Raw genomic sequence first — 279,390 nt, forward strand, 5'->3', positions numbered from 1 at the left:
CAAGGTCAGATTCACTTCCACAGGTGCACACAGGTGTGCGTGGGTGTGCAGCTCTGAGCACAGCTGTTCGCTGGGGCGTGCCCTCACTGTGTGCTCAGGTGTGCAGGGGGCTACAGGTGTGCCCTGCCGTGCCATGCTGTGCTGGGTCACGTCACACCGTGCTGTGCCATCACACTGTGCCATGTCATGCTGTGCCAGGTCACACTCATGCCAAGTCACATCATCCTGTTCCATGCCATGGCATTCCATACCACACTGTGCCACGCTCTACCATGCCATGTCACACTGTGCCAAGCTGTGCCAGCCCCATGGATCATAGCTCCGCACGCAAGAGCCAGGACCACATGGGCCCTCCTCAACCCTTAGAGGTCGTTTTCTTGGTGCCAACACAGGTAAATGGGCTTCCACTGCCAGGAAGAGTGCCTGGGAGAACGGGATCTGGAGGAAGGACCACTGGGCTGTGCCAGACACATTCAATTCCCAGCATCAGAACCCCATGCTGGCTCCTGATCCAGTCAGGAGGGTGCAGAGGGTGCCGCCAGTGGGGGCTCAGGACACCCTGGAGCACCCCATCTTTGTCCCCAGGAACAGTGTGGCAGTGGACAGAGGCCTCCGGCACCATTGGGAGCAGCTGTGGGGCTGGGGGACCCACCAGGACCCCCTGACACATAACCTGGGGGACTCCATGGGGCGATGAAGGCTGGAGAGTGTGGGAGATACAGGGATGATGAGGTGGGTGCTGTCATTCCAACCAAGCTGGGGCTAGAGCTGGGGGAATCTGGAGTGTGACCAGAGGGGATACTGCAGAGGGTACATCAGAGAGGGTGCCATCAGCATGGGATCCATTGGAGGGGTTCCATCAGAGGGGGTCCACCCATCAGAGGGGTCCCACTCAAGGAGTCCCATTGGAAGGAGTCCCCATCAGACAGGGGTCCCATCAGAACGGTCCCTTTGGAGCAGTCCTATCAGAGGGCATCCCATTGGAGAGGGTCCTATCATCTCCCCCCACCAGCTCTGGAGGGACCCCAAGCCACCCAGGCACATGGACATAGCTCCAAGCCCACAGGCAGCCCCCAGCACACAGAGGGATGGAGTGACGGGGGTCCCTGTCCCCATCTCTCCCATTGTGCCCAGCCCTCCCCGCTGTCCCATTTTGGGGGCAGGGGGCGTCAGCCTTCACCCCCCTCCCCATTCGGCAGCACCGGGGACAACTGGGCACTCTGCTGCCAGCACTCATCTCCCTTCATCCGCCACAATCCGCAGGGATCACCCACATCCACATCCCACGGGAGCCGCGGGGATGCAGGACAGCTCCCCGGCCCTACCCCTCGTCCCACTCCCCTCCGCGTTCCCCTCCCTCTGCTCTCCCCCCTGCATCTCTCTCCTCCTCCTCGCCCTCCCGGCTCCCCCCGGCTCTGGGTAGCACCAGCAGCTCCTTGCGTGGCAGATTGCTGCCTAATTAGTTTAGAGGGAAAACTTAATTGAATTAACTTTTCACAGCTCCAGCAGCCCGACAGTGGGGCCTCGCTCCGCGCCAGCCCCACGCCCTGATCGAATTAACTTGTTTAGCAACCTGCCCGCTCGGCCGCGCAGCTGGGGTGGGCGCGGGGGGGGAGGCACCACCAGCACCCACCGGGGGCTCGGGCGGGGGAGCGGAGACAGAGATGACCAGCCAGGGGTGGGGGGGGCTGTTCCCAGGGAACGGAGTCCAGGAGGGAGCAGGACCCTTTGTGGCTTGAGACGTGAAGCAGAATGCGGGATGGGCATGGGGCAGGCCATAGGGCAGGACAGATGGCAGGGCACGGGCCAAGAGACACGGCAGGACGGGGCAAGATGTGGGGCAGGACACAAGACAGGATATGGGATAAAACACAGGGCAAGACACGGGGCAGGATGCACAGCAGAAAATGGGGAAGGACACAGGTTAGGACAGGAGATGGGACAGAATATAGGGTAGAAGGTGGGACAGGGTGCGGAGTTGGATAAAGAGCAGGACATGGGGCAGGACAGGTTCGAACCGATCCCACAGGACGCAGCCAGAGTTCGTTCTTCCCCCGCCCCCCCGGCCTCCTGGGGGGCCCAAAGCCCTTCATTGGACACAATTAGACTTTTAAATCCTCTTTAGTGAAAGTGTTTGTCTTGAAAATGTCCCAAATCCCGCCAAATCCTCCCCAAATCCTCCCGCATCCCCCCTCCCCGCATCCCCCTCTGGTGCCGCTGAAAGGGGCGAAAGCCTTTTCCTTGGTCCCTGCAGGGGGCTGGGGGGATGGGGTGCTTTGAAATTCATCCGGGCTGAAAATTGGGGAGTGGGATTGCAAAGGCCAGAGCCCCCCTAGGAGAGAGGGGTGGGACTGAGTACCCCTCCAAAGCCTCCTGCTCTTCCCATGCACGCGGAGACAGTGGAGGACACCCAGGGATGGGGTGTGGTGGCGTTGCTACCCTCCTGCCCCTGGGATGCTCAGTCCCAGAGGCATGGCATGGCGACAGGGATGGAGATAGGGATCAGGATGGAGATGCATGTGGGATGGAATGACATGGGATGGGGACAGAGACGGGACTGGGACGGGGATGGGGATGGGATGGGGATGGGGATGGGGATAGGATGGTGATGGCGTTGGGGACAGGGATGAAACAGAAGGATGGGGACACGGGGGGAAGGTCCGAGCGCTGGTCCCAGAGCGGGCCTGCCGAGTGCTGCTCCGGGGGGTGCCCAGGGGCCGCTCCCCCTCCCCGCCCCGAAGTGGCTGCTGCCGGAGTCGGCCCGAGGTGGGGGTGCGTGCGCCCACGAAGGGTTAAGGGGGGCGGGGGGCTGCGGGGAGGGGGGGTGTCGGCTCCGCCCGCTCCCGCCGTCCCCGGGAGATATTGTCATGCAAAAGCCCCCGGCGAGCGCAGCCTTTGTCCGCGCTCCCCCCGCCGGTATATTAACGGGCCGGGGCGGCGGCGGCGGCGGGGGCGGGCGGGGGCCCGGCGGGCAGGAGGCGGCGGGGACGGGCGGGCGGCAGCCGGGGCCGCACCGGACTCGCCATGGACTACTCCTACCTCAACTCCTACGAGTCCTGCGTGGCCGCCATGGAGGCGAGCTACGAGTTCAGCCCCTGCAGCCAGGCGGGCTCCTTCCAGTACAGCCCCATGCGGGGGGGCTTCGGGCCCGCGCCCGCCTGCGCCCCCCTCGCCTCCGCCAGCTGCGCCCTGGGCGCCCTCCGCGACCACCAGCCCTCGCCCTACTCGGCAGGTAAGGGAGAGGGACCCGCCGGGAGCCACCAGGGACATCCTCCCGTTCCGTGGACGGGCGTGAGGGAGCGGCCGCGCCGTCGGGGCTGGCAGGGATCGGAACTGGCGGGGACCCGAGCTGCCGGGGCTCGGGACCGGCGGCTGCCGTCGATGTCAGGGCTCGGTGCCATCGGTTGCCGGAGCCGTCGGTCTCCCGTACCGTCCGTCAGTGCTCGGTGCTGTCGGTGCCCGATACTGTCGGTTCCCGGAGCCGCCGCTGCCCTGTACTGCAGGACTCGATGCTGACGGTGCCCATTACTGCCGGTTCCCGGTAGCGCCGGTGCCCGATCCCACCAATTCCCGGTACCGTTGTTGCCCGGTACCGTCAATGCTTGGCGCTGTCGGTGCCCGATACCATCGGCTCCCGGTGCCGCTGGTACCCGGCACTGTCAGGATTCGTAGCCATCGATTCCAGGTACCGTTGGCGACAGATATCATCGGTTCCCGGTGCCCCCAGTGCCAAACACCGTTAGTGCTCGATGCCGCCTATTCCCGGAACCGTCTGTTCTCGGTGCCGCCAGTGCCCGTTCCTGCAAGGTCCCGGTACTGTCGGCTCTCGGTACCATGAGTGCACGCTGCCACTAGTGCGCCGTGCTGCCCGTTCCCGTTGCCGCCGGTGCTCGGCACTCTCAGGCTCGATGCCGTCGGTAACGGCTGCTGTCGGTCCTCGGTGCCGTCAGTTCCCCATGACATCGATTCCCGGTGCTACCTATTCCTGGCATTGTTGGTACTCGGTCCCGCCGGTTCCCGGTGCTGCCGGTGCCCGCAGCCCAGGCTGGCCCTGCCTGGCTCGGTCCCCACCGCCCCCCGTCCCGGGTCTCCCTGCTCGCCTCCGTCGGTGGGGATGAACCCTCCCAAGCACGGCCGCGGATCGCCGGGGATCCCTGGAGCGGTGGTGGCCCCAGAACGGGGCTGGGGGAAGGTCCTCGCCGCTGGGACCCCGCTCCCCGCTCCGCATTCGTTGCCACCGCGGAGGCGCTGCCTGTGGTTGCGCCGACAACGAAGGAGCCGCCGATTGGTACCGGCGGCCCCATCCGTGCCGGCACCGCATTGCCCCCCCAGCCCCGCTCCTGCCCCGAGGCCCCGCGTCCCGCCGGCAACGAACGAACGGGGCCGGAGGCGCAGCGGGGGCAGCGATCCAGCCCTGCCTTCGTTCTACCCGCCCTGCCCGGTTCATCCTGCCCGGTTCATCGTGCCTGGTCCATCCCCTGATTCATCCTGCCCGGTTCACCCCTTTTCGGTTCACCCCTTTTCAGTTCACCCCAGCCCAGTTCATCCTTCCTGATTCATCTGTCCTTGGCCGGTTCCTCTGCCCAGTGCATCCCCTACCCGTTTATTCCCGGTATGTTTCTTCCCAGGCGATCCTTGCCCAATCCTTCCCTGCCCCGTCCTTCTCTTCTCGGTGCACCCCTTCGCAGTTCCCCCCTACCCAGTTAATCCTCCCCGGTTCATCTATCCCTGGCCAGTGTCACCTGCCCGGTCCATCCTTTCCCGTTCATCCCTTCCCAGTCCATTCCTTCCCAATTCATCCCTTCTCAGTTCATCCCTGCTCAACTCATCCCTGCCCGATCCATCCCTGCCCCGTCCTTCCCTTCCCGGTGCATCCCTTCTCAGTTCACCCCTACCCAGTTCATCCTCCCCGATTTGTCTATCCCTGGCCAGTGTCGCCTGCCCAGTCCATCCGTTCCCAGTCCATCCCTTCCCGGTTCATCCCTGCTCAATTCATCCCTGCCCGACCCATCTCTGCCTAGTGTCTCATGCCTGGTGCATCCTTTCCTGGTCCCTTTCTTCCAAGTCCATCCCTTCCTGGTCCATCCCTGCCTGATGCCCCCTGCCCAGTGTGCCCCAGTGTCCACCACAGCCCTCCCGCTGTACCGGCCGCACTGACTTCCCGTTTCTCTCCCAGTTCCCTACAAATTCTTCTCGGACCCATCAGGGATCAACGAGAAGCGGAAGCAGCGGCGGATCCGGACAACATTCACCAGCTCCCAGCTGAAGGAGCTGGAGAGGGTGTTTGCCGAGACCCACTACCCCGACATCTACACCCGCGAGGAGCTGGCCCTCAAGATCGACCTCACCGAGGCCCGGGTGCAGGTCAGCTCCGGGGAGGGAGGAGGGGGTGGGGGGTTGGGGATGGAGGTGCGGGGCTCTGATCCCACCAGAGCGGGGATCCTGACCATGGGACGCTGCTGCTCTGCTCCCTGCATTGGGAGGGGGCACAGGAAGGGACTCGGCCTTGACACCACTGCAGTCAGGGGGACATACTGTCGGCACAGCCCTGCTCTGCTGGGAGCTCAGGGGACAGCCTGCCTCCCAGTAGTGTGCGGGCATTGGTTCATGCCACAGCACTGTCACCAATTATTTAGTCCAGTCCCAAACACCTTGAGGTTGGTGAGAGTCCATGGAGGACAGAGAGTGGCCCTTTGTGGGTGCAGATGTCCCCTGCATCAGTGCAGACTTCTCTTGTGGGATGCAGACACCCCGTGTAGATGCAGATTCTCCTTTGTGAGTGCAGACACCCTGTGTCAAAGGAGAACCCTCTCTGTGGGGTCCTTCTGTGTGGGATCCCCCCCTGTGTCAGTGCAGACCCCCCTTTGTGGCTGCAGACCCCCCTCGGTGGGTGCAGACACCCCCTTTGTCAGAACACCTGTCCCCATAGGAATGTAGGGACCCACAGGAGTGGGGGTCTTGGCCCCCTCCCTCCCAGGGGGAATGGTGAGTGAAGCAGACCCCACTGTTGGCACCATGGGGATCTGGGGGGTGCAGGCTGTGGGGGTGGGCTCTGACCCCACGGGGTGCAGGTGTGGGTGCAGTGTGAGGATGTCCTCTTCCCATTTCCCTCCTCTGCCAAACACCAGAGCACACGCCTGTGCCCGGCCTCGACCTCACAAATCCACATTATTGTGGATACATGGATCCCTCTGGTGATGTGGAAGACATTTCCCCCGAGGGAATGGAGGGTTGTGGGGGGGACCCCGGAGCCTGGGAGGGCTCCCAGGGACCATGGCAAGGGGTGCTCCCATCCCCTCCATCCCCTCCAGGTGTGGTTCCAGAACCGTCGGGCCAAATTCCGCAAGCAGGAGCGTGCGGCCAATGCCAAGGGTGCCAGTGGCACCGGCAGCGCCGGGAAGAAGTCGGAGCCGCGCTCCTCCTCAGAAGACGACGAATCCAAGGAATCCAACTGCAGCCCGACTCCAGACAGCACGGCGTCCCTGCCCGCTGCCGCCATCGGCAGCCCCGGCGGCAGCCTGAGCCCCAGCCCTGGCGCGGGGGCACCCCTGGGACCCGGCCATGCCCCCCAGCCCCTCAAGGCACCCCTCTGGGCAGGGGTGGGGGGCGGCAGCGGTGCCCCCAACACGGCCGAGCTGCTGAAGGCCTGGCAGCCCACCGAGGCTGTGCCGGGACCCTTCTCCGGCGTCCTCTCCTCCTTCCATCGGAAACCAAACGGCATCAAGACAAACCTCTTCTGATCGCTGAATCGCCGGATCCAGCTGCCCCCCAACCCCCCCTCGGCCCCCACCCTGCACCCTCCACCCACCGCCCCCACCACGGACCCAGCCACGATGCTTCAGCAAACGGGGAGAGGGAGCAGGGACCGCCCCCGCCACCTCCCGGACCCTGCGCTGATGGGACGGACCCGGAGTGGGGGCAGCTCCCACCGTCACCGATGGGTGCTGCGGGACCATGGGGTGCCAGGCGGGGGGCACCACCCCCACGCTCAGCCAGCGTGCCCCTGGCAGAGCCTTCGGGTTTGGGGGCTCCCGGCGCACTCCAGGTTTGGGGGTAGATGCGGGGCTCCCCAGAGCACTGCGGGTGCTCCAGCATCGCCCCAGGAGACCCCCCCCCCCCCCCAATGGGCTGTGCCGCTGGGCTGGGGGCGAGAAAGCACTTTATGGGGGGCTCTGGGGGCCACGGGGTACGCAGTGCCGGGGAGTCCGGCACGGACACGCCCCTTGGGGTGGGGAGGAGTTGATTTCCCCCAGATCCTGCCTGCTGACATGGATTCCCCCCCAGCAGCACCCTGGCGGGAAGAAGACACACCCCTCCACCCCCTTCCCCCCCCCGAAGACTTTGGGGAGTAAACGCAGGGCTGGGAGGTTCAGCACTCACCTGCATTGCTGCAGGCATTGCCAATGGGGACGGGGCACCAAAACTGCTGGGGGTGAGGTGGCCTCCCTGAGGGGGCTGTTGCGAGATGGACCACCCGGAGCAGCCAGTGGGATGTCTCAGAGTAGCCACGATCCCTTGCCAGCAGCAGGCTGGTGGGAGCTGGCTCGGGTGCAGCTGGGACCCCCCCCTGCCCATCCCCGCCCAAAGGGTCCCCGAGGGGCGGTGGTGCTGGTGGGCCCCTCGTGCCCAGCCACCCACTACACTGGTGCTGCCATGCTGGTGGGCTTCATGGTGAGAAGGCAGCCCACCCACGTGTCCCTGTTCCCCCTGTATCCCTCCCAGTCCCCCCCGAGGTGGGTTCCCCACTTTTCTTTTTTTGTTTTTTAACCATTCTGTAATTTATTACCCACATTTGCAAATGCCACTAATCCAAATTAAACTTAATTTATTGACACTGCTGCTGGCCCTCAGCCCTTGCTGCACCCCACCCCCACCAAGGGCTGCAGGGGTGGGGGTGCTGCATAGTCCCCACCCCTAAACCCTCTGAAACCCACCAGAACCCCCCAGGTGATGCCACAGACCCCCAGCACCTTAAGGATTATTTTGGCTGCTCCCCAGTTGAAGACCCCAAGCAGCTGCAGGAAGGTGGGGGGGCACCCCATGGGAAGCCCCCTCAAGTGGGATGAGGAGAGGGATGCCCCACACAGGCCCCTGGCCTCTAAGGACCTTTTGGGGGGTGGTGATGAACAAGGTCTTGGGGGCATTGGGATGGGGACAAGAAGCATGTGAGGCTATTGGGGAGCAGTCTGAGGTACACAAGGTGGGCAAGGAGACAAAGGACCTGGTCCCCACCTTGCTGGGACCAGTACAGCCAGCTTGGGAGGGTCACAGATCATGCTGGGACGCAGTTCTTCAGCCTGGTTCCCCATCTTGCCCCCCTCCCCAGACCCTTCCCCGCCTCCCCACACTGAGAGCTCCATCACACCCATTGCATGAAACATGACAAAAATCACTCCAGATTTACCAAACACTGGGCACAACAAGATGGGGGTTTAGTGGGGGAAGTTCACACCGAACACCCCAGTTACAAACAGAGGGGGGACGTTGGGGGATGCCAGGGGGGCCTGGCCCATCCTTCATCTCAGCCGGAGTGGGGGGATGTGGGGTGTGGGGTAGCATCCCCCCCATCCCCCCTGGGGACAGGGAGTGCCTGGGGGGGGGGCATCCCAGTGGGGAAGGCACGGTGGGAGGACCCCTGTCCTGGGGACCCCCACCCTGGGGGCCCTCCCAGAAGGACACTTGGCAAGGCTGGGGGCTGAGCACCCACAAGGGGACCCGGCTGCCAGCCCTGCTGCCCCCAAGGGCAAAACAAACCCCGGGGGGATGGACCCAGCAAGTACCTAATGGGCAAACTGGGTGGGAGTGGGGGTATGCCCCGGAGGCACTGGTGGTGTGGGGTGGGCTCTGGGGGAAGGCACTGATCTGGCTCTGCTCTGGCAGGATTCCTGGGCTGGGGATGGGACTCCCAGCACAGGGACAGGCACTCCCAGAGTGGGGATGGGGACCCCACCACACAGGAATGGGACCCCTGTGGTGGGGACAGGGACCCCGGGGGTGGGGACAACACCCACCCAGGTGGGGACGGAATCCCCAGTATGGGGAAGATAGGAGCCCTGGGGACAGAACCTCTGGGTGGGATGGACCCTCAGGGTGGTGGTGGGACCCCTGGGGATAGGAGCAGCACCCCCAAGGTGGGGACAGGACCCCCAGGGTGGGAACAGGACCCTCAGGGATGTGGGACAAGCACCCCTAGGGCAGGTCCCATCCCCATGGTGGGGATGGGACTCCCAGGACTGGTGACAGGGACCCCTGTGGTGGGGACAGGGACACCTGGGGTGGAAATGGAACCCCCGGAGGTAGGGGCAGGGACCTATGGGGTGAGGACAGGAACTCCCAGGGATGGGGACAGCACATCCAGGGTAGGGATGGGGATCATCAGGGTGAGGGTAGAACTCCTGGTGTGCAAAGAGAATGTGCAGGGTGGGGACAGGATCCTATGGAATTGGGACAGGGACCTACAGCAGGGGGATGGGACCCCCAGGGATGGTGACAGGCACCCCCTGGTGCCACCTTCCAGGGTGGGAGTGAGACATCCACGTTGGGAACAGGGACCCTCCGGGGGATAGATGCCCTGGGGTGGGGACAGGGATGCCCAGGGTGGAGACAGGAACCCTAACAGTGGGGATGGGACGTTCAGGGTGAGAACAAGATCCTTAGAGGTGGGGATGGGGACCCTAAGCTCTGACTAGTGTTGTCCATGGGGGCAGGCTGAGCTATCCTATCCCATCCCATCCCATCCCATCCCATCCCATCCCATCCCATCCCATCCCAGGCATCATGAAGGCACTTGGGTTGAGACACGACTTTGCTCAGAGCCTCCTCCTTCTAGCTGTGAGGGGCCATGGGGGGAGCCAGGATCCCAGGGTTACCCTCAAACACCCCCTCCCCTATCCCTTCTCCCAATAAATAAAAAATAACTTAAATGTGAGGGCACCCTGTAGGAACCCTCATGTGAAATTATCTGACCAGGACCCACCACCCTGCTGTCCCCCCACGCCCCCTTCCCACGCCATTACCCCACATCCAGGGTGGGGGGTGGGCTGTGGAGGTCCGGGGGCTTCCACTGGCTGCTGGTGATGGTGGGATGAATGTATGCAGGATGTCGGACTGTGGGATGAAGGATCCTCAGCTGCAGGATGCACGGCTGCAGGATCTGGGATCCATATCCATGGGGCCCAGGATATGTGGCCGCAGGATACTGGGCTGTGGACACATGGCCACAGGATCTGAGGGATCTGGGATGCACAGCCGCAGGATCCAGGATGCACGGCTGCAGGATGCTGGGCCACAGGGTCCGGGATATGTGGCAGCAGGATGCAGAATGCACAGCCACGGGATCCAGGATGTGCATCTGTGGGATGCAGGATGCTGGGCCGCAGGACACATGACTGCAAGGTCTGGGATGCATGGCTGCAGGGTTTGGGATGCTGGGCCATGGGATGCACGGGATGCTGGACGTGCGGTGGCAGCTACTTGCGGAGCTGGAGGCTCTCCAGAAGGACGCGCTTGTGGCCAGGCTCCAGCACTCCAGCCTCCTCCAGGTCCTCCTCTGTGATGTCACTGGGAATGAGACACAAATGTGGGGCTCTCTGCCCCTGAGGGGCACCCCAGCCTCGGGTGGGGTCCCCACCTGGGGGTGTTAAGACCCCCCACTTGGGTTGCTGGGTGCCCCCTCAGGCTCCATCCTGTCCCTGCTGTGGCGTTTTGTGACCCTCAGGGGGCAGTGGGGATCCCCAGAGGGAAAGGGCACCTTGGGGCAGCTGGGACCCCTGAAGAGCAATGGGGCCCCCCTCAGGGCAGCACAGAACCTTTGGGGGCAGTTGGGACCTCCAGGGGAAGCAGGGACCCTCAGCGGGTAGTGGGGAACCCCCAGGGACAGTGGGGACCATCAAGGGCAGCACCCCCACAGACCTCCCCAGAACCCAGGCATCACTGACACCCTGGGGAAGACACAGACCCGCTAGGTTGGCCAGGCTGGTGGTGGGAGTGGGTGGGGGTCCCTCCCCACCGTTTTGGGGGGCTGCTCACCTGAGGAACTCCAGGTCATCCCAGCCATTGCGCACCAGCCCCTCCTCGTACCGCTCCAGCCCCAGCGCCCGCAGCCACTCGCCCACACCGGGCACGGCGCCCACACCGCGGCCCAGCGCCTGCACCCCAACAGCCTCAGCACCATGGGGCCCCCAAAAGGGAGCCCCAGCTGAGGTGTGAAGGACCCCTGCCCACCCTGTTATCACCCACCTCCTCAGCAAGGTCCTCCTGGATGCTCTCCTGGATGGAGTGGGGAGGGAAGGCAAGGGGGCGGCCATAGTCGGGATGCAGGCAACGGGGAGGCAGCCCCCCCTTGGCCAGCAGTGGTGGTGGGGGGACCACTCTCCCCTTCCCACCCCCGTAGTCCACCTCACTCAGCGTCTTGGCCATCTGCAGCACGGAGCAGGAACGGTCATCCAGCAGCCCTCCTGGCAGCCCCCCGGGAGTGGGCAGGCCCCCAACTGCAGGCAGCCCCCCGGTAACAGGCGTCCCACCAGCCCCCTCCATCCCAAATCCAGCCCTGGCGGCTGGGGGTGGCCGGGGGTGCAGCTTGGGTAGGGGAGCCTCTCCAAAGGCAGGAGGGTGGGATTTGGGGTCCTCACACCCAGTGGACACCGGCAGCTCCTTGGGGATGCCAAAGAAGGTGTTTGGGGGGAGCTCCAGCTCCCGTGGCAGTGGCGGCGGGGGAAAATCCGGCGGCGGCAGGTTGAGGGTGCCAAGGTCCTCTTCCTCATCACTCTCGCCACCCCGGCTTGCCGAGGGGCACCGGCAGCGCTCTGGCACTGCCAGCTGCACCTTGGCCTTGGGGGGCTTGCCAGGGTCCCCCGGCACCAGCAGCTGGTGGGGGACGCCCTCCAGCACGTAGTATGCTGGGTTGTTGAAGCTGTTCTTCAGGGGACCCCCTGACAGCTCTGGCACTGCCTCCGCCTTGGACCTGCGGGCACAGGGGTGAGCATGGCACCCCCAGACTGCTCCCCCTCCCTAGCCCTGCCCATACTCCCTCACCGGCTTGGGGTAGCCTCATCCCTGGGGGGGCCGCGGTGTGCGGCAGGGGGCCGTGGTGCTGCTGCAGTGCTGCTCTTCTCAGGCTCCTCTGGGAGCTTTGCCAGAGTGGTGGTGGGGGGCTCAGCACTGGTGGGCTTCCGCCCTGCAGACCTGGCAACAGGAGGTGTTGGGTGGCCCATGGGGCTTGAACCTCCGCAATGGGTTCAGACCCCGAGGACACCCAGGACAAGGTTCAGACCCCGTGGAATGAGTCTCAGCAGCCCAAGTCAGGGCTCAGATGCCCAGGATGGGGCTCAGCCCTTCAGCACAGGGTTCAGTCACCAAAACACAGCCAGCGCCAACATTCGGAGGCTGAGAGCCCCATCCCCGCCCTGTATGGCACAGAAGTGACACGTGGACTGTCCCCAGTCACATCCCACACACCAACCCAGAGGAATGCTCTGAGCAGTACCTGTGCTCAGGTGAATCCCTGAGACCTCCTGGCCCACAGGAACTGGTGCCCCCCACCCTGCCGAGCCCTGTCCCCCATACTTGGCATAGTCCTGGGTGGCCCTGGCACCTGGCGGCACCTTCCCTTTGCTGGCTGTCGTCTCATCCTTATCGACGCTGATCCACTCTGCCAGGGGACAGGGGCTCAGCAGTGGAGTCCTGTCCCCACCATCCCCCCTAGGGTGAAGGGTCCTCACCATAGAGCCTCTCGCGGGTGCCCAGGCGCTCTGTGGGCACCCGGACCTTCATGGAGCCACGGATGTTGCCTGTCTCCTCACCGCGGTGGGACAGGTAGGTGAGGAACTGCTGCGCTGTGCTGCCAATCATCGACTTCAGGGCAATGACACACTCCCCTGGGGGTGACAGTGGGGGAAGTTGGGGGTCTGCACCCCACAGACCCCCCGGTGATGGGGCAATGCTAGGGGGTGCTGGAGTGGACACTCACCATAGGACTCGTAACCGTCAAGGGATTTGACAGTGAGCAGGAGGTGCTGGTCCTGCAGGTACTCAATCTCGGAGAGGATGGGCTTCAGCTGTGGTCGAGGGGATGGAGTGCTGGCACTGAGTGGGGGTCTCCCTGCCTGCAGCTTTCCCCAGCACCCACCCTGTCAGCCCCCAGCCCCTCCTCACCGTGGGCAGCTGCCGGGAAGACCACTGCACCTTGAGGAAGTTGATGTTGTCACTGCTCTGGCTGTCGTTCTCGAAGCTCTTCTTGAACTCTGTGGTGGTAGAGGGAGATGGCATCACCACATCAGCCTCCCAGGACCCCATGAGCTTCCTGGGACCCCTCTCAAGCCCTGTGGGACCTCCCACTGCTATCCCAGCCCTCACCTTCCAGGCAAGTAGAATAGAACTCGATGAAAAACTTGGTACGACTGGATGTCTTCACAATGGCCTCTATGCTCTCAAACTCGATGTATGCCTGCTCTGAGGACTTGGAAAGCCCTCCATGGAGAAGCAAGGCATTGGAATCCCCCTGGGACCTCCCCACTTAGAGGGAGAGGTTGGACCATGGAGGGGTGGGGGGATAGCAAAGTATCCCCATGGGCATAGGCACCTTTCTTGGAAACGAACTGGGATGTCACTCCCACTTCAAAGGAGCCGAAGACGGGCGAGTGGTCACTGGTGACAATGTCATCTGTGCACCCTGCAGCCAGTGCGGATGGGGAAGCAGTCAGGATGGAAGGGGGACTGTCTCCAGAACAGGGAGGTGGGTGCTGGGGGTGGTAACACTGCTCACCGTAAGCGTTGCAGTTGACATGAGTCTCAGGGTAAGATTTCCAGAGGATGCGGTCACACCAGGATGGCACGTTGGTACGCACCTGGCGGGCGGGGGGGAGCGGGTGGGGGTTCAGATTGGGGTGTCCTCCACTCCCCTGACTCCCCCTGCCCCAGCACCTACCCCCGTGGGCTTCTGCTTGTGCCAGACATAGGTGTCCCGGGAGCCTCGCTCATAGCGGTATGTTGGGGGGAAGGTGATCTCCTCCTCACCTGCAGGGACAGCAGTGGGTCAGGACAGTCCCAACAGCAGGGGCTGCACCCCCAGACCGTCTTGGAGCCCCCCCAGTCCTCACCGAAGCGCAGGAACACCTTGTGCTTCTCCTTCTCCAGGTTGAGCTGGTCCACCTTCAGCAGCGGCTCCAGCTCCTTGCGGCTGATGTAGTTGAGGATCTCCTGCAGGAACAGAGGGGCTGGCACTGGGCTGGGAAGGAGACCCTGACACCCCCACCCCCACCCCCTTTCCCAGACCTGGATGTCCATGTCTAGGCGGTAATTGAGGTCCCCGAACCAGAAGAGGTGGGTGAAGCGAAGGGAGATGTCAAAGGAGCTCAGCTGCTTATCCCCCAGTGAGAGCAGGCGCAGGATGTCCAGGTAGTTCTGGTTCCTCCTGAAGCACAGGACACAGGGATAGCGTATCACAGACATGGGGACAGGGGCAACAGCCCTCTCCTGGCCCAGCCCAGGGTGGGGGTGCTCACCGTGCAGTCTTCTCATTGCCGGAGGTCAGGTGGCAGTTGACAAAGCCAAAGGAGGTGCCATTGAACATGAAGGAGACACCCACAGCGCCTTTGTTCCCTGTGAGGAAATGGGGACATGGGATGGGATCAGGCAACCCCTGATCCTCCCTCAGGGATGGGCACCCAGCCGGCCCCAGGTCACGGTGATGGGGCACAGTCCCCACCCAGCCAGCCAGCACGAGCACGTGCAGCCTGGCACACACCCAGAGCCTTCCTCACGAAACACAGCCCCCCAGAGTCCCCCTCGTGTCAAGCACACTCATGCACAGCCTCCTCATGCAACGCAAACGTTCCCAGAGCCTTCCCTGTGCGCTGCACATAAAGCCCTCCTCGTGAGACACACACACAAACCCCTCCTCATGCAACACACGTGCTCTGGGACCCCTCCCTGTGCATCAACAAGACCCCTCCTTGTGCAACACACACACTGGGACCCCTCCCCATGCAATGCCCACATACCAGGACTCCTCATCATGCAAGGTACACATGCTGAGACTCCGCCTCATGCAACACATGCAACAACAGAACCCCCCACGAGGCAGATACCCCAGGACCCCCCCAGTGCAGTGCACACTCCCTGTGTCCCTCTAGGCCCTGCTGTGCCCCTACCCAAGGTGTTGGCGATCCCTGTCTTGACGCTGGAGGTGCTGACGTGGCTGATGCGGTTCTCGTGCTCTGGCTTCACCAGCACCACCACCTTGATGTTCCACAGGGACTGCATGGCCACCTGTGGGTGCCAGCACCCTCAGCCCCCTGCCAGCATGTGCTGGGGCCTCTGGTGCATCCACAGTGGATGCTCATTACTGTTTCATCCCAGCCTCTCCCACCAAAGGCTGTTCCCCAGGGAATCCCACCACCATCAAATCAGTATCCACAGCTACCCAGCACCAGGAGAGCACCCCAAAATACCTGGTGTCAGCAGACCTGGAGCACCCACAGCCACCCAGCACCATGAGAGCACCCCCAAACAGCCAGTGTCACAGAGCCAGAGCACAGCGACCGCCGGGACACTGAGCATCACACACCTCCACCACCCACCGGTGCCTGCACCCACAGCCCCCAGGGTCCCCTGGACCCCCTGGTTCTTACCGGGCGGTATTCAACCTCTGTGAAGTCCTTGAGGACAGTGCGCAGAAAGTCCACCCACTCCTTGTCTCCCAGGGAATTCTCCTGGGTGCCGAAGACGTAGATGTCATGAGGTATGGCCATCGTCACCTCATCCAGGGTCTTACCCAACCCCTTGGAGGTGATCCACGAAGTGATGTTCTTCGGGGGGGGAACGCTGCCTGCAGGGGGTACACCACAGTTAGGGGGGACCCCAGGGCCTTGACACCCCACTGTGGGCCGCCCCCGACCCCGCTCACCCATGTTCCAGGTGCCAATGAAGACAGAGATCATGTCAGGCTCATCCTGGTGAGAATGCTTGTTCTTCATCAGCTGCAGGAGCTGGCAAAAGGCCTCGCGCTTCTGCAGGAGGGGGCAGTGAGGGGGGGCAGAGGGGCTACCCACAACCCTCTCCAGCCCCCCTGCTTTGGCTCAGCCAAACTTGGCATCTTCAGGGCATGGAGGATTGCCTCAGGGACATCACCCAGCCATCAGGCACCAGTACCCAGCGCCTGTCCCCAAGCCTTACCAGGGCCCAGGGGTTAAATCCTGCCCCACCCCATCCCCACAAGGGACCCCTTGTGCCCTGCCGCCCCCAGCTGAGCATTACCCACCCGGGCACTGACAAAAACGAAGTCTTTCCGTTGCGTTTTATCCTTTTCCTTCTCAAAAACGATGCCCAGTTTGTTCTGCACCCGCTGCGACTTGATCAGCTGCCGGACTGGCAAGGAGTGGCAAGAACTGGGAGGGTGCTGGGTGCCAGCTGGGTGCTGCAACCCCCCCAGTCCATGCTTTGGGGGACCCCCAGGATGGGAACACCCCCGGCATGAGGAAATCCCCCAGCTTCCAGCCCACCGAGCCCCACAGGGATGCTCTCCAGCACAAAGGCAGTTCCACGCGTGCTGGGGCCCCCCAGATGCCTCCCCACTCACTCTTGTCATGGGTGAAGGTGTTCCAGTCCTCCTGGGAGTCCTTCTGCTTCTTCAGCACCACTAGCTTCCCCCCCTCCACATCCACACTCAGTGTGTACTTCTGTGACTTCCCAATCTTGGTCAGGTCCCCCAGGGTGATATCCAGCTTCACCTGCCAGGGGACACTGGGATGAGGGAGGACACAGGGGACACCCCAGCACCCAATCTGGCATCTGATCTCCCCCAGAGACACCTAGGAGTCTGTGCCCTCAGTGTCACACCAGAGGCACTCACCTGATGCCGAAATCCCCTCAAAACTCCAAAACTGGGAAGGGCAGAGGGTAGGGTAGGGCTCACCTCAAATGTCTGCACTGGGATGCTCTTGGCCTTGCGGGACAGGGGCTGGGGGGTGGTGGCGGGGGTGGCCGAGCTCATCTCCTGCAGGGCTTTCAGTGCCTGCCAGAGCCCCCAGCAGGGTCAGCCAAGAGTTCACCAGTCCCCCCAGCTCCACCAACCCCTCCAGTCCCACCAATGTTCCAAGCCCCGCCAGCCCTCGCAGTCCACAGGGCCCCAATGGCCCCCTCAGCTCTACCAGCACCAGCTCCACTGGCCCTCCCCAGTCCCTCTGGTGCCTCAATCCCACAAGCCCATCTCCAGACCCCCAGCTCCACCAGCCTAGCAATCCCTGCCAGCTGCCCCAGTCCCACCAGTGCCCTCAGCCCCACAGCCCCTCCAGTTCATCCAGACCCCTCAGGACACCCTCATCAGGCCATCCGCTCCTGCATCCCCAGCCTCACCTTCTTCTCAATGGAGGACAGGAAATCTTTCAGCACAGAGAGTTTCAGCACCAGGCTCTCCAGCTCCTGCTCTCCGCTCTGCCCTGCTGTCTGGAACCCCCAGCAGGTCACCCCAGCACTGGGATGTGAACCCCACACCACCATAGATCCTCCCTCCCCACCCCAAGCGGCAGGGTCCCTGGGATGGGGTAGGATGCTGGGTGTTTCTCCACAGGCTTTCCCACCACCCATGGATGGTGCCATGGTGGGGTCTGTGGGTGCAGACCATGGTGGGGGGCTGCCACTGCTGTGTCTCCATATTCCCCTCACCTGCTGCAGGATCTTGGAGACCATGGGGGAGCTCTGCTGGTCAAACACCTTGGAGAGGATCTCCAGCCCTGCCAACACCTTGTCCACCTCACTGGAGGGGCAAGAGGAGCCAGCTCAGTGGGTGGCACAGATGTCCCTCCATCTGCCCCAGTGTCCAGCACCCACCTGTGCAGCCGTTTGCAGGAGGTGACGAGGGTTTTGTTGAGGTGGGGGAGGCTGTTAGCCCCTCCCTTCACCGCCTCCAGGTCCAGGGTGTAGCTGCCCTTCAGGTACTCATGGGAGATGCTGCTGAGCCCATTGGTGCTACAGACAGAGCACCCAGGGGGTGAGAGCCAGCAGGGAGGAGCAAGGGACAGACAGGGCACAGGCAGGAGACAGACAGACCCTCACCTCTCCACTGGCCCCTCTGGCACAGATGGTCCCAGGCCAGTGGGGCTGAGCCCCACCGAGCTGCCAGAGAAACTGGTGGAGCCAGAGCGTGGTGGCAACGGCGGCTTCTCATCCTCTCCATCTGCAACGGGGCAATAAGGGGCCAGTCACCACCACCCCAGGGGCCTCAGGACCCTATTCACCCGCCCATATCACCCTGCCATACCCGAGTAGTCCCTGTCCTCCACGGTCTCCTTCTCTTTCTCCCTCTCGACAGGGAAGAGCAGGGTGCAGACCAGCCCCTGGTTGGGCTGCAGGTACAGGGCAATCAGCTCGCTGAGCGTCTTGAAGCGCCGGACCTGCACCCCCTGTGATGTCTGCGGGGACATGGAGACACCGGGGCCATCAGTGCCTGCAGCCAGCATCACTGGACCCCCCAAGTGGAGACACCACCAAGCAGGGAACCCACCACCCAGGGATGCCACCATGCAGGGACCCCCAGGCAGGGATAACACCTTGCAAGGATCCCCTCATGCAGAGCTGCCACCATGCAGGGATGTTCCCATGAAGAGACCCCCACACAGGGACCCCCTCATGCAGAGACTCCCATGAAGATATCCTCCCACACAGAGGTGCCACCGTGCAGGAACCCCTCCATGCAGGGGCCCCCATGCAGGATGGGGGGCTGACCCCACAGCCTCCTGGTGGAGAGCAGGCCCTGGTGCAATGGAGCCTGCAGGGCTGGTAGGTGGGCTGGCAGGGTGCAGGCAGCAGCCATCCCTTGGCCTCCTCCCTCCCAGGAGCAGCTTTTCCTGCCCGCCTGGCCAGCACAAAGAGGGTTCTGTTGCTCTAAAAATACCCAGTGCCACAGCCAGCCAAGACGAGCACAGCCAAGCCATCCGGCACAGTCGGGCACGCATGTGGCACTGGGCCAGGGCTGAGCCCAGCACAGCCAGAGAGACAGGCAAACTCACGGCATGAGGTCAACACTGAGCACTGCTGAGCTGGAGACCCCCACTGCCCGTGAGCCACAGGGTGTCCCATGCCTGCGCTGCCCACCTGCACAGCCAGGAAATCCTCCTCGTCCGGCAGGATGCGGTAGGTGTGGACGTGTTTCTGGAACCTGTGGCAGCAGGGAGGGCATCAGGGTGCTGGGGGTTGGGTGGCATCCCCCCACCTGCCTGCATGGCCCCCACCAGCCCCAAAGGGATGCCCAGTACTCGTCCAGCCAGACCCCTACTTCACCAGCACTCACAATGAGGAGCTCCAATACCGCTATCCCCCATGGCATGCAAGGAGCTGACAGGGAAACCCATGGAAAACCCATGGGAAAATGCTTGCAGGATGGGTACTGGGAGTCCTGGATAGGTGCTGAGAGTCCCAGAGGGACTCCCCCACTTGCTCCGACCCCACCATTGCTGCCCTGGCCACACTGCTTGTCTGTGCCAGAGGCACTGTCCCCAGCTCACAGCACAGGCAGAAGCTGGCAGGCGCAGTGTGAGGAGCCAATTCAGTTTTAGTTATGTCTCAACAATGGCTGTCGGAGGCATGTGGAGGAGAGGTGCACATGTGCCACGTGCAGGAGGCAGCTAGAAGCAGCCTTGGTCTCTGGGAAGACTTCGCCTGGCAACACCTCCCATGAGGCAGGCAGTAGGAGATACTGTGGAGGGGCTTCTCCAATCAGGTCACGAAAAGGTCTCTGCCAACAGACGGCAAAGAAAGGTTGGACCGGACCAATGGTTCCCTGTCCTCGGGTGGACTTTGGAAGGGCCAGAGGGGTATAAAGACCGACTGTGTCACAGCTCGCTGGGTCTTGCTCCTGCTCGCTGCTCCTGCTCACTCCCTCCTTTGCCATGGCCTCCGCCTGCCTTCTGGCTCTCCTGCCCCCGCTGGCTCGCTCCCACACCCGTCCTGCCTTCCTGTGTGCCTGACCGCGGCCTTGCCACTTCGCCCCGCGTCCTTGCCTGGGCTGCCTGCTTCCAACCCTGCCGCGCCGATCACTGCCCGCCCTGCCGCCCCGATCCAGCCGGTCGCCATGACCCTGCCCGGGGTCCTGCTCCTCCCGTCCCCAGTGCCCACTCACCGCGTGTCCGGCGCCGTCGCCGCGGGAGCCGCGCCCCGCCGGGAGCCGCGCAGGCCCGCTAAGACCCAGCCCGGCCACCGGCAGGCAGCGTGCACACCCCCGCCGCCTGGACACCGACAGCACTGCCCTGCCTCGCTGGGGGTAACACCCTCTTTTCCTCTCCGTCCTCTCTCTCTCTCCTCTCCCCTATTCCTTTTCCATTTTCCTTTCTTCTTTTCTGTCTGTTCTAGCCCTCTTTTGTTTGGGCAACTCCTTTTCCTTCTCCTTTTTGTTACCAATAAACGGTTTTTCAGATACAACGTTTGCTTCATTTGGCGTAATTTCATCCCGACCATCCATTTTTAAAAGAACTCTCCGCAGTTCCCCACAGTGGAACGTGACACATAGGCAGGAGCTGGCAGGAGCAGGCAGGACCTGGCAGCCAGGACGCCAGGAAACAATTTATTTTCCAGTGGAAGCTGACAGGAACCAGGGACGTGATCCCGGGGCAGGGGTGACGGGCAGCGCTAAGAGATGGGGTGACAACATCAGGGGCTGCAAGAAGCAGGATTGGGACCCGTCCCCATCTCAGGGACTCCAGGAGACAGGGTGCCTCGGCACTGCCAGACCTCCCCACTCCAGTGCTGTCAGCAGGGACGGTGGCTCCTCAGCTGGCCTGTGGCCACAGAGGTCACCATGAGCATCGAGGTGGCTGTCACCACACCAGAGCCACTGGTCCACTCGGCTGCTGTGCCCCCTGGCCCGGTGGCACCTTGACACAGGGCTGGAGGACTGGGACAAGGCAGCATCCGTCCCCCCACGCTGTGCCTGGACAGGGTGCCATGCCCCTACATCCTACCCCACAGTGTCAGGTCCCCTGGTGTCACCCCACAGTTCTGGTTACCCTGCCACCACCCAACAGCACCAGGTCCCCTGGTGCTACCACACCCCCTGCAGTGCCAGGTACCCCATTTTTCCTCCCTCCTCTGCAGGTATGACCCACCCCAGCACCGTTGGGGTCTTCCCAGGTGCCCCATGCCCAGTCAGAGGTCACTGGGGGGTGGGACCACAGGGAACCCTCCAAGCGGTAGGGTAGCTGAATGGGAATCCACTATGGGGGGCCTGTATGGAAAACCCTGCTGGGCTGGGTGAGGGCATCAGGAGTTCCCAGCTCAAAGGAGTCTGTGGGAGAATCCCAGCTGGTAGGATGGGGGGGCACAAAGAGACAGCCCCAAATGAAGGTAGCATAAGGGGTCTCTGTGGGAAGTCCTAATGTTCCATAGCAGGAACACCAGTGGAGGTGCGATGGGGGGTGCAAGAGGAACCCCAGCACAGCACCAGTATGTAGAACTCCAAATTGGAGGGGCAAGTTGAGGACCCCTAGAAGGAACCTCAGCTGTGGGGAAGGACAAGGGGTTCCCTATGGATAACCAACAGGGGGCTGGAGGGACACCCAGCACAGGGTGTGGTATGGCAGAGGGGGACTGCAGGGCCCCCCTGGCTGCCTAGTCCCGCACCGTTGGTGGCTGCTATTTTGGTGAGCCATGACGGGGGGGCCAGAGAGCACCGGGCTTGGACACAAAGAGCCTTTATGCAGGAGCAACGGGACTCCCCTGTCAGCTCTGACGCACAGCCAGCACCCTGCCACAGCACAGCAGGCACCCCCATGTCCCCAGTGCCCTGTGGCGCACAGAGGGGCACCTACCACCCTACTCCACCAAGAGGGAGGTGTGGGCACTGTGCCGAGGGGGACACCATATGCCCACTGGCAGCACCCTGGCACTGGTGTCCCCATGAACTGGCAGTGAGCCAGGATGAAGGCTCCAGCCTCCGTGCTCCTGTGGGACACCACACCAGGACTGTCCCCGCTGGCACTGCTCACCAACCGGCAATGTCAGCATGCCCTGTGGTGCCACTGCCACAGCACTGTGGGTTCCAGTGATTCCCCAATACGCCACAGTGAGGCCACAAGTGAGACACCTCAGTGTGCCATGGTGAGGGCACAGTGAGATGGCCTGGTTTGCCACATCCAGCCCGGTGAGGCCATGATGCACCGGCGGGAGGGTTAAAGGAAGCCGACGCTGCCGGGATCCCGCTGCAGTTCCCTTTCCTCCTCCTGACCCTGCAGCTATTTTTAGGGCTCCAGCAATAGCCGGGGCCAATGGCCCCACAGCCCTGTCCACCCACTCACTGGCAATGGGGGTGCCTGGTGAGATCACACTACCAGGGACTCCCAATAGTCCTTATTGGAGTGCAGCCTCTCAACTTGACATCCCCATGACGGGCTTTGCCATGCTGCGTGGTCCCATCCCACAGCCCAGCCATGTGGCATCCATGGCCTCCTCGCCAGGCAGTGATCCCGCGGGGGATCAATAAGAGACACCCCTTACCCAGGCACCTGCACCACCATGCTCTCTGCAGCCCCCTGTCACCCACACTGGTGCCACAATGACCTCCTGCCCCATGGCACCATCAGGTGCCAGAATCACGTGCTCTCCCCCAGTGCTGTGCGCGGTGCTGCTGGCCAGCCCAGCTTTGTGGTGGGGAGCCAGTGCCCAGAGCCATGCTGTGCCCACGTGGCTGGGAAACTGCATTTGCCACTGTCCACGGACAAGAACAACCATGCCACCATGCAGACTGAATGCCTGACACCTGCATGTGGCACCAGCACACAGCAACCCCAGGCCAGGGCAGGCCAGCTCACAGTGCACTCCCAGTTCTCCCACAGGCTCTCAGGGCACAGAAAAGCTTTGAGTTGAGGTGCCCTTACCACCACTCCACAACCACATCAAGGTCCAGGTGCTGGCACAGGTAGCCAGCCTCAAGCAAAGCCAGTGGCATGCCCCGGGAGCTCCCCAGGAGCACCCCAGCACATGGAATGTCACCAGCACACCGAGCTGCCAGAGGCCCCAGGTATGGTGGGGTGCTGGGATGCACCACCAGGCAAAGGCACTTCAGGACCCCCAGGGCTGTCAACACTCACACAAGACCTGGCACAAGCTGAGAGCCATGGAGTCCCATGGCACAACTCAAGGGCACAAAGCTGTCCCCCCTCCCTAAGTTGCAGACCCCCACACATGAGGGCAGGAGCTGGGGTCCCCCAGTGCCGTGGGCAGGCTCGGGAACCCCAAGAGTGTGGGGGAGGGGCCAGGCCCCCCATCTCATAGACCCCCATGGTAGCAATGTGGGTGTCACAGCCCCTCTGGAACCAGCCCAGTATCCCCCCAGTGCCCAGAGATCCCCAGCCCCTCCAGTACCCCCCCATCTGTTGGTGTCTGGTCTCCTAGGACACCCAGGCCAGAGTGGGTGCCATTCCCCTGATGCCCTGTGTCCCAGAAGTGCCCGGGTCCCTCTGAACCCCCAGGTCTCCTCATGTCTGTGCCCCGCCAGCACCCACTGACCAGAGCTGCTCCAGTCTCCCTGTACCCAAATCCCTATCAACCGAGTTCTCCAAATTCCTAGCAACTCCCACAGTACTGGTGACCCCCATGGACGCTGCATCACCCCAGGTGGGTCCCTGTCTCTGCCTGCTGCCCTCTTGGTGTTGCTACCCCCCCCCCCCCCCAAAGCTCCCTGCGTGCTCCCCTGGATCCGTTCCAGTGATCCCTACTGCTTCCCCTGCCAGTGCTCCCTTGGAGCCCTTCCTCCCGCCCTCGGTTCCTCTCCCACTGTTCTTCCCGGGCGCCTGCCAGTGCTTCCCTGGACACCCGCCCTGTGTACCCCAGTGCTCCCCTGACTCCCTGAAGTGACACCCCCATGACGCCCCAGTGCTCCCCTGGTACCTCGCTGGTGCTCCTCCAGATCCTCCCCGTTGCTCCCCCAGGACCCACCCCCGGCTCCCTTCCCGACCCCCTGCTCTCCTCGGACCATCCCCGAGGCCTCTTCGGTGCCCCCCCGAATACTCCACTCCTACGCCCGGATCTTCCCCGGTACCCCCGCCCCGTTTCTCCCGGGACCCCCCCAAAGCTCCGGCGGTACCTCGCCGGTGCTCCCCCAAACTCCCCCCTGCTGCTCCCCCAGGGTCGCCCCCGGTCCTCCCCGCGACACCCTGCCCGTGCCTCCACAGCTCCCCCGGCGCCGAGCCGGTCCCCTCCCGGTGCCCCCCCGCTCCAGCCACCCCCGATGGCCGCTCCCGGATCTCCCCCTATGCCCCCCCCGGTACCTCGTGGGTGTCCCCCCGGCACCCCCCCGCCCGCACCCCACTCACAGCAGGCAGAGCGCGTAGGCCCCCGCCACGCTCTCGCTGTCCCGCACCAGGAAGCTGCCGTCCCGCCCGGCCCGCGCCAGCTGCTCCTCGGCCGCCGCCCGGCTCAGGTCCCGGTGGTACCAGGGGGGCACCGGCACCGGGGCTGCCCCTCCCGCGCCCCCCGCGCCCCCCGCGCCCGCCATGCTCCGCCGCCGGGGCCGCGCCGCGGGGCCGCGCTCTGAGGGGGAGGGGGGACCCGGGGGGCGGGCTCCGGGGCGGGGAAAGGTGGGGGGACGGGGACATCCAGGGGACACGCGGGGGCTTCGGGCGTTGGGGGCACCGGGGGCCCCCAGGGGGCCACCGACCAAGTACCCAGGGGCGCACGGGAAGATCCGGGATGGCCACCGGGGGGGCGGTCGCGGGAGGAGACCCGCGGGGGTCGAAGGGGCACCGGAGGGGACCCGCGGGGGATCCTGGGGGAGCAGCAGGACGGAGCTTGGGGGAGCAGCAGTGAGGTGACGGGGGAGCATTGGTGGGGTCCTGGGGGTCGCACCGCGAGAGGCACCGGGGCAGATCCGGGGCCATGAATAGGATGATCAGGGGGGCATCTGGAGGTCCGATCGAGGGGCAGCGGCACCGAGGGGCGGAGAGCACCGGGTAGCGGGCAGCAGTAATGGGGAGGATGGGGAGCACCGGGGGGGACGCACCAGGGAGGGGGGAAGCATTTGGAGAGACAGGGACACCAGGGGGGCAGCGGGGGATTGGGGGCACCCAGGGGTGTACCGAAGGGAGAGGCGGGGGCACCGGCAGTGTGAGGGTAGCAGGGAGCCGGGCACTGGGGAAAGGGGGGCTGCGGTGGGGCAGGCCTGGGGCCGGGCTGGGACCAGGGGCTGAAAAAGTGGGGGGCACGACCAGGTTTCGCCATCAAAACCGGGGACTTCTCCATGGCCCAGGGATCGGGACAGTGCCACCCCACAGCTGGGATCACGGAGCATGTGGGGAAAGAGACCCCTGGGGTGGGCTCCAGACCCGCAGAACTCCCTTGACAGCTATGCTCTCCCCGGGATGTCCTCCCCTTTTTCCCCATAATTTTCCCAGTCCCATCCTGTGCACCAGTGAGGTAATGCCCGGTGTCAGTGATCCCCGGAGCTGTGTCAGGTGCTGGGACACATTCAGTGATCCCATCCCCCTGTGCCCCAGTGGCAAGCAGCCCTGTGCCTTCTGCTTTGCCCGGCACAGTGGTTTGGGGGAGGCAGTGCCAGGCAGCCAGGTTGGTCGGTACAAATGAATGGGTCTGCTTCATCTCCTCACCAGAAGTAGGATCAGACAATCAGACACTCCCAGGTCCCTCAACCATCCTATTGCCCTCCCAATCTCCAGCCCCACAGCACCCCAACACTAAGCAGGGCAGGAGTGTTTATTCATGAGCCCCATGCCTGTGGGGGACATAGCTTGGGGACATCCCATGGGGAGGCACAGGGCAGCTTGGTGACCCCCCTGACCATCTACTCCCTGCTCCTGCCTGCAGCCCCTCCTGCTCAGAGTGGGGCCAGGAGGGTGAGGGGCAGCAGGGCCAGCAGGATGGAAAGCGGGGAGTTTGGGGGAGCATTGCCACGGGCGTAATATTGGGCAACGGCAACATTGGGGTTCCCCTGCGCAGGATCGAACCACATCTGGATGCAGCGACCGCTGCCACGGTGGTGGGATGTGTAGCGGTAGGAGCCAGACCAGATCTGCTCGCAGAGTGCAGCCGCCGTGGGGAACACAAACTTGAACTTCTGGCACATGGCACCCTTGGGACACTGGTTGGTGCCTGGGGTGGGGCAGAGGGTGAAGTGGGGGCTTTAGGAAATGGAGGGTGATGCTCCCCTGCACATGAGGTGCAGATGGGTCCCCACTGGCATTGCTGGGGAAGACAGAGTTGATCTCAAGGTGGCAGAGGGTCAATCACCACATCCCACACCCCATGAGGACCCTCACACCCCCTGACCCACTCACATGCACAGGGGATTCCCACCTGGCTGCCACCCCCACCCCATGGGGACCCTCCACCCACAGACCCACTCACAGCCACCAGGGAAGGTGGACACAACCTCCCCTGCAGCAAGATGGAGGGTGACTGGACACCCACCAGAGGGTCAAGGCATGATAGGGGAGTGCCCTGAAACCCCCACTCACCTGTAGTCCAGTTCCAGCCCTTGTGCCAGTTGACCTTGCAAGTGACAGCATCCTGGCAATCCTCCCACCACTGCTCGCAGTCCTCCTGGCACAGTGGCACATCCCGGATCCGCTCCTTCCGCCAGCTGTTGTCTGCCTGCAGGGCCCCCAGTTTTCCCCAGTTCACCCCAGGGATCCTGGTAGGTGGGTGAGGGGGGGGTCTGCACCTACCTGGTCGATCCATGGCCCCAGGTTGGGGGAACACTCATAGAGACACGTATCCTGGATGAAGTGACGCTTGCACTTCTCTGGCATGGCCCCACAGTGGTCCCAGTTGAAGTTGTACAGGTAGGACTGGTCCTGGTGGGCTTCCACACTGGTGTTGGCAGTGCAGCAGGCATTGTCCTTCCAGAGGACACACTGCACCAGGGCAGCCAGGGCTCAGCTGGGACCCATCAGGACCCACCAGGGTTCATCTGGGACCTGCTGTGGGTCCGTGGAAAGCACCAGTGCCCACAGGTGGGTGACACTGGGTTATGGAATTCATGTTAGGGCACAGAGCCCCCCAGCCTCCATTCTGGTGACCCCACCAGCGAGTGACACCAGTGGGTGCTGGCACAGTGGGTGAGGACCGTACCTGCCCATAGAGCTGCCCCTCAGGGCCAGGCTCTGTTTTATGGTGCTTGGCATCCATGCAGACGTTGAGCAGTGAGTCCTGCGCCACCGCCACTGCTGCGCTGGCAGCTGGCCAGGCCACCAGCACCAGCAGAGCTAACACCGCTGCCATTGCTCTGCCAGGGCGACAGCCAGTCAGGACGGCAGCACTGAGAGACACGGTGACAGCAGGGACAAAGTCCCCCACTGTGCATGTGCGAGTGTGGCAGCACTGGTCACTGCCCAGGACCACCAACAGTGGGGTCAGGGATCTTGCCTGGGGGGTGCCAGGGGTCAGGGCTCTTACCTGGTGGGAAGCTGGGCTCCAGGTGCTATGGGACGAGCGCAGCTCATCTCAAAGGTCGTGGCGCAGCACAACCCTTGGCCACTGATCACGGGATGTGGGAACGCGATGGATTGGGCAGCACTGAGGGCACGGAGGAGACAGTGCACCCCGCCCTGGCACCCCGTTGTGTCATGGATTGACACTCGTGCCCATCCTGGCCCCCTCAGCCCTGCGTGCAGCTGGGATTCAGCCTCCTGGCGCCAGGCTGGGGCCAGCACCAGCCAAAATCCACCTGTGGTTGTTTTTCCTCCCCTCCCGTGGGAGGTGGCCTGATTCCCTGACACCAGCACAAGGGGCAGGACCTGGCCCCCCAACACCACAGGGTGCCTGTGAGTGAGCCAGGGGGTAAGAGATGTTGCTGGTGGGGTCACAGATGGCCAAAGGGTAAAGCCAAGTACCCCTCATTGAATTGCAGATACTCCACGGGATCACAGATGCCCCATGGAGGGGGGAGCAGATACCCTGGGAGAGAGCAGTCACCTGTGGCTCTTAGGGGACAGAAACCCTCCAGTGTCAGACATGCCTTGGGGCGGGGGGTGGGGGGGGGGGGGGGAAGATATCCTGGAACACATGATGGGTGGGCGAGACATGCCCCGGAGGTCACAGATGCCCTGAAGAGGGGGAAGATACCTCCTCACAGGTGACAGATACCCCCACCCATGGACGGCAGTTGCCCCCAAAGGAGCAGATACCCCATGAGGATCACAGATACCTCCCCACTGGGGTCACTGGTACCCGTGGGGGTCACATACCCACCATTAGTCACAGATACCCCAAGGGAGGCACAGGTATTCCGTGGGGATCACAAATACCTCCTCACGGGGGTCCCCGATCCCCCGGGGTTCCCAGATAACTCCGGGGGCGGTCACGTTCGGACGCACGGGGGGGGGGGGAGCCCATCACCTGTCAATCAGAGGTCGCCCCGCCCCCGGACGGCGCCCCAGACCACGCCCCGCCCATTCTTCCCCCTGCGGGCCTGGCCCCGCCAGACACAACCCCCTCCCTCCGCGCATGCTCCGTGCCCTGGAACTGGTTCCGGGTTGGACTCCACTTCCGGCTCGGCGGCCGGCGCCGGCCTGGCGCTGCTCACGCCATGTCCACGCTGTTCCCCTCACTCCTGCCCCGCCTCACCGAGTCCCTCTGGTTCAACCTCGACCGACCGTGCGTTGACGAGACCGAGCTGCAGCAGCAAGAGCAGCAGCACCAGGCCTGGGTGGGCACCGGGGCGGGGGGAGATGTGGGGCCGTGGGTTCGAGTGTCAGGAGGCCGGGAACGGGTTCGGGGCTGGGGAGGCGGCCCTTCCTCCTTCAGCGGGCACGGCCGCGGTGCTCGTTGCAGCCCCGAGGCAGTGCCTGGGGTGGGGGGTCGCGGGGCTCCTCCGGTGCGTCGCTCCCCCCGCGTGTCCATCGACTGTGCCCGTTCTTCAGCGTCCTGTGCCGGTGTTGCCGGCTCGGGCACCGCTGGTCCCGTGTCCGTGATCCGTGTGCCACGCTGGCTCGGTGTGGGCTGTTCCCGGAGCTCCCCGTTTACTGTGTGGGGGTTAATTAACAAGCTGCTGCTGAACTGAGGCTCCTGCACCAGCTCCCAATTAACTAATTAACTAACCTCCCGAGGGAGTCGAGGAGCGATTTCTGATCCTGGTAACTGACAAGTGTTTGCGCTATGAGCGTGGTTTGGTGCTGCAGTGCCCCGAGTATGGGGGGGAATATCTATTTGATTAAAGTTTTTTTAAAACCCTCAGTAATTAAGTTTTTATAATTAAATAAAAAAGTTTAAATCAATTAAAACCCCAGCACTTAGAAGAGGTTCCAGGTCCCTCTGGGTGGGAGGTGCTGACGTATTTTAATTGAGCTTTAATTGTCTGCTGTGATTGTGTTTGTCTGGCTGATGAGGTGCCTCAAATTTGATTCTTTTTTGATAAAGAACTACATAAGCTTTGTGTTTGAGCTCCTCACACCACATATGGGGACACCTTGAACCCTCTCAGCCCCAGAGCATCATTGGGACCACCCTGCCTGGTGCCAGGGTGTTCAGGCAGATGTCTGTAGCTGCTCTTCCCTGCCTGGCTGGGGGATGCCAGGGAGACAGCAGGACTCCGTGGGCAGCTGCCAGCTGGAAATAGGCATGGTCAGGAAGCAACACAAGCCAGCAGCTGAGATGGAAGGGCCTGTTTGCCAGGATATTGTGGAGCTGTCAGGGTGCTCACCCACCTCTCTCCCTTCCCCAGCTCCAGAGCATCGCTGAGAAGGACAACAACTTGGTGCCCATAGGAAAGCCAGCATCCGAGGTGGGTGTGTGGGCTGGGAAGGGGGGGGTTGCCACAGGGCTTGAGGGGCAGATGGGATGCTGGAGCTGTTGTGTCCACAGCACTATGATGAGGAGGAGGAGGAGGATGATGAAGATGATGAAGACAGCGAAGAGGACTCAGAAGATGATGAGGACATGCAGGATATGGATGAGATGAATGATTATAATGAGTCTCCTGATGATGGGGAGATCAATGAGGTAAACAGACCCCAAAGTAGGGAATGTGCAGTGTGTGGGACCCTGAGCGTGAGCTCTGGGGGCTGTCTTCGATCCTTCACTCCCTCTGTTGGGTTCTCTCTCTGGTGGGGGATCTCAAACCTCTTTCTTTCCCAGGTGGACATGGAGGGGACAGAGCAGGATCAGGACCAGTGGATGATCTGATTCTGCCACGACCACACCAAACTGGAGGCTGGGGTAGAGCCTTTGCCCACCATGGCTCTGGGGGACAGTTCAGTGAAGCTCCTCCTGCCATAGATGCTGTGTAGGATGGGGGGCTGAGAGGGAAGCCCCCCAGGGGAGCCAGAGGGGAGACTGCCACCTGGCACATTGGAGCTGACACATCTTTTCTAATAAACTCAGTTTTCAAGAAAACAACTCCAAATCTGTGTGAGGCCACCAGGGCAGGCAGGGGGTGCCACCCAGGCAAGTGCAGGGCTGCTCCCCACCATCCACTGGGGTGACTGGCAGACCTCCCTGTGCAGTGCAGGCAGGAGCACTACAGGGAATGAGCCACGTCATTACCACCCACTGCACCCCACCACAGACCACAGCAGCCACCGTGTTTCCTCCAGAGCCCATGTTGAGGCTGAGGCGGGGGGTTGGGGACCTGGTACTCCCGCAGTAACCGTGGCCACTACGAGGCAGGAGCTTGCCGCCTGCTCAGCAGGTACCGGTGTAGCGGAGCTCGGCAATGCCATCAGGAATGGCGCGGAAGTACTCCAGGCTGGCGCGGTGCACCTTGCAGTGGTATTTGCCGCAGGTCTTGGCGTACTGCAGGAAGTGGGGTGCCCCAGGGAAGAGGACATTATCGGCAAGGATGGTGGCCCCCTCAGCCAGCAGCTGGTGGCTCTCCAGCAGCCGTAGATCCCTCAGGTAGCAGCGTTTCCAGTGATCCATGAAGACCAAGTCGGCTTTCATCAGGCCATGCTTCTCCCGCAGGTGGGGTATCACCTCCTCCGAGGGGCCCACGATCAGCTCCACCTGTGCTGCAGCACCCTCAGTCGCTGGGGCAGCGTGTCAGGGTGCCCACCCACCACCCTGCTTCACAGGGTGGTGACGGGTCCACATGGGACAGGACCTTTCTCTTCCCACATGTGCTACCCAGCAGGTGCTGCAGTCCCTGCCACAGCAGCAAAGGACCCCCACCCATCTCCTCCCTGGTTTCAGGTGCAGACCTGGGCTTTCTCCCAGTGCCCGGGTGCTCACCGTCTGCTCGCTGAAGCCGGCCAGGCGGATGACCTTCTCAGCCACGGCAGCATGTCGGGGGTCCCCCTCGATGGTGTAGAGGCGGGCACCTGGGGGCAGCCCTTGTGCCAGCAGCACGGTGCCATAGCCACAGTACGTGCCCAGCTCCAGCACCCGCAGTGGTGCCCGCTCCACCAGCACCCGCTCCACGATCCGCCCTGACATGGCATGTGCCTCTCAGCACCCACAAACCTGCGCCACCCAAGCCCTGGGCAGGACAAAGGTGCCAAGCAGTTTCCCAGTGCCCAGAGGAATGGAGGAGAGCCATGCCAAAAATGCCACAGCCAGGTCGCTGATGCCATAGCCATACCAACAAAGCCACGGCTGTGCTAGCAGTGCAATGGCCATGTCAAAGGTGCCAGAATCATGCTAATGATACTGTGGCTATATGAACAATGCCACCGCCATGCCAATGGTGCCATGACCACACCAACCCTGTAATGGCTATGTCAGTGCTGCCATGCCTGTGCCAGTGGTGTTGTGGCCATGCTGGCAGTGCCACAGCCATGTCATTGGTGCCATGGCTATACTAATGGTTCCATGGCTGTGCCCCGTGTCATGCCCAGTGTGGTGTGGGCAAGCAAGGGTGGCACTCACCTTTGTCAGGCCCCACACAGCTGAGGTGCTCACAGTGGTAGCACCACTGATCGAAGGTCTGGAGGATGTGGTGGGGGTCCCCAGGGATGGCATGGGCCAGCAGGTACTGGAAGGCACGCTGCTCCCGCGAGGTGCCGGTGAGCCGGTCCCGCAGCCAGGCCACCAGCACTGCCCGGTACAGCAGCATCAGGTAGTGCCGGTATCGGATCAGCAGAGTGACAATGAAGGGGAGGAAGGCCAGGGCAATCACCGGAGACACCATCACAAGCGAGTGAGGCTGGTGATTTCAGCACAGTTGCTGAGTTGATTTTGTTAGTTTCCTACTTGGGAATTCTGCCAAATGGGAAGTTCAAAGCACCCTTTGTGTCCACTATCAGTAGCATAACCTTGAGCCCAGGCTTTGAAAATCTCCCCTGTGCAGAGATTGTTGAAGCATGTGAGCCCTAAAGGATAATGAGGCAAATCTATCCCATCACAGGGGATGCTGTGGTGGGGCATCCTCCCAGAGTGCCAGCCTCACAGCTCCCACTCATGCCACGAGTTGGCTGTGCTGTGCACACCCTGGAAGTACCTCTTCCTGGGCTCCAGTGCTGCTGGGCCTGCAGGGCTGGGGCACCCCAGGATGCTGTGGGGGTCCCTGTGCCAGGGCTGGGGAGTGCTGGGGACCCATCCGCTGGAGTCCTGATATTTGGGTTGGCAGGGCTGGCATCTCAGGGGGCTGGGCTGCTCTGAGCGGCACCGTACAGCACAACCCCTTACACCCGCCTTGGTCCAGCTTTTCTGCTCCCACCCCCCCATATCCTGCACCTCAGACCCTGCTTCCCACACCCTGCTCCCCACACCCTGAGCTGTTGGGGGTCCCCAGCCATGGCAACAGGATAGGGCAACGGGGGTGGCACCTACCTGTCCTCACACTCCAGGCAGGCAGCGGCAGGCAGTCCTGCGTGGAGCCCTGCTGCCACTCAATTATTGATGGTGTCACCTCAGCTGCAGCTGAGAGCTCCAGTTACCAGCTCAGTGGGGCTGCCAACTGAGACGGGGCCAGGCTGGGGCAGGGAGGTAGTCCTGGGCTGCAGAAAGGGGCCTGGGGCTGGGGTGCTGATACTGGAGCCTGGGGTACCAGTACTGGAGCTGGGGCCCCAATACTGGTGTGTAGTACTAGGAGCTGTGGTCCTGATACTGGAGCTGGAGTCCTGTCACTGTGCACTGAGAACACTGGGTACTGGAAACACTGGGTAACAGGAGCACAGGGAGCCAGGAGCACTGGGCACCGGGAGGACTGTGAGCCAGAATCAGTGGTCTTTGGGGACACTGTGGGGCCTGGGACCATGGGGGTATTGGGAGCACTGGGGATGTGGAGGGTTGGGGCACTGGGATCTGTTGTGGTTTAGGAATGGTACTCCCCTGTTCAGTGCCCCCACCGAGACCCTGAAAACCATACCCATTCTCTCTCTCCCCCACTTTCCTCTCCCTCTTCCTACAGCAGCAGGATGGAGAGGAGAATTGGAGGCGCAAAAGGTAAAGACCTCAGGTTAAGATAAGAACAATTTACTGGATATAAGAAAACTAACAGTAACAGCAACAATACTAATGACAGGGGGTACAAGAAAAGAAACTATTCACATAGAAGACCCCCTTCCTGACAACAGACAATACCAGATGGCTCCCTCTGCCAATTTCCTTGACAATGAGTTGGTGTATGACAATGGTGTGCTCTGTACAAACTTGTGCCACAAGGATTGTGTCCACTGGACACCTGGTCCTACAGGGGACTGCTCATTATTTGAATCCCTACAGTAGATTCAACCTCCAGCACAGCTCATTCTCTCCAAGATACTGGGTACCTTGCTCCATGGTGTTCCACTTGCCTCGGTGCACTACTCGATCACCCTTGAGAGAATGCCTTTCCCTCGTGCTTGACCTGAGAGTTTCTGTCCTCTTCCCAATCCCCTTGTCAATGTTCACATCCCAGCACAGGGATCCCAGCTGCTTGGCTTCACTACCATCCAGTTCCATATCAAGGGCTGGGATATCCCAGCACTGGAGCAGCCAGGTCACCAGGGGCTCATCTAACTGGCAGCTGAAACCTTTTCACACATCTTACAGCTCACCTGGGGACATGGATCAGGTGATTTTCTCTGGCCCTGCCTCCTCCTCCTGTTCTGAGGGTGCTGATTTTTCATCGCTCACTAACTGAACTGATCTTGTCTTGGATTCCCTCTTCTGTGCAGGGGTGAGTGCTTCCAGCATGGGTTGTTCACCGGATTCAGCTGCAGGTGGTGTGGCCACGGTGCCTGTTGCTCTGTTTCTTCCTCCTCCCCGAGGGTGCTCTCTACTGACCACCAATGTCCAATAAAGAGTAGCCAGGGCCCAACACACTGCAGTAAGCTACTCACCTCTGGAGTTGCCATAGCATACTCCTGTCACTTTATCAGGGTCCTGGAGTTGTTCAGGGGTGAACTCCCAAACCACTGGAGCAGAGAATTTCTCAAAAAATTGGCCAATTTTCTTGTACATTCCATGCCGCTCATGACTATTCCCCCTCACGACACGTCTCCGAATGGCTGCCTTGGAAATCTCTGCTCTGCCTCCAAACATGACTCTAAACAGTGTGGAGCGCACTGAGACATAGCAGACATCGCAACAAGAACGTGCTTTCCCTAACATCCAAAGGCAATTCAAAATTCTGAAAAGCTGTTGTAACAGGCCCAAAGGAGGAAAAGGGGGGAAAAGGGGGAAAATCATCCTTCCCCCCCCAGACTGGGTACAAGTATTAATGGACTGCCAAAGGTAGTGCTGAAGTAAGGGCAGCAGGAGAGCAGCACAGAATACACATCCCAAAGTACCCTCATTGCCCTTGATGTTATCATGTCATAAACTCATATCCCACAGTACAGCAACAGAGCAATGCTGATCCCTGTCCCTGCTCTGTAAAAGGTCACCCTGAGGAGCACATACAGGAATACATCCAGGGTTAGGCACCATACCCACGTGAACGGACCAAGCAACGTTGTGACCAGTGGCTCTGGACCTAATACAGCAAATGCTGAGATCAAGTTTGTTTCCAACCTACTCTGGACAGATCTATTGTTATCTCAACCCTCAGTGCCCCACACTGGGTGACAAATAAGGACAGTCATGGTTTAACCGCAGCCAACAACCAAGCCCAATACATTCGCTTGCTCCCTCCCCATCAGCAAGATCAGGGAGAGAATTGGAAGAATAAAGCTGGAAAACTCGTGGGTTGTGATTGACATAGACAGATTAATAGGGAAAGCAAAGACCATGCACACAAGCAAAGCAAAACAAGGAATTAAGTCACCTCTTCGCATGGGCAGGCAGGTGTTCAGCTATTCCAGGAGAGCAGGGCCCCATCACATGCAACAGTTATTTGGAAGACAAACACCATCACTCCAGATGCCCCCCTCTTCCTCATTCTTCCCCCCACTTAATATTCTGAGCACTGGAAGCACTGGGAACAGGGGGGACACTGGGAACACTGGAGGTACTGGGAACAAAGGCGACATGGGGACCACTTGGAACTCTGGGAGCATGGGGAATGTGGGAACACTGGGAGCACTGGGAACACTGGGGACAGTGGGAGCACAAAGGGTGTAGTCCCAAAACAGGTTCTTCCCCCAGTGTGCAAGAAATGAGGTATTTGGTTATTTACAGTTGTGCACAGAGAGGGGGGTTGGGGAGCCAATCTACAAAGCCAGCACCACACCTATTGAAACTTTTCACTATTTATACATTTAGCAAACAAAACTATTTTTCATTGGCTGTGAGTTACCTAGTTCTGTCATTAATTAGTGTTCTACTTTCTATTGGTTATATGATTCCCATGCTTTGTATGTTAATTAGTCTGCATGCACAGTCTTTCTCCCCTTTTGTGTTGGTGGATCTCTTGGGTCAGTGCTTGTGAGTCGGTGGTCCCAGTGCTAGAACTACCTGTCAACTGTCTGAGTTGATTTCAGCACAGTTACTGAGTTGATTTTGTTAGTTTCCTACTTATCTTGGGAATTCTGCCAAATGGGAAGTTCTGCACCCTTTGTGTCCACTATCAGTAGCATAACCTTGGGCCCAGGCTTTGAAAATCTCCCCTGTGCAGAGATTGTTGAAGCATGTGAGCCCTAAACTGTAACAAGGCAAATCTATTGACAACGAATTTATCCTTCAAACATCTGGACATCAGGAACATTGTCCCATTGGGACACTGGGAGCACTGGAGGACTGGGAACACTGGAGACATTGGGAACACTGGGACCACTGTGGCACAGGGAACTTGAGGGCACCAGGTACATGGGGACACTATGAGCACTGGGGACACTGGAAGCACTGGGAGCACTGGTAACATGGGGAGTGTTGGGGGACTGTGAACTTGGGGGCATTGGAAACACTGGGAACACTGGAAGCACAGACAACATGGAGCCCAAGGAACACGGCGTCTGAGCACGGGAGCGCGCCCGGAACATACGGGGAGCACTGGGGGGAGGGGGCGGAGCACTGGGAGCAGACACGTGACCGCGCGCTAGGCCGCGTGACGTAGCCCACGTGCGGGCACCGCCCCATCCCACGTGACACCACGCGCGCCCCTGGCGGCGGGCGCGGCCGTGTGCGCGCGCGCGCGCGTGTGTGTGTGTGTGTGTGTGTGTGTGTGTGTGTGTTCCCCGCCGCTCACGTGACCGGGGTGACTCGGCGCTCACGTGACCGCGCGGCGGGGCCGTGCCGGAGCCGGGGCCGCGCTCGCCATGGGCTGCTGCTACAGCAGCGAGGCCGAAGCCTCCGACCAGGTGGGCCTGGCGCCGGGGGGACGCGAGGCCCGCGGCGGGGGCGGCGCCGGCGCCGGGAGGGACGCTCGGCCCCACTCCCGTCTCCCCCGGGGCTGCCCGGTCGCGGGGGGGGTGGGGGCAGGCGGCGCGCGTCCCCGGTGAGGCCTGGCCCTTCCCCGCTCCCGGGGCCCTCTGAGCGCCGCTCCCGCCTGTCGCCGCCTTCGTGTCACTCGTTCCTCGCGTGTCTTGCGCCGCCTCGTGTGTCCCCCGGCTGCCGCGTGGGGGCTGGAGGCGGGGGCTCGGGGATCGGCCCAGACCCTTCCCCCGTCCCGCTGCAGGTGTAAGTCCAAGGCCTCAAACGGCGCCGGCGGGAGCAGCGCCAGCTTTTCCTTCTTGGGACAGCCTGACTGCCGCGAAGCTCAGGGGCCGGGGCAGAACTGGGACTGTCACCTGTCCCGCGAAACTTAATCCGCGGGTGCGGTGAGAGCTCGGCTGTGACAGCCCGTCCCCGGGGAGCCCAGCCGGCTCCCACTGTGTCGTGAGAAAGGAAGGAGAAGGGCCTGGCCTAGAGTATCGCAGCAGCATTTCCCAGCAGGAGAAAGGGGAGCGGAAGCTTCTGGCTGGGGAGGAGCTGGAGATGCCACCGACGGCATGTGTGGAGGAGTGGCTGCACTCCCAGCCCACCATGGGTCACAGGCTGAGCGTCCTCTCGGGACAAGACAGACATGGAAGGGCTTGAGCATGTCCAGAAGTGAACGGAGCTGGAGAAGGGGCTGGAGCACAGGGAGTAGCTGAGGGAACTGAGGGCCTCAGCCTGCAGAAAAAGAGGCTCAGGGATGACCTTCTTACTCTCCACAACTCCTTGACAGGAGGGTGCAGCCAGGTGGGGGGGTCTGTCTCTGCTCCCAGGGAACAAGCAACAGGACATGAGGAAAGGGCTTCAGGTTGTGCCATGGGCGGTTTAGGTCAGATATTCGGGAAAATTTCCCTAAAAGTGTTGTACAGCCCTGGCACAGGCTGCCCGGAGCAGTGTTGGAATCCCCATCTGTGGAGGGATTTAAAAGCCATGTAGACTTGGCACCTGGGGACACAGTTTGGTGGTGGGTTTGGCAGTGCTGGGAGAATGGTTGGGCTCAGAGGGCTTTTCCAATTTTACTGATTCTATGATCCTGTTCTCTTGCGTGTTTGTGCCCATGATCTCCCTATTGGGCTCTTCTCACAGCCCCTGCAGCACCATTCAGAAAAGCCAGAGGATTAAGGGCTGAGCTGCAGCTCTGCACCTCCTGGAGTGAGTGGGGAAACATGCCCTGTGACTCTGGGAACCCCCCACACCACGGTGTCCCTGGGCTGTGGCAGATGGGGCTCAGGTGAGCCCCCCACTGTTGCAGGGTGGGGTGTCTGTGGTGCCCAGTCAGGAGTGGAGCCACGGTAGATCGTCATTAGCTGCAGGGTTTTCATGCAGGTCGATGCTGGCTGCAGACTCCTGCCTGCAGGATTGGCCACTCCAAATGTGCTGCCCGATTTCAGCCACACTTGCTGTCCTTGTGGCTGGGGGGACTTCAGCTGGGAAAAAGCAAAAGAATTGGGTAAAGAGGTGGCTGGCCATTGCCCCAGCAGCGCTGAGGCTGTCCTGGGTTACACTGGGATGCACAGGGAGCCCTCCTGGCAGGTCGAGGGTGAGACTTGCCTCATTCCTTGGGGTTAGTGGTGCTGATGTGGGGAAGCTAGGGCTGATTTTCCTCTTGCCTTTCACTTAGGAGGAAGAGACAAAGCGGCTGCTGGAGCCGGCAGCCAGCCCACCCAACAAAGTGCTGAATGGAGCGGAGCAGAGCTACCACAACCTCCCGTCGGCACGCACTGATGAGCAGGCCATGCTGTCCTCCATCCTCGCCAAAACAGCCATGTAAGCCTCAGGCCATGTCCATGGGGCAGGCAGCATGCCTCGGGGACCAGTGGTGACCCTGGATGTGGCATGCAGCTGGAGGGCTGCCTGGCTGTGGGCCCCGGTGATCAGCCATATGTGCTGAGGGCAAGGGAGGAGCTGTGGCAGAGCCCCCTGTGTCCCTCTGCCCTCAGACAGCCCCTTCCCTCAGCTTTGAGCCCAATGGGAATACAGATGTGAGGTGACCCCTCAGCTGCTGGGTTGGAAATAGGGGCAGGGTTTGGATAAGAAAGTGAGTCCATGGGGATGTGGAGAGGGTGGCTGGGGGGGCAGCAGCACTGTATCCCCTTCCAAGGAGGCTTTTCCTCAAATGCATAGGGGCAATGTGGGGACAGGCCTGTGTCCAGCCTGGCTGGGAGGGCTTTGGGATGCTCGAAGGCCCCTCTGCTCCCTGCCTGGCATTGGGGAGCTACTGGCCACTGGTGTGTGTCCAACATGCAGGGCCACAGCAGCTCTGAGTGCTACTTTGCTGTGGGGTGCACACAGTGGGGCTGTGGCAGGGCCCTGGGTAAGAGCCCAGTTCTTCTGTGAGCCCAGGGCTCGGTACCGGGGCTCTCAGGACATCTGCCGAGTGCATTGTCCTCCCAGCAGTCCCTGCTTTTTTCCTCAGGTGGCTGCATGCCAAGGTCCCCAGAGCCCAGACCAGCCCCCAGCTTCCTGCAGATTCTGCCTGCCTCTGCCCCAGGGCAGCTGTGGGCTAACAGTCCCTGGCATTTCCCTCCTGGAGAACAGCCACTCCAGCCTGGCACACTTGTGTCCAGCTGGCAGCATTCACTGGGCGAGTTTGGCCTTGAGATGTTTGTTTTGAGGTGCTGGTGGGTGCTGGATTTTGTCTGCCCTGGTCAGAGGATGCTCTGAGATGGGGAGGGAACTCAGGGGGAGCAATGAGCCTCCAGTGGGAGCCACTGTCTTGTGTCTCTGCAGCAACATCATTGACGTGTCGGCAGCAGATTCCCAGGGCATGGAGCAGCACGAGTACATGGACAGAGCCAGGCAGTACAGGTGGGACCTGCGCTTCTCCCCTGGGGTGCCTGCAGTCCCTTCACAGCCATGTGTGTCCCTGGGCAGGTCCCAGGGGCTTTGGCCTGGCCTCAGCATGTAGTAGGGCTGTGGCGTCTTGGAGAGCAGGGTGCAGCCTGCTCAGGGAAGGCCCATGGCAGTGCAGGCAGCAGAGCCCAGGACAAAGGGTTCCTGTGTTCACCCAGCCCTTGGTGCAGATGGTGGGGGGCTGGATGTGACTGCTTCTGCTTGACAGGTTCCTGTGTTGGAGAGCTGGATGCTGGGAGTGCAGCACCACTGCTCTCCCTTTCTCCCCCTGGGGGTGCAGCACCCATCCTCTGGGTGTCCCCATGTCTTGGCATGGCACTGATGTTCTCTGCTCTCCCCTCACAGCACACGGCTGGCCATGCTCAGCAGCAACCTGACGCACTGGAAGAAGCTCCCACTGCTGCCGTCTCTGACTAACCAACCGCACCAAGTGCTTGCCAGTGACCCTGTCCCCTTCGCAGACCTGCAGCAGGTGAGCAGGCTGGGGTGAGCCCTGGGCCCCTGCGATGCTCCCCAGAGACACATCCTTATCCTAGAGGAGCAGTGGTGCCCTGCTGGCTTGCCCAGAGCTCTGGCAGGACTTGTTAGAACTGAGGGCAAAGCCTAGGTCAGGTTTAAGGCCTTGTTAGAGCTGGGGGGCAAAGCCCAGAACAGGCTTAAGGATTTGTTAGGGCTGGAGGTTAATCTCCTGTGATAGTTTATTTGGGATAACCAGGAGCTGCAGGAGCCATCGGTGATGCAGCCGTGTCCTTGTGCCCGCAGGTGTCCCGGATAGCTGCCTACGCCTTCAGTGCGCTCTCACAGATCCGTGTTGACGCCAAAGAAGAACTGGTTGTACAGTTTGGCATCCCCTGAGCCTGCCCCCACCACGTCTGCTCCACCGCTTTGGGTTGTTTTTGATTTTTTCCCTATTTTTTTCTCTTTATATCCCTTCCCTCCCCACGGTGCTGCCACAGAACTTGGACAGATACCCTGTTTCCTACTAAATGCCAAGGCGCCCATCATTGGCACATCGAGCCCACCTGCATTGCTTGAGGCTTTCTCCTCCTCATGGGTGGGTGGGTGGGTGGGTGTGCGTGGGGAGGAGGCTGTGTCAGCTGGACGCTGCCTTGCACAGGGATGAGCACAAAGGGAACAGCCGGTGCAAGAAGGCCCTGGTGTGGGTCAGCACTGTGTGCCAGGTCACCAGGATGGGTGGGCTGGAACCAGGCAGATGTGATGCTCTGTGTGGGGCCTGGTGGCTCCAACACCATCCCTTCTCATTTTTACATGTTTAGACCTTTATTTTGGTTTTTGTGTTGTTTTTTTTTTTTTAATTACTATTATTTTTTGCCACAGTAGATAAAGCCACGTTCATCCAGTGCCTGTCTCCACTGTTCTCCGTCGCACACAGCATGGACGTGATGGGGGAGCTGTGCCATGGTGGGGAGGGGTACACACATCTGTCTGTCCCTTGTCACCTCTTCCATCATGTCCCACAGGGCCAAGAGGACAGGGGGACAGGGAATGTGTGATGACCCACCCTTAAGGGGAAGGAAGCACCTAAGATTTTGTAGCAGGTTTGGTTCTGTAACCAGGCGGAAACACCAATTTAGTGTAGTGGTTTGGTCCAAAATACTCATTACTGTTTATCTTCTGTGAGATGAGAATTAGGAGAAATGCAAAGCAGGCACCAACCTTGAAAGAATATAAAGAAGTTTATTAACAGACCTAAAAGGAAAAAAAAAACTATACCACACCTTCAGAACTCTTCTCCTCCCCCCACCTTCCTCCCTTCTCCCACTGACAATGTAAAGACAACCCTTCAGATGTTCAGTCTGTTTACCACTTCCATAATAACCTTGTTCAGTCCATTTAGAAAGAGAAGTCTCTTCTTGCTTGTGCTATGAAAACATTATCACAACGAGACAGCCGCCCACTTCCAAATATTGTTCAGTCCATTTAGGAAGCGGAGTCTCTCTGCTCGCATGTGAGTCCCTTTCCCCGACTTGCAGCTTTTCCTACAACTGCTTTCGAGGGTCCACTCTTGAAGTTTTTGGGGTACAATTTTAAGGTTGAGCCGTTCAGAAACAAAAGTTCTCTTCACCCATCTCTGGGAGCATTTCATCTCTAAGAATAGAGGCCCTTCTCCTTCCCTGGGAGCAAAGGGTCTTCCTCATCTTCATCTTTAGGACTATCTCTGGGAGCATGTCTAGGAACTGAGGTTTTCTCCTTTCCCGTTTGGAGCAAAAGTCCTCATCTGGTCCATCTCTCCCTGTTCAAACTTCTCATGAAGTTACAGCTGCATCAGCATCTGCCTATCTCAGCACAGGTGCTTTTGCTTACAAGTTTAACACTCCACCCCCCATATCTTCATGGAATTACAATGGGATACTCTGATATATCATAGCTTCACAACAGAATTTCAGCTTTAAGCATCTCCTCTTTCTCTTCCCTCAGGTTTTCAGCTCTTCACAGCAATAAAAGGGTTAATCTCATCTCAGCCTTGCAGCTGGAATGTGGCTTATCCCAGTGGAGAGTGGGGGGAGCTGGGCTGCTCCGGCTGCCCACGGCAAGGCAGTGGGGGGGGTTCTGCGGGCGGAACCGGGCCCGTCGGTTCCAGGATGGCCGTGGCCCGGCCCGGCCCAGCCCGAGCAGGGCCTGGGCCGCGCCCACTGGCCCCCACACGGGCCCCGCAGCCACCTGTGCCAGCGCCAGAAACGAGAGAGAGCTTGGGGGGGAGTTTGTCTATTCTTAAGTGTGGATCACAGAGGCGGTCACAATTTTAAGTGGCTTAAAGAATTGTCCATGTTCAAACTGGCCAGCTGATAGGTTCTGTCAGGTCATAGAGAAAGCTGTAAGAAGAACATCACTTCCAAGACTTAGCTTGCTAACCTATGACAGATTTATAAATGCTTGTGGTTGGAAGGAATGTCAAAAGTCAGAAGGTTTGCAAATAATCAAGAGTTTTAGTAGTAAATTACACACTTGGCATGGAAATTGCAGGGTACCTTTTTATGGATAGGTTTCCCCATCCTAAAGATGGATTTCTTGTTTTCTATGCAAATTAGTCATCATGCAGTCTGCTCTTTCAGGTCTTCCTGGAAATGGGTCGGAGGGGTTTGGGGGTCTTTGGTGGTCTTAATCCCACCCTATAGTCCATGCCCGCTTCCTGCCACTCATTCCTGTGCTTATGCTGTAATGTCTTGTGCTTATCAGCAGGAACTACAACAAGAATTTTTTTTCTGGTGCTGGCCTATCTCACCTTGCCCCCCTTCTCCAGCCATATCTTGTTCTTTCTCATGGTGTGTTAATATCAACAATCCTTGTTTATTACCAACAGTCCTTGATTGGTTCAACAGCCATCCGGTATCTATATTTGAGACATACAAGTTAGCTCTCTTATATTCTGGGAATAGAATGCTCTGTGAGACTTTGGACTGCAGTTTATAGGATCATTAGAGAGTGGGCTTCAGTATGCATTAGCCCCTTATAAATGAGAGCTCAAATGGTCTCACGTTGGATTGCTGTCTAAAAGGTTGCAAGCGAGTGGGCTTTAGTCATAGTAATTTTCCATCCTGGCCATAATTTGAGTTGGTTGAAGGTTCAATAACAAAAATACTGTTTCACCTGGGTTGTTACTCAGGCAAGAAAAATGAGTTTCCAAGTTTGTTCATTAAACAGATGCTCGTTAAACATCTGTTAGTTCCTTGGAACAGATTATATCTGATAAGCTCAAAAGGGGCTTAGCCCAGATGCTGTTGGTGAAGGCGAAGGCCTAACAAGCATTTCTCAGGTCTTGATGGGGCCTGGGCAGTGGCGGGGGGATGCACCACCACAATCCAGTCCATGACTAAACTCAACTTCTCTGGGCCTCTACAGGATGAAATAGGGCTGTGGGTGTGGGGACAAGCCCAGGACCCCCCAAGTGAAATGAGGCCCTACTAGTAGGTCAGGGCAGGTTTGGGGGCTGGTGAGGACCCCTGCCCAGCTGGCACTGCAGGGCAGAGTGGGGTGTCTGCATGTGACACACCTCCAGAGTCCCCCCCCCTCCCCCATGTCCCCTGACTGACTGGGGGCTTCCATGTACTCCTTGCCCTGCATGTGACCCCACACAACCCCTTCTACGAGCACCCAGGACCCCTCGTGTGTCTTCACCTCTGAGTGGGGGCCTGAGACTCACACTCCCACGCATCCCCGTGGTCCCATGTGTGTCACTATGCCTTCACGGGAGGCCCCTGTCTGTGTTCCCCTTTGCGCCAGGCAGCGCTATAACCCCCTTACACTAGGGCTTCCCTCGCTTGGATTCTTGCATGAGTCCCCAGGAGCCCATGGCCCCGCGTGTGTCCCGGTGACCCGCAGAGCGCTCCCCCTAGAGTCCCACGTGTGTCCCGGACCCCCGCGCGTGTCCCGGCGACCCGCGGAGCGCTCCCCGCTGCAGTCCCGCTTGTGTCCCGGACCCCGCGATTCGCGGTCCGCCCGCCTGCGTGACGCCCCCCGGCCCGGCGGCGCCCAATGGGCAGCAGCGGGGGCGGGCGCTGCCGTTCGAATAAGAGCGGCCGCGGCCCAGACCTTGTCGGCTCCGGTCTGGTACTCGACCATCAGTACGACTGCAGCCCCGGCGACCCCGAGGACGCCGAAGACGGACACGATCCTCAGCCACGGTACGAGGAAAGCTGAGGTCACCTGCGGGGAGGGGGCGGGCCCTGGCGGTTCCCTCGGCGGGGGCTCGGGGCCGCAGCGCTCAGCGAGGCTTTGCCACAGGCAGGCAAGGCGCGAATCCCTCGGGCCGGCGGGGCACGCCTGTGGCACAGCCTCCGTCTCCGGCCAAGCTCAGCGACGTCCTCCTCCCTAAGGACGGGGGTGGGTCCCGGCCGGAGCGTTGGGGCTCGGGCGTGTGATCCTTCGTTTCCCGGGTCTTGGCAAAGTCCGAGCCTTCGCCAGCGGCATTCGGCGGCCGCGTTCCTCGCGGGTTCCTCTGCTGCCCCCAGCGCCGGTTTGAAAGAACCCTCTCCTTGTGCCCTTCCTGTGCCGTGCTCGGGGCAGCCCCATCCTGCGGCCCCGAGCCTCCTCAGGCAGCCCAGACACTGCGGGGATGACTTCCGAGGGTTTCCGGAACAGCAGCGAGGGGTGAGCGTTCCTTCCTCGCCCGACCCCTGCCAGGTCCAGCTTGCGGCCCGTAGGGTCCGGTTCTCGTTGAATTCATGGCCGCGGGGTGTGTGCGTATCGGGGGGAATTTTTCAGGGGTCAGCTGGGATGTAACTCCAGTGAGGTTAGAGGGAGACGTAGCATCGGGGGCCATTCTCTGCCGAGCCCCCGGCTTTTCCTGAGCTGCGCTGGGGCCGGGAGCGGGTCTGTGCCGGCCCCAGCAGTTCTCCGTCACCAGGGGCCGGGGCAGGGTGATGGCAGTGAGCGCGCCCATGGCCAGGGTCGGACGATTCCCCTTCCCCATGGCGCGGCGCCGGAGGTTTCTGTGCCGTGCGCCTTTAACGAGCGCGGCCCCGGCGCGGTGACGTGGGGTGGCCCAGGGCCAGGAAGGGGAACCGCCGCCTGCCAGCCCCGCCGAAGAGAAGCTCAACAACTTTTCTTTTGTGCGTGGCCGCTGGCTCCCTGATCCTCCCCGGCTTGCCAGCGCTCATGGCGGATTAACCCCAGCTCGCCGACGACGGCCGCGCGGCCCCGGTAAGGCCCCAACAAAGACTTTCTGCCTCTTCCTTGTTTTGTTTTCTACGGGGCTGGCGCGGAGGAGGGGAGGCGGGGGAGGCGAAGCTCAGCTTGCCCAGCTCCGCCGCCCCGCCGCAGCGTAGGGCTCCCGGCCCGGCGCTTCGCGAGCGCCCGAGGTGCGAGTCCCCGGGGCCGCGGGTGGCCGCGTCGGGCTCGCCAACATCCGGGCGCTCGGGTCGGCGGCTGCTCTCTCCCTCCGCCCCGCGCTAGCTGCGGGCCCGTCCGTGCGCGGGGGCTGCCGTGGGTCGCTTACCCCGCCTGGGTGTTTCCCGCAGCCGGACCCCTGGCCTGGGACAGCCCGGGGCCCGCGGGTGCGTCCCCCCGCAACGTTGGCACTTCGGGAGCTCCGGAGCGCGGGCTTGCGTAACGCCGTGCTGTGACCGGAGCGGCGGAGGGGAAAGCGGGGAAGGACAATGCCGCCGCGGCCGCCGCCACCTCCGGGGCTAGTTCCCCGGTCCCCAACGCCCTCCCGCAGCTGCTCTCTTCGGGGATGCGGCTGGAAGGCGCTCACGGCTGCTGGCGGGCTCCCCAACCACTTCCCGCCTGCCATCACGAATGGCACGTCCTCACGGAGGGTCATGGCGTTGTCTCAGATGTTCAGGGTGGCCAGTGTCACCAGTGACGAGCCAGGCTGTGACCGCGGCAGGAGCAGGTAGCCCTGTCCGTCCGGATCTCATGTCAGGCACCAGTGTGTCTGCAGACTGGTTCCAGTAAAACCCAGCTCGACGGTGGTGGAGCACGGTTTTCTTCGAGGGTCTGCATCCAGTGCTGCACGAGTGCTTTGCCCGCTGCTTTTGGGTGGGTTTTTAGGGAGAGGTCCTGGCTGTGTCACCGGGTGGAGGGACAGTAGGTGCTGAGTGACCCAGCCATGGGACAAGGAGCTGGGTTTTAGCCAAATTGGAGGGAGGACCTGTCCTGCTGAGGATCCTGTGCTTCCCAGCTGGACTGACAGCAGTGGGAGCTCCGTAGTCCCCAAAGCCACCATGACTGGTTGGCTGTGCTGTGCTGAGCAGCTGCAGATCCCGACCAGGCCCCTGGCCCATCATGGCGGGGGTGTCCAGATGCAATACAGGGTGAGGAGCCCCCTCCTCATCTGGGTGACTTTTTGGCACCCAGCAGTCCCCTCCCCTGGAAGACTACCAGGGTGGCACTGGAGCGTGGAGGCAAAGGTCACTGTGAAGGGGACCTGGCAGTGATCCCAGATCCCGTCAGGGCAGCTCATCCCTGCTCCCACCCAGTGCAGCGATGCCCAGCAAGCTCCCTGTGCCCCCAGCAGGTGGTTCTTTCACCAGCAGCAGTGGGAAGGGGAGCTGGCAGCGCTTCAATGGCTTGGCCACTGCCTTGCCAGGCAAGAAGTGTTAGTGACATTTGGAGGTGAGAAGGGAGGGAAGGAGGCACGGCAGGAGGATGAGGAGCCCGAGCAGCAGTTTTCTGTTGACCCCTTGTCAGGATCCTAATCTGTGGGAGTAGACCTGGCTGCCGCTCAGCGTTGCTCCCCACTCTGTGCCTGTGGGGAAGCAGGAGGATGCTGGCTGCTCCTGCACAGCTGGCAAGATGCAGGGGCATGTCCTCCCTTGGTGGGCACAAATGCCTGGTGCTGGGTGCATAATTAATTTACCTTTTTTATCACCCCCCCACCTTTGTTGGTGTCTTTAGGTCTAGGCAGTGACCTGGCAGGCTGGCCACAATGTCTCTTCACGGTGCAAGAGTTGCTGCTCTCCTTGCTTGGGTAAGTCCCCCGTCCTTTACTGGAGCTCGCTGCATAGGTGGGATGTGCTGCTGGCAGCATCAGGGCACGATGCTTGGGCTGGTCACGGGAGGGATTGTGGCTGGGGCAGGTCCTAGGGTAGCCCAGTTCCCACTGGTCCCGGGCAGGTGGGTGTTTGCAGGAGAAACCTTGCTCACCCTTCCTGTTGAGTAACCAGAAATGCTGGAATGGCTTGGTCTGGTCATGGAAACTGCCTGGGAGATGGAGCTGAACCTGAAGCAGGCAGCAGCTGTACTATAAAGGGGTTGTTGGATCTGTCTCACAAAGCACTGCTAAGTCCAAGCAAAGAATCATAGAATGGTTTAGGTTGGAAGGGACTTTTAAGCTCATTCAGCTGAAATCCCCTGCCATGGGCAGAGACACCTCCCACTAGACCAGGTTGCTCCAAACCCCATCCAGACCTGGCCTTGACCACATCCAGGGATGGGGCAAGCACGGCTTTTCTGGACAACTTGTGCCAGGGCCTCACCACCCTCACAGGGAAAAATTTCTTCCCAATATCCCTTCTAACCCTGCCCTCTGTCAGTGGGAAGCCATTCCCTCTTGGTCTGTCACTCCAGGCCTTTGTCCAAAGTCCCTCTCCAGCTCTCTTGGAGTCCCTTTAGGTGCTGGCAGGTGCTCTAAAGTCTCCTTGGAGCCTTCTCTCCAGGCTGAACACCCCCACCTCTTCTAGCCTGGCTCTAGAGCAGAGGGGCTCCAACAGCCTGATAAATGGGACCTGTGCCAAACTCACAGATGTGAAGCTGTGGGGCTCATGTTCCTCTGTTCCCTGGGCAGGGGTGGTTGGAAGGGGTGTTTTTACTCTCACACCCAGACGAATCTTACTGTCCCCTGCCAGGACTGGAGGTGGTGGGTGGCACAGCACAGTGTTGTCTTGGCTTCTGCCTTCTGACTGTCCCACCCCATTTCTAGGTGAACAGCACAAAGGTTTGTCCCGATCCCCTCAAGGATCTGTCCCAGCTCCAGGACTGTAGTGTCTTCATCAGAATTATCCACAAAATGTGAGTATGGGTAGCTGTGTGCACATTTCAAATGACCCAGCTAGGTCTGAGCTGCCTCCTGGAGCCATGGCCTTGGCCCCCAGGAGCTAAGGGGCTCTTTTCTTGAGCAGGGTGGGAGTGGGGGTCTTGGGATATTCATTCATTCCTCCTCTGGCATATGAGATGCTGTGATCTCCATCTCCTGTGTGCCCCTCCACAGCTGGGGTCTGCCTGCAGAGCCCTGGGCAGAGCTATTTGGTCCCACAGAGCTGCCCAGGGAGTGTTTTGGTCAGAGTTCCTGTCATTTCAGACTTGTTATCACATCTGGCACTAACATCTAGGTTTGCTCCTGGCATTGAAGAAAAGACCTGAGTGCTGCTGCCAGTGGCACAGGGGTTCCTGCAGCTGCAAAGGAGATTATTCATTTCCGTTGATGCTGCTCTGATGAGGGAACAGCCCAGCAAGTTTTCCTGAGTGGCAGCCTTGGGATCCTGAGGAAGCCTTGTATCTGGAAAGCAGTGTAAAGAATGACAGTTTCTGCCTCATGAAGTGCTTCTGTTGCCTGTGGATGTCAGGCTCCTGCTGAGAATAGTGTGGTTAGGATGGAGCCTGTTTGTTCCATCCTGGGACCTGAGGTGGATGGGCAGGGGTGGGAGGAATGCCTCCTTCAGAAATTGCATTTGTTGCCTGGGAGCAAGGGGCAACTAAAACCTACAGACCATAATGGCCATCAGAGGTAGGATGAAGCCTGGTGGTTAAGGAGCTGGCAAAACAAATTGAGAGGGTGTGAGGCTGCCATGCATTGCTTTCGAACCCTTCCGGTGGGAGGCTCACTGGGAGCCCGTCTGCTATAATTACCTCCTGCGCGGGGTAAGAAGAGCCTGCTTGGAGCAGGGATCTGCTTGCAGTGGGTGGGGAGGAAGGAGCTGCCTGCACCGCAGATATATTTAGTCAGACCTGGTTAATCTCCCGGGTCTGTGCTCCAGCTCGGATTAGTAGGGATCCCGGTGGCGTGTGCTCTCTAAAGAGGCCTAGCCATTGCTTGATAAAGTGGGGTGGCAACAGGGCAGCCACCACAGCAGCTGGCTGAGCTGCGGAGCTCCTGGTGGCACCAGGGGAAGTCCGTGAGGAGGGGCAAATCCTTGTGGTAGCCCCTGTCCCGGGCCAGGTTCCTGGTGTTGGCACCTTGGGAGTAAGTGACAGTACTGAAGCAGTGCTGGTCAAGCATGATTGGTGTGGGGTTTCAGCATGCTGTTTCTGGGCTGCAGTTGGATTCAATGATCATTGTGGGTCCCTTCCAACTCAGGATATTCCGTGAACTGGCACCTGCTCAGGAAGAGTGTAGTTGCAAATAAGTGCAAGAGGAAGCTTCAGCCTCCCCAAAGTCCAGGAAGAAAAGCCTGAGGCTCCATGTATGGACTGGCCCCTGTGGTGCCTCCTGGCTGGTGGGGCCACCACAAGCTCCCTGTGCTGTGCTGGATGCCAGGGCTGGCAGGCAGAGGAGGAAGCAGTGCCGGGGGGGCGTTGGCTGCCCAGCTCCAGCTGCTTTCCCAGCAGGGAGATTCCAGGGCATTCCGCTCCCATGCATGGCACAGCTGGCCCTGGCTCTTCTGCCCCTGGTGCGGGGGTGGAAGGCAGAGCAGTGCCCCAGAGCCAGCCCCAGGCTCAGTGAACCCTGTTGCACAAAACTTGGCATTGGTCTAATCCCTCCAGTAAGAGTTAACGCAAACCCTGCACTCTTCCAGCCACGGGAGCAAGGAGGGGGAGTCTGTGCTGGACCAGCCGCTGCCAGAGAGGATCTCCTTCATCCATGGTTTCCTGCAGAGTAAGACTCTCCGCTGGTGCTGGGGAAAGCAACTGCCCCTTCAGTGCTCCTGACCCCTGAGGGGGTCTGCTCTGCTGTCTGCAGCTTCCCCCTCCACAAAGTGATCCCCCCATGCTGCATCGGCAGCTTTGTGAGATGCCAGCAGCTTTCCTGCAGCAGCCTGTGGGAGGGAAAGCTTCCTGATGGGAAACTTCCAGATGGAAATCCTTGCCAGAGCCTAGGTTCAGAGCAAAGGAGGTCCTGGGTGTGAAGGGCAGGGTGCCAGTGGCTGCTCTGGTGGTGCTGCCTTGGAGCAGTTTTCTTAGTTGGTACCTGGACTCAAGCTGCTCAAATCCCAGTGGAAAACCTTTACCCAAGCAGAAATCCTGGGAGGGGAAATGGGAAGTACCTCACACTCTTGCTCAGCCTTTCCTGGGGGCAAGAAACCATATCCCACCCCATATCCCACCCTCCAGAGATGGAACTCTCTGTTTATGCTGATGTTGGAGGGGAGATGCCAAGTTGGGGAGGCTGGGATTTAGGGTGGAGTTCAAGGGAGTTCTGTAGAAGTCGGGCAGAGTTAATTGCTAAGGCTGACCACTGGGATCTCAGCCTATCCTACCCCATGTCCTTTCTCCTTGGGGATGCATTACAGTGTCCTCCTGGCCATGAGTGTCACATCAGGGGAGGCAGTGTGCCCAGTGGCACCTGTATGACTAGGAATTCTTCATGTTGCAGAGCTCTGCAGACACAAATTGGCTGCAGAGAACCTGGTCTCTGCACAGAAACTCCTGGATGGAGAGGAGCTGGCACTGGCCAAGGTAACTACGTGGCATGTTTTAGTCCCAGCTGGCACCAATGTGCTTATGACTGGCCTGGGGTCAGTGGTGCTTTTCCTGCCTTGCTCAGGTGGCTGTGCTGCTCCTGTATCACACCTCTATGAGCTGCAAGAACCCTGGGGACTGGAATGAATTTGACTACAAGACCCAGGTAATCCCTTTGGGGTTCCTCGTCTGGATCTGGGGTGCAGGGGGAAGCAGCAGTGCCTTTGAGGGGAGGTGGTCCGAGACTTGCCCTCCTGGGTCCCATTGAAAAAGTGTGGAGTGGGCAGTGTGGTGCTCTCTGGTTTTGGGCTATCAAAAGCTTGTGGCAGCAAGTGTGGGCACCGGCACAGGCAGGCAGGGAGCTGCCCACTGCCTCACGCCTGCTGTGGTTGCTGGCTTGTGACCTGCAGAAGAGCCGCTAACTCTGCAGCTCCTCCCAACACAGGCTGAACTGGCATCGATCCTCAAATTTGTGCTGGATAACGAGGAGTGCCTGAATGAGAATCTGGAGCCATTTCTGCAGAAGAAAGGTGAGTGGCTTTTCCTCCTGTTTGTGCTGCTGTACCTGCCCGGCCATAAAGGCAGCTGCACCACCTGGATGCCCTCAGCTACAAGACAGCACCCTGTAAACTCCAAGAGCAGGGCTGCCTTAGAACTGCTGGCTATTCCTATTCAGCAGTACCTCAGCCTTTCCCTGGAGGAGTGGAGCAGGTAGGATGCTGACGGTCTCGCGTTAGCAGAGTGCTTGGGGAAGGGCTGTGGAGCTGGAGGGATGGGGATGTAGGGCAGGTTTATGGCTTCCTCAGTTGGGCTGTTCCACCCCTACTGGGATTTGTGGTTCCCATGCCCCTGAGATTTCAGCTGCTCAGCCCCTCAGATGTTAAAGATCCCAGCCTTTTTCTCCCTTTTTATTTCCAGCAGAGCCATCCTCATCCAGTATGTCCAGCAGCAGCTTTGAGGAGCATTCCCCACTGTCCCCTCTCCCACACAAGCGAGAGGTGCATTTCCTGGAGCTGCAGAGGATCTCCTCCTTCCGCAGCACCAAGTACGTCCCCTGCCTCCTGGCTGCCAGGGGGAATGAGGAAAGGGGGGAGTGGATAGGGTGGCTTTTGGGACCAGCAGATGTAGCCAGGCTGCATGCTGACTCCCGGAATACCCTGTTCTGCCTTGGTGCTGTCCTGCTGCACATTGCTCTGGTGTGATGTGGGGATGGATGGTGGGGGTGAGCTTTGACTCTAGCTCCTTTTAGAATCATGGAATCATTCAGGTGGGAAAAATCCTCTGAGACCATTGAGTCCAGCTGTCCCCCTGGCACTGCCAAGGCCACCACTAAACCATGTCTCCAAAAACCATCTACATGGTTTTTAAATCCCTCCAAGCATGGGAACTCCACCACTGCCCTGGGTAGCCTATGCCATAGCTGGACAACCCTTTCAGGGAAGGAATTTTCACAATATCCAACCTAAACCTCCCCTGGAAAAGCCTGAGACCATTTCTTCTTGTCCTGTCCCTTGTTACCTGGGAAAAGAGACCAACACTCACCTGGCCCTATCCTCCTTTCAAGGAGTTGTAGAGAGTGAGAAGGTCCCCCCTGAGCCTTTTCTCCAGTCTGAGGTCCCTCAGCTCCCTCAGCTGCTCCTCATCAGACTCATGTTCCAGACCCTTCCCCACCTCTGTTGCCCTTCTCTGGAAACACTCCAGTACCTCAGTGTCTTTCTTGTGAGGGGTCCAAGACTGAACCCAGGTTTGGAGGTGCCTCAGTGCCCAGCACAGGGGGGAAGTCACTGCTTTAACCCTGCTGGGTCACTGTGAGGATGCCCTTGGCCACCTGGGCATGCTGGTGGTGGTTTTTGCACAGCACTTAGAGGTTGGCATTAGTACAGTCAAGAGGAGGAGCATGGCTCAAGTGTTGGCATCAAAGTTTTTCCTGTGAACCTGATGCCAAAATGATTTTTCCTTTTATATTTTCTTCATATATATTCGTAGCTCTGTAGACTATTATTGTATAGTTATATAGTTCCTAACTGTCTCCAGTATTTTTCCTGCCCCCATAGACAGAAAGGCAAAACACATTCCAAAGACCCTCTCCTAATCTTAATTCTTCTGGGAACCAAGGACAAGCCACCCTCCCAAGACACATTCCCATAAACAACTGGCAAAAGGGGGGCTCCAGAAGAGGGTTGAACCAGAAGGGGGAGGAACTGATGCCTTAAAAATCTAGGAATAAAACAACACACATACAAGACAATTTTAATATAGGAGGCAATATAAAAGCTGGTCTTTAATTGGAGGCCTCCAGGGGCAAATATGGAAAAAATGGTTTTTAAGGCATCAGTTCCTTGGGGAGCCAGGCAGGAGAACCTGCCCCAGAGATAGGGGTAGCAGAGTGGTCTGGCTGCATGGGGCCTGCACTGGCTCAGGATAATCCAGCTCTGTGCCTCCCTCCAGCCTGCCCAGCACTCCATCTTCGCCCATGGGGGACATCATGCAGACCCCCCAGTTTCAGCTGCGGCGGCTGAAGGAGCAGCTGGTTTTTGAGAGAGAGAACCGGGAAGAGCTGGAGGTGGAGATGGCGGAGAATCACAAGCTCATCATGGAGAAGGGTGAGTTGCAAGCAGGATGTCCTGGGGTGCAGGTGTCTGTGGGGCACGCATCTCAATAGCCAGAGATCTGCCGGGATGAACCACACTTCTCATAGAGATATGATGGAACTCCGTTTATTCTATTGTCAGACCTGTGGTTATACCCTAATTCCCCAAGCACGCATAAGCAAGCTCCATACTATTGGGTTACAGCTACTGTTCACGTGGCCTTTAATAGCAAGCGATTGGTTACAGATTAACATGCACGCGACCTAACTAACATAAGTCTTTCTCTTTCTATGGTCAGCATCCCCCTCCGCAACATCCTGTTGCTTGCCACATCAGCATTGCTCCTCTCTTTTTTCCCTAGTCAAGGACAGTTCACTAATATAGCTTGGATTGTGCACGTACACGTCCCTGTTCACTCAGCCATTTCTCTACAATTCCCCCTTTTTCTTCTTGCACAAGCCAAGCCCGATGAACAACTTTCTCTAAAGCTTTCCGTATGCACCCAAAACCACAACAAATTATTATTACTACAATTACTAGTGTAGCTAGCAGACATAATCCTTCTTGAACCAGGTTTCCTAACCACCCTGTCAGACCAAGCGAGAACAGCCACTCAGAGAAGCTGTCTGTATGGATCTGTATCTTTTGAAAAGCATCCTGCAGTTCTGAGAGCTGTCGATGGATACTCTGGGAATGGTCTGACAGGTTCATACAACACATACCTTCAAACTCTTTGCAACCATGGCCGTGAGCTAGCAATGAAAAATCAATCGCAGCTCGATTTTGTAGTACAGCATGCCTAATGCTATCTACATCAATTAAAAGCTCATTTAATATATGGGAAGTCCTATTAAATTCCTTTTCTGACCAACAGGCCAACTTTTTCAGATTGTTATAGCCATGAGCTGCAGCACCCCCTGGGTTAAAAATAGCCAGTGGTATAAATGCACTCAAACTGATAATATTTACCTTATCATTACAATCTTTATCAAATGTGGAAACACTATGCTGGTATCTATTTCGCATCCTATTTTTCCAGCTTTCTGATGCCGTAATGTTTTTCCATGCTCGTATAGAAGGGGCAAACATAGTTAGCTTTCCCAGGTAGCAAGGACCCCCAATTGGACTATGCGGAATCCCATTCCATGCTCTATCTCCGCATATCAAAAACACTCCAGGAGGTAAAACCTTTCCTCTGGTTGTGTCAATAGACTCAGCTCCTCCCAACGTGGCCGGCACGTTCCAGCCTCCAATGGAGCGTCCTGATACATTCTGTTTCCGTGGAAAGGAGGCATATTGCATTGGAGGCACCACATTGGAACAGTTGGTCCATGGTGTTAGGTTAACAAGCATACTGGGAAAGAGGGACCCATAAAGCTGTAGCTCTTGAAAGAGGCAAGGTTGCATTTTTTGTTAAATTGGCGATAATACGGGTTTGCTGCAAGGAGTGCTGGTAACTAGACCAACAGCCTAAGCACTCGCCCCGGTTTCTTTTGCTTTGCATTTGTTGCTCCACTTCCTCATTGATTTTCCCTATATCTGTCACCCATTTTTGAAATGTGCCCTCGAGTGAGATCCATGGCACGCCAATTAGACATGTGCGAAATGGATCTGCTGCTGACGCCATGGCCAGACAGAAGTCCGTCTGGTTCGCCTGATGAGCCCATGTTACCCACATGTTTTCTCTTTCTGACACTGAAGTTATCACAGCTTTACTCAGGGTGAAAGTACTGGAGAGGAGGAGCCCCATGTAGGGCACCATGCCTGGGTTACAGTGGTCTTTTTACTCACTTGCAGACAACTGATGGCTTCCTTCCCTGCCCACACTTCCAAGCTTAGTAAAAACGTGTGGATCCCTGAATGAGCTAACTCTAATCCATTGTGGTGGAATTCTGAGCACGATAGACGCACACTGCCTAAAACTTCTTGTCTCAGGCACTTGATAACATTCTCGGCATAAACCACCTTGCTCATCTACATTCCAAGTTCCCCTAATAAGCTCTTCCCCCCAGCCCCCACAGCACAAGCGCAAGCACAAGCTATTATAACAGCGTAAACAATTTCTGCGGCGATTAGCATGCACACTCAGTGACTGTTCCCAGACTCTGAGTGGTCGTCCAAACGTGAGGTTGTCAGCCACCAAGCGAAGGTTCACTTCCCAAAGGTTGGGAACATCTGCTGTACGTGCCACGTCCTGGCTCAAAGTCAGGAGGTGGAGCGGAGGGCTTGACTCGAGCCCATTCCTGTAGTTGCAGGGCCGTCTGGGCCACACCCTTTCAGGACTCAGTGGGACCCTGTTGTGGTTCGTGTTTCTGATGGAGCTTCTCTTCCATAGAAGACAGAGCACAATCAAAGTGTTGTTTCATTTGATTCATTGCCTCTTCTACTTGACGAGCCCATCTTTCTAATGCTTGTGGGTTCACACAAGATCCTGGGGGATGAACACGTAGCTCATTTGTCACCTCTGTCATTGGTATGTCATCATCTGGCAGAGGAACAGTCTGTGGCTCCGGCTGAAAAGCAGTCTGTGGCTCCGGCAGGGAAACAGTCTGTGGCAGAGAAACAGTCTGAGGTCCGGGATGGATCTCTGCGGAGGGGGCGGGCAAGCAGGGTAGAGGCGCGGCTGACGAGAAGGAGCGCCCGCTGCCCCGCCCATTGACTGGCCGACTGTAACTTCCGCGTTCGCCTTCAGTTTGCTCTGAGGCACGGTGGTGGTAACTTCCTCTTTTGGCTCTGATTGCAAGAGCTCTTTCTCCTGCTCCCACAGGAGCTCACTGACAGTCTCAAAGTGCTTCTCTGCTTTCTGCCCTTTTATCGCGCTCGGGCTTTTAAACAGTCCACTCAGCCCCCCGCGCTGCGTAGTTTGGGCAGGAGCGACAACCCCAGCAGTGTTGCAATTGCCTCCACTGCAGCCGCAGCTACTTTTGATTCGGCTTGCATATTTTTCAAGGCATTTATAACAGTTCTCCAGGTGGGCCCTAAGTTTGTCATTTCTTTCCCTTTTCACTGGATAGTACAGTCCCAGAGGTGATCCCCTACTTCACTCGGCTGCATCAAAGAGGAGGGGGAGCACTCGCAAATGTCCATGCTCCCGCGCCCATAAAATGAGCTTATTTGTATCCTTTTCCTTGACCTCCTCCCCTTGCTTAGCAAGGATACTGAGGAGTAATTTCTGTCCTGCCGCAAACTCTAAATCCATGCTAGCAGGGTGTGACGGAGGGAAGGTAGCGACCCTTCTTACCGGCCTGACCGACATCCTTTGACTCGTGGTCAACACTCTCCACCTGCAGTATCTCTGTCGCTCGTCGTTGTCACCCTCCTTTTGATTGGCGAGCGTATCTTCCTCGAAGGAACTGTCCCTGGTTGGGTGCCAGAAATAGCCAAAGATCTGCCGGGATGAACCACACTTCTCATAGAGATATGATGGAACTCCGTTTATTCTATTGTCAGACCTGTGGTTATACCCTAATTCCCCAAGCACGCATAAGCAAGCTCCATACTATTGGGTTACAGCTACTGTTCACGTGGCCTTTAATAGCAAGCGATTGGTTACAGATTAATATGCACACGACCTAACTAACATAAGTTTTTATCTTTCTATGGTCAGCATCCCCCTCCGCAACATCCTGTTGCTTGCCACATCAGCATTGCTCCTCTCTTTTTTCCCTAGTCAAGGACAGTTCACTAATATAGCTTGGATTGTGCACGTACACATGTCCCTGTTCACTCAGCCATTTCTCTACACATCTCTCCTTGTTCCTCTGTCTTTTCTGTTTTGACCCCACCACAACTCGGCTCAGGCATGGTCCATCCTGCCAGGCCTCAAGTGAGACTCCAGGTTCCTCCTTCCCTCTCGTATTCCCTTATATATCCTGGGCAACAAAGGCCATGACTGAAGCAACACCTATGCTGAGCAGCACCACTGGTAGCCTGGCTCTTGGATCTCCTGCTGCAGGTTTCTGTGCAGAAATGCTGTTGTGGGGGCTTCAGGTGGCATACAAAGTTGGTAACAAGCCCTTTCTTGCCCACTTCCCCAGATGCTCAGATCACCATGATGCAGCAGCGGATCGATCGCCTGGTTAAGCTCAACGAGAAGCAAGCTGAAGACCAGCTGGAGCCCAAAGAAATGGAGGAGCTGAGGGAGAAGAATGAGAGGTAATCCTCCAGGAACATCCTCTCCTTCCTGCTAGGCGGGACCTTGTCACTCCCACATCCCCAGACCCCATGTTGTCTGTCTCTTCCCTAGCAGTACATGAAACGGGAGAAAGCAAACCTTCTTTTTGTTCCTCTGCTGCTGTGCCCTGGGGAGAAGACAGCAGGCACAGAATCAAAAAAGGGTCTGGGTCAGAAGGGACCTTAAAGCTCATTCAGCTGGAACGCCCTGCCATGGGCAGGGACACCTTCCACTAGACCAGGTTGCTCCAAGCCCCATCCAGCCTGGCGTTGAACCCTCCCGCGGCAGCCACAGCTTCTCTGGGCAACCTGTGCCAGGGCCTCACCACCCTCAGAGGGAAGAATTTCTTCCCAATATCCCATCTAACCCTGCCCTCTGTCAGTGGGAAGCCATTCCCTCTTGGTCTGTCACTCCAGACTATTGTCCAAAATCTCCAGCTCTCTTAGAGCCCCTTTAGGTGCTGGCAGGGGCTCTGAGGTGTCCCTCAAGCCTTCTCTACTTCAGGCTGAACACCCCCAAGTCTCTCCCAGCCTGTGTCCAGAGCAGAGGGGCTCCAGCAGCCCTTGGAGCGTCTCCTCTGGACTTACTCCAGCAGCTCCACTTCCTTCTGATACTGGGGACAGTATCAGAAGTAGCTGCTGGAGGCAGCTCTGCAGGTGGGGTCCCATTAGAGATAAGCAGAGGGGCAGAATCCCCTCCTCCCTTGCTGCCCATGCTGTGGGATCAGCCCAGGACATGGCTGTGCCACCATCGTGCTGCCCATGCCCTCAGGGCAGTTATGGCCTGCAGCTCATTTTTATTGCAGTGGGCAGGGATCCAGTCCCAAACCACGCAGCCTGTTCTAACAGCCCACTCTTAACCCAAATCCTGCATGGGAGCAGCTATTCCTATTACGTGAAAAGGGTATGCTGTCCATGTGGCTCTCACCTGCCCTGGAAAAGGGGAAGCTTTCAGGGTGATCCTGGAACTCCTGACTCCAGCCCCGTTCCCAGGCCTTCACTTTGATCCTATGTACTGGGCTTTGTCACACACTTGAAATCACCTGTCACACTGTGTCCTGGTGTTTGCCTTGGCCCTGTGCCATTGTTTACTCAGGAAAGGCATCCCAATCGCCACTGGAAGTGTCGTGTCTTTTTTGTCCTTTCCTCACATATGTCCCTTTGCAGGGGTGTGGCTGGAGTTCCACAGCTGCCTCTGCCCTCAGTTTGGAGTGGTTTGGCTTCTGCAAAGCACAAACATTGCTTATCTCTTCTCTGCTTTGCCACCTGCTGGGACCCAGTTTTAGAGCTGGGCTGATGGTAGAGTCACAGCAAGGCATGGAGATCCCTTGGAACCTTTAGTTTCCCTGGCAATATCTAGCATCACTGATTCCAGGTGATATCCTTGCCTGCCTCCAGGATGCACCCTCTCCTTAACCACCTCCTTTCCCACAGCCTGGTGGGGCGCCTGCACGAGGCCTTCAGGCAATGCCAGGACCTGAAGACTGAAAAAGCACAGATGGACCGAAAAATCAACAAGCTCTCAGAGGAAAATGGGGATCTTTCCTTCAAGGTACGGGGTCCAGTGTCCTCTCCGTGTCCCCACAGCCCAGATGGTTGTGATGGAACCCAGGGGGGAGGATTTGATGGCAGTGCCGAATGCTGGGATGTTTATGGTTCTGCTAATGCGATCTTTGACCCAGTGACCAAGCCTGCCTTTGGCGCTGGATCCTGATCCAAAGAGGAACTGTAGTGGGGGACTGGGGACTGGGTGGAGCTGTCTGCCTGTGGTGTGCACCCAGAACCCAGGACACCCATGTGTGCTGCAGCTCTTGGGAATGGGGATTAGGCAGAGCCCTGGACAGCAAAGGCACACTCTGACCATCTTCTGGACTGGGGGGGATTTTCATTTGGCAGCTGCGGGAGATCGCCAGCAATATGGTCCAGCTGCAACGAGCCCTGAATGAGCTCTCGGAGGAGCACAACACTGCCATGGCACAGTCGCAGGAAAAGCAGCGACAACTGGAGAAGGAGCTGCATGCTGCCCTGCAGGATAAGGTCAGGAGGCCCTGGGAGTGGTGGGTGCCCCCGTGTAGCTCCCCCATAGCCCCCCCAGCTGGGGGCCATGCCAACTGCAAGCAGGATGCAGCAGCCAGGAGCTTCCTGCCCATTTGTGCCAACACACGGGGAGAAGCTGTGTAACTGCCAACTCCTGTGGGAAGCCTCTCCCTGTTCCTAGGAAGGGTTCCCCATGGTGGAACAGTTTGCTGACCTTGCAGTGGAGAGAGACAAAGCTGCTGGAAAAGTGTGGTGTCATTACTGACTGGGTGACCATGCCTCTCCTTGCTTGGCTCTTCTGCCTCGCACCATGCTCAGTCCTGTCTCTGTCCCCAGAAATGCTCAGAAGAGAAAATCGAGATTCTACAGGGAAAGATTTCTCTGCTGGAGGACCAGCTGGCCAAACTGGAGGAGTGCAGCACCCAGGAGAAGGGAGAAGTCATGGGGGACGTTTTGAAGGTACATTGGGGCTCCTGCAGCAAGAGTTTGAATGGTAAACTACTCCAGCTGGAGAGAGCAGCAGGTGCCAGGAGATGCATGGCAAAGCCATGTAGGGCAGAGCCTGCTGCTGGATAGGGGATGTGGGGCTGAGCACTCTGCAGGGAGCCCCTTTTGGGCTGAATTTGCAAATACTGCTCCCAGGGAGCTGCTGGCTCCCCCAGCCTCCCACATGACTTGGTTGTGAAGGGAGTATCTCCTGCATGGTGAGAAAAAGGTGTTTGGTCCAAGGGAGCAGAGTGGCACAAGGCTGAAGGAAAAGCAAGGTGCACTGGGGGGGTGATGGGAGAGAAGGCAGGCACTGGGCAGCTCCCGGTGGGATGCAGCACGTGGGGCTCTGGTGAGCATGTGGGCTGCAGCTTGAGTGACACCTGGGGCTGCATGTTTTGTCCCTATAGTAGTTGGACCTTGGCTGGGCAGCAGGCACCCACCAAGTTCCTCTATCACTTCCCAGTGGGACAGGGGAAAGAAAAATAAGATGGAAAAGAACTAGAAGGTTGAGATAAGGCAGTTTACTAAAGCAGAAAAGGAAAAGTGAAAGTTTGTGTGTGCATAAGCAAAGAGAAAAGTTAATCTCTACTTCCTATCAGTGAGTGATGTTCAGACACTTCCTGGGAAGCAGGGCTTCAGCACGTGGAGTGGTTGCTCCAGAAGGCAAACACTAAAATAACGAATGGCCCCTGTTCCTCCTACGTCTCTTAGCTTTTATAGCTGAGCTGACATCATATGGTGTGGAATATCCCTTTGGTTAATTTGGGTCAGTTGGCCGCATTGTGTCCCGTCACAGGATCTTGCCCACTCCCAGACCCCTGATGGGGGGAATGAATAGCCAGAGATCTGCCAGGATGAACCACACTTCTCATAGAGATATGATGGAACTCCGTTTATTCTATTGTCAGACCTGTGGTTATACCCTAATTCCCCAAGCACACATAAGCAAGCTCCATACTATTGGGTTACAGCTACTGTTCACGTGGCCTTTAATAGCAAGCGATTGGTTACAGATTAACATGCACGCGACCTCACTAACATAAGTTTTTATCTTTCTATGGTCAGCATCCCCCTCCGCAACATCCTGTTGCTTGCCACATCAGCATTGCTCCTCTCTTTTTTCCCTAGTCAAGGACAGTTCACTGTATATATAGCTTGGATTGTGCATGTATACATGTCCCTCAGCCATTTCTCTACAGGAATGTTAGAGTTCATTTTCTCTTAGAAGCTCTCACAGTGCTGTGCTTTGCATAGGTAGCAGGAAAGGTGTAGCTACCACACCAGTGTTTTGGCTACTGCTGAGCAGCACTATCTCTCTGTCTCAGTCAGACCTAATACAGTCTCCCTGCTCTTCTCTTTGCCAGCTGGAGGAGCTGAAGCAGGAGCTGTCCAGCCTCACCGCCAAAGGAATGCGGCTGGAGGAGGAGAAGCAGCAGCTGGACAGCCTTGTCACCAGTCTCCAGAGCTCCCTCTCTGAGAGCCACCGGGCCCGAGAGAGGTTGAAGCGAGACCTACAGGCACAAGCTGCTGAGGGGCAGGCTGAGCGGCTGGCTGCCCTCAGTGTCCAGCACGAGGAGACCCTGCGGGAAAGGGACGCTGCCCTGCAGCAGCTCCAGCAGGCCAATGCATCCCTGAGCAGCCAGCTGCAGGCTGTGGATGAGGAGAAGGCTGCACTGAGCCGCAAGGTCAGCGAACTGGAAGCCCAGATCCTGGAGCTGGGTGCCCAACGGCAGCAGGGAGTGGCAGCAGAGGAACTGAAAGCCCAGCTGCAGGAGCTGGAGGGCAGGCTAAAGGAGAGCCAGCAGAGGCTGTCTGAGAGGGAGAAGCTGGCCCGGGAGAACAGCCGCCTACAGGAGCAGCTGCTCTTCCTGGAGGAATCCCTGCATAACACTGAGGGTATCTTGGAGGATGAGAAGAGACGGGCAGCTGAGTGCCTGGAGGGCAACCTGGCCAGGATCGCTGAGCTGGAGGCAGAAAGACAACAGCTGGTTCAGGAGCGGGAGTCAGCTCTGCTGGAGCGGGGTGAGGAGCTGGCCACACGCCAGGTGCTGGAGGAGAGCCGGGAGCAGCCGCTGGGAGCCTCTCCTGCTGCCCGAGGGGAGGACGAAGAGTGCAGGCGGCTGAAGGAGGAAATGCAGGCGCTGAGCCGGGAGCATGGCCGGGCCTGCCAGCAGCTGCAGGCTGAGCAGGAGAAGGTGGCTGCGCTGGAGGCCCAGGCGGAGCGGCTGGCTGGCCTCCAGGCTGACCTGTCCAGCGCTCAGTCATGGGCAAAGGAGAAGGAGACTGAGGAGCAGAAGCTGAGGGCTGAGATTTCTTCCCTGCAGGAGAAGATGGCTGTGGCAGAGCAAACGGCAGCCCAGCGCGTGGCCAAGCTGGAGGCGGATGCCCGGAGAGCTGCTGAGGCACTGGAGGGAGTCTCCCAGCAGCTCTCCCAGGAAAAGCTCAAATCCAAGGAGCTGGAAGGCACCATGGAGCAGCTGCAGATTGCAGAGAAGGAGCTGGTGTCCCTCCGCTCTGCTGTGCAGGAGAAGGAGAGCTGGAAGGAGCAAGTGTCCCAGTGCATCCAGGAGATGGAGAGGAAGAACAGTCTGATCAGCAGCCTGGAGCATGAGGTCTCCATCCTCCATCGCCAGGTGACAGAAAAGGAAGGGGAGAGCAAGGAGCTGAAACGCCTGATCCTGGCTGAGTCGGAGAAGAGCAAGAAGCTGGAGGAGAGGCTGCGGGTGCTGCAGACAGAGATGGCCACCGCAGCCTCCCGTGCAGCTGAGAGGTGCTCACTGATGAAGGTGGAGGTGCAGCGGTGCCAGGAAGAGATGGAGAAGCAGAGAATGACCATTGAGGCCCTGAAGCGGGATCGCCATTGCCAGAGCGAGCGGGAGGATGAGCTGCGGCAGGAGGCGAAGGTCTGCCAAGACAAGTGCCTACAGAAGGAGCAGCTCCTGGCTGCCCTGCAGCAGGAGCTTGACAGCGCTCGGGCTGAGCGTGCCTCCCTGGAAAGCCAGCACCAGCAGGACCTGGAGCAGAGAGCAAAAGCCGTGTCCACACTGCAAGTTGAGCTAGCGCAGGCCAAGCTGGAGGTGGCTGAGGTGCCGTCACTGCGGGAGCAGTTGGCAGAACAGGACCGGGCCATTCAGCGGCTGCAGGCTGAGGCAGCAGAGGCAGGGGCACAGCTGGCAGGGCTGCAACAGGCCAATGCTCGGCTGGCTGAGGAGAACCAGGGGCTCAGCAAGACTCGCAGCCAGGGGCAGCAGCAGCTTGAGGCGGAGTTGGGCCAGGCCAGGGAGCGGCATATGCAGGAGCTGGAGCAGCTGCGGGCAGCATCTGAGGAGCTAGTGAGCAGCAGCAGGCAGGAGGCTAAGGAGGCAGTGCAGAAGCTGGAAACCATGAGTAAGGAATACGAGAGCAGCAAAGCAGCAGCTGCAGAAGAGAGGAAGAAACTCCTTCAAGAGAGGCAAAGACTGACAACTCAGGTAGGGTCCCACTCCCAGAAGAGAGGCTGTGGGTGGGGGAGCCCTCCTGGAAAAGGGGTGTGTTTGGCTTTCTGCACACCCCTGAATCCATGTCCTGCTCAGCACAGGGACTGGGGGTGTGGGACACTCCTAGGTGTGAAAGAGACTGAGGTGCTGGAGTGTTTCCAGAGAAGGGCAGCAAAGCTGGGGAATGATCACCAGTCTGATGAGCAGCAGCTGAGGGCATGGGGGGGGGGGGGGAGGGGGGAGAGGCACTAAGCCTGGAGAAAAGGAGGCTCAGGGGGGACCTCTCCCCTGATAGGGTGAAACAGCTCCCTGAAAACAGGGTGCAGCCAGATGGGGGTCTCCCAGGTAACTTGTTCTCCCAGTTAACAAATAACATGACAAGAGGAAATGGTTTCAAGTTATGCCTGGGGAGGCTTAGGTTGGATATTAGGAAAAAATTCCTTCCCTGGAAGGGTTGTCCAGCCAAGGCACAGTCTGCCCAGGGCAGTGGTAGAATCCTTATCCCTGGAGGGATTTAACAGACATGTGGATGTGGCACATGGGGACATGGATTAGTGGTGGTCTTGGCAGTGCTGGGGAAACAGTTGGACTCAACCTCAGAGGGCTTTTCCAACCTAAGTGAGCCTGTGATTCTATGAAAAACAGCCTATGTGCCAGCTGTGTACTCACCTCTACCTTTTATGCTTGCAGGTGGAGCAGCTGGAGATAATCCAGAAGGACCAAACAAAGCAGGTAACGCACACCAAGTGCTGGCTGCTCAGTGACAGTGCACAGCCCTCCTTGTTGCCACTTCCCACTGGAACCACCCTCTCCACTTGTGAACTGGTCACCATATGGACCCAGCCATGGGGCACTTGGCTCCGGGTCTCAGGGCACCTTCAGCCCCAGGGGAGAGGGTAGGAATTGGGGTCCCAACCTGTCACCTGCCCCCTCACATTGGTGTCTGCCACTTGGCATGGCTTCTCACATGCCCCATGGCAGCACACGCAGCAAGTGGCTGCCAGGAGCATCCAGGACTCCTCAGTGTAGGACTGTCACTCCTGTGATGGCTTCCCCTTCCCCTCCCCCATCCCCTTTAACCGCGGCCCAGCTCTTGGCACAGCTGGTAGGAGCAGCTGTGCTCAGACAGCATGGTCCAGATGTAGCTAGAGCAGCATTGATCTCAGATATGGTAGGAGTTAGCACTTGGTAAACAATGCTGGAAAAGCCCCATTTCCCTGTCCAGTCGCAGCCAGAGTTACCCAGGACTCTGCAGAGGCCTTGTGGCTGTGACCAGGGGCCGGGGCCTCCTCAAGCATCCCCTGGAGCAGGGAGAGCATGGCCAGGCCAGAACTTGCAGCAGCTATCTACCTGTGTCAAGAGTGCTGGGTAACTTGTGGGACTCCAGGCCGCAAGCATTGGGGCACTGGGAACTTACACTGGCTTTGCTTCCAGCATGTGGCTGTTCCTTACACTTGGGTAGTTCCAACCAACCTTGCTGTAAGGACTAACATGGGGTGACTGTCACCTGGCCCTGTCCCAGGATCTTCCTTGGCAGTGGGTGGTGCTGAACAGTCACTGCATGGCAGGAAATTTCCTCGTCGTGCCCTAGAGCCGGCTAGAGAGGAGGGGATGTGCTCCTCCACAGAAAGATTGTAGTTTTGTGCCTGGAGATGGTCTCACCAAGCCATGTTCTTTCAGGTGGAGGAGCTGAGTAAAAAGCTGACTCAGCATGAGAAGGCCACCTGGACCCAGCAGCAGAGAGTTAAGGTAAAAAGGGACCAAAAACCTGGGGGCTGAGCCCTGGAGCTGTTGGTGCTACCACGGGCCTCACCTGGGTTGCCTCTAAGCTGGTCTCTCCCCTGCCCACAGGCACTCGAAGGGGAGCTCCAGGCAGCAGTCACCAGCCATAAGGAGAAGGTGGCAGAGCTGCAGGTGCAGCTAACCCAGAAGGAGCAGGCAGCTGAGTACTACAAAGGGCAGGTATGCTGGGGGCTGGTGTGGCCCCAGCTGTCCCTGACACTGCTGGGAAGCTTGACAGGATTCCTCTGCTTGACATCCTAGATGGAGAAGGCAAAAAGTCATTATGATGCCAAGAAGCAGCAGAACCAGGAGCTAGCAGAGAAGCTGAAGGCCATGGAGCACCTGCAGAAAGAGAACACAGAGCTTCAGAGCAAATCTGAGAGGCTGGCCAAGGAGCTACAGCAGAGCATCCTGCAGGCCAAGGAGTCTGAGATGAGCTGCAAGAATCTTACCAGCCAGATCCACAGCCTGGAAGCTCAGGTGGGCATGGCATAGTGGGGCTTTACCCTCCTTGTCCTCGTCTCCATCACCACGTCACTTGGACAATAGATCCATCCATTCCTCCCTGCTTCCCATCCAGGTGGAGGTTGCCAAACAACAGGTGCGGGAACTCGGCAAGTTCCAGGTGATGACTGCCACAGTAAAGGGACAGGAGACTTTCTGTCAGAACATGGCTGACCAGAGCACTGATAGCCTCGATGAGGCACAGCTGCTTGACTCCACCAGGTACCAGATTGATCTGCTTCCAGCACCCCAAAAATCCATTGTTCCTGATGGCCTGGTAAGCCTTCTGGTGCTACCCTCATCTCCTGTCTCTGCAGGAAGGCTACCAGCTCTCAGTTGGAAGTCTCAGTGGTGCAGTCTGACAGTGAAGAGTCACTGCTGTCTCAGCGGCTGCCCCAGAAGAAGTCGTCCCTGGAGAGTCTCCATTTCACCCCCATCCTCCGTGAGACACCGTCGCAGCTGGAGAGCAGCACCAACTCCCCGGGTGACTTCTCGCTCAGTTCCGGGTGCAAGACCCGCTCAGCCCGGCGCCGCACTACCATCAACATCACCATGACAGATGTGAGCAGGGGGCCCCTGCTGGGGAATGCAGGGATCAGGAGCAGCACTGCACAGGGACCCAGCATGCTGGGAACAGAAAAGCTGAACATGACCTGTCAATGTGCACTGGCAGCCTAAAGTCAAACTGTGTCCTTGGCTGATCCCCAGCACAGTGGCAAACGGGACAAGGTGGGAATTCTGCCCCTCTGCCCCACTCTGGTGGGGCCCCACCTGCAGTGCTGCCTCCAGCTCTGGGACCAACATCAGAAGGACATGGAGCTGCAGGAGCAAGTCCAGAGGAGACCACAGAGATGCTCTAAGGGCTGGAGCCCCTGTGCTCTGGAGACAGGCTGGGAGAGCTGGGGGTGTTCATCCTGGAGAAGAGAAGGCTCCCGGGAGACCTTAGACCCCCCTGCCAGGGCCTAAAGGGGCTCTAAGAGAGCAGGAGAGGGACTTTGGGCAAAGGCCTAGAGTGACAGGACAAGGGGGAATGGCTTCCCACTGCCAGAGGGCAGGGTTAGATGGGATATCAGGAAGAAATTCTTGGCTGTGAGGGTGCTGAGGCCCTGGCAGAGGTTGCCCAGAGAAGCTGTGGCTGCCCCATGCCTGGAAGTGTTCAAGGCCAGGTTGGATGGGGCTTGGAGCAACCTGGAGCAACTAGGTCTAGTGGAAGGTGTCCCAGCCAAGGGAAGGGGGGGTGGAAGGAGATAAGCTTTAAGGTCCATTCAGCATAAGCCCATCTGTGATCCCCTCATCTCTGAATTTTTCTCTCCCAGAAACAGGCAGAGTCTGAGGAACTGGTCTGCATCAAGAACATCCCATTGGCTCAGTCCACAAAAACTTCTTCCCCTGCTAAGGGCCATCTACACTCAGATGCCTCCACCCGTTCCCTCACCAGCTTCCCCTCCCAGGAAACTCCTATGAAGCTGGAAACCTCCTCCCCAGGGAAGATGCCTGGCACTTCAGCACTGTTGGGCCTCCCTGGGTACCGGCCAGTCACCCGTAGCTCCCTGCGCTTGCAGGGGAGCAGCAGCTCCAGCCTCGGTGTGTGTGGGCAGGGTAGGCACTTGGGCTGTGGGGTTCTGCCCTGGCTTGAGGAGTCAACTCTTACCTGGGATCCCCCTCATCCTTCCCTGCTTTGGATTTAGGCCGGAGCACCATGAACCTGGGCACATGCCAGGAAGAGCCGGAGCAGCTGGATGACTGGAACCGCATTGCGGAGCTGCAGCGGCGGAATCAGGCCCGCCCCCCGCACCTGAAGACCAGCTACTCCCTAGAGAGAATGGTAAGGTGGGGGACAGGGAGGTCAGGCAGCTCTTTCTCCAGAACTGGAGTTTGGGAGTGGGTCTAGGAATGGACAGTGCCCCTCAGCAACATCCCCACATACCCTCCCCAGCCCTCCACCTCCGTGGGAACCATCACAGATGAGGACGTGAAGATGGGGGACCCAGAAGAGACACTGCGACGTGCCAGCATGCAGCCCTCCCAGATCATCGCCACCAGCAGCACAGCGGGCGGCCAGTGCAGCACCCAGGCCCCCACCCAGCCGAGCAGCATCACTACCCGGCAGCAGAGGAAGCGCCTCTCGGAGGAGACCCACCAGGGCCCTGACACCCCCCCGGTGAGCTCAGCCCAGCCCCCCATCACAGCACCCTACTGGGGACAACTGCAGGTGTTCCAGGTTTTGAGGGAGCTGCTGTGGCCCTGTGGGTAACACCCCCATGTGCCACATGTTCCCATTGATCCTGGATCCCAGTGCCCAGCATTCCCAGCATCCAGTGGTGTGTCTAGTACTCTTGATGCTCCCAGCACTGGCAAAGAGGCCATTCCAGAGGAAAAGGCCTGAGCCTTCTGTCTTCCCTGGGCACTGCCACCCTCACTCCCATCCCCACCCTGCAGCCCCTCAGTTCCCATTGCTGCCAGCCCGACAGCAGGGTGGCACCCAGATGACAGTACCAGCTGGTCTCCTGTTTTCCAGTCCAAGAAGCCAACCAGCTGCTTCCCACGGTCCCAGACCGCCCAGGACCGCAGTGAGCAGAGCGGCTCTCAGGTTACTCAAGAGAGCGGGCAGCCAGCCATGCAAGTAAGCTTCAGAGGGAAAAAGAGGGATCAGGAGGGACCCGTCTTGTCCTACCCTGAGCTGATGGTCCTGCCCCTCTTCCGCAGGCTCAGAGGCGCCAGTCGATGGCATTCAGCATCCTCAACACCCCCAGGGAGCTGGGGAGGCGCCTGCTGCGCCGGGCAGCCACCCAGAGGAGCACTCCCACACCCTCCACCAGCAGCGGCACCCGCCGCTCGTCCCGCATCGCCACTGCCAAGTCTCCCAAGGGCAAGGTAGGTACTGCCTGAGCCCCTGGGCACACTTCTGAGCTCATGCTCACCTCAGTGCCCCCAACCCCTGCCCTGAGTTCATGCAGGCCATGGGGGAAAGGGGGACAGTCCCTGCTGTCCCTGGGGTGCCATGGCAACAGCAGGTCGCAGCATGGGGCCTGGTCATATTCATGGTCCCTAACATCCCCTCTTCACTCCATCCTTTCCAGGCCAGTCGCCAGTCACGCAAGGACAAGCAATCCTGAGGTTTCCCCAGTCCCTGCGTTGCTGGCTGGGTCCTGGCCCCCACCTGCATCCCCTCACCTCTCCCAGACCCTCCAGGGCCCAGGAGCACTGAGGGGGTACAGGTGGGGCCATCCATATGACTGCCTTGCATATCCCACTGACAACTGTGGGGGTGCCTGGGCATGGCACGGCCCCCTTGCCCTTCCTGCACCCATTGTCACCCTAAACCCTCCTGGGACCCAAGGCAAGGGGATGCACAGGGGTTGAGGGCTAGAAACACATGTGGGTGCACCAGGCTGGGGCTGGAGGGACTGAGCTCTCCCCAGGGATCTCCTGCAGCCCCAGTTACAGGGACAGAGGTGAAACTTGGTATCCCTAGGGCCACTCCCCCTCCTCCCTGTGTGTGGGACCCCCCCCCCCACCTGCCCCATCCTCCTGCTCCTCCTGGGGAAGCTGAGGGAACATTTTTAAATGTTTCTACTTGTAAATAAAGTGTATTTTTCACCGGCTCTGGAGGTCCTGGCTTCCTCCTCCTACAGTCGACATGCACTGGAACCCTTATCAGGGCTTGAGGGGAGGAAAATCATGACCTCCTCCTTGTCCTATCAATGTACAGGGTGTCCCAAGGCAGGATGCTCACCCAGGGAACCTGCTGTAGCACCACACATAGTGCAGATTTCTGTCTTTTTTCTTTCTTTCCTTTAACTTATTCTTCTCCAGTAGCAACTCCTGCCATTACAGCATTTTAAACACCACCAAACTTGGCCATGGGTTTGGAAGCACCTTCTCCATCCTCATACCAGCCTTGCCACAAAAGTCCTGGGGCTGCAATGTCTCTGCCCCTTGGAGCACTGCAGGTTCAGCCCCCAGGGATGGTGACACAGGGTTTGTCCCAAGCTCTACTGTCCTACTGCAGGCACTGGGGTGAGGACAGGGCCCTTGGTATCTCCCCACAGCTGCTGGCATGCTGCTCCACCTCTGCCATGCCAAAGGGCAGCTGACAAATGGGACAGGACACCCAGGCACCAGAGGACAAGAAAGGCCAGGCTGTGGTGGGGTCTTCTCCACACTGGGAGGCGTGCGTGGGGAGCAGATCCAGCAGGAAGTAGCCTGTGGAAAGGGAAGGCGATGTGGTTGTCACAGGCTTGCTGGTTTTGAGATAATACAGAGTTTGGACTGACACCCTCCCTGATGGTTCTCATGGCAGCCTAGGATACACTGTGATGTCCCTCTTGTGCCAGGGCACCAGCAGGAGCAATGTGTCCCAACTATGGAACAGCCACCACTATCCCCATTTGCTGCTCAGTGTCACCTTGCCACCAGAGGACACCCCTGCCAAGCACCCACCTGAGCAGATGGGGCAGACACCTGTCTCCCCATCACTGCTGGCCTGTCCCCTGTCATTCCTCCCGATGTGTCTCTCTTGGGGGCTGCGGGCTCTTCCTCTCACCCTGGGTGGCCTTGAGGCGGCAGCTGGAGCCCTGCAGAGGGGTCACATGCTGAAGGCACCCTATGCCATATTCTGCCTGCCCAAGAGAGTGAAGGGCTGGGCTCAGAGCTATCTGGGAAAGACTGAGTAGTAAGTGGCCAGGGTGAGGGCAGGAAGAAGACAGTGATCCGAGCGATTACCTGCCAACAGGGCTGGGAGCACAGTGCCTGTCCGGCTGCCTGCAGGTGCTTGGGGGGGCTGCAGAGACATCCAGTGCAGAGCCTGGGGAAGAGCAGGCAGGCAGGAATTATGGAGACACAGGACAATTTGGGTTGGAAGAGATTTTAAAGCTCATTTTGTTCCAAGTTCCACCCCCCACCATAGGCAGGGACACTTTCCACTAGACCAGGTTGCTCTAAGCGCCTCAAACCTGGCGTTGAACACATCCAGGGATGGGACAGCCACAGGTGTTCTGGGCAACCTGAGCTGGTATTTTACCACCCTCACAGGGAAGAATTTCTTCCTAATATCCCATCTAACCCTGTCCTCTGACAGTTTGAAGGCACTGCCCCTTGTCTTGTCCTCTCAGGCCATTGTCCCTCTCCTGTTCTTTTGGAGCCCCTTTAGGCAGTGGAAGGGGCTCTCAGTTCTCCTCAGAACCCTCTCTTCTCCAGGCTGATGTCCCAGCCTGCCTCCATAGCAGAGGGGCTCCAGCCCTCAAGAGCATCTCCATGGCCTCCTCTGGACTCATTCCAGTAGCTCCATACCCTTCCGATGTTGGGGGTCCCAGAACTGGAGGCAGCTTGCAGGTGGGGTCTCGCCTGAGCGGAGCAGAGGGACAGAATTCCCACCTTGCCCTGCTGCCCACAGTGTCTGGGGACAAGCTCAGGACACAGCTGTGCAGATTCACCCACCTGGCACTGCAGGACCTCCCATGTCCTTGGCCATGGACTCCAGGTGACCCCCCAGGGTGCTCGTGCCAGCTCTGGGCCTCAGCCCCTGATTCTGTGCTGCCAACAGCACCATCCGGGCAGAGCGGCTGAGGTGGGCTGGGCTCCAGGCAGCTGCTTCCAGTTTCCACAGGCGGCTCCTCAGCTGCTCCTCCTCCCTGGATCTCCTGAGAACAGGGAGTGTCAGCCTCACAGGAGGAGAAAGCTGGTGGGAGCTGGGGCTCTGGGTGCCAAGGAAGCACTTCAAGGGGCTCCAGGCCACACTGGGACAGTGTGGGGGACAGGATGGGGTGGACCAGACCAGGCCACTTACAAGCATGGTTCAGGAAAGGAAGTCCGGTGAAAGGCAGGGCTGGAGCACCAGGGTCTGTCTGAGAGCTCAGCATCCTCCTGCAGGACAAGGGGAGGCCACAGGCAATCAAGACAGGTACCTTGTGCCCACCCACCACTCTGGGCATGGCCCCTGGTCCTGGTTCAGCCCAGCAAGTGCCTCCCATGCTTTCCATGGGGCACAAGTGGTGTCCATGGAAGAGCTGCCCCTTCCTGCTGCCTCCCCATGGAGAGGGGTACATGGAGATGGGAGAGACACCTACTGCGTCCAGGGATGGCCGGGGGGGCTCAGGTTCCTGCTCCTGTGGTGTGCGCAGGCGGATGAAGGAGAGCCCGAAGCGGCTGCACGGACTGAAGGGCTGGCTGCAGGTGAGCCGCACACGGTCCCACTTCTGCCCCACTGTCAGCTCCAGGAAATCTGCTGTGGGGAAGAGCAGCTAGGGTGGATGGGGCACAGCAGTGATCACTGTCTCAACACCACTCCTGCCTCTGCTTGGTGCTCTGTTGCTGTGCCACCCAGGACATCTAAGGGATTATGGGTACACAAGAGGCCGGGGCAGTGGAGCAGAGCTGGTCCAGCTCTCCTGAGGCCATGAACAACCCTGACCCCTGGTCTACCTGTCCCCTTGTACCTTCCCATCAGCCACATCCTACTGCCAGCCCCCCATCTCACCCCACAGCCAGCCCAATTCTATCACCATTCCCCCCATGTCAGCTCCATCCCACCACCAGGCCTACAGCTCTTCCCCATACCTTTTTCCTTTGGATCAATCCTTACCTTCCTTAAACATCCTAACCCCACAGCGATTCTGGTCCTGCTTTGAGTCAGCTGGTGTCATCAGTGTGACAGTGGGCACCAAGGTGAGATAGGGCTGGTCACAAGGCCACGAGGAACGTCCAACCTCAATCTGCAGAAAGGCGCTGCCACAGTTCCCTGGGGAGCAGGGAGAAGGACAAGGCAAGGCAGTTCAGAGCTGCTGACCCAGTTGTGGGGCACAGCCCTGGCTCCTGCATGGGGGTGGGGGACAGGGAAGTACCAACGTCAACGTAGCCAATGGGACTGGCTCTCTCTAGCTGCAGCTCCACACTCAGCTGCCTGCTGTGCTCCTTGGGGCAGCCAAGCCAGGGCCGTATGCCATCCTCACTCAGCAGGTTCTCTGCTGGGTACTTGGGGTCCTGCACACACAGCAGGGACACAGCATCATGCACCAAGCCCTCCCTGAACACCTTCCCCTCCAACTCCAGCTTGCTCTGGGCACAGGGGCAAAGCACAGAATTCTCTGGTAACCCACAGGAACAACACCCTATTTTGAGAGAGCAAGAATCACAAGAAATTCTTGCCCTTCAGCCTAACAAGGGCAGCTAGTGCTGCACCCTGTCACATCCTGACCCACCTCTTCAGAGACCCCAGCAGCTCAGAGGGATCGCCCCCCACACCAAGCCCCCCCAGAGGAAACTCCCAGGCACCTGGGAGGAGAAGGACACCACATAGCTGATTTTAACTGGAGCCATTCAGGATCCTCTGGAGACAACACTGCCAGAATGTAACTTCTATTCGGATCCCTCCAGTGCCTGGTGGGGAGAGGACAGTCTGATAGGCTTGAGCATCTCCTCGCTCTGGAGCCATTCAGCAGTTCCCACCGCCTCAGTGCCCCCCAGACCTGCCCCACCACCACCCACCACCCCTCAGGCTACTGCCCCAGCAGTAATCCCCACATCTGACTCACAATCCCCCAGCCCCGAGCAGCCACCCCTGTGCCCCCAGCTCACTCCATAACCCCCCATTCCCGCCCCATTCTCCTACCCGGGTGCCACCCATACCCATCCCACAAGCCCCAGCCCTATTCTATCCCTCCAGTGCCCTCAAGTCTCTCCCCACAACTCCCTTCAGCTCCACGCCCCGTGTTCCCAGACCCACAACAATGCCCCAGAGCTATTCTGCTATCGCAGTAGCCCGCCAGTCCTTCCCCACCCCTATTAAACCCCTAGCTCTGCCCCACAGCCTCTCCACGCCATTCCCCAACCCAGTGCCACCCAGTCCTTCACCCCGCAGCTCCCCATTCGCACCGATCCCGAATTTCCCGCCACCCAAATCACGTGACCCCGAGGCCCGTGGCCCGCTTCCCGCTCCTCACCGCCCGCCCCGCCGCTCCCACCTCGCTTCAGCCACGACCCCGACCCCGGTCCGGTTCAGGCCCCCGGCCCGGGGCAGCCGCGGCGCCTGACAGAACACGTAGTCCCCAAGCAACGCCGCGCCACAGTCCCGTGCGGGCGGGGCCCAGGAGCCATCTGCTGTGCGTGCCCTTTCCGGAACAGCGCGAGGCGGTAGCGGAAAGGGGCGGCGGCCCGGCAGCACGGACTCTGCTGGCACCGCGGTGGGAGGCGGCCAGTGCTGCGGAGGGGCGCCACGCGTGCCGCTGTGCGCCTGTAAATCGCAGCCGCTCCCAGCCGTGACAGCTCACCGCTTTTATGCGCCCGAAGTGGCGCTCTGGCAGCTGCTCCACTCCTCCCCTCTCCTGATTGGCTGTTGGGGCAGCGCCGCGCCCAGCGATTGGCCCAAGGTGCGGCAGCTTGCCCGGTGATTGGCGGACCGCGGCGGAAAGAGCTGGCTGCTGGGGGGGGCGGGGCAAGATGGCGGCCGTGCTGGAGGTGGAGGTTGGCGGCCCCGTTGAGCGTGAGGTGGAGGAGGTGCGGGGGTCAAGGCCGGTGGGGGCCGGGCTAGGGGGAGCCGGGTAGGGCAGGGGAGGCGGCGGCGGCGGGGAGCTTCGGTGCTGTGGGGCCCTCTGTGGAGGGGAGCCGCAGCGGACGCGGGGCCTAAGGGACGCGGGGTCTGGGGGAGCAGGGTGGGGGTGAGCACTGAGGAGCTCTGAGGGTCCTTGGAATGGGACGGCGGCGGCTCTGGGTCACTCTGAGCTTGTAGGGCTTTGGGGCAAGTAGGTGTGGGGAGTGTTAGGGCTGGGGGAGATCCTTGGTGTAGGAGGACATTGGGGGTCCTGGGGAAGCGTGGCACTGGGAGCTTCGGAGAGCAGGGATGGAAGTTCAGCTCTTTTTCCTGTGCTTTAAAGGTTCCTGGGGATGAAAAACTACAAAACTGTTAAAAAAAAAAAAATCTGTTTGGAAAGATGGAATTGGAATCAGGGTGGGTGCGTCTGCCACAGTGTGCGTGCCACTTTCCGGCACTGGTGCCCCGAGCTCTTCACCGTCCCCTGTGCTTCATGCTTGGGAGTTTTTCTTCCACTTGTAGAGAACCAGGAGAACCTGGTTCCATCCTGTCTGCGCTATGGGAGCAGCAGCACAGGGGGCATAAGTCACTTAGCTGGTACAGTCAGATATTTTTTTGTGCTTTTCCTCAAAAATTGATGGTGTGGCTTAAAAATTCTCAGATGCTGATGGTTGTTTTGGAGAAGATTCCTGTCAGGGCCAAGCTGTGGAGATTCCCTGGTGTATGGCTGAGCTGTGGAAGCTTGTACCTCCCTGTGCCCTGTGTTGCTGCCAGAGAGTGGGTGCAGTGGGGTTATGGGAGGCTTAAACCACAGATCAGTCAGTCTTGAGTTGCTATTGGTTATATTTTAAGATACTCATTGGTGACTTTGTATGTAAAAATGTGGAAGATCCAAATGTCTGATCCTCAGAAGTGAAATTCCCTTTTTTTTATTCCATCAGGGGCTGACAGAGAGGGTGTCATGAGGAGGTGTATATAGGACTGTGCTTATCCCTGTGATTCCACAAATTGTTGGTACAAAACCCATCTGCTTGTGTTGTCCTGAGGTCTTGGCAGCTCTTTGGGCAGAGCAGATTGCTGATGAGCCATTCATGGTGGGAACCTGAAAGCAGTTTAACATTCCAGTGGAATAAAGCTGAGTGTCCCGTGGCTCTGGCTCTGCCTGTGGGGAGGAAAGGTTTCATTTCCAATTATCCAAATGTTTGATCAGTTGGGACATTTCTGCTCCCTGCTCCATATTCCTGCACTGTTTTATGAGTAGAAAAAATGCAAAATTGAGATTCCAAAATCTCTTCAGACTTTCACTAAAGAATGTGCCTCTTCCCAACCTGCTCTGGTTGGACTTAAAATGCTGTGGAGAATTATCTTTCCCTTATTTTAGGTTATTCCTGGTAGGTGCTGGGAGACAAAGTTTGAGGTTGGGGCTATGGGAAAGATGAGATCAGGGCTGTCAGTTGCTCTGGAGCTTTGAACTGAAATCAGCAGCTGGTTATTCTCCATCCTCAAGGCATTCTTCTTTCCTCCTTTGGAGATTTAGAGCATAAGTAGATTACAGCCAGCTCACAGTGGCATCTATGTTTGCCCAGAGATCCTCTCAGCTCCCTGGGCTGTGAGGAATGTGTGGCTCCAGCTTTGGTGGTATCCATATCAACAGCCTTTGTGTTTTCTTAGAGGGGGTTATTCCTTGACTGTCCCAGTGGTGGGGATTACAGATTTGTGGAAGCCTTGGGGCATCAGCCCCTGCAGAAAACCGGGGAGTGGCACAAGGTTCTTCCAAAGGCCGTGATACCACATCCAAGGAGAGGATTAGACTTTAGTCCTAGATATCCAGTTTCTCCTAGTCATCACCCAGAGGAGGCTGAGGTTTTTGAGAGAATCATGAGTCACAGAGGAGACAGGGAACAGAAGAATTATTCTTAATTACTTTTTTTTAAACAAAAAGTTAGTCTAAGAACTGTAGTTGGTTGCACACTGGGTTCTGTGTTGATGTGGCAGCTGGAGGGTGCTGAAACAGGAGTGGGCTAATGCTCAACACCTGGTGGAACTGATCTTCAGCTGCTTCAGTCACCTGATTGTTCTTGTCAAAGCCCTCTTGGTAAAGGGAGACTTAGGAGTAGAGGTTCTTTTACCTAGCTGTTGGGGTTAGAAAGAGACTCAAAACCCACAAAAGACCCAAAACCTGTATGTTAAAATAAGACAACCCCAAACTAGAAGTGGAATGAATGCTTGCTAGCAAGAGCAGGTGCTTCCTTCACCATTGCTGTGCTTTTTTAGCCCCAACCCAAAACTTCTGTGTTAAGAGAGTGTGCAGATCAAGGAGGGGTTAACTGGAAGGTCTGATTCAGGGTGGCTGCTTTGCCAAATCCTGTCTGACAGTCATCAGATCCCTCCCAACATCCCTTCTGCCACATCCTGGCCCCCCTCTTAATAAAGTTATTTCAGGAGCTTTGAGCTCTGGGGAATCTGGTGAAGCTCAGTCCTAGGTAATTGATAGAAAATTGTGTCCAATGGATCCCTGGTTGGCTTGGGAGCACAGCTCGGAAGAAGCCCTCTCTGAGCAATGCCAGCAGGATTTCCACAGGGTTTGGGGCTGAGGCAGCTTGAGTTAATTTGTTGGAAGAATTTGGAGATTCAGGGAAGATGCCAAAGGAAAGAGGCTGGTAAATGTCCCAGTCTCTAAGATGGGACCAACCCTGTGGTTGTGGAGTGGCTGCTGGTGTGGTACAGAGAAGTGAGCTGAGCCACTATATAGGAATGAAAATACTCGCTGTGGTTGGAAGGTGCTTGTCAAACATCTTCATTCAGCAAGGGTTGGGGCAGAGCCTGGGAGGAGTGGGGATCTCCTGGGGGGAGGCAGCAGGAGCACCTGGATGACTCCCAGAGCTTGCAGAGGGGTTGACCTGTGCTGGAGCCAACAAGCACTCCGGGTTTCTCAGCTTCTCCTGTGTGCAGTGACTAGCGAACATTCTAAAATCTCCTTTTTTCTTGTTTATTTGGAGCAGTACTTGCTCCAAATTACATCACAGCTACTGAAGTGGTGGATCTGGACGTGGCTGCTTTAGGAACAGAGGTGCTTGGGGAATTTGGTCAATATAAACAACCTTCTTGGTGTCAGGTTGTTACCACCTTCCCTTGGCTTCGGACGCAAGCCAGAGAGGTCCAACAAGGATTTTCATAGCTCTAGATTTTGCATCTAAGTCCTGAAGTGTTTCTTCAGGACTTGATTCTCAAGGGCTGAATTTCTCACAGGTGTTGCTCTGGGGTGAAGCTCAGCAGATGTTCCACATCGGACAGACAGATTGCTGCCGTGTGTTTTTCCCTATCTCCTCACCTGTAATTAGGTGCCACAGAGGAAGCAAGGCAGCTGTGCATCCTCAGCTGAGCCTGGCTGTGATCGGAGCTGCTGCCTGGGAGACACCTGTGTGCTGGTGGTGGTGACCAGGCAGGTGAGGTGACTGACTGCAGCACCAGCCCAGGGAGAGCCCTGGCAGAAAGGTTGAAGCCAAGCCTGTGGCCCTGTACCCAGTGGGGTGAGGTGGAGCTCGTTCCTGTGTACACAGTTCTGGTGTGTGCAGGAAAGAGCGATAACAGTCCCTGCTATGGCTTGTTTCCAACCTTCATCTCCAACACCTCAGCAATGCTGGAGTGTCTCCAGCACTGTGAGGATTTTTAAACTCCACGTGTACGTTCCCAGCTCAGATGAATTGCTCTTGGTTTAATCTGAGTTTGTGTCTCACCAAGAAAAGGTGATGGGAAGAGCTGCGGGATTCCCTCCCTAGTGCCGTGTGTCAGGGTGTGCTGCCCAGTCAGTGAGCCCCTGTGGGGACATGACTGGTGCTGGAGGCTCCTCAGCAGTTAGGTGAAGATATTGAGGGAAGGTTTTGCCCAGAGAAGCTGTGAAATCCCCATCCCTGGAGGTGTTCAAGGGCAGATTGGACGGTGCTTGGAGCAACCTGGTCTAGTGGAGGTGTCCCCATGGCAGGAAGGTTGGAGTAAGATGTGCTTTAAGGTCTCTCCAGCCCAAACCATTCTGTGATTCTATGGTTCTATATAAAGCTCCAAGTGAAAGCAGAAATGCAGTGTTGAAGCTTCCCTTATTCCTCCACTGTCCAAAAGTGAGAGTATTCATACTTTTTGTGAGTCTTACGGGAGAAGATGGGATACAGGTATCCATTTGTCAATCCTCACTAATAACAGCAGCTCCCCTTGCTCTTTCTTGGTAGCTCCTGTCTGTAATATTTGGGAGGGATTTCCAGCTATCTCAGAAAACCAAGGCCTAAATCTTTATTTTTCTGTGATTTTGAAATCTTTTTGGCACTGGTTTGTTACTGGTGTGTGACATACTGTCCCCTGTCCTGCAGCCTACTGGGATTTTGGACTCCTACCACTGGTGGGAGCATTGGCTGCACTAGGATCACCACTCTGTGCCCTGAGATGCCTGGCTGGGTTGTGAATGTGGGATTTAAGCCAGTTCTCTGGTTGTGGTGGCATGGGATGGTGGACAGAGCCTCGGCTCCCATAAAATATGGTAGTGTAAGTGGTGGAGGAGCAGGAGTCTCTGCTCTTCCCACTCTGCCTGGGAAGGTGAAGGACAACTCTGGGCGGTGCCGGCACTGTGGGCATGTCAAGGTTTGTTATTTAAAGCATCTGAATCCAGTGTTTCCCAGCAGCTGATTTCATGGGTGTTTTTTTTTCTCCCTAGGTTGATCTTTCACACTTGTCGCCAGAGGAGAGATGGAGGTGAGTGTTTTGGGAGCTGATTTGGAGCATACAGCTCAACTGAGCTCCTGCTACTGACCAGAGCTACCAGCAGCTCAGCATGTGTTCACAGTGGGGCAGGAAAGGGTCAGCATTTTTTTGGGGAGGGAAGTATGAACTGTCTTAAAAGGCAATATTAATGTTTTTTTATTTTAAACTGCTGCTAAATATAGAATCACAGAATAGTTTAGGTTGGAAAAGCCCTCTGAGATCATTGAGTCCAACTGTTCCCCCATCACTGCTGAGGCCACCACTAAACCATGTTGCCAGGTGCCACATCTGCATGTCTGTTAAATCCCTCCTGGGATGGGGACTCCACCACTGCCCTGGGCAGCCTGTGCCTGGGCTGGACAGCCCTTTCTGTGTAGAAATTTTCCCATTATCCATCCTAAACCTCCCCTGGCACAACCTGAGGCCATTTTCTCTTGTCTTGTCACTTGTTACCTAGAAGAAGATCCCAACCCCCACCTGGCTCCACCCTCCTGTCAGGGAGTTCTAGAGAGCAAGAAGATCCCCCCCAAGCTTCCTTTTGTCCAGGCTGAGCCCCTTCAGCTCCCTCAGCCAACTTTTCACCAGACTTGTGCTCTTGACCCTTCTCCAGCTCTTTTGCCCTTCTCTGGACACCCTCCAGCCTTTCAATGTCTGTCTTATAGTAAGGGGCCTGAAAAATTCCTCTTTTTCCCTTAGCCAAACCAGTTTCATCTAGATGCTTATTGAAAATCACAGTGAGGCTGGACTCTCAGTATTGCACCATCACAGGCTGGGGGCCGAGTTGCTGGAGCAGCTCCATGGAGAAGGGTGTTGGGGTCCTGGTGGAGAACAAACTGTCCCCGAGCCAGCAGTGCCCTGGAGGCCAAGGAGGCCAATGGGATCCTGGGGTGCATTGGATAGAGCATTGCCAGCAGGTCAAGCGAGGTAATCCTGCTCCACTGCTCAGCCCTGGTGAGGCTCTTCTGAAGTGCTGTGTCCAGTTCTGAGCTCCTCAGGACAAGAGAGACATGGAGCTCCTGGAGCAGGTCCAGCAGAGGTTACAGAGGTGATGAGGGGACTGGAGCATCTCTCTTACAAACAAAGGCTGAGGGAGCTGGGCCTGTTCAGCCTCAAGAAGAGACGACTGAGAGGGCCCTCATCCATGTCTGTCAGTGACAGGGAGCGGTCAGAGTACGGACCAGGCTCTGCTCAGTGGTGCCCAGCAATGGGGCAAGAGGCAACAGGCAGAAACTGATGCCCAGGAAGTTCCTTCTGATCATGAGGAAGAACTTATTATCTGTGCAGTGACCAAGCACTAGAACAGATCATCCAGAGAGGGTGTGGAGTCTCCCTCACTGGGGATATTCCGGAACCATCTGGATGCGAGCCTGTGCTATGTGCTCTAGGATGATCCTGCCTGAGCAGGGAGGTTAGACCAGATGACTGACTGTGGTGCCTTCCAGCCTGATTTTGTGATTCTGTGTTAGTTTCTAGAGAATGACTTAAAATCAGAGAATTTGGTGTATTTGTTGGGTTTGGATGTTTTTTCCTCTAACTTCTTGAACAATATTATCACCTGGAGACCAAGACATAAGGATGTCACAGCTCTTAATTCCACCTTGTTTTTTGGTCAAACAGCATAAGGCTGGGCAAAGAAACCCCAGGTGTCTGGCAAGTATCAGTCTGGAAATCACTTGTTCCAGCATGCTCAGGGTGGAGAGAAGCAATTTGCTGGGGTTTGGGGGTTTTGCCACGTGTTAGCTGTTCCCCCCACTCTCCACCCTGACCCTTCCAGCCTTTCTCTTGTTGGACAGGAGGGAGAACAGTGTTAGTGGTCCCAAAACTGGGCCGAGGGTTTGGTATTGAGAAATAGCACACACTCTGGGTCAAACAGTTGCAATGTGCTCTAGAAAGCCGCTGCTTGATCAGGATGGTTGAAAGAGATGACCTCGCTGGTGGTGCCTTCTAACGTTGCCCCTTCTGGGACTGTGAGTTATGTCGACTGTGCACTCCATGTTCATTAGTCCAGGTACATCAGTGGGAGTTCTCCACCTCCTTCTTGCTCAGATGGGCAAAGTGTTGTTCTTGGCTTTCACAGTGTAGAAATGAGCTGATCCCAGAGCAGCCTTTTGTCCCTTCTCGTCTGGATAATTCACAGCTACAATTCTTAGTGTTGTTTTTCCATCTGGTTTTTCTGGCTCTCCTGAGGTGTTCATCCCCCAGTATGCAGTCTGTGCCAGCGTGCTCTTCAGCCGCCTTTTCCTGGTCGTTGCAGGGTGGAGCACGTACGGATGCATGCCAAGCACCGTGGGCACGAGGCGATGCATGCCGAAATGGTCCTCATCCTCATTGCCACGCTTGTGGTGGCACAGCTCCTCCTGGTTCAGTGGAAGCAGCGGCACCCTCGCTCCTACAATGTAAGTTACCCCCACAGCTGTTCTGCCCCCGACGCTGGATGCGAGTGTAGAGCGATGCCCTCCTTTTGCTGATGAGAAAAGTGCTCCTGGTTTTCCTGTTGTCTGGTGTTGTGATTTCCTTGCTTTCCCAGCATTCTCTTGTTTCTCCCAGCATGTGGGGGATTCTAGCTAGGGATGAGGATGGATGAACCTGAAGGCCTCAGGTTTCTGTTGGAAGTGATGCCAATAACTCGGTGTGATGTAGTGCTTTGACATCAGGGATGGACAAGCAGCTCCTGGGGGTTGTCCTGAGGGAAACTGCATTTTGTGGGTACTTCCTTGGAAGCAATGGGGGCTTCTTGCTGCTTGCAGCCTGGGTTTGATGGTTCCTGCAGCACTCAGCTGAGCAGACCTGCCACTTGCTGATGTCACCAGCTTGTCTGGGTCTGTTAGTTACCTGAAGCAACTTCACTCTGACTTCCTTATCATAATAATAGTGATAATCATATTGTATTTAATGTTTCCAGATAGTACCTGTAGTCCTCTGTGAACTTTAAACCAAACTTGTTTGCCTGTTTCCCTCCAGCAGCGCTGTGGGAGCTCAGCTGCACAGCTGTAGATCCTTTTGGGAATAGGCTGTAGTGCAGAGGCGAGCCAAAACCTTCTTGCCTTGGGTAATACCTGTCTGAGGTGTCTGTGGTTGCAGCGTTGGGACCCTGGGAAGGCAAAGGTTTATGTAGCTGCCTTACAACAACTAGCTGTGTGGATCATCTCCCATACATTTCTCTGGAGATGATTCCTCTGTGTTCTCCCGCCAGCTGTACCCTTTGCTACCAAAAATGATGTGGTTGCTGCCTCTGACTCCCTCACAAAATCATGGAACTGTTTGGGTTGGAAAAGCCCTCTGGCATCATTGAGTCCAACTGTTCCTCCAGCACTGCCAAGCCCTGCACTAAATCATGTCCCCAGGTGCCACATCCACACAGCTTTTAAATCCCTCCAGGGATGGTGACTCCATCACTGCCCCAGGCAGACTGTGCCAGGGTTTCACCACCCTTTCTAGGAAGAAATGTTCCCAGTATCCAACCTTAACCTTCTCTAGCAAAACTTGAGGCCTTTTCCTAATGTCTTGTTACTTGGGAGCACAGACCGAGCCCCACTTGGCTATAACCTCTTTTCAGGTAGATGCAGAGAGCAGGAAGGTCCTCTCTGAGCTTCCTTTTCTCCAGGCTGAGCCTCCCCAGCTCCCTTCAGTTGCTCTGTATCTGACTCATGCCCTCAGCTGAGCTTTGAGCTCTTCTTAGGTGCCACAGGTCAAACCTCCCCAGGTTCCTGGTGCAATTCAGGGCCATTTGATGCAGGCAGGAGAATGGCTGCCGTGACTGACAGGGTGTTTCTGATGTCTGAGGAGCAGAGCAGCTCCAAATGCCTTTCATCTGTTCTGCAGATGGTGACCCTCTTCCAGATGTGGGTAGTGCCTCTGTATTTCACTATCAAGCTGAACTGGTGGCGGTTCCTGGTGATCTGGGTGCTCTTCTCAGCAGTCACAGCTTTTGTCACCTTCCGGGCAACTCGAAAGCCTCTGGTACAGACAACACCCAGGTTTGTCTGCTGTTCCTGCGGAAGCTCCTCAGCCCCAGGGTAACCATTACAAGGAGCTCTTTCCAGTTTCCCTGCCACAGATGTGTGTTAAGCTTTGCATCCTGGGAGTGTGAGAGCCCTGCACATGTGAAAGGGTGTGAAGCACTTAACTGGCTGCTGGCAGCCAGCCCACTGTACCTGATACCCGGGTGGGGGGTGGAAAGGTGGATTCCACGTGGGCTGGTGTCCTCACCCAAGGCATTCCCAGCATGCAGCATGCTTCCTTATGGCCTTTGGAGATCATGAGGTTTCTAGTTTGGAAGTCAAGACTGTGAGCAGCCCATGACAGGTTGAATTAGCAATGTAAAGCTCTTGCCCATGTGTAGGGGTAGGTGAAGTGTTTGCAAAAACTCTACAGGTGTGAAAAATAAAACTCTTGAATAAATAAAACACTTTCATTCAGGAACAAATGAAGTCATTAAATTCTTTGTTTTAATTCTTTCCAGGCTGGTTTATAAATGGTTTCTACTAATATACAAGATCAGCTATGCTACTGGGATCGTGGGGTACATGGCTGTCATGTTTACGCTTTTTGGTCTTAACTTATTATTCAGGTGAGTGAATCTTTCAGTTCCCACTGCTGGGGCGATGGGGTGGAACACACTTTTGGCTATTACTTTGGAAAAACAATTTACTTGGCAATCTGATTAATGGGGCCAAAGAGACTACTGGGGTGTTCTTTCACTCCTGGGAGGATCAGAGGTGAGGTGCTGGTACCTGAACTGGTCCAGATTGCTGGAGAGCGATCCTTCCAGCTCACTTGTTGGCAGCTCCCCCAGCTCTGTGGTGTCCAGCCTGGGGGCAGCACTGGCATTTTCTCTGCTATACTGATGAAGAGGAACCTGCAAGGAGCAGCCAGCCAGTGGGTCATGGCAGAGGACTCTAGCCCAAACCAGCTTCATGGTTAGAGAGGTTGACTACTTCTCTGGAGTAATACATTCTCTGGAATATGATTAGAGTGGCTTTGCCCTCAAAAAAAAAATCTGTTGATGGTTTTTCTGTTGTAGAATCAAACCAGAAGATGCAATGGACTTTGGCATCTCCCTCCTCTTCTATGGTCTTTACTACGGAGTGCTGGAACGGGACTTTGCTGAAATGTGTGCGGATTACATGGCCTCAACCATCGGGGTGAGTTCACGATGGACTGTCCCCCAGGCCAGAGTTGGGCCCCATGTCAGGGGGCCTGAAATATGTTGGTCTCAGCAGCAGCTTTGGCTTCCCTCAAATGGGAATTCCCCTCTCAAGGAAGGGTCCCTGGATCTAATGTAACAAGAGTTGCTCTGAGACCCTTCCTGAAGAGTGAAGCCTCTGCAGGGTCCTGTCATCCCCAGAAGGACAAGAAGTTCCTCCCTGTGAGGGTGGTGAGACACCGGCACAGATTCCCCAGAGAAGCTGTGGCTGCTCCATCCCTGGAAGTGTTCAAGGCCAGATTGGATGGGGTTTGGAACAACCTGGATTAGTGAAAGGTGTCCCTGCCCATGGCAGGAAGTTGGAACTGGGTGATCTTCAAGGTCCCTTCCAACCCAAGCCATTCTCTGATTCTATGGAGAAGTGGAATGATCTGTTTAGCCCTGCTAAACTGGCAAGTATTTCTCTTCCTGGGCCTTTAAAATCTCCAGTGCCAGTGAACACTCCCATTTCTGGGACCACATTGTGCTTGTATTAACTTGTGACCTGCAGCCACCAGGGAAGGATTCACACTGTGGGCTTCCTTCCTTGTACCTGGCTACAACTTTTGCTGTCCCTGTGGACAGAGGACACGGTGGCCTAAATTTTGTAGCCCGCTCACCTGATATCAAAATAACCCACTCCACTAAAAATACATGACCTAGGACACCAGTGGAGTAGGTCATGTTTCTTCTTTTCAGCAGCTGTTTAGGGTCTTGGACTTTGTGTTTCCTCCTCCTCTTCCTCCTTTCTGAGCTTTCTGCTGCTGTTCCTCCTTGAGGTTCTGGTCCAGCCCCTGTTTTGCCACACTAGGACACCTTGGCACAGCTTGGGTCTCTCTTAGATCCCCAGGGCTCTTGTTGGATGCTATGAGCAAGGCTGTGCCAGGGCTCTGTTAGAGGCATGTTTTGCTGATGATACTAAACCAGGAGGAGCTGTGACCTCTTTGGAGAGAGTTGGACAGACAAGAGCTGAGCAAGCACCAGCTGTGTGAAATTTAACAGGGGCAAGTGCCAGATTCTCCACCTGGGGTGGTGTAATCCTGGTTATAGGTACAAATAAAGGAACAAGAGTCCGGAGAGAGTCCTGTGAGTTTGGGTTGACAGCAAGTTGAATATGAGTCAGTATTGTGTCCTGGCAGCTAAAAGGGGCCAACTGTGTCCTGGGGTGCATCAGGCACAGCATCACCGTTTGGCCAGGGGAGGTGGTTGTCCAGCAGTAAGACATGAGGAAGTGGAGTGAAGTGGACATGGGGTAAAGGTTCTTTACCCAGAGGGAACAGGCTCTCCAGGGACATGATCATGTCACCAAGTCTGCCAGAGTTTGAGTCTCTTAATCATATGGTTTAGTTTTAGGTAGTGCAGTGGAGCAGGGAGTTTGACTCAATGATCCTGAGGGGTCCCTTGCAGCTGGAGTGTGTGGGACCTGGTTTTGTGCCTGCACTCTGCATGTTGTGTCAGGCCTGTGCTGAGCCATCAGGCTTGGAAGTGGAGGGGGGTGGCTGCTCTGTGCTTTGCTGAAGGAGTGTCAGGGACCTGCAGGGCCAGAGGTGGGGGCTGTATCTGACTGGCAGCCCAAGGTTGTCATTTTGGGTCAAAGCTGTGACCTCCAGCTTGTCCTGCTCTCCCCCAGTCTCTGCCCTGGGTGCACAGTCCTGGCAGGCAGCTGAGAACCCACCTGCCTGTCAGGGAGCAAAGAGGGGTGGCTCCTCAACATGCAGAGTGGGTGCATGGGGCTGGGGTGTGATAGGCCACTGCATCACTGAGCAGCTGTCCTGTTGTAGTTGTTTCCTGCAGCCGGACCTGTAACAAGGTTTTTAAGCCCCAAAGGCCAAGGCTGGACTCCTGGGGCGCTGACCCCAGCCCTCCTTAGAGCTTAGCTGTGCCACTGCGGGTGCGGGACACGTGCCCTGCCACTGTCACCGCTCTCCCTCTGCTCTGCCCTCGCTCAGTTCTACAGCGCCTCAGGGATGCCCACCAAGCACCTCTCCGACAGCGTCTGTGCCGTCTGTGGCCAGCAGATCTTCGTGGATGTCAATGAGGAGGGGATCATTGAGAACACCTACCGCCTCTCCTGCAACCACGTGTATCCTTCTCTGCAGGTGCCAGCCCCCTGCCTCACCGGCCCCATGCTGGGATGGGCAGCAGGGAGCTCCTGTCCCATGGCTTCTCCCGCACTGGGTGAAGAAATACCTGTTCTGGGACTTGGGGCTGTCTGGCTGAATTTGCATGTGATCTGTGTCTGTGTCATCACTGACTTGGCATGGGAAGAAGTTTCCCTGAAATTACTTTGTCACCACTCACAAGTGGTTTTTTCTTCTTCCTTCTCCTCCTCAGCTACCTCTGCTCAGCCATGGAGCTGCACCTCAGTTTCTTCCTGCTTTTGATAAATCCGCTGTGACCCATCTGCCTGGCAGTGCCCAGCAAATGTTAAGGGGGAAATGATGGTGTGAGGTTGAGACATGAGGCATCCCTGCTCCGTGCCACACTGGCCCCTTATCAGAGACCCATTGCAGTGGGTCCTGAGTGTCCATAAGGAAGAATTGTGGGGAAACACTGCTGGCCCCCCTCTGAAAGCAGCCCCCTGGTCCAGCACTGCTGGTCGCTACATGCTCTGGCCACAGCCCAGCAGATTCCTCCTTCTCCAGAACTCCTCCAGGGTTTCCAGCAAGCTGGAGTCACTCAGCCCTTCCTGTCAGCTGATTGATGTGAAGTGGGTTTTGAAAGTGGAAGTCCTGGTTGGTGCTCAGCCCCAGCTGGGGTGGCGGGTCAGGGTTTTTTCCCCATGATGATTCAGTGTGGAGATGGGATTCCTCTGGCACCCTGTGCATTACTGCCTGCAAGGTGGTTTCCAAACTGGGCCTGAGCAAAGGTCATGCTGTTTTTAGGCAAAACTCAGGGCCTAAATTTAACTCTTGGGAACTGTTGGTGAGATTTATGGCTGACCCTGTGCAAGGGCCTGGGACTGCAGCAGCTTGGGGTGGTGTGGCTGCCAGAGGAGCTGATCAGTGCTCCTTGGTGGTCCTCAGGGGTGAGGGCTGGCTGGGCACTCCTGGATCAATGGCTCCAGGGCTGACAAAGGAGTGACTCCTGTTGCTGCTCCCTGGCATTCTTCCATGGTTTGAGCAGCAGAGATATTCTGGGAAAAGTTTATTTGCTCAGCAACACCCCTGTACATGGCAGAGTCAGCTGCAGCCGCCTCATGTCTTCCTGTAACTTCTCCAGGCTGTGCTCAAGTTGTGCAAATCCTTGTGACAGAGTACAGCAGGCACCTGTAAGTCAGACCCTTACTTATAGAGAAGTTCCATAAATGTTAATCCCCAAGAAGCCTTTGAAGAAGGCTTCCAAAATGCTTGCAGTTCACAGATCTCTCCCAAGCTGTCCAAACCTTCCCAGTGCTTGGGCACCATCACTGAAGAGTTTCCATCTCCCTGGTGCCAATGCACTGGTCAGGGCCTTCATGCTGCCAGCCTGGCTCTGTCCTGCTGCCCCATGAGCTCATTTCGCTGTCCCTGGAAGCTGCTGCTCCTTCTAGGAAAGGGTTGTGGTTGTTCAATGCACCATCCTCGCATGGCGGGATGTTTCCATGGCTCTGGGGGGACTTCCTCGGGCTTCGTGGTTTCCTCCACACTGAGCCGTGTATCCCCCTCTTCTTCCAGTTCCCCTTAACATGCCACTCCCCAGGTTTCATGAGTTCTGCATCCGGGGCTGGTGCATTGTCGGGAAGAAGCAGACGTGTCCATACTGCAAAGAGAAGGTGGATCTCAAGAGGATGTTCAGTAATCCGTATCCTTTCTCCTGCTGGGAGCCAGCACTCTGGGAAGGGAAGCAGTGGGTAGAGCACATGAGGGGTGAGGGGCAGAGACCTGCGTGGGTCGCTGCAGCATGTGGCTGTGGCAGAGACCCTGCAAAACCCAAGGCAAGCCTGGCCACAGCCATCCCTCCATGGCGACCCGTGTCTGTCCTTCCCTGGCTGCTTGTCCATCCCTCCCTGGGCACTGTGTTCTCTGTCCCTGCTTTGGGGCACCTTTGGGTGGCTTCTGGGTGGGTCACGCTCCTCTCACTCATTTCCCCATGGCTCTTTAACTCCTTCCTGCCCAGCTGGGAGAGGCCACATGTCATGTATGGGCAGCTGCTGGACTGGCTGCGCTACTTGGTGGCCTGGCAGCCAGTGATCATCGGACTGGTCCAGGGAATCAACTACATCCTGGGGCTGGAGTAAGGGCAGGCGGTGGGGAGCCGCAGAACCACGAGAGGACATTGCCACCAGGGATGTTGGCTTTGCTCCGTCACCTCTCAGGACCTTGGTCACCCCTGAGGACAGCAACATTGGGGCCCATCCTGCCGGGCCTAGGGGAGGATTTTTTTAAAAAGCAATTATTTTAATGAGCATATTTAAAACTTTCTATTGGAGCCAAAAAGAGACGCTTGTCCCCTTTCCCTGCCCCTCTCCAGCCCTTCGCAGTGCCCTGCTGGGCTGAGCTTTGGGCTGGGGACTGTTCTCCAGCTCCTTCCTGCCGCTCTACCAGGGGAGGCCATGGGGAGAAGGGCCAAGGCTTTGCCGGCTCCAACGCCGGTACCCCAGAGCAGCCTTGCTGGCAGTGAGGATGGGATATGGGGGCTGCGGAGGAGAGGCTGGAGCCCAGCGCCCTGAAAGAGGGGATGGAAGGTCACCTGGCTACCCCTGGCTACTGCATCCGCTCTGGGCACCATGGGTGTGCCAGGAGGAAACAAGCTGCTCTCTGGCATGCTGATGATGGGCTCTGCCTTGGGGAACCCTTTTATATGCTCCCAAATTTTCTGTGTTCCTCCCTGGAGGCCAGCGGTGTCCTGACTGCTCAGGGGGGCTCAGCCAAGGCATGGAGTGGGGCCAGTGCTGTTCCTCTCTGTGCCCTGTTGGGTGATGGTAATGGTACATCAAGAGCAGCCAAGAGTGGGTGCCCCTGCCCCAGGGCGCGGGTTCGCCCTCACTGGGTATTGCTCTTGGCACGGGAATAAAAGGGATGGAGTGAAGGTTGGGCTGGTGCTGGTGTTTCCCTGCCCCAGCATTACTCCATGACATCCTCCTGGCCATGCTGGTACGAACCATGCCACAGTCCTGCTGGTGCGAGTGGCCTTGGGCTCTTTTTTTGGCAGTGAGTGGGGGCAAATTCCCCAATCCCAGGGCCAGTGGTGGTATTTTGGCATGTGAAGACTTGAGTCATATTCCCTGAGGGCACTGGGGCTAGTGGATGGCTACAAGGCAGCTCCTGGCTCAGGGGATTTGGGAAGTGGCCACAGTGGTGGCATGGCTGTGGGTGCTGTGTGGGCTGTGTTCCCCCTGGGGAACCCCAGCGCCCTGCTGCACCCTCTGAGTTTTCTTTTGGGTGAAACCACATTGCAGTGTTGTGCCAAACACCAAAATAAGAGCCCTGGAAACGGAGGCGCGGCCCTGGGTTTTTCTTGATCGTCTTCCCTGCTGCGGGGCAATGCCATGGTTCCTCCTTTCATCTGTCCCGGGGGAAGGATATTGCGTGGATGATGACCAAGCACCTATCTGCATTTCCTGCCCACCTCTTTCACCCTGCAGGATCCAGAGCTCAGCTGGTTGGTTGGTATTGGTGGGAGCAGGGAGGCGGCAGAGGAGCTGGCTGCTGCTTCTGGCTCATCACTGCCCATTGGATACCCATGGTTGCTGTGGGGAAGATGCAGCCTCTGGCCTCATCCCAGCAGGAGGCTGGGAATGTATCACGCTTGCCAGGTCTCCAAGATCACACTGCTGTTCCTGCCACCTTCCTGCTCTGCTGGGAACAGGGATAACAAAACTCACTGGGAGTTTAGGGACTTTTCCAGGCCTTTGCTAGGGCCTGTGACTCAAGTGACTGCTTCTGCCCTATGGCTGTGCCTGCACTGGCTCCCGGCTTTGGCGCTGCTGGGGAGTGGGGTGCAGGGGCTGGCCCCTGGTTTTGTAGCCAGTGGATTGTGGAAACTACGTCTGCTGTCACGGGGCTGGCTCTGGGGCTGGGGCACTGCTGTGGGACACAGGAGAGGGCTTGCTACAGCCAGTCCCCTGCTGAGACTTCCCGAAGCCAAGAACTAAAGCCCTAGCGGTTTCTATCTGCTAAGCTGTTGTCCTGCACCAGCTGGGCCAGCCAGGGGCCAGCACCCAGGCTCCCCCAGCCATTGTTTATTCAGTCTCCCGCGGCCTTCACCCACCTTCCTTCTGTGCAGACTGTGCCTTGCCCCTGATCCCAAAGCACTGATGAGCAAACCAGCATGTTCAGAATCCTGTGACACTCAGCCGGCGCCCTATGTGCTGGACATTGGGGGCCCAGCTGGGCCCCACTCCTACATCCCTGGGGAGCCCAAGGATGCTCCCTCAGGGGCAGGGGGGGATGTGGGGCGGGGAGGGTCATGGGATGCCGGTCATGGGAGTGCCTGAGGGTTGTGTGTCCCCAGGTGCAGGGGACAGAGAGCACAGGGACATGGAGTGCTGGGGCCACTAGGCACGTTCTGGGGGCTTGGGGACATGGCGGCAAAGGACCCATCGACACACATCAGCGTCCAGGTGCGGGTCCCCGTGTGGTGGCGTCGCGCCACGTCGCCGCGGCCGGGGCCGAGGGCGGCTCCCGGTGAATCACGGCTCTGCCTCTCGCCCCTCCCCGGGCCGCCTGATAAAGCGCCGCGGGCCGGAGCGCCGCCGCCCCGTGTCTGAGCCGCGGTCTCTCCGCATGGACCGGAGCTGTGGGCAGACAGCCTTGAGGAGCACCAGCCGCGACTTGAGGGACCCGGGGAGGAGGATGCTGGGGGGTACGGGAGCATCCCAGACTCGGGGGGTGCTGGGTGGATGCGAGGGTACGGGATCCTCCACTTGGGGAGTACTGGGGGGAGGATGCTGGGGGGACCATGGCCAGCTGGGAGCATGCTGAGAGGACAGGACCATCCCAGGCTCAGGGAATGCTAGGGGAACCGCCCCAATCTCATGGGGAGCATCCCTGTGTGCCCAGCACTGAGCTCCATTTTTGCCCGCAGGGCCCCTGGGAGCCCCCGCTTGGATCCTCCTGCTCTGCTGGGGCCTGGCCGCTCGCTGCACAGGTAAGTGGGGGTTACTGGGGGGCCGGGGAGCCTAAGGTCAGCCCCGGGCTGTATGCCCGTCAAGAGGCCTGTGCAGGGGTCTGGGGACAAGCAGTGCCCCTGTCCCTTTATGGGACCATGCCCCCTCACCCACTACAAAAATGTGGGGTCTCGGGGTCACTCTTGACCTCCCGCGTCACCCCCCTCTGCTCCCCCAGGTGCCATGGCCTTGCCGCCGCCCAGCATCACCATCCTGCGGATGCCGGCAGAGCCCCCCCCCCCAGGTGAGAGACCCTCGCTGCCATGGCAGGGCCTAAGGGTGGAGAGGCTGCAGTGGGAGTCAACTCCTGTGCCAGCCTCCAGCAGACACAAGGTGAATCCTCCACCCACAGTCAAGATTTCGGGGTGCTGATGAGGTGGGGAGATGTTCCCCTTAGTTGGGGAGGGGGGCTGTGCCTGTTCCTGGGGGGCACTGGGGAGCCTTGCAGCCCCCCTGACCTTCAGGCCCCCTCCGGCTGCAGGTGAGAGCGTGACCGTGTCGTGCGAGGCGTTGAGTGGACTGCCGGAGCTGACGCTGCTCTACTGGCTGGAGAACGGCTCCTTCGTGGAGAGCCTGCACCCGGACGGGGCTGTGCGTGAGGGGACAGTGCAGTGAGTGTGGGGACAGGGATCCTGAGGGACAGTGACAGTGGGGCAGCCCCGGTTGGGGCAGGGTCTGCCAGCCTGGAGTGGGCACTGATTGCTCCCCACTGGGTCCACAGAGAGGCGCTGGAGGGCTCAGGGTTGGCCCTGCACCGTGACCTGCACTTCAGCTCCTTCAACACCCAGCACCTGCACACCAACTTCACCTGCGTGGTGCTCAGTCCTCTCGGTGTCGACACCAGGGAGGTGCGATGGCCATTCCCAGCACTGGCCCCTGTCACTGGCAAGAGTGCGGGGCTGGGCTGAGGTGGGGGAGCAACTCATGCTGGGTGAGTGCCCTGCAGTGCAGCTCCCTGCTCTGACAGCCCCACACCACTGCCTGGGCATGTGACACCTCCAGAGACCCGTCTCTGTTACCTGCTTTGGGGACTGCATGGCCCCACATGTGCTGACCCCACATGTGCTGACTCCACTGTGAGTGGGGCTCCTGGTGCCCCAAGCTGAGCCAGGAGCGCTGCCTTGGCTGGCACCAGCCCTGTCCATAGCTGGCTCTGGGACCCCAGAGTTTATTAAACTACATCGAGGCTGCCCAGTGTTACCTGCATCCTGGAGATGGTGCTGCCCATGGGTGTAGAGGGCACCTGTGGGATGAGGAGGGAGGGAGAGGAGGTAGCCGTGGTGCCTGTGAAGGGCAGAATCCATTCCTGACCCCCTTCCTGCCTGGTGAAGGGCTGGAGAGCCACAGTCAGTCCCAGTTCTGCCCAGGGAATACCTGCCAGCATGGCTGTGCCCTGCCCTGGAGGAGAGGGTGGGTGGGGAAGGCCTGGGTTGCAGGGGCCCCGGGAGATGGGCCCATCACATCCCTCTCTGCACCTGGGGGGTTGGGGCTGTTCCCCAGCATTGATGCCTTTTCGTGCTGGGTCCTAAAGTCCTGGTCACAGTCTTAGATTGTTGCTCCGGCCCCTCTGTAATTTGCCGGCAAAGAGAGGGGCAAAGCAAGATGTGTTCCAACCCAAGACTGCGAGTTTCAAGGTCTTTAGGGTCCCTTCGTGGTCGCCAGCAACTCATGCCTTTTCCTGGTCTTAAAATCAAGAGGCATACACGGTTAGAAGGGGAAAAGGGATTTTACCTTGGTATTTATTTTTAAGGATCCTTAGGTGTACACGTCCAGGTCATATGCATCAAGATGCACCCCACCGAGTCTTTCCCTGTGTCTCTGTGTCTCTCTTTCTTCCCCCCCAACATTGGGTATAACATTATAGGTTTTACTAATTAGCATATCTATCAAAGATTCCCCAATGAGAGGCTCAAGTGAGCCCCCCCTCCCCAAGGAACCTTCCCCTGGATGGTTCTATCTTGGTTTACAGAATATGTTCTGGAGAGGACCTTGGGGTCTGAGGCACATTGATCCCTAACTACGAAGCTTCTAAAGTGTTTAGTCTCTCAGCTTGACAAACAAGTCCAAGAATGTAGGCAAAAAGCACTAGGAATACAGAAGTTGTAAAAGGTATAACAGGGGTATAAAAGAAAAGGCAAAAATCTTCATGGCATCAGCATGGCATTGCTGAGTCCCATCTGCTGCTCCATGGGGCAGCCCCCCTAACAATCCTGTGCTGGCAGGGCCCCTGCTCTTGGGTGCCAGCCTCCTTCTTGCTCCCTCAGGTGCTTGTGGGAGTTGCAACCCCCCTGGGCTGTGGGACAGGCTGGGGAACAGATCCCGAACCCCTTGAGCAACCCCTGGGCTATGGGCATCACACTTCAGGATGCTCAGAATGTGAGGGATAAGGATGGGGGGGGGATGGAGAAGCCTCCAGATGCAGCCCCCATGAGCTGCCCTCATGGGGAGGGAGCCACAGGAGCCCCCTGGGGACACCCCAGTCCCACAGTGACTCTTAGGAGCCAGGGGAAGGCAAGCAGCGGCACAGCCACCTGGGCAGGGACTCGCCCAAGGCAGCCCTGCTACACCCCCTAGGCTCGGTTAATGCCAGCCTCCATCCCTGGGAGAGCCTCTCACAGACCCCACACTCAGCTGCATCCTGACACCCCAGCTGCCACTCAGCAAAGGCCTCTGCCAGGCTCAGCCAATATCCTGAGGGCAGTGGCAATATGGCCAGGCTGAGCTTGGCACAGATACCTGCTGTGCAGGACTGTGTGTAGATATCTCTGTGTCCCCCATTCTGTCCTGCTGTCCCTGTGATGCTGGTGGCTCCGTCCCTGACCCTTTTCCTTGCTGCAGTGTGATGGCAGCAGCATGCTCCTCACTGCACAGCACAGCCATGCCGTGCCATCTCGTGTTGTGCCATGCCATGCTGTGTCACACTTTGCTGCCCATGGATCCTAGTGCAAACCCCAGGTCAGAGCAGCTCAGAGATGCTCAAGGCCATGGTGCCCGTGGCACACGCCCCCATTGCCCACCCCACAACCAAGATTGAGACATCTCTGTCCTGGCAGGGCTGGTGGGACAGGACCATTCCCTGCCACATGTCCCTGTGGCCCAGTGGTGGGAGAGACTGTCTTGCAGGGACATCACCTCTCACAAACTCACAGTTGTAGGTGCTGAGCGCAGTCAGAGCTGGAAGAAAGCGATGTCAGCCACCTCAAACATCTGGAAAAGCGGGATGAGGACCTCCTTGTCCTCATGGAAGAAGTCCTTGGTAGGGACACTGTAGCAGGTCTCCATCATGAAGATGGCATCCCAGTTGAAGGGCAGGGTGCCTGTTTTCCAGAGAAAGGTGGAGGTGGAGCAGCTGACATGGATAGATTGGTGGCACTGGTATGCTCCTGTGGACACAGTAGCACCTAAGAAGGTGGGGGCCATGTCCAACACCATCTCCTTGATGAGGTGGAGGTCTTGCTGGTGTGGGGGGCTGCCAGCGGCCAAGGTGCTGGCCAGCAGTTGCTCCATCAGGGTAGATGCTCCATCAGGGCAGAGCCACCCTGAGGGAAGCCCCCAGATGCCATGGTGCTGTGAACAGGGAAGCAACTGGTTGCTCCTCAAGTGGCTGTGGAGGTGTGGCAGCAGGAACAAGGTCAGCTCAGGGAGAGTGGCGGGGCCTGGGAGGGGCTGCTGAGAGATGCAGGGCAGGCTGGGGGGAAAGCACCCCAGCTGCATCACAGTCCAGAGCCCCTCCTCAGCACATGTCCCAGCACTGACCCAGACGCTGATGCCGGCACCAGCTGAGACCTGCCCTGCTGTGTCACCCTGCTGGGTGGAGCAGCCCTACTGGGTCCCAGCCAGCAGCATGTCCTGACCCTCTGAGTGCATGGGTGCGGGGTGCTCCTGACCCAGCACGCAGTGCTTGCCCCAATCCCTGTTGTGCTGCTGAGGACAGCGTAGGCTGTGGCTCAGGTCAGCAGCAATACCTCTCCCTGGGGACCCAGGTTTGCACAGCAGGGCACAGCACGCTTGGAGGTTCAGAAACAAAGCAGTGGGACCATGGGACCAAGGCTCATGACATTGGGATGGCAGCCTACAGCTGGGCACCAAAGCCAAAGAGAACCCCCCAGACTTTATCAGTCATGTGGCTCAGCCACCTCTGACTCCTCCTATGCTGGTAGCGGCAACTTGGCCATGCTCGCCCATCACCCCCAAATACCGGCAGGGTTCATGTCCATCAGGAGCAGGGTCCTCCCCAGATGAGGGGCCCCATCAGCCAGCAGGGAGATGGACAACAGCCAGATATGGGGGTTATCAATGGGTGATGAGGGGTCAGGGGGATGAGAGCTGGAGGTGCTGGGGACACCGAGGAGGAGGGGTCCTGGGGCTCACTGGGATGGCACACAGAGGATTTGCTGTAGTGGGGGAAGTACAAGCAGCACTATTCCTGCCTGAGGGCAGGAATCCAGCTAGGGGGACTCTGATGAGGAGAAGGAGACACTGTCCCCTCAGGGCACCTGGGATGAGAAGTAAGCTCTGGTGGGAGGAGAGCCTGGCCAGGGCAGCCCTGGAGGCTAAGGAGGAAGGGAAAGTAAAACGACAAGCTCCTGTGCTCGCCTTACTGTAAATTAGTCTGGTTCTCATTAGTGGTTGCTTCTGCTTACTGTGACCCGTGGGTATGTCCATGCTGCAGCAGGAGCACCTCTGAAGGGAATGTGCCCCAAGGATAAGACCATGCTGGAGAAGGTACACCTTGAAGTTGTCTGTAGCTGTGCTGGAGGTCATGCTGGAACACCTGAAAGTGTGTGGCCATGCATAAGTCACCAAAGAGCAGGTACACCCTTAGAGGCACTGCAGCCATGCAGAAAGCCAAACTAGAGCAGGTATATGCCCCATCCCTGGAAATGTTTGATATTGGATAGGGCATGGAGAGCAACCTGGTCCAGTGGAAGGTGTCCCTGCTCATGGCAGGGGTTTCGAACAAGATGAGCTTTAAGGTCCCTCCCAAACCAGTCTGTGATTCTATGATTTTGTGAACATTTGTGGACATTTTATGGGCATTTTATGTACATTTCATAGCAGTGGTCCACAGATGAGGGGAATGATATCTGTGCATGATAGCTAAGGGTGGGAAGGGGGTGGTGGGTATTGGACCTGAGCAGGATGTACATGGCATAGAATAAGGGATGGAGAAGGTACTGTGTTGGGCAGAGGAGGCATTCCATCTGTTCCCTGGGGCTGTGGTTTGGATTTTTGCTGGAGGGAGCACTGATAAACCAGGGATGTTTCAGTCAGTGCTGAGCATCAAGGTCTTTGGTCCTCCTCACGCTGCCCCACCAGCAAGTAGAGTGTGGGTGTGAAAGGAGTTGGAAAGGGACATGGCCAGGACATTGGACCCCAACAGACCCCAGGCATATTCCAAACCACAGGATGTCATGGTCAGCAGTAAAACTGGGGAGGTTGGTCTGGGGGGGCTACTGCTCAGAGTAGAAACAGGAAAGTTGTACAGACAAATCCCTGGCTTTAGGCCACCAACAGAATTTTTGGGGTTTTGATCATGGGTCAGTTTAGATGACAACAAGCCTACTAGTGACAGACTGGGTATACCTGCCTCAGAGGGAAAAGGATCTTTGTGCAGGAGTTAGCAGGCCATGTTGAGTGAGCCTTAAACTGGATTTGAAGGGGAAAGGAGATAAAAACCAGGTCACTGGAGATAAGCCTGGGAGCGGCTTGATGCTGTTTGAGGGATGGTGTGTTAGTGAGGTCGTTCAGGCTACCATCTCAGTAGATGTAGGGAATGGAGATCCATGAAGCGGCAAGGATGCAAGTGTTATTGATGTGCTAGAAACCATGGAAGCTCCTGAGAATGGTCACTCAGGAATTGGAGCTTCTCTCCCCAAAAAGGCATCAGGATCAATAACCCAGCTGAAGTGCATCTGCCCCAATGCCTGCAGCGTGGGCAGCAAACAGGAGAACCTGGAAGGCATGGTGCAAGAGGAAAACTATGGCATAGTTGCTATCACAGAGACATAGCGGGATGACTGGCACCACTGGAGTGGTGCAATGGATGGTGATGAACTCTTCAGAATGGACAGGCAAGGAATGAGAGGTGGTGTGGTAGCCCTGTATGTGAGGGAGTGTTTTGACTGTCTAGAGCCTGACAGTGGTGATGCAAGTGTCAAGGGTTGGTGGGTAAGAATCATGGGGAAGGCCAACAGGGCAGATATCCAGGTGGGAGCTGGGTACAGATCACCCAGCCAGGACCTAGAGGCAGACAAGAAGTTTCATGATGGCCAGCCCTTGTCTTCACAGGGGCAATCCAGTAGAGAGGAGAGAGTTCAGGAGGTTCCTGGAGTGTGTGGAAGAGATGTTCCTGACACAGCTGGTGAGGGGGCAGCTAGAGAAGGCACCTGCTGGATGTGCTGTTTGTCAGGAGAGGAGGACTAGTGCATGTTACTATGGTGGGAGGCTACCCTGGGCACAGTGACCATGAAAGGATAGAGTTTTGGATTCTTGGAGCAGTAAGGAGGGGAGTCAGTGGAACTGCCACCTTGGACTCCCTGAGAGCAGACTTAGGCCTGTTCAAGGGCCTGGTTGACAGAGTCCCTTGGGATGCTGTCGTGAAGGGCAGAGGAGGCCAGGAAGGCTGAACGTGCTGTAAGGAATCTTCCGGGCGCAAGAGCAGGGTATGCTGAAAGAAGCAGCCAGAAGGAAGAGAACTTTGTCTGGAACTCAGAGTAAAAAGGAGAGTTTATGACACTTGAAAGAAGGGGCAGCAAATCAGGAAACCAACAAGGATATCATGAGGTTATGCAGGGAGAAAATGAGAAGAGTGGAAGCCCATCTGGCCACTGCTGTAAAAGACCGTAAAATAAATGTTTCTATAAATACATTAACCACAAAACGGGGGCTAAGGAGAATCTCCTTTATTGGATGGCTGGGGAAACACAGAGACAAAGAATGAGGAAAAGTCTTAAGTACCTTGAAACGTGATGGAGCAGACCATCCTGAGTGCCATCATGTGGCACATGCAGAACAACCAGGGGATCAGGCCTGGCCAACATGGGTTTGTGAAAGGCAGGTCCTGCTTGACCAACCTGGCTTCTGTGACAAGATGACCTGCTCAGTAGGTGAGTGAAAGGCTGTGGATGTGTCTACCTGGGCTTTAGTAAAGCCTTTGACACCATTTCCCACAGCTTTCTGGAGAAACTGTCTGCTCATGGTACATTGTTTGCTAGATAAAAAAAAAGCCTGTATGTCCAGGCCCTGAATGGCACCCTGACTCCTCCTGACTTTGGCCAAATGCCCTTTCAGTGGTACCAGTATCGGCCGTTCCCAGAGGGACCTGGGGCATGTAAAGGCCAGGCATCATTTTTAAAAAAGCAGCAAATATCTTTTCATTTGAACCACAGCATATCTTAGTCTTTGTTCCTTACACGTGCCCTACTAGAGTGCCTTTGTCCCACAGCACATTGCCTCATGATTATTTTTAGGGTACTCCTACTGCATTTCCTTGTGAAGCTGCTCATGAGTCCTTGCAAATAATCTCTCTGCTTACTCAGGACAGTTAGTCCCAGGCTAACAGCAGAAATTCTAGCATTCAGTAGGTACTCTGCTGTGAAAACAGGAATGTAAAACATGCCACAAAGGTGGCGTTTTCCATGCTGGATTGTGGAGAAGCATACACAATGTTTGAACAGTTGAGAGCCAGTTGTGCCTCTGATAAGCTGTGACTGAAAATTTCATAGAATCATAGAATATCCTGAATTGGAAGGGACCCACAAGGATCATTGATTCCAGTTCCTGGCCCGGCACAGAACAGTCCAACAATCCCACCCTGTGCCTGAGAGCATTGTCCAAATGCTTGTTAAGCTCTGGCAGCCTTGGGGCCATGACCTGGGAAGCCTGTTCAGTGCCCAACCACCTTCTAGGGGAAGAACCTTTTCCTAATATCCAGCCTAAACCTCCCCTCATACATCTTCAGGCCATTCCCTTGGGACTGTCACAGAGAGCAGAGATCAGTGCCTGCCCCTCTGCAGCCTCATGAGGAAGCTGCACACTGCTATGAGGTTTCCCCTCACAGTCTCCTCTTCTCCTCAAGCCATGTGATCTCAAGCATTCCTCTTACTTACTCAGACTTTCCAGTTACTCCCTCCAGTTGACTGAGCAGGCTTTCCAACTGTGCCTGAAGTTCTGTTTTAAACCTCCACTCAAAGTCCCCAGGAAGCAGACAGAGCAGAATATGTCCCATGGGGACAGTCACAGGGCTCCCCAGGTGGATGGCCAGCACAGAGCCATGAGGGGAGCAAAGTGCCAGAGGTCCTGCCTCTGTCTGTGCATACCAGGCTGGCCAATCCCCTGTGAACACAGGTCAGCAGCCAAGCGCCCCAGCTCCCCTCACAGAGCAAGCAGGGAGCTGGCTGGCACTTCTGAGCATTTCCAGGCGAGCTCTTCGTGCCTGACAGAATGGCACAGGTAGTGTTAATGGTTGGGGCAGACCTTGGGCCGCACTCCTGGCTGGTGGGGGAATGCCATGGGGTGCTGGCTCATGACAACATAAAAGAGCAGCATCGAGTGAGAGACAAGGCACTGCTGCCTGCCCTGCAGACTGACCCCACTCCCAGCCACAGCTGAGAAGTTCAGCCAAGCGGGAAACTGATCACGGACAAACCCATCCACTGGCATCCAGAGAAAGAGTAAGTCACTGTTTTGGCTCTAAAGGAGGGGGGTAAATAAGAGAGAAACATTTAATAGCTTGTATTTTTATGAATGAGGCCATCTCTCCCTCTCCAGTAACTCTTCCTAGCAGGTATTTTTGTTTGAAATTTGTTGTTTTGTAGTCGAGGTGAAGTAGGATATTCTGCAAAGTTTATCTTTCATGTGTTGCAATTGTTTATACACTGTATCTGTATGCCTAAGGTAATAATTAATAGTTTTATGAATAGTAACCACAAAGAATGGTGGGGCGATTTTGCTCCATTTTGCAAAGACTCCTTTAGGCAAATCTTTAAAGGGGACAGGAATTTTCATGGGAATTATTCCAGCTGACAGGAGTTGAGATTTTATTCAGTAAAAACTGCCTTGAGAAGAGCATTGGAAGAGAAGGCTCGAGGGAAGAGCATCTAGGACCTCTGTTTTATTCTGTAATTTAATTTATAAAAAAAGTCAGTGATACAGTAAGGACAAACTAAAGTAAATGTACTATCTCTGTGTAGCTCTGGAGTCTCAATGGCAATGACAACATCCACTATCTGAGTGAACAGAGCTGAGCTATCTGGCCCCAAGGTGCCCTGCTCCAGAGTTTCAGTCTCCAGCTGCTTAGTGACCACTAATATTTCATACCAGCTTTGTGATCATGCAGCTTTCTGCTCTTACTTTTTTTCCCCTAATTTAGGATTTGAACAATAGAAACCCAAGTGCTACAATACACTGTAATTTTCAGCATTACGTTTTGGGATTAGCAAATCTTTAGTTTCGTGTAACGTTTAATTTCAACTTTTGTCCCAGGTCACGTTAGAAAGGTTACTGGGAAATAACCAAAATTGTAGTCAAACTTTCTTTCCTAAAGTTCACTCAGTGTAAGTGCCCTTGCTCCAGGGCGTAGTTGGTTTGACATAAAAAAATGAAAATTTAAAAAAGTCTTTTAAAAATGAATGTAAGTACTTCAGTGTTGAAGTTCTCAGCTTGAGCCACCAAGGATAAGTTCTTTTTGGACAGTGCTGACCACCCATCCTTCGGACACCTGGCTTCCCAGAAGGTGTCCCTTTCTGAGGACACATGAACAAACAGGGCTTTGACTGTGCATCCCTTACAATTACAAAAGTACTTCTTGTATGAAAATACAATTCACCTGTGCATTTGTGAGCCTGCACATTCATGCTTTATGGATGGATACACACTTTTGAGTTTTTTTGAATACTTGAACTTTAAATCCCAGGGAGCACAACTCCACCAATCATTCTACCTTACATCTATGCAGAACAGTTCTCTCCTCCCATGCTGGTAAAGCTTTGTAACATTTCCTTCTCACTTTTCATTTATGTAAATACTTATCCTGATGCAATTCAAATGTGAATACCCAGGTCAGTGTATGTCCGTCTTCCAGACAGCATGTACTGTGCGCACCTCCAAGCTGGAATAGCTTCAGGTGTGTTCTGGCAAAGCAAATCCTGCCACTCATCTGGGTCCCCTGCTCTTTATTAGGAAAAGTGCAGGCTGCATGTTGGAAACACAGCATGAAAATGAAGATCTTGCACATGCCTCCTTTCTGCTCTCTCAGGGTTGGGAATAATCAGGCTGTGAACTGCTGAGGGTGACCTTCATCTGGGGGAAGAAGGGAGGTATCACCACTCCCAATTCTTTGGGAGGAGAAGATTTCCTCCTTTCCTCCTTTCCTTTGACTTTTCTCCTAATATTCTGCCTCCCTGCAGTTCCATGTCACAGCCTTCCCTGCTGTAACGTTTGCCTCTGCTGTGGACAGAAGCTTTGCATAGGATGGCCAGGCTTGAGGATTTTACAGAGGTGTTTATAGATGAATTGCCTGTTCTGGAGTCTGTGTACACCTGAGTATCAAAATACCCATACAGTGAATATTTCAAGGGTCAGTGTATTGTTCAAGTTCAGTGCTACAGTATTATCTACTTTATCTTGCTGGCAAGGAATTTGTTTCACTACACTTGAGCACTCCACTGCTACAACCTAATGCCAGTAGCCCCAGCTTCTGCTGCACAAGCAGACACAAATATAATTTTCAAGCTATTGACAACAAGAATGGATCATAGTGCAGCCTGAAAGGCTGTAGAACTTCAGCTTTGATCACAAACTTATTTGCCTCAACTTATCTATGGACTAACTAAATAAGTACAGTAGTTGTTCAAGCAAAGAGACAGCAAACAAAATTCCTCTCAGCCATCAGCCCACTTAGGAATTCCTAAAATTCCCATGCAGCAAAACCAGCAAACCCAGCATTTTGTTTTCCTTAAGGCCGCAGTCTCCCTAGGGCTTTCTGGTCAGATTATGTATCTGCTCTGCAGTCAAGACTCAGATTAGGTTTATTAAGGGACTGACTCTCTGCATTTTCCTGTAATCTTGTATTTTAACACCTGCTCAGTTCAAAATGCCATTTTGATCTAAATTGGGTGGGTTTGCTATTCATCCTGTGTACATTACTCAAGATGCACAAGATTATACAGATTCAAGGTCCTCTTTGATTAATACAGCAGTTTCAGATGGGTGTATGTTAGCACAAGTGATCAATGAGGGGTATTAATTAGTTTTTTTCTGAAGAAAGAATGGAAGAAAACACCCTGTGAAGAAATTAATTTCATAGGCTTGGAACTTCCATTGAATAGGATAAACTTTCCTTGTGATAGTAGTATTCTCACACAATAGTCAAAGGCTTTTTTACTGTTTTTTTGCAGTTTTCTTAATAGACAGACCTACAATTAGGGAAAAAAAAAAAAAAAGTGGAATTATCAAAGCAAATTCGAAAACCTGAAATGATGCTACTACTAAATAAGCACTGAAAATCTCCTGTAGCAGTCAAAACCTGTGAAGCAAAAGGAACAGGGATGGAATCTTGTACTAGAAAAGTTTTGGGATAACACATAATAAATCAGGGTTTTCCTTGGTGGAAGGAGGATACACATCTAAAACCATGCCTGGTTGAAACAATCAAATGAATAATTTTCTGCTGCTATCAATATCTAGTCTGATTTTCACCTAAGAGGCCCCCACTCAGGACAAAAAAAATGAACACATGATTTACTACATTTAGATCACTCAAAATAATTTTTTTCAGAAGCAGGTTATTGCTACCAGAAGTAAGCAAAATTTCCCTAAAATAATTGGGATTTTTGTGCTGCACACAAAGAGAGTACAGCTTCCTTTCTCCCCTCTCTATTGCAGAGATTCTGGCTGCAGAGCAGCAGTGGCCTTACCCCTCCCAGGCCAGCGCTGCAGGCTGCAGGGACTCTGAGGCAGCTTCTGGGATCTAGTTTTCTGCTAGTTCTTGCATGGAAGGAACAACTCATTACTGAACAACAAACACTGGATTGGATATACACCACACTAATCAGGAGCCACAGAAAGAGCAGCATGGGGGGCTCTTCTAGAGAAATGTTCTTCCTTTTCCTTTATTTTTGTCAAAACAGGCTTGTAAAGTTAGCAAAAAAACTGCCCCAGGAGCTCAGGTTTTTTTCTCTTTCTCTATATTCTGCCTGTTAAAGAGCTTCCTGACTTGTTGAGGAAGGATTCTTACTCCTTGTTTCTCCTTCATTCCTCCATCCCAGCTCTGGGCTGCAGTTGCCTCTCCTTCACCCAGCCCCTCATAAAATCACAGGATATTTTGAGTTGGAAAGGACCTTACAGCCCATCTTGTTCCATCCTCTGCCATATGCAGGGACACCTTCCACTAGATCAGGTTGCTCAAAGCCCTGTCCAGCATGGCTTTGAACACTCCCAGGGATGTCTACAAGGAAAACAATGGTAGCTTCAGACTTCAGCCAGATGAAAATCAAGAAAATGATGCTAATCACCAAGGTCTTCTTGATAATTAACATCTTCAGGCCAATTAAGTATCTTTTGATCTCAACCATATCTCACTTCCACCTCCCCATTTTCCATAAAGCCCTTTCAGTGGCAGAGTTTCTATCAAAACTCTTCTTGTAATTGCTGAACCTTTACCCTCTGAGGTAACCAGAACTGAGGTATCTTCAGTTCATAGAAACCAAAATCCACACTTCAAAACTTTTCTGAGGTGTTTTAATGCTGTAATTGGCAGGTAACTGCTGTGGAAACACTCTCAGCTGTTTGAAGAATTGGATTAACTATAAGTAATTTCCAGGGGGTAGCAATATGCTACCACTGCTCAGTGAATGTGGGTGGCAGCTTACTGTGGCATAAGACCTCTTGGGCAATATAGTCTAATTACTATTCAAGGCACTAATTAGTTCTTATACAGTGTTCTTATACACTGATTTCTCACTTCGTTATCACACACTAAGTGCTTGCCACACTTTGCTTCTGGGCAGCAAGGTGGGGTGGTGGTGGTGAAAGGGCTCAGCAGCTGTTTATCTCCTAGTTTTACTGGCCTCTTGTTTTTTCTACTTCTAGTTGTATGTTCCAAACCAGAGCACATAAAGATGGCAAGGACAGGAATGTAGGTTTTATCTCTAATTTACCTAAGCAGGGGTGGGGGAATTTGTTGAAGTTTACCACTGGAACAAAAACTGACCAGTAACTCATAAAAGGAAACATTGCAATGACAGAGCATAATTCCAAAACACTGTGTAATTTCTAGCTGACTGTATGAGACCAACTTAGAACGAATACCAGTGCAGTTGAGTGGAGGGCATGCATCATTTGAAACATGGTTGTCTGGGATGTTGTTAGAAATAATACCACCATGGAGAAACCATGTTGTTAGAATAAACCACCATCTGTTCAGACAAATTTATTTTTTGCTGGATTGGACAAAGAGAGGTATTTACCAAGGTGATATTATTTCTGCTGGAGGTCACCTTGCAGCCTGGTAGAGCTCTAGATTCTTTTAACTGAAAGTTTAAACCAAACCTTCAGCAGTAGTCCAAGACTCCTTCAGTGCATGCCACATTTAGGCTACAGAGTCATTCTGTGTTTTAATAAAAATGTATTTATCAATCATATCTCTCATAATTTAAAAGTTCAATCACTTTTGGTATGCAAATGTGTTACCAGTTTTATTACTCCAGCCACTTTCAAGCATTGATGAACAGTGGGTATAAGGCTGGACAAGAATGATGGTCTAAACCAGCTGTATTGGACAATTATATGGAGATAAAATGCAAACCAGCTTGTTCTCAGCTTGAGCTTCTGTAGACAAAGGAGCTATTCTTTTCACCAGAACAGATACATAAAAGCGGGTAGGTTTTGGTTACCCATCAGTGAGGGAAGAGCACCCAGATAATTTGCCAAGTTCAGATTTGAAATCCTATTCTTGTTTCCTGAGTTCAAAAGTCTTCTAATATAAACTAGAAAGCTGAAAAAGGCTTCTATGATTTTTACAGAACTTCTATAGCTGCTACGTTACATAAGGAAATGTCAAATAGCTTATGGAAACCAGTTGTAAAATCCATTGTGTCAGGTGGATTAAACTTTAAATAGTAGTACTGATTATACTGAAAGTCTAGCTAAATTTTACTGAAAACTTAGGGAAGAGAAGATATACCCACCAGTTTTCCCTAGAAAATTGCACAGGAATTCTTGACATTTAGCACAGTCTGTTGCATTCTTTGTGTTTCCATAGGCTGCGTCTAAAACTATTTTGGTGAGTTCAGGGATAAATTATCTCTGTTAAGGGAAGTGGGTAATGCTCAGAGAGCGACCATGGTGTAACGCTGTACTACACACACCATTCTCCACTTTTCTAAAGATACTCCATGTTCTTTTTAATTTTGGAGATGATGGAGAACACAGAACCACAACAGGCAAGAAAATCACCCCATATTTTATTTCATCTTCATGGCAATATTACAACAAAGGGCTCTGTGTATCTCCAAGAGCCCCACTGAAGGCAGTTCCCCCATCCCTAAAAATGAAAGCAAATAATTTTCCAAGCCTTAAGCAGTGGAGACAGCAATGTGGTTTGATTAAGAACCATATAATGCACATTTTTCTGTGGATAGTAGTTAGTAAAGTAAAGATGCATTGCAGGTGACTTTGACACTTCACAGACACATACCTGCAACATATATTTCACTTCTTGCACATCCCTCACCAAAGCCACACAGAAACTAAATCCTGAGAACTGGACAGGAATGTTTCATGCTATCAATGATTTGCAAGGAGCAGAGAAGGATAGAAAGTATTTCTAGAGATTAAATTTCCTGGAATGCCAGAATTTAGAATTTTGTTTGGATTCTGATGGCTGGAGCTCGAATGTTATCAGCTAAGCTAAACCTGAAATAGAATTTTCTTTGGTTGGCTGCAAACCAGTAGAGAACTTTAAAGGTTCTCCACTCTTCAGGTACTGAGAAAAATAAAGGAAACAAGAGTTAAAACTAATGAGGATGCATCAAAGTATTTTAGTCTAATGTTTTATGAATATTAAGTCCTCAAATGTTAAGTGGAAAAAGTAGTATCACCAGTATCACTCCTTTTGACACAGGTGGGAGTTTGAATCTCTTTTACTTAGTCCAAACTCATGCTGTCAACCTTGTCTAGAATTTCTTGCAAATACTACCTCCAACACAGAAAAATCCAAATAATTTCATTTAGTTGTGAAGCTGTGTTGATATTACAGATTTCTGGTCTATCACAACTGTTAGCCACTGTTCAGGACTGAGAAAATAAGCAGTGTGGAGGTCTAGTAATAGGATTTTCAATGTGATTAGATGCTTAGATAGTGGAAACATTACTAGCAATAACGATACCACAACAGCTACAGCTTGGGTGAGTCTGACTTTTGGAGTTAAACATCAGCCAACAGTTGGACTGGAATTTCTGGTATGTTCCACAACATAGATTAAATATTTGATTTAAAAACTTAAATGTCTGCATCCTTCTGTCATGGTTTGGGAATGGTATTCTCCAATTCAGTACTCCCACTAAAAAAGCCTCCCACGATCCCTTCCCCCCACCTCCAACTGGAGGCACAAAAGGCAATGTTCATGGGTTGAGATAAGAACAGTTTATTGGAAACAGCAATGAAATAAGAAAACAAACAGTAACAGGAACAATATTAATAACAGAAGTCTACAAAACTGTAGGTGTATTGCCATGTTTTCTGAAGTGCTGGAGACAAGCATTCTGGATGTGAATCAATCTTGTTACATGATAAGGACCAAATTCTGTCCAGCATGTGCCCTACTGCTGCTTTCACTAGAACCTGTCAACTTTGGTCAAAACTTGTCTCTAATGCTTCTTGGTGCTTCAAAACAGTTACATCAAATTAGACAAACTTCCCAACCTCCTTATAATTTGTGTTAAGAAATTGCGTTCTGCTTCATTGCCTGTACCATCATATAACAAATAATATGTCAGGAAAACACATATGCTCCTAGTAAAATCCAACTCCACTCTGAAAACCAACAGGCTGGCAGCTGAGAATCCAAGAATCCCACCAAACATGCTCCCAACCATTTGACATGGCCCATGCTGGGATGGAAATTTGCTCCATTGTCATAGGTATGTGTGGAGTTGCTATTTTGCTTTGCCACAATAAATAAAGTGGGGGCAGAACAACTGAAAAAGCCTGGATCTATCCTATAGTAGTTGCTGTGCCAAGACATAATGAGAGGTGGTCCCTGGTCCTCAAAACTTACAGACTAAGGCTGGAGCAGATGTAGCTTCACATGGATCAAAATCAGGATTTATCAGCACTCCACATAGCTCAGAAGGATATACGCAGTGTCCAGCAATGCTTTCGCCCCTAACTGCTCTCCCTCCCTCCCTCCCTTTTCCCAGTATATCCCACACTCAGTTTAAGGGAAAGGTTATCACAGTGGTTACTTAGCAATTCAGGTGTAAAACAAAACTATTGCCTCTAGCTCTTCTCAGACTGCCTCACTCAGTGAAGTAGAGAACAGGGTTCTTTGTCACCCCTGTCTGGTGGGAAGCAAAGAAAGCAGAAAGGAGAAACAAGCAGGAATTGTCCTGCACAACTCCTTGTCCTGTCCTTACCTCTGCACAGGCCAGGCTCAGGAGCTGTCTGCATAGACAAGAGAGTGTACAAGCTGTCTTATAAGCAGATGAAACCATTTAGAGCAAAAGAAGAGCGAAAAGAGAATCCCAAACTTTAGTCACAATCTGTTTTCTAAATCAGTGTGGTTGTGCTTTTCCCCTTGATGCAGAACTGCAATATGGCTCTGAATAGATGCAACAGATGATGAGTAGAAAAGCAAAGTAATATTAACCATTGAGAGATCTTTAGTATAATAAAGAAATCGTTTTTCCTCAGTAGGTAAAGCCAAGTGATCTAAATCATTCAGTAAAAGGAGGAGACACTTGACAGCTTGGCACCAGTGCTAATGAAGCCAATAGCCTACCCTGCTTTCTCCATTTGTCTGGCTCTCATTTTGGCCAGATTCCTTGGCATACACATCAGTTTTGTGAGAAGTCAGAAGAACCACACGCTAATTTTCACTAAGGAAAACACAATTCGCAACTGCAGCTGTTCTGTGGCTATCCGTGACTGCGATTACTGCCTGGCAAACTTGATGTGCAACTGCAAAACAGTGCTGCCTTCTACCATGGAAAAAACTACCTACAACAGCCACCTGACCATCTGGTTCACAGACACCTCTGTGCTGGAGATGGTCCTCAACTTCACAAGGTTGTGGGATTTGAAGCTGTCCTTCTGTGGCACCACTCCTCTCCCAACGGAATATCTGGCCATTTGGGGACTTCGAAAGCTCCGGGTAAACAAGGTCAAGGGACAATTTCCAGAGCAGAGCATAACCATCTACGGCAACAACAACCATGACAAAGAAGACTTGCTTGAGGTGCACAACAAAGACAGGCAAATGCTTGCACATATTTCTTTTCTGGATACCTCCCTTTTCAATGGCTATTCATTGCTGAAGTCATACAGTGTGGAAAACGTCTCTAGTATCATGAAGCACTTTCCCAGCCTCCCTTACTCTGATGTTTTCTCAACCTCAGATAACGAGACCTACGTTGTAACATTCATTTACTGAGTTATTTAACACAGTCAGTAGTGAGAGGCATAGCAACCTGCTAAGAGTTAGAGGAATGGGATGCCTTTAAGTCTGTCCGGTTTGTCCAGGAGGAGCTGTTAGGGGATTGTGAGAGAACTCTACAAGGAAGTGTTTGAAGTAAGAGACTCATCAGATTAATTCAGCAAACTCTTTCTTAAAGAACAAAGTAAATATGAAACAACTGTTTTCCAAAGCATTGTTAGAATTTTTTTGTTTATATAGTCTAAGCTGAGAATTGAAATCTGCAGATAAATTTTGTTTTAAGGTTGTGCCTCGGACAGAAAAAGGCATAACCGTGTAGGTCCCATTGCAGAAGAACCCAAGCCCCCCAGTGAATCACTCAGGTTAGATGGCAGCTCAGCAGGTAAATTCACAGTTGCTTTGCAAGCTGCAAACTACTCCCATTACACTCAGAGATTTAAGAAACAGAGGTATTGGACTTCCCTCTGTGAAGGCAGGTATTTCCCTGCATCTGTCCTTTCTTCCTTATCTCACACATAATCTGTATTCCCAGATCACATGATATTCTGGGTTGGAAGGGACCCACAAAGATCATCAAGTCTAACTCTTAAGTGAATGGCCTATATGAGGATTGAACTCACGATTTTGGTGTTACTAACACTGGGCCAATCTCAGTGTCATCTTCAGTGCAATCCCCTGCTGACAGCATGACTGCTTCTGGGATCAGACCAGGCAGCTCAGCAGCTGGGTCCTGAAAGCTCGCAAGGATGGAGCCTGCACAACCTCACTGGGCAACCTGCTCCACTGCCTTGCCTGTCCTCACTGGCAAACTTTTTTGCATGTATGAACCTCAGCCTTCCCTTCTCCAGGCTGAGCATGCCCAGTTCCCTCACACTTTTCTCACAGTCACATGTGCCAGCCCCTACCCATCTTGATGACTCTCCACTGGACCACTTCATTTGATCCATATTTTTCCAGGGAAAGGCTGCCACCTGCATGATGGATGTGCTGACACCTGCAATTTCCCCAAATGCAGGAACTCCCAACTTTTATGAAAATTACAAACTGCTCATGTTCTCCCCTGTAAGAAAGTAGAAATACTCAATCCAATGACTCTCATCTGACAAAGGAGGCGAGGCTTTGGGCAGTTTTCAGATGTGTTGCATGAGAAAGGTTGTCATTCCCTGAAAAACACACACCAAAGACTATTAAAATAGCCCAAAGGCTGCTCCTTGCCCATGTCTACAGGATTTGCATTCTGTGAGATATGATTAAAACTGGATCCACCAATATAGTACAATAAAGGCTTTAAAATAGCAAGTCGTAAGAGCCTTGCACTGCCAGCAATGGATTACATGAAACTGAGATAAAATATAAGAAAACTTCTGCCAAGAGAAGCTGTGGCTGCCCCATCCCTGGAAGTGTCCAATGCCAGGCTGGATGAAGCTTGGAGCAACCTGATCTAGCGGAAGGTGTCCCTGTGCATGGCTGGGGGCGATGGAACTGGCTGGTCTTTAAGGGCCCTTCCAACCCAAACCATTCTGGGATTCTGGGATTCTCTGTCCACTTAGGGGAATGGCTATCAAGATTCTGAGGAACCAGTGCAACTGCTACAAGTTAAAAGAAAGACTATTTCTATTTTAAATAGTCATATTGATGTAACTGTAACCAATGATGAAGCAGTTTTGCTAGGAAGCAAAACTTAATTTTTCAGAAGACTTAAACACATGCTCGCCCCCCATTACTGTGAGCTTTCCCACTGAAATCAACAATGTACTAACGATGGAATTAATGGGGTCTATTTGCAATTGCAAATAGATTTAAGCACACCAGTGTTTGCAATCTGGGTACCGAACTCCAGACGTAGTTTCCTTTGTCAGCACCTTGGCAACAAACCATAAGCTTTTTCCCCCAAATTCCAAATATTTCTAGTGATACCTCTCATGACTGTGTATTACAGACACATAATTCATGTCACCTGCCCAGGAACCCCCTTCTCCACCTGTCTGTGCAAGAGAAATAACCTTGCCTTCACAAACTAGCAACTCACCAATCCTGCACAGGATAGTGTTGTGTTTAAAAAAAAAAAAGGGCTGGTACACACAAATATATTGATTTCTGAATGTTACCAATGCTTTCTCCTCAGCAAAGATCTGCTGCACTCTGGTAAAAAATGTGCTTAAATCACAGTAATTCCCCATTGCCATGACAGCGGTGTCCAAAAATTCACACATGCAGCAGTAGCTGAGGATGTATGTATTCTGGCCTTGTTGGGAATAAACGAGGTTAAAAAATCCATGGGCTTTCTAACAGAGCGAATTAAAGTTCCAGTTACTTTTGCCACTGTAGTGTTCTGAATAAGGCTGGTGCAAAAGACCTTTTACTCCAGTGCCCAAGTAAGTACTGCAGGGCTTTTTTCCTGGGAAGAGCAAAAAATCCTCAACTACAGAAATCCACAGCACCGATATTGCAGTGATCTTTCCAACGCCCCTATTCTGCTCCAGCGGATACCAAGAACCTGATTCTCCCAATTCCATTTTATATGGCTTTGCCCTGTGGAAGGACTGCATTAGAAGCTCACAGAGTTTTTCCAGAGCAACGTCTCCAAAACGTGCTTACGCCTGGTATAATAAAACTAATTTTGTATAAAAAACTCATCTCGTATGATGAACCTTTTGTTTAATATAACTCACGTTATTCTTACATCATCGCCCCTCCCACCCACCTTTCCCGCCCGTGTCACGCTACTCTCCCGACACAAGATGGCGGCGGCCGTGAAGGAGCAGCGGGGGCGGGGCGGGCCGCTCGAGTCCCCGCTCCGCGCGCTCCCCGCCGCGCAGGCGCAGTGGCGCGCCCTCCGTCCGCCGGTGGCCGAGCCGGCGGCAGGGGGCGCTGCGGGCGCCGGTGCCATGCTCGCGGGGCCGGGCCTGGGCCGCGGCGCGGGGCGGCCGGAGCGGGCGGCACCGGGGCCTGGCGGGGCGGCCGGTCGGTGCCGGGCGGGATGTTCCGCAAGGCGCGGAGGGTGAACGTGCGAAAGCGCAACGACTCGGAGGAAGAGGATGAGGAGCGCGACGAGGAGCCGCCTCAGGAGCCGGCGCCGGCGGCCGGGGTGGCGGGGGAAGGGCCCAGCGAGGCCTCCATGCCGCTGGCGTCGGGCGCCGGGCTCCTGCCTCTGCCCGCCGGCTGCGTGCCCCTCGCCCTGCCTGGCAGCCCCGCGGCCTTCGCCTGCGCCGCGAGCTACGGCGCGGCTCTCGGCTTGGGGCTGGGCTTGATGGGAGGCGACCGAGCAGGCCTGGGGGCTCTGCCAGCGCCCGCTGTCCTGCGCCCCCCGCCGCCGCCGCAGCCCCAGCAGGGCAATGGGCTGCCGGCGGCCGGGCGCCCCAAGGAGAAGAAGCGGCCGCGGGAGAACAAAGAGGTGCCGAGGGCCAGCCTGCTCAGCTTCCAGGACGAGGAGGAGGGTGAGGCGAGTGGTCGCTTCTTGCGGAAGGGATCCGGAGCTGCTCAGCCTGCACTGGGCCTCCCTCCCGCCGCCTGCGCGCCCCCGGCTCTCCTAGAGAGCCGGGATCCGTACTTATTTTTTCAGGCAGTCGGGTTGCCCCGTGTGCCGTGGGGTGATGTGGGATCACACAAGAGGGGGCGAGCCCTGAGGGCACGGTACGGGCAGCCAGGGATGCGCGGGTAGGGAGCCCCTTCCTCAGTCCGACCTGGCTCCTGCGGGGCCAGCATGCTCCCAGCGGGCTTAGCTGTGATGTAGGGCGCTAGATTGCCTCTGCTCTGTGTTGCTGGTGCATCACCTGTCTTGCGTTCGCTGCACCTGGGTGGCCCGCAGGTTTGTGCGGGAGTAGGTGCAGCCCGTAGCCACCCCCTGGAGCCATCAGTGTTGGCTGAGGAGCATCTGTCCCGTGGCTTTGTGTCGAGTTTGTTTTAATCTGATGTGGCTGGTGTTCACGGGTCACCTCGGACTCACTGACAGTTTGTATAGTTTTGAGTCGTCTTAGAAGAAATTCTTTTGAAATCACTGGAACTTGGTTTCTAAGATTCGTGATTTGAAATCTTGATGGAAATACTGAAAGCATAGAATTTCATTTTAGACTGGGAAAGAACCCCACAATGTTTGTTAACGGCATTTGTGAAGTTCTAGGTACAAAGTTAAGAGATTTACTAAATAAGTATGCTTGACAGAGCTAATGTAATGTTATCCAATTTCTCTTTTAAAGAAACTGAAGAAGTTTTCAAAGTGAAGAAATCAAGTTACAGCAAAAAGATTGTAAAACAATTGAAGAAAGAATACAAAGAAGATCTTGAAAAATCAAAAATTAGAACAGAGGCCAATTCTCCAACAGATGGTAACTGCAAAACTAATAGTAACTTTTGTAGTGGAAAAGATGAAGTACTGTAATTTCATTTCTTGTTTCCAAGATGAATTGTTAGTCTTCTAGAAGATTTCACATTTACAGCTGAGGTAGTGCGCAGATGAAATGTGTTACTTGAGCCTTATGAATGCTGTTCTGCAGTTGGTGGAGAGCTCTTTGATTCTCATGTAGAAATTAACATAGAAGGATGAAACTTCTCAGCTCTGTTAGGTGGTTGTCAGTAGACATCAGTATTCTGAATTGCAGCTGTATTTATGACAGATGACTTGCTTATTGAATTAGGAAGGAATTAACATTAGTTTGAATATGTACCTGTGCTTGTCTGACAGGATGTGTCCTTGTAATGCATTTTCTTTGAAAAGGAGGATTGTTGGGGTGAGCAGAGTGGTGGTCTTTGTTGTTAAGTCAATTGTTCAACAGCTGCCTGTTTCAGGACTTGGACCTTAGGGTAGACTTGATTAAGACAACAGACTGAAAGTGTTGGAGCAAAAGGATCTCTTTAACAATGTACAGTCCTTGAGAACTTGGAATAGAGCCTGGGACTTCAATTTCGTTGTACTATTGGTTTTTGGGAAGCTCGTTGGTAAAGTGTAGTGACTCCTTTTCCACTTATGTTTTTACATAGATTATGTAATGCTATGAGCACGAGTTGGGAGACTGATGATCTATGATTGCAATGATCTAGAGAGGCAAATGGGGGTTGAACATGGTGCCATGCAGGAAATACCCTTTTAAAATTTAAATAAACTATTTTTAAAGGTTTTGTCTGCATTTAGAAAACCCACAGATTCTTCCATATGAGAATCCTTAAATTGCCTATGCAGTGTTGTGGGGCACGAGCAAAACCAGAAATTATCATTTCTGTCGCTAATGTTCAGGTCCTCTGTGAAAACCTGGATTCTTGCTTCTGTCACAAAGATCCTTAAAACATTGCATTTTGCACATGGCTATGTGGGCTTATTTTCAGTTTGTTTTGCTCTCCCTAATTGATATGGGTATAGTACAAAGATTTCAAGGCTACTACTGAGAGAGTAGCCTGGATTCTCATACAAGTGCTTGAGTCTAAAACCTCAGATATGTGCAGCTTGGATTGGCTAGCTGGGTTTGACTTACATTTTATTACATATTATTTGTACTTGCTGCCTGTGTCTGTATGTTGCCCACCTAATGCAGGGTGTAGCCCAAGAGGAAAATGAAATGTTTTTTTGAAATCAGTCGGTTCTTGTGGAAAGATTTGGTATAACACAGGCACTGCTTTCTTGTTGCCTATGTAAGAGACTTTGACAAGGTTGCACAAGGTTGAGTTCCTCCACTTTCTTAATGCTTAACAATGCGGAGAATGTTTAGTGGTTGGTGGGGCTTGCCTTGTCACATTTTATTTTGAGAGGATGTCTATGACTTAATCACAGTTAAGAAAATGTATTTTCCTAGATCTCAAACAACAAAATTATTATTTAACATTTTCATTTGATTTTCACTTCTGGTTCTTATATCTTAAAAAAAAATACATCTGAGCGATCTTTATAAAAGGAGTAAAATATGGACTTTGCTGTCTTGCCAGTTGAAGCACCACTAGAAAAGACAGGACAGAATAAGGATATAGGCCAAGAAGATGGGACTGCAAACAGTGAGCATGGTGAAGAAGAAATGGAAGTTGAAAGTGAGAAGGAAGAAGAAAAACCAAAAGCTGGTGGTGCTTTTTCAAGTGCTCTGTCATCACTGAATGTTCTTCGCCCAGGTTGGTTTTTGTAATATGTCTGATAAGTTACCATTAGCCAATGTTTACAGCAGACTAATGTGTGTGAGAGATTAGGAAATAGTTTCCAACGATTTAGCATCTGAGAATTCAAGAAACTATTTTCTAAAGTTGTTGAGTTTTACAAGCCTTGTGAGAGAGAATGTTTTGCTACAGAGTGCTTCATCCTGATGTCAGAAGCAGGAATTTATCTCTCAAGTAGATGACAAACTATAAGAAAATCTAGATTTGGAATAGGTGACTTCACATGAGATTTAACTGCTTTCAGTTAAAATCTATTCTTTAATTCAGATGTTTCAGTTATGGTCTGCAAGGTATCTGAAATATTTTCCTATCCTGTTTTGTAAACTGAGGTTCTAGTCAGGCCCTGAGGCCAAGGAAATCACTCTGAGAAATATTTTTGAAACTAGTTTGCTAATTGTAGTAGTCTGCTCCCCAAACACCAGATGGGTGTCCTGGGTCCACACATTGATTTATATGACTTATGTAAGTTGAGTTAGTTTTGTGCTGTAGATTTTAGAGCTTTTAATTAGGTCTGCTTTTCATGTTTCCCCTTGATTGTACAATCTTCTGTGTATTAATTGTGTCTGATTTGGTGTCCTCTTGATCTCAGAGCAGTAATCGTCTGTTGAAGTGGTTGATGCTTTTTATTCCCCCAAAATAAGAACAGCTGGGAGCAGTATTGGGATAGGAAGTGACGCAGTCATGCACCTCATTTTCTTCCTCCCTTTGCAGTAGTCAGCTCCTGTAAAGGGCTTCCTCTTCTTTAGGAATATTTCCCATAGGAACATCAGGCTTCTGCTCTTATGACATGAGCTGCTGGAAGCAGAGCCAGACTTTCTGTGATGATCCCAAATTTGAGGGTTTCTGTTCAGAAAGTTGACATGTTTAGCGTCTAAGGTGCTTGCAAAAGTTTTCTGTGAGTATGGATTTGTTTCCTCTCATGTTTTTTTTTTTTTCTGTGTGCAAAGATGATTTGGTAGGGTGACAGAGTTGAGCAATAAGAAATTGTAACACCTCTTTTGTTGCAGTGGTCGTTTAACAGTGCACACATCTGTCTCTAGGAGAAATTCCAGATGCTGCTTTTATTCATGCCGCTAGGAAAAAACGTCAAATGGCTCGTGAGCTTGGAGACTTTACCCCTGTTGACAGTGAACCAGGTAAAAGCCGCCTTGTTCGAGAAGATGAAAATGATGCCAGTGATGATGATGATGATGACGAGAAGAGGAGGATAGTTTTTACAGTGAAGGAAAAATCCCAAAGGCAAAAGATTGCTGAGGAAATAGGTAAACTCTTTTTTTTTGGAACGTCAGCTGATAAATATTCACACTGTTTTCACTGCAGGTGCTGCCATTCAGCATTTTTAAACAACATTTTTTCAAACAATCTGGAGGTGTATTGTGTTTCTGAGGAATGTGCTTGTAAAATTTTGAGCACAAAACCGTATTCCTGTGCGCACTGCTGGCTGTGATAGAAACTTACGCTAAGGATCAGTTCTTGTTTTTCCTGTACTCTGTTTTTAGGAAGCATATAGTTGTGAAAAGAAAAACATTTGATATAGAATTCTTCTTGCTGGCAAGCAGGTAAAATAACCTTTTGGAAAAGGAGAATTAGTAAGACACATAGATTTTTAACATTAGAGGGTTTTACCAGCAGTGAATTGCAAATTTACCCATTGGATCTTTCAAGTGGAACACCTGTGGTAATAATTCACAGGCCAGTGTCCTTAATTCCTCATGAAGAGGAAAGGAAGATGCTCTGAGATGTTCTCACTGAGGCATGGTTTCAGGTTTTTGTATTCATGGCCCTTATGAATGCATTATCTTCTTTTTCTTACTTGTATGAAGGTATTGAGGGAAGCGATGATGAAGCTCTAGTGGCGGGGGAACAAGATGAAGAACTCAGTAGGTGGGAACAAGAGCAGATACGAAAAGGAATCAACATACCCCAGGCATGTACATAATCGTGCACTCTTTTTTGATTTGTTTCTGCAAGTTTTGGCTAAATCCTTTACAAACTTGAGTAGTTTACAGAAGGCTGTTTCATCTGAGAAATTAAGTCTGTACATTCTGATGCTCTTTAAAGAGAAATAGTGTAAGTATTCAGAATGATAATGATAGTAAGAATTTGTCCATTTGTCCATTTAAGAGGATTTTTCCATTTACCTTCTTGAGGGCATTTGTTTCTTCTACCTTAGATGTTGGATGCTTAAACCCACTTGATAATTACACTTTGTAACTGTATCTGCTTACATTTTTCACACATAAGAAAAATAAATTTCTCCTTTCTTTAAAGCTTAATATAGTACAATTGTATTTTGTCTGCCCCTAGGTTCAGCCAAGTCAGCCTGCGGAAGTGAATAATGTGTACTACCAGAACACTTACCAGACACTGTCTTATGGTTCATCATATGGCATTCCATACACCTATGCTGCATATGGATCATCGGAAACCAAGTCTCAAAAAACAGATAATACAGTTCCTTTCAAAACTCCCAGTAATGAGATGACTCCTGTTACTATTGATTTGGTAAAGAAACAGCTTAAAGACAGGTAGGACAGACCATCTTTTTAGACTTAAAGATCTGTCCCCTAGGTTTCTGTTCCTCAGGTGTCCTTTAGTCTCGGTGAGCAAACACAGAGTTTCATCGCTGGAAAAGTACTGACTGGCACATCCATTAAAAAAAAAAAAGGCAAACAAAAAAGCTCAAAGTGAAGATGACATTGACACTTTGTTCGAAAATCTCCTTGGATTGCTTCTCTGGAAGTGAAACTTTAAAAATGAGGCCATTGATCTTGTTGAAGACAGGTCTGAGTTGCATCTTCTGGACACTGCAGAGTCTTATAGTGAAGAAATGAAAGGCCAGTGAGGTGTTTAGCTTATCAAGCTGCATTCCTTTAAACTGTGAATGAGAGATTTCCCCTTCAGTAGATACAGAATTTAATTTTTAACATATACAGGTTTTTTTTTTTTGCGTAAACACTGTAATCTGCTTGTCAGGTATGCAAAAGGTATGGAATGAACAATGCAATTGCAGTGAGAAATCATATATAATGAACAGCTTGCACTTTACATGTCTTCGAAATTGGTTTGTATTCCCCTTGTAGTGTTGCAGCCTTTGACAGTGACTCAAGTTAGTAGAGGAAAAAGAATGCTTTGTGTAAGCTGTAGTTCCCATCCACCCCCAGCCCGTCCAGCCAGCTTTTCCATAGGGACAGCCTCGCACCATTCTGTGCTATCAGCTCCTGTAAAAGTTTGTAGGAGTGGCCAGTGCAATGCACTACAGCACAGTCTAGTAAATGAGTTTCAATCATTAGCCTTGCTGTTCATGAAGAGAGGGGAGAAGGTGACAAATAAAAGGTTGAGAATGTCTTTGCAGAATTTCCCATATATAGGCTCAGTACTTGCACTGTACTGTCTGTTTGATGTCTCAATGGTCTGAAATAGACAGACTTTTGGATGTAAATTTACTATTTATCCGTTGCCCTTCAGGTTGGATTCTATGAAAGAAATGCACAAAGCCAATCGGCAGCAATATGAGAAACATCAGCAAAGCCAAGAGGACTCTACCAAGGCAATTGAAAGATTAGAAGGGTCTTCTGGGGGTATTGGTGAACGGTATAAGTTTTTGCAAGAAATGCGAGGGTATGTCCAAGACTTGCTTGAGTGTTTCAGTGAAAAGGTAAGGATGCAAAAACATTCATCTCTTTAAAAAAAAAAAAAAAGGTCTCTTATTACATGCCAAGCACCACATCTCCCTCTGTTTTCGAAAAAAGTCATTTGAGAGCATATTCTTCAAAAGGTTTGGTTATTTGAGGATTGAAAAGAACTTTTTATCATGCTAAGCTGATTATCAGCAATCTCTCTTCCCAGCTCACTGACTTTAGATTGCCTAAAAACTTGCAGATTTTGTTTCTTCAGGATTTGATAGATACTCTGGCATTTCAGCTTCACTTAGATACTCCTTTTTACTTGTGTTGGATATCAGGTTAGCAAAAATAAGGGCTGAATTATGACATTGCTACTTCCTGGAGTGCTTTCTGTACACAATAACAGAGACTTGTATTTTCTGTGTTATTATAAACTTCCTCCTGCCAGATGTTTCTTGGTACTGCTCTGGAGTCTGAAGGAGAGAAGTTTTAAAACTAGCAAAGCTGTTTGAAGACACCCACACTTAAAAATATATTTCTTTCATTTAGTGTGATACTTTTATGTACCTCTAAGTCAAAAACTTAGTCTTTTTTCTTATATTATGCACTATGCTTTGATTACTTACTTTGTTGTAAATATAATAGGAGCTCCTGAATATATATATATCTATACGTGTATATATACATATACATATTAGGCACACACACAGGAGCTGTAGAATTCAGTTAGCAGTATATAGGCTATTTCTTCATTGTCTTCTGACTTGAATACAGTAGTAGTATAGTAATTTCTTAATATCTTGTCAGAATAATTGAGTAGTTTAAACTACTGCTTGCCTAGCCCATTAGGTGTGGGAGAGGAATAGAAAAGCATTCTGGGTGCTGATGGGTTAGACATTAATTGTCCACTATTAGTGGTATTGGGAGAGTCCAGTCTTCGTCCTGTAAAAGCAAAGAGAACTGTGTTACAGGAAGTGTGGGAAGTTAATTCACCCAGCTGATTGATTAGTAACTAATTAGTTGCAACTGATTGTTCACTTAAGAAGCCATATTCCTGAGTCTGTATTAGCATTAGCTGTTGAAGGTTAATAACTTTCCTAGGCAGCTCTGGCAGTGCTCATTACCCAGATGGCTGAATTCCTACTAAAGATAAGTTTTTATATTACTACTTTGAGATAAATATGTATTTCAGAAGTCAGGTTAAATATCTGTGTCTCTATTCAGTGTTTGCTTTCTGAAGACCTTTTGTTAAATTACTTTTGTGATAACTATAACCATGTCTGGAGGTTCTCCTTGGTAGCATAAGGTGTCTTACTCAAATATTTTTAAGATGTGACTTTTATCATCTCAGGCTTCTCAGGGGCATTCGCAAGTTTTGCTGGTTTCAGGTGGAGGCTGCTGCTGTACTTGTATGTAAAATGCATTGCAAAAGCAGCAGGTGATGTGGTCAATCTAAAAGGAGCATTTCATGTATTTTGATATTGTTTGGCCAGATAATGTGCTTTGGAATTCAGTGCTTGCAGCATGACAAAAGTACCATCAAATTCAGAACCAGTAGCCCACAGGACACTGAAAAGTTTTCTAAAGAGGAGATATTGGAAGGGGACAAAATCAAGTAAGAAAATCAGTATCAGTTTTTATTTAAATTAAATGCAATAGGACAGTAGATTGCTCCAATCTTTTGAGTGTAGAGATAAATTACCTTCAGCTTTTTTGTACAACCTGTGGCCCTGACTGCTTCATATTTAAAGTGTTGTTATTATTATTTATAATAATATATGTAGTTATTATAATATACTTAAGAATATGTGCATATATATGTGCGTAATAATAATACCATATGTGTATATACGTATATCTATACATACATATCTGAAAACGTATCTTTAAATACAATATTTTGAAGAGATTCTGAATGTTAGTATCACTTTGCCCATTCTTAAGGGTCAGCAGAGAGTATAAAAAGACAGCTATTATGCAGATGTTAGAAAACAGCACTAGAAAAGTCAAATCCTGTGTGATACCTTTTTTTCCCCCATAAATAAGAAAACCAATAGAATGGAAGATGATTGCATTACTTCCTTCAGAAGTAATTACTGTCAAAATCATGCTTTCTGAGAAGGCTGGCTCGTCGCAATGGCATTTTTACATTTTGAATATTGGAACGTACAGTGGATACAGAAATATTGAATTGTTCTGGGCATACGTTCGACAGCACAAATAGATTAACTGTTACTTTACCTGCAAAAACGAATTACCAAAACATGCTCTGTGTGTCAGAATTATCCTTGTGATCTAAATGTTTAGAGACCTTTCTGCTTTTCCACTGTTTACAGGGAAAGTGAACAAAAAATCCCCTTGAAAATGCTGAATTTAAGGTACTCACTAAACAAAACAGGGAATGAGGTCTGTAACTTTATAGTAGTCAGTGAAATTGTCAGCCACTCGTTAACCACAGTACTGATTATAGAAGAATAAGGGCTTCTAAGTCTCTTGTCTTCTAAATGGGAAGTATTTTGAGTGGATTCATATGTCTGAATATATCACTAGGTTTCTTTTTTAATCCTGAGAAAATTACAGAAAGAACTGCTAGGAATGCTTTGAAAAATTTTCATTTGACCATTCAATGTTAGAATTTCCTCTACCTGTTTAAGAGAAGAAGCTATATTTTCTATGGTAAACTGTAGTAAAATTAGTATTTTTAAACTATTATTTCTGTTTTCAAAACTGTCTTAAATTCCAAATATAAACTTCTGGCACTTGGAAGTTTATTCCCTCCTTGTCTTTCTCTCTACTCTTTTCTCCAAAAGAAAGGTGTGCGTATTTTGAGTTGGTGCAGAGCTGCTTTCATTTTAATCCCTGGAGCCCAGTTTATCCCACAAAGCTAACACCTTTTTCTCCTCTGATGTGTGTGTCAGTCTCAGTGAGCTGAAATGGCCCTGTAGCTGTAAACTAGAGTCTTAGATTTTACTGAAGGAGGTTCTTTAATAGCTGCTGAGTCACCTTCTAAAATACATCAGGAAACAATTTCTGATTTTATCTTTTGTTTTGAAAAAAATGTAATCCTGGATGGTAGGCAGCAATGAAATATAAAAGGCTGGAAGACTGTGGAGTAAGCATACGTCTCAGAGGTAAGGAGGACATGGCTTAAGTGTTCATACCAAAAGGACTTGCCTTTCCAAATTAAGAGATTGTGAAAACTTCTGGTTTGCCTTTGAATATTTATAATGATCTAATTTTAACTTGTCCCAGGAAATGACAAAATAAAAAAGTGAGCAGTTTAATGCTATTTAATGTCAGGAAATTCCCAGCTGTCATAATATCTATTTTTGTTAGAGATGCTACTAAAATAGTTCATTAAAGAAAAAAAAGTGACAGGTCTGACTTGACCTACCTGAATTATTCAAGGTTATACTTAATGCATAACTTGCACGAATGATACTGTTTTAATTTTAGTGATAATCTAGAGGAGTATTTGATTTGAATTACCTGTTGGCATAACACCCTTATGCAGGGTTTGATTTCATTTCAGTAATAATATTTCAGCATGTGCTAATCAGAGTTAGAGCAAAACAATAGCTACTGGCTTCAGTAGGTTAGATTGATGGGTGGTTTTTTCTCTGAGTACAGTCAGGTTATTTTCTCACTGAAGTATAGAATTCTTCTACATTCTTACTTAGAGAAGAAACAATTGATGTCGGAGAATTGCAGCCTTTTACACACATGTAACACACTTGGTAGGGAAAGCAAGAGTACTGGAAAGAATATTTCACACTCTGAAATGGATGTCTGGCTGTGTAGACTCATTCAAGCCACGGAAGCTGCTTTCAGAGTGCTCTTGCTCTGACTGAAAGTTGCCAACATTAAATGTATGCATTTTCCCCACACCTTGAACTATCTCCTGGTGCAAATGATACAAACAAGTAAAAGGCAGGAGTTTGTGCTGCTGGGAGCACAGTGGCAGCGTTTTGCTCCGGAATAGGCTGGGACCCCAGAAGCTGAGCAGCTCAGGATCCGGGTATTACGTGGTGTGTTGTATTTTTACAGGTGCCTCTGATTAACGAACTTGAATCTGCAATGCACCAGCTGTACAAACAGCGAGCTTCCCGCCTTGTCCAAAGACGACAAGATGATATTAAAGATGAATCTTCGGAGTTTTCAAGCCATTCAAGTCAGTCCATCTTGAAGGTTTTTATTATTCATTAAACAACCTTGTTTACTTAGTATGACTTAATTGAAATGTAAATGTTTAATGTATGACTGTCTTAAAGTTTATTCTTACTCTTGAGATGAGTAGAAGCAAGCTTAGATGGAAGTTCTCTAATCTGTTTTGTTTTAAACTCCAAACCACTCTAACTCTGACTTCATCTTTCCTTTCTGTTTCTCTTAACTGTATTTTCTCTTTCCTAGCACTAAAAATGTATGCATGGTGGCAGTGGGAGTAGTGGTAGCATGTGACTCCCCATTTTCTTCTTACATCAGGACTTCTTAAAATTTTATTTTAACCTTCCTGAATCTATATAAACATCATTTAACATGTACACTTAACTGTATAAAGCCACAAAGCACTGGGCTAGACTTCCGTCTAATGTTCTGTTTTGTAGCCAGCAGAAGTATTTAATTTCAGACGCTTAACTGGTAAATTAAAGAACTGGAAGGCTAATCAGACTAGTACAGTGATCCTATATGAAGTACAGTTTAAGAATAGCCAGTTAAAATTCCTGCTTACTGTGAATTTGTGGATGGGGGGATTCTCACTGAGGAGGTTTCTTGTGGTGGCTACTCTTCAGTATGTAAAACTCCACAAAAGCATAAATGTTGACTTGGATGGAAATACATGTTTCTTGGAGGAGGTTTTATTCAGTGTATTAAATGAATGGATGAAATACCCTATTAATAGGAATCCTCTTTATGCTTCAGAGAGCTTCCCATTTTTAAAAATGGCTTTCTGTCCTGTTGCTGATGTAAAATCCTATAATCAGTGCCATTTCCCTGTTCTGCCACGGTTGTCAGAGATGAAATCCTGTTAATACCATTAGCTAGAACTCACTGAAGATGATAAAGTGTTAGGATGTCAGAGTGTCAGTGTTGGTCGTTCCTTTATAGAGTGGTTAGCATACATAGTCTTTTTAGGACTGTGTTTGGAGTTCTAGGCATCACACGGCCTTGCAGTTTTATCAGGAAAATGCTGTTGTGAGAACTAGAAACCTAATATATTAGAAACCTCTTTCCTGAAAGAAGCTTAGAATAGATTCTTTTATACTGAAATTTAATGATGGGATGGCAGTAGTTCTCATTGCTGAGGTTGGGTTTTACAGAAAGATCTTATTTAGTATCTGGAAATTTAGAGATGGCTCTCAGTAGTTCAGGTATTGAACTGGAATACTGACATAGATCATAATTAATAGTTTAAATCATGAATTTGTAAATAGATTTTGTCAGAACATGTAAATTTATTCCTGAAGTTTGGATAGGCTGTTGTTTAAGTGTTTATGTTTATACTTTAAGGGGTGGACTTGAGCAGTGGCTAGCATTCAGTCTGCTGTTTAAAATTTACCTGGAAAGGAGGAACTGGAAACACTCCTGTCTGCTATCTGCTATTTTAGCTGTGTTGTTTTCTATAGCCAGGAACAAAGATAATCAGAGCTTGAAAAGAGGAGGGAAGATGGCTTATCTTTCTGTAGATTTTGATATGTTTTAAACTTTAAGCAATCTAAAGCATATAGACCTAGAAGCACTGTGACTAGAACTCTGAAATATTGTATATTCTTGCTCCAGTCACTCTTGTCTGCTTTCTTTTTTGTTAGTTTTCTTCTCAAAAATTATGTGGTGAATGTGTTTATGTAAGGAGCACTCTTCTCTTGGACATTCCATTTAAGCTATTTCTGTTAAAACTGTTGACTTTTATGTAGTTTGGCACTGTTGTGAGAGGGATAAGAGTGAAGTATGGTGACAACTATTTGACATTTAAGTGGAAATTCTTCCAAACTCCACTGCTTTCTGTTTTAACCTCTACACTTGGTGAATTCAGGCTTCTGGGGGGTGTTGGTGGGGGGTTTTTTTGGTTGGTTTGTTTTGGGGGGTTTTTTGTTGTTTTGTTTTGTTTCTTTAAACTTTGACTTTCTATTTCAAAGTACTCTTAGTTTTAAAAGTGGGTAAAAGGCTCTTACGAAACTGCCTACATCACATTTATAAACCATAAATAAGCATTTTAATTTTCATTGATGTAATTTTACAGATAAAGCATTGATGGCACCAAATCTTGATTCTTTTGGGCGAGACAGAGTGATCTATCAAGAACAAGTCAAGCGTCGAACTGCAGAAAGAGAGGCTAGAAGGTAGAGAATGAGATTTCTGGTCCCTTTAGGAGTCTTTGTCTGCTTGCAAGATAAAACTTTCCTGTGTGACATGCTAACATGAGTGGCAATGTTTGATTCTTCCCTGCAAAGGGAAGAAAACACTACAGCTGGTAGTGGGCAGAGGTGTTCTTATTTATCCCAGCTTATCATGCAAGTGTAAAAAATATTCCATGATACTGATTTAAAATCGCTAAAAGAAAGCATAGTAAATACATTACATATCTATATGGTCTCTGCTGGTTTTGTTTCTTTTCATTGTTTGAGGCAGCAGCATAGTGGAATGCTTGAGGTGGTGGCACAGCAAAAGTTCTTTTCTGCTTGACTTTCCTAGAACTAAAAGGACAAGCCTAAGTGGGCGTATTCATTGTATAGATGGGGAAAACAGCTGGTTTCTATTGCGTTAGTATAGCTGGTTTTACAGGTGACAGCTGGCTTATATTGCTGCTCCTTTCCAGAGCTCGCCGTAGACAAGCGAGAGAGCAAACTGGGAAGATGGCAGATCACCTTGAAGGCCTTTCCAGCGATGACGAGGAAACTTCAACAGATATCACAAACTTCAACTTGGAGCGAGGTTAGAAAAGCTACCCAAGCTTTTATCAGAGACTCACAGCATGGTCTGGATTGGAAGGGACCACCCAGTTCCAACCCTTTGCCATGGGCAGGCACACCTTCCACTAAACCTGGTTGCTCCAAACCCCATCCAGCCTGGCCTTGAACACTTCCAGGGATGGGGCAGCCACAGCTTCTCTGGGCAACCTGTACCAGGGCCTCACCACCTTCACAGGGAAGAATTTCTTCCCAGTATCTGATCTAACCCTGTTCTCTGTCAGTGGGAAGCCATTCCCCCTTGTCCTCTCACTCCAAGCCCTTGTAAATAGTCCCTCTCCGTCTTGTAGATTCCCTTCAGGTACTCTAAGGCCACAATTAAGTTACCCTGAAGCCTCTTCTCCCGGTTGAATAATCCCAGTTCTCTTATGTAACAAAATACCAAATATTTGACAGGAAAAAAAAAAAAAAGATCCAAATGCAGCCCTGTTTATATATTTCACCATATTTTGGGAGAAGTTTAGGAACTTTTGATTCCAGGATCATCACTGTGACCAGAATAGTCTCTATCACCAACCTGTTGTGTTTCTTGTAGCTGACTGAATAGCCCATCCTTAGTGAGGTTCTTTTTATTTAATTCAAACATGCTTGTGCTGGCAAGCAGTAAGCTTTTGGACTGCCAGAAATTCTTCCTTCCAATTTGTAAAATAGTTTGTCATTCTTGAAATACCCATTTGTCTTACTTGTGAAATTTTGAAAACCTCAGTGCTTTAAAAATCTTTTTTTGGTTTGTGGCAAGTATTTAGTAGAGTTGTGAATAAGCTTCTAGAAGTGCAATGACAAAAACTTTATAGAGTCTTGTTGCAGCCTGGCAAAGTTTGCAAATGATAGAAAACAATGTTGAATGCAAATATTGTGGAAAAATCTTGTGGTACAATTAGCATTTGCTCTGATTAAAGAGAATCGAGTTAGAAGATGTGAGGAGGCAGCAAGGATCACATACACAGAGTTGCTTGTGTTGTATTTGAGGAGGGATTGAATGGTTTTGGTCTCTTCAAGTAGGAAAACTATCGACTTTTCACAGTATGAGAGCTAGGGACCATGAAATTAAGTGATAGGATAGGTTTAAAATACGGAGGTCACTTCTCACAGTCAAGGTAATGGCAAAGTCATTGCTGTAGGTGGTTGTGGAGACCTGAAGTATGAACAGATTGGAAAAGCAATTAGATGAACTGTCTAGCTGTTAGGACTTTTGGAAGTGCAGACAGTTTCCACACCTTTAGTTGCTGTCTGATTTACTGCAATTTTATGATTGCTTTGATTTACTGCATACAGGGAGAGCTTGTGGATAAACAGAACAACTGTTCAGGGTTGTTAGGTGCTATAATTAACTTTGCTAAATTAAATTATACAGATTCAAACCTCAATGGGGCTGAATTGCACTTAGTAACTTGGCGGTTTATGTGTGGAAAAGCATTTTGTAGAAATTTGTTCAGTTTCTGAATAAGCATAGTATTTATAAAGCTTTTTTGCTATTCTTCGTAGCTCTCATGTTAGTCCAGAAACAGCAGTGAAACAGAGGACTCCACTTTGGACCTACTAACTTTATATGTAGTGTCTTTTCTTAATCCCAGTATGAAAAGTGTGGTTGTATGACATAATCCCCTGTTCCCTCAACCGTGTCCCTGCCTGCTGTGTGTACTAGTTGTGTTCATTGTGTATGGGTTACTCGTGTAACCAAATATTGACAACCGTGGCTGCAGCAAATAATGACTGATTAAAATGAAACTAACCCTGAGAAGTAGAAAAGATGAAGGGAAAATTATATAGAGAGAAAAAGGTCTGGACTGCATAGAATACTGGTACTGTAAATACAAAAAAAAAAAAAAAATAGAAAAGAAGGTGCTAGAGGACTGTAATCACTGACCAGTGCTAAGAGGCATGTTCTGGGCAACATTGTAGCATGGTGTCTGCCAGGACCCACCCTGTCTAAACTGCCAATTCAGTCGGTTTATTTGAGATGCTCTCCTGTTTTTGCCCTTGGATAATCAAAGATGTAGAATAATCTGGGTTGGAAGGGGCCTGGAGATCAGCTGTTTGAAACGCTGAGGCAAAGCAAGGCCAGCTTTGAAGTTAGATCCACTCTGAATACAGCCCAGTACATCACCAATCCTAACTATGTCTGGTTACTTAAAATCCTTCCATGAAATGTTTAAAGTAAGACCTGTGATAAAACGGTCTATTGGAGAGTACTCACGTGCTCCTGTTTTTATAGCTTTGTGTGTTTGAGGCAGGAGTAACTGAACTTCTAAAGGTGATGGGGTTTTTTTTGGTTTTGTTTGTGGGAGTCAGCTTATGGCAGTGAGCATCAAAGAATGTCTTGAAAGAGGCATTACAGGGAGTAGGTGATTAACTTCTTGTTCCTTTTCTCCCCTGCCAGATCGTATATTGAAAGAATCCAGCAAAGTTTTTGAAGATGTTTTGGAAAGCTTTTACTCGATTGATTGCATTAAGTCACAGTTTGAAGCTTGGCGCTCCAAGTACTTTGCTTCTTATAAGGATGCTTATATTGGCCTCTGTTTACCAAAGTTGTTTAACCCTTTAATCAGACTTCAGCTGCTTACCTGGACTCCTTTGGAGGTAAGCTCCTCTGCAAGCAGCTCCTCTACATTAGCTGCTACATGGTGGTTCTTTTACATTTGTGCAGAGCAAAGTAAATAGCACCTTTGATGTGCGCTTCTCTTAAAGGTGTGTTTTACAGATTAAGTTTCACATGGGCATCTGTCTTGAGGCAAAGCTTTTCTGGGGGCTGCCCTGGACTGGTTGATCCTCTATGTTCCCAGCAGGCTAGAGTTCAATTTGGCACATTGCCAGTTCCTTCTCAGGGAGTGGTGTACACCATGTCTGCAGCTGCCCATGGTAGTGGGTTGGAACTAGGTGATCTTTAAGGTCCCTTCCAAGCCAAACCATTGTATGGTTCTATGAAAATACATTTAGTCTTTAAAATACTTCAGAGAAAATTGTGACTCTAGATACGCTGTTTCATCAGAAGTGGAACGTAGAAGCTTGTTCTTACGTGGAATTAAACTTGTGTCTCTAGGTTATGTATCTTTTTCTCACCTACACCTTCATACCCTGTAGAATTCTGGCTGGCCATTTCCAAGTCTTCCTCACAGTACTCATTGCCCAGTTATTAGGTAGAGAACATGGGAAAAGCAGGACAGCACTGTGGCAGCCCAGTATCCCTGGCACACATTCGTCGTCCAGCCTGCATACATATGCTTTCGTGAGATGCCACCAGGACAAACAGTTCAGGTGGCTTTTGACTCCCTCTCTTCCTCCTTTTTTCAGAAGTGGGTTTGTTTTTTTCTTATCTACTAAGAGAATATCTGCAGAAGGGGATTTTCTGTCAGCTCTTCTCTGAGTGCAGAGGAGTGCATGACTCCTCTTCAGAGAAAGTTCAGAGTATTAAAGTAATTTTATTAATTTGATGTTTGACTTCATTAATCAAACCAGGAAAAATCTAAGAAAGATGCCCTCATTAAATTTAAAGCAGTTTTTGTGCATTCTCCCTTCCCCCATGTTATTTCTCTGAGTTTTCAGGTTGACGAAACAAAGCTCGTGTTAGTTGGAGACATGGTACATAATTGTCAAGTCTAACTGTATTCACTACTCTCTGTTACTGGTGCTGGTAAGCATTTTGTTAAGTTAGAAAAATTACAAGGTGCTCTTAAAGAGAGGTTTTAAATCCAGAAGGCATGGTTTTATAATGCAGCACAATTGAGGTGTACTTCCGACTTGTACCCTAATCTGTAGGCTTTTGTTTGGCTCAGGTGTAAGTAGAAGTTAAAATCTGTGGCGACTGCTAAAAAATAATTTACTTCAGCCATCGTCGCTTTTCATTACATCTACTGACTGTGCTGGTAGAATGAATTGGTTCATTTGGCAGAGTGTTTTAAAGCTGTTTTTCTGAGTATATCGCACTTGCATACATAATACTTCTATGTATTGACTTCAAATCTTTGTTTAGGAATCTAACCCCAATTCTTTTTTTATTAGGGCAAGTGTCGAGATTTTGAAACAATGTTGTGGTTTGAGTCGCTGCTGTTTTATGGCTGTGAAGAGCAGGAGCAGGTGAAAGATGATGCTGATATTTCACTATTGCCTACCATTGTAGAGAGAGTTGTTCTTCCTAAATTAACAGGTATAGGCTTAGAAAATGGGAGGAAAGGGGTTGTGGAGTTTGATGCTTGTTTGTGCTTTCAGATTTTACTGTTTCGTAAATAATTGCATGAATGTCTCAGTACCTGTATTTGAGTATTTGTAAAGTGGAGTAATTCTTTAATCTCTTACAGTAATTTCTGAAAATATCTGGGATCCCTTTTCGACCACACAGACATCTAGAATGGTAGCAATTGTACAGAAACTAATAGATGGATATCCCTCAGTGGTGAATGCAGAAAACAAAAATACACAAGTAAGTTGTTGGGTTTTTTCCTTGCATATGTTGCATAAGTTAAGGAATTTGAATATATTTTTAATACCTTATGTTGGGAAATACAGCAAGAAAAAGTATTTTTAAATTATTTGATGCTCTGCAGCCTGATTGTGGGGAGTAAAGTATGGTGATAAATTAAAAAAAGAAACTCAGTGGAGCCTCCCCAAAATAGATACTAGAGGTAGAAAGTACATCAGATGTATTAAGACTTGTTGGTCTCCAGTTTCGCTGTAAGGATTGGCTACAAATACTCAGGCTTTTCTTTTTTAGATCTTTGCAGCCTTTTCAAATGTTTTGCCTGGAAATTGGATTGTTTTACTTGCCTTCTTTGAATGCAGGAACTGATATTAGGAGTTCAGGTTTTAATTGAAAGTGTCAAATTTCAGCTCTGTCAATTATTACAGACTTCTTTAAGACTATTTGTGTGCTCAAGTCTGAATCTATGTTTATGGTTATGGTCACAAGTGTTCTTTGTTGCTTTAAAAATCAGTATCTGAGTGTTTAACTACTATGCAGTACATTGGACATTTAAAAGAAATTATCTGTTTCAGATGCTTTTAAAGGCATTGTTGCTAAGAATGAGGAGAACACTAGATGATGACGTATTCATGCCCTTGTATCCAAAAAAGTAAGTTTACTTTCAGCTGTGGTATTAGACCTTTCTTTGCAAGTCACTGTCTTCTGTCCATAGTTAACAGGGGTTTTTCCCAGTGTGATTCAGTGCCTGGATACAGATCTTTTGTTATCCTGCTAGGAGCATTTAGCAAAGGGAAGAAGGATGGAAGGGAATATTTATGGAAATGAACTGTGTGTTGGAAGGAAAAAGACAGCAAATTCAAGACAGAGGTGTGGTCTTGGTTACTCATTAAAGAAATTTCTTACTTTCCAGCATCTTAGAAAACAAGAACTCTGGTCCATATTTGTTTTTCCAACGTCAGTTTTGGTCTTCTGTTAAGGTAAGTCAGTAAATACGTCCGGTAAACCTTTGGTCTAAGACAATGTAGCAATAAAATCCTCCTCAAATTTGTGGAAAATGGTAGATGGAATCTGCTTCAACTTCATTTGCAAAAACTCTTAATTCCCGATTCTTAGTCTTTGATAACACACTGTGCCCTCTTCACGGTGTGTTTGGTCACTAGTGGTGTCCCCCAGGGCTCAGTTTTGGGCCCAGTCCTGTTTTATATCCTTATTGATGATCTGCATGAGGGGATCAAGTGTACCCTCAGTGAATTTGTGGATGACACCAAGTTGGGCAGGAGTGTTGATCTGCTGGAGGGCAAGAAGGCTCTGCAGAGGGACCTTGGGATTGATGAGGCCAGTGAGATGAGGGTCAACAAGGCCAAGTGCTGGGTCCCTATACTTTGTCCACAGTAGCCCCAGAGCTGCAGGCTGGGGGCTGAGTGGCTGGAAAGCTTCTAGGGAGGAAGGGCCCTGGGGGTGCAGGTCAGTGCAAACCAGGTGGGCAAGAAGGGCAAGGACACCTGGCCTGTACCAGCTATGGTGTGTCCAGCAGGACCAGGGCAGTGACTGTCCCTCTGTGCTGGTGAGGCCACACCTCAAATGTTGTGTCCAACTCTGGGCCCCTCAATTCAGGAAGGATGTTGAGAGGCTGGAGCATGTCCAAAGATGGGAATGGAGCTGGGGAAGGGTCTAGAGGGTAAGTCCTATGAGGAGCAGCTGAGGGAGTTGGGGTTGTTTAGCCTGGAGAAGAGGAGGCGGTGCGGGGGGACACCTTGTCACTGCCTAACAGTGGGGTGTGGCCACATGGGCTCTGCTCCCGGGTAACCAGCAACAGGATGAGGGGAAATGTCCTGAAGCTGTGCCAGGAGAGCTTTGGGATGGACATCAGGAAGAATTTTTTCACAGAAAGGATAATGAACCATGGGAATGGACTGCCTAGAGAAGTGGTGGAGTCACATCCCTGGAGGCATTTAAGAAAAGATGGACATGGCATTCCATATTCTGGTCTAGTTGGCAAGGTGGTGTTTGGTCAAAGAGTGGGCTCGATGTCAGGGGTCTTTGGTTTTGTAGATGAAAAGGTTGTCAAGTGGAAGCACCATCATTTCAACTGGAATGTGATGGGGTCACGTAGCTTACTCACCCTGGGTTTTTTGTCCTGGTGGTTGTCAGAATAAAATATACTACTTTGGGGAATGGAGGAGCTCAAAGCCATGGCTGTCATAGTTTATTTCCAATAAAAGACTGTGAAGAAAATTAACTCCCAGCTAAACAGAAAAGTAGAGACTGATGTTGATCGAACAACTGCTCTCCATGATCACACAAACAGAGCTCTTCTCTGGAATTTTCTGTTTAAATTGCAGCAGCAAGGGAGGCTGTATTCTGAATAGATTTACAAAGCATTTTAAAGTAGTAAATATTTTTAAATGTTTGATGTGTTTGATCAACTCTGTTTTCAGTACATTTTGGAACAGTTGTTTTCCCCGTGTTGTATTTTCAGTTATTGGGAAACTTTCTCCAGTGGTATGGAATCCTGTCAAACAAAACTCTCCAGGAGCTGTCCATAGATGGGTTGCTAAATAGATATATTCTTATGGCTTTTCAAAACTCGGAGTATGGAGAGGACAGCATTAAGAAAGCTCAAAGTGTGAGTAAAATCAAACAATGTTTAAAGTAATGGATTTCAGCCGAAAGGAAAATATAGTTAAAACTTGATGTTGCCTATGAAATCTTGGCTTTGATACCTCAAAAGTTGTGCTGTCAGTGAAAAGTAGATTTTTTTTTTTTTTTTTTTTTTTTTTTTTTAGTATACAGACTGAAGAAAGAACCTTCTGTGGCTCATGCCTGTAGATTGATTAGGTATACTGTGGGTTTCAGTGCTTTGTTGCTTGGATTTTGGTGTGCGTTTTTTTGTAGTTTTCTCATTTTTTCACTCAGTTCGGTCTTGGGACTGCAGTCTTACTAGGCAGACTTCACAAGTCATGTTACATAGCTTTTAAAAATGTTGTTATGCTGTGTTTAACTTCCTTTTTCCTGCTTTTCCTAGGTAATTACTTGCTTCCCTAAACAGTGGTTTGCTAATCTAACGGGAGACAAGACTATTTCTCAACTAGAAAACTTCTGTAGATACCTTGTTCACCTGGCTGATACAATTTACAGAAACAGCATTGGTTGCTCTGATGTAGAGAAGAGAAATGCAAGGTAACTTATTTTGAGTTAAAGCAGTTGCAGTTCTTGTGATTTGTTTTATTTTGGCAATGCATGCAAACATGGGTAACTCTCTCCATCCTGCTATGTGTCTTTGCAAACTTCCTTGAATTCATATGTTAGAAATGTTACATTGTGGTAGATGGGGATATTTTTAAGGTGTCTGAAAACAGTAACTGCTGGAAATAGTGAAACACTGATATTTTGCACTACTCCTATGTGTCCTGGATTCTTAAGGAGGTTTATAAAAAGCAGGGAGAAGGACTTTTTATATGAGAAGATACTGTCAGGACAAGGGAGAGCGGCTTTAAACCTGAAAGAGAAGATATTTAGGTTAGATACTGGGGAGGAATTCTGGCTGTGAAGGTGGTGAGGCCCTGGCACAGGTTGCCCAGAGAAGCTTCCCATCCCTAGAAATGCTCAGGGCCAGGTTGGATGGAGCTCTGAGCAACCTGGTCTACTGGAAAGTGTCCCTGTGCATGGCAGGGGGTTGAAATGAGATAAGCTTTAAGGTACCTCCCAACCCAAAGCATTCTATGATTCTGCCAAATTTTGTAGCTACCATGTTTGGACTGTTTCATCTTGTGAGTCTGTTGCTGATTCCTGTATAGTGGCTTCTAAATTGCAAACTGTATTTTGTATACAGTTCAAAAGTTCTGACTATTTACACAACCAACTAGATGAACCTGTTTTAACTGAGATCCCAGTCATTTTACCTGAATCCAACGGTCAGCTTAATTAAAAGTTTGGATTAGATCTGTTACTGCTGGCCAAGTAACTGACATGCTATGGGAACAGCAACAGCACAGGAATGAACAGTCTTCCAGTCTTGGTACAGTCCTGTGTTTCAGTGTAACAGTTTGGGATTTAAGTTTATTTAAGTTTCTTAAGAACTGTTTTCTTTTGGTGGTGTGTTTCTAAATTTGAAAGAACTTGCTTTACCAGATGAAATGATAACTTGGTAAAAATTTTTATTGGAAGAGAAACATCCAGTTATCCTTGTTTTCATAACAGGTTCTGATTTAATTTCTATCTTCTGTGCTGCTTTTTCCCATCATTTAACAAATCTGTCATTACCCTCTTTAAGCAAATACAATAAATCTGCAGCAGGAATATGAAATATATGGCTCCATAATGTAGTCTTCTGTTGGAAAATTAATCAATGTAATTGATGGTTCTGTTTCTGTATTGACTTCTCCTGCCTCTTTTTTAGGGAGCACATCAAGCAGATCATAAAGCTTCTAGCAAGTATCCGAGCCCTGGATCATGCCATTACTGTTGCAAATGATCACAATGTAAAAGAGTTCAAGATTCTAATAGAAGGAAAATAGACTTTTCCCACAACTCATTTTGAGCTTTAAAACCATTCCTGATGTGTAATTTATGTACATATGTAAAGTTTCTTAAGCTGTAAAGTATTGATCTTTGTTTTAATACAAAGTGCATTCTTATATACAGCATCCTTAAAAATAAAAATCATTAACTTCATTAAAAACAAAAATGGAATCCCAAGGTTGTCATCTTTCCAGAAACCAGATTTTCCCTCATGTTTCTCAAAATCTTGTTTACAAAAATACTCTGTGCCCATGATCAGTTATCACCTACTCCTGTTAATTGTTCCATGGTTAACTGGAATGTGTATAATATATTCTGTGTAATACAGTGTATGCATATATTTATACCACCATGTTGCTTTCACACTGGATGTAGAGATGTTGTACTGTTGCAATGAGCTTTTCATTTGCTAAAAAATACTTATTTTGACAATAAAATGATCGTATTATTGGTCAAAAGAGCTGGTAAAACATTCAAGTATGTGAAAAGTCACATGAGTTGAAGAGTAGGGACACACTGAAGTGGATCCTGACCTTTTAAAAGCAGCTGTGCTGCACTCCAAGTGGAGTAGCTAAAAAGAGATTTGCATTCAGAATATGGAACTCTTAAGACACTGTTCTTCAAAAGGAAGATCTGAATCAATGCTGAATTTTTTTTTTTTTTTTTTTTTATACAGGCAAACACTGAGAATTTGTTATTATTGTGCATGTGTAGATGGTGGCACTTCCTAAGCTCCAAACACCTTTCATTTTGTAGGAGTAATGATTTACCTCTGAATTCTGGACCCTCCTTCCTTTTCTAAGTTGCTTAAGTTGTGTCAGGGTTGGGGGGGTTTGAGTTTGGTTTTTTTGTTTGCTTTGGTTTTTTGATTTTGTTTTGTAATGTCATTCATGGAACCTGTTTCTTCAGGTTAGTGTGGCTAAAGATATGGAGCAAAATGAAGGTGAAAAAAATCTTTGAAGTATTTATATTGTGGTAAATATTCAAATGTTACACTTCCCACTAAATATCAACTGAGTATAGTCTTAAAAAACCCAAGGCATTTAATTTAAGTGTAAGTGAAAAACCACTTCCAAAATCTGTTGATATACATCAGAACACTAGTGACTTGATCTTGAGGTTCAAGGCAGGTGGACAGCTGTCATAGCCTTGGGTTAAGAGCTACTCTCCATGTGTGCCCAACATTTTTTAGGGGAACTGTAGCAATTAATTTGCATACTGAATAATATTGATGCTTATGTCATGTGGTCTAAATGACTATATTAAAAACATACCATTTGTAACATGCACACTTCCTTGGGACACTGGATAGTTGTTTTTTTTGAACAGTTGGGATTGATAGAGCACACTCAGAAATACCTGCTTTTAAAAATTGCTTAATAAACTCATCTGTCAAGGAGTTGTTGCAGTGCAACTTGGTAAGCTTTGTTCCTTTAGGAAGGGAGTGAAGGAAATTATGTGGGTGCTGGCTCTGGTTGACTATTCCAATATGTCAGAAATCATCTTTCAAAGCTGGATTTCTGGAGTGAACACAGTATGATAAACACTGGAATTCATATACATAAATCATAGTTTAGATATTTGAAATACTGTTGTAGTTGTAAGATTTAATAGTGACAGATTTGATCTTTAGTGCTAAAAATGTTACTGATTTCAGTATCTTGCAGAGGACCTGAAGGGAGCCTGTGAGAGAGCTGGAGAGGGAAGTTGGACAAGGGCTGGGAGTGACAGGTAAGTGTCCAGTGGAGCTGAGGGAGCGGTCACAGTTCTCTATTATTGATACTGTTGCTGTGACTTATTTTTTTTTTCCTCTCAATGCTGTTTTCCAGTAAATTGTTCCTATCTCAACCCATGATCTTTACCTTTTGTGCTCCCAGTTCTCCTGCCTTGGGGAGGAGGAGGAAGAGGGAGGGGAAGTGAGCAAGTGGCTCATAGTTCGGAGTGGTTTCAGTGGGAGCAGTAAATCTGGAACTACCTAAACCAAGGTACTAATTACCAATTGCTTACCAATTTCTAAACCAGGAGAGCCATACTTGGTTCCCAGTATGTGAGGCACAATGTGGGCACAACCCACAAAAGAATGGGTTGGAAACAAACTTGATCTCACCATTTGCTGCATTAGGTCCAGAGCCACTGGTCACAACGTTACTTGGTCCGTTCACGTGGGTATGGTGCCTAACCCTGGATGTATTCCTGTATGTGCTCCTCAGGGTGACCTTTTACAGAGCAGGGACAGGGATCAGCATTGCTCTGTTGCTGTACTGTGGGATATGAGTTTATGACATGATAACATCAAGGGCAATGAGGGTACTTTGGGATGTGTATTCTGTGCTGCTCTCCTGCTGCCCTTACTTCAGCACTACCTTTGGCAGTCCATTAATACTTGTACCCAGTCTGGGGGGGGAAGGATGATTTTCCCCCTTTTCCCCCCTTTTCCTCCTTTGGGCCTGTTACAACAGCTTTTCAGAATTTTGAATTGCCTTTGGATGTTAAGGAAAGCACGTTCTTGTTGCGATGTCTGCTATGTCTCAGTGCGCTCCACACTGTTTAGAGTCATGTTTGGAGGCAGAGCAGAGATTTCCAAGGCAGCCATTCGGAGACGTGTCGTGAGGGGGAATAGTCATGAGCGGCATGGAATGTACAAGAAAATTGGCCAATTTTTTGAGAAATTCTCTGCTCCAGTGGTTTGGGAGTTCACCCCTGAACAACTCCAGGACCCTGATAAAGTGACAGAATATTTGCAAGGAGTATGCTATGGCAACTCCAGAGGTGAGTAGCTTACTGCAGTGTGTTGGGCCCTGGCTACTCTTTATTGGACATTGGTGGTCAGTAGAGAGCACCCTCGGGGAGGAGGAGGAAACAGAGCAACAGGCACCGTGGCCACACCACCTGCAGCTGAATCCGGTGAACAACCCACGCTGGAAGCAGTCACCCCTGTTGTCTTGGTTTGAAAGACAGGTGTCTGCTGAGGAAGGCGGGAACCTCCCTTGGAATGGAAAATATGATCCCCTTCCCTCTGACTTATTATAACTTTGAAATTAAGGGGATTTTAGGCAAAGATACGAGAAAAGCAATAACAGGTCTATACTAGAATATATATAGGTATAAATATAACAAGGCAAACAACACCGGCAGCAACAACGAACAGAACCAGGAACCCAGTGCCAGCCTCTCTCAGCTGTCGGGCCCTTTCCCCTCGGGTGAGCCCAGCCGCCTCTCTCCACACGGTTAATGGCGGCAGGAGAGAGAGAGAAGGGGCTCCCTTTGCAAACTCATGGGGGGCAGCCGGTCTCAGGGCCACTCGGGAAGCGGAGTGGACTGCAGTAGGAAACCTTGGAAGCAGCCAGCTGAAAACGGCAGAGGCGGGCACACCCAGAACTGGCAAGCAAAATGTAACAGAAACTCCAGGACGCTGCCTGAAGGTGCGGGGTGTCCAGATGTTGGGTTACAGTACAGCAGGAAGCCCTGAAGCAGCGGCAGAGAACAGCGGGGCTGGGTGGGCAGTCGCTCTCCTGGGTGGCTCACCCGCGATGGCTGGTCTCAGGTTCGGGCTGCGCAGAGGGGGTGGCCCCTGGCAGGGGACACGGTCCTCCCAGGTTCCAGTGTGGCACGCACTGGCTCTGGGCTCCCGAGAAGCAGAGAAGCAAGCCAGCAAGCTCCAGTCCCAATGCCGAAGGAAAAAGAAAAAAAACCGGGCAAAAGCCACATGGCAACTGTATCTCTCCTCAGAGGGTTCCCGCTGCGCAGCTGTGGAGGCGAATCGCCCCACCAAAAGGAAACAACAGTCTCCCAACACCCCCGACTCTGGCAGGAAATTCCAGGCTGGCTCTCACCCATCCTGATACTCCCAGAGCTGGCAGGGGGAGCAGCGACCACCCCGGACACAAAACAAAAACAAAACCGAAAATGGGTATGGGATAAAAGAACATCAGCAAGACATCTGTACGGAAGAAGGAATCCAAGACAAGATCAGTTCAGTTAGTGAGCGATGAAAAATCAGCACCCTCAGAACAGGAGGAGGAGGCAGGGCCAGAGAAAATCACCTGATCCATGTCCCCAGGTGAGCTGTAAGATGTGTGAAAAGGTTTCAGCTGCCAGTTAGATGAGCCCCTGGTGACCTGGCTGCTCCAGTGCTGGGATATCCCAGCCCTTGATATGGAACTGGATGGTAGTGAAGCCAAGCAGCTGGGATCCCTGTGCTGGGATGTGAACATTGACAAGGGGATTGGGAAGAGGACAGAAACTCTCAGGTCAAGCACGAGGGAAAGGCATTCTCTCAAGGGTGATCGAGTAGTGCACCAAGTGGAACACCATGGAGCAAGGTACCCAGTATCTTGGAGAGAATGAGCTGTGCTGGAGATAATCTGTAAGGATTTGAATGATGAGCAATTCCCTGTAAAACCAGGTACAAACTGTGTGGCAGAAGTTCTGTTCCGGTTTGGCCAAATTTAGAAATATATCCTCTGAGGGAAGGCACAACCACCCCTCCCCCACCAGGTTCAGGAAAAAAAAAAAAAAAATTTTCCTCGAAGGAAAGTGAAGGAAATAAAAACTATTTATTTAACAAACACATGGGAAAAGTAAAATAATGCTAAATAATAAAATCTCTCGCTGTGGAGAAAAACCTGGGAAAGTGTTAGAGTCCTCCCTTTCGTATCCTTGGAGCTGGGGCTTGGCCCAGGGCCAGGCCCTCTGCACTCGGTGGAAAGTCCTCCTGATGTGTTCTGATATTGAAGCAGTCCAGTGGAAAAGGGAGAAAATCTGAAATTCCAGGGAAGAAAAACAAAATTCAACTCTCAGTCTCTCTCCAGAGAAAAAGAAGCTGAACCACTGGGCAAAAGCTGACTGGAAAGCTGCAAGCCGGGTGCTTCCTCCCTCCCCTGCCGCAGCTGGAAAAAAAAACCTGTGTGACCTTGAACAAGCTGCAAACTGCTTTGAAAAAGTTTTGCTCAGTTTTTTCCTTCCCCCTCTCAGGCTCAGTTTAGAGGCATAGAAAGGCACAAAAATTAATTTCTGGGCATAGGCAGCGATATGGGATACACATCATAAAGTCACCCCAAGACAAGTTCCCATGGAACGTGCCAGTGTCATATGCCAAGTCACGGGCAGTGATGTCATGGAAAGAAGAAGAACAAAGAATAGTTATCAGACTTCAGCTATATGAAGTACTTTTTCCACCCCCCTCCCCCTGGGCCTGTGTCTTGTCCATGGAAAGACTGTCCAGGGACCTGGAGGACTACCAGTAATTAAAAGAAGAGGTGTCCCACACCCCACCAGTACAGTCTCTGCTATTGGGAGCAGAGGAACCTTCTGCTTGAGAGAGAGGGTGCACACCACAAGTAACATGTCATTTTACCTGCATGACTATGGAGAGGACATGAAGAAGAGGGATGGAAAACCCACATCTGACCTGGCAGCACAGGTATATGAGCTGGTGGGAAGAACAACCACTACAGGAAATGCCTCAAGCATAAATGCCTTTCTGGTTTCCTGTGGGCAAATCCTCAGACAGAATAGGAGGGCTGATATTACTTCTGATCCTCTTGAAGGGACTTCCAGTTCATGTTTACAAGAAGTGAGCAGTGAGTACCATGACCAGAACTAAAGGGACCCTGTCTCCTGCCAGGTGGAGGAAAGGGACAATTGGATCAGTTGGACTGTGTGGATCTGATGGCCTGGCACAGATATAAGGCTTTAATTGACACTGGTGCCCAATGTACCCTGATGTCATCAAGATATGTAGGGGCAGCATCCATCTGTATTTCTGGGGTGACAGGGGGCTCCCAAAAATGACTGTGCTGGAAGCTGAAGAGAGCCTGACTGGGAACAAATGGTAGAAAAACCCCATTGTGACTGGCCCAGAGGCCCTGGACATCCTGGGCATAGATTACCTCAGGAGAGTGTATTTGAAGGATCCAAAAGGACATAATTGGGCTTTTGGGATAGCTGCTGTGGACACAGGAAATTAAACAGCTACAGCTCACACAGAAAAATGTACCAGCAAAGAAGCAATTACTGGAGTGCCCCTTCTCCTCACTGCCTGTCAGTGCACCACAAACACTGGGGCTTTGCACTGTTCTTGCCAGCTGTATGCAGGGTCACATACTCCTACAGTCTGGTGAGTCCACCTGCCAATTTGAAATCTCCAAAATCCCCCAAAATAAGGCCCTAGAAAAAAAGACAGGGCTGGGCATCACGTTCCACTTGCAGCCTGTGCACACCCTGGTGCTATTCAGTTTCCTTCTCTATGTACCTTTCCATTCTTTCCCTCTTACAGAGCCAAGATCCCGACCAGTTTACTGACTGCTCCTGCACTAACAGTGCAACAGCAAAAAGTTCGTGGTGTCTTTTACCTTCCCGTCACGGTTGCTCAGCTCCACACGATGGCGGCAGTGTAGTTGCAAAAGTGGTAACTGTGTTCTGATTCTCCCTAAGCAACACCGTGTGCAGATCCCAAGCTGAAATTGTCAGTTGTGGCAAAAAGCAATGTGCCAGGACAGAAAAGTTTGTCTAGCTGTCAGATTCCATTTGCAACCTTTAATTCACATCACGCTCTAGCAGCACTTACCTTCCTCTTATGGCTGGTAAACCTACTGTTGCATGGGAAGGAAAACCTGGAGATCCAGTGTTTTTAAGTGCTGATCACAGGCTGCCCACTGGAGGTGAAGGCCAGCAACAGCTTTCCAGCCTGGCACCTGTTGTGTTGGAGCAATCTTTGGACATACTCAATTTTTGAGCTTAGCCTGAAGTTTCCCAAGTGGGGTCCAGGAAGTGAGTGACAGTACCATTCCTTTGGAAATAAAGAACATACTGCCAGTGTCGCTGGTGCAGATCACAAGCTTCCAAGGGGAGGTAAAGGCCAGCAAGTACCTTCTGTCCTAAAAGGTTTTTTGTGCAAGCAAAATTTGTATTCAAAATTGCAGGAGGTATCCTGAAAGAGAACAACAGTTCTTTTACATGGGAAGGAATGCACAGAGACCATGTGTTTCAGTAGGAGACAATAACTTAGCCAGGGGAGGTAAAGACCAGCAACACTTTTCTTGCCTTTGCAGCTTGGATCCATTTGGCAGAGCTAGTGTCCTGAATGTGAATCACATTACCTTTCCTTGGAAATATAAACAAGCTCACCCTGCAAATGGTTGTCTACCCAGTGAAGACCATTCTGTCCTGGCCCCTTTCTCTCTTAGATCAGTCCTAGGACAAATTCAATATTGGAGTCGTAGGCAAATTTTGGCTGTAAGCTCCTGGAAAGAGATGACTTTTACCCAGAAGTGCTTAAAGTGCTTTTACCCAGGAAGGAAGGCACTGTGTCCCAGTGTGGCAGTTGCAGATGAGAGGCTGCCTCACAGAGATAAAGCCCAGCAACTGCTTTCTGTCCTGGAACCTCTTGTGTGGGATCATTCCCTGGATGCATTTGATTGAGCAGTGGTATCCAAATTTGTAGGAGAGAGAAACGGGGTGAAACAGCCTTCCTGGGAAAGGAGGGCACCTTGCCCCCGTGTTTTTTTGTTTAGATGGTAGGCTGCCCAGGCAAGGTAAGCAGCAACAAAACCTTTCTTTCCTGGGACTTTTTTGTGGCAGTAATCCTGTGCCCTATTTAGTTTTGAAGATTGAATTTAAATTTTGCATATGCCCTCCAAAAAGTGAATGGTAGTATCTTTCCTTGTGAAGGAAAGCACATAGCCCCAGTGCTGGTTGAAGTCAAGAGGCTGCTCAGGAGAGCTAGAAGCCAGTAACAATTTGTTCTCATGGGGCCTCCTGTATAGCCTCAATTTTGGGACCTACTCAGATTTGAAGGTTGAAAACTCAGAACCAATAGGCTGTTCACTGAAAATCTTTCTTATTTCCTAGATCATTACCTGCAAAAGTCCCAAATGTTGCCAGGCGGACATGAAATGTATCTTCTGATTTATTAGCAGTGGGCTGTGAAATAAAATTGCAATAGGACTTAGAATTTCTGAGTATCTCTCATTACCAAATACTTTTAAACACAATCATGCCAGTTCACCTGAAAGCTTGAGACTTATGGCCTGCAGCAAGTTAATGAAGTTGAATATATACACATTCTGGGGTGCTATTTTGACTACTAGTGTCTTGTTTCTTCCCAAGTCTTTCCCATCCATCTCCTCCTCTTTCACAGTAAATATGAAATAGTAGATTGTAAAAAATTAGGAAACCTTGTTAAAATATCATACTGAATTCTTACTAGACTATCATATAATGTATCAAGAAAGACTTAAATGTTATTTCTCAAGTTAACAAAATATACTCAACTTACTTGTATTGCAGTATTATTCTCACTCATTACTTATTTGTTAACTATTTTTAGGGGTTTTATTTTAAATTCTGACTATCTTGACTCTGCCATTCATGTGAAACAGCAGGTCTTCCACATGGCAAATTTAATCTTCAGTAGGTTGAGAAGAATATTAATATATTTAAGAATATGCAATTAAAAAAAGAAAACAAATAGAACAAAATACACACTACTGAGGAAATATCATGAGTAGTTTAGCAGATAACCAACTTTGGTACAATTACCTCTCTGGCTTATTAGGAGATTGCAGCTTTGTCTGAAGAATGCTAAGCTAGTGGTTTGGGCCTATTAAGCTTATAAACTATATAGAGACTACTTTGCTGCTGTTTTCAGAACTGTTTGAGCAGTACTACGTAAATGAATAGTGCACCAGTAGAAGACTTACACAAAATAGAAAAGCCTTTGTAGAAAGGATAGTGGTTTTTATTGTAGTCTTAGAAAATACTGAATTATGAAAAATACAAAATCAACTGTTGTAATTATCTGTTTATTTTACAATCTGTGTGCCATCATACCCTTATGGCTTTAGGATAGTCTGTCCAAAGTATTTTAAAACATGCTTTAACAAAGTATTTTACAATTTCAAAATCGAGTATTTCTTTACTGGAAGAAAAAAAATAAAACCAAACTCCAAAAACATTTTCCTGAGAATTCTGTATCATAAAATTGTCATTCATTCTTAACATTTGCAAGTTGATGATATAGGCTACAGAAGTCAACATGCAACTTGTAGGTCTATGGTATTAAATAAATATTTAAAAAATTATTTAGATGCAGCTGGTCAGGCAAAAACCTACCCTCAAACTTCATCAAGTTCATATCAGGTTTAAAAACATGATTACTTTTATCATAGGTCAATAACTGCCATGATTCCCACCCTGGAATCCCTCCACCATCAGCTACGTGGAATTCAGGTTGTGGCTGATGCCCAGACTGCAGCAGTGGAGCACAACTTTTTAGGGATATTCCAACCTCACACTTGGTCATCACTGACCTTGTTTTCCAACATCTGCAGCCAAGTGTGTCAGGGCTTTGGGTCACTGGAAAAGCTCCCAGACAGCCATTCCCTACAAAGATGTCTACCTCATTACAACGAGGATTTAACCCAAGGAATTCCATTTCCAAGTATGTGCACTATTAGGACAATGCTTTAATGCCACTGTCCACGTCATTTCAGAATATCACCAGCTTTTAAAGTGATGGTAGTTAGGAACAGTAGAGGTTTGGGGCTTTCAATTTTGTTTTTGATTGTTTCTTGTTGGTTTGCTTTTTAAATAAAATGGAGACATAAGAGCAAAATGCTGCTCAGGGTGGCAGCCTGGGAGGGAGACAGGATTAAATTAACCAGGAATCTACAGAAACTGGAGAAAAAGCCCGGAGAGCTTCATAAAGTAATACCTATACAGGATCAACATAATGATAGTAATTTAAAAGAAGTTCAATTCAATTATCATGATGTCTGCCATGTAGTCTTTATTTCTGTATTTCAATTACTGCAAGCATTGTGATTTATACAAGCTATGCTCCATCAGCATATTTTTTCCCTTAAAAAAGTAATGATATATGATGAAAATCCAAGGATTCACTAGAGATTTGAATCAACTTTCAATCCCATAGAGGTGAGGTAGTGTAGTCATTTGTATTACATGCTGGTTATGAGAAGTCCTGTTGAAATCTGTCAATTTTTAAATTTTTGTTTTCAATATGTGGCTTACTGTATTTATTAATGCTAAGTTACCTATGGATGGTGGGGAGAGGAAAAAAAAAAAAGAGCCTTGCCAAGAACAAGTTTTGTCTCACTGCAAGATAAAACTGCAAAGCAATATTTACAAGGGCCTTTGCTTAGTTGCTGCCTACTGTACATGCACACAAAGACACAAAAAGCTAATATACATTCTGAGGTAGGAAATGAAGAATTCCACTGGCTTGTACAAGATTCTTCATGTTTTGTAAACCAGCAAACCCGAAGTTTTCTGTGGTGAGGTTTGATACTTAATTCTGGTGTGAGAATAACATCTAAATAACAAAGCATCATTGGTATACAATATGCATCCACTGCTATGTAAAAATCTAGAAAATGGGGATTATTTTCAGTAGCTGAATTTCTCCTTTGCAAAGTAATAAAGGAAATATCTCCAGCTCATTTCTTCAATAAACTTTTTATGTATCTATGCTAATAGCACAAGCCATTGAAAATGTACTACAGGTTTAGCCATAAAGTATCCCGAAGACTAAGATTCTGAAATAGAACTTTACTGGTCCCAGTCATCAGAAAACAAATATACTCGTAACTTACTTTAGGCAGTTAGGCACTGAAAAAAAAAAATGTGGTGCCTGAATACCTTAAAAAAAAAAAAAATTCTGTCCTTAGACTTTCACAATACTTTCATTCCAACTTGCCACAAACAAGCAGCAAGCTTGAAGGTGCTAGGACAGTAAGTCACAATACAGCAGTGAGTTTTAATAAGCCCATGGGATTCAGATACCAGAGGATCCAATGCACACTCATCCAAGAACTGCACCAGTTTCAGATGTCTGCCTTCCACAGTATGTTGTTATTCCTCCTACTAAATTTAGAGAAGAGAGCAGTATGTGGCAGCACCTCTGCTGCTCCAGTTCTTTTAATTCTGTACTAGAGAGACAAGACAAAAGCCCTTATTTAATAAAAGCATACTACTAATCAATTCTGCTACTACTAGTAGTAGCCTACTACTTTAATTCAGTAAAAGTCTTCTCTGGGACAGGGAGGGGAACAGCAGGAAGCAAGGAGCTATTCCAGAGTGCACTTGCCAGAATCTCCTCATCCTGTCATGTTATTTAGCCCATCTACAAAATGAACATTTACAGAGCTATATTTGCTTCTTAAGGTTTGTCTACCAGGAAAAAAGAAGTCTTAGAAGAAATCCAGGTATAGAAGTCATTATGTATAAACAACTGTCAGGAGGCTTTCCTTAAAATGCAGAGTGGCATTAAGTACTGCGGCATAAATCAGAGTACAGGCTGCTCTATACATGAACAAAACTTCCTCACAAATAAGCACCTGTGCATGGAGTTTATACTTTCCAACAGCTTTCCTGAACCCTCCTTGGCATCACCACACAGAAAAAGCTCCAAGGATGATACATACAAATTATGTTCTGGAACTACACAGAGCAAACCCAAAGGTTGCCAAGTAATAACGGTGACCACGTAATTGTCAATGTAGTTTCAAAAGATTAAACTTCTATCTTTTCTCTCACTTAGTAAGTTACTTTCCAATAATGCTCAATCCCACTTCTAGCTGCAATGTTTGAGAGGCTGGCAATGGGAAGGAGAGATTCACTCATCTGTAGTGCATTTGTCAGTCATTTGCTGGCAGAAGTCTGTGATGCCACTGCTCTGTCCGCACTGCTCCACGAGCGACGTTTGCTCCAATGTTCTGGCAGAAACTGGATGCAATTCTTGTACTTGATCATATGTGGCCTCACACACGCTTTTGACACACTGATAACAGGAACTCTGCTCAGCTGTAGGTGTTACACTTGAAAGACCATTTGCTGATTCCACAGATGCTGGTAACACAAGCTCACTATCAGATGCAGCTGTTTGTTCTCTTTTCGGGAACAAAAATGAGAGTGGGCAATCTGAAGAAGAATATTTTGCAAGTATTTGTATTTGCTCTTGACTCAAGGCTGCTTCCTTACACACCTGCTGGCAAAGTCCAGTCAGATTCTGCTTTGTCTCACCCAGAGTTGATAAAATGTGGTTTCTTTCCTTCAGCAAGTTTTCTTTCTCATTTTGCTGCAAAAACAAAAACAGTATTTTAGTCTATATTTTAACTTAAAAACTATGGTTTCAGCTCCTATCAAAGCTAAAACAGGACTTTAAATACTCTGGTCTGCTGAAACAGAAGTAATTTGGCATGAAGAAAGCACACAGCAACACAATCAAATGTATCAAAAGGCCAATCCTAATCTCTCTGGAAGCATCATCAACTCAGCTATTTGATATGGTTTTTCAGATATACAGCTTTTTCCAAACTCATGCTGGCAAAGGAGTAATTTGTAGTTATTGAACAAATGGAACATAGTTGCACTTACTGTAAATATTCCTGAAACACTAGTTCTACAGGGTAACACACAAACTATTATCAATGAGTCAACAAAACATTAAGCAGTCTTCGCAGAGATCTGTATTTTAAAGCTGAAATGCTGAAAATCGAACATCACATTTTAATTCTTGATACTATTCCGCTAGGTAAAAATAACTTCCATTTGCAAGAAGTGCCAAGTCCACTGTAGGACAAACAATGGAGTTAAGTATAGTTTCTAAATTAGATAGAAAATCTAAGAAAGGTAAATAAAGAAGATGTGCAGAAGAACTGACAACCTAGAGACACTGTAGCAGGATTGTCCAAGCACATGGCAACAAACAGGATGGCAACTCACTAATGAACATCACATAGAGAAATATAGCCTTTATTAAATCAAGCTTTTTTTTTTTTTTTTGCTTCAAATTGTGAATTTTTCTGAGGCTTCTGATACAACTGGCTGAAGATCAAAAGACACTGATAACTGAGAAGTCTAATCATGGAAACCAGCAACTTTTTGAATAAAGAAAAATGAGGAAATGGCAAAGAAGGACAGGGAACAAGCAAGACCATCATGAAGAAGTTGAATGAAAAGGACAAAGAACCCAAACATGTTGCAACACATACATTTTAAATTCTGTAACCAATTAAAAGAGGATACAGTTTTGAAGACACACAAAGCTTCAAATAGTTTTCAAGTTTCAATCACAGGGACCGTTGTTACAACTACTGTTATGTCAATTCACTCCTGGAAAGTTTTATTATTTTCACTCCTCCTCACATCCCCTTCTGCAGAGAAACCTCATACATACTTGCACCTCTACAACTTCTTTTTTGAAGAACTGATTATGTTTAGGCAGGATTTGGCAAGAAGAGCAGTTGTTGCCAGTTCTTTTTGTCTAAAATTAGTAGAAAGAGGACTTTGCGAATGGATTTCTACTTGTCAGCATACTGGGAGCAGCTGTTAATCATAAAATATGTCACACTGGAAAGGACTCATCAGGGTCACTGAGTCCATCTCCTGGGCCTGCACAGGACACCTCAAGAGTCACACCCTGTGCCTGAGAACATTGTCCAAACGCTTCTTGAGCTCTGTCAGGGCTGTGACCACTGCTCTGGGGAGCCTGTTCTAGCGTCCAACCACTCTCTGGGGGAAGAGGCTTTTCCTAATATCCAACCTAAACCTCCCATGACTCGACTTTATGCTGTTTCCTCAAGTCCTGTCACTGACCACAGAGAGAAGAAATAGGCACCTGCCCCTCCTGAGGATGTTGAAGACCTCAGTGAGGTCTCCCCTCAGTTTCCTTTACTCCAGGCTGAACAGACCAAATGCCCACAGTCACCCCTCATACGGCTTCCCCTTCAGACGCTTCCCCATCCTCATGACCCTTCTTTGGATGCTCTCCAATGGCTTAATGTCATTTTTAAATCATGGTGTCTGAAACCGCACAGAATATTCAAGATGAGGCTGCCCCAGTGCAGAGCAGAGCAGGACAATCCCCTCCCTTGCTCAGCTGGCGATGCTGTGCCTGATGCCCCCCACGACATGGATGTCCCTCCTGGCTGCCAGGGCACTGCTGACTCATGTTCAACTGGCCATGGACCAGGAACCCCAGGTCCTTTTCTACAGCTGCTCTCCAGCCTCTCATTCCCCAGTCCATACACACAGCCAGGGTTGCCCCATCCCAGTGCAGGATCTGGAACTTGCCCCTGTTAAACTTCACACGGTTGATGATTGTCCAAGACTCCAATTTGTCCAGGTCTCTCTGCAGGGCCTCTCTGCCCTCGAGGGAGTTGACAACTCCTCCCAGTTTAGTGTCATTGGCAAACTTATGGAGCGTTCCATTGAGTCCTGTGCCCAGGTTTTTAATGAAGACGGTGAGGAGCGCAGGGCCAAGGATGGAGCCCTGCAGAACCCCACCGGGGGCCAGTGCCAGCCTGATGTCACCCCAGGCACTGTCGCCATTTGTTGCTGACCCATGAGCCCTCCACGTGATGTGTTTATCCAGCTGTGCTCAGAAGGATCCTGGGAGAGCCTGTCAAAAGCTTTGGTGAAGTCCAAGAGGAGTACACATACTGGCTTTCCTAGACGAGCTGGGTGGGTTACTCTGTTATACAAGGAAATCAGGTTTGACAAGCAGGACTTTCCCCTCATGAAGCCTTGCTGGCTGTTACTGATGCCTGCATTGTTATCCAGGTGTTTTTCAATACTTATCAGAATAACCTTTTCCATTCTGTTAGGCAAATCACCAAATCTAAAATCACTTTAAGTACCTTTTGTGTATGTAGAGACACTCAGGTGTGTATTGTGGACTGATGAAATTATCTGGACTGCTGTTTAAAACAAAAATGAACATTCAGAAATAGTTACTCCAGTGTAAATTCCTCACCCCCCCTTCTGAAGTTGTTGACAGGTTAATACATTTAAATATTATTATTTTATTTTAGCAGCATTATACTAATACTACAAAGTAATGTCAGTTAGTTTTGAGGTCATAATAAACTGAGAGCTCTTTAGAATCTTCTGGTAATGAATGTACTTAGTTCACACACCTCACCCTGCTATAATATATATAACAAGATCTCAATTACATTTTTCTTGGATCACGGACACATCCTCCTCCTCAGCTACAGAATCTTCCGCAAAGTAGTGCTTCTTGAGACCAGTTGTCCTCTACTCTGCTCCCCCACACAAGTACTCTCATTTTAAAAGTTTCGAAGTGAGAATCACAGGATGGGTCGGGTTGGAAGGGACCACAGTGGGTCACCTGGTTCCACCTTCCTGCTCAGGCACAGTGATTCCATTGTACAGGAGAAAGTACAAGGAATGTGAATATACACATTCCTTGTTCTCTGAAAGAGCTGTTTCTAATAAGTCAGCATCTCTAAGTAGCCCTTGTGTATTCTCAAATCCAGAACATTAGTGACCAACAAGAACACCCAGATTCGCCCAAAAGGTCAATAAGCAAAGGCTATATGTGGGGGTAAAAATATTACTTTATCAGTACCGAAGATCAAGAGATATGATCAAAGGTTAACTCTCTCGGGTAACAGATTCAGCACTGAACAGTATCTTTCTTTAACAGAAGTAGAACTTAACATAATATTTCCAATTTTACAGAATCACTTGGGAGGGGAGGTACCTCAGCAGGTCTGTAGTCTGACCTCCTGCTCAATACAAAGTCAGAAATCAGGTAAGATCAGGCTACTCAGGGCTTTGCTCAGTCATGCCACAAACCCCTCAAAGACAGGGCATGCACAGCCTTTTTGGATGAACTGCTCCACTGCCTGCCTGTCCCCACTAGAAGACAAAGTTTCCTTACACTCAGATGAAATCCCTCCTTGTAATGACAATGTCTCTTGTTCTCTTGCTGTCAAGTACTCCCCCCAGGAAGTTGAAGATCTTCCACTACCAAGGGCTATATAACCTCAAGGACTGCCCCACAGATATGGGCAGGTAGCCATTAGGTTTCCCCATCCCTTTTCCAGGTAGAAGCCCTGTTTCTTCTGCCTGTCACCACAGAAGTACTTCAGGCCTGACCATCCCAATGGCCTTCATCCAATCTTCCTCCTGTCTATCAATGTGCTCCTGGAACTGGGAGAGGTAAAAACTCAGCAAAAGATTCAGTGTTACATGTGCCAAAATTGGGTAACAACCACTGCCCTCCAACAACTGGCTGTGCTCCTGTTAACACTGTCCAGGACACTGATGGCCTTTTTTTCAGCCTGGACATGTTGCTGACCCATGCTCAGCCTGCTGTCTGCCCAGACCCCAAGGTCCTTGTCTGCAAAGCTATTTGCCAGCTGTCAGTTTCCAGCCTCTAGTCAGGCAGGGGTGAGCCTGTTCCAAATATAGGACTTTTCCAAGAAACACACCACAAGTATCTTCTGAGAGAGAAAAAAATTGAAGCAACACCAAATAGAAACTAATACAAGACAACATGCTGCACATACTGGAAACCTGGATGAGAAATTCCACCAAAAAGTATCACCTGACAGGTAGTACAGAGTATTATCTACTTGTCAAGAGTTGTCCAACTATCGCTACACCATTCTATTCCCTCTCAAAACCACGTTACAGATGATACCATGAGAAGATCAACAACTTACAGGTCTGAGACACAACTGACCCAGAGTAACAGGAACAAGGCAGGAACCATCATGCATGAAGCAACCTGGAGGTACCACACACAGCCCTTCACAGACATCTTTCTTCTTCCACCCACCTGGAAATCATGCCTAGACAGATCTTAATGTTTCTATATTTGTGTACAACTTACACAAATTTGATGATCTCTGGCTGTCAGACATGCTCAACAGCTCCAAACAAGGGTCTTTTCAGGAATTTCTGAAGAAATTTATCAGCACAGTTGAAAAAAAATATGCGACTGGAACATGTGTGTGCCTAGCAGATGATTCATATAACACAGACCTCATCTCACAAGTCTCAAGACTCAACACTCATTATCTAGATCTTGCCAAGTGTTACCTGTCAAACAGCAGACCTTCAGTCTGTTCCAGCACAGGTCCACAGAAGAAAGGATATTATAATTATTAGTCTCTTAAACAACCACATGTCTAATCTTGCAGATCAGCCTTTAATTCCCTGCCCAAGTATTGCAAAATATTGACAGTTACATAAGAGAAATGACAACATGATGACAAAACCAGGCAAAAAGTTCTGAAATGGCAGAAATGCAACTTCTCTCTTCAGTAAGGATATTATTAATACAATCACCTGATTACCCTCCCTCAAAGGGCACCTTCTTCATTGAGCACAACCTGCTCTGTCAGCTCATCAGAGCTGTATAGCACTGCAAGCCCTCCTTCAAAGCCTACCTCCTCATTGCAGAAGCAGGAGTAGATGCAGTGAAAGATGATGATCACAGGAAAATAAGTTTCCAGTTCATGGCACTTGGCTCTAATTTTATTTTCCTTTTGCACTTTGAAGTAAAAAAAGTGGAACATGACTGCTATGTTCCAGCTGATGCAGATACCAAATTCAGGTACACCAAGCCTAAAATGCTCCACAAACAAGAATAAGAGTACAGTAGTCCTAAACGACTGAACTATTTCATGCACATGGTATGACTGACTATGAAACTGAGATGAGAGTGTCAAACAAAGACTTGTTTTTCTGAAAAGTCACTCAATTACATCCTTGCCATTGCTATTTTTGAATAATCCTAACCTCAGATTTCCTACATTTCTATAAGTTACATATTTATCTTTTTATTGCCTTCTTAAGGAGGAGAAAATATATTAACAGATGGCTGCAGAGCAATCTGGATGCATTAATTCCTCAGCTACAATCTTGATGCAACTGCTAAAAAGGCAAGCAACTTCCCAAGTTCTTCTGTATGTTCCGCCTTTCTGCAAGGGTCTCACTTTTAACACTCAAGACTCAGGAAACAGTTTGCCAGCCCATGTTGACACATTCCAAGAACAGTACTTACACAACTAACAGTTGCGTAACTGCAAACTTGGTCATAAGCAATACCATGAGCTGAAGAACAAAATCTCAAAGCAGGAAAGGGGAAGAGGCAGAAAACAGTGTATGATAACAGTCTGGGAATCATTCTGTACAATTCAATTCAAAGCTTATGGGTTTCAGAAACATCATTCACCAAAAATTATGCTGTGATGCATGTTTTATTTGAATGGAAACAAGTCCACTGAAGGAAAGGTATGTGTACTTAGAGCAAGGCTCAGAAAAATCTAGAACTGCTATCAAGAAGTTATACAATACTGATAAAGTTTTCTAAGCTTGAGTGAAAAAAGTAGTAAATCACCTCAGTCTCAAACTACTGCCAGATAGCCAGTCAAGATGTTTAGAGAAAGACATTACAACAGCAATGAATATTTATACATACCAGTTTTTCAATTTCAGATTCAAGATTTTGTATGCAGTCAAGTTTTCTCTTGCGACATCGCTGTGCTGCAATTCTATTTTTACTTCGTCTTCGGATATCATGAATACAGTCCAATTGTTCAGGAGTTAATTTATGCATTTTCAGAAATGACTGGAAGTCATTTCTGGAAAGTGAGATAATCCTTTGTGCATTAAAGGGCAGTTTTACCTAGAATGTGAGATACAGTTGTAAATCCAAGGTGGAACTGATATGCACAAACACCAACAAGTCAAGTTTCCATTTTAACGATTCTTTACCATACAACCCATCCTTCTTCCTACATCTCAGAGACAAGAGAAAACTAACATAGCCATCAGATGATGGGATAAAATCCAGGGGGTTTCAACTACAGGAGGTTCAAGCACAGGTGCAATAGAGTATTTGCATATTTACATTAGACCCTCACAACCATATTCAGAGTAGGATGAAAGCTACTCGTGCATGCGGAAAATATTCAGGTGATATACTCCAAGAAAGTAAGTTACAGTTCGGTGAGGCACAAAACATGTGTCAAGACTCATTAACACAGTCTGAAGTTCTCCCAAAGCTGCAATTAAGACTGCATCCTGCATACATTTTTACACCTATGCTTTTTTTTTCCTGCAGGAAAAGTTCATCTGAAACAGGCAATTCCTTAAAATACAGAAGTTACAATATTTGTCTTGTATTTCTTCGTTTTGGAGAAAAGAGGGGACCAGGCTCTTGCTACTGTTGTATACCTGAGCTACAAAAGCATTTGAGATCACGAAGTATTGGTTAATACTGAAAAACATATTTACCTTTATAAAATAATCACCATGTTTTTTGAGTATCCAACTAAAGATACTTTATTTTAATCCTTACATTTGAGTATATTAAGTAGCAGAATATGTTACCTTGCTGTGGTTAAAGATCTGAATTTAGGTTAAAAAGAACATAGAGACATCTTTTCTCTGATTGGCAACTACTGGTGACAAACAGGCAAAAAATAATAATAAAAAAATCAGAGTACTGTCCTCAGCAATGATAACATCTACTTCTCTGTCACAAATGTGAGGAATGTATTTAACCAATCCCGGCCTTTTGTTTGGCATTCCAGCTTTTTGTATTGATGGCCTGTTCCACTTATGTTCAGTCTCAGTAAGGCCCTGCATCTTGAAAAGAAAAAAACCCTAGCGCTGTAAGAATAACTGAATTTTTGTAACATTGAATGATCCATCATGCAGAGTTACAACTGCAATTCTATGATTTTAAGAACTGAGACAGAAATTGTTCCAGGTGTATCACAAAATCTTTTAGGATTAGACTACACTTGTATGGTATCTGCCTAAACCACTACCAAAGAAAGGAAGTGTCAAATAATTACTGAAGTTGGAGAAACAAAAATAACCTTAGTGTTGGAGAAGGTGATATTGTTAAAGTCTTAAATACACAGCTACTGAAACCAGCTTGAAAACTTAATTTGCACTTCACATTAAATCTGAAGCATCATTTCTCTCCCACCTTCACCCCACAGCTCAGAATAAAAACAAGAAAATTTTTAAGTTTCTATTAAACAAAAGTTCCAAGGAGTTTAGAGTTTTCTTAAAGCTAACTGAAGCAGATAAAAGAAAAAAAAAAATCTAAGAAAGAACCTTCATGCCTTGATTTAACACTCACAACCTTTTCTGATAAAGTTGGTCCAGACAAAATCTTAAAAGATCTAATATGTAAGCGTCTAACACTTCAACATCTGACCAAAAATGCTTTTATACTTCAATTCAGTCTCCCTGAATTAACAGTGACCTTCCATATAAACCTCTGAATGGTTATTTAAAGTTTCAGTTCCAGACTTTTTAAAACAAGCAGCCACAGAAAATAAACCCCCAAAACAACAAAACACGCAAGACTCAGTTAGATTTTTTAAGATGGCCTTAAGAGACCAGGAAGCAAAGGATACATCAGCATGTTCTTACCTCACATTCTTGCTCTCTTGCTGAACAGGATTCACTGTCTCCCTCGGTGTCAGTCTCCGAATCCTCTCCCAAACTTATCACATAGTTATAGGGACACGGTTCTTGTTGCTGACCCTGAACACAATCTCCACTGCTTATTTCAGAGGTGTTGGAGCATCCTTCAGTACTAAGGTTGCTTATAAAGGGGCAGTTGACGGAATTCAGTGTTGTAAAAGTTCGCTGAGAGCCAGGTTCAGGGCTTTCACTGATCCTGATCCCCAGCCACGGACACTCTGATTTTTTCCCTGAATACACCGGCTCCAAGTACTCTTTAGAAACTGCAGGTGGTAAATGTATTTGACAGGCATCTGTGCTGTGAATATCACTCCAGAACCCCTGTGCTAGCTGTTCTGCTATCTCTCTCTCCACACTGCTTCGATCTCCAGCTGAGGTGATGTTAGTGGCTTCCCTAATGCACAAATCCACCTTTGAAGATGGGTTACCTTGGCTTTCAGTTTTGTCATTTCCACCTCCAGTACCTGATACAGTTTTTCCAGCTAAGACCATGTTGTTTTGCATACTATTGAAATTCAAGTTACCATATTGCTCACAACTATGTAAAATAGACACAGAATTGAGTCCATGAGGTGCAGCAGAGTTTTGGGGGAAAGCAGCAAGATCCATTTTCTCCACAGGACATGACACACTCGGAGCTACAGAATCTCTCTTCGACTCTTCTTTTTTCTGAATGCTTTCTTCCCCTTCTTCCATTTCTACCTGAGTCTCTTCACAGTTTGAGACCAGCTGCATAGGCACACACTCTTGAGCTTTTTGTATGCCATCATTATCAGGTATTTCCTTCTCAAGAGAAGCTGCAAATGGTGGTACCTGAATGTCTTTAATACTGGAATTGGACTCTGAAGTATGAACTTTGTCATTTCCAAAAGCCTTCTGGAATTTTCTATACTTTGGGCATTGGGAAGATAAGCTGGAAATACTACCCCTTTCTAAATGTACAGGATCGCAGTTTTGATTGGCATTATCTTGGAGAGCAGGCGATGATTTAGCATTTTCTTCATCTTTACAGGGCTTTGTGTCAGGAATTTGACTATATTCCTTTTCTAGAAGTGCTTCTACTTCATCATTTATTTCTAGGTCTCCATCATCCGCATTGCCAGTTTTAGGGTTTGTTTTCTGACAATGCTGTGTGCAACATTTCTTCCGAGGACATTCCTGCTGATCCAATTTAAAGTCCAAAAATCTGAATTTGAGAAACTGAAAGCAGGACTCTTCAATGTTGCGTACTCCCAAAAATTCTGCACATTTGCAAACTTCGGACACATTGTCTTTATTTAAAACAAGTTTTGCTGTATATGCAAACTGAAGCAAAGGACTAAATCCTTTAAGTGTTACCTATTACAAAAACAAACAAGCAAACCAACCATTAGTACAGTCAACTTGGGTTTATGTAGAGAAACACACAAATTCACCTGTCCTGCCAGCAGGACAGAGTACAGGACAAAAGCAGCAGATTTGTTCTATAGCGAAAACCTGGTCAAACTCATTCTGAAACAATTCTTCTGATAGAATTTTATCCTACATTTTTTGTGACAGTTTTCTTTACTGTGATCAAACTCCTAATAAAATGTTCTGGCAATGCAGTACTAAAAGCGAAAAATATTGCTGTATGCTGAAAACCAGTAACGGGATTCCATCCTCACAAAGATATCTCTCAAAGCAAGTTGTATACTAATTACTCTAGAGTATGCTGCTGGTATTTAATTGTACTTTTTGAAGAGCAATTAGCATTAATCACTTAGTCTTATGCACCATTGATGTAAAAAATGCTTGAAAAAATGGAGTTTGACCACATAAGCTTGCTTACTACTATAGCCACCTACTCCCTTCTTCCTCCCATAGATCAGAAGAAATGCACCCAGAAGCTGTACACCAAACAGAATGCTCAGTTTAAAGCCCCTTTAGAGTAAGTAATTTTAACTGAATATGTATGTCTTCAAAACAGTTGCCTCTCATGGAACCCAGAGATAAATCAAAACTGTATCATTAGAAACTGCACAAGATCTTCTACACATGAAAAAGTGTCTAGGGAATCAAGTAGAAAGGCACGAACAGATCCCCATATTACCAACTACATGACACTTTCTTTAGCCTTTTCTTGGCAAATGAAGAATAAAGCAGTATGTCCACTATTAGTACTCAAACTCAAGTCCACACTCTGCTTCCTGCCTTTACTAAAATGAACAGTATTTTATGCTAAATAAAGCACTGTATCAATGCATTAACTACACTGAATCCCTCTGCCAGCAAAATAATAAACTATTCATGCAATTCAATTTAAGAATCAGCTAAGGGTTTGTTTACTTTGGTTTTTTAGTAGTTGCTTGGTGCATTCTTTTTAAAGATCACAACACAGGAAAGGAAGTTGATGAGATTTGCACAGAGACCATTCTTCAAAACTGTTGGTAAACTCTTACGACCTACCTAAAGATTTCTTAAAATAGCATTTGAAATATGCTCTGGAGAGACTAATGATTACACCACCGCATTAAGTCATCCTTTATAATGCGGGGAAGTAGAATGTAAAAGACAGTTTATCCATAAGATGTTAAGAAGTCTTCAGAGTTAGTGTAGTTAACAAAACATTAAAGTGGATTTACAAACAAGTAGCATTCATAAATGACACTGAAAGAAAAAAATATAACGGTATTTTAAAACTCTACCATCCTTCTATTTAAGGGAGAAGGACTGTGAAAACTACAAGGATCAAGAGGGGACAAACACTCTACCTCTTTCACTTTCTCTTACCCATTTCTAGCTAGCTATGCTCAAACAAAAGAGAGCCCTAGACGCTTAGTCTGACTGACCTAGAAAAGCAACTCTTGTAGTAGTCATTTATTTTATTTTTATTTGGGATGAAAGTCAAAGAATAAAAACAGTGGCAGAAAAAACAACAAACCCTACACCAAGATGAGAATCTCTACAATATGATATATATGAAGTACTTCAATTTAAAAAATATTTTTGGTATCCCAGATTGTGGGCTGGTGTCTTTCAATTTACACTTCAAGTATTTTGGATGATTAAAAAGGTTTAAAAAAAAAAAAAAATCACACATCAAACCATGTCATCAGTGTTTGTCTCTAATCTTAGATATGCAGCTACACAAACTGACTTGTTTCAAAATCTTCAGCATTTCCCAGAAGAGAAGCTCAAGTTGCTGTCGTAAAATGCTTTTACCAGGTAAGTGATCAGATCAAATAATTAGAAGATAAGATTCACTGTCAGCATTTTTGCTAGTTGCTTCAGCAGATTCAGTTCTTACATCAGTAATACTTAAATACATTGTGTCCTCTTAAGTCTACCTTGTAGTAAATACCACCATTATGTTCTTCCATTTTCTGTACAAACTCTGGTTCCTTCCAACTCTGGTTTATTTAATGGATTCATGCCTCATACCTCTTATAACTTAACTAAATACTAACTAGTATAATTAAATGTATTGGATGCTCCAGATATGTAATGATATATTTTTTTTCCAATACATGTCAGGTTCTGGCTCGTTCCCACTGAATGCCTTTAAATGAAAGCTAAGAATATGTATTTTAGGGGTATAAAAAGAAAACAAGTGATTGCAATACATTTTCTCAGTCCTAACAGTAATAAAATACAGTAAAAAAAACCTCAAGCTGCTAATGATTAGTGTCTAAAAAGGATTGAAAACGGAGCCAAAGGAAATTGTAAATAACAGTAAGCAGCAAGGAAAATATGCACAGTTGTATTACTCATACAAACCCAAATCTTAATGAAACTAATTCAAAGGTATTACCATTTTAAGCTTTATTTATTACTTGAAAAATGTTCTTGTCATATAAAAGAACTAGATGTGCAGTATCTCTTTACCATTGAAGACCTGTTTTTGACAAAAATATTCTTTAAAATAGGTGCATAATTTAAAAATATATATTTAATTGAAAAGATCTCCCCTATATATTTCCCATGACAGCACTCACTTATTTGCAGCCTGTGATAAACACTCTGATCTGTCTAGCCTTTACCTCAACCAACAGCAGCTTTACAACTTGGAAATTCCTTCCCTTCAGCCCTTAAACGCCCTACTTTAACTCATCAGTTAAACCCCAACCTACCATAAAAGAGAATTGAACAAAGCAGATTAGAAGCACTGGCAGGTAAAATGCAGAAGGGAGTGACACTCACCTCTTCCGGTAAAGTGATGATAAGATCAGCGTCCACCTGGCCCACAATTCTTGAAAGGAAGTAACTGCTGCAAGCTGCAAGCACAGCTTTGTGAGCCCGAAATCGCTGATCTTCCACTAAAATTGTAACATCACAAAGGATATCTTGCTTTCGCTGATCATCTAGGCTGAGGAGTACATTGGTACTGTGCACTGACGATTCATAGGCAAACACCACACTGTTGTTCTCACTTAGAGACATTCTGTATCACAGGTGGTAGTGTAAGGCTCAGTGGAAAGCATGCTTCTGTGCTTCAGAGCTGGGGGAGCAAAGAAACAAGTTGTACACCTGAAAGTCATGTCCAACAGGAACCTATTGGTACTGAAACATGAGCATGTCAAACATGCACTGCCCTGGTCTAATTCTTCAAATTGGTACTTCAAATAAAAACATGCTTGTGACCATTTAAAGTACCCAGACCTTGATATGTACATCTTAACACTGCTTTTGTAGTCTCACAGACCAAAAAATGACTTCAGCAATAAAGAACAGTTCTTTCCTCAGCAAGTGATTCAGAGTCATAAATTTACTGTAACATCTAGAAATTATCTAAGCTTTCAATCTTAGTAATTGGTATAGTCTAACTCCAACACTATGAAAATGTGAAGAGAAATAAAACAGATGCATTAAACTAAAATTCACCGAAATACTATGGGAACTACTTCTGTTTACTGATTCACCTAGTGCAGACTAAAATATATATGTTCTGTCTTCTTTCAAAAGTATTTTGTGTGCTAACTGAATCAGGCATTGGTAAAATACCCTGATTTTCTCTCTAGTAGGTTGGTGTTTTGTTTTTCAATTTGAATTCTCTTCCACCTTAGTGCAACCTTTTCCCCCCCCTTTTTCTGTTCATGACTATTTGATTTGTCATACTTGTTACAAGTTTGCTTTCCCAATGGATCATTATGATTCAGATCACCCAGCAATGGAATACTATCTATTTTCTGACAAAGTTCTCAAATGACAGTATTCTTTGGATAATTAACAACAGTAAAAGTTATACAATATTTAAAACCTTGAAATATGTAACTCATATCAAACAGTTCTGAAGATTCCTAAATTTGCAAAAAAAAAGGATGGGCTAGGGAGAAGGCAGCTCTGGTAGAGTGCAAAGTTTCAAAGTATTTCCAAGTCTGATCTTTACACTGTATTTCACTTTCAATTGAGCCCTTCTTCCAATTAAAAGGAAGAAAAGAGATTACTAAGAAGTGCCCTTGCTTAATCAAGAAACCACTTAAGTCAGATTTGGAACTATCCTGCAAAGAAAATATGGTAACAAACCAAGCATTCAGATTACACTTGACTAGTTACCCCAGAATTCCTGTAACTGAGCACAGCTGTGGAGACTCACTTCAGCTGACATGGGACTACCTCATCGTTCTATTGCTCAACAGAGGTGGTTACCATCTGCCAGCTCCCAACAATAACAAAACTGTAGCCAGTGCAAAGCCTCAGGTTTCAGATGTGGGGAAACTTTCACAACATGGGGAGGGCAGAGGGCATGGCCATATTTAAACACACTGTGGAAAAAGCAACCACGCTGCCAGCTGTGCTCCTGGTTACTCACTGCTCAAGCTATCTGCATAGCACACAGGCATTTTGAGTGAACTTTTGAATAGAAAGAGGGAAGAAAAAGATCCCCATTTCCAGTGGCAACAGCAGCACAATACCAGTCTGGACCCCAGTAAAGTGCAGAGCACATCAGCATTACCTGCCCGTCCCACTCCCTTATGGAACACTGTATGCTTAACTTCACCAACAAAATGTACAAATGTATGGTGAAAGTAAAAGTTTTGAGGGGAAAATCCCAAAAGTTCCACAAACGTGAGTCTTCCCCTCTAAGAAGTGGTAAAGAAAAGTGCTATATACCATGCACTATTAACTCTAAAGGGCCTATTTTTGGAAGGAAACAGTTCAAATGTTTTCACATACCTAATAATGAGACTATAGATTCATTAACTTAGGAAATATTTAATTTCCAATGAATTTACATGGGAACAAAAAAATTCCTCATGGAATTGCTATTCATGAAATTCTATTTTTATTATAAGAGCTTAAGAGAAGCAACCAGTGCAATATAAATTATATATTCCTAACTGGATTGCTCTATAGCCTAACTTATATTGCTCATATCTTACAACACACAGAGTTTAATAAAGTATAACTCTGTATTTGTTACAAGGTAAAAAAACCCCAAAACACCAAAAAGGAACAGAGGACAACATGGAAAAACTGAAGACTGAATCCACAGCGGTGGGGAAGCACAAGGAAGTATTATAGGTGAGGACATATTCTGGGTGAACACTTAAGACAAAACTCATGAGGGTTTTAAGACAAGCCTTACAGTGCTCTTTTTTCTATCTTCTTTGAAGAAAGAACCCTCAGATAGACAACACACGGTATCATATATGCTGCTTTTGGGTTTTTCCTGATAAAATAATCAACTCCAATGTACAGATCAGTTCATTACACTTCCATAGCACAGAAGGCTAAAACGAACACTAGTTTATTTCTACTTTTATAGATACAGACATGAATGCAGAGAAGAGTTAACGCTCCTTCTCACTTATCTCTGTGAGGCCACATCATGCTTTCAAAACAGCATGCGGACTACTTGAAGTATTGAGAGCAAGCTCCCAATGTTGCAGCTGCCAAAAAAAATAAAACAGCTTTCAACATTGAAATACTACCTTCTGTTTCTTGAGAAGTGAATTAAATTCTTAGTTTGAGCATAACTCAATTTAACACTTTACTCTGACAGAATGTTGTGCTTCCTAACTGTGAGAACTTCATCAGCCAAGTTATGCCCTTGCTATATTTAAACAGGATGACAGGTTTTTTTTTATAAGCATTTCGTGCTTTAAGAGAACCTTTAAAAAAACCCCACAAAACCAAAAAAACGCCGCCCCTACACTAAATTCCTCTCAGTCTTTGTAAAATCTAGGTACTATCAAATACAATAAAAAGAAATCCAAAGGTAAAGCACCAGAAAACTGAAAATGCTGGTGAAAACAAAAGCATCAAATGGGAAAGAGAAAATGTAACCACTGTAAAAAGCTGTTACACTTAAGAACTAACAGAAGTCACACTTGTGAAGGTCTAAATTCTGTTTTCCAGTTGTGTAATAAAAGCACAGTACCACATTTATGATAGTACCTGTCACAACAGCCAACCAATTTTCCACAGCAGTGTGAGTACAACATAATTTCTCTGTAACTAGATTTGTTATACACACATCCACAACAAGAACGCTTACTGTCATAGCAAAGAGAAAAAGTACATCTCTTCTGCAAACTGTTTAATTTCTCTTCTACTGTAACTGTTCTTCTAGAGCACACAATTCTTAAAATTAGTTTTATTTATGAATGGTGGACAAAAAGGGGAAAAGGTATGAAGCAGAGAAAACAATTCAATGATGCTTTTTAAAGAAGTTTTATAAAACTTACAAGTTTGTGCTGCAACTGTCACAAGAATAGGCCTTCTAGTCTTTTCTGTCCATTTTACATAATTTAATTTTCTACAAATATTATTTATCAGGGGGTTTTTTTCCACTCTCAGAAACATTATTAACATCAGCAACCAGGTATTAAAAGGGAAAAGTGACACTACAAACAACAATAACAAATCATATCCTTGGAAAGCAGCCTAAAACTCCTATCATGCTATTTGTATTTTTAAAGTAACCTTCAAGCAAGGAAAACTGAAAGTAAGCACAGATAACTCAGAAAAGTATTCCACGAGTCAGCAGATGACTGTATGTCGAAATCACTGCTCACAAACGAGGTGCCAACAACCATGTGACTGAACGCAAAAGATACTAAGAAAAAAAAACATGCAGGAATATTCTTTAAGATATTTGTTACAGACATTACCATCAAAAATATGGAGAATCCAGAAAGATCTTCCAAAACTTAAAATAGTTTTACAATTCAGGTTGGAAGGGTGAAAGAAATAACAACGTGAAAGCTCACTTACTACAAACCCTCAGTTAGTGGAAGAAAACTAGTACTGTGAGCATTCCTCAAATTCCTCTCACCTGAAACCCTGCACACCTAGTAACCTCATACTCTTGAGACTGAAAATTAAAAGAAGAAGTGAACATAAGCATACACACATGCTAGTATAAAACCTACGTGAACACTTGAAGCACAATCAATCAAGTTCTGCTTTAAGAACACAACCAAGCCTGCGACTATGAAGTTTTCATTCTTTATCAGTGATCTTGAGATAAACAATTTTTTGCATAACGACAAAAGCATTTCCTCCTAAGTACCAGCTATAAAACTTTATTCTGCCTTATCAAAGAAAAGTAACTCCATTTTTTTCTCCTTACTACCATACAATTATGAAAACTGTGCCCAACAGCAACCTGCAAAATTACCATATCTTCAGTAAATTTAGACATCTTTACATCCAAATGACTATACATATACATATTTATTTCCAAAAAACATATAAATACCTATCTTAATGAAAATCAGTACTGCAACCACATTAAAAAAAAAATTACATGTTTAAGTACACAGTATAGAGACCAAAGCAAGATGCCTATCAGGACTCATTGTAAAATCCATATCTCATCCAAGGCTCATTTTTCTCATGCATTCAAAGTCATTCATTACATTATTACAGGAAGCTAATTGTGAGGTATAGTGAGTGTGAGGTAGTTTAAAATTAGGCTGCAGGTTTGCTCATCTGATGGCTTACAACTGGTAACAATTACTGCTCTTTACTAGCTGACTGGAGAATAAAGGTAGATATAAAATCCTTTACTTCCTCCCACCACAATCTCTGCTTTAAAGAGTCACTTGGTGCATATCCTCAGGTAAACCATAAAGTCTCCCCACTGATACCTAAAAAAAAGAAGTATTCCAAAGATGAGAATCATGATGGCTGAAACCAGGTAAAGCCATAAGGAACTGTTGTTGCTAAGCTACAGAAGAAAAACAGTAGTAAAACAGGTAATACTGTTGAAGAATATGCCCAGTGCAGGTAGAGTACAAGAGCAGGAACAGAGTTCCAGAGTAGAACTCTCAATAGTGTGATGTATTCCTCATCCACACAAAAATCTCACACAAGGTAGACAAACTTTCACCCAAGCTCAGCACCAGCACACGAAAAGTGCGCTCAACCTCTGTGGACAAACGTGTCCATAAGAGTTGAAGGAAGCTAAAAAGCACCAGGTTGTCACGGAAGCTGACAAAAGCACACACATTTGTGTACATGTTTACCAAAATGCTTTTTGAACATTCTGAGTCTGAATGTTTCAAGTGTCATTAAAAATATTAAATCAGAGCACAAAAACCCATGGAAATCAATGACGGCCATACCTTTACTACTTTGAAGACTTGTATTTTCAGGAAAAACATAGCTGATAACATTTTACAATCTTAACTCTTGGTGCTAAATCCAAGGACCTGGACAATGAAATTCCAGTATCTAATGGTCACCAAGATACAACTGGAACACCAAATCCAGAGGCAGCATTCATCCCCACATATCAAAGTTTGTCTTCCAAATCCTTTTCCCCCCTCCAAACTACAGGTTTTTCAAATCCAGGAAAAAACAGACTGAAGAGCAGAGTAGAATGGAGAAGGTTTTGATACATAAATCATTTGATGCTCTCCCTCTCCTCCTGGACAGGAGCTGAGGACCAGGCCCTCCAGTAAGCCTTTCAGAGCAGCTACTCTTGTCCAGCAGGACCTCACTGTGCCTCTGTGACCAGGAATTTCCTTATCACCAGCTGAACATGGAAGAAGAAAGGACTCATCCAAAGGCACCCAGATTCAATCCAGTCTAGGGTCCAAAACTAACAAATGTCTCAAAGACTCAGTGCCAAATAAAACACAGGAATCTACCTTGTTACCATCCATCGTAACACACCTAAGAGGAACTGGGGCAATAGACTAGCAAAAATTGACCTGTGGTCCTTCTGTTTTAAGCTCCACTAAGCCACAGTTCTAGCAAGAGCCAAGCAAAAACACTTGAGCTACAGGAGTTAACAATCCTATGAGCTCAGTGCTTTCTTTTAAAGAGCAAAAAGCCTCTTATTTTCCATCGGTGAATAAATCCAATTCAGATATTCCCATAAAGAAGAGCTAACCTTTTACTTCTAGACTCAGATATAAACTATGCAGCCCTACCATCCAAATCAACGCAGTCTACACGTGTTTGGCTTTTTTCTGATCTGCACCTACCATATAATTCTTGTACATGATCCACCTAAAAGTTACTTGAATTGCTAAAAATGTAAACAAAACCCTGTTCCTTAATCTTTCCTTATTGAACAAGCATCCAGCAATACCACTCTGGCTATCAATCCTCTCTAGCAATCACAGTGTCACTTGTACACTGGTGGAGTTCTGAAATAAGAGAGGACAGAGCAAAACTCCCCTTGGTAGCTGCAGAACCCAGGCAGGACACACCTTGACACTGCTCTCTAAGCAGCTTGAACTTGGGCACTCACACGTAAATTCACTTGTGATCACCAAAATCATAAAACTAGCAAGATTAATTTATCATCTAGCACACAATAAGGGTCTGTTCAGTTAGCACCATGCTTCTAACATACCTGTATTCTTGGAACACTTCAAATTCTCAACAGTTGGAAAAAATAAAATTGTAGACTCTCAAAAATATAGCCTGGAGAAAACAAACTCTTGGTGCTACTCCTGACTATTATGCTGATCTGTTGAGTAAGTTCTAACAGGTCAGTCATCTCCATCAGTTCTCTTAGGTTTGACATTTACATTTACTTTAGCCTATAAAAAATTTCTGCCATCCACAGATGTGAAGTCCAAAGGGACAACTATCATCTACCACTGCTAAAACAAGACAGTTTAGATAAGACACAGCTCATTCAAAACACACTGCAAAGGCTTTTTTCCTACAGTTTTCTCTCTCTGTCCTTGCCCCCAGCTATCTCTCCTTTTAAGGAAATAGTTATATTACAGATGAATGCCTATGGTGGTTAATAGCTGCTGATTCACATTATGCTGACAAAGAATGAACAAGCATTTTAGTGTGCATGTTCATTGCTTCATCTTGAAAAAGACTGCAAAAGAAAAAAGTGATAAAAAAGCAAGCTTTGCTGCCGAAGAACAATGCTTTTTCCATTAGAAAAAAGTACATTCAATCTTCAGTTATTAGCAGAGTCATAATTCTAAACTGTATTTTTTATTAGTCCAACACCTGGATGATATTCTTCAAAATTACATAAATGAAAATTTTAAAAATTACTAGTTTGTATTTTTGTAGCATAATTCTTAACACTGCATTTGGACTCTTGTCAAGTCACAAGTGAGTATAAAAAAGAATCATGGGAAGTCTGGCAAGTCTTAAGTCTCTGCTAAGAGTCTTAATTTGTTTTCCAGGTTTTAAGACTGAATACACACTTTTTTCTCAGTATTCGCAAACTATATGAGAACTTGGGACATGGGAAGGAGAGCATGGGGGATTACTGAGAACGTTAGTAGTCACAAGCCTCCAGAAGCCATGATTTTAAAAGGAAAAAAGAGATTGATACCATGTAACCATAGAAATTTTCCACAGAACAGAAGTTTGAAAAGTTTCCCTCAGAGGGTGACACAAAGTCCATATCAAAGCCAAAAAAAACCCCAAATTACTCTGCAGTTTACCATTATTTTAGATTACACTAATTGTTTAATTTTTGGATCAGGGATAAAAATCATGTTGTGGGATTTGGTTTGTTTCACTGCTAAAAAATGAAATAGGTCTGAAGGGATTTCAGAGACTTCCCTGAAAAATTCCATCACTTACAGCCCTTCAGTTGTGCTGGTATTCAAAGAGAATTACTCTGGAAAGACAACAATGCACAGACTTTCTAAAGATCTTAAAAAAACCAAACCTCAACGCACCTAACAACAACAAAAATAACCACAAACACAACACCCCAGAAACAGAAGTAAAAACTGGTTTTATATTTTTCTTAAATAAGAACTAGGTTAGATAATAAAATACTCAGGCTAAGTAAAGCATGCACAACTAAAATCTACTGTCAATGCCTGCCTTTGCTAAAAGGACAAACACCTTTGTACTTAGAGCTACATATTCTACTCACTGCTACAGTTAAACAAACCACATGAATAACTTGGCTGAATGACTATCACAATCCATTTACATGTATATATGTCAAAACATTTATGATAAATACTAAATTAACCATTTAATGTACTTTAACTTAGAAGGACACAAGAAACAACCTGAAAGAACAGTGAAGCAGCTATACTGCCAAGTCAAAGAAAATACTTGTTGGAAATTATATTTAGAATCTCATTTCTGGTATTATCTGTTTAACTTGGATTTGAGTCCACAACTGTTCTTCACAGTATGTGAAACTGAAAGAAATCTGCAAATATTTTAGACATAAATCAGAAAGAACTTCAGAAACATTTCTGTGAAAACCGAACAGCACAGGTTTATCAGAACTAACAATATCTATGTAAAAATAAACTAAATTAAAAAATGCATTAGACCAGGCTTCAGATAGCAGCACTAACAAAGGTCTCCACCAAATCACATCAAGCTGTCTCAGTTTTCCCATCCTGAAACTGAAGACGATTTCCTATCTGACATATGATGTCAAAAGAAGTGATCTTACTAGCTGACCTGTAAATAAACATTTTTGGGATGGTACCAAATAAAGTGCTGATCTCCAACTCTGGGGACCACAACATCACAAGGACATGGATCTTCTGGAATGAGTCCAGAGAAGAACACAAAGATGCTCTGAGGGTTGGAGCCCCCTGCTCTGGAGACAGGCTGGGAGAGTTGGGGGTGTTCATCCTGGAGAAGAGAAGGCTCCAGGGAGACCTTAGAGCCCCTGCCAGTGCCTAAAGGAGCTGCAAGAGAGCTGGAGAGGGACTTTGGACAAGGGCCTGGAGGGACAGGACAAGGGGGAATGGCTTCAAATTGGCAGAGGACAGGCTTAGCTATTAGAAAAATTCTTCCCTGTGAGGGTGGTGAGGCCCTGGTACAGGTTGCCCAGAGCTGTGGCTGTCCTATCCCTGGAAGTGTTCAAAGCCAGGCTGGATGGGGCTTGGATCAACCTGGTCTAGTGGAAGGTGTCCCTGCCCATGGCAGTGGGTGGGATCTGGATGATCTTTAAGGTCCCTTCCAATCCAAACCACTCTAGGATTCTGTGATTTGATGACCTTAGAAATAGCATGAGGAGGAAGAGCAAGTGCCATATATTTACTTATCAAAGTACTTGTCAATGTGCCAAGATTGGAATCCAAACACCTACAACCATTATGTTGACAGCTCAAATAAAGTCATTCACAAACAAAATATCTCAACACAACTCTAAAGATTAACTGAATATTCTTTAAGACACAGGCTCTCATTTAAAGACATTGAGTTACTGATATCCTAGGTTACACCTCTCCCATGTATGTTTAATGATTAAACTCAATTTATTTGTATTTCACCAATGCTTCTAAAGTCAATTTACCCTTCACAGCACTTTCCCCTTTTTAAAGTTTCAGTACCTGTTCGGTCAGTTGAGCCTTATTCTGACCTTCTAACTCACATTTATACAAAATACTACACTTTCCCTTCATACTTAACAAGAACAAAACTTTCTTCTACCCTTAAGAGGGCCTTAACTGAAAAACACTGCATACTGCTGGAAACAGAGTGACTTGTGATGCACCCTATGATTCGATACAGCAAAGTAAGCCTTTCCATTACTTTTAGTCCCCTCTCCAGATTGCTTACCTCTGAACTAGAGGTGGGCGCAAGGAAGGCTGCAGGTGGGTCCTCACACATTATCCCCACTGTGGTCACACTAGGCTGAATCTACACAACTTAATGATTGGTTCAGCATCTAATTTTGGCTCACTCAAGGTTTTGCTCCTACCCACACTTGCACCAACTAACGCGCTTCCTCTGGTTTAACTAAGGACTACATATAAACAGCATTCACATTATGAATACCACAGTTCCTACTCCCAAAACCTCCCCCATGAAACTTTCAGAGGTTGAATTCTACAGGACAATTAAAATGCCAGCATTCAGACACAAATGTGAACCCTCTGACTGACCCACCACTCTTCCCTGCCCCCACACCAGCATACCCAGTGCAGGGAGGGAGACAGGACTATGATTAAAAGAAAACCCATAAAGTGTTTATAGGAACACTTTGATTATCAAACTTGCAAGGTGGGGATGACATGACAAGGAGGCTTGTTGAGTTATGTTTCCCTAAACCACAGGGCAGAGTTAGTCAGGACTTAGAGAACTCATGTGCAAAGACCTGTCTATTCTACACCTAACAAGAGTGCCCACCTGATTCAAATGATCAGGTAAAGGGTATGGGTTTTAATACTAGACCATTTTTACCATAACAAATTTATTAGTGCTCAAAATATCTTTTGCATAAGAATTTTAGAACCTGTTAAAAAATTTCAACATTTAACACACTAAGATCTTCCACATTTTAGCTTATCAACTCAAAGATACAGCTAATGAAAGTTAAAAGCTCCACTTTAGCATTTTGTTTAAAATCAGGAGTGTGCTAGTGAAGCAAACTTCTCTAACACCCCACTTAGTATGCTTTTGTTCACTTCACAAGATGCACCAGCCAACAAGAGTAGGTTCTTTTTTAGAGTAAGTTGGAAAACACACTCTAGAAGTTCTCAAGAATTTCAAATACTAAGGAATTTAGCTTTTTTTCAGATTTACTAAGCCAGGTCAAAGGAAGACCTTCTGAAAAACACAGTGGGTATTCAGTTTTCAGTGACAACTGTCTTTCTCTGCAAATCCACCTATTTCGGGCCTTACTGTTTGCTAATGTACACAAAGGCTTACTCACAATTGTTAGGGCATCCAAGAGTAATTATGCTATTTAAGTAACCTTTAAAGTTAAACTCATATTACAAATCGTATTTCGTGGTTTACCTTAGACAGTTTAATTCAGACTCATCGTGTTGACAAGACTATAGTCCTTCCTTTTCTTTGCTGTGTGACTTACGCCAGATTAAAGAACTGATTCTATATGCTATAGCATTCTGAGTGCCACATCACCTTAATTTACAGTGCTTCTGGATTGCAATTATTCCATTACTGCAGCCAGATGTTTTTCACACAGAGAAACTGCCTTCCTCAAGTGCCTCAAATTAATGTGTCTGTCAAAATTTACTCTACCTACAGTTATCTTCACTGCTAGAACACTTTCTCTCATCTTTTTAAATTCAATAAGCATTTGGAGAACTGAGTTGTAGATGATTTTGCGATTACTGTCATGCTAAACTGGGTATCTGTTCTTTTGTGATTACTAAATTTTCACCATGCCCCAAAACATGCCAAGGATCTCACCACACAGAACAGGACGGACAGGATTTGTATTTCGTTGTTTACAGTCTAAGACAGACCTTCCCCGGCTCCCCCCAAAGGGAAACATACCAGCTTCAAGTCTCATCCCGGCAGAGCGGGGTTCCCGCCGGCTTCCCAGCGGGGCTGAGCTGGCCCTTTCGCACAGAACCGGGGAACGCGAGGTGGGACAGTCACGCCTGTGTCAGCGGGGCACAAGGGCACCCGAGCAAACCGGGGGCGAGACAGTGAGTAAGCAGCGGTCTCGGCGGAAGGGGGGCAATGCCCGCAGCACGGCACTGCCGAGGGAAAGCCGCCGCCGGTGCCGGCGCTGACGGGGGCCTCCGCCACCGCCCCGGCGCCCCCGCGGGCGGGACCCCCGACCCTGCACGGGCCGGGCCGCGTCAAGGAATGCGCGCTGCGGGGTGAAAAAGGCCGCATCCCAGACACCACCCCTGTGTACGCGCCGCGACCCCTGCCTCGCCGTGAGCCCCGCCTCGCCGCGCCCTCCGCCCGAAGGGTCCTGCCTCCGTACCCCCGCCGCCAACCGTTCACCGGGCACGCTCACACTCCCGCCGGCGGCCGGTGAGGCTCGGCTTTACCTCGGTGCCCGCCGCCGTGGGCCGGAGGGCGGCGGCAGCAGCGGCGCCGCCGCCTCACCCCGTCCCTTCTCACCCCGTGCGCGCCGCCCGGGCCCGGCCGCTCCCGGCTCCGGCTGCGGCCCGACTGCGGCGCGCGCCGTCAGGTGACTGCCCGCAGCGCCGCCCGCCCCCCCGCGCGCACACCCCGCGCGCTGATTGGACGCGGCACTTGCCGCCGACGCGCGGCCGCCCACACCGCCGCGCGCTGCGCATGCGCGGCTCCGCCGGCGCACGGGGCAGCTGCAGCGCCCCGGCAGAGCCGCGTCCTGGCGCCCGCCCGCGCCCTGCCCTTGCTTGCCTGCGTTCGTCCCTTCTTCCTGCTTTCTTCCCTTTTTCCTGCTCTCCTTTCCTCTCTTCTTTCCCTCTCTTCCTTTCCTCTCCCATTCTCTCCTTTCCCTCTCCTCCTTTCCTCTCTCCTTTCCCTTCTCTCCCTCCCAGATGCCACGTACCTGTTTATCCAAGGGTACCAGTGAAGGCAGCCTCCTCCAGAAGCTCCTGAATAAAACGTTAATGACACCAAATGATGCACTGCCAAGAGTGCTGATGGGAATTTCATTGTTAAGATATTCTAACCCAGTTTAACAATTTAGTGTGCCTTTGAATGATTGGTTTTATGCCTCATAGAGTGACGCACACTGTTTTACGCTGTATTTAAGTGTCACATAACTTTCTCCAGCTGTTTTTACAGTAGGCTTTCAGTTTTGGTAGAGGCTTATACAGATTCTCCTAAATGTCTGTTCGCTAGTGGCCTTTCACCTTGTTAAGACTGCAGAATTTAATTATTTTTAGTTACTAGTTGTTGGGGAGGATGAAAGTTTGGTAAGGTATGTAAGCTTGGCAGAAAGGTCTGTGAATGTAGAAGCTGGGGATGAGGTAGAAATGAAAGCAAGTTTTGATATAGAATAAAAGATGTTTTGCTCAAACAGTGATCGATGAGTAACTGAGAAGGCAAAGGTTGGAGATGAGTTGGAAGGAGATTTTTAGGAGCAGGACAAAGGTATGTGACTACAAAGACATGTTTTTCACCAAGTAAATAAGTCTCAAGAAGAGCATAAGTAAATAGAAAACATGTCTTTACCAAAAAGAGAGATATGGCAGGCAAACAAGAAATGTCGATGTAGCAAGAAGAAGAAAGGTCTGAGAATTTTCCACTGTAAGCTTAAATTGTAACTTACTTACTCTTGTGATTGGGTAATAATGACTATAATATGGTAATGGTAGTAGCTATGATAGGCTATAGGCAAATGTAAAGGTATTGTGTATGGTGCTTATTGGTTGTTATGTGTTAAGATACTCTGCAAAGAAAAGTATATAATGCTTTGTAACGTGAACAGAAAGCGGCTTCAGGTATGCCTACAGCTGGAGCTGGCAGCTGTAGGGCTGGCTCTGGATACCCACTCCCTGAAATGCTGTAACTTCACCTATGCAATAAACAGCTTTCAAGAGAGCCGCCTGAAGTGCAGACATCCTTCATGAAACTTTCTCCTGTAACTAGTTGGTCAACATATTCGCCAGTACAAAGAGTTGCGTTACAAAATAACAGAAGCAATTCACTGAAATTTAAATTTAAGAACAGCTATTAGATAATGATACCAAAAAAGCAGCATTTGGCTTGAGATTTGAGTACTAACAGTACTTAAGGTATTCTGAATCCAGGTTTCTACGCCTGCTTTTTAAGTTTTCTATGACTTGTAGTTGTCATGCTGTTACACATGTTGGGAATTCCTAATCCCATAGTACTCACACGTGAAGAGGGGAGCTTAAAGACAACTGTTTAGATGATAAAAATTGAGTCGCAGAAGTACGAGATGTTCACAATACTTAAGCATAGCATTTAAAACGCCTACTACTAGACTGGAAGTTGGAGGTTTGGGGATTTTTTTTGGTCTTCCACAAAGATTTTTGTCAGGAAGAAAGTGAAACAGAAGAGGGAAGAAACAAATCAAAACAAAAGGACCTCTTACTTTGGCTGGAAGATTGACTATGAAATCTTGTACCGCACCCACAAAGAAGGGATCTTCATCTCCTGTTCTGGATCTTAGGGATGATGCAATTCTTACTTCCCACACAATAGGGAGTGAAATTACAGTGTAATAGCTTGGTTCTCACTCATAGTCAGACTGAAGAACTGCGTAAGTACTTTCTGCATTGAAATTAGACACAACTAGAAGAGGAAAAATGAAAAAAAACTAGTCAATTTTTTTTTCCTAAAAAGGAGAAGTAAAACCAATGAAAAGGAGATCTGGGAATCTAAGCTGAAAATCAAGGACATACATCTTCCTGCAGATGAATAATAAATGTTTTAAGCATTTAAAACAATATAAAAACTTAGATGATAAATGCTCACAAAGTTAGTGTATGTGATAACAAATAATGACAATATCATCAGAAAAAAGCAAGGGAAAATGTTCCTTTTTTTGAAATAGATTTATTTTTCTGATACATTGGTGGCATTAATGGGACTCTAAGTCCCATTCTATCAAATGTTGTTAATTCCTTATGAAGCCTGGCTGTAGCTGTCTCTGTGTTGTTTACTGCTTCTGGCACACTGAAAGCATCAGCCTCAGCTACCACCAGTTTGTAACTCGATTTACTGAGCTCTGGCTGCTCTGTGGATTGATACTGGCCCAGAGGGATGAAAGTGCTCTAATCTGCAGGTTAGTTGTGTGGACTACAGGGCATCTTAATTCTAAAATTTAGCCATCTAAAATTTAGCTGTCATCTCAGTTACTCATCTAGGGTCCCGTGTAGTTGACGGAACTAGATATGCATCTCCATGGGGTAATTGTTCCCTTTCTGTGGTTGGTGTCTGAGACAGATGTGATGGAACCCCTTTTGGAGATGCCTGTCCTATGCTTTTGTGGTGGGAATGTGTATAACCGGGTTAGGCTAGAGACACAACGCCCACATTAAACCCGTGGCCACACAGTTCTTGCAGGATGCTGCTATCAGAATCCTTCACAGGGAAAGTGCTGAGGAGTCATTAGGAAAAATTGATGCTGAAGACCCATCTTCTAGATTCACAGGGCAGAGGCTGAGGACCTGTTGCACACATGGCCACATCAAATATGACTTCTGTGGCCATCATACAGAAGATTAGTCCATTTTACATTCCAGTAAATGAAAGCCAAACCACTCCCTCCTGTGAACTTGCAAACACAAAAACTGTTTTCTAATCTACATTTAGATAACATTTTCTAACTGTAAATTGAGCTATCAAGGAGCTACTGTGGTATGTGTTTAAGTGACTGAAACCTCAGGGCTGTGTCAATATGTATGAGCTGAAAAACTGACTCTTATTTTAAAATGGGTTTTGAAGCCTTTGAATACATTATTTTAGAATTTATTTCCATACCATCTTCTGCTGTATGATACTGTTCAAATCCTTGGGAACACACATGCTTATTTTTTGTGGTTTCTGGCTTACAAAAGTCTTTTGTCCGTCCTGGGAAAGCATGGTGTTAATCATAGGAAAATATTTTTACATTCCCTCTTTACAAAAAATGAGAACAAAATGCTTTCTGTCTAGAAGTAAATCCTATTCTAGTAAACTGTCTTTTAAAATGCAATTGTAAATGTGATTCTCTTAAACCTACAGCTAATTTGGTCCAGATTCACATCAAATCTTCTTAAAATGAAAACTGGTGTCTCGGTTAAATCTGCTTTGTTTCCCATTTTTTTTCCCCACAGATATTGTTTTTAAAACCATCAACCTTAAATTAAGCAGTAACATTTCAATGGGGAAAAAAGGGACTTTTTTTCTTGAAAAGAACGAGAATTATTTTTGATTCTGTGAGAAGAGATATAAACCGTGTGTAAATAATGGCAAAAAGGTGGGAAACAAATTTAGAAGTGTCTAGCTGTGGAAAATAAGAGGTCTGCTTAGATAGACTGGGGGAGGTGTATGAAAAGACCAAAGAACGAGAATTGCAGCAGGACAGCTAAAAAAGCCCCATAAAGGTACTTAACTTAAAAGAGGAAAACAATTGATTTATTTGTGAAAAATGGATTTGCCTTCCTGGGAACTTGGAGTAAACACTGTCAATGGCTTTAATTTTGTCAGACAGCAATGCCTGAGCTGATTGATCTGGGAAAAGACCAGAGGTGTTCAGGAGGTGAAGTGAAATTACCACAGCCAGGCATTTTCACACAGTGTCTCTCTTCAAACCTAGGAGGAAACCGAAGTACGTGTGGGAAAACCAGAGTATGTCATGCAGGGCTCGATGAGTGTTTCCAGGCTTGAGTAATGCTGTGGGGTCGCACCTGGGAGGGCTTTGGGTCAATTAACTCCCTGAGGCAGAAAACTGCCGTGCCTGAAACCAGCAGGCTCTTAGTTTCCAGCCAGATGCAGATCCACACATGGACTGATGGAAGCACCAGGGGTTTGGGAAGATGGAGGGAGACCTGGTGAAACACCTGATGCTTGGGGGATTGAGGATGTGCCTTCACAGCACCACAGACTAAATGCATAACAGACCCCACTGTTTCCGTGTGCTCTCCCCTGTGCAGGGGTCATGCTGGGGAAAAGAGTCATCTCTTCACAAAACAAACTACTAGGGTGGGAAGAACCCATCTGTTTTCTTCAATTTTTAATACTGTCTATTGAGAGTCTCCTGAAGTAGCAATTTGGGATGACCCCTCTGCATGTGCTTAGTTTAGGAGAACTAACTGCTGGTAGTGCAATATTCCCACACGTATCTGGTTTCTGCTTTCACTCTGAACTGCTTTAACCCAGAAGTCTACTCCTTAGTACTTCATTATCAGGGCTGTCTGGAGTACTGGTTTGTTACTCCTCTAGAAAAATGCTAACCCTCCTCACCCCAGATTATAACTCAGGGAATGCTCAGTCTATATGTGAAAATAGGTACCCTGAGATTTCTTAAATGACAAAAGTATTTGTGGGTGAGACACTTGAAATTTTGAAACTTTGGACCTATTCCCTATGAATTGTAGTCATACCCCTGAGAGGAGAAGGATGTTGAGTCATAGTGAAGAAAGGAAAGAAAGAAAAACTGAATGTTTTTTCTATTGCAATCATCCCAGAGGTCAGACTCAAACAAGACAGACAGATGAACAACAAAAACATTGGTTAAATGACTCAGAAGGTTAGGTTTTCTGGCATTGGACTGAAACAGTTCAAGAACTCCGAAAGAAAATATGGAAATAAAGTATAATCGCTTTTTGAGTCTAATGCCTGAAGAAAGATTAGTTTTAACATTTGTTGGTAGAAAGCTTCTGAAGGACTTTGGCTGTCCGAAGTGTACTCTGAATATATCAGGACCAGAACAGAGAACAATGAAATTGCATTTGCTTTCAGAGGATGATAAAACATATTTTTTAAAAATAATTTTAAATAATTTTTTTACCTTATGAACCTACTCTTTTGCTTAAATAAATTCTTCTTTATGATCACCCACCTTGCTTTCGCTACACAGAATGATTGCAAAAGTGAATGATGTATTGAAGACCTGACTAAGGCTGGAAAGCATACCAAAGGTAGGAGAGTACCATGCATTCAAACACGGCTAAGTTTTAATTTCACAGTATAAGGCTCTTATTCATGTATTGATCATGCAATGACTTGCCAGGAAAATGGTTTGACTGTTTGACATAGTCACTCTCCTGTTACAGCTTTCAGAAAAGGGGATTCTGAGGTTGTACATTTCCCCATTTGTCATAACAGAGGAAAAGTTGATTCAGTATCTACTTCTGTCTAGAGCTGCACATTAAAATGCCCCACAACAGAGGCTGTTCAGTTTCTGGGATTCATTACCAAGCTGGAACCTCAGTTGAGAAACCAGGGTGATTGCTGGTTTTTTTGTCACTGCGGTGATCCAGTAAGAGGAGGGAGCCAACCTTCACCCATCTGCTGTGTCTATCTGGATTGCCTTCTGTTCTCAAGACCGGCCAGTCAGCTCATCATGGGCCTGGGTGTGACTGCAAGTCATGATGAGTCATGGTGTAAGTGCACAACTCTACTGAAGGGAAAATGAGGCCAATTTTAACTCGACTTTTGATTTTATCTCCAGGTTAGTTCTGTGAAAGTCACCAAAACTGCTACACACAGCAAAAAGTAACCTAGTGCAAATCAGACACAGAAGGAGATATTGCCATCAACAACCAAATTAAAAATTAAAAAAAAAAAAAAGGAGGGGAAAAAAAAAGAGAGGGAGAGAGAGACATAAACCTGCAATTCTCTGTACTGGCTCTGATAGCTTCTCAAAACCAGATCACTGGATGATGCACAAACTAGTGGTTGGTGCTTGTCAGAGGATGAAAGTTGCTGGAAACAGCAAGTTGACAATTGGAAAGTGCGCTTGCAAATCTGGAACTTGTTATAGAACTGATGGAACTGATTATACAGTGTCATTTCCTGATAACTTGATTCTTAGCTAATTTTTTGTCTTATGAGGTACAGCTTAGCGCACAGTAATCAGCGAATTTCCTACTGTTCATAATTTTCCTCTCCCTCCTTTGTACAGCTCAGGATCCACGCCTTAGGAGTCTGGTTCTACCAGGACTTGAGGAGACCTACAACATTCTTTTAGAAATTTTTGGAGTTGGGTTTCTCACACTGAAGCAGGAGCTTCTTGAAACCACTGTCAAAGCTTGTTTCAGGAACAGTGTTTCTCTTCCCCTTTCCCTTCACAGAATCACAGCATGGCTGAGGTTGTAAGGTACATCTGGTCCAAACCTCCTGCTCAAGCTGGGCCACACAGGGCCCAGGACCATGCCTAGACACTTTTTGATATCTCCAGGGATGAAGACTCCACAGCCTCTCTGGGCAACCTGTCCCAGTGCTTGGTCACCCTTACAGTGAAAAGGGATTCCCTGATGTTCAGATGGAGCCTCCTGTGTTCCAGTTTGTGCCAATTGCCTGTCACTGGATGCCACTGAGAAGAGCTCATGTCCATCATCTTTATACCAACCCTTCTGGTATTTCACCTGTTAAGATCCTCCCTCAGGTTTTGCTTAACGGTGATGAAGTACTAAAGGAAGGCTGAAGTAGGCCAAGATGCCTAGTGAAAGACATATCAGCAAAAATCTCTGGTGCTGTTCTTGCATGATTAAAACAATTTTGAGGCTTGCTTTTTTTCAGACAAACCTGTAAATGCAGTGCTTAATGACAATGCAGGTCTTGAGTGTTTTTGGCACCTGGTTTCTCTGGTAAGCCAGAGTTTACATAGCTTGGGACCTTTTCAAAAGAGTCTGCAGAAAAACACCTGAAAAAGTCCTTGAAGGCTTTTTAAATACATCCTGGGTTGTGCAGCAGCCTACTGTTACAGTATATCTTGGAGATGGTTTGATATCCAAAATGGACAAATGTATGTTAGGCTTGAGTGCAGTGGTGAAAAGCAGCCTGTGAGTATGTTGGTGACAGTTTCTTTGCAAATTTTGTATCTTTCCTGAATTCGGCCCCTATGTCTTGTTTGCAGAGCTCACACAGGGTTTTCAGTCCCCAGGAGAGACCGGCTTAGTTATGTTTGCTGCTTTTCCTCTCAGCAAGTGTTTGGAAGGTTGAGGAAGAGGAAGGAAGGCAGAGGAAGTGAACGGCTGCCACACTACCAAAAGGCTGGGAGATAATCCAGTTTTTGTGGGTCCTTCTTTGCCCACAGACTTACTTCCTGATAAAGAGACCTACAAACTTGAATTTCCTGTAAGATGTTTCCCAACTGTTGTTTTGCTTAGGAGATTAATTTTCTCATATTATTTCCCTTGCCACTGTGATTCTTTTCTCCAGTACAAAATCCTCCTCTTTTTATCTATCTAGCAAATTCCAGCTGTATTGACTCAAGGACTGTCCTACTGGGTAGCTGGTTGTAGTAAGGCTTTGTGTAAGACTTCTGTCTAGGGGTGGTGTACTCCCCAAGAGCCTTTCTAAAAGGATGTGACCATTTACAGGACCTGCAGAGCAATCTTCTCTACCTGCTTATGCCAGGCACACTGCTACTCTTGGGGCTTCCAGAGGAAGTGCTTGGCAGAGCAGCCTCCTGCTGACCAACCTCTCAAAATGCCCTGGGCCAGCGATGTTCTCCATAGTGTGTTGTACCTGTGCATATCACCTACTTCTCCTCATGTCCCCCCACCTCGGAATGACTTGGAAAGTTTGGGATTCTGGAGTTCAGGTGGAGTTTTGCAAGTTAGGGTCAACTTGTTTACATCTCTGCTTGCAGACACAGCAGAGCACAGTAAGGTTTGGACCTGATAAGACACAAGCCTTCAGCTCTGAGTGCTCCCTCACATGCCTTAGATGAATCAGAATTAGATGTTTTTCTCTGAACATGAATTTAATAAATACACGCAGAAATTGCATGTAAATACACAGTAGTGACTCCTGCCTTATTAATAGCTCATGAGGTGTGGATGAGGGTGAACAATACAGGAGCATTTTTAACAGTGCTTCTGAAGTTAAATAACAAATGAAACAGAAGCATTTGGGAATGCAAATGAACTGCCACTGCAGCTGGGAATGTAGGCTTTGGGACTGGCACTTATAGCCTATGTAAATAGTGTTTATGCAAAATTATACAACTCTAGAGTTGTGAGTTAAATACTCCAAAGGGACAATAAAGTGGAATATAGTATGGGCTGAGTCCCTCTTCTGCTAAGACTAAGACATTAGCTGAAATTTAAAGTGATATTTAGATAAAACACAGTTTGAGGTTCTGCCCGTTTGGTCTCTCATTGTCCATTGCCTGTTTGACTGAGAGAGGTCATGTGTCATCACAGCCATGCTGATTGGGATTAATAGCTGTTCTTCTATCAACAAGAAACTTTTAACTGTTTTTATGTTGCCAGCAGTTGTATTTGTAAGGACATGATGACTAAGCTTCACATGTTTCTATTAATATAAAGTTGGCTGTCGTTGATGTCAATACTTGCTGTTGCTAAAGTGAGAAATACTTTTGATAACCACTTAAAAATTTCTAGAAACTTCTCAAATGTACATTTGGATATAGATTTGGGTTTAAAGGTTCTCAGTTGCACAAGGCAAAGGAAAACTTTTTTCTGTCGGGACATGAGCAGCCTGCTTGGGTTTTTTTGTTACTTGCCAATTGCAGTGGAAATGATGCAGCAGAAAAAAACTGCTGAAGAGTCAGTTGTATTTTCTAGGTACTTTCTGGTTTTGAAATAACACTATCGATTATCACAAGTGCTGCAGTTGTTTGAACTCAACTGCTGCCAAGTTTTTACACCGTTGATGCTGGTCAGAATAGAGAAATCAACATTAGAAGCAACTTCTTAACTCCTATCTTGTTATTTAAAATATTAAATTAAAAATTATATTTAAATTAAATGTCTCATTTTCATGATCTGTCTTAAATTACAACATATCCTAAGAGTAGTGTAAAGAATAATGTGTATTGGAGAGCAGTCTGCTGCTGCTGCAGAAAGCTGTGATTTACCAGAACAGGTGGACAACCAGAAGGTCGTGAGTTAATGTGCAAGGTGACACAACTCCACTGGTACTATAAATCCCCTGATGAATGATAGTAAAGAATACATTTCTCTCAATCAAGAAAGACAGCATTTTCACCAGATAAAGCCTGTGATGGTGGTCTCTGACAAAGAAAGCATGGTCATATACTCATAGAATCAATCACAGAGTATCCTTAGCTGGAAGGGACCCACAAGGATCTTTGAAGTCCAGCTCCTGACTCTGCACAGGGTAGCCCCAAGAATCCCATCCTGTGCCTGAGAGAGTTGTCTAAATGCTCCTTGAGCTTTGTCAGGCTTGGTGATATGACCACTGCCCTGGGGAGCCTGTTCTTACAGGCTCTTAGTCTTAATTTGAAAGCAAGTGCCCCCAGGAAAGCAGAGCACACCCACATCCCAGGAACTTTCCAGGGGGTTGCACAGCTCAGCCTTGGGGGGCCCTGCTGTGCTCAGTGTCTCGCGGGGGTCACTGTATTAATCGGGGCCTGGGGACCCACCTTCACTCCTACCCTAGGGTTAGGTAGGGCCTCTTAGTTAAATAATTGGCAAAGGCATTAGTAAAAACTTGTGTTGCAAAACGAAGAGTGTACATTTTATTTGCAAGTATTGCTCTTCAGTGATTCTTCTGGGGAGCTAGAAGAAGTAAAATATTAACTGGGCTGAAAGGGCAGGGAGGCAACTTCATAATAGCTGGTGTGTTTGAAACACTGCATTTGATAAAGCAGTTCAAACAGCAGCCCTGAGCTGGTGACAGAGTAGCACAACTGCAAATACTGCTCTGTGGGAGAAGTTTGGAAATATGCCTGGGTGTATCTAGGTATACAAATACACCTGATTTTCTGAAACTGACCTCCAAAATGCAAAACTATGCAGTATGTTCCTTGTTTCTCCTGAGCACAGCTCGATTTGCTCCATCCTTCCCTGTTTGACTGAGCATCTTCTCAGTGCCCCCAGCTGTGCACTCACAGACCAGCCACAGCCCAGGAAAGCTGTTGCCTCGTCCCTGATTAAGTGCAGTGCTTGAGTTTCAGGGTGCAGGAGTGGCATTTCCAATCTCCTCAGTCTGTGAGCACAGGTGAAGCCCTCTGATGAAATGCAGCCCTTTGCCTTCCGACTGGGGCACCTCGCTGGAAACAGAAAGGACTTGGCCCCTCACCTCAGCGCTGTGAATTATATTTCAAAAATAGAAGTATAAAATTTAGGTGGAGAGCTCCAGTACCCAAACATTAGTGTTCCGATTCCTGTTTGCTCTCCGCCCGCTCACAGATTTTGCAAAAGTTGCTGGGAAAGGACACATTTGCAACAGGACAGGATCAGGGTTCATCCTCTGCCTATATCCTTTGACATCCTCAGCCTATTTTCTGGTGGTGGGACACTGTCTTTGAAGCTGACAAGACTTTCCATTACTTTTCTCTGAGCATTCTTTGAATAATTTTGGTAGAAACTACTAAAAAGTTGCAAATAACAAAACTGCCGTCACCAGTTTTCCGTAACTCTTCTCATCTACTTCTGATCATTATTTCTTCAGACATTAGTCTGTTTATGTTGATCAAACACTGCTCTTCTGAACACATCACCTGGATTTCATTTTAATCCATGTGCATTATTTTGAGCTTGGAATTCATGAGTTATAAATACAGGCAGCAGGCCATTAAAAATGTGATAATTAGCTTGGATTAAACGGAGCTTTCTCAGATGTTGGAGTTTCAAACAGCAAAATAAAACATATTGTCAACTGTGCTAGCTAACTTTCAGATCCAAGATGTCCTTGATTCATTGGCTACATGGTTATCATAGTTGAGCAAGTATTATGGGGGGGGGTGGGGTGTGTGTGTGTATAATAATGAAGCTTTTTCAGGGAAAAAAAGGGTATTTAGGTAGATAAAGTCCTGGAATATCCTTACAGCGAAAACAAAGTTTAACCACTGATGGAATGAATTTGAATTAGTTAACCAAAAACTTATCCAGAAAAAGAATGAGAAGTGCTGAGAAAGGTTGTGCTGTTGTCTGTTGAATTTAAAGTCAGCATGCTTATAGAAGCTGTTGAAGTACAAAATATCTTTGCATTATCAGATAAAAGCAGAAAACAAACTTCTAGGAAAATGAATTCCAGAAAGGAAAGGTGCCTCCAGACTATCAATGTCAAAGCAGACATACCAGAGTCCGCTCCCTACCCCACAGGCAGTGAGAGAGAAATCAGCTTATACTAGGGAGAAAGCCTGTTGCTGTTAGTTAAAAAAAAAAACAAACAAGAAAGGCATTCGAAAGAGCATTGAGGAAAAATAAATCAACCAGTCAGTAAGAGATTGGAAAGCAGAGTAATTATAAAACAAGTAGTTAATTGCTGCAGACTTGTACAATTGGGGGAAAAGATACCCATTAAGGAAGTTAATTGACTGTTAATAAATTAAGACAGTTGTGTTGCTACCAACAAATTCTTTTTTACTTTTAATAAAACACTGGTGTGGGTATTAAGTTAATTTTCCTATATAAAGAGCCATCTGACAGAAGGTAGGAGCAGTTCTAAAGCAAAACACAATGAAATGGTTCAATTCAAAAAAGGAAATGAGAAACAAAAATTCTAGCAGAGAAAGGTAACAGAAAAGTTCAGCCCTGAGAGCGTTAGTAAACAGCATTAAAATTAAACATTTCAGCTTTATCAAAAAGGACTGTTGGCTCAGACCTGATGCATGGTTAAACTGCTCACAGGGTTTCCAGAAATAATTAGGCAGAAGGAAAGGTGAAACTGGAGATGACTTCATGGAGTGCATAGCCCAGCTTTAAAGAAAATTAGTAACAAGAACAAGGAAAGAATCACCTGGAATAGCAACTGAAAAAAATAGTAATCCAGATCAGCTGTCCAGAGTTAATGGGCAAAGTGGGCACAGCAAAGGATGCCAGGCAGCCCAGGCACTATGCCTGCATGCATCTCTCCTTCCCTTCCTTCCTTCCTTCCTCCCTCCCTCTCTTGAGGGTCTGTTCCTGCTTGGAGTCCCCAGGAGCTCCTGCAGCACCAGAGATGAATCAGCAGGTGTGTCCTGGGGGTTTTGACCCTACAGATTGGTTCTGCAGAGGAAGATTGGTAGGAAATCACTGCATGCTTTTCTCCTCCTGTTCTCTGCACATGAATGAAATGGTGCCAAACAGTTTTCCAAGGAAGTTCCAAAAGACCCACATACACTGTCACAGAGTTTATAGTCCACATCTTTCCAGATCTTTATTACTCTGCTAAGTCTGTTCTTAAGCTGAGACATCATCAAAACCTTCTGGAGGTCAAAGAGTGAAGAAGAGCAAACTTGTTTGTAGGGTACATTTCCTACATTTCTGAGCTCAGATCACCAAACAATAACATTCTTTCAGCATGTTGTGAAAGCAGTGTCCTGCCCCTGATCAGCCATCTTTCTCCAGGACTTCTACTTACTGGAAGAAGCTGCAAGTTGAACCGTGAAAAAGCTCAAGTTCTTCTTGAATATCCTTGTCCATACAGTATAGACAACTGTCAGTTTGTGTCTCATACTGCTTCATTGCAGCCACACAGTAATATATTTCTTAAAACTGTTGCTTCGTTTTAGTGTGGTGGTTTGTTTTTTTTTTTTTTTTAGAGTTCTCTGGAGCTGCAGGAGCACTTGCCCTGCATGTTTTAAATCTTTTGGGCTTCTTCTTTGCTTCTTTTTGCTTCTTCTTTAATAGCACCTCTGGAGCCCTGGTGACAAAGGGCCACATTTTCTATTCTCTAAAAACTTTGCTGCATTTTCCCAGATACATGAAGAGCAACAGGCAGAATCAGCAGAGCAAGTTGTGGAGCAGCTTTCGCTCTGCTTTGCCCTGCAAAAGTTGGAGGTGACTCCATAAGGAACAGAGGTCACACAAACCTGCTGTGCTGTGTGTGGCCCACAGTGGGGCTTTACATCAGACCCCCAGCTTCAAGAGAGCGATGACTGCAGCTTCACAGACATAACATAAGGATTTGAAGTTTCCTGTCCTGTGTTGTGTTTGTGCCTGTGCCATATTCACCTTTGTGTGGTTGGCAGAATAATTTGTTGATAAGTACTTGGTTTCGAATGGTTGTTTCAAGAGAAGCCAAAACAATATGGTGCTAATGCTACTCAGAAACTGAGTTTTAGGTACTTTTTATATCCACATAACATGACTTGGAATACCAGGAGTCTCAGTCTTAACAGCAGTCCCAGAAGGCATTTGAGTGCAGAGAGCCAAGTTTTAATTGAATCATAGAACCATAGAAGGGTTTGGGTTAGAACGGACCTGAGCTCATCTTGTTCCAATGCCCCTTCCATGGGCAGGGACAGCTTCCACTAGACCAGGTTGCTCCAAGCCCTGCCCAGCCTGGCCTTGAACACTTTCAGGGAAGGGTCAGCTGCAGCTTCTGTGGTCAACCTGTGCAAGGACCTCACCACTCTGACAGCAAAGGAAGAGGGCCATGGAGACTCAGCTGGTGGGTGAGTAGACCCCTACATCCCTAAACAGTCACTGCAGAAGTAAAAGACCTCTCTCCCAGGCATTTAAAGTTTGAACAAACATTTACTGCCTGCTCTTGACACCGTTCCCAGGGCAGCATCAGTGCAGTTAACATGTGATCTGAGCTGCTCATATCTCACTGGGACATTTTCTGTGGTGTTCAAGTTCATGTCAGATGTCAGAGAAGATCTTTATACAGTCTTAAATTTCAAAGGTGAAGTCTGGTGTGATGTAACATGTCAATTTTTGTCTATTTCGGAAAAATAAGATACTCAGGAAGCCCTATTACCCAGTCTGTGAGAATGAAGTCCCAAGAGACATGGCATGCTGCTTTACCCAAGTAGTACTTAGTTTTGAAAACTCAGACTTCGCAGCGAGCAATCTAAGCCCACTATGGACTACTCCTTCTAACTTCATCCTTTAGCTGGCACTGACTCTTTTAACTAAAATGGTATTTAGAAATGTGTTTAATAAATATTTAAATGCGGCTGGAAGTCTTTATTCGTTTTGAAATAAAAGTCCTCAATGATGCATCAGTAAGGCTGAGACTAGCTGAAGATGATGTGCTTCATAAATCCTTTGCTTGCTGCAGAGGGATGTTAAATAAATCCTTCTCTTGAAACAGAAAAGGGCATCATCAGACAAAAATCTCCAATTGCTGAAATAGTAATTTTGTTTGTCTAGTTGTACATGTCATGAGAGGTCTGAGCTCACTGCTATGTGACATCTTATAAGCACTCAAAGTTCCTTATTTTTGCAGGCATATCTTTTAATACTCCTGACTGGGTAGAGGAGGGAGGAGAGGAAAAAAAAAAAAAAAAAAAAAAAAAAAAGAAAGGAAGAGAAGACATGTAGTAATGCAAGTAGCCCCAAACACTGTCTCCTGATGAGAACACAGACAATCTCCTGTGGTGGTCAGCAACCCAAGTTTAGTATATCACTTCAGTCATGGTGAGAACCCATGATTCCCTTGTTCTGCCTTTTGCATGTTTTCTCCTAACTGGTTAATGTTTTCCCCTCCCTGATTTATGTATGATATTATGTATATTCATTTCCCTTCTTTAATGTGTATCAATTCTAGAAAGTTCTTTGTTCCTCGACGCCCCATTGGATCCTTCCCTAAGTCCCTCCTATGTGTTGTTCCCATTGGTTCCCTTGCTGTCAACCCTGCCTACTTGCCTCTATCCCATTGGCTGAGATCCCTTTCCCCGCCTTTCCTACCCCCACTATAAAGCCCCTGGAAACCCTCAGCTTCTTGGCTCTTTGTCCCTATCAGTTCGTGTGGATAAGTCTTTGTGTGGAGCACAAACGGAGAGTCCCCTCTCTTTGCTTCTTTGCCTCTGCTAGCGTGCTTTCTCGATCAGCTTAGAGAGAAGCTCCCTCGGCTGAGGAGCTCGACTCCGTCTGCTGGTGTGTCCTTGTGTGTGTTTCAGTGTGACTGCCGTGGAGTGGACGGGACCGTGCTCGACCTCCGGGCTCTCTTTGAGCTAGCACGCAGCTGTTGCTGTTAAAGGGAAGGGAAAGGAAAGCTTTCGTTTTGATTAGTATTGATCGATGATTCTGATAAGCAAATCAGAAAAGTAGTAAACAGGTTCAAGCCACATTTAAAGGGAGAGTCTTCTTCCTTCCTAGGTCCAGATAGTTGATTATTTTGTATTTGAACTTGATATTCTTCCTTCACAATTTACGAAGACCAAAGGAATAGCTGACAGCATGGGAGAATCAAATTTTGAGATGAAATCACAAGCAGCATTGTCTGTGGCCACATATGCCTGTGTGAAGTGTGCATTTGTGAGGAGAGAGATCTGTGTGCTGAATTGTTGCCAATGCATCAAAGTTCTTGGGTTACAGAGTAAGTTCAGCTGGGAAATACTTCAGCTTTACATCTTTACTTACCACGTGCAAACTGAAAATTTCATTTGCTTATCACACGTCGAAATTCGAGCAGCAATTCATGTGGAGAGCAGAGGACCCACCTTTAATCCAAGCACTCCTCCTCTGCCCAGTTCCTGCATCAAAAGCAGAAGGTACTTTCTCCAGTAAAAAGGTGCTACGACCACAGCTCTGGGAAACATTTTATTTCTCTGTTTCATCTTTGAAGCAGCTGAGGTCTCTTCTTGCTGGAAGAACAGGGAGGGATATATGAAGAGAGAGAAAAGGAGGAATGGCACCTGACAGACACCCATGGCACTTTTGTCCTAGTCCAGTATTTCTGCTACATTTTATTAAAAAAAGCAAAGCAAGAGGAGCATTTCTAAAATTTTTAATAGTATTATGCTGTTAGTCTTCTAGTCAAGAGCAATTTCTGAATGTATTTTATAGTGCTTTGTAAATACTTGACCTTCCTTCTGTGTTTGCTTGCTTTTTTTTCTTTTTATACTCGTATAGTTTCAAATAATGGCCCTACAGAGTCACTTCAGATGTGTGAGTGGGAACAAATGTGCTTACCAGGAATGACAAAGAGAACGTTTTGTTCACTACTTCTGCATTACAAGCAGCTGGCTTGCATGGCAGCTGCAGCTGGATCTAGACCCAGCTCCTGGTGCTGCAGCAAGATGGTTTTGTATGCACCTTACCACAAGAAGGTCCTCACTGCTATTAGATGCTGTGCAGATCTTTTTAGCCCCCTCACAGACAGCTCAATGGAAAGGCCCTGTTGCAGTGCAGTGTATGAAAACTCCAAGCATGTAATTAAATTCCAGTGAATCCCAAAACAGTCAAGGTTCAAGCTGAGGCACTGGTCTCTCTGGCCTCAATCAGCAAAACACTTCAGTGTGTGAATAAACCTACTTTGAATAGTCCTATTGGCAAATCAGTGGGAACTACTCATTGCTTCAAGTTAGGTATAGGTTCAAGAGACTTGTTTGATGTGGCCACAGTGCCCCACAGTAAGTGCTGTCTTGAGCCAGAGCCTAAATCCAGTTTACCATGTGGTGCCTTTTTGGCATTGCTGATTTCTTACCAGGCTCATTTAGACTTGGACACCTTCATTTCAAAAGCAATGTTAAGCACTTTTAAATGCCACTTTCTCATGATAAAATTTCAGTGATGATTTCCTTTTGGACAGTAATATAGTGGTAGATTTACTCTATAAAAAACTGTGAGTTGAAATTCCCTTGAACAGAATTTACAGGATTAGAAGAATATCGTAAACATCTGAAAACACTGCACATACAGTCAGTCATACTCAGGAGATACAAAGATCTCAAAAACTGCCAGTAAAAATGGTGTCTTTGGTAAAATCCTCCATATGTTTCATCTCCATGTCTCACCTTTAAATACAGTGTAACTAGAATTTTGCCTGTTACCATGTTTCAGCCAAATGACAAAACATAAACGTATTTTTATTAATTGAAGGTGAATTCTGAAGCAGCTAAAGTAGAAGACCAAACTTAGTAGCACACTTTTTCTGCTCTTTTTCCTTTCAGAATGTTCTAGGAACCCAAATTTTTCAAGACCAAGTTTGTTCAAATAGACTGTGGGATGTGCAAGAGCCACTAAATTCATTACTGGTAAAACAATCCTAATATTCCAGCACAACCACTTCGGGTCGTTGAAACTCAGACTGTGGTTGGAACATTGCCCATGCATTAGGATACTCTTCCAGAGCCTGACACTTCCCCTATTTAGATTACTTAACCTAAATACAAAGAGAAAAATAGGAAGAGAACACTTGTGCTTTCTTTTAGAAATGGGTCACTCATTAATACTAGGGTTTATGAGATTTAAGGCATATCAAAATATACCAGCAAAAAAGAGGCATGTTAGTCAGTTGTTCTGTACAGTGTTATTTAAAGCATATTTCACTCTTAGTTATTGTACCATCAAATAAGCACTGCAAAGTGCCTGCAGTCAGTCAGTACTGTCTGAAGCCATACAGGCCAGATTTCCAGGCACATAAATCCAGCTGAACTCCAAAAGTAGTTTAGACAAACAGAGATTTTATGATATAATTGATAGAATCATAGAATGGTTTGGGTTGGAAGGGACCTTAAAGGTCATCCAGTTCCATTCTCCTTGCCGTGTGCAGGGGCACCTTCCACTAGACCAAGTTGCTCTAAGCTCTGTCCAACCTTTCCTTAAATGTTTCCAGGGATGAGGCAGCCACAGCTTCTCTGGGCAACCTGTGCCAGGGCTTCACCACCCTCACAGGGAAGAATATTTTCCAAATATCTAACCTAAACCTACCCTCTTTCAGTTTCAGTAATAATTTTTAATTATGAGCTCTCTCAGCTTCTGTAGGATGCCAGAACTCATTTAACTCAGGTGCTCATGTTAGGTACTATTCAGTGTTAGGTCTTGTTGAAAACTACACCTCCACTGAAGTATCTCTAGTATCTTAAAAATACTGGATATCACTCTTTGGGTAGTTTCAGATGTGATCAGATGGTGATAAATTTGTACACTGACCTTTACCTAGTTATATAAAAAATTATTTGCTATAAACAAATAAATAAAGCTCCACTTGGACAAATGTAATTGTACATTTTCTTAGGTATCTCTGCTTTGTAATAATAATGTCTCACTACCCACCAGAGGGAGCTCAGTCAAATGTAAGGGCCTGTTCCACCAATGTAAATTAGTGAGAGCTATTTGAAGGGTTAAAAATAGATTTAAGCACATTTTTAGCAGTTAGTGCATAGCTGGATGTAATCTATATTAGCTGGGAACTGTAATGTGGGTGGTTTGGGTTTTTTTGCTTGAAAGAATACTCCTTTTCTGAAATTATTTCAAAAAGAAGTGTTTGCATTCTTGGCACAGATAATTCGTCAGGAGGTACTTCTTCATACGTGAGTAGCTGGCTTTTATTTTCACAGCCATGGAGGGTACACCCTGAATAAGTCTATTGTTTAGAACAGCATTAATAGGAGTATGTCTGAATGTGCCTCTGTCTTCCATGAATACTAACATTAGTATTTTTTTGTACTAACATCTAATCAGTAAACATACATACTGACATACTTGCAGACCAAGAGTACAAAAAGGTCTGACCACAAGACAGTCAAGGTAATGTTAAATGATGCATTTGCTTCTGACTGGTCTTAAAAAGTTCAGAGTGGTTAACTTATTTCAGCTGTCCACACATAGCAGAGGAATGTGAGAGTCAAAGGCCCAAGCTGGGGAGAGCACTGTGATGAAATGGCTGTGGAGAAGTCTGTGGCCACAAGGCAGTCTGGGCTGTGCACTGAGGTTTGTCATATCCTTGTAAGAAAGTTACAAGACAGAGGTGAAAGTTTTTCAATCACTGCTCTCCCTTCATGTGGGAAACTGGGGATCTAGTTCATAGAAGTACCAAACTCTACTTGTGCAGTGAAAGCAGCAAAAGCCCATTACTGAGGATGCAATTGTTTCAGTACTGAAATGCTCTGGCTTCAGTGCAGTTTTTACTCTACATAGGCTATTTATCAAGGCTTTATTTGTCTTTAATGCAAATACAGCAGTTGACGTAGAATTGGACTCAATGACCCTTATGGGACCCTCCCAACTCAAGGTTTTCTATGATTCTATGACTAGCGGAATACAGTCATATCCTGATACTGCTTATTCCTCTTTCTGTAGAAGAACCATCTGCAATGCTCTGACATCTGTATCGCAGCCTAACTCTGTTAATCCTAAACGTAGTTGACAAAAACATAACCTTAATGAAGTAAATATTCCAGTATAAAATGTTTGTGTAAACTAGGCTTGGAAAAGCTTTGGGAAACATCCAAACAAAAGCTTCTTAATGTTGGGCTTGGGACAACAGCCTATATGTTCTATTGGTGCAAGCCGTAAGCAGCCAGAAAGCAAGCAGTTAAGGCAACAGCTCACTCACCAGTTCCTCTTCCTAGCTGTACCTACTTCCTTTCCGTCACTTACAGTTCTCATATCACTTAACTCATTCTAAGCACCCAAAGCACACATTGGCATCTGGCTGCACAATTGTTACATCAGCACACACATCCTCATTTCATTTCCCTAATTCCTGTGTTAATATTTAGATAAGGTTCAGACAAATAACTAAATCCACAGACCACCTACCCTCATATTTTCTAACCAGTTCAAGGAAACCAAGCATGTGTCACAGCAGGTACCTGCATGCTGGTAGAATTCCTTGCTGCCACATAGCAGCACTGAACCACAAAACATCCCACATAGCATTTGGAAACCACCTTGAGCACATGGTGATCATCAGACCATGTCATAAGATCGCCAGCCAACTGGATCTGAGCTCTAGGCTGACGCTGCTTACTCAGTGGGGATGGATTGTGGTCGGGGGGATTAAAGGAACTGAGGTTTAGAACAGGGAACTGATAATTGGTGTGTAGAAAAACAGAGTGACTCATATGCTAAATCTTGTGCTTTCTACAGAATAAACCACATGCAGTGGAGGAAGCCTGGGTTGAGGATAACAGTGATTTGTGAATGGTTGTCATCTTTCATTCATATGGGTATGAGTAACATATGACATTACTTGTAAGGAGCACTGAAGAACCTAGAGGTGACTGGCACTGTCCCAAGTAAGGCAGTTTCTTATAAAACAATCTACTTTGAATTTAAAGTGTCAGCCTGACAGTTTTGGTGTGCACATGAAAGACCATCTTGATAACTCCCAGTTTAACAATGCAAAACCAAGTGACTCTGTGAAGGAAATGGTGAGGTTGAGGTTGCCCCTCCAACTCCACTTTGCTACCTTCCCTGCCTCGCTCCATAATGTGCGCTGTGGTGCAGTCATGCAGTCAGTGTCTGGTAGTGTGCCAGAGAAGTCCATCAAGATGGACAACAGGACCCAGCTTTTTGGTACAGAGTTAGAGTGTACAGCCTTAGTCTTTCATTGCTGCACACCTTCCAGGCCTGTCATGAAGACAGTAGTTTCATCGTGGGTTATCCGAAGATATGTATCACCATATCATCCATGCATGTGCATGCCACGACATTCCACCAGGAGGGAGAAGACCCTCAGAGCTGTGGGTGCACAGGTATGACTGTGGAAGTATGAGGATGGGTGAGAAAAGTCATGCCAGCACCCAGGTTTGTCAATTCTCCTCACAGTCCTGCTGGACAGGGCCAGTGCTCTTTCTGTATCATCACTGCCTGGACTGAACTTCCTTTCCCTGCAGCCCGTTTTTTCCACCATTGCACATCTTGTATCCCCCACAGAAAGAGAGGCAAGACTCCTCCAGACAAGTCTTCCTTGTTCCTTTAGACACTTCTGCTTTGTGCATTGATCAAGAAAGGAATTTTAGGTAGGGAAAACCACCAAGTGGCTTCACAATTAAGACTATGACTAGCTCATTTCTGCAAGGTTTTCTGTGGCTGGAGATGAAGCTGCAAAGGGTCACATGGCAGAGCTCCCCAACCACACAACCCAAAGGAAGGCTGAGAGCACCTTTCTGTCCCACCTGCGCCTATTTGTCCCCACTATTAGCAGCATGTAATCCTCACAAAGGCCCAGATGGCAATAAAGCCTTTGGGGGAAGGTGACACACTTCCAAAGATCATTAATTCACAAAACCAGACAGAATAGAGGTAGTCCTGGAAAGGGAAACATTTGGGAAAAAAAAAAGAAAAGGCACCAAACTCAGACTCACAGGTCCTCATCTTCCAGACTTTCCAAGTGTCACCCTTGGCTCTGGCTGTTTCAAGACCACATGAGTCATATCCTTGCTAACTGGAAGCCTTAAATGGAGTTTGTTCAGCATTCTTTATGATGGAAGGAAGTTAGTTAGCAATGACAGAAAATGGAAAGCACAGGTCTTGTTTTTATTTTAAACCCATGTACTTCACTGTTTCTTAAGTGGTTTGAAGCAAATGCATTTACCATGGTAGTGGCATGCTTACTTTTGCTAACCTGAATAATCTAGATAACAAGAAGAAATACACTTTGTAATATAACTGCAGTTCTCACAGCCTGTAGTCACATGTTATAAAACTGAACCTTTCATTGGCACATGATTTCAAAAGCTGAAACAGGTTTCTAAATGCTTGGGTGAAATAAAATGTAAAACCATCTTTGAAATAATTGTATAAAACTTGTTTTTATAGCATGATACATACAACAGCACCCAATGTACAGGCCACTTCAACCAGGGCACAAATCATATTGCCTACTTGGAAAATACAGGATCAATATGATAAATGCTTTTTTAAAAAGCTTAATTTCAGCTATTTAGTCAGCAGAGCTCCACTGTATCTAGAGAAAAACTCAGCATGTCAAAATTGGAGACTTACTGAATGTGAAATATTTCTCACTATTATGCTCTTGATAAACAGATCAGGAGATGGATGATAGACACAGCAGTTACCTCTCAGAAGGTAGTTCCAGCTACTTTTATTCTTTTCAACACCTGGATGATTTTCTGGGTTATGTTGACTATGCTACATTTTAATTTAACTTGCCTATGAATATTTTTGGAAAATTCCACTTCCCTGCCTTCCTGCCTTTGAATCCTGCTTCCCCAACTATTTTTTCTTTTAAGAATAGTTTTCAAGAGATACTTTAATTTTTCTTCCTTAGTACTTCTATATCAGTTTTACTCATTTGTATTGTGATACAGTTTCTCGGAGTCACTGTTCTGAGGCATATGAGCATGCATGCAGGCAAATACGTTCATACAAGGCTGTTAATTTTTTACTTTCACCATAACTAAAAGCCAGAGGAAAATTTGATTGCACATAGCTACAGTCCAAGTTGAATAGAAATCTGACTTGAATTAGTTTGGGATGGTTTAAGAATTTTATATTTATCCAGGCTGGTAGGCTGGACCACACCAAAAATTCGGTGTCTGCACATCTGTAAAATATTTCCTGAATTCTTCCAGACTGGTCAGTACCTACAGGTTAGGAAAAACATACTCCCTGACTATTCTCAAAGTGCTGATTGTCACAAATGAGGCCCAAGCTTTCCTTCTCCACCTGACTGGGGCTCTCCCTCAGGTTTTTCTCCCAGCATATGATCTGTTATTTTTCTGATCTCTAAAGCATAGTGGCTGCACTTAAATAGAAAATTTCAAGGCGAACACAGTTATTTGTAAGTAAAGGTCTGCTGTCTGATTCATTTGCATCCAAAGCCAGTTTGTCAATAAACTGATTTTATGTACTTTATATGGTTTTCAATGAATTCACTGAAATCATCTGACTGGATGATGTTTCCAAGGCTAGATAGAAAAACCTTTGACTAAAATGACAAACTATTTTAAAATGAGAATTCTCTTGCTCAAAAGGCATAAACACAGGCCAAAAAAGTACATTCTAGATTCTGTGGTCAAAGCAAAACTCTGATTCCTCTTCAGGTTATGTTTCCCATCAGTGGAAAACTCAAACAAGGCTTTTCCAGCACTTCCAGGCCCAATATTCCAAGTGGTTTTTATTATGTTTTTTTTTCCTCTTCAACTTCCACAAGGTACAGGGAAAATTGGATCCTCAGATAATAAGGAAAGAGGAATAAATACAGTGTTATATGGCTCAGGAGCATCCCAACAGGAAGTGCGTGCCTCAAGAATGGTGATTTCCCAGGTACAGCAAGAAGCAGTGCCAGGTTTGGATGGTGACGCTGCCCTGGTGGCTCAGGAGGAGAAGTGGAAACAAGGTTGTCCTCTCCAGCTACCTCTTCATGCTCTCCTGCTGCAGTGCCAGGTGCTTGGAGTAATGCAGAGCCAGTTTTCACACCTGTGCTGCAGGGAATACTGTAGGCAATTAGCACAGAACAATAACAGGCAGCTTGTCATTCTTTATTTGTCCCCTTTGCTGCCAGGAATTGTTCTGATTAACATCAAATTCCATTTTCATAATAGATCAGTGATAACAATCAAAGCTAAATTTCTGGTGGAAATCTTAAGTTCATAGTTTTCAATTACTAAGACACATTTCAGTACTAATAACACATTAAATTGAATTCCAAGCTCATGAAGATGCGACAAGCTGCATCTGTCAAGCAGAGTTTAAAATACAAGGTAATCTGAGAACATTCAGAACATAAAAGGGCTTTTCTACATCAACTTTTAATGAAAAACTGCTGTATGAATAGAAATTGAAGTATAACAAAGATTTTTCAGTTGATCTAAGAAAATACAGGGATAAATAGAGCAAGTAAAACTGACATTTTACTTCCCGGTTATTTGTGTATCATGGAACTCCTGTCCATACTTACAGCCACTTATGTTTCAAAACAGACCAGAAAATAAGAACAAAAGATCCTCATAACAATTTTACTGACATAGTCTTAGTTGAAACTATGATGAAACTATAATTCTTACAATAATTTTTCATTCCTTGCATGCCAGAAGTACAATAAAAAGGCTCTCAAGTAATCTTTACACTTGAGGAAGGTAAGTTTGATCTCATATGTTTGCTTTTAATTTTAAAACTTGCAAATTATCACTGGCAGTGCATTTATTTGATAAAAAATGATTTTGTTACTTCAACTTTAAATGTGAAATTTCTCAGATTTTATACAACAGTGTGAAGTTGACATGAAATATAATTTTTATCAGTGAGGAGATCTGCTTCAAGATAACTTCCAAACACTTTAGGCATGAGGAAAAATAATTTAAAAAGAGTTCACCAAACTAAAATTAACATGCATCTATTCCATATATTAATATTGTCCCTGCTGTATGCCTTAGTATGATCCAAATTTCCAGCACAGAGACTATTTATATAATTTTCTAGTGTGTCCATATCTTCTTAAATTGGAAGAAATATGTTTAGAAAAGAAACCTGATCCACTAGAACATATAATGGGGATAGATTAACTTCAATTACATTACTTGAAATAAAACATCCATTATATAATGGATGAAATATCCATTATATTAAGCTACTGGGTGGCAAGCATTAAATCAAATATAGACTTCTACATACTCTGTATCTGTAGTAAAGTGTTGCAACATATTAAACAGATCTTTATTTTAAAATCTCTTTCCAACACAGGAACAATCCTGTATGAACTGCCTCACATGAGCTACTTGGGAGTTATGAGGAACCCTGTCTTTTTTGGTACTGTATTCTGAGCTTTTCCAGTTGCTCCACGCACTGCGTCTGGGCCAGCTTCAGTGTTCGGTTCTCCTCTGTCAGTTCTGCATACTCCTTAGCCAGCTGAGCAGCATCCATGCTTTCTTTTTCCACTTGTTCCAGTCTGGCAATCAGCTCTTTTCTGATGATTATGAAAAAAACCCCAAATATTAAAAATAGCAGTAGGCAGAAATTTGTTGTCATGTGTTAGGTCAAAGATGGGCTGTGGGTTGTTAACTTACTTTGTATTACTTGAACTTGTGTGAAACAAGGACCTAGAAAATTAATTTTTTAGAGTCCTGCTTTTTCCCTTTAAAAGATGAAGCTTCCAAAATCTCTGATAGGTTTGCTGTTCAGTGACCAAACCTGAAAAATGCTGTGTTCATGTGTCTGTATTTGGGACTGCTCAGCAGAAGAGAAGGCTTTGGGGAGACCTTAGAGCCCCTTCCCGTACCAAATGGGGCTCCAACAGAGCTGGAGAGGGACTCCTCACACAGGTGACAAGACATGGGAATGGCTTTAAACTGAAAGAAAGCAGGGTGAAATGGGATATTGGGAAGAAATTCTTCCCTGTGAGGGTGGTGAGGCCCTGGCAGAGGTTGCCCAAAACCCGTGGTTGCCCTATCCCTGGAACTGTTCAAGGCCAGGTTGGATGGGGCTTGGAGCAACCAGTCTAGTGGCAAGTGTCCCTGCCCATGGCAGGGAGTAGAACTGGATGAGCTTTGAGGTCCCTCCCAATCCAAACCATTCTATTGATTGCACGATTCTGTGATTTCTAACGTCAGTAAGAGCTGAACATGCAGTTCATGGTGGAGAATCAAGTTCCTGGAGATGTCTTGCTAATACTTTGCCAGAAGAATAACAATTTATTTTTCTCTTGATACCAGATATCATTGAAAGAGAGCAAGGTGGTTTTGTTTGGTTGGTTAGATTTATCAGTAAGTTCTGTGAAGTGTGCCTGGTTTCCTTTTCTCTACTACAGACAAATCCAGTCAGTAAGTACTAGGCACTGAATCTGAACTACATCTATTGTTTCTATAATGTGTTTAGGCTCAGACCTTAGCCCTGCTGCTGAGGAAGAGTGATATAGCTGCAAACCTGACCCTTCCTGGTCTTCTTAAGTGGAGACACAGGAGGATTTAAGCTGTGGCTTCTTTTGGATGGACTCACACAGTGCCCTGTATGCCCAGAGCTGGCCAGGAGTCGGAGTTTCCTGTATAGTATCAACTGAAATTACCTCAGCACAAGTTAAGATAAAAGAGGTCTTAAAACACACTGAAGGCATGAGTAATTCACTGAGTATCTAATTGCTCTCCCCTTAGTCACCCACCAGGCTAGCCTGGCCTCTGGGTTTTTTTTTTCCCTTTAAGTCGAAAATTCCGTTACAGGAAGTCCCTTCTAAAAGGTTCTTTTGATCATTCTATCTCAGAGATTAGTTAATCTTTTAACTGTTCATAGCCCTGTGACTTTATTTCTCAGTCATGTCAAAACAATGCTTGTAGATCATCAGTGGGAAGTTGTTAATGCCGTCATAGTGGGTAGATTTCACTGCAGTCCTTAAAGGAGCCCTCTTGTCAGGCTAGACCAATGCTTTCAGACAGGAAATTCCTACAGATCAGGAATTCTATTCCCACAGGTCAGAGTATTCATGAAAAGAGAACATTTCTGTGTTTGCTGATCACTTATGTTACTTGTAGCTGCAAAGCTACCACTTAGAGCAGGAAAACTGTAAATCTTGCTTTTGAAAAACACTTCTGTCTGACCTTCTTTTAGGATCAGTTTGACCTTCCTCTGTCTTTACTGCAGCTTTCAGTGATAGCATGTGTGCCCATGGTTTAGTTGACTGTTTACAGTCACAGTTACCGCAGTTGAAAGAGTCACAAGTTAGAAGAGACCCTTGGCACAGCCATTTCTACCAACTGTGCTTCCCTTAGATAAAAAATTAAAGGAAAAAAGAGAGAAGAGTTAGCAACTGTTACAGAAATTTTAATTCATCTCAAAGAGGCAGCATATAGGCATCCTCCTATATGATGTCTTTGTTTTATACTACTGAGGTAATGCAGCTATGCTGCAGCAAAGCCTCTTCTTTTTCCTTTCACCAGGTGACAGGTGCATTCAATTAGGCTTTTGAGAGAAAACATCAAAAGGGTATTTTTGCTCAGTAGCATTCTGTTTACATTTAACACAACATAGCTGTACAAGTTTTAAACACAGCAAGCCACTAAGAGTTTCATTTCTCTGTGGCTGCGCCATTCTAGATCAACCAATTTTCAGAGGGCAAGACAATCTTGCTAGACAGCTCTTATTCATGGGCCAGAGGCCATGGAGGAATGATTTAATGTGGGAAATACATTCAGGGACAATGAGGTTTTACAACTCCTGTTGCCTTTTTTTTTTTTTTTTCCCAGTCTCTCTGGACTTTCTCTGGAAGACTTTTGTCTCTGGAGAGCAAATCAGAACTTCTGCAGTATTTCTTTGCAATTACTCTCTGGTGCAGTGTTGGACTGAAGGGCTAAATTAAGCTCTTTCAAATTACAGATTGTTAAATCAGAAGTATCCAAACAAATGAATTCAGAATCATTCTTCCTTACTTTTCTTACACTCATGAGCTTCTTAAAAGGGAGATGCAGTGAACACACTAATAGGTAATCAGCATCTTAAAAGCAGGTGGGGACTTTCAGTACTTGAAAAGGAATGGTACTGACTGCTCTGGACTTGAGCCAGGAGAGGCACAGAAAGGCAACGCGTAAACTCAGACAGCTCTATTAATGAATGTCAGTCCTGATTTGATGACATTCTGTGCAGGCATGGCTTTCATGCTGCTCTCCAGTAATACTCAAGTAGCACAGATAACTTCCCTCCCCAGGATTTAGCTTTGCTAGCAAACAAACTCTAAGTGCATTTAAATCAAAATATACTTATTGCTGTAGTCCACACTCTCGTACCTCCCTCACAGAAAGCAATTTCCTTGCACTGAGGTAGTAAAATTGCCCACTTCTGAGTCAGCAGAACCTACTTACTCCCTTCCCATCAGGATCAACACCTGTTTGTGGGATAGGGTGATGTTTCAGGCTAATACTGTCAGCTTGCCACAGATCTAAAATTAGAGTACCAGGGAATTGCTAAATGTTATGAATGGTGTAGTTTACGGAGCTCACAAAAGGATGAGGACAGTAACTAACATTTACATCTGATCTAATCCAAGATTTGAACTTAGCTTTCAGAGGTTAGAGAACACCATACTAAGCTCTTGCACCATCTAGACTTTGTTGTGGATGCTTAATAAATAGATGTAGCACTGTGTAATCTGTGTTTTCTGTTAATGGTTACCCCAAGTTTAAATATTAACGGTATTGATAAGGTATTTTCTAAACTAGTGCTGAGGTACTCAAAGCTTTGAGACAATCTGTAACTTGCACTTGAAGTGTTCTTTTTTGGGGAGGGGTTTGGGAGGCAACATTAGTGATTTGCATCATAAACCAATAGATCATAAGCCATGCCAAAACAGGAGAAAAGCACGCATGGTCTTAGCAAAATTATTTCTCTTGTTCTGGCCTTAATGACTGAACATGCAGAGAACAGAGCTCCTTAACACTCATATTCACAAGGAATAAATACAAAGAAAAGTGACAGACTAAGCAGATAACTGTCTGCAGATGAGTGTATTTAGAAATGGACTGGACACAAGGAAAACAGTTTCCAGAATACAAAGAATCAGATTTGTCTTTCCCCCATTGTGAACAAGGTATCCAGGATCATGCATCTGTGGCAGTACAGTATCTTCCCCGACAACTGGCGTGTACTGGTGGCCATAAGGTCATTTTCTCTTCCCATATTTGGCATGGCTTTCCCATAATGGGGAATTATGACACACTGTAAGGTAACTGCTGTCTGAGGAGATTGTCCTTGCATGTTCAAAGTCTACTAATTAATCTAAAAACAACATCACTAAAGACATTAAACTTTGCTTTAATGTAAATGTGTCTCAGATGCCAACACATAAAAGGTCAGAGAATGACAGAAAAGTTTGAGTTGGAAAGGACCTTCCAAAGGCAAGAACACTTCCTTTAGAAGAGGAAGTCTCCATATTAGAAAAGCTGTAATTTAATTTCTAGTATTTGGTAAGTAACATACATTTTGCATACATGTGAGATGATGAAAAAACAGGTCTAGAATGCAAAAAATTACTGAGCTAAAAGGTTGCCTTTAAGGTTTATGCCAATCTTTTTCTGAAGTACCTGGAAATCTGAAAACAGCTTGTCTTCACAGTGTCGAGAAAGACACTCAAGAAACAGTGTACCTGGAGAAATCCTCTAGACTAAAAAGCTTAGAAACAGTCCTACGGTCATGAGAGCAAGCTAAAACATAAGAAAGGCTCCTACAAAATTAAGCAGGCATCTCCACTGTATGTCATTTGCCAAGAGAGCCACTGGGATCCTGGATTTTATCAGAAATAGCGTGTCCAGCACGACCAGGGCAGTGACTGTTCCCCTGTGCTGGGCTCTGCTGAGGCCGCACCTCAAGTCCTGAGTCCAGTTCTGGGCCTCTCACTACCAGAGAGACATTGAGGGGCTGGAAGGTGTCCAGAGAAGGGAATGGAGCTGGGGAAGGGTCTGGAGCACCAGCAGCAGCTGAAGGAGCTGGGGGGGGCCTCAGCCTGGCAAAAAGGAGGCTCAGGGGGACCTTCTCACTCTCCACAACTCCCTGACAGGAGGGTGGAGCCAGGTGGGGGCCAGGCTCTGTTCCCAGGGAACAAGGGACAGGGTGAGAGGAAATGGCCTAAAGTTGTGCCAGGGGAGGTTCAGATTAGATATCAGGAAAAAACTTTTTAATTGAAAGGTTTGTAAAGCACTATATTGGGCTGTTCAGGGAAGTGGTGGAGTCACCATCCCTGGAGGTGTTAAAAAAAACACGTGGAGGTGGCACTTGAGGACACAGTTTAATGGTGAACAGAGAGGTGGTGCTGGGTTGGTGGTTGGACTTGATGATCCTAAAGGTCTTTTCCAACCTTAACAATTCTATGATTCTATGTCTACTGTAATGTGTAAAAGAAGGAAAAGAAATCATATCCATGGCCAAGAAAATGAATGATCCTAAACCAGGTGGTGATCAAATGATATTTTCTGTAGAGTTATATTAGAATTGTCTGGGGGAGGAAAAAGAGATAATCAGCCAGTGCTAAGAATATAAGATAGAGCTAGCAACCATGGCAACTCTAATATTTAACTACATAATCCAGGGTCATTATCTAGTAATAGCAATATAACAAGTGCTCAAAATAACCAGCCATCCCATCCCTTTCACCCAAAGTTAGATACCCAAAACCATCTGTTATGGAAATACGTGTGTGTTTCTGGAACATAAATTAAATTACATTCTGTGCCCTAAATGTGGTGTGTTCTCGCTTCCACACCCTTTTCTTTTATTTTCAAGCATGTCTCCCATTCCAGAGTGGTTTTTTTCCCTTGTACTACGTATTGCTGGCATAAATGTGAAGAGTTTGAGTGAAGATAGCAAACAAAGCTATGATTAAATTAGCAAAAAATCTACCCAATGTACTTTCAAATTCTTGCTTCCTTTTTTGTTCTTGAGTAACTTCTTTTCCTTTCCTTATTTGCTTTGTCCTTTGATTTTCCCTTTTTTGAAACTGCAACCTCTTTTTCTCTTTGGCATTTCCCATTTTCCTGTGAAATTCTTGTCATCTTCTCTCCCACTGCCAGCCTAGTACATTTTCTTGCCATCTATATTGCACAAAAGAAAAACTAAGTAAGCTTTGTTCTTGCCTTGATGAAAAGCAACCCTTGTCATTTCACTTCACTGACTTTTTACTTTGTCCATACTCGATGTTCACATTACAAGTCAAGCTAAGCAGAAGTAAAAGCCTTTGAAAATTTGTAAAAGATTCAATGTTTTTCACTATTTATAAAACAATATTTTTCAACTTTCTATTTCTTAAAAAACCCCCATATATATATATAAAACTATACCTGCATATATTATTTCATGTATGAAAGGTTACACTGAACTTTGGTGGTTGGAACAAAAATTGTTTAAAGCAGAATTATCTCTATTCCTTTTTTTTTTTTTTTTTTTTTTTGCTGAAAAGCTCTAATACTTGTACAGATATTTATGTCAGGTTAATATTATTTCTTCCCCCTAGCCAACAAATAAAAAATATTTGCACAATCAATTTTCTGCTTTTTTCCTGTCAGTCACAGCCTTCAGCATTCTGTGTGTACTATCAGCAGACACCACAGGTACAGAAGCTGCCAGGTGGGACTTGCCATTGGAATGACACAAGTGAATTGATCTGTGGAGAGAAGTTGGGAGCACTGGCAGGGGTACCATCCAACAGCACTTGTGATTGCCTTTGATAAAAATGTACACTGAAAAACACTATAAAAGCTCTTTGTTCCCATTACAAGGGATTAAAATTGATCACTGTCCATTTTATCAAAATAATATTTAAGAGAAATAGACAATAGATGGCAGGTGTAGTAGGCAATTGGGAATCTTCATTTCCATACATTCAAATTCGAATGTAGAAGAAGATGACCACAGCAGGGGCGAATTTTAGAAAACTGTAAACTCCATGTTTTCAATTTGATTATAATTGGTTTTTAGGCTAAAAGCTTGTACATCTCATCAGACTTTTTAGACAAGTTAAAGCATCCTTCCCTTCTAAAAATGGAATACTCAATACTTCCAGCGATGGGGCAGCCAGGGCTCTCTGGGAAACCATTTCCAGTGCCCCAACATCCTCACAGGGAAGAATTTCTTCCTAATATCCAATCCAAACCTACTCTCTATTGGTTTAAAACCATTTTGCCTTGTCCTATCTCTACATGCCCTTGTAAATAGTCTCTCTCCATCTTTCTTGCAGGCTCCTTTCAGGTAGTGAAAGACCACAGTTACAAGGTGTATATATAAGTATATACACACATAAGTATATACATGCATATATATATATATATATATATACACACACAGTGCAAAACATGCATGCCACCCCAGCCATTCTAATCCACTCTTCATTCAGTATATGCTACCCCCTAAACTGCTTTTAACTCTCAAACTGTAAGTGCTGATAATGTTTTTAGACATCAATCAGTGAACACTAGAGCAAAACTCTTTTACTTCTCACTTACTCCATTGCCTCCACACTTATACTCCCTTTCTATCTAGCTTTAGATAAAAATCAAGGCTAACGTGTTCAGGTTTGTTTGCTTACATGTATGTAAAGTTACACGTGTCCTAATAACTTTCTAATCCACCTTTCAATTTCAACCAAACTTCATGTGGTAAAGAGGTCCCAGTTAGTTTCTGGAGGGTTTAATAAAAACAGACTGCTACAGAAAGGAAAGATAGCCCATGGGGGAAAGGCAGTCTCATGAGACCTGCTCCAAAATACTACAAAATGGATAATCTGCCTGGATGGATTATAAACAGTTATAAACAGTCCACATCTGGAGAAAAAACACCTTCAGCTGGCACTTGCAGCTTGTTAAACCACAAAATCAGGCAACCACAGTGCACCAGTCTGTAGGAAATTAAACGTCTTTGATCCCAGTGCGGTAGGATCACTTTTTCAGATTAAAACACATGGGAGGTGTGAAAAGTGCTGCCATGATATTTGTCATGTTTAGGCACTTCACAGCTATACAGCATGTGAACACAAGGCAGCAAATATATAATTAGAAGGTACATAAGACTCACAATAATATAATTCCATTTGTTGCCTTATTCAGCCATTCTTAACATATGTTTATGGGAGCATGGAATCCACAGAACAGGTTCAGCAAAGATAGCAGTGGTGGAAGCTTCCTGACATTGTTCCACTGTTGACATCCACTGGTGGAATGAAGGAAAATGCCAGCCTGAAGCCCTTTAATTCATCCAGGACAAGCACCACTGAGAGGCTGACCTCTGGGCTCAGAGGCTGATTAGGATAGTTGTGAGTTCAGGTAAACAAGTTTGTGCGTCTACCTGCCGTTCTCAAGAAGCAAACCATTTCTAAGTTATCTAGTACCACAGATTTATCGATTAAAAAAATTGCATTCATACAGCAATGTTTTTTTAATTCCAGAAAGTGCAAAAATATACATGAATGTCTCATTTTCATGGCTCCAAGCATTCTTCATAAATAGGCATAACTGATTCAGGGATGTGCCAATAATAATAATAATAATAATAATGGATTTATATTAGACTCTAAAACCCAAATGATTTAAGGCTACCTTTGGTGTTTATACAACTAAAGTCAAGCACTTAAACAACCATTTAATATTTTATATTGTGCTTGGATTTTCAGAGTAGACAAAGACGTGGTTTCCACTGAATTGATTGCCAAATACATATGTGAGCAGCTTATATTAGACAACCAAATTTGAAAAATCATTGCAAATTTTTAATGATTAATTATCTTCTAATATTTTTAAAAATACCAATTACTTTTGATTGGCCTAGTTCAATTCATGATGGATCAAATGGAAACACTGCAAAATGATGAATCAAATGCAAAATGCATTTTCCCATGACATTGGACATCTTCTTTTTTAGCTTTTATTCCAGTCTGTCAGCATCTGAGTGCCACACCAGGTCCTTCAGTGGAAGGGGATTTGCAGTGGGAAACTTCAACTAGCTTTGACACTTCAGGCAAAAAAGTAACTATATTGTGCCTATAGCCATCAACGCGGATAAAGACATCTCACTTTCTTACGCTGCATAGTTTGGATTCAGGGAGTTCTTTGGCTGTCTTGTAAGACTACAGGATTTTAACATTTTCCCTCCCATCATCTTGTTTCTGCAGCTGAAGATTCCCACCTCACAAAAACATGTTTACTAATATTGTCAAGTATTCGAAGCCTAAATGAGGATCCATTATGTTCTTCATTAAATCATGCAAAGTTTATTGAAAAAAACCTAAAATTGAAAAGGGGACCTGTACCAGCTGAACTGGATTGTTATATGACCTAGAGGCTGTCAATGAAGGATTTAAGGGACATCCACAAAGCTGAGGGCCCAGAGCCCTTAGTGGCCTCAGTTGATCCTACAGAGCAATGGCCAACTTGTGCTCTACTGTGACCATCAGGCAGAGGCATGAAATCATAGAATCATAGAATGGCTTGGGTTAGAAGGGACCCCAAAGCTCATCCAGTTCCAACCCCCTGCCACAGGCAGGGAACACCTTCCACTAGGCCAGATTGTTCCAAGCCCTGTCCAACCTGGCCTTGAATACTTCCAGGGATGGCACGGCCACAGCTTCTCTGGGCAACCTGTGCCAGGGCTTCACCACCCTCACAGGGAAGAATTTCTTCCCAATATCCCATCTAGCCCTGCTTTCTTTCAGTTTAAAGCCATTCCCCCTTGTCCAGTCACTCCAGGCCCTTATAAGTAGTCTCTCTCCATCTTTCTTGTAGGCTTCCTTCAGATACTGGAAGGCCACAATTACAAGGTATGTATAAATAAGTATATACATATATAAGTGTATATGTATATAAGGTCAGAAAATACAGTGTTAAACCTTCATGTTTCAAACATGGTTTTACAAAGAGAATATACAACAGTAAATCCTTTGGGAAAGTTACTCACTTTCTTTCTTCCAGCAGGGCAATTTCTTTCTTGACCTCATTGTACTCTTCTGCTATTTTGCAGTGCTGTTTATACACCTGCATAGATTCCTTAGAGTCATGACAAGGAGGCAGAGGCTTTAAGAAAAAAAAAAGAAGAAAAAAAACCCCACTGTTTTTGAATGAAATATTAGTTAAAGCCCCACATATTTTGAAAGATACAGTATTTATCTAAATTCCTGTGATAATACCTAAAGAATTTGTTCCCTTAACTGCAGGATATGGCCAGCTACTCCTAGTGATAGCCTTTCATGGAAGGAAAAAGCCCAGAATAGTTCCCTGCATATGTGTAAAACTTCAAACATTGTAAGAATTTTCAGAACTCTCCTTGTCAGCTTTGCAAAATATCTCTGAAGATTTTTCAAATAAGGATTTCTCCCTTACCTCCCTCTTTTTCAGCTAGAGTGATATGTAAATGCTAAAGCTGATGCATTGGTCAGACCTATCACACACATCTTTTCACTGCAGGAAATGATATCATTGCAGCAAAATCAGCCTTTTTCAACGCACACTGAATGTAATAAATATGCCAAATAAAACCAATCTGTCCTAGGACTCCTCATGTGAATTTCATCAAAGTTCTTGAAAGTACATTTTGGTTAAATGTAGGCGCTTTTTGCTCCTAAAAAAGAATGCATCTTAATTCAGGCTTCAGGCTTGACTGTCACATTTTGGTTATAACACTTTCAGGAAGTATTTTTAAGTTATTCACCATGAATCTATTGACTGTAAATGAACTCCAAATAGCACGCTTGAGCCACGTGTTTGAAGTAAAAGGAAACACTTAAAATAGTTCCTTTACTGCCCAGTTAAATAATATCCAATTGAGTTATTAGATTATTAGTTAGTAGATTATTTTGCATTTCTTTCTGTCCTATCCTGACTCTTCCATATAGTATAATATTCCCTTAATGACATTATTAGGAAAAGAAAAGCACAAGTAGTCGGATTTTTCCTGTTTATGATCTTGTAATCCTTTGTTTTATCTAAACTGGAAATTTAAATTTTACTAAGCATATTCAGAGTCAAAGATTAAAAACATTTTTGTTCAGGAGACAGGGTAAACTGGCTTCAGACATAACCCAAATCACAGATGTAAGTAATATATGGACCTTGCAAGTACTTGTAGATGGTATGTGATTCCTCCCTGAAATTTTAACACAGACACTCATTTTCTATGTTCTAAATGTGAAACTGTTGCAGCAGAATTGTTTTGCAGCACACTGTTTCATCCTCCTTGATCTTGGAGATTTTGGGAACCCAAGGAAAAGGACAGCTCATTACTTGATGAATCTAATCCCTAGAAAAGGGCTTTTAATTGCATTTCAATGTGGATGAGCAGTAGCACCATTCATATAGCTACACAAATAATAAGCATAAATTTAACAAGACTGAATATAGAAGTCTCAGTGCTCTAATCCAAGAATGCAGGGATGAGCCAAAGCAGCATCTCTGCTATCTACCAGAGATCAGCCACCAACAAGTGCGTCACAATAAAACAATTTTGAACAGTACCAAGGGGAAAGTCCCCAAACAGTGATACTTCAAAAGAAAAACACAGCAAAAACAAAGCAAAAACCACCTTGGATTTGCTTCCAATTTAGTTTCTTCTAATCTAGCTGGTTTAAATCAGTTTAAAAATTAAAAGTGTTCAGTTTCTATATTCCAGCTTCCCACTCAAAAGATATATATAGAGAGCTAAAAATTATCTAGTCATGCTGAAACTTAGTATCTAAGTCTCACTCAGAACCAGTTGCTGACTTTTAAACCCCTTCCTATTATTGTTTCCTCTTCAGTGACGTTTTTTTTCTTACACTGATATTTTAGCACTTAAATTAAACTTAAAACAAATTATACAATCAATTTACTAATTTCTGTTCATAAAATTATTTTCAATTTGTCTGATGGTATTAAGCACTATATCAAGAACCTTTAAATTATTAGTGTATTTTTCTTTTAAACATAAATGTGATTATGTTTTCAAATGACTAGATAGAATATCATTGGATCATATCATAGAGTGGTTTGGGTTGGAAAGGACCTTCAAGAATATCTAGTTCTAGCCCCTTTGCCTGGGCAGGGACACTTTCCACTCAACCAGGTTGCTCCAAGCCCCGTCCAACCTGGCCTTGAACACTTCCAGGCATGGGGCAGCTGGAACTGAAGAATTTGGTTTGCTCCTCTGTAATTTGAAGACTTCTAAGAAAGGTTTCAGAGATAGTATCTACAGCATCCATGAGTAATTTCTGGTCAGTAGGATATGAAACAGGCTTATTTAGAAAACACCTTCTACTGCAATAACATGGGAGAGATACAAATCTCCATTCCACCTGGAAGGACTTTTCTAAATGTCTGTGGCCAGGCAATGGGAAGTATTGCACATACTATCCAATGGCATTCCATGAAGTCTGTATAATATTTTTATGTTAAGAGATTGCTAGTTTACTGAGGTGACTAATTTCAGAAGGCCTTAATAAAATTCAATTTGCACTATGGGGTTTTTTTTTACTAAGAAACAAACAGCCATACTTTAACTTCCTCTTAGGACAGCCTGAGCTTGCTGCTTCATGAAGTACCTTGCCTGTCCATAAATTAATGTAAATAAAAGTATACCTGCTAGACAAGCAAAAAAAAACCCTGCCAAAGTAAGTTGCATTAAATGGCAACAGTTGCTACTTTTCATCCTGTTCATTTCAGGCTTCAGTGTCATCCACCCTCATTTTCCTGTGCTGGCAAAATATGCACATGCAGCATCTCTGATTTTGCTCACAAAGCTAGTACAAAAGCTACAGCTGAGAGTTATACTGGTGGTCTATCCTATTACGCCTGATTTTCAACAAGGTCTGATTTTTCCTTGTATTTTGTTGAGTAACCCACTGTAACATTGATAAATGTTCTACAGAATCCAGCAGGTAGACACTAAGAGATCCTCTTATAGACCATCCTGTAACTGCATGTATATATGTAGACCTTTACAAGACATATGCACTGTTTATTTAGACTTTTGTTCAGAATCCAGATATGAAAGATGTTGGAAGATGACATGCAAAGGCAGTTCATGAAGAAACAGGAAATCACAGAATGGTTTGGGTTGGAATGGACCTGCTTTCCTTGTAGGAGAGGTGCTCCATTCCTCTAATCATCTGGTTGACCTCCTCTCTGCCTGCTTTTTAAGGCAGGTTGAAGGAGGTATTCTAAATAAAATCTTTGCTGGGGGGACACAGAATGACAGTTTTCAGGTTTGATTTTTTTTTTTTTTTGCTTCACTCATGTGACATATTCTTTTGCCTTGCCATATGAATATCAGCATTCCATATCCACAAAAGCTGTAGAGTTGACAGTGCCACCCAAGCGTTCAAAAACTTTTAAACAGTTGATTTTCTAATTCACTGAAGTTTATTTGCATTTACATGTTTGTTTAACTGTGGAAAAAAAATTAAAACTTTCTCCTGAAAAAGTTGAAGTTTCAAGAAAAAAATGTATCAGGCAGTTTTTCCAGCTCATGTGAACTTGTCTAGAAGTCTTCAGCACTGGTCTAATTAAAGAGTGGTGTCTTGCTTTTTGCAAATTTGGTAACTTGCAGCTAAACTCTGCTGGAAAACTGGAAAATCCAATGCCAATGTTTTGAATGTGGCCTATGTTCATTATATGGCCTTGTGCACTCCTCTATGATGGAAAAAAACACATTGTGCTAAGCAAAAATAGCACATTGCAGCTACTTTTTGTTGTGCAACTGGAACTCTTCCACCAGTTTCAGATACCTATTTTAGGATACATCTAGTCTAGTCTAGTTTTACTATGAAAGTAAGCAGTTCTCTTTCATCCAAATAATTCAGGTCAACTGGATGAGAGCAATTGTGAGTTTTGCTCTCCTTCCTGGGAGATTTTCCATTCTTTTCTAACCTTAGTATGATGCTCTGACTTGGTGAACATGCATACATGTTAACATACATGCATAACATGGTCTTATATAATCTAAGACCAAAGTTATCACAGCAGCATTACAGGAGACTTGTCAAGTTCATAGGCAATCAAATCTAATTATAGAGCACCACAGTGCTCTAGGAATTCTCATGGGAATCAATATATATTTCAAAAAAATATAGCATCCTCTTTAAAAACACAGTATACTTTTAAACTTTCTGAAATTAATTTATGTGTCTAACAAGAATCCTGGCATTCAGTAGAAGCAATTAAAGTTCCAGAGTAAACAAGGTTTCTGCTAAATGCTTATATCACACACAACACACTGCCACTTTCATAACTTTTCATTACATCTGTTATATGGGCATTCTCCACTAAAGCAAGAAAAACTATCCCTTGATTTTAAAAACTGATGTTATAAATGGTTGGAGCTTTTTCTCTGTTGCAGCAATTTTATAGCCATCTAACTACACAGATTTGTAATACAAAATGTGACATAAATGTCTCTCAAGCTCACAATTTCATGAGAGGAGTCCACAGAACCATATAATTGTTTTGTGTTGGAAAGGACTTTAAAGATCACCTTGTTCAAACTCCCAGCTGTGGACAGGGACACCTTCCACTAGACCAGGTTGTTCAGAGCCCCATCCAACCTGGTTTTGAAAGATAAAGAATTATAGAACACCCTGTGTATCCATATGTGACTTGTGTTCTTCCCTCTTCAGGATCCAGCTCTCAGCTAGAATAAAGACTTCGATGTAGAACAGAGAGATGAACTGAGCAAGTCACAGGAAGTGTTGGGACGGGACAGACAACCCAATGGGCATAGCAATGCAGGTACTTTACACTAGATACCCTCCTCTCCATTCAGTGACCTAAACAAGGCCTTTCATGCTGATGTATGTTTCTAAATACAGCAGATAACCCGCAGTAAAGTGTCTGTCAGAGGGGCCACTATGCAGCTAATCAAGGAAGTGCCTTCCAAGGCCCTGTCCAGCTTTTACACAAGGCAAAGGTTAAAGTTTCCCAGTGACAGAGCGACAAGTGTAACCAGCCTACCCTTGCTGCACTACCCGCCAAATGGCTCACACACAGGAGGGGGGAAAAGACACCAAAGCCCAAATAAGCAGGTAATGCTTGTTAGTGGGAAGAGAATAATTTCCAATATTGCAAACAAAAGGAATTGAAAGCAAGAAATTAATTAATACGAGTTTTGTTTCACTGATAACTTAGCAGGAAGTTATTTTAGTTGTGGAGGTTTTTTTAAAGAATAAAGCTGCAAATATAGCTTAAGCTGCTCTGTTCTCATATGTAGGGCTTTCATGTCTGGTTGACCACATATCAGTTTTGATTTAGAGTAGTTGAGTTATTTTCTTACAAATTGCTTCTTGGAACATGTAGAAAAATGTAACATTCAAAAAAGTAATTTGAAAATAAAACATGTTAGTCTGAAGCTAGCTAGTACATCAGAATACACATACTGATCATTTTTGTTCTTCAGAAAGTAGCTGCAAATACAACTATCCTTTAGTAAGAGTTCTTATAGAGAACGAGCTTTTTTACTAAGTCTCCTAGAAAGACCTTGTCTCCAGGCAATCCCACCTCTACCTCTGTAGAGCTGCATGCTTGGACAGCAGGGTTTGTTACCCTGCCAAGGGGAGGCTGCACTGAACTTTGCCCTGCCATCTGATACTGCTGCCCAGGGAATAGGTATGGAAGGATTGTGGGAGGAAAAGTGGGACCACTAGGTAATTCTGCTCAAATAGCCAAGTTGTCTGCCAGGGCCTAACATAGGAAGACGAGGGCTTGAAGCCTAAAACAGAGGTGCAAATTGCTTGGTACTCAGGCTGTGGTCTGCTGCCTGCATGCATAGAATTCTAAGGCTCTGATTTTCCAAGTGACTCGGTGAACTTGCATAGCTTTCAAGCTGCTTTCAAAATCCAGCTTAAGGATCAGCTAATTTAGGCTTTTTGTTTGTTTGTTTTTAAAACAGGTTTCAAAATTTTCCTTTGTATGCTTGAAACCTGAAAAGTTATTACTTCTTTTTTTAAGGTGCTTATTACTACATAGCCACCTAACCTGGATTTATAGTTTGCTTCTTTAAATAAAATTCAAATGTTTTTTACTGTATTTATGGCACAGTGATGAAAATCTTGTGGCTCTAAGATATGATATTTTTATTATGAACATATGTACCAGCATTGTTACAAATTCAAGCATTTCAGGCTGCTATTGCCACAGTTGATTAAAAGGTTCATTTACATGACCCTTCATGTGTGTGCTCTATATTAATGCACTTTGGGACCAAAAAAAAACATGGATTGAATGACAAGGGATACCACCATTCACTACTTCTGTAGGTCCTGGGGAAGCCCATGTTTACTTGTTTCTGTAATACAGGAGCTACCTGTTTCAAAGATGGCATGAACTGCAAGCACATGCCATACAGTTCTGACAAACCCTCAGCAATTTGGATTATAGCAATTGAAAAAAACCACAATTAATAAGAAATATAATGAGGTAAATGATTACTTTGTATCAAAATTTGCTTGAAATTTTAAAGTGATCAAAAATATTGTAATTACATAAAATAGTTATCACATGAAGCTGTGATGCAGGTTGACAAAAGCAAGGAAATTCAAGTTTTTATTGCTAAATTTGAATGCAATATTACCTCTCCATCAGCTCAGAATCCTGTGTTGACTTAACTGCCCTTGGATGAACATAAAGGTTTCGAAATATAAATATGCACATAAGCTTGAAAAGCTAAAGGATGAAGTGCTACCACAAATTTTACACTTTTAAGTGGTTGAGTCAGACAGGTAGTTTTCATAAGTTATCCTTTCAGCTACCCTGATATTACCAAGAGAGTTTATGAAGGATAATAAAAAGAACATTATATGAATCAAAGCCTTTGATTGTTTCTTTGATTTTGTTATCACATTGAGATCATGAGAGTAAAGGAAGGTTTTCTTGAAAAAAAAGTCAAGTACTTAACAGACCAATGGGATACACTTAGTGGGATTGTGTTAGTTTGTACTTAAAAACTTCTATTGAAGAGCTATTATTTATCCAGCACACTTGAATGTTTCCAGAGGAGCATTTTCAGTCTATCATGAAATTCCATATTTAGAGTATATTATTGGTTCCAGAAATATGGGTCATAAAAGTCCTAATAAAAAAATCATCACTTGTCCTGTAGAATACTTATATCTATGCTAGTGATTTTGTTTTTATGTATCAACAACAGCAACAATAATCATACTTTGCTTTTTTAGAGCAACCTTCACCCAGTGATCTTAATGCTCTTTAACAAAAAAGGTAAAATTCATTAACTTAATTTCAGAGATGAACAGAGGGATGAAGAAACTCCAGGATTAGGCAATGTGTCACTGATGGAGTTGGAAGCAAAATGCAGGTTCTTTACTTTCAATTCAGTGCTTCAGCCATGAAACATGATTGCTTTTCTCAAATTCAATTCTTCTGAGGAAAAAAAAGTACTGATCATGTTCGCTGGGCTGGAAAGTTAGTGGAATAAAGAGGTTAGCATCCTACCCTGTTCCTTTTGTCCCAAATCTTAAGCAGTTATTAATTCCTACTTATGCCTGAAGAACCTGCACATATCCTCAGGATGAGAGGGATAGAGCAAGAAGAGCCTCTGTCATCCTCCATTCCTTTCTCAGTCATCCTTTTGATGAGAGCAGCAGGACAGAAGTGTCAGCCCTTGAAGTCAGCAGCCCTCCTGTGTTGTCTCACGAGTTGATGGGTACAGGAAAGATGACATTATTGGACAACGAATGGTCTACTAATACCTTTCTCAAGTTACAGTCAGGAAACAAATGCCTTCATAGTGAAATATCAGGGGAAGTTGAAATGCTCCTGGGAAAACAGATGATCTGAAGTAGTCTACAAAAGCTAGCAAACACTCCAGAACCACCACAGAGGAAAAAATAATCCCTGGATGCAGAACAGGCTTTGTGCTTGGTGAACCATGGAGCTGCCATCAACTGCTCACTGTCCAGTATATTGGGGGCCCATCATCCTATGCTGACAAATCAGACTGGTCACAAAACTATTCTCTTGGAAGGCTTCTGAGAAAACTGATGATATCATAGTGCAGCCTGCAGGCATTAGAATATATAATGCCTGTCTCATTCCTTCTCCCATCAAATGAATGAGAACTCTCTTCATTGCACTGCAGCAGCACTGCAGGAATTGTATAGAAAGTCTTAAAAGCAGGCGAAATTGTTAAAATAGTAATTTCCCTGCAGCTGGACTAAAAATGTTAAATTAAATTTTCTGTAGATCTTGAAAAGACAATGTTTTCTTCTATGGATATATACGGTCTTATTAAATGTTTATAGGCTAGAAAAGCACCACTAAAAACTTCCACCTTAGTGTAACAACTAGAGGCTATTTATAACAACAAATATAGTGAATGTGAAGTAGAACTGTCATAACAAAATAAAAGTTTACCTGCAGCTGCTGATCTAGTTCTGGAAATGCCAAAGAGAAGTTTTCAGGGGAAGCATCATCTAAAAGGTAAACATGATGTTAACAGTTATTGTCTACCAAAGAGGGCATTTCAAGTAATCTGTTTGATGAAGTTCTATATTGTAAATATGGACAGTAATATCTGGCTCCTGAAAACACCTCCATCTTATCTTTTACACTTGAGATGCCTCACTAGAATCCTTGAAAACACTAATGGGTTGGTAATAAGAAAAGTTTATGTTTTGGCAATACAGAAAGTTTATTTTGCATTGCAGTGATTAAGAAACAAAGCAGTTAGCCCAGTAGAACATGTGATATTTTAATAAAACAAATAAATCTAAACTGTCTTTCTTTCTGAGCTCTCTCCATTACACTGCTAAGGACTGTCTCAAAGGACTTTAACCTATCTATTACAATCCTTATGGGCTAGAGTTAATTCAATCACGACAACAAACCAAGCTGTGTTTTTATTTGTTTGTTTGTTTCTTTCTTTTTAGTACAGGCTTCCAGCAAAGGTGGGACAGATTGTGCCAGTTATGTCAGGGTTGTGATGTGGACACCTGCCCACTAGTAGCTGGACTGAGATCAGAAATATGAATCACACTTGATAGAGCTGCTGCAGTATTTCTTTCTCAGTGACTTTCACACTCTCAGTTTTGCATTGGATTGTGATGACTGTTTATTTATCTTACTACAGGTTATGGGAGGTGAAGAGAGTGTTACTATTAGCTTACAGTCAGTTATTTGTAATGTGTCAAAATTAAATAAGAATGGCTCTTACAGGAGAAAATTGCTAACACAGTTCAGATCCTTCAACCTGCTGTGTACTTGTAGACTTGAACACAGCAACAAAACCCCAACAAGATCAAGAGGCCCTCATATCAAAGCAGGATTCTAAAAGAGATCAGACTAGGATCTGAATTATTTGACAAATATTTGATACCTCTTTCTCCTAACCTCTGTGGTTATACAGCAGAGGAGCTTAGGGGGGAAAAAGTAAAATAAGTCACCTTATCCTATGAAAAATAAACATACTGGCTAACACATGGTCAGAGCCTTACTCAATAAAATAGCTAGAGCTGGGTGGCCTCTGGGAAGAGATGCTCAGAGAAGAAAAAAAAATATAGTCATACAAAAGCAAAAGCTCTTGAACTTCCTCAGAAAACAAAGTGAAGTTCCTGTATTTTTGTGGAGTAGTTGTCATGGTAGCATTATCAAAAAGCCATACCCATGTCATGTGAGTGTCCCCCTCCTTTTTTCACACCATATGCCAAGCATGTCCATTCTGGGAAGTACTTAAATTGCTTTAATTGTATAGAATTGTATCATGCTAATATGCATGTGTTTACCTTTAATTTGCTATTGCTTTCTTCTACAACATATAAATAGACTAATATTCTAAAAGAAGAAAGATGAATCATACGGCAAGGCTAAAAGGAAGGACAGAATAAGACTCAGTCTGACTAGGGCTACAGCTGCTCTACGAGTATTTGGCTGAATAGCTGATAAATATTCTGACAGAGATACTGGACCAGAGTCATGGATGGCAGTTAAACTGCTATTTGTTTTGACAATCCAGCAGTATGATTTTTGGTGCAGTAGCTTTATGGAGGGATCTTGAGCATCTTTAAAATTCAGAAAAACATAGCAAAAGCAACACCCCAAATTATTAAAAAAAAAAAAAAATTAAGAAACAGCAGACAGTAATTACTTTTTCACAGCATCAGTTATTAATAAGAAAATAAAATTAATGCAGTGTCAGAATATTGGAAAATAAATTGGATTATACTCTGAAAAGAATCAGTTAAAAATTTTGGAAGTACTTTATAAAGGATGGAATAGAGAAAGAAATTAGTGTAGAGGAAATCCTTTCAATAAACAGATGTTCCCTGCTTATTTTTTGAACTCAAGTGACTGAGTCAATGGTACTAAAAATAGAATGTACTGGTATCCTAACCATTATGACATACCATAGTACATTTTATAATGGGCCTGCCCCAGCATCTATTGAACAGCTGCTAGGGGTTTTTTTTAGTTATACTAGTTTAAGACTTGTTTAAATCATCATCTGATGTGCAGAACATCATCAAGAAATGCTACAGACTTCAGTGCTTTGAAATTATCCTGAGTTCCTAATTCTCTTAGGCTCTTTTGACAATTTCAGCTGAAGTATTTAGATTACAAAAATTAACAGAAATCCTCATAGCGAACTGCAATCTTGTTTTCCACAAAAAGAACAACAAAAGGCTTTCCCCACAGCTTTCAGTGAAATAAATTATTGCCTCAGATCAGTCCTTATTTCACTGTTGTCAAAGTAACAACCACAATAACAATAAAAATCACTTGGTAATAATGAAACACTGTAATTTCACACAAGGGGAAAGCAAATGAAAGCAGTCATTCACCTCCTAAAATTTTTGAGGATATTTTCAGAAAGTCAAGGGGAAAGATATAAACTCTTGCATTTTTTTCCAAAGAATTGCTATTGCCCTTACAAGGCAGAATACTGGGCGTTATGCAGAAAACCAGTCAAAATCACATTGACTTCTAGCCTTAAAAATCTATTGACTCTGAAAATCAGATACAAGAAATGTCTGAAATGCCAATGAAAATATTCTGAAGATCAAAACATTCTCAAAACTATCTCCTGATCTGTGTTTATCTTCTGCTCTACCTCTCCTTAACTAAAAAACAAAACTCTGAAATACCTCTTTTTTCCCCTTTTCTCAATTAATTATCCATTTTTAATGAGTATCTAGATTAGTATAAGGAATCACTGGTATAATTAAAGACCCCTTTTATAATAAAGTTAGTGGCTTTTCTGTACCACAAAGCCCTGAAAATATCTAGGCTGATTCTTCACCAGCTACGAACAGCATCTCATCCCTATAGTCATTATAAAGAAAGACAAAGAAAAATTATTTATATTTCAAGCTGGATGTTGAAAACCTATTTTGTTCAAAATAAAAATATTGAAAAATATCAGAGACAGAAACTCACTGCACCTGAAAATGGGTCAAGATTTTGGTCAAAAGGAAACAAGAAAGGACAAAAAACGTACATGTGTATATTATGGCCACCCCAGCAAACTCAACAGCACTATCCTGTGATGGCGAAAGAATCAGATCAGGGACTTCATTACAGCCACCTAAGTTAATGTATCTGTAACATGATTTCTAAGTGAGTAGCATTTCCTTATTTCCCATAGAGCCCAAATCTAATTTTGAAGTTCTATATTTAAAAATGCCCTAAAGACCTATACCCTGATTAAAACCCATGTATTTTTAACCAAAGACTCAGTTCATGTGCATGAAATAGTGTGATTTTCATGTCTGTTTCATCAGGTTCATGTGCTCGCTTGATTTGCTGCTGAAAACTGTAATTTGTAACAGAGAGCATCTGAACTCTACTAACACTGATTGTCTTTGTACAAAAGGCTCACTACTTGCCCTGAGGCAGCTGATATATGCTAATGTTGCACATTTAAAAATGAATCTTGATTTCCAGAAAGCATCACTTATTTAATCATGTTCTGGTCTCCTGGAGATTCCAGTATTGCAGACCTCCATCATGTAGTCAAATGAGAGAAATCCTTCACATGTTGCTGTCTGACTGACACCATGTTTGGCACAATGAAGTGTAATACCCAAATCTTTTCCTATATGGCTGCTCCATTTAACTGAACTGTGAGCTAAAGGCAGTAAATCCTTTAAAAACAACATCTGATTCACTTGCAGTATAATCTTGCAAGTTAGTTTCTCTATGATCTTCAAAAAGATAGACAGAAATAGAACATAAAAATTTAAATGTGTTGAAAGCACATTAAGGTTGCTATATCAAGCACTTGAAACTTAGGAAATGCCAATCACAGCTCCGCTTCCTTGAGTAACTGAGTTATGATCCAGTATTTAATTATACAGTCAGGTACTATTTTTTTTCTGCTACATGTGTGGGCCAATGTATTCAGATCTCTTCCTTCTAAATTAAAGAATTAAATTGGTAACATAAGTAGGTTGCGATCCTGTAAGTGGATCAGCCCTTGCACAGGAGAAGTGCTCAAACTGAACTGCAAGCACCACAACTTGCACCAACAACAGAGGCAAACTGCATGTCAGGGTCCAGTCTTGGTCCTGGGAGGGCTGTGGGATCCAGCAGCTCTGGGGCTGCGTACTGACAGACAAGCATAGACTCATCAGATTCATCCTGGAAGGCTGTGTGGCTAAGTGACTGCGACTTGGCACTGCTTTGTGGAGCTCCAGGGCTTCTATTCACAGCCCTGCCTGACACGACCTTACACAACCTCGCAGTTACCTCACTCATAAAATAGTGGGGAACGGTCACTGCCCCACCCAGGAATAGGATGTGAAGGCTTGCTAAGTAGTAAGAGTTGTGGACCTCCCAAAAATAGAAACAGTCCATAACAGAAGAGGTAAGAGCAAAATCCTTCTACTTCATATACTTTCACTCAAGCCTAAGCATCCTCAGATGAATGTCCCTTTGAGGGTATATCACCTGATTTCCCATCTAATTCCCCAAGGACCGAGCCCTGTAGGCTGGGTGTAGATTTAGGAAATTAGCTCTGTAAATTTTAGCCATATATTTTAGCAATCCTCACTGGTTTTCAATCAATGTGCTGGAAAGCCTCTGTTGCCATTATAACCAATATGACGCTGGGGTAGGAATTTGAAAGTTGCTTTTGAAGAAGCAACCAATGCAAAACAGTCTTGCATGATCAACTAGAAAAGCAAAAAATTCCTTGTAGTCACCAGGATAATAAGCATAAAGAGGAGTAAAATAAGTAATTTTGCCATGCTTACAAAAATATGGCACTGTTCCACTGTCTGTCAGGTTCATCAGAAGATGTATGTTTTGCCTTTGTTGTTAGTGATTTTTCTGGAAAGTCAGAGGTAGACTAATTTCAAATTAAAGAACTCACTAACAATTTTAGACCCTGTCATTTATAACCGCATACCATGAGCAAAACTTCTCAGCTAGATTCAAGCCTTTATTCTAGGAAGCAAGGAGATAGGGACCTATAAACCTTCCCTTTGAACTATTACACAAAACAAATCCAGCTGTCTAAATTCCATGAAGTTCATATATTTGTAAGTAAGATTGATAAAAATTATGACACACTGAATTTCACGGGTTAAATGAAATTGATGCTGACAAACCACAGGGAATTTTCAGCTTTGTAACACTTACTTGAATCTTGGAACACCACATTCAGTTCAAGCTGCATTAGTTTCCAAGTGATGTAAAGTCGGTTGAAATAATATGTTTCCAATTCATTACTTTAAAATGGTAGCTTAAGTCAAACTGTTGCAATACAGTGTGTAGACCCACCCTGGGAAACATGTGTTAGTGAACTTGAGTGAAAGAGCCAAACATAAACATTTATATATACAGGAATAAGAGATACACAATAAAACTGTCTTCTTATATAGCACCTGCTGATGCGCTGCTCCTGAGACTTTTAGGGAACTGGTTACCCTACTCTCACATTAAAAATACCTCACAAAGCTGGCCAGAAATTCAGTCATCAGGTGTTGACTGACAAATAATGTAACACAAATTATTTCTTGTACGCTCAGGATAAACCAGCTCTGGTCTTGTAGGTCAGTTAACACAAAGTAATTTCTTCTCATGAGCTTAGAGTAGTTTTTCCTTTCACTGCTCCTCACACCCACTGCTTGGTTACAATCCTAGCCAGTGAGATAATCGCCACCCAGAAGAAGCATTCCATTTCCTCTTTTTATATCCAGTTATGCTGTCAGTTCCTCCTAGTAAGCAGTTGCACAGCCCCCGGAAGGAGGATGCAGCCTTTCTTGGCGAAATGTGTCACTGTGCCTTTCAAGTGAGGTAGAATTTAAGGAAAAGCTTAAGTCTGAGAGATTTCCTCACCACTTAGCCCTTGTGAAGAGCTTACTGTATCCTAGCAGTGCATGAGCTTCAGCTGATGCTTTACTATCACACATCATGTAACTCTTGTTTGCACTGAAAACAAATATCCTTGTCAAGGAGAAAAAAAAAAGTGAAAAAATATAAAAGAGCAAGGGGAAAAAAAGCACACCTGCTAAGGAATACCTAAAGGTCTATCTGTTGAATGTTTATGTAGCTCATCTTAAAAAAAAAAAAAAAAGTTAAATACTTGTTTGTAGTCTCTTGATTCAGCTATGGTTTGCTGGAAATTTTCACACCTATTAAAAGCTTATTTCCTTTGCCTTCTTGAAATATATCAAACATAAAACCGCTTGAAATTCTTATAACATAGTAAAACAATAATGTACATTTAGACCTCCTGGTATCCCCAAAGGGATGTGATGCAGATGGGAACATGGCACTCACTCTACTGGTTGCTACTTTTTTTTATGAGTACTCAGGAAGATTCTGGATTGCATACTGCAGGAACATTTGTATATATACAATAAAGGATTCAAGATGTTACCAATTTTAACATTTGGAACAATTTAACAATATTTAGAAGAAAAAGATTACCTTTCTCTAATTGAGTTTATTTTTGTAAACATTAAGAGAGAGGCTGGAATTATTAGCAGGATAAAAAAGTAAAAAATAAAATATGATGCAATGTTAAGGAAGCTAGGCTTCCTGCCTTTCATGTCCCCTTCTTCCAAGCTATTCACAACCTTGTCATTTCCTACTGCCGTCTCTTGTCACAAACCACTCTGCTCTCTTTGATTTTCCCATGGTCTCAGCTTTCCCTGACTTGTTTTCAGTGTCTCACATTAGCATTCTTTTTCCATAATTTGTAAGAGCACTCCCCTTTCTTTTACATCTCTCTTCAAGACCTATTTGTGCCATAATTCCTGCAAGAAATTTACCATGTGACTGTATCTTGAGAGATGTGAATGATTCCTTACTGCTTTCTGTAATGAAAATGTAATTACCAGGTTATTTTAATTTATGAAAAAGGGCACATAGATTATCACATGTTTCTTTATATTCCTTGTCCCAATCTTTCTTTCTTTGTCACTCATCTTTACAAATTGAAAGTTAGGTTCAATAATATATGAAGACTTTTTGTTTTTAATTCCCTTGCTTAGGGGATGAGATTGTATTTTAGTATTGTAGCTGAAAATTAATAGTACACAACAATTAGCTAGGAAAGATAATGCATATTCTAAAATATTTTTAAAATAGAAAATTGCATTCAAACTGAGATTCTGTTCACACAAACCTCAGGCAGCGACCTCACACATTATCCTACAATGCATAGAGTCCCATAAAGCACTTGACAGCAATAGGTTTCAGTCGTCCTTATACCTCATACCATAAATACATCTCAGCCCTGACTCCAAGGCACTCACCTTTAGCAAAAGCAACAGCCAATTTTTATGTGATGCTTTTCAGCTTCCCCTTGGACTTATTTCATTCTGGCTTTCACTGTTCGGCAACAGCTCTCTGGTCCTTAGCAATATTGAAGGTGCAAACTAATAATATTTATCTACTCCAAAGGGTCTGTGTCTGTACAGGGTATGTTTGGGGAAATGAATACTCCCTCAGCACTAGCTGATAGGATAAACATCAATGAAATTTCTGCTGCTGTTTCAGAGAACATGCCATGTGGGGCACCTGTTTCCTGAAACCTTTCACCAAGCTGGGCATGTGTGGCACTTTCCAACCTTCCTCCTCGAAAAAATCTCTTCCTGTTCTAGGCTCACTCAAATTTGTCCTTTTACTTTTCTTGTTTTACAATTTCACAAAATCAGACATACTGCACATGCAGGTAAATTTGATAGTTAATTACAGTCCTAATTGCATTCCACAAACCACTGAAAAAGTTAAGATTGAACCTGTCAATTTAGTGGGTTTAGTCTAATGAAATTGTTAATGGAAACATTAAAAGTTATCAGACAGGGAAACTGACCACATGCTGCCACTCAGGAAAAAAATCCATCCATTACACTGGACTAGGTTTGATATTGTAAACACTGGTAAGTTAATGTAAAATTTAAAAGCAGTTGTGGTTTAATAAAAGCATTGTGGTTTACTCCATAAATTAAACTGTACCTGGGGAATCACTGAGGCTGAAGGCAATTCGTACTGGCTTATCAGCAGGTACCCTGGCAGTGGTGATCATGTGGGCACTTGAGTCAATGCTTTTACTTGTTTGTTCCAGCTGCAATAATACAAAAAATATATTTATTATAGAGCATGTGACATCATTCAACAAATGAGTTTTAATGCTTTTCATGCACTCACAGCTGCCTTTCCCATTCTAGCTAAGCAATGTTTAGAATCAAAGTCAAGGGAGCGCCATTTCACTTTTTCATTTAAAAAGAATTTAAGTGAAATTCAGTGCAGAGACTGCTTTTATTTTTGCTATTTATAGATTAGAAAGAATGATGGCAAAGGAAGCTGCCTCTCTTCTCACCTGCTTGCTCCCCGCCATTGCCCCTTCAGCAAGCCTTGACTCGTGGCAATGCTGCCTGGTTCTGAAGGTGAAGAAGGAAGAAGGGGTGGGGAGTTGAGAGTAACATGACCCCAAGCCTGCCCTGTGATTGGAACCATGCACACCACTCCACGTGGTGTCAATGAGGAGACACTCATCCTCCTATCTTCCACCCATACCCCCCCAGTCCAACTCTGCCTGCAAGTCACGCACTTCATGACCAAAAATTCATGGGGTCTCCAAACCTTGGTGGTGATTCTTCAGTGGAAGCCTGTGCAGGTGTAGGGGTCTGTCTGCATGGGTTTGGATCCTGGGTCAGGACCTTACTCAGCCCTCCGTCTATTCTTCTGAGACCATCAATTCCAAAAAGTGATTTTACTGTGATGAAACCCTGTCCATTAAGAAAACTGCTAGTTCATTTCAAATATGGCGCTAAAGAATTGTTGAGCAACAAAAGAATTAGCTTTTATTGTAATTAAAACATCTCTGTGCCCTGAAAAGTTGTACTCTGAGCTCTACTATTGTATATTTAACCTTTCGAATGAATAGTTTTGGTTAAACTCTATTGAACAGCTGAATGCAAACAATCTCCTTGATTATCTAGTACAAAGCTGCTAAAATTCAAATATACTAATCTTCTGTTTAGCACTATGTGTGGAGAACGTGAAGTCAGTGGGACTTCATGCATGCAAAAGATCTACCCATAAAGAAATTATTTTAGGACTCTGGACTGCTATCCAGCATGCATTGTATTCATACCAAATACGTGAACAATTATGCTTTTAAATTACCATTTAAACTTCTCAGTGAATTAGAAACAAAATTCATCAGGAAAATACAATGAATTTACTAATTCATTGTCAACAGACAACAGAGTATTTAGCTAGTGAAAACAAAAGCCAGTTTCCTAAGCCAGTAGCCTTGCAGTTTTTCAGTAAAGCAGCTATTGTATTGCATGAAAATTCTACCAAGTTGTTCTAATTCATACTGAATTATTTGGCAATCTCAAACAATCAATAGAAGAGAACACTATTTCAGGAGTATCATCTTCCTTGGTGGTACACAAGTGAATCAAATACTTCTCTGGCATCACTGCCATGCAATCAGTGGAAGAGGATCAAATTTGCATTGGGTCCATTAATTTCACCATTTCTTGTTTATTTGCTTTGTCTCTCTTGATATTTAGCTAGCAGAGTGATACGGTTACTTGTTATTTGAAGTGCATAATCTTTTCTTATAATAACAACAAATAATCTAAAATCCTTATTTCAAATAAATTTTATTTGAAGCTGAAAGTGTCTCCTTCTGCTAGTATACAAAGGATACTGGGGACTGCTCTTAGTTCCCCATTATTCAAGACCCACAAAAATGGAACTGTTATCTATGGAGCAGAGGCAAAGAAAAGCCAAATAAATTGCAGCCATGTATGTTTTTAGATTCAGGAAAAGACTCTTGGAGTCAACAGAAATATTTTATTTTGAAGTGCATAGCATCAGAGTAAATGATTTTTACCTTCTGAGCATTGTTGATCTCTTTCCCACCCTCACTTCATAAGAAACATCTGAGACATCTCATTGTTTTTAAAAAACAACAGAATTACCAATGCAAAATTCTTTAACATATTTCCCTTCCTTACTTCCCCACACAAGATAAAGAAAGAAACCTTCAGAATGAAGAGATTTTAAGTGATAAGCAAATCCTTAAAACAAGGCTGTTCATCACTCTGTGCTGTTGGTACACTTTCCCTGACACTGACTGACTATCTCAAGTGGTCTTGCACACAAGAGTATACTTCACATTTCACATCATAGCCTAAGAAATGAAAAAGGATGCATTCTGCTAGAATTTTTAAAGTTGCCATAACAATATTGCTACAAGACTGTTATTTTATCCCAATCACATACTCTGTGGTGTTCAATGTTTTTAAATTAACTCTTTTAACCATCTACTCTGTGAAGGCAAAAATCAATAACCTTTCAGTAAGAAATGGTGAATTCTATCGAAACACAAAAGAAAGTTTTCATTTTATTCTAATTCAGAAAAAAGAAAACTCATCTTTATACACAGCAATTACCCTGTTACTAATTTTTTTATATTGCATTTATGCCTTCACTCCTTTTTTTGAGAAATCCTCAAGCTCTTCATCACAAAAAGCAATCACAGAGAACAGAGAGGGATGGAAGAAGCCTGTGTGCAAATAAGGTGATTTTAGGAAACATGCAGACCAACTACCCCAATTCCCCACATGCTTTCTCCATGAATGAAGAACAGTATCTCTGTAGACAGAGATGAGAGTGAGTGGGCAATCTGGAATTTAATGAAATTTAATGAGCAGCTCTTTTCTTCCCAATAATTGCCTATAGAGCTGGCTGGCTGCTGTTCCTCTGTAAAAAACCTGCAGCAGAACTCAGATTAAATGCTATTATAGCTTTATGGATTTTTTCACACCTGTTGCCTTACCTCACTTAGCGGAGTGTCTGCACTTGTATAATCCAGGGCCAGCCACTGCCTTGGCTTGTCGTTGCCTTTATGGAGTAAAGCTTCAATAAAAGAAAAGGCTGCACCTGCTGCATAGCAACAAACTGACAAGGTCTGAGAAGCTGAGACAGCTGTCAGGGCAACATGCTGCTACCTGCACTTCCCATAGGCTTTGCTGACCCAAAAGATAACCCTTTTCCACTTTTCTCCACAACTCTGCTTTTCCTTCCTCTCCTTGCCAGGGATGAGGGATTATGATGCTGTCACACTTCAGGGAGGAAAAAATCCTTCTGTCACAGGCATTATTAAGCAGCAAACTCTGGTGAGCCCAAGATTTTTAATTCATTAGTCCTGGCAAACCTGAAATACAAACAGACTTGCTTCATAGGACAGGAATGTTTTCAGCATGACCCAATCAGTGTCTGTGTCTATTCCAGCAAACTGGCAAAGATAGCATGACTCCAGTCAGCAAAAATGTCTGCAGCTCCAATCAGCTTGGGCTGACACTGCCAACTTGGACTGGCTACAAGCACACTCTCAAATGATAGCAGTGGCTATCAAAGCTAACAACAACCAATGGGCTTGGCCTCTTAGGCTTAGTTAGGTTCATGTTGGCTTTGGCTAAGCCACGCTTGTTTAAGAGAAGCCACTAGCCTTGCTCTTCTGAGGAGATAACAGGCAAATCTCAGTGTAGGCTGTAAAAGCAGATGTATTTATGGATCAGCTGGTGATGGTGGTGATAAATGAAGCTGACTCAATCAGAGATTTGACTGAAGTCGGAGGATTTCCTAGTGTGATTTCAGATAGCTTTTTTTTTTCAAACCACTGGCAAACAATTTAATAGATAAATCTTGAAGTATTACAAGAGATTAATTTCTTCAGCCTAAAGTTTTATTTTCTGTTGCCAGACAAGAAAAGTTTAATCCCTGTCATGCACATGTACTGCTTACATGACTTCTTTGATTGAGTGCTACCACTGTCATTAGAACAAATGGAGAAAACTGGAGAACAATTACAGAATGATTTCACAGAATATCTTTATTGTTTAGTGCTTGAAAAGGAGGTCTCCTTCAAAATGTGTGTGAAGGTATATTTCATCTCTAAATTCCAGATGGAAAGAGTTTATCTAACCCAGATCTCTACAGACACATTCCTAGATTCCCTTGGCTCAGCTGAGCTATAGAGAGGTTGCAGGACAAATTAAGACATGAAGGTCTGAAGTCAAATTTTCATCCTTCCTCACTCTCTCACCTTCTGGCCCTAGTCCAGGAGTGATCTCACCAGGGCAAAACTCTGGAAACTAGCAGTTGCCCTTGTGGCCTCAAAAGACCTTTTTTATACTTCAAAATTACTAAACTGCAAAAATATCCTACCCACACTACCTTTACCTCAGCAATGACCCGGGAAGGCATCAGACAGCTACACCATTAGTGAGGTATCTCTTGAGACAGTCTTTAACTGCAGTGGGATTTCAGAGTTCTGACCCAAACAGCTAGTGGAAAGCTGGACTGCACCTATGACTACACTGACCATTTTCTCTTTTCTCTATGTGTTTCTGAAAAGATTGAGGGTTCCTCCCTAAATCTCTCCTTTGGAAGGGGCAGAAGATAGATTTGCCTCTGATCATAACCATTACTGCAAATAACATTCTACAGCTCAATATTACCAGCAGCTGGTATTGATCTCCAGCTCCACATCGAATTACTGTGAAAGTATTTGTTGGAAGACACAGAAAATCCCGGCTCCAATGGAGTCACAAAAAATATTCTGCATCAGTTTTCATGGAGCCAGGGTTTTCCCCAAATCATAAGATACTTCTTTGTATGGACAGGTGGTATTCAGATGGGATGAGTGCCTTTGTTACATGCCATTACAGTAAAGCCTAAGAAAGGTTCTCTACATAAAATCTTAAGACAGGCAGAATTTCCAGTAGCCATGACAGCACGGGTCTTGGACAGAAATGATGACTGAATAGCACAGGGTGTTTTTTTCCAGATGGCTCTGGCACTCCACATTTCCAGCCTGACACTTCAGTTGCACTCAGTTTAAATAGCATGTGCATTTGCAAATTAAGTACATCATCATTTCATGTCTTGTAGCCACTGTATCCATGTTTTTTTAAATTTCACTGTTTCTAGTTACATCTGTATTATTCACTGACTCATGGAATTGCAGAGTTTTTAGGGCTGAAAGGGACCTCTGGAGATCACCCTGTCCAACTGCTCCTGCCAAGGCAGGGTCACCTGGAGCAGGTGACACAGGAAAGTGTCCAGGTGGGTTTGGACTGTCTTCAGAGAGGGAGACTTCACAAGCCCCCTGGGCTGCCTGTTCCAGTGCTCCGCCCCCCTCCATGGAAAGAAGTTCTTCCTCATGTTGGGGTGAAACTTCTTGGGTTTCAGTTTATAGCCAATGCTCCTTGTCCTGTCACTGGGCACCACTGACAAGAGTCTGGAACCATCCTCTTGGCACCCTCCTTGGAAATATTTGGATGGATTATTGAGATCCCATCTCAGTCTTCTCCAGATTAAACAAGCCCAGCTCCCACAGTCTCTCCTCATAAGAGATGCTCCAGAACCCTCATCACCTTTGTGGCCTCTGCTGCACCCTCTCCAGTATCTCCATGTCTTTCTTGTCCTGAGGAGCCCAGAACAGGACACAGTTACATGCTTCTGTGAAGCATGCTGCCTCTGAAAACTGTGAATTGTGGGCTAAGATCCAAAACTGCACAAACCAAAAAGCCCCCGATTTGCATTTAAGTATCAGCTCTGTGCTTTACACAATGATTAGTCACCTGAAACTACTACTTTATGGGAGGTGGCATATTTTTAAAATGTGAGACTATTATAGCATTCTGCATACAGAAGATCAAAGTTGAAGCATCAGGATGAATGATTTGACTGTAATTGTTTTATCATCTGCCTATTCTTGGGGTGATTGTGCTAAAACTCTCAACAGCATGGACTCACACAGCATATTTTAAGAAGTCCTTTGAATTATTTTAATAAGAGTAAATAGGGAAGAACTCAATTTTAAACAATAGGGAAATTGAAGTCTAGGATGCTTCACTTCCTTGACTTGCTCAAATTAATAGTCCAAGGCATTTGGGTAGAGATAAATCCCACATTTCTTACTTACTAAAGAGGTGATTAAAATAATTGCACCAAAACAAGTTACTCTCCAATTTCTTCCAACACAAAAAATACTTCTCCCTGACAGGCTGCACATACACCTTACAGTCATCTCCGTGAAAATTACAGAATGCTGATAATTCCAGGGGTTTTTTGTGTAGGAGCACAGCCTGCCCTGTTCCTTTTTCAGTATACTCTTAGTCATCAGGTGCCTGGTATCCAAGCAAAATTCTTTCAGTCCTGCATCACATTATGAAACTGGTGATGTGCTAGAAGAGGATATCATGTTTTATTAGTCAAAAACACCTTAAAGGAATATACTCTAAATTAGGAACATGGGGCCTTACTGATATTCAGTAGTGGAAACATGCAAATTTGCAAAAAGTTTTAGGATGAAGTATCAGTTATTCTAAAGATGTTAAAAAAAGCCAATATCTGCAATCTAATAAAACACCTGTTGCCTTCACTTTTTTAGCGTGCTACTTTCAATTCCTCTCAGTGTCCTACTAAAAGTAGTATTTTAGTAGCATATGACCTCATTCATGCTAAAATGGTGTTTCACAGATTACCGGTCACTATTTAAAAATACACTTTAAATATTCTAGCATATGGAAGATGTTCCAAGAAGAAATGAAAAAAAAAAAAAAAAAGTATTGCCTGAAATTGCACACAGAGCAAAATCACTCACAATCCAACATCCCATATCCTGACAACTGGAGCAACTGACAGAGCATTAGTGTTCTTAGGTATTACCTCTGGTCTCCTTGCCTAGGTAGTATTTTAACACAGGTAAAATAATGTACTTTCCCCAAAGCTCTACTCTCATAAATGGCTGAACCCCATCAGATTAAATTAAAGCATTAACACCAGCAGGAAAAATACATTGTGCACTGACTTATAAAAGAGGACATAAGCTATAATTAATGGCAAATTGGTATGCAATAGCTGAATTCACTTACATAGGATCACACAGGTCTAATAAAGGAGATTACTGCAGAGAAATTAGAGATTGGCTTAATCAAGGTAATGCAGATTTACAGGAGCTGACCCAGCAATTTTTACACCTGCCTTAAGATTATCTGCAAATAACTACATTGTGAATTATTTGAAAACCCGACTGGTGAAAAATTCCATCACTTCCACAGCAAACTCCAGGCAGAAATTGTGAAAAGCTAATTCTGCTGAAAGGAAGAAAACTGAAGCCTTTGAGATATGATGCTACTGAAGACCGTTGCGTAACTCTGCATGGAAAACAAGATGAAAACTGTAGTTAGAAATATTACTGGAAAAACTTCACTACTTTCAGAAATCAACAGGTGCAAATGTACACACTTCACTCACATGAACATAGAGATGAAAATAACCTTTAGAAACTAATTTTGGGAAAAATGATGGTGGCTCATCTCAGCAGGAAACGCTGAAGATACAGGTAGACAGTATGCAGCAATTCACTGGGAGGTCAGCAGCTGAATGCTCAGAGCCAGCATTGGCTAGCACTGGCTGACTCGAAACACCAGCATTTAAACAAAAACGCATCAATTTTGCTTACCAATTGTGCAGCTAAATTACATTCAGCTTGGTCCTAGAAGAGAAAGATCTCTCACATCCATGTAAAATGGAGTAATCACTCCATTGCAACTGGACTTGCTGTTCCTGAAGGAAATGCTTAGCTTACCTTATTTAAGAGCTCACCTGAATAGGACACTACAAGATATTACAGCCTCACTTGATGATAGTTGAGGTCATCATGCTGTCATGGGTACATGCACAAGACTTTCAAGGCAACACACTCTTTCATGAAGCTTTGCTGCTCTAAGGAAGTAATCAGTATGCAGAAGAATGTGGCAAAATCCCAAACAGCAGCTGGTATTCTGGCAATACTCGAAACCTCACTACTGATTCAGCACTGAAACCGTCTTTGGTAATACTGCCAACTGCAGACAGAGAAGTTTGGAAACAACAAAACCTATAATATTTATTAGCAAAAAGAACTCATTAGCAAATGCAGCTCATAATAGTCCAGGAAGTCCTCACACCTTCTCTAGATATTTATCTGCACTTTCAGTCCAGAAAGCCAACTGTATCCTGGATTACATCAAAAGAGATATTACCAACAGGTTGAGGGAAGTGATTCTCCCCACCTGCTCTGCTGTCATGAAACTCCGCCTGGAATGGAGTGTCGAGCTCTGGGGCACCCAGCATCAGAAGGACATGGAGCTGCCAGAGCGAGTCCAGAGGAGGCTGCCAAGATGATCAGAGGGATGGAGCACCTTTGCTGTGAGGAAAGGCTGAGACAATTGGGAGTGTTCAGCTTGAAAAAACAGAAGGTTCCAGGGTGACCTAATTGCAGCCTTCCAATACCTGAAGGGAACCTACAGGAAAGATAGAGAGAGACTATTTACAAGGGCCTAGAGTGACAGGACAGGGGGAAATGGCTTCCCACTGACAGAGAGGAGATTTAGATTGGATATTGGGAAGAAATTCCTCCCTGTGAGGGTGGTGAGGCCCTGGCACAGGTTGCCCAGAGCAGTGGTGGCTGCCCCATCCCTGGAAGTGTTCAAGGCCAATTTGGATGGGGCTTGGAACAACCTGGTCTAGTAGAAGGTGTCAAGGGTGTCGGAATGAGATGAGCTTTAAGGTCCCTTCCAAACCCTGGCCGTTCTATGACTATGATCTTCTCTCCCTGAAAAGTTACAATATTATAACCAGAAAGAGCAGTATGATAGATGTATCGGGCATGTGACTATCATACAATGACAGGATATGGGTATGTGAATGTATCTTGTTCCATAGAATGAACTACATTAGACAAGAAATCATATTTAGTCTGCCAAGATAAATTAGACAATTTCAAAGACTATCGTACCTAGGCACAGCTCCTGTCCGGAAAAAAAAAAGACTCTGCCAATTTTCTTCTAGGACACTAACAAGAAAAAGTTGGGTAAGGACAGTAAAGTGCTGCTTTTTCAGAGGGGGTTAAAATAGCCCTTGAACTTTGCTTTTCATAAATGATCACCCTGAAGCTGATGGCAAGTGAAGGGCTAAGCAATACCATTGTGTCATTAGTAATACCACACTTTTCCTCTTGTAACAGGAATTTAATAAAGAAGAAGCAGGTATTCTTGTGATCTAATGTACAGGACTAAGCCAGTCAGTCATATTAAGACTCCAGAATATTCCAGTATTAAGTGACCCCCTGCAGAGGCCCAGAGAAGCTGACTTTAGTCATGGGATGGATTGTGCTGGTGCATCCTCCTCCCCAGGCTCGACTATGATCTAATGCTCATTAGATATCAACCTTGATGAACTGTACCTGGGCTAAGCCCCTCTTGAGCTTATCAGAAACATTACTCCCAGGAAACAGTGGTGCCTAGTGAGCACCTATTTTTTTAACACACAGCATTGGAAATTTATTTTTCTTGCCTGAATAACAGCCCAAATGGAATAATACTTTTGTTACTGAACCTTCAAAAAACGTATTGACCTGAATTGCAGCCAGGATGAAAAACTGCTATGACTAAGGTCCCACTCTCTTTGAACTCTATATAAACAGTGGTTCAAAGTGAGTTCTTTGGAGCTCGCAATTTTAAGGGGCTAATGCATACTGAAGCCCACTCTCTATTGACTCTATGTTGGAGGTTAGGATTTTTCCTTTTTTTTTTTTTTTCTTTCTCTCAGGGAATTTTCTCCCATTTGTTGCCTAAGAGATGGTAACAATGATACTTGGGAGACAAAAGATGCGGCTGGGAAAAGGAGGAGGGGGAAGGGTGCAGTTTGCTGCCATCTCTTGGCTGGGGAGCTTCCTCTTGAGACATGCAGACATACCACAAGATTTTGGCTGGGGGGTGAGGGACTGGGGTCAGCTCCTCACTCTCTCTCACTCTCGGGACCGGAGGGGAACGGTCAGGTTGGCGCCACTGCGGGGAAGAATTTGTTGCCACCACAGAGTTCAGCCCTTTACTGCTTCTCCTATTGTGGGTGAGCCTTTGCTGGTAAGAGCGGCCATTGTACTGGGACCTTTTCAACATCCGACCTCACTGGGAAGGACCCTCACCATCTGCTTGGGTGCCCCAGCGGAAAACCTGGGACCCTGACCCCCTCCCCACTCCAGAGGGAGCATCTCCCACTGCTTGTGGCAGCTGCCTGCAGCAGCCCATCTGCCATCACCCAGCCCCGATGTTTCCTGTTGCTGCTTCGGGCTTTTTGCTACACTTTAACCTGACAGCTCCTGCCCACCCACACACCCTGTGGTTCCTGGCACAGCTCCAGAGTTTTTGCTACACTTTGTTTTGCCATCCCAGGTGCGCTCGCCTGTGCTGCTCCAGCCTGCTGCTCTGAGGTTACTGCTACAGCCCATTTCACCGTCCGGAGGGGCACCGGAATCAGCTGCCCTCCATTAGTTTGCTTTCCTTCTCTCTCTCTGCTCCAGGCTGAGGCGCCCTTAACCATGTGGAGAGAGGCGGCCGAGCTCGCGCCACAGCGCCCCCTGCAGGCGCGGAGGAACCATCGCCCCCTGCCGGCTGTGAGCGGAACTGCACCCAAGGGGAAAGGGCCCGACAGCCGAGAGAGGCTGGCACTGGGTTCCTGGTTCTGTTTGTTGTTGCTGCCGGTGGTGCTGTTTGTTTGCCTTGTTATACATATATTCTAGTAAAGAACTGTTATTCCTTTTCCCATGTCTTTGTCTGAAATCCCCATAACTTCAAAGGTATAATAATTTGGGGGGGGTGTCATATTTTCCGTTCCAAGGGAGGCTCCCGCCTTCCTTGGCAGGCACCTGTCTTTCAAACCAAGACACTATATAAACCCCAGTCCAAAGTGAGACCCCTTGAGCTCTCTACTCCCAGAAGATAAGGGAGCTAATGTGTATGTCTCAAACATAGATATTGGATAGCTGTTGAAACAACCAAGGACTGTTGGTAATAAACAAGGACTGTTGGTATTAACACGCCATGAGAAAGAACAAGATGTGGCTGGAGAAGAGGGCCAAGGTGGAGATGCAGCAGCACTTTTCCATGAGAAAGAACCACATAGAGTATGGCATAGGGGCAAGAATGGGCATGGACTGTGGGGTGGAATAAGGACCACAAAAGACCCCTGAAGCCCTCCAACCCATTTCCAGAAAGGCCTGAAAGAACAGACTGTGCATGATAACCAACTTACACAGAAAGTGAGAAACCTGTCTTCAGGGTGGAGAAACGTGTTCTTAGAAAGATACCCCCTCAAGCCTGGGTGGTGCCCCAGGACCCTGGACATCTCATGGGCCAGATCAGCACAGCTGGATCACCACTTATTAGCTGGATCACCACTGAAACCAGGATCAGCATCCCCTCTGCTGGATCAACGCCAGCATCAGGACTGGTGATCTCTTTTTCTCTCTTCTTCTTCCTTCTTTCCTTCCTTCCTGCCTTCCCTGCCTTCCTGCTTTCCTGCCTCCCTCCCTCCCTCTTTAATTCCCCTCTTTCACCCTAATTTTAGCCAAACCCCACTTCTGTGTGCTTATATACTAGGTCAGGGACTAACACCAATCTCCATGCCAAGTGTGTAACTCACTAATAAAACTTTCTAACTGTTTGCAGATCCTCAGATTTTTGTCATTCCTTTTGACCAATGAACATTTATGAATATCAGGCATTTCCTTCCCCTTAAAAGTGGGTCACCACACCCACACAATACTGTCTAAGTGCAATACTGACATGAAAGACTCAACACTTAATTAATCAGTCAAGATGACATTGCATCTTCAAATGACATGATATTGATATATCTCACAATAAAGAAATGCTAATTGGCTCCGCCATCAGTTTTCCACCAAAACCTAAGCAAAGAAAACTCAAAATTAACAAAATGCCCACCTTTTTTGTTTGATTTCAAGTAGTCCACAGGAAAGAATTCTGATGGTTTTATCACTTAAACTGAAACATGTTTGCTACAGGGTTTTTGACAGATTGGCATTAATACTCTCAAATGTATGAGTTACCTTTGAAAACTAGTAATTCCAGACAACAGAGAATAAGCTCTAGTTTTTTAACCCCTTCTTTACACCTAATCCATAGTATAACTAGAAGTAGCTGTTTACAGAAATCTGCTCTTCAATGCTGCCCCTCAGAGGGCACATTCTAGAAATTCACAGTATCACAGAATGGCCAGGGTTGGAAGTGACCTTAAAGATCCTCTGGTCCCAAACCAGGCCATGGGCAGGGACACCTTCCACTAGACCAGGTTGTTCCAAGCCCCATCCAAATTGGCCTTGAACACTTCCAGGGATGGGGCAGCCACCACTGCTCTGGGCAACCTGTGCCAGGGCCTCACCACCCTCACAGGGAGGAATTTCTTCCCAATATCCAATCTAAATCTCCTCTCTGTCAGTGGGAAGCCATTTCCCCCTGTCCTGTCACTCCAGGCCCTTGTAAATAGTCTCTCTCCATCTTTCCTGTAGGTTCCCTTCAGGTATTGGAAGGCTGCAATTAGGTCACCCTGGAACCTTCTGTTTTTTCAAGCTGAACACTCCCAATTGTCTCAGCCTTTCCTCACAGCAAAGGTGCTCCATCCCTCTGATCATCTTGGCAGCCTCCTCTGGACTTGCTCCAACAGGTCCATGTTCCTCTCATGCATTTGAAGCCTATTGACTATGTTGCTACTGACTGTTCGCTAATATGGCATAATAATGTAAAACTCCTTAATCGCTTTAAGAAATTGCTTTTACTACAGCAATTTTTGTCTAAAAAAGAACCTTGATTCCCCCTTTCCAAATTCATACTAGCCCTTAGTGACATTCTTTTTTTGATTTTATGATTTTCTTCATATTATCATCCATAATAATCTAAAAGCAAAATTAAATCTCCAAACGAAACATGTAATAATTTTTTTATAAGCTCCATTGGCAGTACCAGCTAATTGTTTTAGCACCATGAACTAGACACAGGCTGCTGCAGTTCCTGCTTGAGGCATCTAAACCCTGATTCGAAAAAAAATGTGTGCACATAAATTTTTGGGGAAAAGTTGTATGTTCCAGGTTACAATTTGGATGATCAAATTGTCTGTTACTTGAGAATTTCAAATCTTCAAACACAATGCAGAATTAGAAAATTACTATTGAACTAGCTAAAAGAGAAATTTCCCCCATCCCATTCACCTAGTTCTTAGTTTTACAGCCATAAATAAAATCAAAGTGGTTTAAAATGAGCTAAGCCAGCTATTAATAAAGCTCACAATAGAGTGCTGTTTGCACAGAGAACTGACAGTTTGTATTACCACAGTTTAGCAGTTGATGGTATTTGAATTTTAAAGCTTTACTTTCAAAAGTTACAAAAACTGTAGCAAACAGACATGACAGACTGGTTTTGAATTTTAAAAACGCAAAAAAATAAGTATAAGAAAACTGTTTCAAATATTTTTCCTTTTACAAAATTTTTACAAGCCATAATTTGCTATTAATGATTACAAAAAAGTGAAAATTAGGAAATATTTTCTAATTTCTTGCTGATGAACCCCTTTTAAGTTCTGTATACCCACATATTAGAAGGCTTTGCTATTCCTCTTCACACCACCATTCACAAATATCACCATAATCTCACTTAAGCCTCCTTAAACCAAGAAATAGACACAAAAAGTTAAAGCAGCAGGTTTCTATGAGACTGTATGTTGTGCAGAGGACTCATTGTTTTATTCTAGATTTCAGGGAGAAACATTGAAAGCATGTATTTGGAATCCTCTAACACAGGTAAGTAGAGATACATGCCCAACTGAAAATAATCTAGAGCTACTGAGAAGTCTGCAGGACATTTTCAACCTTTTGGAACCATATATCATACAACCGTGTCATACAACTGGTAATCCCACTTGTTCTAAGATTTCCCTTATTTTTACCCTACTGATGGTCTGGGATAGTTTATTATAACTCCTAAATCTGACAATAGATTAACTGAATATGCCACACTTTTATTAGTAACTTACCCTACATTATCATTGGGTAAAACCATAAAAAATTTTTTAACAGTGAAAATATTGTACATGGCACTCTTCCACTGTTTCAGCTTGGAGTGTGATTCTAGTTATGTAATATCAACTATTAGCTCTCAAATTCATAATCCTTTATAAGTCTCATCAGAACAGAGCATTTTCTTTTGTAGTTCTTTTGTACATGCCAGCAGTAATAGAAATTCAATATCAACGACATATTGCTGATTACACTGTATTGTAGACAATTGGAATCAGGGAGGCACAACTTCAGGGAAAAGACAACTTTCTAATATCCAGCCTAAGCCTTCCCTGACGCATCTTCATGCCATTCCCTCAGGTCCTCTCACCAATCACCAGAATCAAGAGATTGGTGCTGCCCCTCCATCTCCCCTTGATTTGAGGAAATTGAAGTCTGTGATGGGGTCTCCCCTCAGTATCCTCTTTTATGCCCATAGTTTAGTCAATAGAACTAAGAACCTGGACCATAAAGATGCATAATAAACATTTAGACATTCACTTTTCTGCACTATGTTAAAAAAAAAGGAAAAAAAGCCTCAAATACATCATGGATAAAATCTATTTTTGATAAGCAATGAACACCTAGCCTGCAGAGTTACTAAGATAAGCAATACTGATGATGGAAAAGAGTTTGGACAATTATCCTTCAAAAGCAAAAAAGGCAGAGATTTCTTTACAGCTTGATTACTGTTTCAAGAATCTTAACCCCAATACAGGGTTTGAAATGAAATCTGCCTCATACTACTGAGTTATGGACGTGGTGTTCATGGAATCATTAAGGTTGGAAAAGACCTCCGAGATCATTGAGTCCAACATTTGACTGAACACCACCATGTTACCTTCACCTTGGAACTTCAATGTCTGGTGACATCCTTTAGCTAATATCAATGAGCTTGGGACTTAACAGCACGAAGTTACTTTTTTTTTTTTTTATAGTGCGTATTACAACACTGGTACATTCATAATGACCTGTTTTGAAGGCTTGTTAGAAAAGGTTCTCTGCTCATTCCTTATATGTAAACTGTATTGCACTACTTAAATGATACCTTGGTTAATGGTCTGTAAAGATTTTATATATATATATATATATATATATATATATATATATGTATGCCACTTTATTTTAAAAAATAAATAGTACAGTCTTCAACGTAACAGGTTTTTTAGGCAGTGTGTATCTACTGTTCAAACACAAGATCACACTTTGGGGATTTAGTGTGCAAGACTGAGAACAAGTCCAATGTGAAAGTCTCAACTTTTGGTATGAATCCATTCTGTGGCTTTTGGCCCATACTACATTATGGCATGATTAACTTATTTGTGCAATGTGCTGTAGTATTTCCTGCTTTGCATAAGTGCACAGCATTTATTCATTAACATTTCTTTAAACACTTCAAGAACCATGTAGGAAAGACTATGCATAATCCATAGTGTGAGCTACGGTTCTTAGTTACAGCTGGGCAGGCTTTGCAGTGCAGAAAGGAGGGCTGCACGGGTGTCTTTAGAGTTCTTTTGATTCACAACCAGGCACAGATTCAGGCCAATTTCTGAGCTGCTGGCAGATACATGGGGCTGACAGAGTAGCCAGGAAATAACGGGACACACTGAAGTTCCCCAGGTCATGCTGGTGGGTCACACTCCATGCCGGCAGCAAGAAGGACAGTGCCCTTGCAGACCCTGGGCCAGAAGATTCCCACTGACCCGAGTTCTGGAGAATGAATGAATTTCTCAACAGGTATATTCAGAGGACACATGATGAACAACCCTAAAATTAATCCTCAAATAATAATGGGGGCGATATGAGAAACAAAATTTGTAGTTACTTAGGGAAGGTCTTTAAAATTATTTAGGCAGAGAAACAAAATATTAAAAATTGGAAAAGCCTCTGTCTCTGTCCTGAAGATTTAGTACTGGTTTAGACCATCCTTAGAAAATTCCAAATTGTCATGATCATCATGACAAAGTCATGATATCAAAATTGATATGGCATCAAAATCATGATATAACAGAGTGAAGAAAGAAGTCCACAGATCTCAGTGGCTCAGGCACTAGCCAGCATAAGTTGTGGTCTTGATCTCAGAATCCTGCCTTTTTCGCTACATCTTTTTCCACTTAGTGTTTGCAGAGCTGAAAGAAATGTAAATCAGGTGTGGTAGTACCTTGTTTCTAGGAGGCTGCAGACAGATGTTATTTATTCTACTCTTCATTGCTTCATTTGGGTATTATTTCTGCAGAAGTCTTCATTTATTCAATACCGACTTTGTCCCTCTCTTCCACTGTTTCCTATCTTTTCCAACTACAGCCTTAAATTCCTATTTCCCTCACTCCTCAGTTTGGCATTCTCCAAGTTTCCACCACCACATAGGTACTGGTAAGTCCTTCACACCCAACAAGAACAGCTGAACTTTCAATAGCACTTGGCTTGTATTTCCAGGTATTCCCAGGCTCCTGTGCACTCCACTGGATAAGAGTTCCCATATGACCAAGCTGAAAACTGAAGAGAGGTGTTTCTCTAGCCCTTACCTGATCCTGCATTTCATTTTCTCAGGCAAAACAGAACTCACCATCTAGAAGATGTGTCATTTTTGCCCAATTATGTTTCTTTCTTATGGCAACAAAACAAGAAGGATCTCAACAATTTTGCTTTCTCTGATGAAATAAAGGCTCTTGGATTGTATTTTGTTGAGTACTGTACCATTGTCACAACACTTGTCTTGCTTGTACCTGCAATACGAATTCAATATAAATAGCATTGATTCCTTTCTGAGACTATCATCCTTTTCAAATTGCTTGTTTTGAGGAACTTCTGAATTCTTGTCACTCGTGCAGGTAGAATCACAGAATTGTTTAGGTTTCAAAAGACCTCTAATACCACTGAGTCCAACTGTTCCCCCAGCACTGCCAAACCCACCACTAAACCATGCCCCTCAGTGCCTCATCTAAAAGTCTTTTGAACGCTTCCATGCAACGGCAATACTCCTCTAAAATCCCCAGAAGTGCTTTCCAGCGACTCAAACTAACTGGATTAGCTATAGCAGAGAGCACACACTGAGGTAGGAATACCATATGGTAAGGAAATTTTGCTTTCCTGTTTAGCTTGCAATCCTCTGCACAAGCAAGAGAAGCCCAGGATGAGTGTAGCGTTTAACCCAGGACCTGCGGAGCAATGACCTAAGTAGTACTTAGCTGATTAGACATACTCTAGTTGATTAGTCTGTTCCTTCCCATTATGTCACAAGTGATGCAAGTAGTCTGGGGAAAGCTAAAGTAACTGCTGCTGCTGTTACTAAGAGAATTATTCTGAATGTTTAGCACTATGCGGGTCACATTTTTCTGTTTCAGGTTTAAGCATGATTCTCTGCAAACTCAGCATGACCCTTAGCCTTCTCTCAAGATGCCACTCACATTTTTTTCACTGGCCAGGTGTCAGTATTATTGGTGAAACACAATTGTTCTACTCACACTTCAGTAGATGCTTTTCAATCCCTCTTTTTCCATTGCTCAGGTTCCCACAGCTAAATAACCAAACAAAAATTAACACTCTGTCCTTTTTATGAACTTCCCAAGATCTTGTTAAAATTTTACCATCCCAGAATTTGACAAACAAGTGCCTACAGATAAGCTGGGGATTTCCATGTGCACAGTTATAGATTTTGGGTGGTGAAAGTGCAGCCAACAGCCAATAGCCAACCCTCTGACCTCTGCATGGTCCTTTAGCATGGCAATGTCTGTGCAGAATATAAATGGTGCAGATGCATAGCTAAAAAAAGATCAAGGCCAAGTCAAAGTCATGATTAGACAGTGAGTCCCAAAGAACTCCTGGTTGTAACACAAAGAGATGTTTTAGTGATAATTCAATACAGCTTAATACATATATATATAGTCTATATTCATAGTCACAAACATACATATTTTGATTTTAGTGGTACTCTGGCTTTAAAATGTAGGTAGAACAAGCTTTGATAAAAGCACTGTACCAAGAGGGCAGCTCAAAAATCACATCATCATAGAATATCCTGAGTTGGAAGGGGCCCACAAGGATCACAGAATTTCAATGGAGTAAGTGCTGCTGAGGGAGCAGGTATTGTCCCCTGTTGGGGGGTTTCTGTGTGGATTGCTGATTTCCTCAATACAGAAATATTGTTGCTGTTAGTGTCTGTTTTCTAAACTCATTGCTGTTTCCAGTAAATTGTTCTTACCTCAACCCATGATCTTTACCTTTTGTGCTGCCTGTTCTCCTCTCTAGCCCACGGTGTGGTGGGGTAGGGTGGGAAGGAGGGGCAGTGAGTAGTCACGGTTTCAGTGGAAGCAATAAACTGGGAAGTACCATTCCTAAATGACAACACATCTCAGTCACCTCTCTGCCAGGCTGGACAAGACAAATTACCTCAGCCACTCCTTGCAGGGCTTCTTCTCAAGATCCTACACCATCTTCGTAGCTTTCCTTTGGATGTTCTCTAATAGCTTTTTACCCTTCTGACATTGGGGCACCCAGAACTGCCCCCAGAACTCAAGATGAGGCCGCCCCAGCACAGAGCAGGGTGGGAGAATCCCCTCCTGATGCTAGGGCACAGGTGGCCCTCTCGTGACTCATATCCAACTTTCTGTAGACCAGGATCCCCAGGTCCCTTTCCCCGGCACTGCTCTCCAGTGTCTTGTTCCCCAATCTGTCCATACCTCTGGGGCTGCCCCATCCCAGGTGCAGAATCTGGCACTTGTCTTTGTTAAACTCCTTACAAATACCTGGAGGCAGCAGAAGACAGCACTGGCACAGAGAGACTGTAGATTATAATGAGAAAAATTTGTACAAAGACTTGTAGAATTAGGGCAAAGTACAAGGAGTTATTCAAGCTGTATCACTAGCAGACAGCCATCAATTCATAGAATCTAAAGTCTTCTGTGCTGACTTAGGAGTAAGCACCTCTTCTGATCTCCGCAGCTAACATTAGATTACGGAAGTTGCTTTACAAAGTACAGTTTTTGGTATCTTGACCCTAGATGGATATTTCCTTCTTCCCTTGCTGCAGTGTGGTGCAAGATACACTGGAAAAAAGAAGGGAGGGATAAATGGGGTTATGCCCCTTGTGCCAGCTCCCAGAAAGGCTTTTTGGAAATGCCCACACTGCTAGGTCATGATAGACATGGCTGAGTAAGTTCCATCTTCTGCTTCAAGTGGCATCTACCTCCAAATACTTCTGGCAAAACTGCATACAGAATTTCTGAAGTTCATTTGTGGGGCAAATTCATAGTTTTCCTCTATTGTTAATTTTTTTTTTATACTGCCAGGGGCAGTGTACAAAACTGTTACCCTGTTACCCCGTTTTACAGGGTAAAACTGATTTAATTTTAAGAATCATAGGACAGTAAAACTAAACTGTGTTGTCCTGAGGTTACTTAAGGAATACATATCAAGTGATTTAATCAACCTTGCAGGCAGCCTGCTGCAGAGGTGGGTAATAGTCTCTGTTGGCTTACAGGCTCAGGTACTGCAGTATTATTTCTGAGGCCTTGAACTTCTTGTCTTTAAACAGTGTATTTGATTTTGTGTGGCACAGAAGCAAAGTTAATAAAACTTGTCAAACTTAAAGCAGATCCACTGTCTCCTGGCAGGAGAAATGTCAAGGTGGGCCTCCAAAGTGCTCTTCAGCATGTTCTGTAGTGAGCAGACTACTTGGCATTACCCTGGATAACAAGGACTTGACTGTGCTGCATCCAGCTCTGGGGTCCCCAGCACAGGAAGGATATGGACTTGTTGGAGTGAGTCCAGAGGAGGCCACCAGGATGATTAGAGGGATGGAGCACCTCTGCTGTGAGGAAAGGCTGAGAGAACTGGGATTCAGCCTGGAGAAGAAAAGGGTTTGGAGTGACCTAATTGCAGCCTTCCAGAACTTGAAGGGAGTCCACAAGGAAGATGGGAAGAGACTATTTATAAGGGTATGCAGTGAAAGTTTTGTGAAATGTGGAATATATAAAATTCTCATAAGAAAGGATATTCCTTAATGTTTGGTCCTTGTATACTTTCAAGTTGAATCAACAAGAAGGGAGATTTAATCCCTGAAATAGATAGAAGCTAACAAGCAAGTTCTAAGTGATGTCCAGGTGTTAGAAAAGAAAATTACTTGTTGGTAGAATTGCCTTGTTAAGGTTTAGGGCTTGACATGCTTTAATGATCTCAGATGCAGGGGAAGGATAACAAAGGGAAGAAGGATACCCACTGATAATGGACACATAGTATGCAGAATTTATGGGCCACAAGGATATCTGGCCGAAGAAAACCTAATAAAACCAACTCAGCAATCATGCTGAAATCAGCTTGAACGGGGTAAAGGGTAATTCTGGCAGGGGGAGATCATTACCACTGACTCATGGACCACCAACTCAATAAATCCACTGACTCAAAAGAGTAATTGGCATGAGAAGCAAGAATCATTAAAAAACAGCAAATAGAATACTAATCAATAAGAGAACTATGTAACTTGCAGCCAATGAACACTAACTCATTTGTTTGCTAAAATGTATAAATAGTAAAACATTTTCATAATTGGCATGCATTATTTGTGGAAGTCCACTGAGCACCCAGGCTTGTACAACTCTGAAATAAATCATCAATGACCCTCTTGAATGTTTAATTATTGGCATGTTGCACACCAGGTAATGAATCTGATTTTTGTGGACAATAACAGGACAAAGGGAAATGGCTTCAAACTGAAAGCAAGCAGGTTTAGATTGGGTATTAGGAAGAAATTCCTCCCTGTGAGGGTGCTGAGGCCCTGGCACAGGTTGCCCAGAGAAGCTGTGGCTGCCCCAACCCTGCAAGTGTTGAAGGCCAGTTTGGACAGGGCTCGGAGCAGCCCGGTCTAGTGGAAGGTGTCCCTGCCCATGGCAGGGCGTGGAACTGGATGAGCTTTGAGATCCCTTTCGACCCTAACCACTCTGTAGTTCCGTGACACTTAGTTTTCCTGTCTGTGCATTGTGCTTCCATTTGGACAAGTATGTACTAAGCGAAACAATTGACTGGAGTCTACTCAGTTTTATGATGAGCGTTTATCATCGGCAGCCATAAAAGCTCCGCACTGTTCCTGAAAATTCCATCGCAAAGCGTACCGAGAAACGCCTGAGGGACGGTCTACAAAATTCGACAGCGAAAGAAAGGCTCAGAGGGAGCCAACCTCCTTTCCCGACGCTCTGCCGGCTGCCAACCCGGCCAGGCCTAAGCGTGACGAGCCCCGCTGCCCGCGCCCCTCACAGACCCGGCCGGGCCCGGCCCGCCCCGCGCCTGCGCGGCCCCGCGCTCCCGCCGTCCCCCGCGCGCTCCCGCCGCCGCAGCCCCAGCACGGAGCGGAGCGGAGATGGCGTTGCACGTCCCCAAGGCCCCGGGCTTCGCCCAGATGCTCAAGGAAGGGGCGAAGGTGAGACCGCCTTTGGATGTATGCGCGGATAAATGGATGGATGGATGCGAGAGGAGTCTCAGGGTGGCGGTGCGGGGAAAGCCCCGGAAGGCCGGCAGGGCCAGGCGGCACCACGTGTCCCGCAGGGCGGGGGCCCGGGGGGTTCGCGCACTGTCCCTCTCCCGGCCCGGGGCCCCTCCGCGGCCTTTGGGCTGCGGGGATCCAAGCCTGCCCGGCCCTGCAGGGCGGCGCCCGGCACACGCGGCCTTCGAGAAGTCTCTGCGGGGCCGGGATCCCGGGCCCTGCCGCTTCATCCCGCCGCCCCGGGGATGCGCCGGGGTCCGACTCGTGCCCACGCTGTTCGGGGAGCTCTCACAGGGGCTGGACAGCAGCAGTCAGCCGGGGCTTGTAGTTGAAGCTGTTCAGACGTGTCCGGGTCGTTCTCTGCACTTGTGCTTGACTTTTTCTCTTACCTTCGTCAGCGATGTGGAACAATGTAATATTTCCTGCATGTTTCCTTGCCATAAGTCCCGTTTCATTATATTTACCGTTAACATAATAAAGATTTGGTAGAGTTGAAGGACTATGCCTTAATAAAGGAGAACCTTTCTTTGAAAAGTGGACAGAAAGCAAGCAGGTGTGGGATTTTTCTTTCTTATTCATAGAATCAAAAGAAGGGTTTGGATTAAAAGGGACCTTAAAGATCATTTAGCTCTAAACCCCATCCAACCTAGTCTTGGATGCTTCCAGGGTTGTGCATCCACAGTTTTTCTGGGAAATCTGTGCCAGAGCCTCACCACCCTCACAGGGAAGAATTTTTTCCTAATACTTAATCTAAACCTATTCTCTTTCAATATGAAGCCATTCCCCCTTGTCCTGTCTTTCCAGGCCCTTGTCCGAAGCCCCTCTCTCCAAGAAAGAAGGAAAATAGGAAAATTTCTGTTTGCTTCTACATAATAGAAAGAAGAGTGGAGGTAGCAGTTCTGAAAGCCCTCTTTGTTTCTTTTTAGAATCCTTCTTGGAGCCAAATAATGGCATATGTCTAGGGCAGGGGCAAAACAGGGAAGCAGAATGGCCTGATTGCTGGTTCACTGTTAGACAGTTCAAGGTCAGAACAGCAAGAGTTGTCTTCTGCAAAACAAGGAGGCAGCTGGCAATCTGAGATATTTGGTTTGTATTTAGAAAGCAAACATTATTGCTACTTTTCTCCCTTCTCTTATGGGCTGCACAGTACTTTTTATACTGCTTTTTCTTCTTTCTTAAGGCCCTTTCTGGGGATCCCATCTTGTCTTAAGGTTTCCAAACTGAAGCCAGGCTGATCACCTTCTCAAGCACAAATATTTTGCTTAATCATTCTGTTTCTGTATTTTCAAATCACAAATGTTTTGAATGTAGAACTGAGTTAAATGATTTTTGTAGCATACAAAGGTGTGAGTAAAGAAGCACATACAAAAGCCCTTGCCCCTCTCCAGCTGGGTTTCGGTTGTTTTCTGTTTCTCTTTGGCATGTCACAAAACTTTTTTGGAAGACTGAGGGGATGCAAACTGTATTGCAAGTCGAGTCACGGTTCAGATTTTCTGTTTACTGAGCTGTTGAGAAGATGTACACAGTAGTTCTCACTGTCTTTGGGTAAGGTTTGGTGTCTGTTTAAACTGTAAGTGAAATAACAAATGTATATTAATAAAAAACTTTGAGGGACTCACTAGATTGGCACTGCTTTGATGAGAAGTTACTAGTTAATCTTTTTTTTTTTTTGTTAGCCTAATTCTGATCTGTCATTTTTCTCTTTAGCATTATTCAGGACTAGAAGAAGCTGTCTATAGAAACATTCAGGCATGCAAAGAACTTGCTCAAACCACCCGTACAGCTTATGGACCAAATGGTAAATAAATCCTAAAATTATTGCTGCATTTTTGAGACAAATGCTATGTTTGGAGGCTAAACATAACCTTGACAAAGGAGCAGCTGTTTGTTTCTGGGGGAAACACATTGGACTTGCTCTAAAACTGTGAACATGTTCTTTGTGACTGTAGAAATCAGATTTTGTTTTGATAGCTTTTGAGTTATGCTCAGTGTCTGCTTTTGCCAGGTTTTTGTCACAGTTACTGTGTTCGCTTTGAGACATGGTATAAAATACACGAAAAAGCACAAAAATTAAAGGAAACACGATAACATGGTAGTAGTCACAGCGAACGTAATCTTGTTCAGTTAGATACATGGAAACAAAAGATATTCCCCTGTATTGTTTAATTAAATAATGTACTGATATTTCTGGAAAGAAAACTGCTTACTCAGAAACTACTGATTTCTCCTTAATGTCACATACTTGAAGTGTTATTTCACAAAAATATTTTAAAGTTCTTAAATTATAAACAGAACTAACACTTTCATGTGCAAGATACACCTGAAAGTTACGAAACAGTGTATGTGTACAGGATATTGTGTGCATAATGAATGATTTTTAAAAATTGTTTTGTTTTCCCATTTAGGAATGAACAAAATGGTTATCAATCATCTGGAGAAGCTTTTTGTTACAAATGATGCTGCTACTATCCTGAGAGAGCTAGAGGTAGATTTTCTTGCTTCAGAAGATGTCAGTGTTTCTGCTCCTGGGCTGCTATGGTTCTGACTGTCAGTAAGGAAATGTCACTTTGCCAGATGATTTCCATATGTCACTTTGGAAATCATTTACTTTTTTCACTGAATTTGAGGTCCACAGTGAAGAATATAATTCTTCTGTGAAGCAGCATTAATAGTTATAGGAGATGCTTAATAATTCCCTACTTTCTGCCAAACCAGTAGGTTTAGAAGGGGATATGTCTAGAAATGCAGTGGTTTGAAAAAGTCTCCGTGGCATACCTTTTGAGTTAATATCCCAGTGTTGTTGGTTGCCATGTTCTCCTTAGTACTGCTTAGAATCCATCAATTGAATTTAAGAATCTGAGGCTATGGCAGCATCCTTCTGTAAATACTGTAAAGGCATGAAAAGGCTATCCTCTCTTAATTCTTCCTCTGACTTCCAATTGATACTTGAACAACGTGAATAATATTTTACTGAATTTTATACTTGGTGATAGAAATAATGTAAGAATGAAGTAGTTCCTTACTGAATGCATTGTGTTGGTGTTCCATATGAGTAGAATAACTGTGGAAGTCTCAGTTGTGTTTTTAAAAAATATAGTCTGCATACTAGGGACCTACTCTGATGAGTTTTGCATGTTACTTTCTGCTATAAAATGTTAGGTGTAAGTATTCAGGAATATGGTGTTTTATTGCATTTATTTGAAAGAAAAGTGAAGCAGTGCAATCTTTAAGCAGAGCCTCCCCACTCACCCCCATTAAAATTAAACTGTTATTTAGACATGTACTTTGTATGTTACGCATGAATTCAGTTTGAAGATCTAAACTCCAGACTGTTTTCCTGTTGCAGAACTGAGTTGTGAAGCCACTGCATCCTGTAAAAGTAGTTCAGAACCAATGTCAAGGATGTCTAATGCATGTTGTAGGGGCAATGCTCAGTTCTCTGTTTTTTTTTTTTTTTTTTTAATATATATTTGTCCTTTTTCTTGCTAGGGAAGTTAGCCAATCTAGATTATCTATGCTGTTTCTTTTCCAATTTTGTGCATTATTAGTATCTCTAGGTACAATTTCAAATAAGAGAGCTTAGAAAGATACATAGAAAAGCCTGAAGCCACAATCTTAGGTGGGATGTTGGTAACCAAGATGTGTAATGTCTTTTATAGGTTCAGCATCCTGCTGCAAAAATGCTTGTGATGGCTTCACACATGCAAGAACAAGAAGTTGGAGATGGAACAAACTTTGTCCTTGTTTTTGCTGGAGTTCTTCTGGAGTTAGCAGAAGACCTTCTGAGGATGGGGTTATCTGTCTCAGAGGCAAGTTATAGTCTCATTACAGTTCACACAGCTTGAATCCAGATTGCCACTGGTCAGTATTCTTGGGTCATAATATTGTGAATCATCTGCTTTCTTCTCAACTAATTTTTTAGATAAAGATGTTTGAAGGAGAACCATGTGTTCTGCTGCTTGCGATTGCTTGCTTCCCTTATAATAAAACTTTTGCATCTATTAATGTTTTATGGCAGTTTGAAAAGCAGATAAAACCAGTATGAAATGTTGTAGTGAATATTTACTCTTTGCTGCACAGGTGATAGAAGGATATGAAAAGGCTTGCAAGAAAGCCCTAGAAATTCTTCCAGACTTGGTGTGCTGTTCTGCAAAGAACCTTCGAGATGTTGAAGAAGTGGCATCTTTGTTGCACACGTCAGTGATGAGCAAACAATATGGCAATGAACAGTTCTTGGCAAAGCTTATTGCTCAGGCCTGTGGTAAGCGGGCAGGAATAGGTGTGGGTATGCAGCTAAAAAACAGTAGGTTTGCTTATGGTTGTTACTTCTTCATGTAAGATGGAAAGTATGGTTAGGTTGGATTGGATGGAACGCTTTATCTCTGAAATGACAGTAATCTTCCTCACGTTGAACTCTGCATTGGCATTGTGGCTCAGAAAAGGTTTGCCTTTCCTACTAAGCATTCTTAGAAATAGCTTTCAAGTCTTTTCAGTGCCCTTTTTAGAAACCCATCGTTTTCCCTCTTTTTATATCATTAGGAGGACATATTGCGCTTCACATAAGTGGATATTAGTTGCAGCCACAGAACAATGGAAGCAAGACTGTAGTTCTGTTGAGTTGTTCTCCCTTTAGATTTCCAGGAAAAAACCTTTATTTTTAGTTCCAGTGTTTCCTCTAAATACTCTGGGTCACACTTGTCTCTTGACTCTACCTGTATGAGTGCATATTTAAACTTATTTATTCAGACTGCTTAGTTAATTATTTCTTTCTGATTATTACTTTATAAAAACAAAAATTCTGTTTCTCTTTATGCCAGTTATTAGCAGGTTATAATTGTCTTGAATTTAAGCAGGTATCTCAAACCACTGAAATTCAGTAGTTCAGAAAAATTGCAGGCATTATTTATGCTGTCATTGTTCTACTTTATTCACTAGGCAAGACATACTAATTTTTTTTTTTTTTTTTTTTTTTGCCAGTTTCTATTCTTCCTGATTCTGGTCATTTCAACGTTGATAATATCAGAGTGTGCAAAATTGTGGTAAGTTTGAAGTAGCTGTCTTTGCTGTGATTATTAAGGTAAACAGTGTAATGAAGGTTAATCTTTGAACCTCCAAAGAGTCTTTCCTAATTTTGTTGTGGCATGTGTAGTAAATTTTGGAAATTAGTCTTTACTTCTCTTGTTTAGTGCCCAGTAGAAACAGTCAGAAACAAAAATCATTAATATTGAAAGTAATCTAAAATGGGAACTTGTTCGACAATGTTTTTGTTGCTGAATAAGCTAAAGTCTTACACTTAGGGCGTTCCATCCAAATGATTGTAAGGTTTGCTTTTCAGGTAGAATAGTGCAGCATTCTGACAATAAATGGTCAGTAATATGATGTTCCCCCATTCATAGAACCAAAGAGTGGTTTGGGTTGGAATGTGTCTTAAAGATCCCTCAGTTCCAGCCCCCTACCATGGGCAGGGACACCTTCCACTAGACCAGGCTGCTCCAAACCATGTCCAACCTGGCCTTGAACACTTCCAGGTATAGGGCCAGCCACAGCTTCTCTGGGCAACCTGTGCCAGGGCCTCACCACCCTCACACGGAAGAATTTTTTCCTGATATTTAATCTAGACTTAGTTTCTTTCAGTGGGAAACCATTCTCCCTTGTCCCATCACTACTTGCCCTTGTAAAAAGTCTCAGATTCCATTTATTTCCTTTCAGGGTGCTGGTATTTCTGCTTCCTCAGTACTGCATGGCATGGTTTTTAAAAAAGAAACTGAAGGAGATGTTACTTCTGTCAAAGATGCAAAAATAGCTGTGTATTCCTGCCCTTTTGATGGTATGATAACTGAAACTAAGGTATGTTAAAGCTCAAAATAAGTTACATCTCTGTTTATGCTTATGTGCTCTTATTTTTAGACTTGGCTATAAATATTCTCGACACTTGGTGATTGAGATATTTTGAATATTGATTTTGTTAGTTTAAAAAAGTTCATAGAAAAGTTTTGAACCTTGATTGCTTCACAGGGTTTTTGAGATAGGGGAAATGGCGTTGGTTTTGTTGGGTTATGTGAGCCAAACTACAGCTCGAATTTCTGAACCTCAAGGTTGTCTAGAATTCCCTGGTGGTTTCCTTTTTTTTTCCTCTTGTTTTACCCTGTTGCCTGGGGAGGGTGTCAGTATTACAAAATAGAATGACTTGAAGGTTATAGTTAGGTTGGGAGACAAAATGGTTTGTCAGAAACTTGTAGGCATGTGGTTTAATGGTAAACTGTAACAGTGTATATGTTTTACTAGGGCACCGTCCTAATAAAGAATGCTGAAGAATTGATGAATTTCAGTAAAGGAGAAGAAAATCTAATGGATTTGCAAGTCAAAGCTATTGCTGATAGTGGTGCAAATGTAGTAGTAACAGGTGGCAAAGTGGCAGATATGGCTCTTCATTATGCCAACAAATACAATCTTATGTTAGTCAGGTAAGTACTAGGAGAGCACAAAAACATTTGGTCTACCAGATTTATGAAATGGACTTGCCATCTTAGCTCTTAGCTCTTAAATTAATTACCAACAAAATACTGCAGATTACGTGTGTTCTTCTAGTAAGCCAAAATCTGACCTTCAACTTGATTGTTTCATATCTTAAGTTTCTTGATAGAATTTCACCTCTGACAGCTAACTGGGGAGTAACTTGTGTATATTGGTTATATCTACATTGTAGTTGTATATACTGTTATTTTGGTTTAAGTGTTTCTACAGCACAGTCAAAATCCAGAATATCAAGATTCGTGGCTCTGGTAAAGAGGGATATGGTCTCAAAGGCACGTGAGACTATTCCACAATGGTTTTCCCTCTTCACAGTCCTCATGTGATGATTTAGAAATGATGAGATGCCTCCGTGTATCACTAATGTATTTATAGATGGAAATTCTTAACTTAATGACTTTTCTGTCATTTTTCTGCTCTTTGTCTTTTTTCCTATAAATCATGTTTGTACATCTTCAGAATATATCCTGCATCACATAAAGTCAGATATACTTAGCAGCAGTTCTCACCATCTCACACAGATAAGTGGTCCTTTGTTGAAAGCTGTAAATTATTGGTGCTGTCCAAAAAGTCTGTACTTCTGGAAATGGAGTGTGATACTGTAATGTTGTATAACAAAGAAGGATTATTATTACAGAGGCATTTTAAAGATCAAATCTTTTGCAATAGTGGATGAAGCTTGGTGATTTCCATGTGTTTGAAACTCTTACTTGTTTTAAAATTTGCACACTATCCTTGAAAACTGATATTTATAACTCAAAAAAATAATTGAGTGGATGCTTGATACTTGATGCAGTAAATTTTGATCTTGCCATTGGTTTACAAAATGCTGCCAAATTAAGAGAATACTCTTGTATGTGTTAACATTGTTATGGAAACTTGTTTTTAAAGGCTGAACTCCAAGTGGGACCTGAGAAGACTGTGCAAAACTGTTGGTGCAACAGCCCTACCCAGACTGGTATGTACCTCCCAAATGAGGTGCAGGAGGGTGAGAACTGATGAGCAGGTTCAATTCTTAACTCATGTTTTTCTTTCCAGACTCCCCCTACTCTTGAAGAAATGGGTCACTGCAATAGTGTGTATTTATCAGAGGTTGGGGATACACAGGTTGTGGTGTTTAAGCATGGTATGTATGTTCTGTAGAACTTCTGACATTGCTGTTGTGTTTGTGTGTTTGTATGTGTTTTAGATATAAGATTAATGAATTAATTCAGTAATGCATGTCTCTGAACAGAAAAGGAGGATGGTGCCATTTCTACTATTCTCATTCGTGGATCTACAGACAATCTGATGGATGACATAGAGAGAGCAGTGGATGATGGTGTCAATACTTTCAAAGTACTCACAAGGGTGAGTAATAAGAACACTTGAGTTAACAAAAGTGAGAAGTGGATCAGTTTGAGGCAAGATTTGAGCCTGCCCTGTGCTCGTTGCTACAGAGGCTGTAGATATTAATCTGCTTAGGTGCCTTCTGGAGTTGGGGAGATGGCTGTGTAGTGTTGAGATGTGGAGGGCTGTGTAGAGAAGATTGCCATTGTGAACATAGGGTACAAGAAAGGTGGTGCTCAACATGGACTGCACTCAATTTTCCAGTAATGAGTGAGTTCTTGAAGGCAGATTAGCTTTGCTACTTTCTAAAGACAGCCAGCTCTTTCTTGACTTACTCTGTAGAAGTTTTGTAATGTTCTTTGGAAACCAGGCACAGAAGAAAAGCTAGATAGCTTTGTCACTTGGGATCAGGAGAAACTGACTGGTTGGAGACTCAATTTCTAGTTCATTGGTGATAACTCATGCTTCCTCCACATAATACAGATAGGTTTTTATGGATGGAAGAACTCAAGTCTTACAGAGGATTTTTTTTTTTTGTTAGCAGCTTATGTGGTCTTAAATATTATTATTTCATTTTTCCTCATTTTATGCAAAAGGAAATGTTCTTGTATTTACTTGGAAAATGGCATGCAAAAATTGTTAAAACTGTTAATCTCTTCTACATACTAAGACATGGATATTGATTTAGAATACAGAAATGCTGTGCATTTATGATTGTCTCCAGGAGTTATCCTGTTTTAAGATTTATGATGGTTACTTTGTGGGTTAAAAGACCAGAGTTATTAAGTAAATTCTGGTTTGCCAAAGGATGTACAAAATGCTTAATTTAAAGTGAAAGAAAACAAAACAAAAACTCCCAACACCTTGTGATACCTGTTGACATATTAAACTTAGTGTACAGTAGATTGGTTTCCTGTATGATACTTCCCACCAAAATAATAGAAAAGACAAGAAAATCTAGGAATGCTGTTACAGTTAACCATGAATTGAAGTTGTTACAAAAAAAGCCAAAAAATCCCAGACACAAAACCCCCACTGCATTATTATTTTGCTTTTTACAAAAGAAGTTGTTTTTCTTCAAAGACATTGGAACGAACGAGTAAATTCTGGTAGATTTCCCTTATAATGCGTGTTTGTTCCGATTCTTACTAAGTCTGTGTGGAATAAATTTCTGCTGCATTCTTGATATACTAGAAAAATCTGAAACCAATAAAAAGTAATAGATGCTTTAAGCAAAACACTGTGTTTTGGTGTGGTCTTTCCACAGGATAAACGTCTTGTTCCTGGAGGTGGTGCAACAGAGATTGAATTAGCCAAGCAGATCACATCGTATGGAGAGGTACAGCAAACAGGCTTCTTGGCTTTTTGTCTTCACACACACATCTTACAAAAAACCACAAATACTATTTTATACCAGCATATATAGTTGTGTATTAAAAACAAGTGTGGGAGGAAATGCTTCCCTATCTTACAGTTTTTGAAATGCTGATGTGGTTTTCAACTTCATTTTAGACTTGTCCTGGACTTGACCAATATGCCATCAAGAAGTTTGCTGAGGCATTTGAAGCCATTCCTCGAGCACTGGCAGAAAACTCTGGAGTAAAGGCTAATGAGGTCATCTCCAAACTTTATGCTGTGCATCAGGAAGGGAAGAAAAATGTTGGATTTGATATTGAGGTAAATAGTCTTTCATGTTACTTGTTGCCCTGCAGTGCAGGGTTATACCTAATAGTACTTCTATCAGTATGAAGTATTTATAGATTATTTTGAATTGTTGGAAGCTCTGTGTTGCACAGCCTAGAATAATAATTTATTGGAATTGAAATAGTTAAATGTTCGTTTTTATCAGCAAGCAGTTCAATTCAGTATACTATAGTGGCCTTAGGTCAGAGGTGGAGGGGGATACTGAACTAATGTGACAGGGAGTAAGTCTTCAGTAATTACTGACTTTGTCTTCCTGCTAATGGGGTAGGAATGAAGGTTTTCTGAAGGGAGGAGATCAGGAAAGTGATACCACCTTGCTGGGTAAAAGCCTGAGAAAGTTTTCAATAATGTTTTTTGCCCATCTGACAGGCTGAAGCTGCTGCGGTGAAGGACATGTTGGAAGCTGGTGTGTTAGACACCTATCTTGGAAAATTCTGGGGTATCAAGCTAGCTACAAATGCAGCAGTAACTGTCCTAAGGGTTGATCAGGTAAGCTTATGTGTCATTTGGGTGCTGAGTTAAAACCTGGCAGAACCCTCATGCAAATAGGTAGAATCTCCGGGAAATGGAAGGCATAAAAATAATGCTACTTGAGAATGTGGTTTGTTCATTTCTGAAAGCCAGGAAGTAATTTGTTCAAGAGCTTGTAATCTGGAATGTAGCTGCTTTACTACAGCAGTACTATTAATGTTTGTTGGGTTTAGGATTTTTTTAAAAAGATTTTGTTGATATTTTAAAGACAGTTGATATTTGTATCCAGAGAGTTAACCCTAACTTCTGTAGGAACAAGCTTCAATAGAAGAAGCCTTCTGTCATATATTGTTACATGAAAATCCCATTTTTAGGAAAGATAGAGATTACTGTCGTAATGATAGAAATCTTTTATTATTTTGTGAAGCTTCAGCAAAAATGAATTTGCATGTAAAATTTCTGTAGATCATTATGGCAAAAACAGCAGGCGGTCCAAAAGCCCCTAAGCAACAAGGACATTGGGATAAGGATGACTGGAAAGATGAGCCTGAAAACTAGTGTGCAGTAAGCTCTGTTTTTCTAGCAGAGAGGTATCTGTGTGAGTGCATGCATGAGTTCATTGACAAGCACATGGCAGATTGTATTCTCCTTGAGAACACATAACACTGCTGTCGTTTGCTGTGTGCTGATTGCTACATCTTGTATTTGTGCCTTTGCAAACGAATTCTGCTCCTAAATCCAAATTTTCATGGAAGGGATGACAAGTGCAGGTTCAGTTTTACCTTACTTGTCCATATAGGCAGTGCAGAGAATGTGCTTTAACACGGACTTCATGGTTTTAAAGTGTGATACTTAGAGACAGTAATTGAGAACAGTAGCTTTGATAATCCTCCTTTCTGTAGTGTGCACTCTGTAAACTAGTCTGCTGTTGGTCTATTTAAGCACTCACTTTCTGTAGACTAACTGAAGTCTTACTTTGCATGCAAAAATGAGGTAAAATACCTTTTTTTACTGTATCGGGGTCAGCTTCTACCATTCTCAAGAAAAAAAAGGAAGTTGTTAATATCTCAATTAGATGGATAGTAATATTCACTGGCTTAGGTTCAGAGTGGGGAAACTGCATGAATGTAGTGAATGCTAGCAGTCAGCATCATGTGGCTGTAAGAGTAGGGTACAAGCCTGATTTTAACATCAGCTTTTTTTATTTCTCTGTTTTCTTCAAGATCATTATGGCAAAACCAGCTGGTGGCCCAAAACCTCCATCAGGAAAGAAAGACTGGGATGAAGACCAAAATGATTGAACAGTTTAACTATTTCTTAAGTGACATGACCTTGTGAGTTTTTTAATATCCCAGTTGGAGCCTGTCACAATGTTTTGCTCTTGCCTTTAAATTATGAACAGTGTCCAATGGAGTGCAGAACTTCAGACACCTCAATAAACGTACTCACTGTTAAAGCGTGGACTTATTCATTTGGAGCCAGCATGACATACATGGTTGTTCCCAATCTGTGAATGTGTAGGGATAAATGACACTGTGTGGGTGTGATGGGCTGACCCTTGGCTGGCTGCCTGACACTCTCCTGGCGAGGAAGGAAGCAGAACTTCTCAGGGGCTGAGATAAAGAGAGGGAGATCACATACCAATTCCTGTTGCAGGCACAACAGACTCAATGTGCAGGGAGGCTGACCATGAGCCTGCTACAGGGAGCTCATAATCCACAATTGTTGTGACTCTTTGTGCTCTTATTTGTGCTCCTTGGCCAGTACTTGAGAGTAAACAGTCAAATGAATGTCGAAATAAGTGTTGGCAGCAGGTCTGTGGTCCCTGCATTCAGGAGCCCCTCTCCTGAGACCCCACTTGGAGCACTGTGAACAGATGTGGTGCCCCAAACATAAGAAAGAGAACTGTTAAGAGCGAGTCCAGAGGAGGGTTACCAAGTTGATAAGGGGACTGAGCACCTGCCCTATGGAGATGGACAAAGTCAGGGCTGTTCTGCTTGGAGAAGGTTGTGTGGAGACCTCACAGCACCTTCCAGTGTCTGAAGGGGCTACAGGGAAGCTGGAGAGGGACTCTGCATCAGGAAATACAGCGACAGGACAAAGCGGAATGCCTTCAAACTCAAATAGGGGAAATTTAGGGTAGGTACACAGAAGAACTTCTCCCCTGTGAGAGTGGTGAGGCCATGACACAGGTTGCCCAGAGAAGCTGTGGCTGGCCCATCCCTGGAAGTGTTCAAGACCAGGTTGTACAGGGCTCTGAAAAACCTCATCTAGTGGGAGGTGTCCCTGCCCATGGCATGGGGTTGGAACTGGATGAGCTTTAAGGTCCTTTACAACACAAACCATTCTATGATTCTATGATTCTTTTTTTTTTAACATGCATCTCCTCACCCTTTTAAGTCCCCATGCTCTCAAAAGGGCAGCCTGACAGCAGTGAACTGCATCACATTCTAATGACCTTAAAAATAAATGCTGAGCAGCACTAGCCAGCATGATGCAGAGTGCTGGAATCTTTCAGCTGAAGCCCCCTGTTAAGATTAATCTTGGGAAGTAAACAGCTTATGTGTCTCCAAGTAGCTTGAAAGGAGAACTGCACTTGAAATCCAAGCCACTTCAATAATTAATCCTTTTACTACTCTTGCCAGCACTACTCTTATCTCACAACCAGAAGGGAGTGGAAGGCTAAATCAAGTCTGGAACTATCTTTTGCCTAAATAAGGCTGCTCTACTAATGCTGGCTTTATAGTCAGTTGTTGGTGAGGCTGAAAAATAAACTCAGCAAGTTTTCAGAAGGATTGGCGTACTGCTATAGTCAGCTGCACGAGGGCTACCGCTGATGGCTCTAAGGGTTACAAGAACAAGATGCCCATTTTCTTAGTAAGGCTGTTGCAAAAAATGCACTGAATGTAAGCAGCTGCTGCTCTAGCATGCCAGAGCCAGGATTTTATTCACATGAAAGTCAACATGAAGCTTGTGGAGAACTTAACAGTTACAAGTCACTGCAGGACTACTGGTCTTATCCCTGTTGTGTGGAAAGACTACATGGGACTGCCTGTAATAAGAGTGAGCCAAGCACTCAGCCTTGCCAAAACACCAGCAAAAGAATTCCTGGAACATTTGCAAACTTGAGGGCTCTTCTATTGGACATAAACCAAGAGTGGAAAGAGAGCTGAAGCTGCAATTGTCTTGGCTCTTGTGGAGGAAGAAACAGCTTCTTATGCTTGGAACCCAGGTCTAAAAAACACATAGGAACGCATGATAGCCAAGATTAACTATAGTTCAAAAGTAGAGCTGGTTGCTTTAAAGTGAAAAAGCTGCTGATCAGGATCTATATCTACCCAAATTACTCACCAAAAACTCAAAGCTGTAATTTTGAAAAAAACTTTTATTGAAAAGTAGTGGAAACACTGGAAAAAGTATAAGTTAACTGCTTGTCAGTGTGTCTAAAATGCATAAAGTGAATTCCTGTTATACAGTAGCTCCAACATGTTAACATGATTTGCAAGTCTGCCTTCTCTCACACCTCTGAAGAAGGTGGCTGCACACACAGGAAGGCTCTTCTGAAGAATTACAGCAGCCTCTCATAGAACAGAAGATAGGCTTGGGAGCTCAGCACTTTGGACACAGAGACAGGTTGTACGTGTGTATCGCTGATGTGGAACCACTGACCTTTGACTGGCTCAGTTTCTAAAGCTGTGAAAGGAAAAATTTAGGAGTAAAAGTTATTACAAAGAATTGAAGCAATCAGTTCTATTAGTGCTCTTCAGTAAGAATCATGGAGTACAATCATAGAATCACTGAGCTGGAGAAGACCTCCAAGATCAAGTCCAACCTGTGACTGATCACTGCCTTGTCAACCAGACCACAGCACTTAATGCTACATCTGGTTGTTCCCCGAACACCTCCAGGGATGGGGATGTCACCACATCCTTGGGCAGCCCCTTCCAATGCTTAACCACCATTTTGTCTTCATGTCTTCCTAATGTCCAACCTGAACCTCCCCTGGCACAGCTTGAGGCCATTTCCTCTTGTCCTGTCACTTGTTACCTGGGAGCAGAGCCTGACCCCCACCTGGCTCCACCCTCCTTTCAGGCAGTTTTGGAGACTGGTAAGGTCTTCCCTGAGCCTCCTTTTCTCCAGGCTGAGCCCTCCCAGCTCTCTCAGCTGCTCCTTATAGGACTTCACCAGCTTCACTGCCCTTCTCAGAGAACTTACCTGCCATGGCAGGATGTTGGAACTACATGATCTTTAAGGCCTCTTCCAACCCAAACCATTTTGTGATAATTTGTAAAATATTTCTAATGACTTACCTTGAGATTGTCCTCGAAGGACAAGATCAGAGAGGTGGCTGTTCATAGCTCTCATTTTAACATAGGCAGTGTAGTGCCCAAACCTCATTGTTCCGCTGTGTTCAACAACTCCATAGAGAGAGTACAAGACCTTTGTATTCCCTTCAGCCACATTCTAGAAAACCACAGGTTTAGCTATGTCAGCCAGGTGCTGAGTTTTGAAGAATGTAAACTCTTTGATTTGTTTGGTGATGAAATGGAAACTGGTTATTAGAGATTCATGCAAGCACTACAGTTACGAGCAGTGAAGTACAAGTTATCACACAAAGTAACAGGTTTGACAAGCATTCTACAAAGATTTTGCTATGCAGCTTTGTTGTGAAAGCACATTAGAACATGGGAAAGGAGAATCTGATTGTTTTCCCACTTACTTTACATTTAGCTGTACAGAAAGGAGCCAAGTCTATCACTTCTGGGAACTTGATATGCCTGTTAACCTTCCGCAGATTAAATCCAGCCTTAAACAACCAAAGTAGAGGAAACCCCATAATATTAAAATGGAGCATATTAAAACCATGCTTAGTTACTCTATGTTTCACGTTAAAGTTTCAACAATACAAAATTAGTTTTACATTACGCAAAACCGGGAAAAAGCAAACTTTTTTTTCTCTGATGTCCAGTATTCCAGCATTATTTCCTTGCTCCCACATGCTGCACTGGAGCACAAGTTAAGATGGCTCTTCAGCTCACTCGTACATTAACGTAATGGTAGCAAAAGTGGAAAAAGAATCAGCTCTAATGCACTTCAGTAACTATGAGGACAACTCTTGGCTTCTCAGATACTGGAACATGCCTGAGGATCTGATCTTAGAGCATCCAAACTGATGAAAACTGTGCTCCCACTATAATCACATAATTGTAATAATCACATAAAAACAAAAGGAGATGATGGTAGAAGTTATTTTCTTCATATTTCAGTCTCTTGGAATAGGCTACATATTTCCATTTTCTATATGAAATTGCTTTTCATCTAATTAAAGTTGCCTCCCTTATTTTTCAAGTATCTTGACCTAAACACCAAATGGGTTTAAATTTAGAAGAGGCAGTACTGCCTCCCTTTCCTTTCCTCCTTCTCTCTTGAAAAGCTGAAGGCCTGAGTTAAAAATTTTTCTACAATTTGGGAATAAAGAGGTAAGTGACTTTACTTCAGTGTCTGTAAATAAAACTTAAGTTACTTTGCTTTCCTTTCATGCTTCCTTCTCCCCACAAGGCTCAGAATCCTCTTTTTCACTTCTGCTAACTTGTTACTTGTTACTAGTAAGGGATCCTATTTACCTGTACTTAGTGAAATGCATGAGCCCATGAACAGCTGTAACAGTAGGAAACCATTAATGCTAAGATTCCACTTTAATACAGTAAGCAGTAAGAATAATGAGGGAATATGTTGTGAATATGCTCACAAAACAATGTTTTCCAGTTAATTAAGGGAATATTCTTTCAGAAAAACACTCCTCAACGCCTCGAAGACCAGAAAACACAATGCCGCACACAAATGACTTCCAAACTTTGGGAAAAAAAACCAAACTAGTTTTATAGAAAATAAAAGTAACATTAGCATGTTTTCAAGTTAAGCTAGTACAACATGCATATGTACACATATATACATATTAACTTGAGGCTATATACATGTGTCAGCTTGCTACTTACATGCTGAAACCTCTTTAAGTGAAGGGTTAAAATTGGAGGAGCTAGAGAGATGAGCATCTGCTTTTTGGCATTAGTATAAACAAACTTCTTTTCACCTGCAGAAAAGAAAAACCACCAAGATTAAAACAAGTGTTTTATAGCAAAACAAATGTTACAGCAGGAATTAATTTTCACTATTTAAACTGTTACAATGTCATCTACTGCAAGAACTGAGAAGCTGAGCATTCTCCTTTAATATGATGAATGAAAGTAGGCAAAGTTATACAAATACCACTTTAGGGATAATCCCCCCACCTTTACCCACTCAAGAAGCACATAGGGATATATTTAAAGTTTTCTTTTAAAAAGGTTTGTCATACCTTTTATGTTGTTCTTTGGTCCACAATGCCTTTGTGTACACACATCACACAGTAGTTTATTGGTCTCCGTAAGTGTTTCATTACGGGTAAATTGATACAAACAGTGATGGATTGAACCTTCCTCTGGGTTCAGCTCTTCCCTGTTCGCCAGAGTACAAAATGCTGTTTCAGGGTCATCTGTAGATACTTCGCACGTCTTGCTAGGAACAGGCTGAAGGCCATCCATGGTACTCATGTCAGATTCACTGGCACCCAAGTGGAGTTTTGAAAAGTCTATAGCAAGCTCTTCCTCATCTTCATTGTCATCATCCTCCTCTTTCAAAGACAGGTTGACAAGGCCATTGACAAACTTCATAGGAGAATCTAAGCCTTCCACAGAGAGATCCGTGAGAGACTCGTTTTCTTCACACTCTTGTTCTGGCTTTCCTGTATTTTCATGCCTGCTCTGAATTTCTGTACTATTTCCCTGTATACTCAAGTCTTTCTGAGTTAAGCAGTGATCTTTGCACTCATGTGATGATTCCTCTTCTTGCTTCTTATCAAGAGTTTCAGAGCTCATTTCAGTCTCTGATTCTTGCTTGTACTCAACATCTATCTCTGGCTGTTCAGTTGCACAGAGATCTGACAAGTGAAGCATCTTTCCTTGAAGTTTTTGCTGCCGGCGCTGGCTCTACACATTTGAATACATAGAAACAAGAGTACACAACACAAAGTATGAATTATATTCAGCATTTCTTACCACTTCTTTATCAGAATGTTTGTTGCATACCATAGATGCGTAAGGCAGGAGAGGGAAGAATAATCTATGATTTAATGATAAGACGTGATCAGTTCCACTAATACTGAACTTACCCTCACTCAGACATAGTTCCCATTGCTCCTTGTTAAGCAGTATCATCAAAATACAGCTAATTGTTCCATTGCTATCTTCCTGATCCTTTCTTATGTCTGTATTCTAAAGTTTGGTGAATATTCTTGCAATCAATGACTGGAAAACAGTCTGATTAAGGGTACTTCAGACAAGCAACAAATTCTGCTGGATATTATTATATTATTCCTACAAACCAATGCTCAACAGAACATCTTAACAGCAAAGACATGGGTATAATTAAGTCTTTTCAGCTGTGCATTTGAAGGAGGAGAAATTTTAAGCTGTCTCCTCCTTCATGTAAACTAAGGAAACAAAACCAATATATTTCAACAGAAATAGCAAGCACAAAGTGAAATACCTATCCAAACCAACCTTGGCTTGTTTTCTGGCCTGTTTCTTCACTTTTTTCTGAAGGTGCTTACTTGTACCAGGGGGCTCATCTTTCTGCTTAAGGTAATGGTCATTGATTTTATCCTCTTCATCTTCGGACTCCTTTTCTTTGTTTTCTTTAATGTTTTCTCTCTTTGTAATTTTCACTTTCTACAAAACCCAAAAAGCCACAAAACAACCACAGAAACAGAGATGTTATCTGAGTTTTCAGCTCAAATATAACATTTTAATGATGTAACATACAACTAACTCACACCCTGGTGTTAATGGAAGGAGTGTCTCACTCCAGAGAGTCCGTATGAAACAAGGACTTGTGGAATGAAACAGCATGTAAGAGCAAGGCTATTGACGGCCAAATTCTGAACATGTAAAGGGGCAACATCACCGTTGCCTCTAACCGATCTCATTAAAGGCATTGAAGAGTCATGTTTTACACAAGCAGAGACATTTTCAGTTGAACGTCCTGCCACAGAATTTTTTTGCTTCTGCTAAAATGAAACTTGTTTGTGGCAGAAGTCGTGATCCTTTTGGCTGTGGGGGTTCCATTCCAGTATTTATGAGTAAGCAGTGCTACACAACAAATGTGAAATATTACATATACAGATTATCAATACAAAACACAAAGCAAATCACATACTTTGAGTGTCTGGAGATCGACCAAGTAAGTATTCACATACTATCCTATCAACATTTCTTAACTTTATTCCATAACCTGAATATTAGGAGAAGTGTTCTTGGACTCAGTGCAGGAAAATGGATGAAAAAAGTGACAAAAAAACCCCCAAAGAACTCAAACAACCTGTGTGATTTTCCAGAGACAATTTACGAACCACAGCTTACAGGAATGACTCTCATGAAAAATCTTATTCTTTATCTTTCTGTGCAATTTTGATTTGCAAAAGAGACTTTTAGAAAGATGCTTAAATGCTGTTCCTAATGATTGTATAATAAGTGTTTCCATATAAATAAAAAAAATATAGGCCATAAAGTACTATTTCTTACCTGAACATCTAGTATGGGAAGTGACAAATCAAGGAAAGGCTCATGGACCAAGGATACCTTTAAATGAATAATCAAGAGTCCAATTTAATTTTGTTTGGAAGCAGCTGGCTTGCTGTCAATAGGTGTATTTGCATGTTTACATTCAAGGCCTGCTTTCACTTGTGCCCACAACTGTAAAACACAGCTCATTTACCTCCACAAATAGCTTCCACTGACTAAAATCCAGCAGTCACATTACCACAGAAATGAGCAGGAAATATTTTTATGAATTTTAGTTATCTAGTGATACTGCACCTTAAGGCCTAAGAGACTCATAGCTGTAATCTATCATGATATTCAACTAGCCCACTTGCTAATACACTCAATTACTTCATTCTCAGGATATATTATCCCAGTAGTGCTTTCTTCACTGTCCTCCTGGCAATTCCATGGTCTTTTCATTGTGGGAAAGGGGACGATGTAATCCCCTGAATAAAAAAGGAAAGGGCCCTGTAACAATTAATTTGCTCTACGATCTGTACCACTGGAAGGCGTTCACTGAGAATCTAGGAGGGAATTCTGGCAGAGGCAGCTTGCTGCTGACCTCTTTTTCTGGAAGGCTTTTGAAAGGAACTGAAAGGTTAACTTTATAATACAAGGGAAGTAAGATTCCAGCCAAATAATGCTCCTTTTTGAAAAGCACGCAGCTAGTCAAGTCTTATTTCTACATACAGTCACTTTGGGGTTCTCCTGCAGATTACAGGACATTACACTCTAGGTTATTCAGAGCAGGCAGTTTACTTACAGTTCTGCATTCCTCACACATAATTGTGCTGGTTAATTCTCCACCAAAGATTCGATCTACAAAACTTCGTATTCCATTTTTCTTTTCATATTCTGAGAATTCAAAAAGCATATAGTAAAATTAATAATATTACATACAATATACTGGCAACCAATTTCATTACCGCAAACCAAATAAAAAAGGGAGAATATAACATGCAAAGTGTATGATGGAACATGTTGGCCTGTTCTGGTTTCCTCAGGATAGCAAGTACAGCAAGACTCTTAAATTAAGAATCTTTTGTGTATCAAAAGAGTGGGGGTGAAAACACATTGGCAGAAGACAGCTTGGTTAAACCATACCCTACCACTTTCTCTGCTCAAATGCATTTCCCTATTTTCTCAGAAGTACTGCATCTCAGTAAGAACTCCTGTTTTCTCTCAGGACTGAAACAACCATCTGAACTTAAAAAAAACAAGCACCAACTTTTGTCTGACAAACAAAACCAATTTCCTCAAGTTGTAATTTCAGAATAACACGTAGTCTGAATTTAAACTGGCAACTCATCTCCTAAGTCACGTTGAAAAGTTTAAAAATTTGTCTGTTCATTATTTAAATTTTTTTATACCACTTTTAAGTAACAATGGACTATTAGCAGCTGCATAAATTATATTCACATGCTAGTATTTTAACTTCTTACATGTTTGAATGATTAATCACTGCCCAAACATATTTTAATGTATGATGTCTACAGAATCAACTATCTCTTATTCTGTTAAGAAGGAAATGCCACCAAGTTCAGCAAGACATTTAAATATAGACTAAAACTATTGAGCCTCTTATTCTAGATGCACACATGTTCAAGAGGTGGCAAAAAGTTGTACAATTATACATGTATCTTTTAGTTGATTCTATTAATGTTACTTTATATACTTCAACAAAAAAGGAGATTTTACAAGTTACTGATGCTGTGATAATTTATTTTACCTTTAATTTTCTTTTTAAGTTCTTCTTCATTTTCTTTGTTAGAGTCACTCATCGCCTTTAGTATTCCAACACTTACTTGCTGAAATTTTCAAAACAAATATACTCTGTAAAATTTTCTAAACTAATTCACTTAACGACTTCATTTTACAATGTGTTTCAGATGGAGGAAAAAGTAAAATCTTCACCAATTAAGAGAATCAATACAAACAACACAAGTACCTGTAGAACTACACAATAGTTCCCACAGATAACAACAAAAAAAAATCAACTGGAAACAAGGTGCAACCATAGTGTTCCAATTAGTATGTAAGAAAATCAGTCTAAGGATTGCCCAAATCAAAACTGGCAAAAAAACCCCATGGAATTTCTACAAGTGCATTTCAGAAATGAAGACATACAGACATTCTTTAGGGACCACATATACTCCACACCCACTTTTTCTGCGGGTTCTCTTTGCTAATATGCTTCAAGTTAAGTCCTATGGGCAGCACAACCACTCTATGGAGGCTGACGTATCTCAGAAAGTATGGTTTTTCTCCCCTCAGCAGGAGAAAGAGGCTGGGTCTGGGGTACGAAGAAGAAAGGTATGCACAACTATGACTTTAGCACTCACCTGAATTTCTTCTGTTCTCATTCCATCAAGTAAGTAACGAAGCAATTCATGACTGTCTTGCTGCTGATAACCTTTAAATCGTATTGCTCTGTTAAATGAAATCATAAGGTATAACTGAACTCAGAGATAAACACAGCAAAAACAACTCACACCAAACACACATGGACAAAGTCTCCAGAATGTATCTATATAAAAGCAACACGTGTCTACATATACTATTTTCTAAAAATATGAAGCCAGCTCATCAGTATGTCACTAAGTATCTTTCATTTTACTGCTATTCATTTATATTTTGGTCTTCTTTCAAAAATTGTTAAGTATTCTACAAATTTTATATGCTGTGTTCTGAGCTAGAGATAAAAAAGAGAGGAAAAACTGACAGTCTTTCAAACAATAAACTTTTTCATACTAACTATGACAAGCAATTGTACAGATACTCACTTTTTACAAACCTGAGCAAAAAGTTCCTTAGGAGTCACTACCCCTTTTTTTGTCTCTTGCATTTCTGTCACAAACTGATGCATGGCTAGTGTTAAAGGACCTGGCTGATCTAGTTTTATTAGCTGAGGTTCCTGTTTGAAAGAAAAGCAACAGAGCTGTTTTGCCTTAATTCAGTGACAGATTCTTCAGCAGTAAGTTTTTCCTTTTCAGTCCTGAAAACATTATTGTCAAATAGAATACACAAAATTCCAAAACGGCAGTTAAGTTAACCTGACAAAAACAATGCATGGCTTATCATGAAATGATAGCAAAACTCACGTTATTTATTGCTCAGTTCAAAGTCTGGATTTCTTGCCTTTACTAGGAAAAAAACCCGATTTCTGAAAAAGGAATTGTGCATCCAAATCTCTCACTGTAGTGACAGGTGTGTTATTTAAGTTGGTGCTACAGACATCCTCTAGTTTCCTATTTTGCATTTAGACAAGTAACACTATAGCAAGAGTTACACATTTTCATCCTTTATATAACATCATCATAATGCAAGCACTCCTTCTACAACAGAGTATCGAATCACTGCTCTTACATTGTGAACAAAATACCTCCACTGACTTCAGAAGCGGCTTTATGGAAATCAGTGGTGAAGTTCCTGCTGATTTTACATCTTAATCTTGTTAGTATTTAGCTGGAACAGCTTTAAAATCGAGAGATAAATACTGCTTGTTTCCTTAACTGGAAGGTGAGCACACACTACAGAGGTCAAAGCATATTACCATGCATAGCTCAGGTGACTCAATTTTAACTGTTGTGCCAGGCATTTTAGCTTCTTTAAGCAGCTCCCTCAGGACTGGAGTTTGTGATAAATTCTGTAGAATATAAAAGACAAAGAGACTGGAAAATGGGGACAACAGGAAGGGCAGCAGAACTCCGCTAGTCATGGAATTTGTAGCAACCAGTTTAGCAGCAGTTTATTTTCCCAAATACAGAACTAAAGTGGTTAACTACCACTCTAGAATCTCCATCTGTGTTTAAGACTTAAAGGTGAATTTCATACAGCTAATGGGACTTCCAATGCCCTCTATAAACATTACTTCAGATTGCAGAAACCCTAAATATATTATTCTTCAACAGACTGATCTTTTGACAAGTGTATTTACTAGCGTCTGTTTCTAAAACATCAAAAGATACAATGCAGTGTGGGTATTTGCTTGGTTTAAAAAGTGTTTATAAGTAAATCAAAAGCATTTTACTAAAATCTGCAAGTACAGTGAGAATTTTGTTTGAGTAAAACTTCAAGTATCAAGAGCCACAGAGCACAAGATCACATGTCAGTTTCAATACACATGAAAGAACAAGTTTATTCTATGCTTCTCAGCTGAAGAAGTCACACCAGATGGCAATGGCTGCAACATGCTCATCCTGTTTTTTTCATCCAATATTTACTTTTGACTTTCTGTAGTTGAGACATTTTTATTGCAATAAACACCCATGGTCTTTAAGTACTCATCTCTTACAGTCTAAGAAGCCACAAGGGTGGTGTGTCAGACTATTTCATATTTTTAAAAAATAACTAGAAGTTGGCATGCTAATTTTATATCAGTGAAAAATGCCCTCCCTCAAGGACAAGGCAGTTTATTGTATTTCCCCTTAGAGCAAGTCTGAACCTGCAGCTCCGTTTCTTCGTATTTCTCTGGGCCAACACACTATTTTTAGAAAGAAGCCATCATTCCTGGCAGATAAAAAAATCACGTTCTAATTGTGTCACGGTAAAATGCTGGGGGCAAGGCTGTTGTGGGCTGTTTTTTATTTTGTTTGTGGCTTCTTTCTTATTCAAAGTTTTTCTAAAAACAGCAACAAGTCCTGTACCTGCATCACTGCATTAAAGAAACATGTATTCCCCAAGTTACTAAGTCCTTTCACAGTGACTTCTCCATTAGCAGCTGAATGAGAATTTTCTTCCTTAAGTGAAACTTCTTTTTCTTGTTCATTTTTGCTGTCTTTTTCTACTTTCTTATTTTCAACTTCTTTGCTCTCTTGTTGTTTTTCTACTGAAATAATAAAAACATACCACATATTAACATAGTAACAGGGTATAGGCTAGGAAAGAGTACTACAGTCAGCAGCAATCTATGATGTTTAGATTATTATACATATGATAATTAATTCTTTAATTTTTAAATATAAAACTACTGGTTTAGGTTCTTAAATTGTCTAGGTAACAGAAGTTAAAAAAAAACAGAACAAAACAACAAAAACAACAAATCAAGAACCCCCTGAAATAGCATTTCAAATCAGCATGTAAATTAAACATCTCTTGGCCCACAAGCCATTCATGCCAACATCCTATGAAATTCTTCCAAGTGTTATCTCTAATTTTATTGCTGTGTCAAAATCACCTATGTGAGGGCTTTCTACAACATCCAACAGGCTCCCACTGTCAAAGCATTCTCATAGTCATTTCATGTACCTGAACAGATGATACTGAAAGGTTTATAGTCTTCAAGACAAGTTAATAATATTTTCCCCCAAATTATTTTGGTGTACTGCTGAAAATTTCAATGACCTGTTTAATAAAGCCATAAGGGAGTTACAGGCAGTTTTCAAAATAACACCCGCACTGATACTGCCAGTTTGGCAGTCAGCTATTGATTAGGCTTCTGGTAAATAGGGCTGTGAGCTAATACTAACTTTAAAATCAAGTAACACCAGTTCAAAGAAAGCAAGGAAAACAGACAATACAATCTTTGGACAAGAAACAGATGGATGCACAATGACACACAGAACACATGAAATAGGCAACAACTGCACGCAGGTATTCATTGGTTTTCCAGTTCAAAACTGAGAAGAAAATTTTGGCAACTGATATGAAGTTCAAATATTAGATGTAGGGTAACTGTGTATCTGGGAAAGACTGACCACTCAGAACACTCTGCCCTCCATGGGAAAACCTCAGCTTTTTTCTGAACAAATTGAATTCAGAGACAGCCACGTGGCACTGCTGTATGTTTGTGTTCCATTTCCCACAGGGCCTGTGATTTCACTCAAGGGTTGCAATTTCTGACAGTCATTTGTTATAGCATTTATTTTTATATGCAAATTCTTCCAATTTTTCTAGTGGAAATAGCTTGTACAAAACCAGTTTTGCTATTGTGGAAACTAGGTAGTTTTGCTGCGTTTGTTTTCTTTTAAACAATCATATTTTACAGATAGACTGCAGGCTGAACACAGTATTTTAGAGTTCTAAAAGCACTGCAGCTGCCTATACTAAGTGTACAGACCCAGTGACAAAACCTCTGTATACTCCTTCCATTACTGGAGATTTAGTCATTCCTGATACATTCACAAACACCCACAAAAATACTTCAAAAAAATCAAATCAAATTATCCTTAAGCAATGACAATTTTTCTTTAGATCTCAAGACAGACTGAGCAACACTGATGAATAAACACAGCACCCTAAGTACTGAAAGTCAATTGCCTATTTGCAGAAAAACTGTCACATTTTTTTAAAAAGTCACAGTAAAACTGTTTTTTTTTTCCTCCTGTTCTTGTTTGTCTTGTCTGTAAAAGTTTAGGGGATGCTGAGCAAAATCCTGATCTAATTACATCAACCGGCTAGAACATTACTTATGTTACCAGATTTGTGACAAAAAAGATAAAAAAAGGGGAGAAATTAGTTTTTCCCTTTACCATAAGGTGCTAAATCCAATTTAGTGTAAATTCTGGATTTAAAGTACTGTCTCCAACACTTAGGAGACCTTCTGATTTACTGTATCTATACTATAATTACTTACCTGCATGTGATGAGTCAATACCAACTTGTTTTCTAACAAAATCCACAGTCTGGCCCAAAAGGGTTGAAGTTTTATATGGAACTTCATTATCACATAGGTAGCACCTGTCTCCGCCGCCCCCAAAAGAAAACAATTAATCCTATTTTTTTTTCTATTATTTAAAAATCCTAAACTATTTGCTTGCTTGATGCAATTCATTACACAAAGTTATAAAATTACAAGGTTTAGTGTAAGATTTAGAAATCTTAGGGAAGAACCCAATCTACTCTTATCACAAAAATAAAACACGTAAAAATTTTATTTAGTAAATTATTTTGGTGACTGGCAGTTGCAATTTACAAATATAAATTAGACTCTTAAGAGATACGCTTAGAAACCTTGCTGCAAGAAAAATAAAAACTGGGAAAGTTTTGCCAAAAATCAAGAAACTAAGGTATCAGGCCCTAAAGGAAATGACTCACGAATATTATGGCATGGAAAAATATTTTCAATATTCTAGCCAAGCAAATACTTAATCGTATTTAAGTTGCATAAGAAATAATTCAAGTGTCCACCATTAAACCTGCAGACTTTTATTCCCTCTTCTACTGCTGATACAAACTCTATTTGTCTCTTTGTGAGCAAAGAAGTGTATGGTTATACCAGTAATCTGCTTTAGACAAAATTGTGGGAGAAGCTGCAGTCATAAAGGCTCAAGAAGGGTAAAGTGCTGACAGAACACACACAACAGAAAGAGTTTTACACGTACCAATTTTGTAGTTCCACCCAATCAACTCCTTGAAGAAGTGGCAAAAGGTACTGATACTTCTGCATTTTGGAAAACACCAATTACAGTTCTTAGGCAGACTTCAGGATTACCACAAGTCAGACTCAACTTTCGGATATTAAAAGCAGAAGAAGTCTGCAGTAAAATGTTTCCCCAAAACTCTAGCATCCCTGGCATTAGCTATAATCATCACATTTCTTCATATCTCATTAAAAAAATAGGCTCAGCTTTTGGATCCCTGATTGTTTATCTATTGTCTATCTGGTTAATCATAAAAATAGGCATCTCACTCCTGGAATAACAAAGGGTATTTACTTCCATGGTGTGTTTTAACACCAGAACCTTCTACATGTGAAAAAAATTGTAGACAACTTTGAAAGAATCAAGGGATTGGAAAAAGTTTTGTTAGGGATGGCTGTTTGACCAGTACTGAAAACGTGTACAACAGCACTTGTAAACTCAAAAGAGCAGAACTTAGTGAATTCCTAGAATTGTTTCCTCTCCAAAACATGCCTTTAAACTGTTTACAGTTATTACTTATATCCAATTTGAACCACTTTTGCATGCATACCATAAAGAGATTTAGTCACACATTCATATAATTAATAAAAGCAAAAGCAGTTTTGATCAGAATTTTTGTACTAGGCCCACTGTGAAGTACAGTTCTTGACTGTGGGTTTTGATTTATAACTCATTTATAGCCAATATATCAATCTTTGGTTAACTTATTGGGCAATTAAATTCCAGAAATTCTAGAAGGAAGCCAAAACATCTTACTTTGACAACTTCCTCTCATTTGCAAATATTTTGATTAAAAACCAGGGAATATAAAGCACTTCAAGCCCACGATTTTAACACTAATTTAAATTCACAAAGAGAAGTTCACTAGTTCATTAGTAATAATGTTATTAATAATGTCCATTTCCAGTCTAGAATTCATTAAAAGTAGTGGCTGTTACACGTAAGTGCTAAGTATGATCAAATAAATAGATACTGTAATATACAATGAACATACTGACAGATACTAAGTCACAAAACCATGTTACTAAGCAAAACAAAAACTTTATGTTAAGTACAGTATTTCTGTATATCATAGTTTAGAAAATTAGGGCTCCCCCTTATATACAGAAGTGTGTAATTACTTTGAGAGAAGCAAAAACTACCAGGGAATAATGGATTTTGTATTGCTTGATCCAGTAGCATCTTGTAATTCTAGCTGCGCTTCCTGTCTACATGTGGTATTAAAGAATTGTATTTACCAGGAAGATAAAGGTAAGGTTGCCACTAAGTGCACATCAGAAAGAACCTTCTCCCAAGGGCGAAACTTAAGATTTAGAGCTGCAGATCAACATTTGTTTTCATGCGTCAGTATTCTGACCAAGTAAAAGCAGTAAAATATGAAGTCAACCACATTTACTAGTTGGTCAAGTTCAACCTTAATTATTAAAATATCCTGATCATAAATTTTACAAGAAAATAATACTTATTCTGCAAATCTCAGCAAAGACTGCTGGGAATTACATGTTTGGAAACATTCTAATATATGCCTAGAGAGAAATCTCAGAATTCACAAAACAAAGGACAAATTATATCCCAGCCTCTGTTGCTCTCCAGCTCCTGTCTTGTGTTGCCTGACAAACTCACCACACACTCCAGTTGTCCAAACTGAGAACCAAACAGTGGGGATCTGATCTTGGTGTTTTATAATGCTTTAAGGCATGCTGGTCTGGAGAATTTCTGTCACAGCCCTACAATATCGATAACCACAAGTGTCACAAAATCCACTTGACTGTCAATGAAACATACATAAAGTCAGATCACAAAGTATTAAAATGAAAACTGTTCAATCACGTTCAACTAACTGGAATCAACAGATACCTATCTATTTCAAAATACTTAGTTCTGCAGATAGATAATTTACTGGGTGCAGAATAAAGGTGCTCTGGGACTGAACATTTAATGAACAAATTCCAGTCTGAACACCTGAAAGAATAAAACAGAACAAAAACCTCTTCGGCATGCGGAGTTCCAAGTTTCATGAACTAACATGAGCATTAAGATCTTGAAAAAATCATAGATTAGGAGCATTTTTATTTTCTCAGCAAAATAATTCAAACTTTCTAGGAAACAAGTCCTCAAGATGATGTTTTGGCCTTAAGCCTGCTAAATGCCTTTGGGCCATCTTCCAAGTACTTCATTTGACATTCAGAGCAGGCATTTTTAAATCACACTCTACAGTATATAAAGTCATCTAGGTAGCACCACCTTTACAATAAAAAAAGAGACACTATAAGAGTTTAATTAGAAACTCTCTTGTTCCACTATATTATGAGACACTGAAAGGTATTAAGACAAATTAACAACAAAAAAGATACCCTATGGCCACATTTCAGGCATAACCATATCGAAGTGCCTTCATCAGTCTCCTCCTCCTCAGCCTTCTCTTGTGTCTTACTGTCTGCCTTGCAGTCCTGACAAACATGCCATTCCACACTCTGCAGTGCCTTTCTCAGATGCCCTTGGTCCAGTCCTTTACGAATATGCTTGCACACAGGTTCTACAAATTAAGAAGCACAAGAAGGATGTAGACAGCATAATGAATGCAAGTATTGAAGATACAGGCAGCAATCCAGAAGCTAGGATAGTCTTTCTAGAGCCAAGGAAACACTGACAATTTATCAGAGCATCAGAAAAAAAAACCTATTGTTACCACCATTTACAATCTGGGTATACTGTTGCTGCATCCTAAACTTTACTTTGAGGTGCTTTTATTGCTCAGATAGTGTGACAGCTCTGAATCCATCTTTGTTGAGGCAAGATTACAGCCCCAAGATTGCAAACTTCTATTGGCATAAGCTGAAAACAGTGTAAATTTTTGTACCTACAGTTCTGTTCCTGTCCAAGATTCCAGAATTTTATCAAAGTGCAAACATAGATATTCAAAAGCATTCTTTTAACTTTCTGAAAAACATGAGCTTCATCTACAACCTCAAAGTTGTCATTTAAAAAACAAACAAAAAAATTTGGTACATTGGCAACTACTGTTACAGTGGAATTATTCACCATGATCAGTCTTAGTTTCATTTGTGGCTTTATAAGACTTTGTCATTGTAAGACCATTTACTTATAGGCAAAAAAGTGAGATGCCACCAGCAGCTAGAACATAACTGATCTCTTTGCAGGAGAAAGAGAGGAACAGTTACAGCAGACATTGACCCTGACTCCAGGAAACAAAAAAGCCCCCAACACCCCCAACAACCAAACCAGACAAAAGCAGCTAAAAAAGGTATCCATTAGAGACAGAAGCTGACACAAGAAGACCAGGACAATCAGGAAACCAAAGTAGAGTAGACTTAAACAGGCCATCCCACCAAGCCTCCTCAAATTCTAAGTGCTCTCTCTCCCAACTAAATTAACCTGGTTCAACTCACTTCCCCAGCTGGGATCAACAAAAAAGATGGGAAAGACACAATCTGTGACCTGGCAGATAAGGTGGCAGGAGAGAATGCTACACAATACAAGTAAAAACAAAAGCTACAATAAACAGGGTAAAAAAGATTAAAAAAAAAATTTCAGCACAGGTGAGATCCAGTGGAGCTAGGAGAATAAAATTTAGTACTTGGGATTAGGAACAACTAGGAACAGAAGAACAGAAAGAGAGGTTTTAACCAAAATACACTATGAGAGCTGAAATGCCCAGGGTCAGTACCAAATTAGCAGCTAGAATAAAGGCAAATTGCTTCACAAAAAGTATTTTAATCACAGCTTTTACTGCTAAGGCAAGAATCTTCTGCAACAAAATTTTCACTAGGAAAAAGCAACTTAAGCTTAGCAGCTGACTCCACAAACCCTTTATATTCTGAGTAATTTTACACAATCTGTATCAGTAAAGGACTGTGTGTCCGAGTTTCCTGAAAACCGGAAACTAATCTCAGTTTTCAAGACAGGATTATTATTTTCTAGCATAGTTAGAAAAGTCATGACACCAATATTTCTTGCTAGACTTGAGTTTCAATTAAAAAAAATCCAGATTTTGTAAATGAGACTTCAAAGCCAGTGACCAGTGTAAAGGCCTTCTAATGTTAATCAGCTCTCAAGCCTTCTTTGAGGTTAAAAGAAACATTAGGTCCACAAACTTCTGCAAGGAAACATACTCAGTATATCCGGAGACTCATCAGACTGTGCAGTTTTGCCTTTGATGCGTTTCTTTCCCATACTTGTACTCTGTAATTTTTCCTAAAAGGAACAGTGACCTAACAAAGAAAAACAGTAAAATTAGAAGGTAGTCTTGGTTTTCCTTGCTCATTGCTACAAGCATTATTGCAGTGACCAAGCTGTGTCCCTTGAGGTGAATTAACTTGTTTTGACATTTTCAAACCAAAAAAATATTAATTATGTTTTAACATGAAACAATTGTAACTGTTGTATAGACAAGATCACAGTGTGAATTACAAAACCCAAATGATTAAAAATGTTAAATCAAAAGCATTGCACAAAATAACAAAGCTGAAAACTCTAGTATCAAAAATTCCTATAAACTTTTAAGGACTTTAACTAACACCACAGGGATTTTATGAAAAAGAATTGGTTTTGTCCCAATTAAAACTTGGAAGTTATTTGCATTTGCAACCTTTTCGTTTTGTTTACTGCAAATTCCCTGTGTTTTTGAAGAAGTCTGACACAGGTAAGATACTCTTAACATATTTGAAAATATACAGGCAGTCGGAATTCTGATTTTTCAATTTCTTTACTGTGGAAAATTTATCATCACCTTCCCCACATATCAATCAAATAATTCAGATGGGTCTGTTACTCACTAAACCTGTGGACCCTTCTTGACAAGAGTGATCTACCACTACATAGTCCTAAGCCAAGTGCTTGGCTTCAGATAGGTGGCTACTGCAGACGTGACAGAACATTTTTAGTTTCTAGTCTGTAGCACGTGTGCCTTACCTGACGAAAGATCATCCAAAAACCTCAGATAAACTTAAAACTCTACATATGCTATACAATGAAAACAAGGAAGCAAAAATGGTTCAAAATCAAGTCTCTGCAATCTTTGCAGGCTAGCTTAACCCTGCTGTCCACCCTTCATGTAAACACAACCAGCACTAAATCTGACCTTTATCAATCCACATTTCCAAATCCCTTTCTTTGCTTGTACGTGGCAGCACACCAGCCTCAGAGCACAACTGCCTGCTTGGAGCTGTCACAGCCAAAAAATTAAGCCAGACCAAGAGAACTAGAGAGAAAACTTAAGCTGGGGAGTGCTTAGGCATGATACTCATAGAGCACGTTTTGAATGAAAAGCCATTTACAAACAAGAGCATGTTTGCATGAGCATACTCGTAGGGCAGATGACCCAGTTGTTGATGGCTGGTTGGCAGCCACTTCATCGAGAGCAAAATTATCAACTTTTGCAACTTAGCATTCAATTTGTTCAGAGTAAGAAATAACTGTTCATCCAACAACCTTCCTCTACAGCACATTTTTCTGCAAAAAGCTACAAGACTTGATCTTGTATGAACAACTTTTAATTGATAAAATCCTTTCCAAATTGTCCTTGCTCCTGCCGGGAAGACAGGACAGCATCAACACGTGGGGTTGTTAACTTAACCCACGCCGTGCCTGGGCAGACTTGTCCGACAGGCTCTGCAGCAGGCTTTCCACGGCGCAGCCCTCACGAGGAAATGCACGGCCTAAACGACCGACGCATTTTATGTTTTTTAAGATAAGATAAAGCGGTGTTTCAACGACCAAACGAGCACCTGCGTTTGACAGACACCCTGGAAAAACGCGCTCAGAGGCTCGCCAGGGGAACCCCCGGGACGCGGCGGGCAGCGGGCCGGACCCTGTCGCCAGCCAGCACTTCCCGTCCCGTGGGCAGCAGGTGAGCCCCGAGCCGAGCCGAGCCGAGCCGAGCCGAGCCGAGCCGAGCCGAGCCGAGCCGAGCCGAATCGAGCCGAGCCCGGCCCGCAGCCCCCCGGCTGGCCCGGCCCGCTCCGCCCGTCCCGCGGCTGGGCCACCCCCGTGCCCCGACCTCGCCTGCTTCCGATTGGCGGGCGCCATGACTGACAGCTGCCGCAGCCAATCAGAAGCCCCGCGTGTCCCGGCCGGAGCGGCGGCTGCAGCGCGCCGGCGGAGCGAGCCCCGGACTGGGAGGAGAGCGGCCACGGCGGTAGGAGCGCGGCGGCGGCCCCGGGAGGCTCCCGTCCCTCACCTGCCAGTGCGGCGGGGCGAACAACTTGGTGGCGCATGACTCCACCAGGCGGGGCAGGCGACAACCTCTCACCTCAATCACGGGTGGGTGGCGGGGCGGCGATCACCAGCTGCCATGCGCGCTTCCGGCGCGCTGCATTGTGGGGCCGTGGCGGGGGGTGGGGACTGGGACGTGTACGCGCATGCGCGGGCGCCGGGCCGCGTCCCTTTTTGCTCCCCTGTGGTCTGAGGGTGTGGTGTGTTCGAGGGGCAGCAGAGGCTCCCCGGCTCTCACGACACCTGAGAGCGGCCACCACAGCAGCCGTCTGTGGAAGACGTTGGTTTGGCGACACACCAGTGGGTCCTGTTCCACCTCAGGGCAATGGAAACCGCGTGGGCTATCTGTGTGTGCGTGACCCAGAGTCCTCGGCAGACACGAACCGGTTATGATGGGCTTGTTCTTAACTATTAATATACATAAAGTCTCCAACTTCCTCGTGAGGGGAGGTGGAGGGGCAGGCACTCTCTGGCGACCAGTGACAGGACCCGAGAGCAGGACATGAAGCTGTGTCGGGGGAGGTTTAGGTTGGGTATTAAAAAAAAAAAAGGTTCTTCTCCCCAGAGGGTGGTTGGGAACTGGAACAGCTTCCCCGGGAAAGTGGCCATAGCACCGGCCTCACGCAGCCCAAGAAGCGTTTGGACAATGCTTTCAGGCACAGGGTGTGACTCTTGAGATTGTCCTGTGCAGGGCCAGGAGGCGGAGTCGATGATCCTTGTGAGTCCCTTCCAACTCAGCTTATTCTATGATTCTGTAACTTGATTTGCATAGGAGTAGTTAATGGACTTTGTCCCATATTCAAGCCTGTTTTTCTTCCGTGATTTTTTCTTTGCTCAGGGAACAACAGAAATGGCCAACCAAGAAGAAGCAGAGATACAAATTTCAGAGTTAGATTTACTCTCTAGCATGTTTCCTTATGAGGAAGAGTTTGCTGTGACAGACCAACTGGCTCTAGCTGAACTGAAACACTATGTTGAAAATGAGTCTGCAGAGGTGCCATCTTCAAAAGTTCAGTTCATACTGAATATAAAGGCAGAGGTGCCTAATGCCTCTATGGTACTGTGAACACCTTTTTAAAAAAAATTATTTTATTATTTTGTGGGATTTTACCGCTTACTTGAACTAAACATTTACTCATTTTTTTTTAGGTGGAATTCTCTATGGCCTGTGCTTTACCATTTAAATATCCGACTGTTCTCCCAGAAATTACTGTGAGGTACGACTGCTAATAAAAACATCTATAAGTTAGAGTGTGTTGCACAAGTACGGTTATGATCAGAGAAAACAGTCTTTTTTTTTTTTTTCATGATTTACTGCCAAATTAAGCCAGGTGGACAACAGTGCTGAAGGAAAAACAAATATACAAGCTTATGATTTCTCTGGTGTGCACAGCAAATAAGTGAGGAAAGGGGAAAAAGTGTGAAGGAGCCATCGCCTATACAGGAGGGTTACATGTAGATACTGTTCATAGGTCTGATGTTCAAGAAGAGACACTTGTCTGTTTTGATAAAGCTTACCACTAACTAAAGGGGTGTAAAAATAGTCAAAGGTCTTATTTTTCCCCTGTCACAATCCTATTTCTTCCAGCCTTCTGATATTTTTTATTTCTGTTTAAAGAAGTAGGCTTGTGTATTACAAAATTAGTTCAGCCACCATACTTACTTTTCAAGTACCTTTTTCTTGATTTTGTTTTACAGATTGGTAGTGCTGTTTGTGAATTCAAGAGTTAGCACACCAATTAAATACTAATTAAGATGTTTTCATAGCTAATATGACTTAAATAGCAATAGCAAGTGCATATTATCTAACTATGCCTGATTTTCTTGGCAGCTTGAAGCAAAACTTTTGAAAAGTTATGAAGCTGGGGAAGGGTCTGGAGCACAAGTTCTATGACAAGCAGCTGAAGGAGCTGGGGTTGTTTAGCCTGGAGAAAAGGGGACTCGGGGGAGACCTTACCACTCTCCAGAACTATCTGAAAGGAGGTTTTAGACAGGTGGAGATTGGCCTCTTCTCCCAGGGAACCAGTGACAGGACGAGAGGAAATGGCCTTAAGCTGTGCCAGGGGAGGTTCACGTTGGACATCAGGAAGAATTTCTTCATGGAAAGGGTGGTCAGTCATTGAAGGAGCTGCCCAGGGAGGTGCTGGAGTTCCCTCCCTGGAGGTGCTCAGTGCACGACTGGATGTGGCACTCAGTACACTGGTTTGGTTGACAAGGTGATCATCGCTCAAAGGTTGGACTTGATCTTGGAGGTCTTTCCCAACCCTAAGGATTCTGTTATTATGTGTTTCTAAAAACATGCTAAATTGTAAACACATATATATTTATACGCATTTTTATTTTTCTTTTTCTTTAGGTCATCATTACTAAGCCGCTCTCAGCAGATTCTCCTGAACTCTGATCTAAAAACGTATTTGATGCAAAACTTCAGTGGCGAGCCCTGCATGCTGAATGCGAGAGAATGGGTTAAGGACCACGCAGCTGCTTACATCGACAAAGATCTTTCATCTTCCTCAATGACAGCCTCAGATGCCACGCAGTCACAAGTCACCACGTTCACTCGATTGTGGATCTACAGTCATCACATTTACAACAAGCAAAAAAGAAAGAATATTATTGACTGGGCCAAGGAGCTCTCTCTGTCAGGGTTTTGCATGCCAGGGAAACCAGGTGTTGTTTGTGTAGAAGGTTTACAAAGTAGTTGTGAAGAGTTCTGGTCAAGGTTAGTTTTTCTTTGTACTTAAATGCCATTAGCAGTTAGAATATTGCATGTTGTCATGTTGTACATGTGGCCAGAAGGTGGGAAATCTAACTGCCTGCCAGCCTGTGAAGATCTGCAAAGTATTTGTGTTTATAATGCATGTACAACTCTGAATATCCACTGTACTGTTGGTTGCAACAGTCAAAGCAACCACTACTGCATGGTGCACATTTATTTCTGTTTTATTTTCCTCTGTTTCACTTTTATAGAGATGGACTGCCGTACCCAAGTTGTGTTAGATATGTGTGCTGTTATATCACTTTACATGTGTGTTTTATTCTGCTCCCATCATTTATCCTTCTGGGTGGTGCAGATTAAATAAGCATTGTAATTCAATTGTATAGCTAAGAGTGTGTGAGAATTCTTAGCACGGGGAAGGCAGAAGTGAGCTCTGAAATGGAAACCACATCTTCATTAATTATGTTGTGAGGAATAACATTAAAGTTTTTCAGTTCTGAGATATAAAAAACCAAGCTCCTGCTTATGAAAGTGTTTGCATGTGAGTAGGTGGTATTTCTATCACCGGGTCATGAACCATTATCTTTGTCCATATATATACACAAATAGAATTTATTGACTTTCATGATAGTAGTTATTCCATAGTATTTCCTAAAACAGACTTCATTTTATAGGTAGATTAATATTTCTCCAATTGCTTTCAGGGTAAGAAGATTAACATGGAAAAGAATTCTTATTCGGCACAGAGAAGATGTTTCTTTGGAAGGTGGAGGACATGCTGAGATCCAGAAGCAACGAAAGTTCCCCACTTTGGAAGAAAAATGTTTTGATGCACATGGTGCCAGGGGAAATCATATGGATTTGGGGCAACTATATCATTTTTTAGAAGAAAAAGGATGTGCTGACATATTTCAAATGTACTTTGGGGTTGAAGGGCATTGAAGGGGTTGAAGATC

The 279,390-nt window shown here is 46.4% G+C and overlaps 17 protein-coding genes across 40 annotated transcripts in view; 10 read left to right on the top strand and 7 right to left on the bottom strand.

Annotated features, from left to right (window-relative positions):
- Positions 1-3,024: 3,024 nt before the first annotated feature.
- On the top strand, positions 3,025-6,740 carry PHOX2A (paired like homeobox 2A; the record flags this gene model as incomplete). 2 transcript variants are annotated; one of them, XM_082277465.1, is made up of 3 exons in its annotated part: positions 3,025-3,232; positions 5,177-5,409; positions 6,312-6,740. In XM_082277465.1, the coding sequence occupies 3 exons, from the start codon at positions 3,025-3,027 to the stop codon at positions 6,738-6,740; spliced, it is 870 nt and encodes a 289-aa protein (XP_082133591.1). The 2 variants fall into 2 exon arrangements, with proteins under 2 accessions (XP_082133591.1, XP_082133592.1); XM_082277466.1 differs by having other exon boundaries at positions 5,177-5,364.
- Positions 6,741-8,347: 1,607 nt separating this feature from the next.
- Positions 8,348-24,500, bottom strand: INPPL1 (inositol polyphosphate phosphatase like 1). Of its 2 annotated transcripts, none has more exons than XM_082277960.1 (28): positions 24,300-24,500; positions 19,090-19,153; positions 18,257-18,407; positions 18,052-18,172; positions 17,827-17,964; positions 17,662-17,752; positions 17,353-17,442; positions 16,913-17,011; positions 16,577-16,727; positions 16,259-16,365; positions 15,905-16,007; positions 15,630-15,826; positions 15,150-15,267; positions 14,502-14,598; positions 14,272-14,410; positions 14,097-14,196; positions 13,925-14,013; positions 13,763-13,844; positions 13,580-13,669; positions 13,354-13,467; positions 13,153-13,241; positions 12,968-13,055; positions 12,720-12,875; positions 12,565-12,649; positions 12,034-12,183; positions 11,239-11,962; positions 11,029-11,147; positions 8,348-10,549 (listed from the first exon to the last, which is right to left on the bottom strand). In XM_082277960.1, exons 1-28 carry the CDS (start codon positions 24,479-24,481, stop codon positions 10,126-10,128), a joined length of 4,158 nt encoding a protein of 1,385 aa, XP_082134086.1. In that variant the 5' UTR covers positions 24,482-24,500; the 3' UTR covers positions 8,348-10,125. The 2 variants fall into 2 exon arrangements, with proteins under 2 accessions (XP_082134086.1, XP_082134087.1); XM_082277961.1 differs by having other exon boundaries at positions 10,337-10,560.
- A 1,316-nt stretch (positions 24,501-25,816) lies between these two features.
- LOC309570733 (folate receptor alpha-like) lies at positions 25,817-27,443 on the bottom strand (the record flags this gene model as incomplete). The annotated part of the gene is made up of 5 exons (XM_082277746.1): positions 25,817-26,091; positions 26,457-26,592; positions 26,667-26,855; positions 27,073-27,226; positions 27,397-27,443. The coding sequence occupies 5 exons, from the start codon at positions 27,441-27,443 to the stop codon at positions 25,817-25,819; spliced, it is 801 nt and encodes a 266-aa protein (XP_082133872.1).
- Positions 27,444-28,470: 1,027 nt separating this feature from the next.
- ANAPC15 (anaphase promoting complex subunit 15) lies at positions 28,471-30,327 on the top strand. The gene is made up of 4 exons (XM_082277445.1): positions 28,471-28,648; positions 29,663-29,722; positions 29,803-29,940; positions 30,076-30,327. The coding sequence occupies exons 1-4, from the start codon at positions 28,529-28,531 to the stop codon at positions 30,121-30,123; spliced, it is 366 nt and encodes a 121-aa protein (XP_082133571.1). The 5' UTR covers positions 28,471-28,528; the 3' UTR covers positions 30,124-30,327.
- A 294-nt stretch (positions 30,328-30,621) lies between these two features.
- LOC309571490 (transmembrane O-methyltransferase homolog) lies at positions 30,622-32,065 on the bottom strand (the record flags this gene model as incomplete). The annotated part of the gene is made up of 3 exons (XM_082279026.1): positions 30,622-30,942; positions 31,168-31,364; positions 31,804-32,065. The coding sequence occupies 3 exons, from the start codon at positions 32,063-32,065 to the stop codon at positions 30,622-30,624; spliced, it is 780 nt and encodes a 259-aa protein (XP_082135152.1).
- Positions 32,066-36,409: 4,344 nt separating this feature from the next.
- On the top strand, positions 36,410-40,925 carry LAMTOR1 (late endosomal/lysosomal adaptor, MAPK and MTOR activator 1). Its single transcript, XM_082278125.1, has 5 exons — positions 36,410-36,596; positions 38,333-38,478; positions 39,442-39,519; positions 39,910-40,036; positions 40,327-40,925. The coding sequence occupies exons 1-5, from the start codon at positions 36,555-36,557 to the stop codon at positions 40,417-40,419; spliced, it is 486 nt and encodes a 161-aa protein (XP_082134251.1). The 5' UTR covers positions 36,410-36,554; the 3' UTR covers positions 40,420-40,925.
- Positions 40,926-44,128: 3,203 nt separating this feature from the next.
- On the top strand, positions 44,129-69,300 carry NUMA1 (nuclear mitotic apparatus protein 1). 6 transcript variants are annotated; one of them, XM_082278811.1, is made up of 26 exons: positions 44,129-44,207; positions 46,924-46,996; positions 47,948-48,036; positions 49,761-49,840; positions 50,558-50,640; positions 50,729-50,809; positions 51,089-51,173; positions 51,562-51,688; positions 53,092-53,246; positions 57,272-57,389; positions 58,842-58,959; positions 59,304-59,444; positions 59,781-59,903; positions 61,298-63,403; positions 64,100-64,141; positions 65,090-65,158; positions 65,261-65,371; positions 65,453-65,671; positions 65,772-65,917; positions 66,013-66,256; positions 67,012-67,294; positions 67,384-67,520; positions 67,632-67,856; positions 68,214-68,318; positions 68,402-68,569; positions 68,776-69,300. In XM_082278811.1, the coding sequence occupies exons 2-26, from the start codon at positions 46,955-46,957 to the stop codon at positions 68,809-68,811; spliced, it is 5,133 nt and encodes a 1,710-aa protein (XP_082134937.1). In that variant the 5' UTR covers positions 44,129-44,207; positions 46,924-46,954; the 3' UTR covers positions 68,812-69,300. The 6 variants fall into 6 exon arrangements, with proteins under 6 accessions (XP_082134937.1, XP_082134936.1, XP_082134940.1 ...); XM_082278810.1 differs by lacking the exon at positions 44,129-44,207 and adding an exon at positions 45,083-45,225; XM_082278814.1 differs by lacking the exon at positions 44,129-44,207 and adding an exon at positions 45,083-45,225 and having other exon boundaries at positions 67,012-67,279.
- Positions 69,301-69,401: 101 nt separating this feature from the next.
- Positions 69,402-73,779, bottom strand: XNDC1N (XRCC1 N-terminal domain containing 1, N-terminal like). Its single transcript, XM_082278816.1, has 10 exons — positions 73,657-73,779; positions 72,968-73,072; positions 72,538-72,676; positions 72,279-72,434; positions 71,764-71,921; positions 71,484-71,560; positions 71,135-71,337; positions 70,421-70,502; positions 70,139-70,272; positions 69,402-69,901 (listed from the first exon to the last, which is right to left on the bottom strand). Exons 2-10 carry the CDS (start codon positions 73,010-73,012, stop codon positions 69,699-69,701), a joined length of 1,197 nt encoding a protein of 398 aa, XP_082134942.1. The 5' UTR covers positions 73,013-73,072; positions 73,657-73,779; the 3' UTR covers positions 69,402-69,698.
- Positions 73,780-74,120: 341 nt separating this feature from the next.
- Positions 74,121-88,559, top strand: RNF121 (ring finger protein 121). Of its 2 annotated transcripts, none has more exons than XM_082278738.1 (9): positions 74,121-74,188; positions 78,925-78,962; positions 81,226-81,367; positions 82,794-82,948; positions 83,434-83,541; positions 83,995-84,115; positions 86,106-86,239; positions 87,838-87,939; positions 88,244-88,559. In XM_082278738.1, exons 1-9 carry the CDS (start codon positions 74,132-74,134, stop codon positions 88,326-88,328), a joined length of 942 nt encoding a protein of 313 aa, XP_082134864.1. In that variant the 5' UTR covers positions 74,121-74,131; the 3' UTR covers positions 88,329-88,559. The 2 variants fall into 2 exon arrangements, with proteins under 2 accessions (XP_082134864.1, XP_082134863.1); XM_082278737.1 differs by having other exon boundaries at positions 88,255-88,559.
- Positions 88,560-91,123: 2,564 nt separating this feature from the next.
- IL18BP (interleukin 18 binding protein) lies at positions 91,124-92,313 on the top strand. The gene is made up of 4 exons (XM_082279239.1): positions 91,124-91,227; positions 91,425-91,490; positions 91,728-91,857; positions 91,968-92,313. Exons 2-4 carry the CDS (start codon positions 91,430-91,432, stop codon positions 92,152-92,154), a joined length of 378 nt encoding a protein of 125 aa, XP_082135365.1. The 5' UTR covers positions 91,124-91,227; positions 91,425-91,429; the 3' UTR covers positions 92,155-92,313.
- A 15,901-nt stretch (positions 92,314-108,214) lies between these two features.
- On the top strand, positions 108,215-108,900 carry EPCIP (exosomal polycystin 1 interacting protein; the record flags this gene model as incomplete). Its single annotated transcript, XM_082278499.1, has 1 exon — positions 108,215-108,900. The coding sequence occupies exon 1, from the start codon at positions 108,232-108,234 to the stop codon at positions 108,898-108,900; it is 669 nt and encodes a 222-aa protein (XP_082134625.1). The 5' UTR covers positions 108,215-108,231.
- A 2,889-nt stretch (positions 108,901-111,789) lies between these two features.
- On the top strand, positions 111,790-135,850 carry PAXBP1 (PAX3 and PAX7 binding protein 1). Its single transcript, XM_082278299.1, has 18 exons — positions 111,790-112,340; positions 113,100-113,228; positions 114,817-114,993; positions 116,076-116,297; positions 116,859-116,962; positions 117,343-117,563; positions 118,504-118,693; positions 122,709-122,832; positions 124,900-124,999; positions 125,476-125,591; positions 128,007-128,206; positions 129,626-129,770; positions 129,922-130,043; positions 130,616-130,692; positions 130,954-131,020; positions 132,523-132,669; positions 133,069-133,223; positions 134,443-135,850. Exons 1-18 carry the CDS (start codon positions 111,884-111,886, stop codon positions 134,558-134,560), a joined length of 2,871 nt encoding a protein of 956 aa, XP_082134425.1. The 5' UTR covers positions 111,790-111,883; the 3' UTR covers positions 134,561-135,850.
- Positions 135,851-143,306: 7,456 nt separating this feature from the next.
- Positions 143,307-171,103, bottom strand: BACH1 (BTB domain and CNC homolog 1). Of its 4 annotated transcripts, none has more exons than XM_082278308.1 (5): positions 170,987-171,103; positions 159,012-159,309; positions 154,797-156,188; positions 152,824-153,030; positions 143,307-146,661 (listed from the first exon to the last, which is right to left on the bottom strand). In XM_082278308.1, the coding sequence occupies exons 2-5, from the start codon at positions 159,249-159,251 to the stop codon at positions 146,200-146,202; spliced, it is 2,301 nt and encodes a 766-aa protein (XP_082134434.1). In that variant the 5' UTR covers positions 159,252-159,309; positions 170,987-171,103; the 3' UTR covers positions 143,307-146,199. The 4 variants fall into 4 exon arrangements, with proteins under 4 accessions (XP_082134434.1, XP_082134437.1, XP_082134435.1 ...); XM_082278311.1 differs by having other exon boundaries at positions 170,953-171,061; XM_082278309.1 differs by having other exon boundaries at positions 170,920-170,987.
- Positions 171,104-195,748: 24,645 nt separating this feature from the next.
- MAP3K7CL (MAP3K7 C-terminal like) lies at positions 195,749-225,021 on the bottom strand. Of its 3 annotated transcripts, XM_082277358.1 has the most exons (6): positions 224,852-225,021; positions 222,637-222,782; positions 222,010-222,118; positions 213,961-214,019; positions 205,523-205,638; positions 195,749-196,073 (listed from the first exon to the last, which is right to left on the bottom strand). In XM_082277358.1, exons 3-6 carry the CDS (start codon positions 222,077-222,079, stop codon positions 195,893-195,895), a joined length of 426 nt encoding a protein of 141 aa, XP_082133484.1. In that variant the 5' UTR covers positions 222,080-222,118; positions 222,637-222,782; positions 224,852-225,021; the 3' UTR covers positions 195,749-195,892. The 3 variants fall into 3 exon arrangements, with proteins under 3 accessions (XP_082133484.1, XP_082133485.1, XP_082133483.1); XM_082277359.1 differs by lacking the exon at positions 222,637-222,782; XM_082277357.1 differs by lacking the exons at positions 222,637-222,782; positions 224,852-225,021 and adding an exon at positions 222,374-222,434.
- Positions 225,022-243,267: 18,246 nt separating this feature from the next.
- Positions 243,268-254,937, top strand: CCT8 (chaperonin containing TCP1 subunit 8). Of its 2 annotated transcripts, none has more exons than XM_082277406.1 (16): positions 243,268-243,383; positions 245,154-245,244; positions 245,852-245,931; positions 247,106-247,255; positions 247,527-247,707; positions 248,424-248,485; positions 249,156-249,293; positions 249,732-249,910; positions 250,869-250,935; positions 251,016-251,103; positions 251,212-251,327; positions 252,574-252,645; positions 252,819-252,983; positions 253,380-253,499; positions 253,947-254,071; positions 254,705-254,937. In XM_082277406.1, exons 1-15 carry the CDS (start codon positions 243,324-243,326, stop codon positions 254,037-254,039), a joined length of 1,662 nt encoding a protein of 553 aa, XP_082133532.1. In that variant the 5' UTR covers positions 243,268-243,323; the 3' UTR covers positions 254,040-254,071; positions 254,705-254,937. The 2 variants fall into 2 exon arrangements, with proteins under 2 accessions (XP_082133532.1, XP_082133531.1); XM_082277405.1 differs by having other exon boundaries at positions 253,947-254,045.
- A 1,917-nt stretch (positions 254,938-256,854) lies between these two features.
- Positions 256,855-275,816, bottom strand: USP16 (ubiquitin specific peptidase 16). Of its 7 annotated transcripts, none has more exons than XM_082278374.1 (18): positions 275,753-275,816; positions 273,615-273,713; positions 271,836-272,017; positions 271,105-271,208; positions 268,695-268,798; positions 266,767-266,948; positions 265,674-265,766; positions 264,904-265,034; positions 264,463-264,550; positions 263,850-263,928; positions 262,884-262,975; positions 262,100-262,156; positions 261,080-261,247; positions 259,837-260,506; positions 259,478-259,572; positions 258,202-258,288; positions 257,792-257,945; positions 256,855-257,174 (listed from the first exon to the last, which is right to left on the bottom strand). In XM_082278374.1, exons 2-18 carry the CDS (start codon positions 273,673-273,675, stop codon positions 257,050-257,052), a joined length of 2,472 nt encoding a protein of 823 aa, XP_082134500.1. In that variant the 5' UTR covers positions 273,676-273,713; positions 275,753-275,816; the 3' UTR covers positions 256,855-257,049. The 7 variants fall into 7 exon arrangements, with proteins under 7 accessions (XP_082134500.1, XP_082134502.1, XP_082134499.1 ...); XM_082278376.1 differs by having other exon boundaries at positions 266,767-266,945; positions 275,681-275,808; XM_082278373.1 differs by having other exon boundaries at positions 275,681-275,808.
- Positions 275,627-279,390, top strand: part of RWDD2B (RWD domain containing 2B) — a 4,207-nt gene continuing 443 nt past the window's right edge. Inside the window, exons 1-5 of one of the 4 annotated variants that reach the window (XM_082278383.1) lie at positions 275,627-275,763; positions 276,564-276,772; positions 276,865-276,932; positions 278,072-278,437; positions 279,139-279,390. The exon at positions 279,139-279,390 is cut by the window's right edge and continues 443 nt beyond it. In XM_082278383.1, coding sequence (XP_082134509.1) covers positions 276,566-276,772; positions 276,865-276,932; positions 278,072-278,437; positions 279,139-279,376 — 879 coding nt within the window. In that variant the 5' untranslated portion in view covers positions 275,627-275,763; positions 276,564-276,565 and the 3' untranslated portion in view covers positions 279,377-279,390. Of the gene's footprint in view, positions 275,764-275,932; positions 276,067-276,553; positions 276,773-276,864; positions 276,933-278,071; positions 278,438-279,138 lie in introns of those variants that run through there. The other 3 variants (XM_082278381.1, XM_082278382.1, XM_082278384.1) reach the window with 3 other exon arrangements.

This window comes from Coloeus monedula, assembly GCF_965178545.1.
Source record: "Coloeus monedula genome assembly, chromosome: 3".
NCBI classification, from domain to species: domain Eukaryota; kingdom Metazoa; phylum Chordata; class Aves; order Passeriformes; family Corvidae; genus Coloeus; species Coloeus monedula.

Excerpts from the sequence above, each read along its gene's own strand:
- INPPL1 (XM_082277960.1), bottom strand. The coding sequence starts at position 24,481 with ATGGCGGGCGCGGGGGGCGCGGGGGGCGCGGGAGGGGCAGCCCCGGTG. Across the intron at positions 16,366-16,576 it reads CACCTTCACCCATGACAAGA|TCCGGCAGCTGATCAAGTCG; the intron begins GTGAGTGGGGAG and ends ACTCCTTGCCAG. Across the intron at positions 12,876-12,967 it reads TGACGGTTACGAGTCCTATG|GGGAGTGTGTCATTGCCCTG; the intron begins GTGAGTGTCCAC and ends TGTCACCCCCAG.
- ANAPC15 (XM_082277445.1), top strand. The coding sequence starts at position 28,529 with ATGTCCACGCTGTTCCCCTCACTCCTGCCCCGCCTCACCGAGTCCCTC. Across the intron at positions 28,649-29,662 it reads AGCAGCAGCACCAGGCCTGG|CTCCAGAGCATCGCTGAGAA; the intron begins GTGGGCACCGGG and ends TCCCTTCCCCAG. Across the intron at positions 29,723-29,802 it reads TAGGAAAGCCAGCATCCGAG|CACTATGATGAGGAGGAGGA; the intron begins GTGGGTGTGTGG and ends TTGTGTCCACAG.
- LAMTOR1 (XM_082278125.1), top strand. The coding sequence starts at position 36,555 with ATGGGCTGCTGCTACAGCAGCGAGGCCGAAGCCTCCGACCAG. Across the intron at positions 39,520-39,909 it reads GACAGAGCCAGGCAGTACAG|CACACGGCTGGCCATGCTCA; the intron begins GTGGGACCTGCG and ends CTCCCCTCACAG. Across the intron at positions 40,037-40,326 it reads CCTTCGCAGACCTGCAGCAG|GTGTCCCGGATAGCTGCCTA; the intron begins GTGAGCAGGCTG and ends TTGTGCCCGCAG.
- NUMA1 (XM_082278811.1), top strand. The coding sequence starts at position 46,955 with ATGTCTCTTCACGGTGCAAGAGTTGCTGCTCTCCTTGCTTGG. Across the intron at positions 48,037-49,760 it reads ATCAGAATTATCCACAAAAT|CCACGGGAGCAAGGAGGGGG; the intron begins GTGAGTATGGGT and ends GCACTCTTCCAG. Across the intron at positions 51,689-53,091 it reads TCCTCCTTCCGCAGCACCAA|CCTGCCCAGCACTCCATCTT; the intron begins GTACGTCCCCTG and ends GCCTCCCTCCAG.
- XNDC1N (XM_082278816.1), bottom strand. The coding sequence starts at position 73,012 with ATGGCTCCAGTTAAAATCAGCTATGTGGTGTCCTTCTCCTCCCAG. Across the intron at positions 72,435-72,537 it reads CATTGGCTACGTTGACGTTG|GGAACTGTGGCAGCGCCTTT; the intron begins GTACTTCCCTGT and ends CCTGCTCCCCAG. Across the intron at positions 70,503-71,134 it reads GGGAGGTCCTGCAGTGCCAG|GCTCTGCACTGGATGTCTCT; the intron begins GTGGGTGAATCT and ends GCTCTTCCCCAG.
- RNF121 (XM_082278737.1), top strand. The coding sequence starts at position 74,132 with ATGGCGGCCGTGCTGGAGGTGGAGGTTGGCGGCCCCGTTGAGCGTGAG. Across the intron at positions 84,116-86,105 it reads ACATGGCCTCAACCATCGGG|TTCTACAGCGCCTCAGGGAT; the intron begins GTGAGTTCACGA and ends GCCCTCGCTCAG. Across the intron at positions 86,240-87,837 it reads CGCCTCTCCTGCAACCACGT|GTTTCATGAGTTCTGCATCC; the intron begins GTATCCTTCTCT and ends GCCACTCCCCAG.
- IL18BP (XM_082279239.1), top strand. The coding sequence starts at position 91,430 with ATGGCCTTGCCGCCGCCCAGCATCACCATCCTGCGGATGCCGGCAGAG. Across the intron at positions 91,491-91,727 it reads GGCAGAGCCCCCCCCCCCAG|GTGAGAGCGTGACCGTGTCG; the intron begins GTGAGAGACCCT and ends CTCCGGCTGCAG. Across the intron at positions 91,858-91,967 it reads GTGCGTGAGGGGACAGTGCA|AGAGGCGCTGGAGGGCTCAG; the intron begins GTGAGTGTGGGG and ends CTGGGTCCACAG.
- PAXBP1 (XM_082278299.1), top strand. The coding sequence starts at position 111,884 with ATGTTCCGCAAGGCGCGGAGGGTGAACGTGCGAAAGCGCAACGACTCG. Across the intron at positions 113,229-114,816 it reads GGCCAATTCTCCAACAGATG|TTGAAGCACCACTAGAAAAG; the intron begins GTAACTGCAAAA and ends CTGTCTTGCCAG. Across the intron at positions 116,298-116,858 it reads AAAGATTGCTGAGGAAATAG|GTATTGAGGGAAGCGATGAT; the intron begins GTAAACTCTTTT and ends ACTTGTATGAAG.
- BACH1 (XM_082278308.1), bottom strand. The coding sequence starts at position 159,251 with ATGTCTCTAAGTGAGAACAACAGTGTGGTGTTTGCCTATGAATCGTCA. Across the intron at positions 156,189-159,011 it reads TCATCACTTTACCGGAAGAG|GTAACACTTAAAGGATTTAG; the intron begins GTGAGTGTCACT and ends TTTTTGTAATAG. Across the intron at positions 153,031-154,796 it reads CAAGAGAGCAAGAATGTGAG|GTAAAACTGCCCTTTAATGC; the intron begins GTAAGAACATGC and ends CTCACATTCTAG.
- MAP3K7CL (XM_082277357.1), bottom strand. Across the intron at positions 214,020-222,009 it reads CAGCCTCAGTGATTCCCCAG|ATGATGCTTCCCCTGAAAAC; the intron begins GTACAGTTTAAT and ends TTTACCTTTTAG. Across the intron at positions 196,074-205,522 it reads GCCCTGCTGGAAGAAAGAAA|AAAAGAGCTGATTGCCAGAC; the intron begins GTGAGTAACTTT and ends CATAATCATCAG.
- CCT8 (XM_082277406.1), top strand. The coding sequence starts at position 243,324 with ATGGCGTTGCACGTCCCCAAGGCCCCGGGCTTCGCCCAGATGCTCAAG. Across the intron at positions 247,256-247,526 it reads TGGGGTTATCTGTCTCAGAG|GTGATAGAAGGATATGAAAA; the intron begins GCAAGTTATAGT and ends TTTGCTGCACAG. Across the intron at positions 249,911-250,868 it reads TACAATCTTATGTTAGTCAG|GCTGAACTCCAAGTGGGACC; the intron begins GTAAGTACTAGG and ends TTGTTTTTAAAG.
- USP16 (XM_082278374.1), bottom strand. The coding sequence starts at position 273,675 with ATGGGAAAGAAACGCATCAAAGGCAAAACTGCACAGTCTGATGAGTCT. Across the intron at positions 272,018-273,614 it reads TGAGTCTCCGGATATACTGA|AACCTGTGTGCAAGCATATT; the intron begins GTATGTTTCCTT and ends CTTAATTTGTAG. Across the intron at positions 271,209-271,835 it reads GCCTGAAATGTGGCCATAGG|GGCTGTGACAGAAATTCTCC; the intron begins GTATCTTTTTTG and ends TCGATATTGTAG.